The sequence below is a fragment of the Carcharodon carcharias genome, chromosome 8 (genome assembly GCF_017639515.1).
Source record: "Carcharodon carcharias isolate sCarCar2 chromosome 8, sCarCar2.pri, whole genome shotgun sequence".
Classification (NCBI taxonomy): Eukaryota; Metazoa; Chordata; class Chondrichthyes; order Lamniformes; family Lamnidae; genus Carcharodon; species Carcharodon carcharias.
In genome coordinates, this window is record NC_054474.1 from 54,858,194 (window position 1) to 55,146,551 (window position 288,358).

Consider the following 288,358-nt stretch of genomic DNA (forward strand, 5'->3'; position numbering starts at 1 on the left):
TATTGTCACTATAGGGTTCATTGCTTCTATACAGTGTATGGCGGGTTACAAGTCATGGGGATGCCATAGCTTGGCATGGGAGGCATGAGGGGCCATTTGGGTTTGTTGGGGGCGTAGCTTCGCATGGGGGCCATGAGGGGCCATAGGGATCCATTGTTGGGCATATTCTGGCATTTTGAGCATCAGGGCCCATAGGAGTGTGTGTGAGGGCATACCTTGATATGTGGGTGGGTGGGGGGCTGTGCATGAGGAGGACCTTTTGAACTTAATATTCAAAAGGTTCGCTCATGCAGCCTAAGGTTCATGGCAATTCTGAATTGCCGTGAACCACGACTCTTTGAAAAGCTGATTGAACTCCATGAAAATTGCAGAGGACTAGGACAAACCTAGCCCCGCAATGAAGTTGGCCAGGTCACGAATGAAGGGCGCAGGCTTGTGACCTGAACCAGCCTGCACATTTAAGCGACCAGTTGAAAATCAGAAACCCCCGGGAATGTGGTAGTGAATGTTGGAATTGGGTCTCAGCTGTCATTTTCAACCCTCCATGGTTTCCCTGACTTCACGAAAATCTAGCCCAGAGTCTCTTTTCTATTGAAAAGAGGAAAACTGAGGGTTGGCCTAATAAGTGTATTTTAAATTATGAAAGGTTTTGATAGAATGGAAACAGAGAGAATGTTTTTTCTTGTGGGAAAGAGCATAACTAGAGGCCATCAGTATAAGATAACCACCAAGAAATTCAATGCGGAATTCAGAAGGAACTTCTTTACCCAAATGGTAGTGAGAATATGGCACTTGCTAGCAGAGGGAGCGGCTAAAGCAAATAGTATAGATTTAAGGAGAAATAAGATAGAAATATGAAGGAGAAGGAAATAGAAGGTTATAATTATGGAATTAGATGAGGAAGCTGAAAGGATGCTTGAGTGGAGCATAAACACTTGCATGGACTGGCTGAGCTGAATGACCTATTTCTTTGCAATCTGTAATTTCTTTGTAATCTGATGTGTGTGCCACGGTCAACATTTTGGAATCCTAAGGGTCGTAAAGCCCAAAGAACTGGTGCCACCAAGTCACCAATTTTCCCCTCCAATCCTCACGTTCAACTCGCGAGAACATGTGGACAGTTTTATATTTAGGCTTGAGTCAGAACTAAATCCTTGTTTTGAGGATGAGCAGGATAACTCCCAGCATAGTCAACTTCAATAAGGGATAAACTGAGGGATAAAGAATAAGTGAAGAAACATGACAATTCAAAAGTGATTGAGATTTCTGTTATATTTTATCATCTGCATAATCTGTCTCATTAAATAATTGTAAGTGTTCAGATAACATCTTTAGCATAAAAACATCCCAAATGCTTCACAAAAAATTCCACCAAGGAAGGAAAAGATTTGAAAAGGTGACCAAAATTTTAAGAGGTAAGTTTTGTATGGTGGATATGAAGAGGCTTAAGAGATTTCCAAATAATAGAAACAAGGCAGCTGCATGTTCATAAAGTGTTTGAGCAGTGCCTCATTCAATAGGTTGGAAGAGACTGCAGAAACGGGTTAGGCAAGGCTGGGGAAGGATTTACAGATGAGAAATATAACATTAGCTTTACATAACGACATAAGAAATAGGAGCAGGTGTAGGCCATTTGGCCTCTGAAGCCTACTCTGCCAATAAGTAAGATCATGGCTGATCTGATTGTGGCTTTGACTCCACTTTCCTGCCCATCCCCATAACCTTAGACTCCCTTGCAGATCAAAAATCTGTCTAACTTTGAAAATATTCAATGACCCATCCTTCACTGCTCTCTGGGGTAGTGAATTCCAAAGAGTAATGACCCATTGAGAGAAGAAATTCCTCCTTAATGCCATCTTAAGTGGGAGACCACTTATTTTGAAATTTTGCACCCTAGTTCTAGATTCCACAACAAGGGGAGACATCCTCTCAGCATTTACTTTGTGAAGCACTCTCAGAATCTTACACATTTTAATGAGATAATCTCTCATTCTTCAATTCCCAACCTGCTCATAAGACAAGCCCTTCACCCCAGGAATGAGCCTACTGAACCTTCTCAGACCTGCCTCCAATGCAAGCATATCCCTTTACAATGTCCTGAAAATATTTATCCCTCATAAATGCCCTGTACCATTATAACAAGACTTTTATATTTAATTCTGCTTGCAATAAAGGCCAACATTCCATTTACCTCCCCAATTGTTTGCTATATCTGCATGTCAATTTTTTTGTGATTTATACACGAGATCCCTCAGTACCACAACATTCTGCAGTCTCTCTCCATTTAAGTAATATTCTGCTTTCTAATTTTCACACAAAAGTGGACAGCCTCACATTTTTCTACATTATCCCCATCAGCCAAATTTTTGTCCACTCACTTAACCCATCTATATTTCTTGCAGACTCTTTGTTTCCTCCTCACAAATTGTTTTCAGACCCATCTTTTTATTGTCAGTAAATTTGGCGGCAATACACCCAGGCCCTTCATCCATGTCATTAATATAGATTATAAATATTTGAGTTTCCAGCACTGATCCCTTTGGCACCCAACTAGTTACAGTTTACTAACCTTAAAATTATCTATTTATCCCAATTCTCCAGGCAAAATTTTAGTCTCCCATTGGCAGATTTAAAAGTAGGGAGGCTTATAAAATGTATCATGTGGCCTGCCCACCACCTACCCACCCATCTACCCTTCCGCACGCCCCCAAATAATGGCCACTTAAAACTCTCATCTCACCCCCACCGCTATTTTTCCCGCAGTAGGGGGAGGCTCATGCCAGGTGGATAGCCCAACAACTTTTACTGAGCAAGCTGGTGTCAGGCAAGGTGGAGGGACCTCCTTTGGGATCCCCTCTGTCTATCTGAGGCACAACCCTACAAGGTCTTGTGCCCCTTTAACCCTACCTCTCCCGTCTCTCAAACACAGCCTCCTACCCCCCTCAGTCCCCTCACTGGGACCTGCCAGCCAGACCCCACCATTACCCTGGACCTACTGAAGTTTGCTCTCCTTAGCTCATCTTTGTCGGTGACTATCTGTAGTCCCAACAGTGGCCACCACTCAAACCTGGCACTTCTATGACTACAGAGCTGCCAGCCAATCCGATTGACCAGCAGTTCTCTAAAGTGGGACTTCCTCCCCAAATGGGGGCAGAAGTTTTACTCTTAGCCAATTAATACCCCTCTGAGCATTAATGGCTGCTGGGCAGCCCTTATTGATAGGGATGTATTCCCAGTTGATTCTTTGGCTCATGTGGTGGAAAACCCTGCAATCCGAAAAATCCTGCCCTCTGAATCCCGTTGGTTACCCAATCTTCTATCCATGCTCATAATTACCCCCAACACCATGAGTTCTGAGCTTGTGCAGTTGAATGAGTTAGGAGGCAGGAGTCCAGTTTGTGCCAGTGAAGAGTAGGATGAGTAGGACTTAGTATGGGGTAAGATGTATGCTGCAGAATTTTGAACATTTAGAGTTAATGCTGGGTGGAAATAGGAGAAGGGGAAGACTGCCATAGACTGTTAATGCCCCAATGTAGGGCATTCAGTGCATCCCACATATGTGACTCTGAAATAATTATTCAATTAGTCTTATCACCTGACCTTTTCCTCATACCATTTTATTTTTTTTCCAAATTAGTTCAATCCTAGAATGGACTTGAGCCCATCATCCTGGCTTAAGGAGATGCTGGAGCAAATGCCATGTTACAAGTGAGATGCTGATGAAAGGTGCTGGAATTGTTCAACTCCTCTTCCTGTTGCAGCCCCAGGCTGTAAAGGTCGCAGCAGGTGTAAATGATGTGTGACACCCTCTGCTGACTGTATTGCAGGGCTCCACCAGACAGGTCCAGGCACCGGAATCTCTTTTTCTAATGGTTTGCTCCACCAAGGTGCAATTGCAGGATGAGACTCATTATAACTTTGCTCTGCTGCAGTCTGAGGCTGCCACACAGGTGTCATCAGCCATACCCTCTGTGGGTAGCCCTTGTCCCCGAGGAGCCATCCTTGCAGCCCCTTTGGACCTTGGAAGACATCAGGGATCTGCGACTGACTGAGGATGTAGGAGTCAGGCACACTCCCTGGGAACCACGCGCATGCCTGCACAATGCATTTCTGGTGGTCGCACACCAGCTGCACATTCAGCAAATGGAAGCCCTTGCGGTTGATGTAGTTGACCGCTTATTGCCATGCAGATCTGAGTGCCATGTGAGTGCAGTCAATGGCATCCTGCACCTGTCGTCTTGCATCCTGGCTCTCCCGATCTCGGGTGAAATGCAGAAAGTTGTGTGTCTTCCGTTACCTTATAGTTGCATTTGTGGGTGGAAGCTTGTGATATCCCACAGAGGTCACATGTGGAGCCCTGAAAGGAGCCACTGGTGTAAAACTTGAGCGCTGCAGTCACTTTCATGGCCACTGGCAGTGGATGCCCTCCATGTACCTGTGGTGCCAAATCCTGCAGCAGCTGGAAGATGTGACCAATCAGTTGCCTAGACATGTGCAGCTTTTGGTGACAATGGTTCCCGGTCACCTGTAGGAATGAAAGTCACTGTCTATAGACCCTGAGTCTAGCTAGACACTGACCAGTGACAGCTCACTGTGCTCTTCAGGGGTGTGTGCGGGCGCCCCAGCTGCCCCTTCTTCCTAGGGTGCTACTCCTCCCTCTGTGCAGCTAGGTGCCTCCATCGCTCTCTTCTCCTTCATCTCTGCTCTCTGTATGCCATGAGGCATACAGTTAATTCACCAGGGTCCATGCTCCTGATGTACTCCTCCTGCAGAACGAAAGAGAGACATACATGTGTTAGCATGGGTGTTCTAAGAACATCTCCTGGTTAAGTCTGAAGGCTCCTTAATGCACCTCGGAAAGTGCTTGCCAACACATGGATGGCCAGAATTTAGCATGCTGCATGGCTGCCCGAAACCCCAGCCTCCTCCACTCCAGTCCACCTGAGCGATTGGCAGCAGCTTTGCCCACTGGACTGCATGCTGTGCTCTCAGCTCAGGTGCAGGCATTCACATAACCAGCACTGCAAGGCTGAACTGTTAGCTTGAACAATGGGGAGGCTGGTCCAAACCAGAATGCTGGCATTGTAAGGGGCTGTGAGCACCTCCACCGATGACTGCTTGTTATGAACGATGCAGCTGGTAAAGTGGAATTATTTAAAATTCCTAGAGGGAAACCTTAAACAACTGTCACAACCTATAATTTTAAGTGTTATGTCTGAGATGCGACTCTAAATTCAGGAATCAAACCATCAGTTCTGGAGTTTTACATTAAACTAATTGAAACATTTTATTAATTTACACAGGTTAAAATATATACCCATGGCTACAAATTACTACTATCATAACTTGTAACAAATTCCCAAACTAATCTCCATTAAGACAACAGCAACGCATAGACTTAAGCAAACACCAGGCAAAGCATTTTCACCTTACAAATTCAAAATGAGGTTCTTTTCACTGTGGAGGTTTGCAGCTGCCTTTTGATCTTACATTGCCTCTGCTCTGCACACCCAAAAACTATTGAAGTTATACCTACCACCACTGTTTGAATTCAAATTCTCATTGTCTCACCAGTCTCTTTGAACTTTACCTTTTAACAATGAAACCCCATTCATTGTACCAATTTTATTAGTAATATAAACAAACTGCTTGATAGCTGCTAGAAAGGTGTCAAGTTTTCACCCACTTCTTAAAGGTTCTATTCAAAAAATGCAAATGCATACTATCTCTCTTCCATATCAAAACTAGTATCTATCAAAGCACTCAGACCAGCTGGCTTTAATCCAATTAAGACAGACCTGCAGATTAAACCTCTATTTTAAAAGAAAAATAGTTTTCAAAATATTATATACACTAATAGCTTCATGACACTGTTCCATGGCCAGCTTTCACAAGTAGATTGTACAATGTGCCCAGTCGTCCAACCGTTCTGCAGTCCACTAAAATGCTCATTAGTTTGCAGTCTGTGTCCGAAAGGTGAAAAGCTCTGGAGAAGCTGGTGGTAATTTCTTGCCTCTGTGTTGCTTGAGTGGGTAGATAAGCTAGAGGCCCGACCCCAAGCATGTCAATGTAACTGCACTTGAGCTGTGGAGGAATGGTCACTTTATACAAGGCTTCCCTGATGCATGGCCACTTCCCTCACCCACTACACCACACGTGCTTATGCACCAGCATCAACCGCAGTGCAGCCCTTGCCCCCTCCCAACTCATCTCAACAACAGGGCAGCCCTTGACACCACCCCCATCACACAATGCACCTCAACCTTGCAATCCAACAGGCAACCCAATGTTACTGTGCATTCACTTCCAAGCTCCCCTTGAAGAGCAGCCCATCAATTGTACACCTTACATAAGCTGTTGTGAAACACATCAGTGTGACTTGGATGATCCAGCATGGGGGGGACGGGGGGTGTGGTTCTGGCGGGCTGCGTTTAATAATGACATGCAGATGTATTATAATGAAGTTCCTGATATCCAACAGTGGGACACATGACCTGCCATTGACAGGCAGAGCTAACGATTGCAAACTGGTTGCACAGCGTTGTGAAACCAATTTTTGGTCTTCTCACCATATTCTCCATTCTTGCTGCCAAACACGACCAATGTCACTGGGCATGGAAAACTCTGCCCAATAATTCTAGAGAGCAAACAGAAAGATGCCAAAATCATAAAGGAGATAGGCTAGGACCTAAAAGTTATGTAAATAAAATTATATTTTTCCATAGTATTAAAACTGGACATGCTAAAGCTAATTGCTGGAAATTAAACGGGAGACCTATTTCGGTAATAGGAATGCTGAAGGAATCCTCAGGAAAGGCTACACTGGGAAAATAAATGGTTATTAAAACTGTAGCAGTGGTACAGGTGAAATGTGTTCTGTCAGAATCTTCTGGAAAGGGGAATATGGCTCAGGACAGTTTAGGGAATTCGTCTTTGACTACTGCTAAAGAGAATCAGGCTGCTAGAGATTCTGGATGTTTTGTCTCAAAGGGACAAGTATTCCCTTACTCGTCCAACAAAATAAGTAAAAAAATTAAATTTTTGAGAGATGCTGGGGCAGATCAGTCCTTGATGGCTGACTGATGATACAATTTGTATTCCAGATAGTTTTATGAAGGAAAAAATATTAATAAGAGGTATTAATGGAATTTATAAGCCTGTTTCTTCGTGTGAAGTCAATTTGCAAATTAACTTTGTAAATGGAATTGTTACAGTGGGAATTATTCCTCTATCGCCTATGGAAGGGGTAGATTTTATTCTGGGCAATGATTTGGCTAACGGAGACAATAATGTGGTGGTGACTGTATTGCAGCCAGCTTTTGACTATACTGATCTTAACCAGTGCCTGAAAATTGCAGTGACCAAAAATGAGATGCTTATTGACAATAACAAGCAATTGAAGGAAAACCTGATCAATGTAGAGAACCAACTGTCATGGACAAAGAGGAGCTTACTAATGAAAAACAAGAATTGGTGAGAACAATTGAGCATCAGTCATGGAAAGTAGAACACTTAACTGGGGACTTGAAATGCCTAAATGATAAACTTGTAGAAACGAATTTGATAAAGGTTGATCTCAGTTAAAACTTGTTGAACTTCAAGCATCAAAAGTCTCCATGAAGTATCATGGAAAATGTCTTAAACAGGAAAATGAGTTGCTGGTGAATCATAAGAGTTGGTTGGATGCAGAGTTAAAAGCCAATATTAGCAAACTATTAGAACTTTGCCATGGAAAGAGTAATGAGGTTCTTGAATCTCGATGAAATTTGGAGAAAATGAAAGAGGAGATGTGTGGTATGAAGTGTCACATTTCTGAAGTTGTTCCTGTGAATGAAAACTCCTTGCCGAGTTGTGATCCAGTTGAGCAAAGAGCTGATCCAAGTAACATTACTGATGTATCAACCTCCGAAGTGAGTGGTATAGAATCAATTGAAGTGTCTGCAGAATTGGACATTAAGAATTATCAACAAAAAAGACTGATATAGCAAAATGATGTGGAAGGACCAGAGACATTAATTTACAGTACTTGCCAGTGCTAACACACAAGATATAGTGGCTAGAACCACAGAAGAGTAGCATGATATCTTTTGTGAACTACATAAGAGAGTTGAAGTATTAGAACAGACCATAAAACTCCAGAGGGAGGAAGGTGATTGACTTTGCTCAAAGAGAATTGAAAAAGGCCTATTTGAAATTGAATTGTAAGAAACAACAAGATTGTAAACCATTCGAAGAACAAACCAAGCAGGAGTATGAAATCCCTTGTCTGAATGTTTAAAACATTTCAGTAACATCCTTGAAATGGCTAAAAGGCATTTTGATCAGAGGTGAAATGAATTGTTAACGCACAAAAATGCCACTCTGACCTTGCTATCTCGAATTGAAAATTTACCACATGTGAGTTCGGAAGATCAACTTGAGGATGGGATTACTCCTAATGCTAATGAAAATTATGATTGCGCTATGGACCCAAATGAAACATTCATTGTTGAGGTAAAGACAGCGAATAAGGGAAAATAGAAACAAAGCTGAGTTTTGATAATTCTATGGTGTGTAGATTCTGCTAATCTTATTACATTTGTTGACTCCAAATTAAAGATACAGAGCTGAGGAGAGCAGACTTAAAGTAAAGTGGGCTTGAGAGAAGTCAGAAGATCCAAAGAGACAGCAGAAGGTTGGCAACTCCTTACTATAGGCTTTTGGAGCAGTGGTGTTCTATTTAGCGCTGTCAAATATCTGAGTGTGCATGGAAGGTGAAGCTTGTATGCATGTAGAGATTCAGGGGAAAGGAACATCGGAAATAGAGGTTGAAATCCTAGAGGTGGATCCTTGCTGAAGACGTCTGAGTGAAAGGATAGTTAGGGAGTGAATTATAAAGCAAGTTCTTCAAACATGGAGATTGTAAGCCCTCGTGGGAAAAACAGGGCTTCAGTGAGACTGGTTGGCTCAAGGTGTGACAAGCGTCTGGGGCGTTGATGAGAAATCCATAGCAACTTGATTTTTGGAGTGTGGTGTGTCTGACCACTGTTCACTTATTAGTTTACTTGTATTACATAGCTACCATGAATATTAGAGTTTAAGATGGATTTTGTAACTTGTGTTATCTTTACAAATTTGTATATATCTGTAAAGGTGTAAAGGTATAGTTGGGATGAAGGAGTACTGTAATATAGTTAATATTTTCTTGATTAATATATGTATTGTTCTTTTGTTAAAAGTACACTAGCGGATTCCTGTGAATGTGTTCAGTAACTGCCCCTCCACAGTTTCTAAACAAAAAAAAAAGTGTCTATCAACCAGGTTCCACTCTGCGATCTGACTTGTCCAGCATTAACATCAAGTGGGATCATAACACACTGCTTGAGCAGATTGCAGTACTTGAGTTTCATAAGAAAAAGAGGACTTGGGTGAGGTTGTGATGGGGGGAAAAAGGGAAAATAAGAGGTGCATGTTTAATCGTCCTAGTGCTCGTAAGTCAGTGGAGATTCTGGGATGAGATGGGATGTGAGAAGGATTACTTGTATTACATAGCTTCCGTGAATATTAGATATTATGTATGAAGATATGGTTATCTTCAATGGTTTCAGCCTTGCAGCTGGCCATAACCTCAGCACTGGCTCTTTCCCTAATGGGGCTTAGAACATGCCTCTTCTCCTCTGGTTAGTTCCTGTTGTCCCCAGTTAAGTGAATGTTGTGCAAGACATTTGGATGATGTGGCTAATATGTTTGAAAAGCTGACAGATGTGGGTATGAGGCTTGCAACAGTGTTAAGCATGGGTGAGATGAAGCATATGAGTGTTAGGTATCAGTACTGAATGGTAGAGATTGTTGGTAGTTGAGTCATAGGATGTGAACTGGGCATTGATTGAGGTTAAAGGTGAAGTTGGTGGGATATGGCATTTGCAGGTGCAGTCACTGACCTTAAGCACTCATTTAATTAAATTAACTTGTTGCAGCATTACATCCAGGTCCCAAGGGCTAAAGTGCTGGTATCTACCACCATGGATCTCTGCTCCCACTGCCTTCTTATTGTGTGTCCAGAGGGCCTCCCGCCTCCCTGTGATGCAATATATCTCTCCTCCTTTCCATCTCCACCACAAAGACTTCCAGCATCAGAAAACCTTGGTGCATGTTCACTCCCATGTCAGCCATTACTTATTATATCAAGCAACCACAGTACTGCTCCTCTTTAAGATGTGCAGCCTAGCTGTAAGCAGCGCAGGCTAAAGTAGTACTAGCGATATTCAGCCCCCTACAGATGTGTGCAGCCAATGAATAGCTCTGTTAGTGCTGGCTGCATGCAGCAATCATAATAATTAACAGGGAACATGAAGTTGACATGCTGCGTGCATTATATTGGACCAATGTTGGTTGATCGAGCATTGTGATCCCCAAAACTGTTTTCGAGGCTAAAACCATTTAGTCCCTTAGTTTTTCCTGGGAGTAAAGTTTGCTTAAAAAAGTAGGGAATATAGTTTCCTGTTGAGTAAAGTAGAATGAAATCAAGAGGTGAATAAACTGTTTAGATTTAGTTTTGGCAAATTTCTCGCATGTGCTTGTTACTGAATAGTAGAGAGAAACTCATTCTGCATTCCACTGGGAATTAAATCAAGATGAAAGATTTTTACTTCTAATCAGACTGAGCAATAGTTTTTGAATAACAGGTCAGGCTGTCCTGCAATCAGTACACTAATTTAAGTGTGATATTTCCACTGTCAGATTCAACCACTGCTCTCAGATTTGACCTTCATTCCTACTCTCTCACTGCTGCCATCAGATCCAATCATCTCTGTCAGAGTGTCTACCTCATTAATAACATTAATGAATTGACCTAAAACAACAGTGGTAATTAAACTCTAGGAGGCTCAGTGCTGTTTGTATAGCTTCCTAGGATATTAAAGGCAGCAAGTCAGATTGATAGGATTTATAAAAATAACCAATTGGTACAGGTATAGATTATAAAAGTCAGGAGTAAATGATGAACTTGTATAAAACCTTAACAAGGCCTTAGATTGCACTATATGCAGTATTGGTTTCCCACCATAGGGATTTTTTTTAAGGCTCTATTGAGGCTTTAGAGTGGATACAACATAAAAATATTAAGTTGCTGCCTGGAAAGTCAAAATTAAAATAAAAAGAAAGGCTTGAAAAACTTTTCTTTGTTATAATAACACAGCATGTGATTGAAGTGTTAAAATTGTGAAAGGATGGCACAGGATAAGTAGAAGTAGATTGTTTTCTGTTGTTGAGTGGTTAAGAATGAGGGGCTGTAGATACAAGGTGTGATGTCTAACATTTTGGACAAATGACAGGGAAAACATCAAAAACATCATTACACAGAAAGTTGTGCAATTAATTGAGGCAGAAGCTAAATCAGGATTAGATTGGATAGGTAGATGAAAGAAAATGATTTGAATATATTTGGAGTATATCATATACTTAATATTCACTGGCGGTTAAACTGGGCCAGGCAGGATCTGGCAGCTGATGCAAAAGCCAAATGTTAGTGACATTGACAACAAATACTTGGGTAGGCTCTGAGAGCAGGAGTGGTGTCTGACATCAAGAGTGTGGGCTGTGGTTAGAAAAAGTTCAGATCAAAACTAACAGCAACTTAGGTTTTCCAAAAGTTCTGACACCAGTTGAAAAAATGCTCTGATTCAATGCCCAAAACTGGCGGACTTGTTCCCTTTTCATCTTTTCCAGTAGTTTAACAATTTGTCAGGAATTTGATAAAATTAAACAGCCTTTCAGTCATGGTATTTTACTTGGAATAATATGTGATGCAACACAGGTTGACCAATGTGTCATTTGCCATCACTTACCTTGACAATGCAAAAGATATAGGAGGCTAAATTGGCCAGAATGGAATTCAGGCATGTGGATTATGATGCATGATTAACCCAGCCTATTCAAAGTGATGTAGGCAACAAGCAAACTTCATGCAACCTAATTATGTGAATGATTCTGGCCTGCAGTGCAGTGCTGAATGCACTGCCAAGTGGCTGCATGCCTCGATTAGCAGGAGGCCCAATTCCATGCAAGGTTAGCATCACTTAAAGGCAGCCTGCATCTTTTAAAGCCAGGGTGCATTCTGGATGCAGCAGTGTTGAAACTGCTTGGAATAATTTGAACACTGGGTGGACAAACAGAAATGAAGCAACAGGCCAGAAAGAGTGCCCCATGCCTCCATCCACAGTTTTTAGATGCCTTCGCTGCAGGAGTTCCTCGGGGTAGTGTCCTTGGCTCAACAATCTTCAGCTAATTCATCAATGACCTTCCTTCCATCATGAGGTCAGAATTGGAGATTATCGCTGATGATTGCACAATGTCCAGCACCATTCACAACTCCTCAGGTACTGAAGCAGTTCGTGCCCATAGGCAGTAAGACCTGGAGAACATTCAGGCTTAGGCTGACAAGTGGCAAGTAGCAATCGTGCCACACAAATTTCAGGCAATGACCATCTCTAACAAAAGAGAATCTAACCATCTCCCCCTAACATTCAATGGCATTACCACCACCAAATTACCCTCTATCAAAGTCCTGGAGGTTACTATTGATCATAATTTAAACTGGACTAACCATATCAATACTGTGGCTCCAGAAGCAGGCCAAAGGCTAGAAATTCTGCAGCGAGTAACTCATCTCCTGTCTAAAGGGCCTTGGTGAATTTCTGCAGTGCACCGTGTACATGGTACACACTGTTGCCTCTGTGTGTCGGTGGAGGAGGGACTGAATGTTTGTAGATGGAGTGCTAATCAAGCCGACTGCTTTTCCTTGGATAGTGTCAAGTTTTTTGAGTGTTGTTGGAGCTGCACTCACCCAGGCAAGTGGAGACTATTCCATAGCACTCCTGACTTATGTCTTGTAGATAGTGGACAGGCTTTGGAGAGTCAGGAGGTGAGTCATTTGCTGCAGGATTCCTAGCCCCTAACCTGCTCTTGTAGCCATGGTATTTATGTGGCTAGTCCAATGCAGCTTATGGTCATTGGTAACCCCGGATGTTGATAGTGGGGGATACAACTGGCAATGCTATTGAATGAAAAGAGGTGATAGTTAGATTTTCTCTTGTTGGAGGTTGTCATTGCCTGGCTCTTGTATGGTGCGAATGTTACTTGCCAATTGTCCTCCCAAGCCTGGATATTGTCTAGGTCTTGTTGCATTTGTACATGGACTGCTTCAGTATCTAAAGAGTTGTGAATGGTGCTGGACATTGTGCAATCAACAACGAACATCTCCACTTCTGACTTTATGATGGAAGGAAGGTCATTGATGAAGCAGCTGAAGATGGTTGGGCCGAGGACACAACCCCGAGGAACTCCTGCAGTGATGCCCTGGAGCTGAGATGGCTGACCTCCAACAACCACAACCATTTTCCTTTGTGCTAGTTTTGACTCCAACCAGTGGAGAGTTTCCCCCCAATTCCCATTGATTCCAGTATTGCTAGGGCTCCTTGCTGCTACACTTGGTCAAATCCTGCTTTGATGTCAAGGGCAGTCACTTTCACCTCACCTCTGGAGTTCAGCTCTTTTGTCTAGGTTTGAATCAAGGCCACAATGAGTTCAGGAGCTGAGTATCCCTGGCAGAACCAAACTGAGCATCAGTGAGCAGGTTATTGCTAAGCAAGTGCTGCTTGGTGGCACAGTCGATGACCCCTTCCGTCACTTTACTGAGGATCGAGAGTAGACTGATGGAGTCGTAATTAGCTGGGCTGGATTTGTCCTGCTTTTTGTGTATCGGACATACCTGAGCAATTTTCCACATTGCTAGGTAGATGCCAGTAGCTGTACTGGAACAGACGGCAAGTTCTGGAGCACTAGTCTTCAGAATTATTGCCGGAATATTGTCAAGGCCTTTGCATACCCAGTGCCTTTAGTCATTTCTTGATATCACATGGAGTGAATTGAATTTGCTGAAGACTGGCGTCTGTGATGATGGGGATCTCTGGAAGAAGCCGAGATGGATCATCTACTTGGCACTTCTGGCTGAAGATTGTTGCAAATGCTTCAGTCTTATCTTTTGCACTGATGCACTGGGCTCCCCCATCATTGAGGATGGGGATATTCGTGGACCCTCCTCCTCCAGTGAGTCCTTTAATTGTCCACCAGGTTGACACTTGATTTTTAAGTATGCCTAGTGCTGCTCCTCCTGCGCTCTTAATTGAACCAGGGTTGATTCCCTGGCTTGGTGGTAATGGTAGAGTGGGGGATATGCCGGGCCATGAGGTTACAGATTGTGGTTGAGTACCATTGTGCTGCTGCTGATAGCCCACAGCGCCTTATGTTTGCCCAGTCTTGAGTTGCTAGCTTGGTTCAAAATCTATCCCATTTAGCACAGTGATAGTGCCACGCAACACAATGGCGGGTATCTTCAATGTGAAGGTGGGACTTCGGGTGGAATCATCCCAGATTTGCACTATGTGCGGTTGCAGGTGGGAAAAAGTAAGTTTTTCCCGCCGGCTGCAATGTGGGTTTTTGTTCAGTATTGTCCCATCCCACTTCATTAATCACGCATTCCCAGGAAACACGTCGTTTTGATGGCAGGTAGGCTCTCATTTGCCTGCCATGCCATCACCTTACTGGTTCATCACACTGGGTGCCATACTTAAAGTGCAGCCAAGTGCACACCTCTCAGTGCTTCCAGCCCAGGACTGCTGCACAGAAGACATAGCTCTTAAAGGAAAGAAGATCGCAGTCCCCAGTTTAATGATGCATCTTTTGAATGCAGTGGGCTCCTGTTGTGATGTTCCCTACCAAAGCCCTGGCCGCAGGAAGGGCAGCAACATCACTAATCCAGCATGGGAGGTGGTGGCAGCAGTGGTCAGTACCAATGCCCTGTAAAAGAGGACAGCCACCCAATGCCGCAGTAGGATGAATAGTCTCATCCATTCTGCCTCGGTAAGTCACTTTTCTCATCACTTTCAACTCACACACTCACAAACCCATCACAAATCCACAGGGATCTCATACCTTAAGGGACAACATCACTAACTCTCACAGACACCATCACATCTCCTTGAGGTTCATGTCCTCTTGAGCTCGCATCCTCTTCCCATTCATGTCTTCGCTCACCACATAAATGTTCCATGCAGTGCTTTGTGTCCTGCTCACATTCTCTCCATCTTTTTCATGCAGGAGAAGCCTGCTCACAACAGCAGGAAGAGGTCCCAGACCGGGGGCAGTGTGGTCCATATTAGGCCCCTCACTCACTTTGAAGAGTATGTCATCATGCTGACTGTTGAGGATGTGGACCGTGCCTGTGGCGATGGTGAGGTCAGCAGTGAACACTCATGTGAGGATCCTGCACCGCATCTTTCCTCTCTCAACGCAAATCTGAGTGCTCTCTCTCCTGCTTTTAACTTTACTGCCATGTACTAATTATCTCTATTTTGGTTCACAGGGAGCTCTGCCAAGCGATTGACGCCCTCAACCAGCCAGTTCCTCAGCTCCATCTATGTCCTCACCTCCAGACAGGAGGACTCCTCCTCCGTCGAAGAGCTGGAAATAAGTAGCCTGGAAGACCCATCATAGTGCTTACCCACACCCTCCACCAGAAACAGGGACACACACTTTGGTAGTACCTAGATCTAGAGCAGGCTTGAGTTCACAATCTGGTTGTCACTGGATGGACACGTGTCCACAGCAGGAGGGGACGGGTTCTGAGAGCTTCCGGCACTAGTAGGAGAGGCATCTGTGAAGTCCGAGTCAGATGACGAGCCTCTGGATTTGACCTTCTAACTCATCCTGGAGAGTGAGCAGAAGGTGGGAGAACATCATGTAGAACTGTTGGAAGCCCTGAACAGGGTGGCACACGAATCGGAGGAGTGCATCCATCTTCTCTCTGATGAAGTGGTGCCACATATGTGTGTATGGAGGTCTCCATAGGAGGATGGTGGACACCAAGGGGACCGTTGTCCAGCAGAATACTGAGATGTGTGCGCACCTGGGGCAGAATTCTATGTTCCACGGGTGGGTGAGCGATTGACCTGATTGGGCATAAAATCAAGCGACATGATGTTGGGTAAGCGTCCCAATGTCATTGCGCACTTGCGCGATATTTCACTCAGCAGGCGTGCGCAAAAGTTGGAAGCATGGCCGCCGACAATTAAGTGGGCAATTAAGCCCATTAATGGTGCAATTGTCTGCGATTTTTTGTGGCCTGTCCAACCTTACAGTTGGCGGACCAGTGAATCGGCCAGGCAGCCTTTACATTTTTCATTAAACCTCATCCAAGAGCGGGATGAATTCTCCATTAGGAAATAAAATAAAAAGAAATATCCATGGACAGCATTTTTATGAGATATGGTTTCAGGTACTTGATTGTGATGCATAGACATTTTTTTGCAGTGTTTAGTGCTTTATTTTATTATTTGCAGGTCTGCAGCTCCCTGAGGCAGCTGTCTGCCTTCAAGGAGCTGTCTTGCAATGCTCACATGTGCCCACAGTGACATCGGCATCCGCCATCTTCCCGCCCTCGCCCCAGCAGTGCTGAGCTTTTCAGTGCATGTTTCATGCTGGCTGGCTGTTTCCTGGCTGTTCCCAGGCCTGCCAATCATGTGCGCCCAAGGAGGGAAAAGTTCAGGCCCTGCACTCCATCATGGTAGCCATGGATGAGTTCCTGCAGTGGTAATGCAAGAGGAAAATGGGGGACCTCCATGTCCCCCAAGGTGCTCCTTCCCTTCAAGGAGTCAGGCCAAGGACCTCGGGCACCTGAAGGGAAGAGGAGCGGCAGCTGGCACTCCTGGGTCCTTGTAGTAATCTGATATGTAATATAACTTTAAGGCAAGTGTTGTAACATAAGATCATATGATCTTAATACCCAATAGCAGGGTAGAGTGGGCTACCTTTGTGTGGGAGAGTCTTGTGTTAGAAACTGAAGAGTGAATACAGAGTCATAAGTTGTGAACATACAAGTGTAGCTGCTGAGTTTAGTTTGTAAATGAGCAGCATGTGTTTATTCTAACAACAATCTGCTGATGTTCTCTGTCCCTGTACCAACTCAGTCACCCCGAAACAAGCGCGCAACCCAGATCCAACAAGCCAAGGGCACTGGATCCAGCAGTCACCCACTCAAGAATCTCAGAGGCTGTCCTCTCCCTCTGAGTCCTCTTTGCCTTTGACCCCCTCAACCACAGAGGGAGCAGCTGGCCCATAGGAGGACAGCCAAAGCAAGCCAGGTCTCCCAAGGCCTCAGCTCTCCAGAGGACCCATGCCAAAGGCATCAGAGGCAACAGGTCCAACGATTGCAGCGGATGCCAGGGCAAAAACTAGAAGTCTAAGGCATTCAGAATTTAAGAAATACTGATTACAGTTGGTTGCATGGATGAACACATTTTGTCACTTTACAATTTGGAAATATATTCACTTTCACTGAATAATGCGTAATAGTGTCTTTCAGCTTCATTGACAGGCTTTGTGAGTCCTCCCACTGCATCCCCCTCCACTAGCAGTTCAGCTACATGCAGCTGGCCCATGAGTGATTCTGGAGGGTGAAGTGTATGTGTGGCAGCATTCTCCCAGGCACACGGATCCTTCACCCATCACACTCATCTCAATGTCTTGAGCATTTTCAATGCTGCTTGCTGGGATTCACTTTCAGTTGTCCATCTGAGCTGACCTGCATCACCCCCACTCACTGATCACACTCCCATGCAGCGCCTGATCCTGCCCACCACGACTTCCATTTCACTTTTGATTTGGCAAGCATGGTGTGTCTAACATTTGTCTTCAGGACCCCTTCCTATCCCATCGCCCAGTTACCCATTTCCTTTCCACTATCACTGTCGACTCCCCTGGCATTATCTTCCATCTCCCCTCTGTGACCTACCAGCCATAACCCTTTTCTTTTGGGGATGTCCAGATGAATGTACATGTTCCTTTCCTTCCCGAAAATCCCACACCCAGCCACATTAACCTCTCCGACCTCCTCCTTTCCACCCCTAGGGTGCGTGTCTGCCTTTGAGTCTCCACCAACCACCTCGCCATCCCTTCTACCAATACTGGTGCACCCTAACACTCCCACTTTATTGCTTCACTTGGCTCTCAGTCATTCTCACCATTCCCTTGTACCACGTCCACCCTCAGTTTTCTCCCCAGAAGGCAGTCATGGACCCATCAGCACCCTCCCTTGCACGTTCACCTGGACATCCCCCCCTCCAGACTCCTTCCTCCCTAGAAACCCCTTACCCCTTGGAACTCCTTCCACACTCCTGGACTCCCCCCGACCTTAGTCCTTCCCCCTTCCTGACTCCTTCAGACAACCTTACTTCTTCTGCCACCCTTACTCCTTAACCTTGTCGGACTCCTTCCTCCACCCTTCCTTCGTTCTGCAGCCTTAGTCCTTCTCCCTTCCTGACTCCTTCAGACACGCTTACTTCCTCCTCCAACCTTAATCCTTTCTCCAGCCTTACACCTTCCCCCATCCCAGCTCCTTCATCCACCCTTACTACTTCCTCAACCTTAGTCATTCCCCTTTTAGCACTCCTTCCTCTACCTGTACTCCTTCCTCCCCCTAAACTTCTTCCCCTCTCCATACTCCTCCTCCTCCTCTTTGAAGTCCTTCCCTCACACTTTCCTCCCCTCTTATACCTACCTCCCTAGTTGCCAACTTCTCCCCCATGAACCACTCCTCCCCCTGTAGTCCCTCCTTTCTCAACCTCACCTCCCCGACATCCTCATTCCCTCCCTGTCCTACCTCACCACCCCACCCCTGATACCGCTTCCTCTCCCCGTCGAACCTAGACCTTCCTCTCCCACTACCCGGTACATCTTCTTCAGCCAAACACAGATGGACCTTCCTCCTTGACCATCATCTGTTGTGAGCAGACCCTCAACGGTGACTATCCGCCTTCCGTGGGTTGCTTTGCAGAGCCATGTCCATCAGAATCCACCTAGCATGCCATGGACATTCCTCCAGATGTTCTTCCTTCCGTTGCTGTCGGACTGCAGCATCTTCTGCCTCTTGGATGTTCAGGATGTGAGCTAGGCCCTTGCAGTAAGTCCCGACCTCCGCACATCACAATTTTCAAGACGTGTTCTGCACCAGCGTGTTTTCTCACCCACAGATGATCCAGCATGGGGGGATGATTCCAGCTGACTGGCCTTATAATGATATGCAGATGTATTACAATGAGCTTCCTGATGTCTGATAGTGGGAAAAATGGCCCGCCATTGACGGATAGAGCAGATAATTGCAAACTGGTTTCACAACACCGTGAAACTGATCTTTGGTCTTCTCACCATATTGTCCACTCACGCTGCCAAACACACCTAATACCAGCAGGCACAGTAAATTCCCCCCATTGTTTCCACAAGGACTGTACGGTGGTCACTCCTACCGATACTGTCATGGATAGATGCTTCTGCGGCAGGCAGGTTGGTGAGGATGAGGTCAGGTATGTTTTTCCCTCTTGTTGGTTCCCTCACCACCTGCTGCAGACCCAGTCAAGCAATTATCTCCTCTAGGACTCAGCCAGCTGAGTCAGTAGTGCTGCTACCATCTATTCAACTGTGGCAGGCACATAATCCAAACACAGGCACTGCACTCACTCACACACTTCCCTCTCTTTTACAAGACAAAGTGGCCCATAATTGATGGCAGCAGCAGCAACTAACTGGTGAATGGCAGACACCAGGGGTGGAATGGTCCCAGATTTGCACTAAGTGCAGTAGTGGGCCTCTTTTCATGCCGTATTGTCCCAATCCCACTGCATTAATCATGCACACCTGGAAACACGCTGTTCGATGGCAGGTGGGCTCTCATTCTTCTGCCATACCATCACCTCATGGCTTCATCACTCTTGGCGCCATAGATAATGTGCAGCTACACCCACACACCTCAGTGCTTCCAGCCCAGGACTGCTGCATGGAGGACATGGGCCAAAAAGGCAATAAAATTGCAGCTCCCCAGTTTAGTAACATGTCCCTCGAGCACCTTTTGGTGCCATGGAGGCCTACCATGCCATCATCTACCCCTGCTCTGGCCTGCAAAGCCACTCTTCTCATCATTCTCAACTCACACATTCACAAACCCATCACACATCCACCGGGATCTTACTCACTGCCAACTCAAGGGACCTCACCATTCACTCACTCACACACACATTCGTTGTCCTCATTCTGTCCATGGCACCACTCACCACCCACAGATGTCAGGCATACTTATCATTTGGCCTGGCAGGTGTCCAGCTTACACACTCCCCATCTGTATTTATGTAGGACAAGCTGCATACAAGACGAAGAGGTCACAGACTGGTGGAGGAATGCCTGAAATCAAGGTCCTCATGGAGTCATCCAGTTGGCCAGTGAAGACCTGGATCATTCCTGTGCTGACGGTGAGGTCGGTGCTGCTCTACCAAGTGAGGATCCAGCAGTGCAACATCCATCAGACAACCATGCTGTGCATGATGTGCCCTTTTCCGCAGTCACCTGCCATGCACTAATTATCTCTCCTTGCTTTCGCAGGCACATCTGAGGAACAGTCGATGGAGTCCCTGACCCAGCGCCTCCAGTCAATTCCAGAAGAAACCTCTGAAGAGGAATCTGAAGATACCTTCATTGAAGACCCATCACAGTGCTCACCCACACCCTCCACCAGCTCGGAGACGCACACCTCAGTGGGACCTAGCGTTATAGTAGCCTCAGGATCACAATCTGATGAGCACATCGCAGGCGGCAGCAGGGACTTCCCAGGTCTCAGGTACTCGGAGGATTGCTGAAGGTCAGAAACTTGCTGAGTCCGAGTCAGCTGATGAGCGTCTGGACTTGGTCTTGTCACAGTTGCTAGAACTGTCAATGCAAGCTCGGGAACATCAGGAAAGGATCTCATCTGCAATCCTCAGATTGCCAGGCATGATGGAGGAGTCTGTCCGCCTTCAGGCTGAGATGATAGTGCCGGCATGCCGATGCACCAACGTCATCACTGGTAGGATGGCAGCTGCCATGGAGACCTTAGTCCAGGACGTCAGTCCTCACTGCAGCACTGGCTGAACTCCATCGCTGACGCCATAGTTGACCTCTAAGAGTGTGTACATGAGAGGGGTGTGGGGCAGCTCAATCTCAATTCAGCTACCCATTCCCAGGCACGCCGTGGCCATCCACTCAGGTGACTCCGGAAGTGTTCGACCCATCTGAATCCCCTCTTCCTGTGACTCCAGCAGCTCCAGCTCTGCAGGCTGAGGAGGGAGCCACTGGCACATAGCAGGAGCTTGAAAGCAGGCCGGCGCCTTTCAGGTTTCAGCCCTCCAGAGGATGCCCGTCAAGGTCATCCCAGACAGGGTGTAGCAGTCAGCAGGCTGCTTCCTCTACCACTGTGGATGTTGGGGGAGCACAAAGGTGTAGTGGCAGGGTTAGGAATGTTGAGAAGATGCAATTGCACAGCCTGGGCACGAATGTTTGTCACTTGTATATAGTGTTCACTATTGTAAATAAACTCCCAAGAATGTCCACCTTCCTATAGCTCCTTGTTCTGATGAGTAGTGTTCATGTCACTCAGATGTGAAACCTTGATTCCTGCAGATGCCTCAGTCCAGAGCCTCTTCCCTGTGCTTTGTGCAGCCTTCAGACCAAAGTGATAGTGCGGCCTCAAACTCACTGGACACATTACTGATGCATTCACCTTGTCATTGCTGCCAGAATGTCGTGGGCAGGCGTTGCAGAGTTCCGTCATCCTCTCTGTGTTCTCTCATCACCTTTAAGATGAGGCTGGCCCCTATCTCATCAGCATCTGTGACCAGTGACGCTGTGTTCCTGAAGGGGTCAGGTACTGGAGGCTGACAAAGGATTGAGTGCACTTAATATTTCACGGCTGCATCTTCATGATATGACTCTGATCACAGAGCACAAGTAAGCTGCCCTTGGCCAGATAAGAATCAAACATTCACAGAGACTGTGTGAAGATTTATGGAGTGTCCTCACTGCATGTCATAATTATCCGCCTGGAATTAAGCGACTATTAGGTAGGGCCTCCGCTGCATCTCCACTACAGGGGCCTTATCACAGAAGGTATGTACACTGCCATCAGCCAGACTGGAGTCAAACATTCTCAGATGCAATGTGAGGATCTATAACAAAAACAGAATTACCTGGAAAAACTCAGCAGGTCTGGCAGCATCGGCGGAGAAGAAAAGAGTTGACGTTTCGAGTCCTCATGACCCTTCGACAGAACTTGAGTTCGAGTCCAGGAAAGAGCTGAAATATAAGCTGGTTTAAGGTGTGTGTGTGGGGGGCGGAGAGATAGAGAGACAGAGAGGTGGAGGGGGTTGGTGTGGTTGTAGCGACAAACAAGCAGCGATAGAAGCAGATCATCAAAAGATGTCAACAACAATAGTACAATAGAACACATAGGTGTTAAAGTTAAAGTTGGTGATATTATCTAAACGAATGTGCTAATTAAGAATGGATGGTAGGGCACTCAAGGTATAGCTCTAGTGGGTTTTTTTTTATTTTATATAATGGAAATAGGTGGGAAAAGGAAAATCTTTATAATTTATTGGGAAAAAAAAGAAGGGGGAAACAGAAAGGGGGTGGGGATGGGGGAGGGGACTCACGACCTAAAGTTGTTGAATTCAATATTCAGTCCGGAAGGCTGTAAAGTCCCTAGTCGGAAGATGAGGTGTTGTTCCTCCAGTTTGCGTTGGGCTTCACTGGAACAATGCAGCAAGCCAAGGACAGACATGTGGGCAAGAGAGCAGGGTGGAGTGTTAAAATGGCAAGCGACAGGGAGGTTTGGGTCATTCTTGCGGACAGACCGCAGGTGTTCTGCAAAGCGGTCGCCCAGTTTACGTTTGGTCTCTCCAATGTAGAGGAGACCACATTGGGAGCAACGAATGCAGTAGACTAAGTTGGGGGAAATGTAAGTGAAATGCTGCTTCACTTGAAAGGAGTGTTTGGGTCCTTGGACGGTGAGGAGAGAGGAAGTGAAGGGGCAGGTGTTGCATCTTTTGCGTGGGCAAGGGGTTGTGCCATAGGAGGGGGTTGAGGAGTAGGGGGTGATGGAGGAGTGGACCAGGGTGTCCCGGAGGGAGCGATCCCTACGGAATGCCGATAAGGGGGGTGAAGGGAAGATGTGTTTGGTAGTGGCATCATGCTGGAGTTGGCGGAAATGGCGGAGGATGATCCTTTGAATGCGGAGGCTGGTGGGGTGATAAGTGAGGACAAGGGGGACCCTATCATGTTTCTGGGAGGGAGGAGAAGGAGTGAGGGCGGATGCGCGGGAGATGGGCCGGACACGGTTGAGGGCCCTGTCAACGACCGTGGGTGGAAAACCTCGGTTAAGGAAGAAGGAGGACATGTCAGAGGAACTGTTTTTGAATGTAGCATCATCGGAACAGATGCGACGGAGGCGAAGGAACTGAGAGAATGGGATGGAGTCCTTACAGGAAGTGGGGTGTGAGGAGCTGTAGTCGAGATAGCTGTGGGTGTCGGTGGGTTTGTAATGGATATTGGTGGACAGTCTATCACCAGAGATTGAGACAGAGAGGTCAAGGAAGGGAAGGGAAGTGTCAGAGATGGACCACGTGAAAATGATGGAGGGGTGGAGATTGGAAGCAAAATTAATAAATTTTTCCAAGTCCTGACGAGAGCATGAAGCAGCACCAAAGTAATCATCGATGTACCGGAGAAAGAGTTGTGGAAGGGGGCCGGAGTAGGACTGCAACAAGGAATGTTCCACATACCCCATAAAGAGACAGGCATAGCTGGGGCCCATGCGGGTACCCATAGCCACACCTTTTATTTGGAGGAAGTGAGAGGAGTTGAAGGAGAAATTGTTCAGCGTGAGAACAAGTTCAGCCAGACGGAGGAGAGTAGTGGTGGATGGGGATTGTTCGGGCCTCTGTTCGAGGAAGAAGCTAAGAGCCCTCAGACCATCCTGGTGGGGGATGGAGGTGTAGAGGGATTGGACGTCCATGGTGAAGAGGAAGCGGTAGGGGCCAGGGAACTGGAAATTGTTGATGTGACGTAAGGTGTCAGAAGAATCACGGATGTAGGTGGGAAGGGACTGGACAAGGGGAGAGAGAAGGGAGTCAAGATAACGAGAAATGAGTTCTGTGGGACAGCTTCCTCTTCACCATGGACGTCCAATCCCTCTACACCTCCATCCCCCACCAGGATGGTCTGAGGGCCCTTAGCTTCTTCCTCGAACAGAGGCCCGAACAATCCCCATCCACCACTACTCTCCTCCGTCTGGCTGAACTTGTTCTCACGCTGAACAATTTCTCCTTCAACTCCTCTCACTTCCTCCAAATAAAAGGTGTGGCTATGGGTACCCGCATGGGCCCCAGCTATGCCTGTCTCTTTATGGGGTATGTGGAACATTCCTTGTTGCAGTCCTACTCCGGCCCCCTTCCACAACTCTTTCTCCGGTACATCGATGATTACTTTGGTGCTGCTTCATGCTCTCGTCAGGACTTGGAAAAATTTATTAATTTTGCTTCCAATCTCTACCCCTCCATCATTTTCACGTGGTCCATCTCTGATACTTCCCTTCCCTTCCTTGACCTCTCTGTCTCAATCTCTGGTGATAGACTGTCCACCAATATCCATTACAAACCCACCGACACCCACAGCTATCTCGACTACAGCTCCTCACACCCCACTTCCTGTAAGGACTCCATCCCATTCTCTCAGTTCCTTCGCCTCCGTCGCATTTGTTCCGATGATGCTACATTCAAAAACAGTTCCTCTGACATGTCCTCCTTCTTCCTTAACCGAGGTTTTCCACCCACGGTCGTTGACAGGGCCCTTAACCGTGTCCGGCCCATCTCCCGCGCATCCGCCCTCACTCCTTCTCCTCCCTCCCAGAAACATGATAGGGTCCCCCTTGTCCTCACTTATCACCCCACCAGCCTCCGCATTCAAAGGATCATCCTCCGCCATTTCCGCCAACTCCAGCATGATGCCACTACCAAACACATCTTCCCTTCACCCCCCTTATCGGCATTCCGTAGGGATCGCTCCCTCCGGGACACCCTGGTCCACTCCTCCATCACCCCCTACTCCTCAACCCCCTCCTATGGCACAACCCCTTGCCCACACAAAAGATGCAACACCTGCCCCTTCACTTCCTCTCTCCTCACCGTCCAAGGACCCAAACACTCCTTTCAAGTGAAGCAGCATTTCACTTGCATTTCCCCCAACTTAGTCTACTGCATTCGTTGCTCCCAATGTGGTCTCCTCTACATTGGAGAGACCAAACGTAAACTGGGCGACCGCTTTGCAGAACACCTGCGGTCTGTCCGCAAGAATGACCCAAACCTCCCTGTCGCTTGCCATTTTAACACTCCACCCTGCTCTCTTGCCCACATGTCTGTCCTTGGCTTGCTGCATTGTTCCAGTGAAGCCCAACGCAAACTGGAGGAACAACACCTCATCTTCCGACTAGGGACTTTACAGCCTTCCGGACTGAATATTGAATTCAACAACTTTAGGTCGTGAGTCCCCTCCCCCATCCCCACCCCCTTTCTGTTTCCCCCTTCTTTTTTTTCCCAATAAATTATAAAGATTTTCCTTTTCCCACCTATTTCCATTATATAAAATAAAAAAAAACCCACTAGAGCTATACCTTGAGTGCCCTACCATCCATTCTTAATTAGCACATTCGTTTAGTTAATATCACCAACTTTAACTTTAACACCTATGTGTTCTATTGTACTATTGTTGTTGACATCTTTTGATGATCTGCTTCTATCACTGCTTGTTTGTCGCTACAACCACACCAACCCCCTCCACCTCTCTGTCTCTCTATCTCTCCGCCCCCCACACACACACCTTAAACCAGCTTATATTTCAGCTCTTTCCTGGACTCGAACTCAAGTTCTGTCGAAGGGTCATGAGGACTCGAAACGTCAACTCTTTTCTTCTCCGCCGATGCTGCCAGACCTGCTGAGTTTTTCCAGGTAATTCTGTTTTTGTTTTGGATTTCCAGCATCCGCAGTTTTTTTGTTTTTATCTCTGTGAGGATCTATGGTGTCTCCTGACTGCATGTTGTCGTCATCCTCCATAAATCTAACAGCTATGAGGACCTCCCAAGCGCACCTGCCTGGTCTAGCCAGTGCGATAGCCTCATCGCTATCACCAATACCTTTGAGGTCCTCCTCACAATCATCCTGGTCAATGTCCTCTTCATTGGAAGAGACGTCTAGCTCCTCTATCTCCTCCTTAGCCAGCTCCTCTCCCAGTTGCAGTGCCAGGTTGTAAAAGGCGAACCAGGTGATGATGATGCATGACACCCTCTGTGGACTATATTGCAGGGCTCTGCCAGACTGGTCCAGGCACCGGAACCTCCAAATGTTTGCTCCACCAAGGTGCGAGTTGCAGCATGAGCCTCCTTTTTCCTTTGCTCAGCTGCAGTCTAAGGCCTCCGCATGGATGACATCAGCCACCACCTCAGCAGGTAGCCCTTGTCCCCAAGGAGCCATCCCTGCAGCCTCTATTGACCCTGGAATATGTTAGGAATGTGAGACCAACTGAAAATGTAGGAGTCGTGAACACTCCATGGGAACAGTGTGCAGACCTGCAGGATGTGTTTGTGGTAATCGCACACCAGCTGAATATTCAACGAGTGGAAGCCCTTGCAATTTACATAGTTGACCACTTGTTGCCATGGAGATCTGAGCACCACATGAATGCAATCAATTGCACACTACACCTGTAGGGAACCTGAGATCTGGGCATATCCCAGCACTCTTGCATCCTGGTTTTCCTGGTCCCAGGCGAAATGCCCAAAATTCTGTGCCCTCGTGAAGACGACACCCTTAACCTCATGGATTCATTTGTGGTTGGAGACTTGTGATATCCCACAGAGGTCGCCTATGGAATCCTGAAAGGAGCCATTGGTGTAAAAATTGAGCGCTACGGTCAATTCAGGGCCATGGGCAGTGGATGCACTAAATGGAAATCTAGTGCATGGCGCCAAATCCTGCAGCAGCTGGCAGACATGACCGACAAGTTCCCTAGACATGCACAGCCTTCGGCCACACTGATTCTTGGTCATCTGCAGGAATGAAAGGCTGCATCAATGGACCTTAGGTCTAGCTAGGTGCCGACCAGCAATGGCTTGCTCTGGCTCTTCAGCAGCATGTGTGGGACCCTTCTTGAGGGTGCTGCTTCTCCCTCTGCCCAACCAGGTGCCTCCGTTGCTGTCTTCTTCTTTGTCTCTGCTCTCTGTGTGCCACAAGGTATACAGCTAGTTCACCAGGCTCCATGATCCTGATGTACTCCTCTTGCAGAATGAAAGAGAGAAATGTTTGGGTTAACTTGGGTATACAAAGAACCTCTCTTAGTTAAGTCTGAAGGCCCCTTAATGCATCCTGGAGAGTGCTGGCAATCACTTGGAAGACCGGAGATTATTGCACTGTATGGCTGCCCAAAACTCCACCCACCTCCATCCCACTCCATCTGTTGATTCGCGGCGGCTTTGCCCATTGGGCTACATGCTGTGCTCTCAGCTCAGGTGCAGGCATTCTCCTAATCCTCACTGCAAGGTTGCACTGTTAGCGTGAATCATGGGGAAGACTGGTCCAAACCATGGGCTGTGAGCGCCTTCACCAGTGACTGCTCCACGGCCAGCTTTAGCAAGATTGTACAATGTGCCCAACGTCCGACTGTTCTGCAGTCCACTAAAATGCTCATTAGTTTGCAGTCTGTGCCAGAGGGGTGAAATGTTCAGGAGCCCTTGGTGGCAATTTTATCCCTCTGCATTACTTGAGTGGGTAGATAAGCTAGAGGCCCAGCTCCAAGCATGTCAGTGTGGCTGCGCCTGAACCGTTTCAGCTGTGGAGGAATGGTAACTTTATACAAGGTTTCTCTAATGTGTGGCCGCTTCCCTCCCCCCTAGTCTGCACATGCTTGTGCACTACTATCAACCGCAGTGCAGCCCTTGCCCACCCCCACTAAGTATCCTCAATCGTAGGGCAGCCCTTACCTTGGCACTGCACTGTCAGCCAGCCAGGAAAAAGCAACTTTCCTGTGCCCTCGCCTGAATGCACAGTGCATCACCTGGAAGTCCAACAGGCAATCCTGGCAAGCGCTGCACAACATTACAGTGCAGTCACCTCCAAGGTTCCCTCTCAGTGCAGCCCACCAGATGCACACCTTATATATGCTGTTGTGAAACATATAAACACTTTGGGGTGTAATGACACTGACGTGCTCAGTTGATCCATTATTCCAGATCATTCCGGTGGGATGTGCATATAATGATATGCAGGTGTATTACAATGAAATTCCCAATGACCAATGGTGGGAAATGCAGCCCGCCATTGATGGGCTGAGCGGACGATTGCAAACTGATTTCAAGATGTAGTGGAACTGATTTTTGACCTTCTCGCCATATTGTCTGCTCATGCTGCCAAACACGCCTGATGCCAGCGGGCACAGAAAATTCTGCCTATGGCTGCATGTGCTGATCCCCATGGAGGAGGTGGTAGGGATAATTAGAGTGTTAGTCAATGAAGATGAGGTCAGTGGAATTACTGAAGTCATTGAGGATGGTATGTCCTTGCCTAATGTCTCATCTCAAATCCCACTTCACCCTCATCCTCCAGTCTGCTTTAGTGTACATGCTTTTCCCCTACTTCCCTCACTCCAACACTACCCTTGCGCACTTATGCTATTAGATACCCAATTGTTGTTGCCTGGCCAATCAGAGTTGGCTTAGGCTGAAGGCCTATGGTGGAGAACAGGTAGAGGAGGAAGTAACAGCATCGCTCAATCTCACATTTGCAGCCTTCTGCTTAGATACTGGCACTGCATGTACTTTAGAGGGTGGCTTAAAAGCAGGATGTGCACATAGTGAGTCACTAGGCAAAGTAGCCTGCAGCCATGGTGGGTGAAAGGATCACCAGGTGCCAGCTTCCAAGAGGGCGTGGTTGCACAGTGGATTCTGCTGCAGGGTACTCAGATGAGAACTTCAGTGTGGTGATGTATAAAAAGGCTAATGGCACTCACACAGAATTGTTTGGTATATTAATGCCTGCCAGATAACCTGCTATCACTGTCAAGGAGCTTAGAGGAGTCTGGCTTCAACTTGGCACAGGTCTTTTTGTACAGCTTGAAACCCATCATCTCCAGCATGGAACTGGTAGTCAACTGAATGAGAGCATTTGTCAATCCAACCATGGTGCAACGCGTGATAGCAACATAGCAGAATCCACAAGGCCTGAATGCTATAATGGAAGCTTAGACTAAGGTGAAGAGATCTCTGCTTGTTGCCTTGCAAGCCAGTTTGGTGCCCTGCAGTTTCAGAAAGTTGCCATCATAGCTTCAGATACCAGTGTTAAATAAAAGGCTTGCACGTTCTCACAACAGTTCAGATATCTGTGCTCCAGAAGATTCCTAGGACTACTGAAGTGCTCCCTCAGAAGAGTGGCAGTGTCTCTGTGGAGCATGAATGTTCTGTCCAGCATTGCCACTCCAAGAGTACCCTTGCTGATTCCTGTAAGTCAACCAGTTCTGACTGTTAATTGCATATAATTTGTGTTTAATATATGTAGATGGAGGGCATTAATTGTAGTTTCACTGGAGCACATATAAAAATATACTTACTGAATATGTGGTGTGATTGAGTTAGGAGATAGATATAAATAAAAGTAGGACTAAGTTAAGTTTGGCTCCCGTTTCATTTATCACCAAATGGCTTTCTGGAATAGAACCCAGATTGCTGTTGCCCATGCCAAGGTGGTGCAGTCTGAAGCAGGGCCTTCAAGGTCCAGAGCTACTCAAAGTCATCCTGCAGGGCCATCTGCAGTCTCGTCCATTGAAAATCAGCAACGTTCTACCAATCATTATACAGCCACTGGGTAAAACTGTGTAGGAGCATTATTGCAATAATGAACATGGCAATAGGCAATGGAGAAAATTATAGATATCCAGTGCAGGATAATCATTAAGGTATTACTTAACTGTTTGATTCCATGGGTGCTGAACATGACAGACGAGAATTAACAATTTCAGTAACATAGGAAACACCAAGAAGAAAGTAAAACCATCATCAAGTAAAGTGCCTACTACAGACAATGGAACAATAGAGCCATTGCACAGCACAATATAGCACAGAAGGAGGCAAATTAATCCTCCTTTTCTGTGCCAATTCTTTGCTACAGAAATCCAAAAGTAATCCCACTACCATAGCCCATTATCATCCTCTGCTTCAAATGTTTATCTACTCTTCCCTTAAAAATACAATAACCTATGCCTCAATTACAATTACTTCCTGTGACAAAACTTTCCTTGTTTTAACACCTCCATGTGAAGCATATTGGGATACATTACATTAAAGGTAACATATAAATGTGAATGTATGTTGAAGCCCTACTAATCCTTTGTACTGAAGTTACTTACGTTATTGATATGCCATTCTGTAATTTCAGAAGGATCAATATTCACCTAGGTGTCAAAGGTCTGCACCTTATAAACTACCTGCCTGAAAGATAATTGATTAAAATTGTGTTTGCTGATTGCCTTTGGAGAAACAAAATGCAGGAGATCTTCAAAAGATCATGCTTGATGAAGGAATAACGCTTGTTCTGAGATGTGAGCAAGCTGCCCAGAGTAGGTCTATTTGTGAGGCAGCTGCAGCACTTTAAGTTGACTTGAACACCACACCTCCTAGTTTCTGTGGTGCCATCGTAGTCCAAATGCTTTTGGCAATAATAGATTCCTCAAAATTGAAGATTAACCCATGCTGAAAGAAACTGAATTGTTAATTGACTGGATAGGCTGATCATAGAAAACAGTTTAGTGTAACTGTGAAATTTGATGACTCTATTTATTCTCATTAGCTGATTTATACTTTTGCCTCTGTATAATTTTGCCTCTTGCAATAAATCAACTTCACTCTCTGTCAATATGAAGTTTTATCATTGGCTGAAAAGAGACAATGGTAAAGTAATTCAATCGGGGAATAAAGAGGCGAGAGAGTGAGCCAGGGACAGGAGATGTAATGGTAATGATAACAGAACGAGTGCTGTATTTGAGACGCCTTTTTAAACTCCATTGTTGAACTGGAATTCCTATAGGGAATGGGAAATCGTGCACTGCAGTCTCCTGCTCTTGTAAAATATCCGAAGATTATCCAAGAATTTTAAAACTGCAGATGATCATTTCTTAAGCTAGAAGCAGCACTAAGAAAGATGAATTTGATGCCTACTTATAGTCTTTGCTCATTATATACCACTGCTAACATTAAATTCAGGTGTTTTTAAAATAGATATTACCCTCATGTTTGAGCAAAAATGACCAATAAAAATTAAAAGCAATTCTCATTAAGCTACTGAGGTGTGTCTCAAAGGCTGGTTGGGGTTGGAGACAACATGGTAGAGGTAGAAGAGGTTCAGGAGTGGGGTAGGGTGCTTGTCAGGGCATTAAGCAGGCTAATCAACCAATCACATTGAAGAATTCTTACAGACAGCAAATTAGGTATTACATTTCATCATTCACTTTTTCAAATTTAATTTTACAGACAGTGAAACAAAGATTTGGACATAAACATAGAATTAATGAGGAAATTGAAATATCATAATTTTTAAAAAAATGTATTATTTTAAATATCAATGGAATATTTTGGAGGGCAAAGGAAAGAGAGAAAGCACCAGAGGCAGCTGAATAATTATTTCTATCTTGATGACAAAGGAATTCATGAACACCTTGAAATTGTTGTTAAAAGTAAGAAGGAAGGATGCAGGGAGAAGGATAAAGAGAGGGCTTGTAGAGGAAATAATAAACTGAGGGTTACCTATACTCAGCAGGGTGGGTCTGGAATAGTGACTGCTTTTAGCAGAAGAGATTGGGGCATGATAGAGGCTTATGTGGTCCAGCCAGATGAGGCAATGGATGGCTAAAACACTGTGTGGCAGTAGTGCTAAAGACTACACCCCTTGGAATTAAGGGAGTGAAGATGGGGATCATATGAGGGGAATGACTCAGATAACAAACATTCAAGATTTTGTTTATAATAATGACATTGGAGATGGAGTTGTGAGAATGACTGAGCAAATTGATAGTTGCTGAGATTTTGTGATAAATGTAGAGCCAAAAGCCAGGCAATGTTTGAAAGTGCAACTGTAAGTAACTTGGGGGACAAACTTCACCAAGATCACTGAACTAAAATTATATTGTGAATATTACACAAACATCCTTCGAAAAGTTTTTTAAGACCCTATGCTGCTATGAAGCTTCTCTCATGGAAGCTTCTCTCATGAAACATGGAATTCATTCAGAAAATGGTTTTCATTTAAGGGCCCAAATTCTCCATCAGCAGTGAAGGAAATTGCTTACCATTGACCTAAAAAAAAGTTGCCCACAAAAATCTATCGAGCTCTGTGGCATGGATTTCACCTTTTCCAATGTTAATTTTGTTCTGGCACCAGCTCTTAGGAAACTCCAGCCTCCAGCAATTGTGCTGTCATCAAGTAGCCTAAGCAGCCAATCACATTGAAGAATTCTCACAGACAGCAAGCTAGGAATTACAAGCAGGTTTTATTATTAACTTTTTAAAATATGTTATGGACAATGAAATAAATATTGGGACATAAACATAGAATTGATGAAGAAGTTGAAATGTCATAATTTGAAAAAATATATTTTAAATATCAATGGAATATTTTGCCCTGGACTGGAGAAATTTGACATTCCACAGATATAAAATTAGTTTTTCAGAGCCAGAGAGGTTGTTCAATACTGTACATTGTTAACAAAAACTTCTCATTCAACAAGCTTAACTTTACCAAGAAAGTTCACATTAATTTTGTGATTCCTCACTGATTTCCATCTGCAAGGACTTCAGCAGCACATACTGTGGAGCAGTGGGCAATCACCAACAGCAACTTCTGGATTTCTGTACTTAACTGTGCTTGGCAGACGTTGCTATCAGTTTCACAGAGAATGAATAGCAAATGTTGACACTTCCTTTGTCATCACAAGAGCAATATCTGGGTCATTATTTTTACTTATATATGGGGCCATAATGAAGCTCTCACATGAAAACATAAGCTTCAGCTCATTAACTGTAGAAGAGTCGATAATTGTAGCCTTAAAAATAGGGATTCCGCTTCCAGTTCTCCAGCTCTCTGTTTCAGTTGCACTTCTTGTATTGTGATAACATAGAAATGATTGTTATAAACTGGAGACTCTAAATTGCGACCATATGTAATATTTGCAATTGTAACAGAGAAAGTCAACCGACAGAAACCAGTGAGTAAATGAATTAATACAAAGCTAGTCACCACTGAGTCAATAAGGCCATAGAGCAAGAGGAACCAAGCGTAACCAAAAAAAAAACTGGAGAAATAAATGAGCAGTGGCAAATTCATAAATTAATACTGCAGCAGACAACACTGAATTACTGAAGGTGACAGTGAATTCATAAAACAACCAATACAACAACAAAGCAATAAACTAATTAAACAATTGGTATTGGGTGAATTGATGGGTTAATGGAACAGTAGGAACCAGCTAGTTAATGAATTCTTAGAGTAGGGCACACACCAACAAATCAATAAATTAGTATTGAAGCAAGCACCAGTGATATAATGAAGTAATGGAGCAGCAAGCACACTATATAAATAAGGGCACACCATAACTGGTAAATTAAAATTGGTAAATTAAAACCACCTTCCCACCATGACTGCTGTTGCATTTGCTCCTTGTGGCTGCTAACTGATCCATGCAGTTTCACCAGACATTTACTTTTGAAAGCACTTGAACATTTAGAATATAATTGCTGATTATAAAGGTATGTTTAAAAAAAAGTATAATTGTGCTAATAAACCAAACTCAATTAATAGAGCATTTTAGCTTTTTTTAGTAAAACTAAATAGTAATTTAAAATATATTTTATGGAATGCAGGCATCGCTGGCTAGGCCAGCATTTTTATTGTCATCCCTAATTCCCTTTGAGAAGGTGGTGGTGAGCCACCTTCTTGAATCGTTGCAGTCCATGTGGTGTAGATATACCCAGAGTGCTTTTTGGGAGTGAATTCCAGTATTTTGACCCAGCAACAGTGAAGGAACGGTGATATATTTCCAAGTCAGGATGGCGTGTGTCTTGGAGGGGAACTTGCAGGCAGCGGTGTTCCGACGCATCTGCTGCCCTTGTCCTATATTTACACAGTTTAATAATGATTATAAGCTCTTGCAGCTCGGTGTCACTGAAAAAAGGATAGCCACAAGATTGATTGTCAGTCCTTATATATATTAATGATCTAGATCTTGGTGTGTAGGGCACAATTTCAAAGTTTGAGGATTATACAGAGCTTGGGAGTGTTGTGAACTGTGAGGTTGATGGTGTGGAACTGCAAGAGGACATAGACAAGTTGGTGGGGTGAGCAGATAGGTGGCAGATGAAGTTCAATGCGGAGAAGTGTGAGGTGATGCATTTTTGTAGGAAGAACATGGACAGAATATATAAAATAAGGGGTGAAATTTTGAAGGGGGTGCAGGAGCAGAAAGACTTGAGTGTATATGTGCATAGATCATTGAAGGTGGCAGGACAGGTGGAGAGAGCAGTTAATAAAGCATATAGTATCCTGGATTTATTAATGGGGCATAGAGTACAAGAGCAGGGAGGTTATGCTGAATTTTATATAAGACACTTGTTAGACCTCAGCTGGAATTGTTCTGGGCACCACATTATAGGAAGGATGTGAACACATTGGATGCAGTGCAGAAGAGGATTACAATAATGGTTCCAGGGATGAGAAACTTCAGCTATGAGGATAGATTGGAGAGGTTGGGATTGTTTTCCTTGGAGAGAAGAAGGCTAAGAGGAGCTTTGATAGAGATTTTCAAAATCATGAGGGGGCTGGACAGAGTAGATAGAGAGAATCTGTTCCCACTTGTAAATGGATCAAGAACGAGACAGCACAGATTTAAAGTGATTTGCAAAAGAAGCAAATGTGACATGAGAAAAAACTTTTTCACACAACGAGTGGTTTGAGTCTGGAATGCGCTGCCTGGAAGTATGGTCGAGGCAGGTTCAATTGAAACATTCAAGAGAGCATTAGATGACTATTTGAATGGAAACAATGTGCAAGGGTACAGGGAAAAGACAGGGTAACAAAACTAGGTCTTAATGCTCATTTGGAGAGCTGGTGCAGACACGATGGGCTGAATGGCCCCCTTCTGTGCCATTAAAATTATGTGATTCTGGTAGACCTGGGGGTTAGAATGTGATTAAGGATGTGATTAAGTGATCATAAGATTAAAAGATATTGGGTTGGAATGGTGGTTCCAAGACATGGTGCAGTAGGATGGAAACTAGTAACTATAACCCCACAGAAACTGAACAGGATGGTATTGATGCATAGACTGAGGTGCACAATTTGCTAGCCAGCTGTCACACCATAAAGAAAAACAAGAACAGTGAATGAGTGACAAGTAGATCATGCCCTAAAGCCCCAAGTCCAACCATTTCAAAATGGTTTCCAGTGGGGTGGTGGGGTGTCACAGGCAGGATAACCTGCAAATATACAATTTGATTGTTAAACACCTGTTAATGGGGAAAAATATCCCAAAATTGGTTAAAATTGAAATGGTTATAAGAACTAAGGGTCGTAGATGACTCCTTCCACAGAGCCACCAAAGGTGGGAGGTCTACTCAGTGACAGGCAAGTGTTTAAAGACACTTCCATTAAAAATGTTGAAATGAAATGTTGACGTAAAGCATGTTACAGCGAGTAATATTAATGGAAAATTTAGGCCTTATACATAATGATTTTTATAACTTATGTTATATCTAGGAGTAATTGTCTGCATGTTTGTTGGACTCCCAGCAGAAGTATCTGCAGTGTTTTAGTTTGAAATTCTTGAACACAAATGCAGTTTAGTTTTGGAAATGTGCATGTGTCAATGTAATTGATGCAAATCTTTATGAAAAGTCTACGAAGTTTACCATAGATAATCTTGGTTATAGTTTCATTTTGCAATACCAGAACTCTTAGTTGGTTGGTTAAAGTCCTTCACATTATTTCAAAAATCATTAACTTCCTTAATCCCTCTTAGTACTTAATGTGCCTACATCTAATTTCAATACCCTGTGTTTCCTAGTTTTCACTGAAGCTCTCTAGTACTTTGGATCTTTACTGTGGTGCTGTTTGAAAAGGATAGAGATTAAACTATAAAATGAAAAGTACTTCAGAAGTGATCCAGCATGAGGTAATAAGTTTTGAAACCTTCATTATGATTTAACTAAACTTATTTAGAGGATATAATCAAAATTAATGTGTGGCATTCAAATTCATTTACTGTAGGTCTTGTGATTTGGTGCCTTTAGAATTACAAACGTTTGCTATCCCTGTAATCTAGAAGTACAATTAGATGAGGTTAAATGTGATTAGAAAACTGAACTGCAGTTGCAAATCATGTGATATGTTACTTGGGAATGCAGATTTATTTGGAACATCAAATCTTGTTTATAATAGAGATGTTGTAGTTTGTCAAAACATTATATTTTATAGTCACATGAATGAAAAGGCAAATCTTTGCTGTGGTTCAAAATGATATTTGGAATCATGTTTAAATGAAATCATTTGATGCTAAAAGTGATTCATTTGAGAAGAATAATAAGTACTTGTTGCAGCTTGCAAAGTGCATACATTTTACTTTATCTAATATTTTCAAACATATTTTGAAGTGGTTCAATATGCAATATTTCAGAAAAGCAAATATACAAAACAATTCTTAATTTAAATTATTCCAGGAATTAACCAAGTGAATTAAATGTTACAAAGTTTCTGGAGGCTTTAAAGTATGAATACAGTTTCAACTATTTTGACAGTTATAAGTAATCTTCCTCTAGGCAAACACTCAACAGTTTATGGCCCAGCTTTTTTGGCAGAAGTAATGGTGAGACTATTAGCACTCACTGTTATTTTAAAAAGTAAATCAGATGAACAACTACTGATGACTCCACATGCACAGTTAAATGCAGAAATCAGGTAATTACAGTTTGTGGTGTCCTTCACCTCCAGAAGCTTCACTATAATACCAAATACAAAAAAGACTATGAAATACATAGAACAACATGAAATTGCAGTGCTTTCATGATAGATACCTACTAAACATGTCAGTAAAAGTTAGGGCTAGTCCATTCCAGTGTAAGTAAATATTTAACAGTGTAGTGAATCTTAATTACAGCCAGATAACCTCTGTACCAATGAAAATTAACCATTACAAGTGTGGAATCATATTTCTTTAGATTTTAGTAACTGAAAGTTTTAAAAATTGCAAAAATTATTTTACTTTTTCTTCCTGTCTCTTTAATCTTTCTCTCTTGTGGCCCTATCTTTTTTCCATCTCTTTATTTTGCTCTTTATACACATGATTTGACATTGAATCATATTCTAATATGATCTGATGATCTTAAATTACTCTTCCCAGTTTAGACTCTGTGGCCGGAATGATCCCAGATTTGCACTAAGTATGGTAGCAGGCCTGAAAAAATGCATTAATAATGCATTCCCAGGAAACACCCCAGGTCACTGGCAGGCAGGCTTGGATTTGCCTGCTACGCCATGACAGCAGCACTTCCTTGCCCTGGTCGCCATATTTAAAGCGCACCATAGCTCAGCTTACTTCATGTCTACAGACCAGGACTGCTCCAGGCAACAGATGGCCCTGAAAGCAAATAAGAAGACAGCCCTCAAATTTAGTGGCTTCTCTCTGGGGCACCTGCTGGATGCAGTAGAAGGCTGCTGCGATGCCCTCTACCTCCACTCTGGCCACAGGAGGTCCGCCAGAGTCACCGGCTTGGGAGGCGATGGCAACGGGGGTCAGCGCCACTGGAGCACAGAGGAGGTCAGCCATCCAGTGCAGGAAGAGGATGAATGTTCTCATCTGTTCCATCAGGGTAAGTCAACCACCTCATCACTCTCAACTCACACACTGACAAACCCATCATACGTCCACTGGGATCTCACATCTCAAGGGATAACACCACTAACTCTCACACACACCCTCACATTTCCATCAAGCTCATATCCTCTGGAGCTCACGTCCTCATCCCATCTGTGGCTCTGCTCACCACACAAACATTCCACACGGTGCCATGTGTCCTACTCACACTCTCTCCATCTGTTTTCATACAGGAGAAGCCGGCTGACAACAGCAGGGAGATGTACCAGACCTGTGGTGGTGTGGCCCACATAGGCCCCTCACTTTGAGGAGAGTGCCATCGCACTGAATTGAGGATGTGGACCCTGCCTGTGGCGATGGTGAGGTCGGCAGTGAACACCCACGTGACAATTCTGTACTACATCATCTTCTCTCAATACAACTGTGAGTGCTCTCTCTCCTGCTTTTGACTCTGCTGCCATGCACCAATCATCTCTACTTTGGTTCACAGGGAGCTCTGCCAAGTGAATGACACCCTCAGCCAGCCAGTCCCTCAGCTCCATCCACCTCCTCACTTCCAGCCAAGAGGACTCCTCCTCCATTGAAGAGCTGGAAATAAGCAGCCTGGATGACCTGTCACAGGGCTTACCCACACACTGCATCAGCACAGAGGTATACCCCTTGGTGGGACCTAGATTTAGATCAGGCTTGGGTTCACAATCTGGTAATCACTGCATGGACATGCATCCGCAGCGGGATGAGGCAGGTTCAGCCAAGCTCCCCAGCACTCGGAGGACTGCCGGGGTAAAGGCATCTCTAAGGTCTGAGTCAGATGATGGGCCTCTGGATTTGGCCTTCCAACTCACCCTAGAGAGTTAGTAGAAGGTGGGGGAACATCATGAAGAGCTGTAGGAAGCCTTCAGCAGAGTGGCACACAAGTCAAGGATTCCGTCCGCCTGCTCTCTGATGAAGTGTTGCCCGCATGTGTGCTTATGGAGGTCTCCATGGGGAAAGGATAGCAGATGACATGGAGACCCTGGTCCAGCACAACGCAGAGATACGAGCAGACCTGCACTGCATTGCGGTAGCCATGGGTAAGTTTCTGCAATGGCAATGAAAGAGGGAAACAGGGCACCTCGATGTCCCTCCAGGTGCTTCTTCCTCTCAAGGAGACAGGAGGACAGCCAAAGCAAGCCCGAGCCCACAAGGCCTCGGCTTTCAAGAGGACACACGCTGAAGTCATTAGAGGCAAGAGGGTGAACTATTGCACAGGCTGTCTCCACCCCTACTGTGGATGTCAGCACAGCTCCTGGAAGAAGTGTACAGCCTAGAAAGCCCGATCACAAATGGTTGCACGTTTGAACACATTTTGTCGCTTTACAATCTGAAAATATATTCACTTTTGCTGAATAATATGCAAAGATGTCTTTCAGCTTCATAGACAGGCTTTATGAGTCCTCCCAATGCATCCCTCCCACTAGCAGTTCAGTTTCATGTAGCCAGACTATGAGTGATTCTAGTGGGAGAAGTGTATGTGTGGTAGGGCCTTTTGGAGCCTCATGCAAGCATTCTCTCACGCATGCGGAGCCTTCATCCATCACAATCATCTTACTGCCCTGAGCTTTTTCAGTGTTGCCTGCTGGGCTTCTCTTTTAATTGTCCATTTGACCCGACCTGCATCTCCACCCACCCACTGATTTCATTCCCATGCAGCATTTGTGCCCGTCCAACCCAAGGCTCCGCTCACTTTCGATTTCTGAAAAATGGGTAGCTGTCAAATTTATTGCTGGCTCCCCATCCTTTCTCCTCTCCTAGTCACCCATGTCTTTTCCTCCATCACTGTGGACCCCCCTGGCGTCACCTTCCGCCTCCCCAGCATCACCTACCAACCTGAACTCTTGTCATTCCAGTGAACATGCATGTGAAAGGAATCATAGTTTTAGGGACTTTAAAAGTGCACAAATTGAAAACACTTTAAATAATCCTAACATATTTTCTTTTAAATTCCAAAATAGGAGAGATAATGGCACAGTGGTAATATAACCGGACTAGTAATCCACAGGCCCAGGCTACTGTTCTGAGGACAAGGTTTCAAATGCCACCATGGCAGCTGGTGGAATTTGAATGCAATTAATAATCTGGAGTTGAAAAGCTAGACTCAGTAATGGTGACCATGAAACCATTGCCACTTGTTGTAAAAACCCATCTGGTTCACTAATGTCCCCTAGGGAAAGAAATCTGCTGTCCTCACCTGGTCTCTAACTACATGTGACTCCAGACCCACAGTAATGTGGTAGACTCTTAACTGCTCTCTGAAATGGTGTGGCAAGCCGCTCAGTTCAAGGGCAATTCAGGATGAGCAACAAATGCTGACCTTGTCAGTGAGGCCCACATCACATGAAAGAATAAAAAAAATACAACAGCACAAAGACAAAATGAGCTTCCAGTCTTTTTTTTTGTCATGGCTCATTGTAGCTACAAAAAAAACCAGATAGAGGCATTTAATATGGCAATCTGATGCTGACATGATTGGCAACTGCTCAGGCATTAATATAATGATATTTCCCCATGCAATGCTATGGATGGAGTTCATTTTGGGTACAACACAAGAGTTTGTGCTAAAACTAGGTTAATATTTGATGTAGATACAATTTCTTTTAATAACTGGGAGTTTAGCACTGATTTGATTCCAAAACCATTCTCATTTTCAATTTTGACATGATGGAATAACTTTAAAATTGGTCATCTCCATATGCAAATACCCATAGAATAAGCTTAGACTGATTGTGGATTTATAGTAACTGAATGTTCTTGATGACAATTAGATTGATTACAGAATCTTGGATTGATTATGGAGTCTGAGCTAGCAAAACAATCAAAGGCAACTAATTAGCAAGAACAATAACATATTGACTTAGTTTGGATGTATGCCGACCCAGTTCTGTAAATAAAGACTAGCTTTGGCTTTAAAGTTGCTCGAGTCCAATCTAAATACAATTCTACAAGGATCAGTGGCTGCCAAAGAGGTGGGTTTTAGATCAAAAAAATTTGAGCTGTGAAGGATTCCATTTGGCTCATTGTACCTCTGCCACTGGTAGCTACATATCATTCCAACTGAATCCTATTTACCTGTTCTTTCCCTGTGGTTTCATTTTGAATGTCTAGAAAGCAGCTCCATGTTAGGAGTTTCCAATTGAATCCTACCTACCTGTTCTTTCCCATTAAGTTTCCCTTTATTTCTTACAGCAAAGTACAGAATGTTACATTCTTTTCTTCAGTTTTCTATTTCAATTTTTTTTAGGTGTCAGCCATGGCTCAGTTTGTAGCACTCTTGTCTCAGCGCATGAATACAGGATCAGTTCTCTCATCTATCGGACAAATCATACACTTATTCCTTACTGAATTGCATTGGTTATAACAAGCAACACCACTCACCTGCATTACAGGATAAAACTAATTTGATATACTTTATTTCAATTACACACACAGACAATAAATGTTTATATATTACTTCTGAAACCATTCGGTGATTAGCTAAAACAAATGCCTCTCCTTCCCTTCCTCAATAAAGGTTTATTATCACATGACAACACATCAAAATGACCGCCAAACAGGGAAAGATATGTGCCTTGCATTGAACTCAATCTTTAGTAACAATTACTCACTAATCTTATTATTAAGTGTAACTGTAGTCTGTTTTTTTATTTCAAGACAAGAAGCTATGATGGAAAAATCTATATAAAAATAATAGACTTAAGTTGGTTCTTTTTGCATTTATAGCAGATGCCCTTTGCCATTTGTTGTTTAACTTGTTGGAGCTAATTCTGATGATTCTAGATGTAAAAAAAGTGCTGTGAGGAGCTTGATATCCTCATTGTCCAGTTTAGATTTTTCAACAAAGGATCTTTATTTAGCTCATAAAACTTCATAGAGAAATTATTTTTTGGCATGTTGTAAGCAACCAAAGAAATATAAAGATTAATGATATAATGGCAGAGAATTAAGGAAATTTAAAAAAAATAAAATCAATATAAAAGATATACTCACATATATATTTAGTGTTTTTCATGACCACTGGATGTCCCAGTGCACTTTACAACTAATGAAGTACTTCCAAAGTCACCTTTGTAATACAGGAGATGCAGCAACCAATTTGCATACAGCATATCTCCACAAACAACAATGTAATAATGACCAGATAAACTGTTTCTGTGATGTTCATTGAGGGATAAATATTGATCAGGTCATCATGAATAATGCCCCAGCTGCTGATAATGGGATCTTTTACATCCACACAAGCAGACTGATGTTTAACACCTCATTTAAAAGATGCCACGTCCCTCTACTGCACTGGAGTGCCAGCTTTAATTTTTATGCTCAAGCCCTGCAATAGGACTTGAACCTGGAATGTTTTGATGAAGAGACAAGGTGCTAAGCCAGTGAGCCACAGCTGATACTGAAGCCTGTACCTGCAGGCTGTACTTGAAGGCACTACAACTCTGTCTGTTTGAAGGGAGCCATAGGTACATACATACATACAAGTTAGGAGCAGGAATAGGCCACTCAGCCTTTCGAGGCTGCTCAGCCATTCAATGGCCTGAATTTTTCCGTCATTGGGTGCACACGCTTGGTTGGCCTGGGAGTGGTCGGGGAAACGAGCCCCCAACCGCAATTTCATGTTGGCTGGTCAATTAATGGCCAGCCAGTGTGTGAAACATGCACTGAAAACCTCAGCACTGCTGGGGTGGGGGCAGGAAGAGGGCAGGTGATGATGTCACCGCGGGCGCAGGTGAGCGCTGCGAAAGAGCTCCCTGAAGGCAAACAGCTGCCTCAGGGAGCTGCAGTCTTGCAAATAATAAAATAAAGCACAAAAAGGCTGCAAAAAAATGGCCATGCAGCACAATCAAGCATACCTCATAAAAATGCTGTCCCCAGATATTTATTTTTATTTTGTTTCGTAATGAAGATTTCATCCCGCCTTTGGATGACGTTTAATGAAAAATGTAAAGGCCTCCCGGCTGATGTGCCCGTCCACCAACTGTAAGGTTGGATGGGCCACAGAAAATCGCTGACAATTGCCATTATTGGGATCATAGCTGATATAATTGTAACCTCAACTCCACATGCCCACATACCCCCAATAACCTTTCACACCCTTGTTTATCAAGAATATATCTACCTCTATCTTAAAAATATTCAAAGGCTCTGCTTCCATTGCTTTTTGAGGAAGAGAGTTCCAAAGATGCACAACCCTCTGAAAGAAAAAAAATCCTCAACTCTGTCCTAAATAGGGGCGAGCCCTTATTTTTAAATAGTGGCCCCTAGTTCTCAATTCTCCCACAAGAGGAAACATCCTCTCTGCATCCACCCTGTCAAGACCCCTCAGGATCTTTTCTGTTTCAATCAAGTCGTCTCTTAGTCTTCTAAACTCCAGTGGATACAGGCCTAGCCTGTCCGACCTGTCCTCATAAGACAATCCACATAATCTAGGTATTAATTTAGTAAACCTTCTCTGAACTGCTTCTAATGCATTTACATCCTTCCTTAAATAAGGAGACCAATACTGTATGCAGTACTCCAGATGTGGTCTCACCAATGTCCTGTATAACTGAAAGTCTGCTCAAAGGTCATAGAGAACCAAGCAGACAAAAAGTCTACCATGACAAAAGATGTTTGCAGTAAAAATGTGTGGTCAGAGAAGCACCAGTATTTAGCTGAGTATATTAGAGCACATGAAATGCCTGTTGCATTTGGTAGAATTTCTGTATAACCTGCCATGATTGTGCTCACCAAGGAAATCAGTTCTTTGGACATTGTCAATGAACTAACAGTACCTGTCATGACATATGCCATGTGATATAGATTCCTGGATGATGACAGATAAATCACTGACATTTTTTATTTATTTGTGGGATGTAGGCATTGCTGGCAAGGCCAACACTTATTGTCCCTACCTAGTTGCATTGAGACATTGGTGATGAGCTTCCTTCTTTAGCCACTGCAGTTGATGTAGTGAAGGTATGCTGTTCGGTAGGGAGTACCAGAATGTTGACCCAGCAACAATGGAATAACAGCACCATATTTCTAGGTCAGGACAGAAGTGACCTGGAGATAAACTTTTCAATGGTTGTGGTCCCATAGGCCTGATGCCTTTGTCCTTCTAGGTGGTAGAGGGCACAGGGTTTGGAAGGTGCTGTTGAAGAACCATTGCTGCACTAATGTGGTGCTGCCTTGTAGATGGTACACACTGCTGCCACTTTGCACTGGTGGTGGATGAAGTGAGTGCTCAAGGTGGTTGATGACGTGCCGATCAAGTGGGATGTTTTGCCCTGAATGGTGTACAGCTTCTTGAATGTTCATGGAATGGCACTCATTCAGGTAAGTTGAGAGTATTCTATCATTTTCAAGAACACAAAACAATATGAGCAGCAGTAGATCATGTGGCCCACTGAGCTGTTGTGAGGGAAAATAAGGTTACTTACCTTTGAAGGTTTTCTTCACCTTCCTTAAGAACACAAGAAAAGAAGCAGGAGAAGCCTGTCAAGCCTGTATCCCATTCAGTATAATCATGGCTGATCTCGGACTTCAACTCCACTTTCCCAACTGCCTCCCATATCTCTTGCGTCCCTGAGAGACCAAAAATCTGTCTATGTTGTTTTGTTGTCTGTCCCTTGCATAACTTTCTGATCTTGTGGGGTTGGAGAAGGAGGCAGGCACAAGCTAGCAACAGGTTTTTCACAATTCTGAACATTGTCCAAATGCATCACAGAGGCACTTTGGGGCCATGGTTTTTAAATCTTGTGCACCATTTTCATATACTACATTCCTTCTATCTGATCATGCTTAGTGCAACCAGATTTTTAATCTTAAAATACATTGTATCAATTTTTTTGTATGGTAATATTTGCAGCCAGAATGACAGCATAAATGAGCATTCCAATTTACTATGTTTAAGACTTGTGCTTCTATATGTTTGTGCAGCTTTATTGTGTTGAAAGATTGTTACATTTGGATAGTAAATGGAGGAATAGCTAGAAGTCCAGAAGTTTTGCAAATTTATATAGATGAAATATTAAAAAATTGAACACAGGTTTATTAAGCAAGTGTGTATGTTAATAGGGTTAAATATACCCATGGTTGCTGTCAGATTTCTCAGATGGTGAAACATTGAACATCTAAAACATATACATGATTGACAATTTCTAAGCATTGAGGGAATAAACATGCTTATTCTTTATGGAGGAATCCAATATATGTTGATTTGAAATAACTTAGGGCGGAATCGTTCCAGATTTGCGCTCAGTGAGGTAACGGTCAGGTAAAACGCGTTTTACTTGCAGGCTGCAATGGCGGCTTCTCATGCAGTATCATCCCAAACCCGCCGCATTAATTACACATTCTAGGGAAACATGCCATTTCCATGACGGGCAGGCTCTCGTTCACCCGCCACACCATCATCTCACTGTTTCATCACGCTGGGCACCATATTTAAAGTGCAGCTGCACAAACACCTCTCAGTGCTTCCAGCCCACGACTGCTGCAAGGAAGACATGGCCCTGAAAGGCAAAAAGACTGCAGCCCCCATGTTCAATGATGTATCCCTCAAGCATCTTTTGGACGCAGTGGAGGCTCGCCATGATGTCCTCTACCCCTGCTGTGGCCATGGGATAGTTAGCAACATCAACAATCTGGCTTGGGAGGTGGTGGCAGCAGTGATCAGCGCCAATGCCCTGCAAAAGAGGACAGCCACCCAGTGCCGCAAGAGGTTGAATCTGTTTTGCTAGGGTAAGTCACTCTTCTCATCATTCTGAACTCACACACTCACAAACCCATCACACATCCACAGGGCCCTCACTCACTGCCAGTTCAAGGGACATCACCATTCACTCTCTCACACATACCTTCATTTTCCTCATCCCCTCCATGGGACCACTTACCACCCACACATGCCATGCATACTTATCATCTGGCCTGGCAGGCATCCTGCTTACACTATCTCCATTTCTGTTCATGCAGGACAAGGTGGCACGCAAGACAGAGAGGTCACAGACTGATAGAGGAATGCCTGAAATAAAGGTCCTCGCAGACTTGAAAATGGAGCCATCCAGCTGTCCGGCAAGGATCTAGACCGGTCCTGTGCTGACGATGAGGTCGGCAGTGGTCTACCAAGTGCAGCATCCATTAGACAACTATGCTGTGACTGATATGCCCTGTTTCACAGGCCAATGCACTTATTATCTCTCCTTGCAATTGCAGGCACATTTGCCAAACAGCTGACAGAGTCCATGACTCAGGGCATCTATTCAAATCCCGAAGAAACCTTGGAAGAGGAATCTGGAGGCATCCTCCTTGAAGTCCCATCACCCACACCCTCCACCAGTGCAGAGAAACACACCTCAGTGGGAGCTAGCTTTAGAGTAGCCTCGGGGTCACAATTGCACTGTCTGATCCACAGCAGGCGGAGGCAGGGACTTCCCAGGCGTCCCGCACTCGGAGGATTACTGGAGTCCAGGAATTTGCTGAGTCCATGTCAGGTGTTGAGCCTCTGGATTCGGTCATGTCAAAGTTGCTGGAGCTGCCAAGACAAGCTCAGGAACATCAGGAAGGGATGTCTGCTGCACTCCCCAGATTGCAAGGCACGATGGAGAAGTCTGTCTGCCTTCAGGCTGAGGTGATATTGCCGGCATGCTGACACATTGAGGTCAACACTGGTAAGATGGCGGTCGCCTTGGAGATCTTGGTCCAGGACATCACTCCTGCACTGTTGCGTGGGCTCAACTCCATCACTGACATCATGGTTGGCCTCCCACAGTGTATATGCAAGAGGGGTACAAGGCAGCTCAATCTCACTCCAGCTTCTCCTCAAGGAGTCAGCCTTGGGCACCATTAGGAAGGAGGATCAGCAGGTGTATCTCCGATGCCATCCATCCAGGTGACTCTGGGAGTGTCGGGCCTATCTGAATTGCCTCTTCCCGTGACCTCAACAGCTCCAGATCCACAGGCCGAGGAGGGTGCCACTGCCACACAGCATGACCCCAAAAGCAGGCTGGAGCTTCCAGGTCTTAGTTTGCCAGAGGACACCCACCTAGGTCATCACAGACAGGGCGTAGCATTCAGAAGGCTGCCTCCACCTTTGCTGTGGATGTTTGGGGAGCTCCAGATGTAGCTGCACAGCCTTGCCATGGGTGCTAATCACTTGTACATAATGTTCACTATTGTCAATAAATTCCCAAGAATTTCTCCCTCCCTATGTCTCCCTGTTCTGATGAACAGTGTTTGTGTCACTCAGATGTGAAATCTTTTTGCACAAGATAAAGGCAGTTGTCTCAGTCCAGGGCCTCTTCCCTTTGATATGTGCAGCTTTCAGCCCAAAGTGATGATCCGGCCTCACACTGCCTGGAAACATTACTGATGCCTGCACCTCAGTCGTTGCTGCCAGGATGTTGTGGGCAGGCGTGACAAAGTTTTGTCATTCTCTCTGTGTGCTTTCAGCACCTTTAAGGTGGGGCTGGCCCCCATCTCTTCAGCATCTGTGGCCACTGATGCTGTTCTCCTGAAGGGCTCAGGTGTTGAAGGCAGACAAAGGATCAGATGCGTTTAAAGTTTCATGGCTGCGTCTCTATGATATGACCCTGATCACAGAGCGCAAGAGAGCTGCCCTCGGCCAGACGGGAGTCAGACATTCTCAGAGGCTATGTGAATATCTATGGAGTGCCCTCACTGCATATCATCATCATCCTCCTGCAATCGAGTGACCATTAGGGCCTCCACTGCATCTTCATGACAGGAGTATTATCACAAAGGGTATGTGCACTGCCATAAACCAGAATGGAGTCAAATGTTCACAGATGCAATGTGAGGATCTTATGCTGTCTCCTCACTGCATGTCATCATCCTTCACAAATCTAGCAGCTATGAGGGTCTCCCGAGCACGTGCCTTATCTGGCCAGTGCAAGTGCTTCATCGACGTCATTGTCGCCTTCGAGGACCTTCTCACCCTCATCACTGTGGATGCCCTCCTCAATGGAGGAGACCTCCAGTTCCTCCATCTCCTACTCAGCCAGCTCCTCTCCCCGTTGCAGCTCCAGGTTGTAAAGGGTGCAGTAGGTGATGATGATGTGCGGCACCCTTTATGGACTATATTGCAGGGCTCCACCAGACTGATCCAGGCACCGGACCCTCATTTTCAGCATCCCGATGGTTTTCTCCACTAAGTTACGAGTTGCTGCATGAGCCTCATTATGACGTCACTCTGCTGCAGTCTGAGGCCGACGCGTGGGTATCATCAGCCCCGTCTCCTGCAGGTAGCCCTTGTCCCTGAGGAGCCATCTCTTCAGCCTCTATGGACTCTGGAAGATGACAGGGATCTGTGACCGACTGAGAATGTTAGAAGTTGTGGACACTCCCTGGAAACCATGTGTAGACTGGCAGGATGCGTTTGTGGTGGTCGCACGCCAGCTGCACATTCAACGAATGGAATCTCTTACAGTTGACATAGTTGACCGCTTGTTGCAACAGAGATCTGAGCGCCATGTGAGCACAGTCGTTGGCATCCTGCACCTGTGGGAAACCTGAGATCTGGGCAAATCCAATTGCTCTTGCATCCTGGCTGTCCTGGTCCTGGGTAACATGCACAAAGTTGTGTGTCCGCGCGAAGATGGCATCCGTGACCTCATGGATGTATTTGTGGGTGGAGGCTTGTGAAATCCCACAGAGGCCACCTGTGTAGTCATGAAGGGAGCCACTGGTGTACAAATTGAGCTCCGTGGTCATTTTCATGGTCACAGGCAGTGGATGCCCTCCATGTCCCCATGGAGCCAAATCCTGCAGTAACCGGCAGATGTGACCGACTAGTTCCTTAGATATGTGCAGTCTTTGGGGACACTAGTCCTCGGTCATCTGCAGAGATGAATGGCACCATCTAAAGACCCTGGGTCTAGCCAGACGCTGACCAGTTATGGCTCGCTGTGTCTCTTCGGCAGCATGTGCAGGAGACCCAGCCCCCCTTCTTCCTGAGGGAGCTGTTTCTCCCTCTGAGCAGCCAACTGCCTCCGTCGCTCTCCTCTCCATCGTCTCCACTCTCTGTAAGCCACAAGGTATACAGCTAGGTCACTAGGCTCCATGATGCTGATCTACTCCTCCTGCAGGATGAAAGAGAGATACATGGGTTAGCATGGGTGTACTAAGAACATCTATTGGTTAGATTTGAAGGCCTCTTTACGCATCTCGGAGAGTGCTTGCCACCACTTGGATGGCCAGAGATTAGTGCGCTGCATGGCTGCCCGAAACGTCACCTTCCTCTGCTCCACTCCACCTGACTGTATGGCAGCATCTTTGCTCATTGGACTGCATGCTGTGCTCTCAGCTCAGGTGCAGGCATTCTCCCAAACTGCGCTGCAAGGCTGCACTGTTAGCTTGAACCATGGGGGAGATTGGTCCAAACCTGAATGAGGACATTGCAAGGGGCGTGAGTGCCACCATTAGTGACTGCTCCATGGCCAACTTTAGCAAGGAGATTATACAATGTGCCCAGTCGTCCAACTGTCCTGCAGTCCACTAAGACGCTCATTAGTTTGCAGTCTTTGCCTGGGGGGGGGGGAATGAAAAGCTCTGGAGCACTTTGTGACACTTTGATGCCTCTGTGTTGCTTGAGTGGGCAGATAAGCTAGAAGCTTGACACCAATCATATCAATATGGCGTGCCTGAACTGTCTCAGCTGCAGAGAAATGGTCACTTTATACAAGGTTTCCCGAATATGTGGCCGCTTCCCTTGCCCACCCCGCACGTGCTTGTGCACTACATTCACCCACAGGGCAGTCCTTGCAACCCCACCTCCCCGAAAGTCATCTCAACTGTAGGGCAGCCTTTGCACCCCAACCCTCCCACCTCCCACCCCCCCGCAAAGCTCTGTAATCATAGGGCAGCCCTTCCCACAACACCCAAAGTCATCACAACTGCAGGGCAGCCTTTGCACCCCCCCAATGGGCCTCAACCTCGAAGCCCAACAGGTGTCCCTCGAGAGTGCTCCGCTACATTACTGAGTACTCACCTCCGAGATCCCCTCAAAGTGCAGCCTGCCAAGTGCACGCCATTTATAGTCTGTTGTGAAACACAATGGTGTGCAATCATGCTGGTATAGGTAGATGATCCAGTGTGGAAATAAGTCCAGCAGGCTGGCCTTATAATGATATGCTGACGTATTATAATCAGATTGTCGATGTCCGATGACGGGAAACATGTCCCGCCATTGACAGGGTTGAGCGGACGATCGCAAACTGGTTTCACAACATTGTGAAACCAATTTTTGGCCTTCATGTCATATTGTCTGCTCACACCACCAAACATGTCCAACGCTAGCGGGCACAGATGATTCTGCCCTTAAATTATCTTCAGCAAAATTAATCGGCTCAAACAACAGTGAAACAACATTACTCACTGATAACCTTGAAGAAAGTGATCTCTGTGACAGAATTCCCCTTTCCTGATGTCAGTTTGAATCTGACATCAAATCAAAAGGAACTCCAGGTATCTAACATCTGACTTGATATCTTCAAGCAGGGTAAAGAGCCAATCACATTGAATCATATTGAACTTTCCTCATTCTTAATCATCCCTTCACATGGAATTTCAACTTTTACACATAGTGAAACAAAGAATTGGGACAAACACATGAGATTAAGGTAACAGCTAAAATATCATAAACTTTAAAATATTATTCTAAAAATTCTTATAATGGGGAAATTTGACACACAAATATGAAAGGATACTTTCATGGATAATGAGATTGTTGACAGTAATTAGGAACTTTTTTTACTGTTATAAAGCATGTTACACCTCATTCAACATGGTGCAATATGCCCAAGGGTTTTTATAATGTGGCTGTATGTAAGAGTGAAGGCTCTCGTCAATTAAATGATTTTGAATTGTTTTTAGTCTGAGGAGAACTCAAAAGCGCACACTATGGAAAAGCATGGAATCACTGATAACAACTTCTGGATCTCTGTGCTTAACTGTACATGTGCAAACTTAGAAGTTTTTGGCAGATTCAAAGGAAAAATGACAGTGAATGCTGACAGTTTCACTCTCATCACTACCACAAAATTGGGTCCTTTAGAATGATAAGAGAAAAACCAAGTTGCATTAGAGCAAGGCATCATTTCCCAAATGATTAATTAATTGATGCTGGAGATCTGATGATTTCCTTTCGTGTTCTGTGGGGAAAATTTACATAATTGATGGATGATTTTGACGAGCGCAGCTGTATTCAGTGTATTGTAAAATTAATGCTTTCAACTGGAGTAAATTGATCATTATTATTTAATTTAGAAAAGACAGGTAATTGGCCTGAAACAATGTATATTCAGGAATTGTTAATTTGCTCTTGAGTTAAAAGCAGTATAATGGGATGTAAAAGAAAGCTTTTTTGTAGCAGCTGGGACCAATAAAATTACTTGGTTAAAAATGTGCAAGCACCAAGGTTAATGATACTGATGTATTGCTATAGCAAATAGAATGCAGAGTTTGATGATGATTCAAGCTTACCATAGGTGTTCACAAGAAATAGAAGCCTTAAGTCTTACAAATTATTTTTATTCCCTTTCCTTGAAATAAATAATATTAACATGTACTCCTAATTTCAAGCTGTTAGGTCTTTCATGCTTCAAACATTTGTTGTGAATCGTGGAGCCACTACTGTAGAGTATTTTGGAGATCAATCAACTGGCTTCTTGAAGTCACTGTGCTAATGCAAAGTACTCAAAGCAGTGCTCAATTAATCTTTACAAACTTTGAGACCCACTAAATGAGTATGAAGCTTTAAAACAATAGTATGATCTAATCTAATTACAATTTGTATTTGCACAGTGCCTCTAATGTGGTGAAAGTTCCCAAGGTGCTTCATAAGAGTATTTTTAAATGTGAGCCATATTAGGACCAAAAGCTTGGTCAAGGAGTTAGATTTAACAATGTGCCTTAAAGAAGACCAGAGAGGTTTAGAAAGAGAATTCTAAAGCTTGGGGCTTTGGTAGTTGAATGATAGCAGCCAATGATGGAGTGATTAAAACTGGGGATGCTCAAGAGGGTAGAATTGGAAGATTGTAGATATCATGGCAGGTGTGTGCAGCTGGAGGAGGGTATATAGATAGGAAGGCATGAAGCCATGAAAGGTTGGCTCAGTTAGGTAGTATTTATGGTCTTACAAATGTTGATGGCCAGAATGAGGACTTGTTGTGCGTTGTGGGGTCTTGTTTATTTTTCTGTTTGGCTTCCTTGGGGAGGGTGGAGTGGTGTGTGATGTTGTGGGAGAGTCTCTGAATTACATAAATTTTTCAAATGTGGAGAGGATGGTTCTGAGCCACATGTGATTATAACCATGGCAGCTAGATTACCCTCTGTTGCAGGGGTTATTTGGTCTCCGGCTAGCCTCTGCAGACATGCAGCTATCTCTAGGTATTGGCTCAGATTTATTTTTCTGGTTCAATAACTTTTACCTGGGAGCTGATGTCTTAAATCAAATCTTATTCTGTGGATGCTCTATACTTTCAAAATTGTGGAACAGGTCTTGTGGAGCACAGGATTAAGTTCAGTAGCCAAAGAAAATTATAGGGAATGAGGTTATATATCTTACCCTGATATATTGCCAAAACTTATATTCTGGGGCCAGTGAAAATCTTGAGGCCATTAAGATATATCAAAGAAATTGAAATACTACTATATTTGGTCTTAAATGGCCATCCCCTTATTCTAAGTCTGAGCGCTGGTTCTAGATGCCCCAGCTAAAGGAAACAATTTTTTTTCAGCATCCAGCCTGTCAAGCCCCTTAATTTTATGACTAAATTAGGTCATCACCATTCTTCTAAACTCTAGGGAATTTCAGCCTTGTCTACTCGATCTTTCCTCATAGGACAATTCCTTCATCCCAGGAAACAGTCTAATGAACCTTAATTGTACTCCCTCATGGGCAAATATGTCCTTCTTTAGGTAAGGAGACCAAAACTGCACACTGCTCCAAATGTGGCCTCCCCAGTGCCCTGTAGTAAGTGTCGTAAAATGCATTCACTCTTGCTAATATGCCATTTGCTTGCTGTACCTGTATGTTAACTTTCTGTGATTTTAGGTTCAAGGACACCAGGTCCCGCTGAATGCACCATTCAAAAAATACTTTTATTTTTTCCTACCAAGTGGCTAACTTCACACACAGGTTGGGCAAGTGTCTGCCATGTTCTTAACCAATCTATATCCTTCTGCAGGCTCCTTGTACCCTACTTACAAAGTTAAGTGAGAAAGCAACTTTGTATTGTCAGCAAACTTGGATACTCAGTGCCCTTTTCTAAGTCATTAACATAGATTGTAAGAGGCCGTGGCACACATATTGATCCCTCTGGCACTCTGCTCGTTATAACCTGCTAATCTGAAAATTCACATTTATTCCTACTGTTTCAATCCATACTAATATATTACTCCTAAGCCCATTGTGTAAATGACCCAAATATAAAAGAATAGAGGGATGAAGTTGAGTCTGAGAGAAAAATGTGGTAAAATACAAGTTTTTGAAAAGGGGAGAAAAACTAGTTAAAACTAGTGTTGGTCCTCTGGAGAGTGAGTCTGGGGACTTGATAATGGAATACAAGGAAATGGTGGTGACATTGAACAGGTATTTTGTCTCAGGAACATAGGAACAGGAGTAGGCCATTCAGCCTGTTGAGCCTGCTCTGCTTTTCAATACAATCATTGCTGATCATACACTTCAGTGCCTTTTCCTCACACATTCCCCATATCCCTTTGTCACTGGTATTTGGAAAGCTGTCAATCTCCGCTTTAAACATACTCAATGACTGAACTTCACTGTAGAAGACTTGGAAAATTTCCCAAAGATACTTAAAAATCAAAAGGTGAATGGGAAAAGGTGCTGGGAAAACTATTAGACCTAAAGGCTGACCAGTTCCAAAGATCAGGTGGCTTGCATTCTAAAGAGTTAAAAGAAGTGGTTGCAGAAATAGAAGATGCATTAGTTATAGTCTTCCAGAATTCCTTAAGTTTTGGAAGGGTCACAGTGGATTAGAAAATAGCTAATGTAACACTTTCTATTCAAGAAAAGAGGGAATCAGAAGGCAGGAAACTACAGGCCAGTTAGCCTAATATCTGTTTAAGGGAAATTTCCAGAAGCCATTATTAAGGAGGTTATAGCAGGACACTTAAAAAAATCATGAGATCAGGCAGAGCCAACATGAGTTCATGAAAGAGAAATCATGCAGAGTGCTTTGAGGAAGTAACAAACAAGGAGGGTAAGGAGGAACCTGTAGATGTGGTGTGCTTGGATTTCCAAAAGGCATTTGTTAAGGTTGCTCAACAAAATAAGAGAACATTGTGTAGGGGTAACATGTTAGCATGGATAAAGGATTGATTAGCTAACAGAAAGCAGAGGGTAAGGATAAATTGTCTTTTTTGGGTTGGCAAGCTGTAACTAGTGTAGCACCACAGGATCAGCGATAGGGCCTCAACTATTTACAATCTATATCACTGATTTGGATGAAGGGACCAAATGTATGGTAACTAAATTTGCTAATTACACCAAGATGGGTGGAAAGTAAGTTGTCAAGAGAGTCTGCAAAGGGATATAGACAGGTTAAGTGAGTGGGCAAAAATTGGTAGATGGAGTATAAATGTGGGAAAATGTGAGCTTGCCCACATTGGCATGAAGAATGGAAAGCACTATACCATTTAAATGGAGAGATTGTGGAACTCCACAGGAGGGATCTGAGTGTCCTGGTAACTGAGTTACACATGTTAGTGTGCAGGTACAAGTGATCAGGAAGGCAAATGGAATATTGGCATTTATTGCAAGGGGAATAGAATATAAAAGTAAAGAAGTTTTCCTGTAGCTGTACAGGGCCTTGGTGTGGAGTACTGCATTTGGATTTGGTCCCCTTATTTGAAAAAGGATATAATTGTTTTAGATGCAGTTCAGACTCATTCCTGGGATGAAGGACTTGAGAAGAAAGGCCAGACAGATTGGGCCTATACTCACTGGAGTTTAGAAGAATGAGAGGTGATCTTATTGAAACATAATATTGAGGGGACTGGACAGTGTAGGTACTGGAAAGGTGTTTCCACTCGTGGGGTAGACTAAAACTGGGGGTCATGGTTTAGGAATAAGAGGTCTCCCTTTTAACAGTGATGAGAATTTTTTTTCTCTCAGCTGGTTGTTACTATGAAATTCTCTTCTCCTGAGAACATTGGAGTTTGGGTCATTGAAATTATTCAAGATAGTGTTAGACAGATTTTTGATAGACAAAGGAGCAAAGGGTTAGACTTATAGACTCATAGACATTTATAGCACAGAAGGAGACCATGCAGCCCATTGTGTCTGTGCTGGTCGACAAAGATCTGACTACACTAATCCCATTTTCCAGCACTTGGCCTATAGCCCTGGAGGCTATGGCAATGCAAGTGAATATCTAAACACTTCTTAAATGTTATGAGAGTTTCTGACATTATTCTTTCAAACAGTGAGTTCCAGAGTCCCACCACTCTGGGTGAAAACATTTCTCCTCAACTCCCCTCTTAGTCTTCTACCTCTTGACCTTAAACCTATGCCCCTTGGTTACTGACCCCTCTGCTAATGGGAAAAGTGCCTTCCTATCAACCCTATCCATGTCCCTCATAATCTTATACACTTCAGTCAGGTCCCTTCTCAACCTTCATTGCTCCAAGGAGAACAACCTCAGCCTACCCAATTTTTTCTCATAGCTCAGACCCTCCAGCCCAGGCAGCATCTTGGTAAACCTCCTCTGCACCATCTCCAGTGCAATCCCATCTTTCCTATAATGTGGTGACCAGAACTGCAAGCAGTACTTCAGTTGTGACCTAACCAGCGTTTTATACAGTTCTAGCATAACGTCCCTGCTCTTGTTTTCGATGCCTTGGCTAATAAAGGCAAGTATCCCATAAGACAATAAGACCATAAGAGAGAGGAGCAGAAATTAGGCCATTCGGCCCATCGAGTCTGCTCCGCCATTCAATCGTGGCTGATAAGTTTCTCAACCCCATTCTCCCGCCTTCTTCCCATAACATTTGATCTCCTTACCAATCAAGCACCTGTCTGTCTCGGTCTTAAATACACTCAATGACCTGGCCTCCACAGCCTTCTGTGGCAATGAATTATATAGATTCACCACTCTCTGGCTAAAGAAGTTTCTCATCATCTCTGTTCTAAAAGGTCTTCCCTTTACTCTGAGGCTGTGCCCTTGGGTCCTAGTCTCTCCTACTAATGGAAACATCTTCCCCATGTCCACTCTATCCAGGCCTTTCAGTATTCTGTAAGTTTCAATCAAATCCCTCATCATTCTTCTAAACTCCATGGAGTATAGACCCAGAGTACTCTGGGTCCATACTCAATGGAGTTTAGAAGGATGAGGGGGGATTTGATTGAAACTCACATGTTAAGCCTTTCATTCCTGGGATCATTCTCGTGAACCTCCTCTGGACCCTCTCCAAGCCAGAACATCCTTCCTGAGGTACGGGGCCCAAAATTGCTCATAATATTCTAAATGTGGTCTGACCAGAGCCTTATAAAGCCTCAGCAGCACATCCCTGCTTTTATATTCTAGTCATCTCGAAATAAATGCCAACATTGCATTTGCCTTCCTAATTACCGACTCAACCTGCAAGTTAACCTTAAGAGAATCCTGGACTTGGACTCCCAAGTCCCTTTGCACTCCAGATTTCTGAATTCTCTCCCCATTTAGAAGATAGTCTATGCCTCTATTCTTCCTACCAAAGTGCATGACTTCACAATTCCCCATATTGTATTCCATCTGCCACTTCTTTGCCCATTCTCCTAACCTGTCCAAATCCTCCTGCAGCCTTCCCACCTCCTTAATACTACCTGTCCCTCCACCTATCTTTGTATCATCTGCAAACTTAGCCAGAATGCCCTCAGTTCCTTCATCTAGATCATTAATGTATAAAGTGAAAAGATGTGGTCCCAAAAATGACCCCTGCGGAACTCCACTGGTCACTGGCTGCCATCCTGAGAAGGACCCCCTTATCCCTACTCTCTGCCTCCTGCCAGACAGCCAATCTTCTATCCATGCTAGTACCTTGCCTCTAACACCATGGGCTCTTATCTTACTGAGCAGCCTCCTGTGCGGCACCTTGTCAAAGACCTTCTGGAAGTCCAGGTAGATAACAACATCCATTGGCTCTCCTTTGTCTAACCTACTTGTTACCTCCTCAAAGAATTCTAACAGATTTGTCAGGCATGACCTCCCCTTGATGAAACCATGCTGACTTTGCCCTATTTTACCATGCACTTCTAAGTATTCTGAAATCTCATCCTTAATAATGGACTCTAAAATCTTACCAATGACTGAGGTCAGGCTAATCGGCCTGTAATTTCCCGTCTTTTGCCTCACTCCCTTCTTAAACGGGGGGTTACATTAGCGATTTTCCAGTCCTCTGGGACCCTCTCTGACTCCAGTGATTCCTGAAAGATCACCACTAACACCTTCACTATCTCTTCAGCTATCTCCTTCAGAGCTCTGGGATGTAATCCATCTGGTCCAGGTGATTTATCCGCCTTCAGACCTTTCAGTTTTCCTAGCACCTTCTCCTTGGTAATGGCCACCATACTCACCTCTGCCCCCCGACTCTCTTGAACTTTGGGGATGTTACTCGTGTCTTCCACTGTGAAGACTGATGCAAAGTACCTATTCAGTTCCTGCTGTGTCTACCAAATTACTCCCAGAAACTTCTGCCATTGCTGTTCCACTGTCTTTCCTGCTAGGCTCATCTCCCAGTCAATTCTGGCCAGCTCCTTCCTCATGCCTCTTTAATTGCCTTAATTCAACTGTAATACCGTTACATCTGGTTTCAGCTATTTCCTCTCAAATTGCAGGGTGAATTCTATCATATTATGGTCATTTCCTCCTAAGGGTTCCTTCACCTTAAGCTCCCTTATCAAACCTGCCTCATTACACATCACTAAATCTAGAAATGCCTGCTCCCTCGTGGGCTCCACCACAAGCTGCTCCAAAAAGCCATCTTGTAGACATTCTACAAATTCCTTTTCTTGGGTTCCACTACCAACCTGATTTTCCCAGTCTACCTGCACATTGAAATCCCCCATGATCACTGTAACCTTGCCTTTCTTGCATGTCTTTTTCATCTCCTGGTGTACCTTGTGCCCCACATCCTGACTACTGTTCAGAGGCATGTACATAACTCCCATTATGGTTTTTTTAAATTTTGCGGTTCCTCAACTCTACCCACACAGATTCTACATCATCTGACCCTACATCATTTCTTGCTATCGATTTAATTTCATTTCTTACTAACAAAGCAACCCCACCCCTCTGCCAACCTGCCTATCTTTTCGATAGGATGTATATCCTTAGATATTTAGTTCCCAGTCCTGATCCCCTTGCAGCCATGTCTCCGTGATGCCCACCACATCATACCTGCCAATTTCAATCTGCGCCACAAGCTCATTTACCTTATTTCTATTCTGCGTGCATTCAGATACAACACCTTCAGTCCTGTATTTCCCATCCCCTTTCTCATTGTCGTCCCTTTATCTGATGTGCTTGAAGTTAGGTTCCTAGCCCTTTCCAAACACTCTGTCCTATAATGTGTTTTGGGGACTTTAATAGTCTCTCTGGTTCTCTCCTTTCTTTTCAGTTTTTTCATAATTTTCCATGAAGTTGAATTCCGCCCCCCCCACACATTTACCTGCTGCTTTGTTTCCCATTAGTCATATGTCTTGGAGCTTTACCCTTCCCTCCCCCCAACTTTCTAGTTTAAAGTCCTATTGACCACCCTATTTACCCTTTTCGCTAGAACATTGGTCCCTGATCGGTTCGGGTGGAAAGACCGTCCCAACGGTACAGATCCCTTCTGTTCCAATACTGATGCCAGTGCCCCATGAAATGGAATCCCTCTTTCCCGCACTACTCCTTTAGCCACGTGTTTACTTCCCTTATTCTCGCGTCCCTATGCCAATTTGCACATGGTTCAGGTAGTAATCCAGAGATTATATCCCTTGAGGACCTGTTCTTTAATTTAGTTCCTAATTCCTGATAATCCCCAAATAGGTCCTTTTTCCTAGTCTTACCTATGTTATTTGTCCCGACATGGACCACAACAACTGGATCCTCCTCCTCCCTCTCCAATATCTTTTCAAGCCGGTCAGAGATGTCCCTCACCCTGGCACCAGGCAGGCAACATACCATGTGGGACTCTCGATCCGGCTTACAAAGGATGCTATCAATTCCCCTAATTATAGAATCCCCTACAAATACTACCACTTGTCTTTTTGCTCCCTGCTCTTGAATGGCCTCCTGTGCCATGGTGCCGTGGTCAGCTGGCCCATCCTCCCTACAGCCCTGTTCCTCATCCACACAGGGGGCAAGTACCTCGTACCTGTTGGAAAAGGTCAAGAGCTGAGGCTCTTCTGTTCCTGAACACAGGATCCCTCTACCTGCCTCACTTGCAGTCACACCCTGCTGACTCTGACCACTGACCGGACTTGAGGTACTTAATCTACCGGGTGTGACCGCCTCCTGATACAAAGCATCCAGGTAACCCTCCCCCTCCCAGATGTGCAGCAGTGTCTGGAGCTCGGACTCTAGCTCATCAATTCTGAGCCGAAGTTCCTCCAGCAACCGAAACTTGCTGCGGATGTGGTCACTGTGGCTCGCAATGGGATCTGCCAGCTCCCACATCATACAGCTACAGCACATCACCTGCCCAGCCATCTCGACTTAGATAATTAATTTATTAATTAGCTTTGCAGTGTTTTTTTTTCAAATTTGGTGCAGATTTCCTACCAACCAATCAGGTCACAGCTTTCCTGTGATATCACTTTTTCAGTTTAGGCTTCAGTTACTCTGTGCCCCAAGGTTACCGCTCTGGTGCTGCTCCCTTTGAGTCTGCTCCTGGGAGACAAGGCCGCGAATCCCCGAGGTAAGCTAGATTTATACTCACCGCTCTGGTGCTCCTCCCTCCGAGTCTGCTCCCAGGATTTACTCACCAATCAGCTGCTTTTTCTTTAAAATCCACTTTCAGAAGAGTGTCCCTCACAGGTCTGGTGCACTCCTGAAGGCATTGCCTCTTCCTCTTTTTTCTTAGGTTTGAGGAGGAGGGAGAGATGGAAACACTACAGCAATGTAATGTTTGGGGGTATTCCATTCTTTGACAGTGGGTCCTCCTCGATTCCCTCCTGAGTCATGGTGACTTATCCCAGAATGTTTCAGTCACTTCTCAATAGCGCCCTCTGTTGGATGCTCTTCCTCCTGTTGAGTGCAAGAGTCCTCCTCCTCGATTCCCTCCTGAGTCGCGCTGGCTGCGGTGACTTCTCCCAGAATGCTTCAGTCACTTCTCACCAGCGCCCTCTGCTGGATCTTCTTAACCACCTTATCTACCTGCCCTGCTACCTTCAGGGATCTGTGGATATGCACACCAATGTCCCTCGAATCCCTAGTACTTTCCAGGTACTGCCATTCATTCATAGTGGAATTCCTTGCCTTGTTAGCCCTCCCCAAGCATGTTACTTCATATTTTTCCAGGTTGAATTCCATTTGCCACTGCTCTGCCCACCTGGCCACTCCATTGATATCCTTCTGCAATTTATGGCTCTCCTCCTCACTATTTACCACCCTACGAATTATGGGGGTGGGGGGTGGAAATTAGACAGGAATATGAAGTTGAGACCACAACCAGATCAGCCAATAGCAAAGCAGGCTTTAAGGACTGTATGGCGTTCTTCTCCTAAGTCCCATGCTCTGATGACCTCTTTATCAAATGCCTTTTTAAGATCCAAATAACACTACATTTACTGGTTTCCCTCTTACTGGTTACATTTGGGTGGGGGGAGAGGATAAACTAACAGATTTATCTAACACTATTTCCTTTGATAAATCTGTGATTGTGCTTAATCATAATGATTTTCTAAGTAGCCTGTTAGCATAATGGATGTGGTGGTTATCCAACATGTTACTTTAGATTATATAGTTCCAACAAATTGGATGAATTACTTTAGAGTCTCTTGCACAAAATTGATCTGATGAGCAATGTCTTTTAGATATTTAAAGATGATATCCATGTAAGTCACAATAAGCAATATATACCATGATCAGGATTAATTGTAACTTCCAAGTTATATTAGTTCGCAAAAGGAAAATGGAAGATGCAGATTTCTGATTGTAATGCTTTTAAAGTGCAAGGACTGTTATGTAGCAAATAACTTTGAGTGAATGTATGTTTTTTATTTAAATGTTAGCCAATATGAAACCATTATTGCACTGCTTTGTTGATATACCCTTTTGATCTTTCTATTGTATATTTTTCAAATGTGAAACTTCTCCCCAGCTGCTAATAAGCTTGCTGACTGATAACACCTACATTTTGAGATTCATTTCACACAATATAATACAATGATTCAATTAAGTAGGCTCCCACAGGATTACTAAATCCAAAGGTAGCAATCTCCTGATGGTAGTTATAATCCAATGAGGAGAACTCAGGTGTTTAAATGTGCATGTCCACAGCTTTGTTGAACAGCTGTGCAGTGCTGAGAGGAGGCATTTGCATTGAGCTGCAAATTAACTTGTGGGTATTTGTTCTTTTACCATGGACTTCAGCAACCTAGGATGTATCTTCAGGCATTCTCTTCCTAAAGTGCCCTCCCTTCTTTCAAATCCACTTCTTCAACTAAGCTTCTGGTCACTCTTCTTCCTGATGTCTCCTCTGTTTAGATTTCCATTTGTATTTTAATTCTCTGCGAAGCACTCTTTTGCTTTGAAGGCAGTTTGTGTGTGCATGTGTTTGGTAATGTACAATTAATACAAATCTATATTAGCCCAGATTTTGCAATCAGCAGCAAAGCAACGATGCTCGCCACAAAGATTTAGCCATTTCCACGATTTGAATTTCTCTTTTTCTAGTGGTTTAAGTCAAGCGTGCAGCAGCACTGCTGTGAGGATTCGGGGTAAGCAGCCAATCACACTATAATAAACCAGGAAGTTAAAAACATTTTAAAAAGATTCTCAGATAGTGAAATAAGTAATTAAGTGGACTAAGCCAGAAGTTAAAATATCAACAAAAACAGACTTTTAAAAATATGGAATTGCTTACTATAATAAATTTGACATGAATATAAAATTATTCTTTCGGGACAAGGTTCAGTAGTTATGAACTTGGTATAGCACTCATTGAATAAGGTGCAATATTTTCATGGAATTTTACAGTGAGTCTGAATGGAAGTTCTCTTCAGCTCAATTGATTTCCATTGATTGTAGTCCTGGGGAGTGGGGGAGGGAAGGGAAATCCCGAAAAGCACACACTCTGCAGCAGTGAAAAATCACAGACAGCAACTTCTGGATTTTCCATTATTATGCGCATGTGTGGACTCAAGGTTGTCAAATTTCAGTGGGGTGAGGCTGGCAAACATTAATAGTTTCAGCATCAGTACCACCGGAAAATCCGGGCCGTTATATTTCAGTCAATACTCATTGTTAAAGAAGTTTTAGCAGTGGAGCTAATGTTCACCTATGAATGGTGTAAACTACAATGTGCTGCTCAATTGTGGGAATTCCGAGCAATACTCTGAATATTAAATGAAAGGGGAGTAGGGTAGCTGTGAATACAAAAATAGCCCATCTTTGACGACAAGTATCCATGCAAATTGCACAATGACACTGATCTATATTAACATTAACTGCCCCAATGTATTAAATATTTGCTCACAATTCAAATTCAGCTCTTGTAAATTTGCAGCTGATTGCAACCTGCTTTGAAACTCAGTAATACAATTATCTTTCATGGATGGCAGAACGGATGCAATTTTACTTAAATTTACAATCATCTTGCTATTTATTAGAAGTTATGGCTTAACAGATCACTTAGCTTGTACATTTCTGTACTCTTAACACTGGCATTCATGCATTCAGAAGTTCACTGAGAAACTTATTATGGGAACTCCCATCCTAATCGTTTCATGAAAGCTGTGGGAGGTCAAGTTTTCTCCCATCATCAAAAACACTTCAGTAGACTTCAGAATAATCTCTAATGTTTATGCTTATTGTTTTGAGCTGGATTGTAGCTTGGTTGGGTCAAAGATTATGTTGGCATCATTCCATCTGTGAGAGATGATGGAAATTCAGCCTTTGAGAGGACTGCTGCATTTGATTATACCCATAATGTACCACAGACAGTGAAGAATAAAATTATTGAGCTGCTTTTCCATAGGAGGTGCATGATGCCAAAATTATCACACTATACAAAAACAATGAGACTGCAACAACTCAGCATCACAGGGAAGGCCTTCACTGGAGCCATACTTAAAATACTCATCTACTTGCAGACCGAATATACCTAGAAGCAATGTGTGTTTTCTGTGCCAGCAGATCTATTGTGGACATGACCTTCTCCATGTACCAGCTACAAAAGAAGTGTAGGGAACAGGGTATACCTCTACCTTACGTTTGTAGATTTCAGTAAGGCATTTGACACCATCAGCAGAGCAGGACACTGCATGATTTTGGGGAAAAATTGGCTGCCCACCAAATCTTCCATCTCATTCGATCCTTCGATGATGACATGCACAACAATGTGCAGTGTGTCTCCACTTCTGACAGTTTTGGACTGAAGAGTGGAGTGAAATAGGGAGGAGTCCTGGCCCCATCATCCTCTCCATGCTTCTTGCCTTTGCCTTTCCTGGACATATGAAAAGAGTCTACTTGTATACTAGTTTAGATGGCAGGCTCTATGATATATCAAGACTGAAAACAAAGACAGCCACATCACATCCTGATCAGGAAACTCCTCAATGCTGATCATGCTGTGCTAGTCGCCCAGATGGAAACATGGCTACAAAGACCATTGGACTGTGTCCCTCATATCTTTAACTTGTTCTCCCTGACCATAAGCATCACGAAAACCATTATCAATGGGACAAGGTTGCATTTCTCCCTGTTGATCACATAACATCCCACTGGAATTGATTTGCAAATTCTGCTACCTTGGGGTCCATGGTGATACAGTCCCTTAATACTGGAGTCTATAGAAAAAGCAGTTACTATCTTTGGCTGAAATGAACAGGGGTTAATACCAAGCTGATGGTTCATGAGGCCTGTGTTCTCAGCACCTTGCTATATGGCTGTGAAACATGGACAACTTGCAGCTCCCAGGAGAAGAGCTCAATTTCCATTTTTGTTGTCTATAGCATATTATGGGTCAAAAGTTGGACAATGTAATGTCTATTTTAATTGCACAACAATGTTTTCAAGACTATGTAAAATAGTGTTAGTAGTTCCTGTAACTTAAAGAATTCCTGAGTGTCTCATAATAATTATAAAGAGAGCATTAGCCTCAAATCTTTGTTTTCTAATGAGTAAATGAGGTCACTGATATCTTCTACTTCATTGGAACATAATGCTTGACAGATATAGTTATAAACAGATTCCTTACTAGCATTAGGTAATTAGTGAGGATTTGGCATCTTGCTTTCTGTTCCAAAGTATCTTTGATAACAATTTCAAGCGAGATTGATTTTTGGGAACAAAAGATACCAGTATAATTGCTGTCCATTCCCCACAGAGACATGTTCAGAGCAGAATGCTTTATAGAGAAGGCAGACACAATCAAGGTTCAGGTGAGTTCAAACAGGTGATGCATTCAAACATGTAATTACAACAGTTTTAAAGAGATGTGGAAATCCCTTACTATGGAACAATGGGCTGGATTTGCAGTCAGTGGTGGACTAACAGGTGGCAGTTGTTTATTGTACTTTCTCATAAACTTCCAATGGGATTTTTGCATTGGAAATTGCTCTAGAGAGCCAAATAAAGTGCAGTGTCTTTTACAGAGAATATGGGACTTGTGTAAACAGCCAAGTAACCATATTGTCTTAACCAATCCATTAAGCAACAATCTAAACCAGGAAGTGCTAGTTTGAATATTGAATTCAGTGTCTGATCTCGTACAAGTGGAAGACAGAAAGAAAGATTAAAATGAGAGCCAAATTTTAAAAAAAATGAATGTTTAAAAAGTGTCTTTTTTTTATTGATTCATGGGTTGTGGGCTTCACTGGCTGGGCCAGCATTTATTGCCCATCCCTAGTTGCTCTTGAGAAGGTGGTGGTGAGCTGCCTTCTTGAACAGCTGCAGGCCATGTGGTGTAGGTACACCCACAGTACTGTTAGGAAGAGAGTTCCATGATTTTGACCCAGTGACAATGAAAAAATGACGATATATTTCCAAGCCTGAATGGTGAGAGACTTGGAGGGGAACTTCCAGGTGGTGGTGTTCCCATCTGTCTGCTGCCCTTGTCTTTCTAGATGGTAGTGGTCGTGGGTTTGGAAAGTGCTGTCTAAAGAGCCTTGGTGAGCTCCTACAGTGCATCTTGTAGGTGGTACACACTGCTGTCACTGTGTGTCGGTGGTGGAGGGAGTTAATGTTTGTGGATGTGGTGCCAATCAACTGGGCTGCTTTGTCTTGGACGGTGTCAGGTTTCTTGAGAGTTGTGGGTGCTGCACTCATCCAGGCAAGTGGGGAGTATTCCATCACACTCCTGCCTTGTGCCTTGTAGATGATGGACACGCTTTAGGGAGTCAGGAGGTGAGTTATGTGTCACATGATTCCTAGCCTCTGACCCTTTCTTGTAGCCACAGTATTTATATGGCTAGTCCAGTTCAGTTTCTGGTTAATGGTAACCCCCCAGCATATTGCTAATGGGGAATTCAGTGATATTAATGCCATTGAACGTCAAGGGGCAATGGTTAGATTCTCTCTTGTTGGAGATGGTCATTGCCTGGCATTTGTGTGGCATGAGTGTTACTTACCACCTGTCAGGTATTGACCTGGTCTTGCTGCATTTGGACATGGACTGTTTCAGTATCTGAGGAGTTGCGAATCGTGTTGAACATTGTGCAATCATCAGCGAACACCCCTACTTCTGACTTTATGATGGAAGGAAGGTCAATGATGAAGCAGCTGAAGATGGTTAGGCCTAGGACACGCCCCTGAGGAACTTGTGTAGTGATGTCCTGGAGCTGAGATGACTGACCTCTAACAATGACAACCATCTTCCTTTTGTGCTAGGTATGACTCCAACCAGTGGAGAATTGTCCCCCTGATTCCCACTGACTCCCGTTTTGCTAGGGTTCCTTGATGCCAACCTCAGCCAAATCTGATGAAATGAGACATCACTTGTTAAGTTATTTTCCAGTACGAGAGGTGGTTTGACAGTAATTGAGACAAGAAATTACACTTGGAATGGTCAAACATTACACTCACCAGGGAGAAAAAAAGTTAAGGCATGTGTGTATGTCAACTTCACACCATTCATGTAGTTTGGTGATGACACTTTGAAATACTGTGATTGTACATTTTCTGAAGGTTCAAGACAACCACGATGGCCGCTTTCTGATGTATGCATTTAACTGGTGGTCCCTGGCAGTTGTTGCTGATTTGCATGTTAATAACTGAATGCTGGCTAGCTACAGTTATTTTTATTCTAAAATCTAGCCCAATATTGACATTGCATCAGCAGGGGGAAGGAATTCCAGAAATTCCAGTGTACCTTGATTTTAGAGATGGCTTTTTTCTGTTGTGTCGATGTAGATTTACGGTTCAATGAAGTGAATCGGACAAAAATAACAGGTTGTTTAGAGGTAGCCAAATGAATAGATCAATGCTTGATACAGCATGGTTAACATTTGGAAGTATCATGTTTTATAGAGTTGCCAATAGGCACGTGGAAATTCCCTGAACTTGATTGTGCTCTTCTTGTTTTCACTCCTGGGTTGTCACATTTAATACTTCTGATATGGAGTGGGTTAAGCTGGAATGCATCTCTTTAAACAGGCTTATTGAGGCCGAAAAGTCTCTGGGAGTCGTTCTATAGCGGAATCTGACCTGGGAAAATTGTGAAGAATTCCTGACCGTGGAGAGCTGGCAACAAGGTTTTCAGATGCTACACCGGGGTTCTTGGTTGAAAAGACAGAATGGAGAAGAGATGTCCTGTATTCTCGGGGCAAAAGGTTCTCCAGGCACTTGCTCAGAAGGTAATGGTAAAAGATAGCCATGGAGACAAAGTCCAGGAGTATAACTTCAGGTACATGGATGTAGTGTGGGAGGAAGTTTAATGATCTCATGTAAGAAGTTAACTTAAGATCAGTGATTGCATCTTTAATGCCATATCCAACTAACTGTACCACTAGCGTCAGCTACTGCTCAATTTTCCACACTACCATCACCTGCCCAACAATTTGTTGATAAGGACCTATGCCTGACATTTCCTGTTTTTCTATCTTAATACAAATTTACTAGGTAAACTAAACATTTCAGTTTATTTGAAGGTGTAGTAGAGGATTACTCAGCAGATATATTTACTATAAAGATTCAACAACTATTGTTAACAGGAATGCTGCAATTATTTGACAACACATGCTGCAAGCTAAACTGAAAGCTCCTCCAAACAATGTCTGCTGGTCACATGATTTACATCCTGGCTATTTATTAGCAAATTCTCTCGATGCAATATTATACCTTGCCATCACAAATTTACCACTGAGCCCCTCACCCACATCTTGCAGTTTGCACGTACTGTCAATTATTCAATCATGATGGTTCCATCAGGAAACAGTTTGCAAAACACTTCCTCTACACCTGATTGCCCCCTCTCTTTTCTGCTACCCCACCCAGCAGCAGAAGGGGGAATACAACCAAAAACAGCAGGAACTAGGTGGAGCGGAAAGATGCATGGTCGAACCCTCATCGAAGGGAGAGTGATGGTAATTATAGAAACGGCTTTGGCCACAGGTGCATTAAAAGCTATTGTAGATGAGTATAGAATGTACCTGCACACCTAATTCTCCTTATCTCATTCTGCAGTAATTTTTGACTTGCAAGTGGCTGACGGCGTAAGCACCTACTTCCAACTTTTTTCTCCCCCTAACCACAATGTAGTCTATTTCCCATTTCAGATACCCAAGTATAGCGTGAAGGGCTAATGTTACATCTGTAAATACAGTCTACAAGAGCAATGATGTAAGCTCACATGACAAGAGTAGGCTGAGAAAGAGCTCTGTGAAATCTTGTGCTAAGCTTTGTACTGTACCTAGTTAGTATGTTCAATAAAAGGTAAAGTTTACCTCTAGCAGTCTCTAATCCTGACCAAGGGCAACCTTATCCAAGACCCACAATGATGATAACAGACCAAGAACTGTAACCTGCTCTGACAGTGGAGGAAGAGAAAAAAAACACTGGAACTGAAGTTACAACATTACTTGATTTCACAGTCTCGGCTCGTAGCTCTGATACAGATACTGTGTGTAATTTAGAGAATAGGCTAGATGCGAGATCTGCATGAGTTGAGCCATGGGCACAAGTTGCAGCAGTTAGTGCAGGGGAAAGAATTGGTTGGGAGGCTCCCTGGAAGCTGAGGTTGCTTATCACTTCTGCATGATGATGCTGATTGGGTCAGACTACACTGAAAGATTAACGGTTTACACATCAAAATGCTTGGTGCATTGAAGTCTTATAGAAAACCAGAGATCAATGCTAAGGGACATGGAGTCCAGCACTAAATTGGTGCAGAGCTGGAAGTCTATCCTTTCCAATATGGAATGTGTGTCTTACACCCATCAGCACACTTATGGAATGCAAAGATTCTGTGTCTGAAGAATGATGTCTCAGCTTCTAATGTAATGCAAGCAACATCCACCCTATGGCTGAATGCTATAATGGAAGCTCACTCTTTCAAGAGGGAAGGATAAGTAGTTCTGCCTCTGCATAGATGGCCTCATGATCTCTCTTATACAGCAATGTTCTGCAAGCTGAAAGAGCAGCTTGGAAGGAGCCGAGCATACAAAAGCTCAAGCCGCAGTCACCTTGACAACCACAGGCAATGCGGTCCTTGTTCTGCACTGAGGCTGCAGTTGTTGCTGCTGCAGGTGATAACCTTGTTGAAATGCAGACAACTTGAACAATGGTTATTCCTGAAGTTCAAGTAAGAGAATTGCTCCCTAAATGCCCTCCTGAGGGTCTGTATTCGGTTAACTGCCAGAACTGTGTACATACAGTAAAGGGTTCAAGCCAGGAGCTGTCTCTGCTTCCTGGTGCACATGTTCTGACCAACACTAGACTGATCCCTAGGTGTGAGTGATGTGTTCTCTTACATCATAACTGTGGGCGGTACTGGACTCAGTCCCACGCAAGGCCCTGCCAGACCCTCATGCTACAGCTGTTGGCTTCAGATCCAAGACGTGAATGTAATACAATTCCTGTACAGTGTCCCCAGTGGAGCACATCTCATTGCTAAAGTTGAAATAGGAGTGTCTTACTCACCTCGATGTGGCCTCTTCAGTTGCATTTTTTTTCTACCACTTCCTAACAAGGGTGCAGAGTAATTCCCAAACAAGGATCATTGTTCCCTTTTTAGCACAGGACACAATGCTAAACCTTTCAGCTTCCAATTGTAAAAGACAATGAGTACTGAGCAGTAATATTATGGCCTGAATCTCCTGTTTGGTGTGCGGGGCCCGCCCCCGCACACCAACGTGTAAGATGATGCACGGTGAAGTCAGGCGTGTGTCCTGACGTCACTGCGCGTCATTCTGATCTTCAGTTCGGCGGGCGCACACTGGAGACGGCTGCGCACACGCTGAACTGTCAAAGGCCTGTTAAGGCCATTAATCAACTAATTGAGGCACTTGTCAGGGCTGCCTGTCCAACCTCATAAAATGGCTGCGCAATCGCTTGCTTGCTCCTGCCCAGCCCACCCGATGGGGAGAAAATTCTCCCCTACGGGAGATAAAAAATCCCAACCATTAAACATACTTTAAGAAAGCTCTCTGGTTTAAGGATTTGAATGTGGCAAGCACTGTTGTCTGCTGACACCAGCTCAGAAGGATAAGTACACTGTGATGTTTTGGAGTAAAGCTTTGAAGCCATACCTCTCCCATTTTCCCCATTCAGGTTCTTCTCTTGCAGTGAATCAATAGCACCTGAAATTTAGTTGACTAAAAAGAGGAAAATCAAAGCCTAATTTTGGGATCTTAATAGATAGGCTTTGATAGCTCTTTGGTGATCTTTGTATCTATTTTGCCCCCTTAAATGAGAAAAACTGAATCACTGAAAATAGGTGTGATGGGTGGTGGTGGAGGTCTCTGTCACTGATTAAGTTGTCCTCCTTTTATTAGACAACAGGAAAAGTGGACAAACAGCGTTTAGGAGTCTGTTTATCACTTTGTTTTTTTACTAAATAGCCAGTCAAACATGCCTGCAGACGAGGTTAACCTACTGACTGATCATTTATGCCATTGGCTGGGGAATGAATCCAAATTAATCAGCTGGCTGGAGAAAGAGCCAGGCAATATAATGACTAAATGCAAGTCATGTCATTCTTGGACCTGGTGTTAGCCATGCTTTGAAAGTACTTTAAGTCTACCTACTGGCATAAGTTTTTTTTGGTAGTCTTTCTGATTTACTAAACTGGTATCATGTCTTATTCCTCCTTTTTCTGAAATCCCCTCATCTTGAGATCAAACTATTCTCAATATTCCTCCCCACATTTGCACCCCCCCCAATGCTTTTTTATATTTGCTTTCAAATAGATGAGCTATACTCCCTGTTTGGAATGAGGTATGATGAGCATAAGTGAGGTGGTGTGATTTAACATACTGTTATGCTAGTTACAAATGAAAGATAGGCTGGCAACTTATTTCCATTTGAGATTGAAAACCTTTAAACTGTCAAAACCATTAACTTGGTCTGAGTTATTAAGAACTGTGGTTAAGGTTCAAAGGTTCAAGCAAGAAGTTAATTTTTTACCAGAAGAGGAAAAAATGCAGTTTTCAACACTAAGTCAAAAGCATTAGTGCCTCTTGTAGCGCTGCTGTTTTTTTTATTTCTCGTGTCAATAAGGTGGTATTTAAGAATATCCTAGATTGAAGGCTATTTTAAGGGTAATATACCTCATCTTTTGGGTATATTGTTTCAACATCTAATTTAAGCAGGGTTTGTTTTTGTTGAAATAAATAATTCCCAAAATAGCTAGCTGTAGGAAATCATTTTTATTTTTAAATAGTGAAATGGAAAAGGTCATGAAGTGGAATAGGAAGCAATTATTTTGTTTCTTCAGCACTTTTACTCTCACTGCGCTCTGTGAACTGAAGTTTTGGTGTATAGCTGAATGAAGGTCACATCTTTTGGATTCCTCCTGTGACCTCTAGGTCTATTTCAGAAAGAAACAATAATTTGTTTTTTTCCTAAAATGATTTAATTGATCTACTCAAATGTTTAAATATTGCTTGTACATTCAATTTTTCTACTTGTTTTATCATGCGGCACAACTTCAAGTTTTGCATTTAATGTATCCATAATTCTCTAATTTGAGAGTGTGATTACTGCATTCTGGGATCATCTTGAACTTGCAGAACTGTGGTTATAAAGCCACTGAGATGTGATCTGAATGGACACAAATCTAAGAATTGTCCTAAATTTAGTTTTGTGAAATACAAGTTCCAACTTTGGACCTGCTGTAAATAGAAGATGGGTTGGGAAAGTTAACGTTTGTAATACATTTTCGTTGGTTAGGTTCCTGGAAGGCAACTAAAATTCTCAGGAAGTTGTATGATCAATCTTGAGTCTTTCCTCATTTTTACTACCTGGAAGAAGGAGGAATATCTGCACATTCACAAATGATATCTGACCATGCTATAATTTGGATCCAAGATGAGAGAGGGCTGTTGCACACTTTTTTTTTAATTGAGGAAATGAAAGCTTGGACTGGGAGATATACTTTCTTTTACAATTATACTGCCCATGTTTCAATTCTGAACTAATTTCAATGCTACAGCAAAGTAAGGTGTGTAATATAATTGCAGAGAAAACTAGCCTTAATTCAACACCTGGAGTTGGATGTCTCCAACTTGAGATAGACTTCATCTACAACTACAATTTTGACCTTTGAACGTTTTGTATCATTTTGGCTTTGAAATGGTTGCTGTAAGACCACAATTGGCACAAGACTAACTATCTTTGAAGCTTATAAGCTTGGGTGACCCAGACCACAAATTTCTAACATCAGAAAAAAGCTGGAAGTCCCATTGACCTAATGGCAGGAATTTAATCAGTAACTTAAAAGCTCATGAGCAGTTGTTTTGAAAACAATGCTTGCATCGAGATCTCCTTTTTAAAAAAATCTCGGTCTGACCTGGCAGTATCATATTTTGAGTCACTTGCACAGCTCTAAAATGGTGTCTGTGTTAAGCGTAAGCTACCCTGTATTCCAATTCCTTTATCTGGGGGCCACATCTTTCTAGGTTGATGTACTTGTACAAAGGTAACTGATATATCCAAAAACTTGTAATAATAACTGTTGCTTTGTTACTGTCTATACTGTTGCAATGAATTGTTGTTGAATTCTTTCTCTGGTCATTTCAAAAGAATCAGACATTTGTTTATAATGTAGAAAAATTGTAAAGAACGTTAATTGCACAGCAGCCACATGGTTCACAGAACCTTGTATTTTATGTTGTATTCGTATGTTCTGTCTTTACTGAATTTCTATCTAAATCATGTTCAAATTCTCTGAAACAGAATGGAATTTCAGTTCCTGCTTATGAAGAGATGCCTGAAATCAGCATACCTGTTACTGGAAGATTTCATAGTAACAGTGACATGGTAAGATGTAAACTAAATTGTATTCTGGTACAGCACAGAAGGAGACCATCTGTCCCAATGTGTCTTTGATGGTTCTTTGAAAGAGCAATTTAATTTAGTCCCACATACAGCTTTTTCTCCATAACCCTGCAAATTAGTCCTTTCCAGTTAGTACCTGGATGGTGGAATCAGATTTCATAAGAACTTTCAAAAGTCATGTTCCAAATCTTTAGCACCCCTCAGTGGAATAGGTGGGTGAATTCTCTTCCTTTCCCCTATAGTTCCTTTGCCAATTATTTTACATCTATGACCTTTGATTACCAACCCACTTGCCAGAGTTTTCCAGCCACTCTGCTGGAAAATGCTGGAAATGCTCAGCAGGTCTGGCAGCATCAATGGAGAAAGAAAGAGTTAATGATTCAGGTCATGACCTTTTCATCAGAAATGGGAGAAAAGTTAGAAATATTATAACTTGGGAAATAGGGGAGGGTGGGGGAAGGGGTAGTGATGAAAGAATGGCCTGAAACCATCAACGACATGCCTGTTGCTATAGGAGTGTATTGGGCATGTGGAGATGAGTGATTTCCCAAGAGGACATCTTGTAGAAAGGAACTAGAGTCCTAATCTCTAAAGAGATGTGAAAGAAATGCTGAAGCGCATCTGTGCAAGCCATCAAGGAATTGGGCCTAGTCTGAGGAAGGCAAGAGAAGTGCTGTATTGGTCAAACATGAGGAAATATATTAAGGACCACATCAGCTAGTGCGGTGCTTGTAATGAACATCAAGCTAAAAGAGGTATTCATGACATCACAGGTCATGGGTGAAGCTTGGAGTAGACCTTTCTTTGCTTAGCTTGTCCTCTTGGCATGCACCATACTCTGATAACCATTTTGAACAGCTTCATGCAAGTCTGCGAGGCTCATGCTGCTGCATGTAGCACCAGTGCCCAACGCTTCACATTAACCTGATGCTGTCATCCTGCAGTCATCATTCCAACATTCACAAACCATTCTTCTTACCCTGTGACTTGATGGTGGCAAACTTGTCGGTGTAGAGTGATTCATCAGAATCTTTGACCGACATTACTCCTGCAACCATCATGTAAGCTTACTTTTCTTTCCAGCAAAACACTTGCATGCAGAGTGGTTCAGCTTCTTGCAGTTAGAGCATGCTTTTCCCAAGCTGGACATGCTGCCTTTTCTTTTGTGTGGCGTCTTCTGCAATATTTACATCCACTACTCTGGCCCTGATCTTTCTGCTGGACCTTCTGTAAATTGTCTAGTATGGAAGGTTGCATTGTCAGAAGATATGTGTTGGAGGGACTAAAAGAATGAAATGGAGTCCTTACAAGTGGTGTGGTGTGAGGAAGTGTAGTTAGGATTACTGTAATGGTGGGCCTATCCCCAAAATGGAAGCAGAAGTCAAGGAAAGGAAGAATTGAAGGTAAATCATGTGGAGGTGAGAGAAGAGTGAAAATTGGAACCAAAGTTGATGAAATTTACCAGTTCAGGGAAATAGCAGAGAATAACACTAATACAGTGAGGAAGGGGGCCTGAATAGGACTGGAGCAAAATTGTTCCACTTGAAAAGCAGACAAAGTTCTGATTCATATGGGTTCCCAGAGAAATATCTTTTATTTGTCTATGCATGTATTTTATGTGAATTTCCAGAAAGCTTTTGATAAGGTTCCAGAGAAGACACTGTTAGCTAAAATTAAAACTCATGGAATTGAACGCAATTATTCATAGCGCAGATGGAAAATATTTAGTCCAACGTTTTTGAAGGAGTCATATGTGTTGTGGATAAAGGGGAACTGATGGATGTATTGTACTTAGATTTCCAGAAGGCATTTGATAAGGGGCCACATCAAAGGTTATTGCGGAAACTAAAAGCTCATGGGTGTAACATATTAGCCTGGATAGAGGATTGGCTAGATAACAGGAAACAGTTGGCATAATTGGTCATTTTCTGGTTGGCAGAATATAGCAATTGGTGTGCCACAGGGATCAGTGCTGAGGTCTCAACCTTTTACAATTTATATAAATGACTTGTATGAAGGGTTTGGTTGTTAAATTTGCTGATGATACAAAGGTAGGAAAGTAATTTGTGAAGAGGATGCAGGAAGGCTACAAAGAGACATAGTTTGAGTGAGTGGGCAAAGATCTGGCAAATGGAGTATAATGTGGGAAAATGTGAAATTGTCTACTTTGGCAGGAAGAATAAGAAAGAGGCATATTATCCAAATGGTGAGAGGTTGCAATGTTGCAGAGGTCTAGAGATTTCAGAGGGATCTGGGTGTCCTAGTGCATGAATCACAAAAGGCTAGTATGCAGGTACAGTATGTAATTAGGAAAGCTAATGGAATGTTATCATCTATTGTGAGGGGAATTGAATACAAAAGTAGGGAGGTTATCCTTCAGTTGTACAGGGCACTGGTGAGACCACACCTGCAGTGTTGTGTACAGCATTGGTCGTCTTATTTAAGGGAGGGTAAATGTGTTAGAAGCAGTTCAGAGAAGGTTTACTAGACTAATACCAGGAGGCATGGGTTGTCTAATGAGGAAATGTTGGGCCTAGGCTGTTTCCTAAATAATCTTTTCAAAGGCTGCCCATGTCTCCATTATATTTCTACCTGCCAATCTTTGACTCAAATTTAACTGGATCAGTTAATTTCCTCAATTCAGTTAATTTAACTCTCCTCCAGTTGTTTATCTACTTCGTGTCACTTCTTGTCCTCCTCCTGTGGCATCCTTCACTTGACCCACTTCATTTGTCAGAAGAGACCCAGCAATGTCTCCTTCCTCATTGGGCAGGAAACATTGATCAAGAAAATTCCCCTTAGCATACTTCAGAAATTCCTCCTCTTCTCTGCCCTTAACACAATTGCTGCCCATTCAATATTGAGGTCATTAAAGTCTCCCATTATCATTGCCCTATAGTTCTTGAACTGGCACAAAGATAGATTAGGTGGTAGAAAACAGCAATGAGTTTGTATTCTAGTTGGATAGGAGTGACTTGTGGTGTCCCACAAGACCTGAAGTATTCATTACATTTATTAATGATTTTGTCTACAGCAAACTTGGATGTGACACTAAGGTGGTGGAGTGTAGATGAAAGCATAAAATGAACATTGGCAGATTAGATGAATGGCTAGAATGGTGATAGATGGACTTCAATGCAAGTAAATGTAAGGTCATCCATTTTGAACCAAAAGAAAGGATAGGTCTGAGAAATATTTATTGTATTATGCAGTGCTGTCTATTTTCAATGGGGATTAATTAGTTGGGTGAGAGATATGCAGCGGTAGAAGAAACAAGCTCTTCTTGATTTCTGTCAAATCTTTGAACCACTTTGCTGTCAACGTGATGACTTTCTAACTGGGTGGGTAGGAAAAATGTGAATTAGTTAACAAGAGGATAAAGCAATAGTTGATGCTAAAATGATGAGCTGCCATTTTTCTCAATCTGATGCTTACCAAAATACTGCAAGATATCAAATGTTCATGATCATTTGAAATGTAAGTCAGTTCTCCTAACTCATTTGCCAACAGGGATAAGCTGCAAAATATTTGGTTGCAATGGCCTTCCATAATCTTGCTGTTCTCTTAAAACCTGCAGTGTCTCAGCAAGTAAATGAACAGAATATTTTCGTGTTAGCTCTTACAAATAATGAGGCAAATAAGGCTAAGCAGAAATATTAAGTGGGGTGGATGTTGCATCATTATAGTTTACTGCAGTACACTTGGAATGGAGGAATGCATCCACCATCCCAAACAAAAACAGAATTACCTGGAAAAACTCAGCAGGTCTGGCAGCATCAGCGGAGAAGAAAAGAGTTGACATTTCAAGTCCTCATGACCCTTCAACAGAACTAGGTGAATCCAAGGAGAGGGGTGAAGTTTAAGGTGGGGGGTGGGTGGGGGAGGGGAGAGAAGTGGAGGGGGGTGGTGTGGTTGTAGGGACAAGCAAGCAGTGATAGGAGCAGATAATCAAAAGATGTCACAGACAAAAGAACAAAAGAACGCAGAGGTGTTGAAGGTAGTGATATTATCTAAATGAATGTGCTAATTAAGAATGGATGGTCGGGAAATCAAGGTACAGCTCTAGTGGGGGTATGGTGGAAAGGCTAGCAGGGCATAAAAGATTTAAAAATAATAGAAATAGGTGGGAAAAGAAAAATCTATATAAATTATTGGAAAAAAACAAAAGGAAGGGGGAAGAAACGGAAAGAGGGTGGGGATGGAGGAGGGGGTTCAAGATCTAAAGTTGTTGATATCAATATTCAGTCTGGAAGGCTGTAAAGTGCCTAGTCGGAAGATGAGGTGCTGTTCCTCCAGTTTGCGTTGGGCTTCACTGGAACAATGCAGCAAGCCAAGGACAGACATGTGGGCAAGAGAGCAGTGGGCAAGAGAGCAGGGTGGAGTGTTAAAATGACCATCGACAGGGAGGTTTGGGTCATTCTTGCAGACAGACCACAGGTGTTCTGCAAAGCAGTCACTCGGTTTACGTTTGGTCTCTCCAATGTAGAGGAGACCGCATTGGGAGCAACGAATGCAGTAGACTAAGTTGGGTGAAATGCAAGTGAAATGCTGCTTCACTTGAAAGGAGTGTTTGGGCCCTTGGACGGTGAGGAGAGAGGAAGTAAAGGGGCAGGTGTTGCATCTTTTGCGTGGGCATGGGGAGGTGCCATAGGTGGGAGTTGAGGAGTAGGGGGTGATGGAGGAGTGGACCAGGGTGTCCCGGAGGGAATGATCCCTATGGAATGCCACCGGGGGGGGGGGGGGTGAAGGGAAGATGTGTTTGGTGGTGGCATCATGCTGGAGTTGGCGGAAATGGTGGAGGATGATCCTTTGAATGCGGAGGCTGGTGGGGTGATAAGTGAGGACAAGGGGGACCCTATCATGTTTCTGGGAGAGAGAAGAAGGCATGAGGGCGGATGCGCGGGAGATGGGCCGGACACGGTTGAGGGCCCTGTCAACCACCGTGGGTGGAAAACCTCGGTTAAGGAAGAAGGAGGACATGTCAGAGGAACTGTTTTTGAAGGTAGCGTCATCAGAACAGATGCGACGGTGATGAAGGAACTGAGAGAATGGGATGGAGTCCTTACAGGAAGTGGGGTGTGAGGAGCTGTAGTCGAGGTAGCTGTGGGAGTCGGCAGGCTTGTAATGGATATTGGTGGACAGTCTATCACCAGAGTTTGAGACAGAGAGGTCAAGGAAGGGAAGGGAAGTGTCAGAGATGGACCACGTGAAAATGATGGAGGGGTGGAGATTGGAAGCAAAATTAATAAATTTTTCCAAGTCCCGATGAGAGCATGAAGCAGCACCGAAGTAATCATTGATGTACCGGAGAAAGAGTTGTAGAAGGGGGCCAGAGTAGGACTGGAACAAGGAATGTTGCACATACCCATAAAGAGACAGGCATAGCTGGGGCCCATGCGGGTACCCATAGCCACACCTTTTATTTGGAGGAAGTGAGAGGAGTTGAAGGAAAAATTGTTCAGTGTGAGAACAAGTTCAGCCAGATGGAGGAGAGTAGTGGTGGATGGGGATTGTTCACATCCCAATCTCATTGGTACACCATGATCCCTGCTTCAGACTGCTCATGATTTGTTGTCTTGAAGACAAAATTGGCTGGTTTATCATATCACCCTACACAGTTATCTTTGGAAGACCAGTTTTACTGCCTTATTTCCACCCACCACAGTTGAATGGCCTATTAATTCTTATTGATTAGGCCCGCACTTGAAGAAAGCTGGCAATGCTTTAGAAGCGTAGCCCCAGGATAAGATGCTGCATTCGGGAATTGTAGGGGGACAAACTAAATACCAAACTTCATTTGTTATGTTAATATAATTCCTTTCCTAACAGAGATCCTACGTTAGGAATTCATCTTTTATGTAATTTACTTTAGATATGAAATATCTAAAATCTATCTATTAAAAGTCTTATGCTGTATGTTTTGATATGAATTGCAACTGTACAATGACAGCTTGTGAGTAGAAACTATTACATTATTGCTACTGTTTCTCAGGATGATGCAATTAAAGTAAAAGCTCCAGCACAATCTACACTTCCTAAAAGTAATGGTTTCGATATGATCTATAAAGTAGAGGATATTCCTCCCTGGTACCTTTGCATTTTGCTTGGATTTCAGGTATTTTCCCTTTCTTTTGCTTGCTTGTTAGTTGTATAACTATTTTAAAACAAACAAAAATACACAAGAAGTAATTGTCAACTAAAAATGTTATCATAGGAAGTACAAGGAATCATTTTTGTCCTGGTCTCTAGCTTGTGTTTTGAAAGCTTCTTTTAGCTGTGTGCTTGTTTTAGAATATGTTGTCAGTGGAAATGCACTCCACCTGATTTATAACATTGCAATCTCATGAAAATTTCAGCAAGTCCTGCTTTTTGTTTTTGTACTAACTTCCCAATAGATTTGTTCATCAGTCAGATTAGTCTTTCATGACTATTCATCAGCTCATTCCCTTGACTTACGTTTTTAGCCTTACGTTTTTATCCTGCAATGTCCTTGCTGTAAGCCTTTTGTTGAAGAATTCCCAAGAGGGCGACCGAATGAACCTATTTCTCCCGGGAATGTTATAAATATCACTAGCATCATCTGTCTTTCAGGACAGGAGGTGGAGGTGATTCTGCCCTGATGGAGTATCTTCTAAAATTCTTAGATTTGCATTGTCGTGGTACTGCATGCCAACGTACCAACACATTGTGTGAACCTTCAACCTCCTACTCCATAGGACAATTTCCGATAGCTTCTATATCTTGATCAAACCCTTGGGGATAGATGGTGATTTGAGGTGAGCTATCTTATCACAAGGAATATTGAAAGTGAATTTATTTAGTCACATGTACTTGTAGGTTTAGTGTGATACTGAAAGACTTGGCAGCCTGCTTTCCTTTCATATGAGCATATGTCATATATACCGTTGTATGGGGAAAGTACTGTCAGAATGACATCCATTGGCAGCTGTCACATCCTTATGTTTGACTTGCCATATTTTTTTTAGAGGGGAAAGAAATATTGAAAACAGGAGGTATTTTTCTGAATCTCTATAGTTTGCATCTCAAATTTTTTTTGTTAATACCTTAAGTAATGATTTTTTTCCCCGTTCAAATACTTGGAAGAATTGCCTATTGATACAATATAGCTAAAAATCTTCTAATTTTGCTTTTCCAGCACTATTTGACGTGCTTTAGCGGAACCATAGCTGTACCTTTCCTACTGGCCGAATCACTCTGTGTTGGAAAAGATCAGCACACAGTTAGTCAGCTGATTGGCACTATTTTCACATGTGTGGGAATTACCACGCTTATTCAGACAACATTTGGGTGCAGGTTTGTAATGTCTATATTACATATACTATGTGAATTATTTTCTCTTTTGAGATCTTTGTATGTATTCTATAATGTGAAAATTAGAGAAACTTACAGAAAAATATACTTTTAATGAATGTTTAAGTAATTATTCACTTGGTTTTTATCAGCAGTCATTTTATTACCTGACTCTTGTTCTAGTTGCTTTCCTTAAAATGTAGATTATTTTCTCATTTGTTCAATCAATTGGTGATTTGCTTCTAGGGAAATTATTGACTGCTGTAGAACTCTGTCATTTGTTTTTCCTCTCTGACAAATCTTATAAGAATGAGTTTGCATTCATACTGGGCCCTTCAGGATGTCCCACAGCATTTTAAAATAATTTACTCTTAAGTACAGTTGCTGCTGCTTTTGAGACAAAGGCAACTATCAATTTCTATTTGGGAGGTTTTAATGTCCTCTTAATGGAGGTAAGGGTGTTGATTAGAAAATTCTTTCCTCTTTTAATCGGCACTGTTAAAAGTGAATTGAGTATTCATTTGTTGTACACCTACATCACTAGTTGTGGCTACATTCCAAAGGTCAATTCCATTGACTACCATTTTGGGACATTAATGCACGTTTTTCTATCATTCATACTCTGCTTTTGTCTCCATTCTTTCTTTCTTTTTTGCATGGACTCTCACTTGCCCTTTTAAAATCATAGAATCAATATGGCACAGAAGGAGGCCATTCAGCCCATTGAGTCTATGCCAGCTCTAATCTCCATAGCCCTACAAGCTTGTTTCCCTCAAGCGCCTATCCAATTTCCTTTGAAATCATTGATCATCTTTCCTTCCAACATCCTTCTAGGCTGCAAGTTGTAACTTATAACCAGTCACTTTTTTTTAAAGAAAGTTCTTCCTCATAGTTCCACCCCTGACCTCCACCCCACCCCCCTACCCCCATCAATCTTGTGCAATACCTTTAAATCTGTGTCCCCTAGTCCTTGTACCATCAACTAATGGGAACAGTTTTTCTTTGTCTACCTTATCTAAATCACTTAGAATCTTGTATACCTCTACCAAAATTTCCCTTCCTCCAAGAACAACAAACTAACATTTTGGCTAAAACTCCCCCAATCCAGGAACCATTCTGGTAAATCCCCACTGCATCGTCTTGAGGACCCTTGCATCCTTCCGAAGTGTGGTGACCAAAACTGCATGCACACATTCCCCTTCCACTCCAGTAAAAGATCCCACGGCACTATTTTGAAGAAGATCAGGGAAGTTATCCTGTCTGATATTTATCCTTCAGTCAACATCACAGAAACAAATTATCCAGTCATCACCACATTGCTATTTGTGGGAGTTTGCTGAGTGTATATTGGCTGCTGTGTTTCCTATGTTACAACAGATACTGTACTTCATTGACTTAAAGCCACTTGAGACAATAAGTGGTCATGAAAAGTGATGTATAAATACAAGCCTTTCTTTCCTTTGTTCTTTCTCTCTCCTCCCACATCAACCCAAGCCTGAGGGAATTTCTTCAATTACTGAATCAGCTGAACTTCCATTGCTAAATAATTTTGTTGTCACAACCCTTGACAACACACTGTTCACTTTGCATCTATAACTGCCATTTCTTTTTGTCTTATGCCTGCAATTTGTTCTTCAGAACACAAAAGAAAACAAAGTACAAATAATGGGTTTTACTTTAAAAGTCCAACAGATATAATAATGAGGCAGTGAATTATGAATTTTAAATAATAAAAATGCTGGATTTGAATTTGAGAAAATGTAGGTTGTTGAAAATATAAAAAAATAAGTTCAAACAAGCCAATAGACATCATCAATCTTTAACTTGAGTAAACGATTAACTTTGAATTGTCACTCATCTGAAGGAAATTACAATTTTTATTAACTGTTGTGCACTGGGATCCTTTTTTCATTCGGAACAGGGTGCTGATGACTGAACTTATTTCATTTGCCCTTTGCAATCAGGTAGGTGGAAAAAAGTTTCAGTCCATCAGAATCCCAAGGCAACGGGTGAAATCTTGTGCCCTCCCCCATGACAAATTTGGCATGGGGCATTTAATCAGGTGGCAGGTGGGGATCTTGCCACCTTCCAGCCTCCAACCCAATCCCTGGGAAGGATTATGGGCAGCCATACGGGGAGCATGATGAGCAAATCTGTGCGTGGTTTCTTGGTGGCTCCAGAGGGGTGGCTCATTCAAAGGCATTCGGTGCCCAATCGAGGGACCCTGCATTAAGAAGGAGGCAGATGGTACCACAGAGTTACCACCTCCCCAATCCCCCACGAATTCCGCCACCTGCCTTCGCTCACCTCTGGCCTTCGATGGATATTGTATGAACAGTAGCCACTGCCTCCCCATGGTGCTACTGTTCAAGAGCTGCCAGTCTCTGGCTCAAAACTCCCACTGGGCTGAACTGTCACCAGGCTCCTGGATCCCAGGAGAAGGCTTGCTCATGGCCTCTCAAGTGTGTGAGTAGGACAGGATGTGTTGGGCTTTCCCGAATGGAGGTGATGCAGGGGCTCTTGCTGGCACTCCAGCCAATGGCCTAATGACTTTTCTTTGGACCCCTCCTCACTAATCGGCCATTTATTTGGAATGCACTTTAAAAATCTAATTCTGAATTTTAATTACAAGGCCAACATCTTACTGCTGCATTGCAGCTCAAATAACAATAGATTCCTCAGCATGCAGGCTTTCTCAAAATCTAATTACATTGCTTATTCTCTAGATTTTATGAACAAAATCATTTTGTTTCCTCTGAGCCATTCAACTGCTTGTGTTCCTTGCAGTCCATTTGACATGAAATAATTAAATTTCAAACATATTTCATTGCTGGTTACTTAAAACATTTTATTTTCCAGTGTTTTATGGTGGAGTTTCTAATTCCTGAATGTTATTGTTTCGATTTAAAAGCTACACAAATTGTCAAAATCTCTTTCATGCAACACCCCCATCCAAATTTTATAGATGTAATAGAAATAGAGGCTGACTTTGGATCACTGAACAAACACGCAGCTGATTTCAATAATTCATTTCAGCTAGTGGACAAACTCATTGACATTTATTTCAAGTAGGTAAATTTTCTTGGGGTTTCTCCTGCTCTGCCACCATGGACTGAATTTTCCCCACGTTGGCCCAGGGAGGTTGTGCAGGGGCAGGCGGGAACAAGTACGAACCCGATCGGTGCCCCCAAACAGGTCTGTGCTGCCATTTTATGTGGGTGGGCCAATTCAGGCCCGTTCAGCGTGACTCTCGCCTGGAAGCTCTATGCGCTCCCTATGCGGGAGGTGGGGAGGGATTCCCTGAGTCGGGGCCTGCGCTCGTTCACACATACGCGCGAAAGAGCGCAGATATTTCCGAGGCACAGAGGTGCCTCAAGGAGATGAGTTTAAGGTTTGAAAATTTAAATAAATTGAAAAACAACTTTTAAAACATGCCCCCTCATGTGACAGTGTCACATGAGCTGGGACATGTCAATGAATTTTTAAATAATTTTTATTGATTTTTAAAACACTTCATGAAACCTCATCTCACCCGTGGATGAGGTTTCATGAAAAATGTGAAGGCCGTCTGGGCTCTTCGCCTGCCTGCCAACCTTATGGTTGGACGGGCAGCTCATTTAATTGTTTTAATTAGTCTCTAACAGGACTTAATAGGCCTTTGACAGTTCGGCGGGTGCGCAGCCAAGTCAGCTGCACGCCCACCAAACTGAAAATCTAAATGATGCGCGGTGACGTTGGGATGCCCACCCGACATCACTGTGCGTCATTTTATACGTCGGCGAGTGGGCCTCGCCCCTGCTTGCCAACGGGAAAATTCTTCCCCATAATTTTATCAACAAAAAAAAATTCCTTTTATTAAATGCTTTTCAGAGCCTGAAAATTTCACAGCTGGAGAAGTAATCTCAAATAGCAGTAATTGTAATTTAAAGAAATGCGCAATTTGGTCCCACAAATGGCAGTGAGATAAATGGGAGATTTTTTTTTTATTGTTTGGGATGTGGGTTTCTCTGGCAATGTCAGCATTTGTTGCCCATCCCGAATTGCTCTTTGAGGGCAGTTAATGGTCAACTGCATTTCTGTGGGTCTGGAGTCACATGTTGGCCAGACCAGGTAAGGAAGGCAGATAAGCAAACCAGATGGGTTTTTAATGACAATTGATGGTTTCATGGTCACCACTTACTGAGTCTATCTTTCAGTTTAAGATGTTATTGATTTGGTTGAGGTTTAAGTATTTTCCAGGGCCCTTCATTCTTCAAAACATGCCAAGGAATTTTTTACATGTTCCCCTATTGTAAAATTTTGCTTTTAATTCCCCCCTTAATCTTAAATTTGTTGCCCTTTGGTGTTTTAAAAATTTGAAATTAAATTATTCACCATGGTGGACAATGGTGGGGAAGGGGTTAAAGTTTGAAAAATCTATTTCCTTACCCAAACTTCCAACCCATCCACTTCTGGCTTGAACAGAAGCTGAAAGATGGATGGATGACCAAGGCGTTGGGTTGAAACTTTAAATATGATAATAAGGCAGTGAGCCTCATTGTCATTCAGTTTTTTATAACTGCTATTGGCTGGGTTGGGAAACCCAGCAGCTTCATTAAAGCAAGGGTTTGGCAGGTTCAGAAAATGGGCACCTTACTACCTTGGATCTTATACTGTATGAAAACTTTTAAGTGATAGCCATTCACTGGTTTCATTCCTCAGGGCGATGCCTTGACCAATCAGAGGCAAGCTGCCTGGTTTAAATTTAAAACAATGCTTGGCAGTTAACTGTCAGTCACCATTAACTTGTGCATTCTCCATAACAACGCCTCTACCAATCAGAGTCCACTTGCCAACCAATTAGCACTGTCTTCTCATACAGTATAACGTTATTGCTCCCCTTGACATTGGTATTCTTGTGATTGTCCTAATGAATGGAAGACAAAAAGCTTCGACAAAATATCTTTTTCAGCAATACTCAAGTTCTGTACTACCACTACAACTTACTGATTCACCCATTCCTGACATGTCAGTTAAGTGAAAATTCAGCCCAAATGCCTAACCACTTCTTTCATTCTTTCCCCACTCTTTTATTTCCAATCTTTCTTTTCATTACTTAAATTCCTGAAGCTTAGAATTGTCTTTGTTAGCACTGTAAACTCGAAAACAACTTTGTAATTAATTGCCAAGCATGGTGAATTGTACTCCACGTAGCATATATGGTGATGCCTTCTAAACAGTGTTGCTATGATTTATATTCTGCTTGAATGAGTTCTTTTTACAAAAGACCACAAAAGGCCCCCCAGTAACAATTTTGTAAAATTGGCCCAAATGTCACTACTTAAAGCTGCCCATTCTCTAATGTCTCAAAATGCATTAGATCCATAATTGAGAATTACTAAATTAAACTTGGTGACAAGCAATTAATTCAAGCTGAATTGAAAATGTAAGTAATTGATCTGTGCCACAAAACACACAACAATGTTACTAATCAAGATTATTAGGCTGCTTTCCTGCTCTAATTCATTTCATTATTTTTCACTTTGTTTCATTAAGCAGCAGGCATCAGTTGTAACGACGCAGAATTAAGTCTTTATTGAGATATCACAGTACATGGTCTAGTTTTGCAAGTCCACGGGTCTTTATTGAACTTGTTACACATTCCAATATGAATGATCTGGTCCCACCCAAGCTTCATGACCCTATTGAGTACCACTGCAACACACTCGACAATCCAATATGCATACAACATGGCCCACTCGCAACTAATATTCTAATTCAATCTTAATGTTTACATGCACAATACCACTATGTCAATAAAAGTGACATTAGAATAACAACATGGTGCTAATAAACACGCACTTAATTCTTGATTTCCTAATCTCCTGAAATCATTCTGCTACCATGGTTGTGTGGTCCCCTTAAACTTCATGGTTATCCTGCCCTCTCAAATCCTTCAGGATAATTTTATTACCATAGACATATGTGACATGATTAACATCTGCCAGATAATCAAAAGACATAAATGAATGAATTTCACACATTCTGCCAGCCTCTTAATTTAAAGAAAACGCCCATGCCTTCAACTCTTTTACACTATGTATCCCAAACTCAGTGAGAAGCTCTTTAATTCATTGGGTGGAATTTAATCTGAACCATGGGAGTAGGCTGTGACAAAGGGGGTTGTGGATGGAGTGCCTGTTGTCTTCCTAACTGCATGCAATTCTCTCAGTGGGAAGGTATAGGATGACCTCCCACTCTGAGGCCACGTGAGGCTCTTAAGTGGCAAGTTAAGGGCTTTTTCCTGCAGCTGCTGGCATTCCACCAGCAGTGGGGTGCCCTATGCCATGTGGGGAGATCACCCACTAAAAGCTAGTGACCTCCTTGCAGGCCTGGGGAGGCTGGGCCCTCCTGACCCCTCCCATTGAGGGTCAACCCGCAGAAACGCTCTCTCCCCACCTTATTGGGGCTGGCTGGCCTGTCCCTGGTAAGCCTGACACCACTTACCTAGTTCCAGGACAGCATCAGTCTGCTGCTGTGCGCTGTTAGAATCCCAACATAGCTAATGCTTTCAGTAGCACTTTTGGGACTGAAGAGTCCCTTCCTCTTGATTGGCCGACCACTCTTCAAATTTGGACCTCCACCTTTAAAAGAATGGGAGACTAACACCAGGCAGCTGATTGCCTGATGGCCACAGAATTGGGCCGGGGCTCCCAAAACAGCTGAGGCAGGGTTGATCCAGCTTTTTGGCTGTCATTGGGGACACCACGGTCTACATTAAAGTCGGCTCATCATGTAGAGCTCCCACAAATAGCCTAGGACATCAAGTACACAGGTAGCTGAAATTGTGATTCTCCTTTTTTGTTTTAAATTCATCTTGCCTGATTAATTTTTTTCTAAATTTTGATTTGTCTAGGCTTCCCCTATTTCAAGCAAGTGCCTTTGCATTTCTTGTTCCTGCCAGAGCGATCCTTGCTCTAGACAAATGGAAGTGTCCAACTGAAGGTACTTAAAGCTTATGCTTTGCTCAGGTAGCTCTTTTAAAGATGCGATTATACACATCCATTATATATATATGTATGTATAATATTCCAAGATATAAATCATTGATAATCAACCACTAGCAATCCTGTAATCAATTAGTATTAAGACTATACACAGTCTTTATTGTTGCCTTTTGGATTTGATTTGAATGTTATGACTATACATGATTGGCAGTGTGCTTTGCTTCCATTTCAGAGACAAAAAGGACTGTCACACACAATCAGTTACTTAGCCATTTCACAAAATAAGTCATTTATATCTGATGTATTTTAGGTACATAGTTTTAACTTCATGCCTCAAAGCTTAGTTCTAGGCTCCTATCTTTTTCTCCTTCACTGGACTTGTAAACATTTTGCACTCTTCTTACATGTGACATGGATGAATAAGGAACATTTTGAATAATACTGCCTCAGCCATACCAGCCAACTTTTATTGACTCTGCATAGTTGGACATTCCAGCCTCCTCCAAAGCTCGTGTTTGTGTGTGCAAGTTTGTGCATGTATACATGGGCAGGAAACACATCTGCAGTGAGCTCTTAAGTTTGGGAATCAGCTAAGCCATCCACTGTGTGAACTAGATATCAACTAGTTGCATACCTCTTGGCTAGTGGAATTAGTTTTCTATCAAGTTTTGTATATGAAGCCTTCAATGCATGACTTGATATTGTTGTGACATTGCTGTGTATTCAATTCAAGTTGCTAAGTCTTGGTGTTAGGCTAAGCAGTTGCCATTGGTAAATCTTGGTATCAATAAAATTAGATTTTTTTTATCCAATGTGGTAGATTTTGATATAACCATAAAATAATTGTAACTGGGTAAAAGGGGCAGTTTTCTATAACACCAGATAATGCCCAATTAAATCCCATTCAATTTACAGGCTTTACAAGCCAGAAAGGCTTGCCAGTTTGAATTGAAATAATAATGGTCTCAATGATTGATTGTCCTTTAGATGTCCATGCAATCTCTTTCCTCTCTCTCTCCTCCACCACCTACCTGCTAACATTAGTGCACCATTCATGGTTGCTAGGATGAACTGATTTTTGAATACAGGTATGTGTTGGCTATTTGGAAAATGTTGCACCTTTTTTCTTGTTAGCATTTCGCATGCTTGTGGCCTCCCTTTTTTGTGACTGTTCTTTAATTGTACCCATATCACATCACATCATGCCACACCTCCACCCCAACCCTGATCAAAACTGACACTTAATGGGATCATTGCATCACAGCTATACTATAATGAAAATATCAATGTGAATTTTGCACCATGTTGCATTTATCTTGGAGGGTATTGTGACTAGCAAATCTAGCTACTTGGTAGTCTCCTCTTAATGTTTCCAACAGATTAGTAAGACAAATATCATGGCACACAAATTATAAATCTGTAAGATCCCATGAGCCAATGAGATTGACATCCATGTAATATAAATCATACAAGTTGTGTAGTTTATAGAATCATACAGCACAATAAAAGCCCATTTTGGACCTCTGTCCCTTTTTTTTGGAAAAGCTATCTAATTAGTCTCAGTCCCTGCCCTTTCCCCTTAGTCTACAAAACTTTCTGTTTCAAATATAGCTAATTCCCTTTTGAAAGTTACTATATAACCTGCTTCCATCACTCTCCCTTTAGGCATTGCACTCCTGATCACAAGTTATTAGAACCATAGAACACTACAGCACAGAAAACAGGCCATTCGGCCCTTCTAGTCTGTGCCGAAATATTATTCCATTAGTCCCATTGACCTGCACCTAGTCCATAACCCTCCAGACCTCTCCCATCCATGTGTCTATCTAATTTATTCTTAAAACGTAAGAGTGAACCCGCATTTACCATGTCAGATGGTAGCTCGTTCCACAGTCTCACCACTCTGAGTGAAGAAGTTCCCCCTAATGTTCCCCCTAAACCTTTCCCCTTTCACCCTAAAGCCATGTCCTCTCATGTTTATTTCTCCTAATCTAAGTGGAAAGAGCCTACTCACATTTATTCTGTGTATACCCCTCATAATTTTGTAAACTTCTATCATATCTCCCCTCATTCTTCTACACTCCAAGGAATAAAGTCCTAACCTGTTTAATCTTTCCCTGTAACTCAACTCCTTAAGACCCGGAAACATCCTAATAAATCTTCTCTGCACTCTCTCAATCTTACTGATATCCTTCCTGTAGTTAGGCAACCAGAACTGCACACGATATTTCAAAGTTGGCCTCACCAATGTCTTATACAACCTCACCATAACATCCCAACTCCTACACTCAATACTTTGATTTATGAAGGCCAGTATGCTAAAAGCTTTCATTACAACCTTGTCTACCTGTGACGCCACTTTCAGGGAACTATGTATCTGAACTCCCAAATCCCTTTGTTCCTCTGCACTCCTCAGTGCCCTACCATTTACTGTGTGTACTTACTGTTTACTGTTATTCTTTTGTATAAGGGACATCGGGCTCCCAATATTTCAAGTTTAAACAAAATACCTGCAAATCACTACAGTGATCAGATTTCCTAAATCAAAGTTAAAGTCGTCTTTTCAAAATGGGCACCTGCAAAATTTAACTCTCGATTTCAGATGCATCACTGTTCATCTCAGATACATAACTTTTTCCGCGTCAAGAAGATGTTTTTGAACTTTAATTATTCACAATTAATTTCTAACCCAAGTTGAAATTTAGCTATCAATGTATTCTTGATTTGTTTTTTTTACAGAGGAGATTTATGGAAATTGGACCTTGCCTTTCAACACAACCCATGTATGGTATCCACGGATGAGAGAAGTAAAGCATTAGAAATGCAACCTTTTTTAAATGCTGTCAAGAAAATGGACCGCTAGTGCAATGGGATATAACTCCTGATTTCCCTTATAGTCCAACCTTTGCTCCACTTTTGAATCTTAAATAGGCCTGCACCACAAACCTCATCCATGCTCTCAAACCCAGGTTTCTTGGAATTGGAAGCTTTTTTTTTGTTTTTTTTTGGTGGATTGGGGGTGGTGGGGTGTTAAAATTGAGGCGACTATGTCAAATATTTTTATCAGTTTAAACATTAAAGTGATGGAATTCTAGGAGGAGGATTTTTGTTTAGAGACACTACTCTTCCCCCACACCTGGTTCTTTTTTTACCTAAAGTGCGCATACATACATGAAATTTACCTGTTACGGTAACCACAACTAAACTTGCCATTTTAAACTTGTACTTCTCTGTTTAATGTGGATTAGCCTTGGGTTGTCTTGCACTGTTTGCGCCCATTTGAGTTGATATTTCAAAATGGCTAATGTATATCCATTTTTATATTCGCCAAAACTGAAAGAGCTAGGGATGTTAAAGTATTTACCTTTTCTAAATAACTGGCTTTTGTATCAATCTTTAAATCCTAACTATGAATCAATGTCATTTGTTGGTGTTACTTTGACTCGAATTAGTAACTGGTTTATGACTCCAAATATCAGTAATTGGTTTTGATGAATATCTGAAAACACATGGAAAGTACAATTGTATAATAGGTTTTGTACTTCACAGGGGACAATGAGTCAGAATCCAATTTCATTTACTGTAAATGGCCCTTGCATTTCACACTTTTAATAATGCTGCAACTAATGCAGATCAGAATAAAACCAGATATAGAAAGTGTCTGCATTATATTGTGTGGATTTTATTAAAAAACTCAAAACTTGTACAGGTGAACCAAAGGAATATTGAATTGTTAGTGAATATTTGATGCTGCTTCTGTTCGTGCAGATTATATCAGTACATAAAATATTCACAATATAGATTTCTCATTGACAGACCTAACAAAAACAAAATTTTTATTAAATAACATGGGAAGAATAAAAGATGACCATTTGAAGTAACTAGTATCTTCTGTCCAAAATATTCCCACAAAATGAAATTTTAGAAACATTTTTTAGAATAGCATGAGATCAGTGTTCTTTTTAATGGGCTGAAACCACCTCCTAACAATCTGAGCCTCCGAACTAAGGCTGTGAAGGATTATGGCTGCTTCACCTGCTGTGCCAAGTCACATTAAACTACTGTATCACTTTCTAATGTGCACAACAGCATATCCTATCTATCACCCATTTAGCACATGTAGTAATACTTTTTTTTAACAGGTACAGAACTGACGGTATTAAATACCAATTAATAGCATCACTTTTATCTGTTCCATTTTTCATGTTTAATTTGAAGAGATGGAAGTTTCCGAATTGCTTAGACACTGTATGGGTTATGTTAATTAAGCCAATGGATCAATTGAGGTTCATTACAGTTGCAAGAGTTTTTGTAGTAACTGTTCAGGTACACATCTATGTCAGCAGGGATCAACATCGTCATTTTTAAAAAAAATATTTATTCTTCCATGGGATGTTGGCATCACTGGCTAGGCCAGCATTTATCTAGGCCATCCCTAATTGCACTTGAGAAAGTGGTGGGGAAGGGAGTTCCAGGATTTTGACCTGGCAATAGTGAAGGAACAGCAATATTGTTGCAAGTCAGGGTGAAGTGTGGCTTGATGGCAAACTTGCAGGTGGTGGTGTTGCCATAGCTTTGCTGCCCTACTCCTTCTAGAGGTAGGTGTTGAGAATTTGGAAGGTGCTGTTGAAGTAGCTTTTGTGAGTTACTGCAATGCATCCTGTAGATAGTGCATACTGTGCATTGGTGGTGAAGGGAGTGGGGTGCCAATCACGTGGGCTGCTTTGTCCTGGATGGTGTCAGACTTCTTGAGTTGGAGCTGCACTCATCCAGGTGAGTGGAGAGTATTCAATCACACTTCTGACTTGTGCTTTGTAGATAATGGACAGGCTTTGGGGATTCAGGAGGTGAGTTACTTTCTGCAGGATTCCCAGCCTCTGACCTGCTCTTGTAGCCACAGTTTTTATATTGCTAGTCCAGTCCAGTTCAGTTCCTGGTCAATGACAATCCCAAGATGTTGGTTTGCAAAAATAATACTCCAATATCCTGATCTAGACTTTTTTTTTTGATTTTTCAAATGAACACGAGGAGAGTGGACAAAAAAAATAAAATAATGAAACAACATAAATTTCTTTTCACAGTTTTCATACACAAACTCTCTAAAATATAAGACAATGTTACATTTTGTGTTGCTAATATTTCTGCCTTTCTTGCCTGGTTTTCTTAGTTTCTTATCATTCTCATCTTGGTTTTCGATTTCTCTAATTTATGCTTTGTGCCTCTTTTCTCAATTCCCCCTTTCTTGGCTTTTTTTTTCTTCTTTCCCCTAGTGTACTCCAGTCCCCACTGAAAGACTGAACCAAGCATCATATTTGTATGCATTCAGCAAATGCTGCAAAGCCCTGTAGGTCAGGTAGTTGTTGGAATATCATGTCCAATTCGTTTTAACCACTGACCTCTTGTTGGGATGAGATACTCTTCCTGTTGTCCAAATGGATATTAAGTAAATCGCATCAATAAATTATATTTTGGGAAACATTAGGTCATGACTGAAAATAATTTGTCTTGTTATAAGTTAATCTTATCATAAATTGAGGTGCTAAGTTGCACTGTGATACAAGTACAGTAGAGGAACTGCATTTTTTAAATAAAACTTTTTTTCTGATTATTTAGTCCAACAGTTCCAATGTTTTGCTGTAGGTATGCATTACCGAGCATTGGTATTAATAATGGCGCCATCGTATCTAAACTCTTCTATTGATCATATAGCATCTTACTTGAGCAGTAGTTATAATTTCTAGACAATTTTATTTTGTTCCAACTATTTCTCTCCATACAGATACAAGGTGCAATTATAATATCTAGTTTGGTTGAAGTCATGATTGGCTTTGTGGGCCTTCCAGGAGCTCTGCTTGGTTACATTGGACCACTCACCGTCACCCCTACAGTCTCCCTTATTGGATTGTCTGTGTTTCAAGCAGCTGGGGAAAGAGCTGGATCACACTGGGGCATTTCCATGTTGTAAGTGCAATGTTTGATTCGTTTGGTTATATATCAATGATTGCATTGACTAAAAGAGTAGATTGTAATAATCTAAAGTATTTTTCTGAGTGAATTTCCCACTGGATCAGGGGAAGGCAAGCCCGCTGACTCTGGCTGCCCCGCAGCCGTTTAACACTCCATGAGGCATTAATTGCTTAAGGTCAGGACTTCTGCCCCCATCTGGGTAGGAAGTTCTGCTTTAGAGCTACCGATCTAATTGGCCTGCAGCTCTGTAGTGCCAGCGGTGCCATGTTCAAGTGATGTCCACTACAGGTAGAACCTGAAGAAGGGATACTGGGCTGAAGATAAGCTTAGGGTTTCAGCAGGGCCTGCCTGATGGGTCCTATTGGGGTGGGAAGTTGGTGGGAGAGGGTTGAAGGAGTGATAGTAGGAGAGTGCCATCAATGGGAATATAGCTTGAGTGTGGATGAGGTCCTTAAGTGGCTATTAATTGGCCCCTTGAGGGCCTCAATAGATTCAAGGGTTGGTGGGTCACAGGTGTCTCCACCACCTTTAGCTCTCCCTGTAAAATGGAAAGTGCGTAGGTGATGGGCAGGCCAGGTACTGAATTTTACAAGCACCCTGCTTTCGAACCCACCAGTAAAATTGCAACCATAGACATTACAGCCGCTGTACCAGGGAGATAAAGATCCATATCCTGAACCTATCTTGAAATTTCACTGATTAGCACTCAAGTTGGCTAATGTCATCACCAGAGGTTATGAAATGCAATGTCATACTGGCACAGAAAGTGATTCAACTCCAAAAGTTAATTAAAACATGATAGTATGGCTCTAAACTGCATATGACCATTCCATGAATTGTCAGCACTGACTGCATAACAGAAAACATGTCATTACCATCCCTTACTTTATTGAGCACTTATACAAAAGAACTGCAGAGGAACCCAATTTTGCAGCCAACCTTTATTTGTTACCTTTCTTCCATGCCAGTTTTTCCAAACAAAGATGCTGATTGATGTTGGCTGTTTGTGAACCTGACAGTGTTTTCAGCTGAGTGTTTTTTTACTCGCTCATGGGATGTGGGTGTCGTTGGCTATGTCAGTATTTATTGCCCATCCCTAATTGCCCTTGAGAAGGTGGTGGTGAACTGTTTGAACCACTGCAGTCCTTGTGGTGTAGATATATCCATAGTTCTGTTAGGATTTTGACCCAGTGCCAGTCATACATTTCCAAGTCAGGATGGTGAGTGGCTTGGAAGGCACCTTCCAGGTGGTGGTGTTCCTATCTATCTGTTGTCCTTGTCCTTCTAGATGGTGGTGTTGTGGGTTTGGAAGGTGCTGTCTAAGGAGGCTTGGTGAGTTCCTGTAGTGCATCTTGTAGATGGTACACACTGCTGCCACTCTGTGTAAGTGGTGGAGGGAGTGAATATTTGTGGGTGGGGTGCCAGTCAAGTGGGCTACTTTGTCCTGGATGGTGTCCAGCTTCCTGAGTGTTGTTGGAGCTGTACTCATCCAGACAAGTGGGGAGTAATCCATCACACTCCTGACTTGTGCCTTGTAGATGGTGGTCAAGCTTTGGGGAGTCAGGAGGTGAGTTACTAGCTGCAGGATTCCTAGCCCCTGTCCTGCTCTTGTAGCCACAGTATTTATATGGCTAGTCCAGTTCAGTTTCTGGCCAATGGTAACACCCAAGATGTTGGTAGTGGGGGATTCAGTGACAGTAATGTCATTAAATGTCAAGGGGGTGATGGTTAGATTCTCTCTTGGTGCTGCTTATTGCCTGGCACTTGTGTGGTGCAAATGTTACTTGCCAGTTGTCAGCACAAGCCTGGATATTCTCCAGGTCTTGCTGCATTTGGACATGGATGGCTTCAGTATCTGAGGAGTGAATAGTGCTGGACATTGTACAATCGTCAGCGCACATCCCCACTTCTGTCCTTATGATGGAAGGAAGGTCATTGATGAAGCAGCTGAAGATGGTTGGACCAAGGACACTACTCTGAGGAATTCCTGCAGTGATGTCCTGGAAATGAGATGATTGACTTGCAACAACCACAACCACCTTCCTTTGTGCTAGGTATGATCTCAACCAATGGAGAGTTTTCCCCCTTATTCCCATTGACTCCAGTTTTGCTAGGGCTCCTTCATGCCATAGTCAAATGCTGCTTTGATGTCAAGCACAGTCACTGTCATCTCCCCTCAAGTTCAGCTCCTTTTGTCCATGTTTGAATCAAGGCTGTAATAGGGTCAGGAGCTGAGTGGCCCTGGTGGAACACAAACTGAGCATCAGTGAGCAGGTTATTGCTAAGCAAGTGCCGTTTGATAGCACTGTTGATAACCTCTTCTATTACTTTACTGATGATGGAGAGTAGACTGATGGGGTGGTAATTGGTCAGGTGGGATTTGTCTTGTTTTTTGTGTACATGTTCTACCTGGGCAGTTTTCCAGTGTAGATGCCAGTGTTGTAGCTGTACTGGAGCAGCTTGGCTAGGAGTATGGCAAGTTCTGGAACAGAATTGTTCAATACTGCTGCTGGAATATTTTTGGGGCCCATAGCCTTTTTAGTATCCACTGCATTCAGCTGTTTATTGATATCATGGAGTGAATCGAATTGGCTAAAGACTGGCATCTGTGATGCTGGAGACCTCTGGAGGAGGCTGTGATGTATCATCCATTTGGCGTTTCTGGCTGAAGATTGTTGCAAGTGCTTCAGCCTTATCTTTTGCACTGATGTACTGGGCTGCTTAATCACTGAGGATGGAGATATTTGTGGAGGCGCCTTCTCCAGTGAGTTTTTTAATTGTCCACCACCATTCAAGATTGGATGTGGCAGGGGTGCAGAGCTTAGATCTGATTTGTTGACTGTGGAATTGCTTAGTTCTGTATATCACTTGCTGCTTACACTGGCTGGCATGCAAGTAGCCCTGAGTTGTAGCTTAACCAGTTTGATACCTCATTTTTAGGTATGCCTGGTGCTGTTCCTGGCAAGCTTCCCTGCACTTTTCATTGAATTAGGGTTGACCCCCTGGCTTGTGATAATGGTAGAGTGGGGGGTATGCCAGGTTATTACAGATTGTGGTTGACTACAATTCTGCTGCTGCTGATGGCCCTTGGCACCTCATGTACCCAGTCTTAAGTTGCTAGTTCTGTTCAAAATTAATCCCACTTAGTACGGTGGTTGTTCCATTCAGTACAGTGGAGGGTATCATCAATGTGAAAATGCATGAACAGATGCATCTGCAGCAGGCAGGTTGGTGAGGATGAGGTCAAGTATGTTTTTCCTTCTTGGTTCTCTCACTACCTGCTGCAGACCCAGTCTTGCAGCTATGTTCTTTAGGACTCGGCCAGCTTGGTCTGTAGTGGTGCTACTGAGCCACTCTTGGTGATGAACATTGAAGTCCCCCACCCGGAGTACAATCTGCACCCTTGCCACCCTCAGTGCTTCTTCCAAGTGTTGTTCATCATGGAGGAGCACTGATTCATCAGCTGCAGGTGGCAGTACATGGTAATGTGGCTTTCTTGTTTGACCTGATGCCATGAGACTTCATGGGATTGGGAGTCAATGTTGAGGACTCCCAGGAGGCCTGTCCGGTTCTTTTTAGGGTTTTTAGCAGTTTTATACAACTCAATGGCTTGAGGGCAGTTAAGAGTCAAGCACTTTGCTGTGTCTAAAGTCACTTGTAGGCCAGACCAGGTAAGGCTGGCAGATTCCCTTCCCTAAAGGGCATTGGTGAACCAGATGGGTCTTCATGACAGTGGTTTCATGGTCATCTTTAGACTTAATTCTAGATTTTTATTGAATTCAAATTCCACCATCTGCAGAGCATTTCCCTAGCTCTCTGGATTACTAGTCCAGTGACAATACCACTATGCCACTACCTCCCCTGACACCATAGTTCTGACCTTGACTCATATTCATGCAGGACTCATCAATAAAGTACAAGATAATGTATCTGATGAAGCCAATATATTAATTCATATTCTGAAAGAATTAGAAAACTCTGTGATGCCTTTACAATTAATTGTAGAGTCTGAGCAGCTTTTTTGTTCACCCCAGCCTCAAATGTTACCATACAGCAAACCTATTTCCTCAATGCCGGATGGAGGAGCTGTTGGAAGTGGCACCAGGATATTCTCCATGCCAACAACAATTTAAAATTTGTAGGTCCTGCAGAGATGCAGATGTGCCCTCCTTCACATTTCTTTAATATGCTAAAATATGCAATTCATTTTTCACTTCAAAAGGTGAATGTACAATGACAGATTATTTGCAGTAAAAACAGCAATTATATTACTAATTAACATCCCTCCAATGCAGAAGCTTATGCACAAGTTAGATTGAAGTGCATTTTAAAGTAAATGGGTTTGAATGCTGGTCATATTATCATGCTGGTCATATATTGCAGCACAAAATAACACTTGCTCTTCAGTAGCACATCAGGCAAAGAATAGAATAATGTTTACACATCACTTCAGTATTTATAAAAATATACTTTTTTCTTCTCCTTTCTTAGAACAATTGTTTTGATCGTACTGTTTGCTCAGTACCTGCGCAATGTGAATTTTTTAATGCCTGGCTTTAAGCGTGGAAGAGGATGCACAACAGTGAAGATACAAATATTCAAAATGTTTCCGGTAAAAATGATACTAACCCAAGAGTAACCCTTCATCCAATTCCAACTTTTCCTTCTGTCACTCTGCTCCAAAATCCTCATCAACAGCTTATATTACACCTTTAATGTAATGAAACCCCCCAAGGTGCTTCACGGGAGCATTCGGAAACAAGTATGACACCGAGCCACATAAAGAGATATGAGCTAACCAAAAGCTTAGTCAAAGAGTTGGGTTTAATGAGTAACAAAGCAAGGTAAAGAGGCTGAAATGTATAAAAAACATACTCTAGTGCTCGTGGTCTAGGCAAATGGAAGCATGGCCCCCAATTGTGAAGCAATTAAAATCAGGGATGCACAAAAGCCCATAATTGAGTGCAGCTATCTTGGAGGGTTGTGGGACTGGCGGAGATTACTGAGATAGGAAGGGGCAAGGCAATGGAGGGATTTGCAAACAAGGATGTGGAATTTAAAATTAGATAATGTTTTACTGAGAGTCTATGTACCTCAACAAGGGCAAGTGTGATGGGGGAACGGGACTTGTTGCCAGTTAAGACATGGGCAGCAGAGTTTTGGATGATCTCAAAAATTTAGAGGGTAGAATGTAAGAGACCTGCCAGGAGTGCATTGGAATATCAAGCCTAGAGATAAGAGGCATGAATGAGGGTTAGCAGCAGATGAGGGAGAGGGGAGAAGTAGCATGATTTTACAGAAGTGGAAATAGGTGGTTTTCTGACGAATAAGAGGTCAGAAATGCACCTTGAGGTTGAATGTGACACCAAGGTTGTGAGCTGGTTATTGGCTTAATCTTAGACTTTTGCTGGGGAGAGGGGTCCATCCCCTCTGGGGAACAGAGTTGGAGTCGGGCTCAAAAACAATGGCTTCACATTTAATTGAAGAAAATCTCTGCTCATCTAGCACTGGGTATTGGATAAGAATTTGGATAATGGAAGAAACAATGGAAGAGTTGAGAGTGAGGTTGACATACATGTGAAAACTAGCCTTTCTGAATAAATTCTATAAAGAAGCATCTTGAATTCTTTTCCAGTGTTGGAATGTATAAATTTGAGTTTGCCACAAGCTGAACATCTTTAAAAAAAAGGATAATTGGATCTTTTAGATATAGATTTTAAAAAACTGTTCAATTGCTCAAATGCAATATTTAGATTATTAACTACTCTGGATGGACCCAGAATCAATTTTAAAGCCTTTTACTTTACAGGCAATTTGCACTATGTAAGTAAGTCTCAAATTGGCTTTCCAAAAACGGATATGATTAATTACATCTATGCTAACAAAGGCATTTGGGCTGAAATTTAACAACTGGTTGTTTATTGTCAGACTTGAAACAAAATCTTAAGAGGCACATTATTCAAGATGTATTCCACGTGTCATATGGAAAATCAAATGTCTGTATAATTGAGCTGTTTCAGTTGCTGTGTTACTGAAGAACAACTAATGCTTACTGAATTATCTGAGCACATGTTAAAGCCTCGAGTCAGTGTTGAAGAGAGTTGGTGCTATGCTAGTGAGTTCTGCGGTAGTTAAGAAATAATATATATAACATCTAATATAGAACAGAACTTTTAATCTTGGCAAGGGTATACCACAGGTGACAGTGGATCAGATGGCACTTATACACCCCAGTACGTTTCTTTCTAAAGTCAACTCCTTGATACCAGTATAACAGTTCCAGGTGTTAATTTACATTGGTTTGATCCTATGGGAAGACATTTTAACTTCGGTATTTCAAAGCTGCAAGAGGCTGACTAGCTGTCTGCTTAAAATACCCATTTAAGTTTCCTTTCAGTTGACTTTTGAAAGAAATGTGCTGGAGTGTATAAGTGCTAGCTGATCCATTGTCACCTGTTTTATATGCTTGCCAAGGTTGGAAGTTGTACTTTATACTAGATTTTGCATACTGCAGAACTCACTAGTATACCACTATCTCTCTTCAACGCTCTGACTCCTCAAGCTTTGACATGTGCTCAGATAAGTCCATAAGCATTAGCTGTTCTTCAGCAGCTCATCAAATTGCCCATTGTTCATGCTCAAGCAGCAAATATCAGAAAATCATTTTACTATAGGAAATATAACATCCAAGGCTGATTCCTTCTTTGCATGTGCATACATACAAACATTTCAACCATGATTATGAATCAGGTTTGGATGCTTTCTCACCTCCCCTCAGACCTCAGAGATTTTCTCCACATCTTACTTTGCTCTACCCGCCAGGATTGCTTAGATAAGAATAATGGACAAGAGCCCAGGGTGCCAGGTGTTCACCAAGAACTATGTATAAATGACTACAATGAATAGCGAATGCTCTTTAATCAAAGAATGAAGGTCACGTTATAGGTATAGGTGAACATATATCTGCCATGCAGAAGTCACAAAGTCATCTATGCGGGTTTTGATAATCTACCACATGGCCTGCTGTTCAAGACATTAATGAATATGCATCAATTGATTTTGATCGAGGGTGCAGAAACTAATTAGATATTCCCCTAACCTGAGTTTACTTACCCATTATTTTGGGAGTTGAATAGTATTAAGTGGAATTGTGTGTATAATAAATGCTTCTAATTGGATTTCCTACCAAGTTATGTATTTATTTATATAATCCACACACTAAGGGCAAATCCAAGCAATGCAACTTGAAGCTTTAAATGGTAATGAAACTTAAATCATTTATACACATTTCCTTGTTCATTTTAAGTTTTTGGCAATGTGCCCCTACCTCATTCAAAATAATGTTTTCCACTTCTCTTGTTTTATGCCCTTATTCTCTAATTTCCATTCTATTTACTCACCTACTCTGCCACTGAAGAAGAAAATGTAGAACATTCAGTAAACCAAGTATGCCCATCTCCTCTTCCAGTCATTCCAAAAATTCTATTTTCCCCCTTTATCATTTCTTCATGGTTAGATGTAGCTGAGAAACCTTACCAATATTTGTTTTAACCTTGGCATGCTCTTTTTGTTTCTCCCCCTGGCCTTTTGTTAGCTGGCTGCCTTTTTGTATCAAATGTAAAGTGAGGATAAAAGTCACATCTGCATACCAGAGTGTTCATTGATTCCACCTCCACTTTCTTTAGCCCCAGGCTCTACCTGTGTTTCTTTGTGCTAGTCCAATCAACCATTCTACATCTTGGATAGCAGACTAGCTCCCTCAGTTTCTCGTCTGATTGTTTTCCCTCAAGTTTCATACTAGCACCTGTACTCCAATTGGCTGTTTTTGCTCGCCTGTACTAAAACAGAGTAGGGGCAGAATCTTGCCGTCAGCGAGCAGGGGGCAGGCCCGCTCACCGACGCGTAAAATGACACGGGATGACATTGGGCAGAAGCCCCGATGTCATCCCGTCCCATTTAACTTTTCAGGAATGTGGGGGTGCAGCAAAATCAGCTGCGGGCCCGCCAACCAATCAATGGCCAATTGAGGCCATCGTCCAGATCATTTAAACAATTAAAGGACCTGCCAGTCCAACCTTAAGGTTGGCAGGAAGGCCAGGAGCCCTGGCGGCAAATAGAAAAAACATGAAACCTCATCCACCGGTGGGATGAGGTTTCATGCAGGGTTTTAAAAAGTTTAATAAAGTTATAGTGTAATTATGAACATGTCCCATCTCATGTGACATTGTCACATGAGGGGGACATGTCAGGGAATCTTTTTTCTTCTATTTTTAATGTTTTCAAAGTGGCAGCACTTAGCCTCAGGGAGATGTGTGCTTTTTTGTGTGCATGCGTGAAAGAGCGCAATCTCGCTTTTGGGGAATCCCCCTGCCCACACAGGAAGCACATAGCGCTTCCCGCCAGACATCACGCTGGGGGGCCTTAATTGGCCTGCCCACGTAAAATAGCGGTGCGGCCCGCTTCTCCGGCTGGGATCAGCTCCCCTCCCACCAGAGATTGGGTCGGGCCTGCTTGCCCGACAGGCAGAAAATTCTGCCCTAGGAGTTTAATTTTCCCATGGACATTGGAAACCTGCCTCCAGTACCATATGCAGGCCCCAAGCCTGCACTTGTCATCGAGATGCCCACTGGTACAACTTTACTTGAAATGAGCTGCTAATTGGCTGCCTCTTGAGATCGCCATCCAGTTAAGGATGGCAGATGAGTTCTCAAAGCGGCAAACCCAATATCTGCAATGCTGGGTGCCAGCAGCCTCACTGGGGGAAGTGGCTGCTGCTAAGGCAGAAAGACGAGCACGAGGATGCCTCAAAACAGAATCTCAGAAGCCTACTGAAAAGTTTTAGAATTAAAAAGGTGCACTGTAGATTGGGCCATCAACATGGAGGGGAATCCCCTCCACAGGAATGCTTTTAACTACAGTTGTGGCCTTTCATACTAATGGCTCATACATTGGGCTAGTGAGAGATGGCACCAATTGCCCTTCAGCCTGCTGCTAGGAAGCCGCCTCCAAGTTACTGCCATGCTCCCAACTCGGCGGTCAGTCAGTTTTATGTTGGCTCTGAAAAAAGTCCCTTATTGTCCCAACCTTTTTTAGACAGCACCTTCCAAACCCACAATCACTACCATCCAGAAGGATAAGGGCAGGCGATACATGGGAACACCACTTGCGAGTTCTCCTCCAAGTCACTCACCATCCTGGCTTGGAAATTTATCAGTGTTCCTTCACTGTCGCTGGGTCAAAATTCTGGAACTCCTTCCCTCACAGCACTGTGGGTGTACCCACACCACGTGGACTGTAGCAGTTGAAGAGGGCAGTCCACCACTGCCTTCTCGAGAGCAATTTGAGATGGGCAATGAATGGCGGCCTAGCCAGTGATGCCCTCTTCCTGTAAATGAATTTTTAAAAATGACCACTCCCTCCAGAATGACGGTATAGTAGTTGTGACCATTGTTTATTTTTAAGAATTTAGAGTCTTTGAGGATATTTCCATTTTGAAGCACCGTCTTTGCCTCCCAACCTTCACAGACAGCACCACCGTCTTTCGTAGTCGCCTAGAATCTCTAGTTCTCCATTGGTCTAGCGCCATCCTTAATTGATGGATAGCAGGTGGACCTTAAAGCATCAGGGTCAGGACACGGATATGGTCCCAGTCCACATTTAAAAATTAAAATAATGTTCTGACACATCGAACTTGTCATTGCTATAGGCTAGGCCCAATTCACCTGCATTACTCAGACTGAAATATCCTTTCAGTTTGTCCATTAATTTGGGATTAAGGTATATTAAACCAATTCCTAAATTGGAGGTTCACGTAAATTATTTTGAAATGTTGTAATTTATCATTCAAGTGAAGCTAACGGTGAGCGTCTGTAATTAGGGGCAAATTGCATGGCGACTTCAGGTGAGAGCAGATATGTGGTTCAAAAAAAGTTCCTAAAGTTGTTGTCCAGCATCAGTCACTCCCCTAATAGTTTCAACAAAAAATGGCATCTAGATTCCTGACGATCCTTTCAAATTCATGAAGTTCCTGTACTTGCATGGGAGTTGTGAACTAAACTCGCTACAGAAAGTTGTGACTTTTTCAGTCTTAAGCAAAGGGTACTTAAGGCTTAACTGCATAAACAACCTCTCTGGCCCTATAAATTAACTGTTACAAATGTAGAATTTCATCCCTTCTACTTCTAATAGTGGTTGAAGTTTAAAGAAGCACACATTTTTGTTTTACTTTTTCTGTTCTCTCCTTTCTCTCAGTCCAATTTTTCTTTCCCCCTCTGTTCTATCAGATCAAATACAGAAAATGAAATAATGAAGTCAAACTTAAACTTCCTAGTTCAGACTCTCTGCTGTTCTTTCAACAATATTTCAATCTGCTTTGAGGAGATGCATAGTTGCTTATCCTGTTCACACAGGTCCCAGACCCCTTGTTGAGGGCTCTGTGCTATTTCAACCTCTCTCGCTTCCGGCGCAAAATCTTATGGAAATTAAAAGGCCAAAGGCAAGTCTAAGTAACAGTGTAATTTGTTTGCCAGCTATAGTAAATTCTGGTCCATTGATTCCATCAAACTGAATACAATGAATTTTCTGTTGTGCCCAGGACTAAAATATTTAGCTTGAGCACAAAAACCTTTATTTTTGTTTCCAAGTCACTGACGGTTTCTTTCATGATAAAAATTTTAGTATCAATTTAGATTTGAGAAAATGGATAAAATGCTTTACACTGGACTATTAAATACAGTTAACAGCAAGGAAATTTGTTGAGGTTTATTGAAAAGGGAGACAGATCACAAAACCTTCAGCACGAGGAGCTGCAGAAATCAAAATGGATTTCTTTTTAATTAAGAATAAATGAAATAAATAAGTATGAGACTTGACAATTTTGGAGTATTCCATTTAATTGGTTTACAATGCACTCTGGTGAATCTATAAACAAAATTGTGTCTTGGTATAAGATTATCCAGAATAAGAACTTTCACCAGCAATAATCAACTCTGCTTTCTTTTCTAGATTATAATGGCTATTATGGTTGTCTGGCTAGTCTGCTATCTTTTAACTCTCACTGATGTATTTCCAAAAAGTCCTGATCTGTATGGATTCAAAGCCCGAACAGATGCCAGAGGTGAAATAATGTTAACAGCACCCTGGTTTCGCATGCCATACCCATGTAAGTGCTAAGGAAATAGAATGGTTTATGTAAAATATGATATAATGTAAATGTAAAAAAGTATATGCATGGGTAAGTTGAGTTACTTTCTTTAAAACAGTGATCTTTGAGATGAAATTGGTCCACACCTCAGGCCTATAGAAAAGTTGGCGGCATGTTTTATTTTATATTTCATCAAAGTCCAAATTGTATGTGGTGTAAAATGGGCTGCAGATTTTGAGCCGTTTTGTGTTTTTATAGCAAAGGTTAAAATAATGGTGTACGATTAAACATGAGCTGTTGATTCTCATTTGGATATTAATGTTGTCAAAGTTAAACATATTTATACATTCTTTGAATTGCCAGTAACATGGAAAGCAACATTTAATAAAGAATGCAGTGTTTTTGTTAAAAGTAACAATACTCTTCAATGCTCTGCTGAAGGCTGTTTTGATTTTTTTTTTGGAGGTCAGTGGGGTTTACCAACGGTCACAGCAGCTGGAGTACTGGGAATGTTCAGTGCAACACTCGCTGGTATCATTGAATCTATAGGTGATTATTATGCCTGTGCTAGGTTGGCTGGGGCTCCACCTCCACCTGTCCATGCTTTAAACAGGTAAACCTTCTTTATAAAATAGATTCTGTGGACAGACTCATTTGTGCTGATTTTTTTTCTGGTATAAAATTGAGTTGAATGAATTATTAACCTCGGATCTGTAAAATATTGAACAGTCTCCTATATGGTAGTATCCTCGTTAACCAACAGTTTTTCAATGTGCGGAATATAAGGGCTGGGATTTTACGCTGCAGAAATGGACAGCCAAGGGGTGGGGGTTATAAAATTGGGTGGGGCTCCCAACATCACACTAGGCCTGAATTTTACGAATGGCAAACATAAACCACTTGTTTTTTCAAAATGAATTGAAATATATTTAAGCTTATTAATGAAGCAATGGAATGCCATTTAATGATATGCATGTTAAAGCCTCAGCAGCTTTTAAAGGACAGCAATTGGGTAGCAGCTGTTGTTACTGCACTCTGCAGCCATGCAGTAAAGCTTTTTTTATTTCCTTTGCAAGGAGTTGGGCAACTGTTGATTTGGGTTCACGATCCCCTTGGTGAGATCGTGCTCCTGGAAGGGACTTGCTGGAGAAGGGTCTAATGGTTTGGTTGGGGTGGGGGTTGGGGGGGGTGCAGATTGGCTAGGCACTGTTAAAGCAGCTGGTTGTTCCAGTCAGAACAGCAATGTTCAAGAGCTATGAACATTATTCATTATGGAGGAGGATCCTCCAGTGAGGAGGATAACTTGGGGTGGGGCGGGAGGGGAGATGTGAGCACATGGATCTGGCCAGCCACAAGGGCAACCTTGTGATGGGGAATCAGCAAAAGACTGCAGAGAACACAGCAACCAGGTCCCAGCACGGAGATAGATACCCAGTGACCAAGGTATAGAGACATGACATCATGGCAGCAGTTTTTTGTACCATTCACAACTCCCCAGATATTGTGTCTACATGCAGGAAGACCTGGAAAGCATTTGGGCTTGGGCTGATAAGTAGCACACAAGTGCCAGGCAATGACCATCTCCAACAAGAGAGAATCTAACCATCTCCTCTTGACATTCAATAGCATTACCATCACTGAATCCCCCTTTATCAACATCCGAGGATCACGATGGACCTCAGTCATTTGAATACTGTAGCTAAAAGAGCAGGTCAGAGGCTGGAAATTCTGTGGCAAGTAACTTCACTGCCTGACTCCCCGAAGCCTGTCCACCATTTACAAAGCATAAGTCGGGGTGTGATAGAATACTTGCCTAGATGAGAAGCTCAATGATATCATCCAAGACAGAACAGCCCACTTGATTGGCGCACCATCCACCACCTTCAACATTCACTTCCTCCAACAGTGATGTACAGTTGCAGTAGTGTGTACCATCTACAAGATGCATTGCAGCAACTCACTAAGGCGCCTTCAAAAGCACCTTCCAAAACCGTAGCCCCTACCCCGGAAGGACAAGGGTAGCAGATGCATGGGAATGCCACCACCTGAAATTTCTCCTCCAAGCCACACATTATCCTCGCTTGGGACTATATCACTGTTCCTTCACTGTCGCTGGGTCAAAATCCTGAAACCCCCTCCCTAACAGCACTGTGGGTGTATCTACAGCACATGCGCTGCAGTGTTTCAAGAAGACAGCTCACCAGCACCTTCTCAAGGGCAATTAGAGAGGGGCACTAAATGCTGGCTTAGCCAGCTGTGCCAAATATTGTGAAAGAACGAATAAATAAATAAAAAAGTTGCCTCTTCACAAGAGGTGGATGTGTGCTCCTGGAGACAGCAGCTCTTTGTTCTTGTGATGACCTGAAAGAGAGAACAGAGTGATCAGTGCTTCTCCCCTCTCCAGATAGGAGCCCGCCAAGGCAGTTCACATTGAAGTCTGTTCATTAGAGGGCAGATGAACACCATCCTTCATGCTCACTTGATGTCTTCTTCGTGCTCAGTGTTGAGGTGAGTCAGCTGCAACTACACTTGGACATCACTGTCTGTAATTAAGCAGCCATACTGTAATGCTGCCAGCTCTAGAGCCTCCCATGAGGGTCAGAATGGTGATCATTGGGATTCCACGACTGGTCCAGGCACTCACTCTGGCATTCTGGGCCCTTTTCTGCTTGTGGGAATATGAGGACAATGTTTGTGGCTGCACTAAAGCAAGCAAAACCCCAGTGATCACCTTGCATGACTACAGCCAAAGCAGGCATGTAGTATTGGCCCACTCCAGAGCTACCTTGCAAAGGACAGCAGTTCCAGGCTTGCGTCCTCTAGCTGGAGCTGTAGGACGTTCCTCTCCAAGGAGATGCTTCCGCCTCCACCCATTGCCACCAAGAGTGTCGCTAGCCCTTGAATGATGTTGGGGGAGGTGTTTGAAAACTCATTGATGTCTGGGCTTGTGGTGTGGGGGTGTTGGTTGGTGAACAGGTAATTAACTACCTTTGAGCACTTGCCATATGAGGCAGACATTTTGTTTGGTATCATTTGATGTAACCTGAGCTTTTCAGAGTCATAAATTCAAAAATAAAAGCAGTAAGTTTGAGGATTGGGAGCTTTTCAGAACTTTGCAAAGGAGGACCAAGAAACTGGTAAAGAGAAAATAAAATATGAAAATAAACTGGTGAGAAACAAAAAAAAAACTAACTGTAAAAGTTCTTCTAGGTCCCTTAAAAAGGAAAACATTAGCAAAGACAAATGTAGGTCCATTACAGGCAGAGACAGGAGAATTTATAATGGGGAATAAGGAAATGACAGAAACTAAACAAATACTTTGTCTCTCTTCACAGAGGAAGATATAAAAATCATCTCAAAAATACCAAGGTACTAGTGAGCATGAAGAACAAAGATTAGTATTAGTACATAGTACAGTAGAAATTAATGGGATGGAAAGTTAATAAAATCCCCTGGACCTGATGATCTACATCACAAAGCATTGAAAGAGGTGGCTGTAGAGATAATGGATGCATTCATGGTCATCTTCTAAAATTCTGTAGATTCTGAAACAGTTCCTGCAGAATGGAAAGTGGCAAATGTAACCCCAGTTCTTAAAGGAGAGAGAGAGAATGGGAATTATAGACTTGTAAGCCTAACATCAGTAGTAGGGAAAATGTTAGAATCTTTTAGTTTTTTGAGGATGTAACCAGCAGCATAGATAAAGGGGAACCAGTGGATGTGGTGTATTCGGATTTTCAGAAGGCTTTTGATAAGATCCCAGGCAAGAGGTTAGTAAGCAAAATTAGAGTACTAGGATAGGGGGTAATATACTGGCATGGATTGAGAATTGGTTAACGGACAGAAAACAGAGTAGGAATAAATGGGTCATTCTCAGGTTGGCAAGCTATGAGTATTGGAATACCGCAAGGATCAATGCTTTTTAAAAATCTTTTCATGGGATGTGAGCGTCACTGGTTAGGCCAGGATTTATTGCCCATCCCCAATTGCCCTTGAGAGGGTGTGGTGAGCTTGAACTGCTATAGTCCATGTGGTGCAGGTACACCCACAGTGCTGTTAGGGAGGGAGTTCCAGGATTTTGACCCAGCATCAGTGAAGGAATGGCAATATATTTCCAAGTCAGGATGGTGTGGTTTGGAGGGGAACTTCATGATGGCGGTGTTCCCATGTGTCTGCTGCCTTTCACCTTCTAGATGATAGTGGTCGTGATCTCTTCAAATATAAAAATTTCTTACAGGTAAAGACAGGGAAGATGCAAGAAGGATGTTTCCCCTGGCTTGGCGTTGTCCAGAACCAGGGGACAGTCTCAGTCCAAAATGGACTACCCCTTGTTCTGAGATGAGGGAGGAGTTTCTTCACTTGGTGAATCTTTGGAATTCTCTGCCCCAGAGGGCTGAGGGCTTAGCCAATGAGTATGTTCAAGACAGATATTGACGGATTTTTAGATATTAATGGCATCAAAAGGGTGTGGGGATACTGTGGCAAAATGGCGTTGAGGTAGAAGATCAGCCATAATCTAGTTGAATGGTGGAGCAGCCTTGAGGGGCCGAATGGCCTATTCCTATTTCCTATGTTCCTAATAGGTTCCCGAATTCTGTTTTTAAGAGGGGAAGAAAATCAAGTTTTCTCTCTACCTCTGTATGAACAAAACTGATTGTAACCTTAAGTACTCTTTTTTTGCCTTCCAGAGGAATCTTCACTGAAGGAATATCTTGTATCATTGCAGGATTACTTGGAACAGGAAATGGTTCTACATCATCCAGCCCAAATATTGGGGTCCTTGGGATAACAAAAGTACCTTTTTTTTAAGCTATGTCATTTGATTGTGCTTTTTACTTTGCTACTTGTGTAGCACACCCTTTTAGTTCAGCCAGTGATTTGGCAGGGAGTGAATGTGCTCATTGGTATCCATTCTAGGTTCAAGATGTTAGAAATGTGTGATTTAACTTTATAATTTTTTTAAATGTATTTTTCACTTTTAAAAATGTTTGACAGTTGTAGGGGGTGGTGGTGCGTGTCAGCTTCACCTCCGACTTCTGAATGGTCCAAATCGCTCCCACTCCCTGGGTTCTAGACCTTGGACTTATTTGGTGGTTGTGACAAAGTGCAGCAGACAACTAGTTTTGGTGCAAGAAAAAGAAACTGGGTTTAATGAAGTCACAAATGAACTTATAATATTAGGATTACACTGAGATTATACAGACCTACAAAGTACACTTAGGTAAGAAGGGGAACACACGGCATAACGAGGGAAAATCATGCTACTAATCCCCTTACCCTTATCCCACCCCCAAAACCTAACTGAATTGAACTAGGAGAGGTCAGGAATCATGCTCATCAACCAGGGTTCCTTGACAGTTCGAAATCCAGCCAGGTAAGCTGGTTGCAGTTTTGGGGTACGCTCTTTGTGTCCTCTGGGGTCTGCCATCCCCATATGGTCTTGGTCTGTAGAATCTGTGAAGGTTCTTCAGCTGGGTGGAGGGCGCGGTTGTGGGTGGTCGATCTTCGTGGAGGGCTGCAGTTGCAGCCTTGCTGTCTTCGATTGAGCCTGCCAACCCGTGCCCCTCACCGTGATGTTGCCTGCAGGCCTGCAAACCTCTAGATCTCCTCCCTCCGCTTGGCTCAGCTACAACCGCTCCAAACTACTCACTGCCCAAAAACTGCCCCTTCGTAACTGGTGGCCCAATTATACGTTTTTTTTTGAATTTCTTATCTCAGTCCAAATCAAGGCTAGTTCTTTGTCTGATTTTGGTGGGCTTTCCCAGGTGATTGTTGTCTCATTATTTTTAATGGGCTTGCATCATGTTTATCATTGTCTTCCTGTCCCCGGAACTAATCTTGAACTGAAAGCCATTGTATATGAGGAGTATTGATAGGTTTGCATAATTGCATTGATGGCTGCCTTCCTGCCTTAGTAGTTAGTAACAATTATTTATGCAAGATTTTGATGGGCTTTAGTTTCATGTAAGATGAAGTCTTTCTCTGGGTTGATTGTTTTAAAGGGAAGAATGCGTATTCTGTCTCCTCTCGTCTTAACCTCCTGTCTGCAGGGTTCTACACTTAAATCAGCGGTTGGGTCCTCTGCCAGAAAAGTCCAAAAGTCATATCCTTGTTGATGATATGAAAAATGTGGGAATTTTGAGAACCCTTCACAGTTGAAGAGAATTCGAGTGTGAAGAGTGGTTAGAGTTATTGATCCTGGTAGTGTACAACACCTGAATTGATTACCATGCAATATTTACCCAGGACTTTGATTGCCATTACTTCTATTTTTATATTGGGTCAAAATTTGCTGTCAAAGTAAGAGGCTAATGATGCTTCCTGTTGTTTATGGGTAAATAGTGTAGGAGAATTCAAATCTGGCACCAAATATAGTTTGCGATTTAAAAGTCTTTTATTGCATTCGTCCAAGTCTTGATATTGTCTGGATGGAATCTTAATTCCCTAGTTTATTTTTTCAGATGTCAGGACCATTTTTGGGTTATGAACCTGATCACTGGAGTAGAGGCCATTCTGTTTGCACTTTTCCAGAGCAAATCAATTAAAAGCCAACCTCCCAAGTTCCCAACCAATTAGGGAGGAGGGGTAGGATGACGTGGTCATTTTGACAGAGGAAGGATTTCTGTTTAAAGGTACCATGGCATGCTTTAGAACATCTAACCAGGACTTGGACCTCCCCTGAGAGCTTGAGACACTGGTGCTTGTGCATGTCTTCTGCCTGTTGACTTCTGGTGTCTTGCCTTCTTCCACTAGTACATTTGTGGCCATCCTTTCTTCCTGTGGATGGCATGTGGCTATGGTGAAAGCAGCTGGTGTTGCTGGAGCTGCAGCAGGAGCATATTTTACTGAAAAAGCCCAATGCTCCTAGGTCCTCAGTAGAGGGGACAGTGAAGTTGCATAAGTTGCTCCTGTGTTGCTCTGAAGACTAGCAGTGGAGAAGTGCAGCTGAGAATGGGTGAAGTGCTGACCAGACGAAATGTCTTCCAGGCAGTTAGCAATCATATAACAGGAGGAGTGCTTTGGAAAGAAGCTTTTTTTTGGCCATACCTGCAGCTCTTCAGTGCAAAAGATCAAAACATTCAAAGCTCCTCTGTTTCACTGAGGCAGTTCCTGCTGCTGAGCTCTTGTCTTCGCAAACTTGCTGGGTTGGAGGCACAGGGGGAGACTGCTCCCCTGTTGGGAAAGAAGGATTCCACTCATAAAATCCTTCTTTCTTGTCTCCCAATGGCTTTAATTGTCTTCCTGATCCTCAGACCAACCTGCCTGGCAAAAGACAGAAGGATGTGGGCATGCATCAGAGTACCAGTCCAGAGGCATTTTTTCCAATTTTCCTAGTACCCCCTCCCCTGCTCCAAACCTACATCCAATGAACTGGCAAGAGGCCCCACTCAGTAGTAATTATACAGTGAAATAAGCATCATTGTCCCACTTGTCCTCTGAGTAGGGATATAACCTTTATCAAAGCTTTTTGTTTTTTTTCTCTCTCATTTTATAAAATTTTGAAGAAAAGCTTAGGATATTTGAGATCTCGAATCAGCTAGGGCACTATACATGATTAATTATGATCCGACAAGACCCACCCCCATCTCTAAATGAAATAGTTGCTGTCAAAACACCTGGCCAGTTGTCCTACTTATCATTAACGTGGACCTATGTTGTTTCACAGTGTGTTGAGCAAAGTTTAGTCAAACAGTTATGAATCTCATATCCTCCAGCTGAGGCTAAACATCGCAGTCAATTAAGTTGTACCCAGATACGTTGAGTCCTAAAACATCCTTAGAATGACCAACATGGCCATTTCATAATTTTTAGCTGCAATAGAAATCCACAAACCACTTGTAAGTAATAAAGAAAGCAATCTTCTGAATGAGATTTAAATCAAAACCTAATCCTACAAGTATATTTAAAACGTTAATAAGGTATAGGATATAATAGTACAGCAACTTTAGATGAGGAGCAGGCGGGTGGTTAAGTTCCATATCTGTGACTCTATGGAGCAGACTCCATGGTTTCATCAAGAAACAGTTACATTTTATAACAGAGACATTTTCATGTTTGATCAGATCTCTCATCAGAAAAAAGCCCCACCCCCACAGTTTGCCCACACTAAGAGCTCACTGGTTGGAGCCTTCACATTATATTACGTGACCCGTAATTGGCAGGAGGGAGTGACTATACATCCAGTTACTATGTTTCCTCCCCCTTTAGTTTTTACAATTACTCTTTACAGAAAAACATTTAAACAATCAAATAAACATATAAAGAATTTCAGGTGATTATAAATCAAGTCTCTGAGGTGCTCTTCTTATATGGCTAGAGCATCGTAGCTCTACCACTGGAGGTTCCTGAAGAGGATCGACAGGATCTAGAGCTGCACTATAAGACACATCACCAGAAGTGGGCAGTTTGGGGTTTGGCAACTCTTCTGAAACATCTGGAATGCCTGTTTTAGGTCAATCGCATGCCTCAGAAGTCAATGGTTCAATGTTAATAACAGATTGATCAGTTAGTTGTTGGAACGTCTCTCTTGCACGGATGTGATCTACTAGCTTACGGACGATTCTCTCTTCCACTGGTTCTTGGAAAGATATGGGCCAGTCTCTGAAACAATGGCTTCCAGAGCCCAGCAGGCTGCTGCCGAAATTTCACACGAATGCTCTGTCACCTACACTGTGCGAGCCTTACTGTGTATGTCATGGTTAAACTTCTGATTTTCTCTGGTTCCGCGCTACCTTCTCTAAATTTGGAAACGCCAAACATAAACATATTTGCAGACAATGTTTCATTAATAACTCCGACATTGTTGAACCCATAGTCAAATGTGACATTGTATGATAACAGAAGAGGAGCCGGTGAACTCAAGATTCCAGAGTGCCTTCTGCTAATTTTTTCATTCCAGGCTTAAAAGTTTGTACTGCCCTTTCAGCTAGACCATTTGATAATGGATGCCAAGGAGCTGTTTTAATTTGTCTGATTCCATTCAGATCCATAACTTTCTGAAACGCTGTGCTGATAAAGGCTGTACCATTATCAGAAACAACAATTTCAGGTAGGCCATGTATGCTGAAACAGTGACATAGCTTCTCAATAGTTGTGTTTGTTGGCGATTTGGCTTTGTATGCGTCCATCCATTTTGAACGTGCATTGACAATTAACAAGAACATGGTACCTAAGAATGGCCCTACATAATTAGAATGTAGTCTAACCCAGGGTTGACCAGGCCACTCCCACGGATGTAGGGGAGCTGTAACAGGCAACTTCTGCTGTTGCTGACACTGAAGACAGTGCTTGACCATGCTTTTAATGTCACTGTCAATGCCTAGCCACCAGACATAGCTTCACGCAAGCATTTTCACCTTTGATATGCCTGGATGGACACTATAAAGTTCTGTCAAGAATGGCTCTCTACCTCATGATGGTACGACAACTCTTGGCCCCCACAACACAATTCTGTCGTGACAGCTTAATTCAGTGTTCCTGACACAGAATGGTCTCAATTCTTCAGATGCAGGCGTGTTTGGCCATCCTTGACAATATTGGACCTCTGTTCATCCAATTTCTAATTTGTTTCACACACATGGGCGAAGAATCTGAGAAATTCAATAATAATACTAATTCTTGGGGATTGGGAGTATTTACAATACTATCTGGTAATGGGCGATGACTGCGTGTATCTGCATTTGCAATGTGTAGGCCAGGGTGGTACATAAAGGTATACTCATACCCAGATAATGTCAGAGCCCAGCATTGTACACTTGCTGATGCTATTCGCAGAATGACCTTATCCTTGCTGAATAATCCCATTAATGGCTTAAGTGTCATCCATGTAGGTACTGGTGAAACTTTTTTACACCGGATACTACTGATAATCCTTCTTTGTCTAATTGAGAATAGCCCTTCTTGACTTGGAAAAAGGTTCTCAAGACATAGCCAATGTGCCTTTCTGACCCATTTTCCATTTTATGTGATAACATGGCTCCTACACTATAAGGAGAAGCTTCACATATTTCCTTAGAAGCTCTGGGATTCCATCTGACTTTAGGTGAAATATCTCAGACCAGTTGAGTTTGACCTTCTTTAGCCAACCCTGACCTAAACAACCAGATCCCTTACCTTTCACTGTTATTACAGGCAGTTGTGCTGTCTGTCACTTGTAAGCAACTGGGACAGTGGCGATGCCCTTTACTTCAATAGATTCTCCTGCATGTGTTCTTAATTTAGTAGTTGTCCACTCCAGGTTTATTGGCTGTCTTCCTTCATTAAGGTATCTGAGTATGCGCTCTCCCACCACAGTAATTGAGGCACCAGCATCCACTTCCATTATCAGTGGCTTCTCATTCGCTTGTACTATCACGATAATAGGCTCAGTCTTCACAGCAGTCACATTGTATAAGGAGTAGATATCAGGAGCAGCAGCTTCAGCCTTTGCTGTACCTATTACTTCCATCATGTTTGTTTGCTGTTTTGCAGACTGCTTCAACTTTGTCCGGCATTGCCTAACCACGTGACCCTTCTTATGACAGTAATGACCTTCTGCCTCTTTGAAGTTACAGGTATCTGCTCCGTGGTCACCTCCACATCTATAGCAATTTTTTTCTTGAAACTGAGGAAGTGTTTCTGTTAGGCTTCTTAATGTTTCTCACTGTGGCCATTGAATCGCACTTTTATTCTGCAGGTCTGGTTTTTGCACCGTGCTCAGCGGCAGGTTCCTGCCCAACATGAAGTACGGCACCATTATCTATGTCTTGCAAAGCCTGCGAGTCTCTCTCACAGCACTTTCCATGGTGAGGGAGATTTCTAGGGCGCACTTAACCAGTATCAACCTTGGCAAGCAATTGGAGTTGAATGACATCGTTCTTGATGCTTCATACTAATCAGCCCCGCAGCATATCATTTAAAACTTCTCCGAAGTCGCAGTTTTCAGTTAACTACTTGAGGTTTGCTACATAGGGTGCGGTGGACTCTCCCAGGTCCTGCACACTTGAATTAAATTTAAAGTGTTGCATTAACATGGATGGCTACGGCTGGAAGTGAGTTTTCACTAGGCCCACTAATTCGCTATATGACTTGAAATTAGGCGCACTCGGGGCAGTCAAGTTATGAATCAAGTTATATGTTTTACTGCTGCATACGCTTAAGAAGATCACTGTTCTCCTTTCTTTGGTGGTTATTTCATTTGCTATGAAGTAAAATTAAGGCACTGAACATACCGGTTCCGATCTTCAATATTTGCATCATATGAGTCCATTGGCCCAAACAGCAGCCTGACTGGGAGTAGTTTTTAAAATTTGATTTACCCACTGTAAAAGGGCGAGGTGCAGAGCCGAAGTTGATTTTACCCTCATTGCCAAATGATGACTCTATGGAGCCGACCGGTTTCATCAAGAAGCAGTTAAACATTATTACAGGGACATTTTTAGTGCCTGCATGCTCGACCGGATCCCTCATTAGAAAAAAGCCCCACCCCCACAGATTGCCCATGCTAAGAGCTCACTGGTTGGAGCTCCCACAGTGTATCACATAACCTGTGATTGACAGGAGGGAGTGACTATACATCCAGTTACTACAATATCTGAGGGCATAATTTCACAGGTGGAATTTACTGACCCACTGCTGAAAAGAGAGTCACTGGGAAAGGGCCTCTGTTCTGGCAAGCTGCCCCACAGCCATTCAGCACTGAGGGGTATCAAGTGGCAAAGGGTGAGACTTCACTCCCATCTGGGGAGAAAGCCCCACCTCCGAGCTGTTGGCTAATCTCTGGTCCCTGTAGCACCACTGGAAGCAGCAGCCACTTCTGGGATGGCATCCAGTCCCAGCAAAGAACAGCCAGGAGCTGGATGACAGGTATGTTGGGAAGGGGGTTCTGTGGATCCAGGAGTGGAGGCCCTGTGACGGGGGGTGGAGGCTATGGTGCAGAGACAAGGGAATATTGTGGCCCCCTTGGTGGGGAGGAGGGGGTGCAGTCGAGTGGTAGGTGGGCCTCTGATCAGAAAAGGGGGCCTGTGATCCATCCATTTTCCTAGTGTAGAAAATGTTAGAAGCAAATGAGACTGAAGAGAATATTCTGCAGCAATTATCAATTTCATACAGTAAAATTAATTTTGGAAATATTTTATTTTTTAATAAAAGTCCAATTAGATGAGGGTTTGGGTTTGAATGGTGTTTTATGTGCATAAAATGCTGCGAAAAATATTCACTGAAATAGAATCCAGCCAGTGTGTCAAGTTACCTTGGCAACAATCTGGCAACTAGAACAATTTTCTCTGGTGGCAAATTGTTGAATACTTGAAACCAATTATTTATACAAAATGACTTTAGTATAAAAGTTGAACCTGCTGCATGTTCAAGCTCCTCAACATAGTGACTTCATGATGTCAGTTGAAAATTCTTACTTTTGTAAATATATTGTAATTTTTCAATTGATTACACTGTAGAAATTACTATAACTTTTTTTGTTCATTCATGGGACATAGGCCTCACTGGCTAGGCCCGCATTTATTGCCCTTGAGAAGGTGGTGGTGAGCTGCCTTCTTGAACCACTGCAGACCATGTGGTGTAGGTAGACTGACAGTGTTGCATTTCTGCAGCATGGAACAAAGTTTTGCTCATTTTATATGCGGAGTAAGAATCTCCAGTGAACATTATACAAGAGCTGAGAATAGTCTGACTACGGTAGTTACTTAAATATTGTAGTAACTCTTTAATCATGACCAACTGAAGTACCAAACAAAGTATGAAGACCCAAATAGCAAAAATTCCCTATCTATTCAAATTATATTCTGCATGCAATATTAAGATTAAAATTATGTATTCAAACCTTTTGAGATTTGATATCCCATACTTCAAAATCCCTATTTTGTTCAATTGAATAATTACAAGCCTCATGGAAACCATACATTTTATTTTTTTGTGAAGTAATGTTTGAACACGACATACAAACCAAGAGCACCACATGCACATTTCTAGAATGGATCAGTGAATAGCAGTTGGAACCCATGCCCATCCCAAGCTAAGAGCACTAAGATTAAAACATAGTAAATCTGCTATGATATAGTTGTCGTTGGATAATACATTGAATGAGGAATAAGCTTAGAATGTTTTGGTCTATATTAACTGTCTTAATCAACTGAATCACCCAGGGCATGTCTGTGCCTCTAAAGAACGGAACATCATCTAGGGGGTGATGAGGGAAGTTGATGTTTTTGCTGATAACTCATAATTTACAGTTTAGTTCATAAGCTCTATAAAATTGGACCTTCAGGGAGAAGCTAAGAATTATGTTCTTTTGAAATGTAATCATTGCGATGTAGAAAAATGCAGCAGGCAATTTGCATACAGTGTATCTCAAACAGCACAGAGGACTGACTAGTAACTTAGAAAGGTGGCACTTCTGATATTATTGCCAGTCTAGGTCCTGTGCTTGAGTCTCTGGAATGGGGTTTGAACCCATGACCAGATTAAGAACTGTAGATGCTACCACTGAGCTAAAGCTATCTATGTGCCTGATCTGAATCATTTGTGTTCCGTTAGCTGATGTGAACAAACCAAGCTAACCCATTCTACTGTATCAACTACTGGATTCCACTTAGTCACTATTTCTACTTCTGTCTACCTTATCCAGACTTAATTGTCATGCTATCAAATGTTATTTCATTTTCTTTTTAAAAAGCAAAGAATCTTACATTTAATTACTCCATCTTATGATTGAAGGATTGCTTCAGCCTGCCTCTCCAATTCCTTTTTCCTTGATTTAGAATGTCAGTTAAGACTGCACAGACAAATTGGTAAACTTATCTGACTTTGAGTTTTTCCTCAACTATACTTGAATAAAGGTTCTTTCTAAAGTTGCCATCAATATACATGCATTTGTGCACATTCATTAATCTGCAGCCAAACACAGGTAATGAATGGTTTTTCATCTGATGAGAATATTTGGCTTAGCACTACCTCTAACATTAGGCATACTACATTATCAACATTTTGTGAAGCTACTCCACATTATTGAATTTACTAGAGCTTTTCCTACAAGCTTACTGAGGTGCATTTGAACTGTTGACCCTTTAACTGCACAACCACTTCTTTCAATTCAACATTTCATTCCAATAAACTAATTATTTACATCATGGATTATTAATGTTTTTATTAGAAAACTTAAACCCAATCTAAAACGATTTATCTCAGAAATTGTTAGTGCATTAAATTGAGGTTTCCGTGCCATTAGTTGATTTTGTTTTTTTTGCAGAACTACGCCCATTCTTGCAATTAAGCTTCATAAAACAATGGTTTCAGGCTGTTGCTTTAACTTTTCTAAATAATGTTGCTCTGCTTCTTAAGGTTGGTAGCAGGCGAGTGGTCCAGTATGGAGCAGTTATTATGTTGGTCTTGGGGACAGTAGGGAAGTTTACAGCACTGTTTGCTTCACTCCCAGACCCCATTCTTGGAGGCATGTTTTGCACTTTGTTTGGTAAGTTGAAGTATCCAACTTATAACTTATAGTCTGTTTTATATGAACTGTTTTGTTATGGACAGGATTTGTGTGGACCCTTCTGGCCTGTAATCGGAATGTTTGTAAGGTGTGTGTATCCCCCTACCCTCTGATTTTTTTTTTCTTCATTTAAAAATTGGAGAAGGTTATTTATTACCAGACACTTGGCCTGGACGTTTGAATACAACATATCAAACACTCGTGTCTCACACACAAAAGTTAGATATAGATGAAGTTAGCTGTAATTATAAAAATGGAATTTATAGCTCATTCTTTATAGTGATGCAGCCTGATGTTATCTTGGTTGAGTTGATATTTTAGTTGGAAAGAAAGTCTTTTAGAAACAAAGGATTCTCATGAAGCTGTGAAACCTCTGTAGGCTGATAGCCAGGGGGTTCTCAGGTGGACTTGGAAGTTGGAACAAGTACAGTACTTTCGTGCATTAGAAAACTTTCGGCAATGATGGTTTAGCTGTTTCAGATGTTTTCCGGTGTTTCAGATGTTTCTGTTTCTCATACTCAGATATATTTTATTCAGGGTGTATTATACTGCAGTCCCTGATAGTTAACTTCAGCCACATGACTGCAGGTTTAACACTTCTGGAATCCAGATGACCACAGTTCAATATTGCTGACAATGGTCATTTACTCTTATCGCTGTCACAACTTGAACTCAAATAGTCTCATTTGTTCAATATGGCACTCTGAGCCCAACAGTCTAGAGATTTCATATTCCTCAAACATTGTTTCATCATTAACCAATGAGATGTTAAAACTTCACAGGTGATTAGGAAGTACCCTTATTCAGGTTCATGTTTTAACTAAATTTTGGCTACAGGATCAAGCACTGTCCAGTTTTTAAATGTCCATAGTCATGTTAAATTGTAGCCATGTTAATAAAGTTTGTGGCCACTTTCACAAAGTATGATCTTACAGTCTATAATGTCCAATAACTTCACGCTTGTATTGAATGTGACAATACTTTTAGGATAATTCCTTTCTCAGAGGCACATTGAGGAATCTGAGTTTTTGAAAAGCCAGAGCAACTCCATGAATTTTACAAATACATTTTATAGTGCTTTGACATTAGATGGTATACCAGGGTGAAATGTCCCACATTTTTCAGCAGATACAGGCAGTGAAATTGCATATAAGCTTCATAAGAGAGATAGCCATACAGACGAGGTCTGCTTATTTATTAATGCTGTGATACTATGTGGATGTGTAATATGTGCTACATAAAGAAGAAATTAAAATATTAAGTAATGGTTGTGCTGTTTTTAAAATGCATGGAGAGAATCAGTCTACTTGTCTGCCGTGGCTTTGGTGGAAGAAGTGATTTTTCAAAGTTTCTGATGTGTTTGTTGGAGTTATGATGGGCAATGAAAACAATCCACATGGGCCCACCCATTAAATGTCAAAAAATCCTCTTTTATCATTGGATTTATGATAAATGCAGCTAAAGATTGACTTTTTGTAGCTCTTATTTTTATAACATCTTTTGTGATAATGGCAGTTCTGGGTGATTCAATGTTAATTGATGCCATGCCATCCATTATTCTATAAATTCCTTTACAAAACAGATTTTGTGGAAGTCACTTTGTTAACTTACACTCCTTAATAGCTATAATTGTGCTATGGTTTAGATGATCTTTTTTGAAATTGTTGTTATTATCATTTTGGTTTTTAATTTAAGCTGTTGGCTTTTATTTTCCAGGAATGATCACTGCTGTTGGGCTTTCCAACCTTCAGTTTGTCGACATGAATTCTTCCCGCAATCTCTTTGTCTTGGGATTCTCCATGTTTTTTGGTTTAACACTACCAAATTACTTGGATGCAAACCCTACTGTTATTAATACAGGTAAGCTAGCTACTGGAACCTGATGAGTGTGTGTGCGTGTGAACGTGCGTGTGTCCAAAGTGCTACAGTCATAAGTAAAGGCATATGGTTCCTTAATGACCATAGAAGAAGTTGTACACTCTTAAGAACTCGCCTGCTCTTCAAAAGCTGCCATAAAGTCTTATACCTCCACCCAATATGGCAATCAAGCTTTGGCTCAATGCCTTTTTTTATCTGAAACATGACACCTATGGCAATGCAGCACTCCTTTAGTACTGCACTGATATTAAAAATGTCTAATTGTTGGGGAGATGTCTAGCACCCAGGTACTGACAAATTTCTTTGACTTCTGGTAATCTTTGAAGAGGGCTTATTTTAAAATAAAAACAAGTAATTGTAGGGTAGAAGTAACCATAGGCTACCCCTTTTTATGATCAAATAAGATTCGAGTATGCAGGTTACTTATATTTGTTGAAAATGCACCAATCATACAAGGATTCATGAAACAATTATGTTGGTTCTTTAGTTGAAGATTAAACTAGACAAAGTTCTTACTAGGAGGCTAAATATATATGTCTCGATTCTACCATCTGCTTGTGGATTGAATACAAGTTATTGGACTACATCAAATCCTGTTGAGGTGTTAGTGGTTAACAACAGTTTAAGATGTGAACCCTTAAAGGGACATATACATCACATCACAACAATAACAATACGTGACCTGAAAATGTACTGATTGTAGTAAATGTCATAGCATTCTTTAAAAGTTGCAACCGAGATACAAGCCATTCCCTGTTTAACTTAACAAGTCAATATTGGTGTTTATATAGATTTGTAAAGTAGGGAAGTTATTCTAAACCTATAGTGAACCTTGGTTAGACCATGCTGAATGCAATTCTGATTGCTATATTATGAGAATGAATATAGAGGTACTGGAGAGGGTATAGAGAAGATTTACAAGATGATACCAGAAATATATGCATATACTGATGAGGAAGAGCATAACTAGAGTCCATCAATATATGATAGTCACCAAGAAATCCAAAATGGATGTCAGGAGAAACTTCTTTACACAATGAGTAGTAAGAATGTGGAACTTACTACCAGATGGAGTGGTTGAAGTGAATAGTATAGATGCATTTAAAGCAAAATACTGCGGATGCTGGAAATCTGAAAAATAAAAACAAAAAATGCCAGACAATCTCAGCAGGTCTGGAAGATGGTTACAGTGGTAGATTTAGATGAGGGAAGATGGGAGGAGGCTCGAGTGGAGCATAAACACCAGCAACAATGGGTTGGGCCATATATCCGATGTATCTTTCCCATTGCTCCTGTGTATCCACTTTGTTCCCAGGAGCAAAACTTTTAACTTCAGAGTGGTGGGGTGAGGGGTAAAACAAACAATACATCCTGCCTTATTTTTCTTTCCATGGAAATCTATCAGTAGGTGACACTCAGTTCATCAGATTGCGGTATGGATTATGAAGAGTAGGTTATACCTAACTAATCTAGTTGTGTTTTTTTTTGAGGAGATCAGTAGATGGTGGATAGGGGAGTGTCCAGAAGGCATTTCCGCATGAGAGGTCAGCAAAAGTGGGAGTATCCTTGAGTTTAAAAAGTTGAGTGGTATAATCGGTTAATAAAAATAACGAGGGATTTGATAAGGAATTTGGAACAAGGGGACAAAATCTTGCAATAAGTGCTAGGCCATTTAGCAGTGATATTGGGAAACACACTCATACAAAGTTTAGCTGAAATCTGAATCTCTTTCACCAAAAGGATATGGATTTTTAAGGCGAGGGTCAACGAGGTTTTTGTTATGCAAAGTGCATTTAGATATGGAACAATGGCGAGTAAATGAAGTTGAGATACAGTTCAGTCAAAATCTAATTAAATGGTCAGATTGGTTCAAAGGGTTAAAAGGTCTGCTATTACCTTCACAGACATTTAAGTTTGCATGTGCTTAAGATGTGCATCTGATCAGGATTCTTATGGGGTGCCATTGTTACTCCTGTAGGCACAGAGCGGTGAGAAACAACTTCCCTTATTCTGTTAAGAGAAAAAGGTGGGAAACCAGATTGATTCAATGGTGCCATTTGCTTCCTTAAACAAAGTAGATATAACAGCTGTTCTTAACACAGTTATGTGTATAAATTATGAATGAGTCCCTGGAGCCTAGCTGCCTACAGACATAGTCTTCTGATACTAAGTAGGATAATTCTCCTCACCAGGCATTAAAGATAAAACTGCCAATAACTATATAGGGCCTGAAGCTATTAGTAAACACATTTTGGTAGCTAGCTAAGGTTCACTAACAGAGACTTAAGAAGCAGTCAACTGTACGGTCTCCTGATGGGGAAATAGTCTGTGGGGGCGAAAAATGGGGATGGAAGGGAAATAAGTTCAAACGAGAAGAAACTGAAAAACCTTATATTACAAGGGCCTTGCAAATAAATTTTTTTCTCAAATCCTTGATGTTAACATTCAGGATTTTCCAATATTCTTAATTAAAAACTGAATTATTGGAATGCTTGCATTATGTAATTCTCCTCTGTATCAATCATTTTTATATTTCTTTTATGACATTTACTTGTTAGAATAAATTTTATCATTCTTCATGTATCTTCTAAAACTTTATGGATTTGTACTTGGGAATAATTTCACAGCCTAGAGTCCTAATGATGATGTGGTCCACGAAGAACCTTAGGCATATCTCTTCATTAGAGACACCAATGGTTATATAACTTGAGTGGCACTACTCCACATCAAGCATGGGGAAAGGCAAGGAGGCATGCCTCAATGAGCTACCACAACCAGTACAGGAATTGAACCACAACATTGGCATCGTCCTGCACTGCACTTTAGTCATGTGGCCAACTGAGCTAACCAACCCCCTATGTCAGAAATAGCCACCCACTACATTTTTGCTGAGCTGACCAATTAGTGCCCAACCTCACTGTCTGATGTGAGTGCTGCTCATGCCTAGAAAGTAAGACAGACTCATAATAGAGGTACCCTCTGAAGACCAGCTTGAGAAAAATGATTTGTTTGGCTAGCAGCTGCACTTGTGGGCTGATGGCCATGGCAGATTCAGGCTTAAGGAGTTTCTAACACAGTGCTGGCCCCAACCCCACCCTCACTACCCATTGGAAGCTTACTACATCTGACTTGCTATGTTTTGGCTGTAGTGTGGGACCCGTTTGAAAAAAAAATCATTCAAGGTTCTAGCACAGCATGCAACCATTATATTAATTGGGCCCTTCTCTCTTTTCTGTGCTGCTTAATTTTAGTGCATTATCTTTAATTTATTCTTTCACAGGGTGTGGGCATCATTGGCTAAGCCAGGATTTATTGCCCATCCTTAATTGCTTTTGAGAAGGTGGTGATAAGCCACCTTCTTGAAACCCTGCAGTACATGTGGCGTAGGTACACCCACAATGATGTTAGGAAGGGAGTTCAAGGATTTTAACCGAGTGACAGTGAAGGAATGGTGATACAGGGCAGAATTCTTACCTCGATGGGTGGGTGGGCCGCACCGGCTCGGTGGCAGGTGGGCAGTCGAACGCCTCCACTGAAACGGGGCCCGCAGCCATTTTGAGTGGGCTGGCCAATTAAGGCCCACCCAGTGGCCTGCCCGACAGGAAGCGCTATGCGCTTCCTGTGCAGGGGGTGGAGGGAATCCCCATCTGTCAAAGTGCAGTCTTTTGTGCATGCGCGTGAAAGAGTGCACTGCTCCCTGAGGCAAAGTCCTGTCTCAGGGAAATTCATGAGAGGTAAGTAAACTCTAAAAATAGATAAATATTAAAATTATTAACATGTCCCCCTCATGTGACAATGTCACATGAGATGGGACTTGTTAATAATAAACACATAAAATTTATTATATATTTAAAAAATGGACATGACACTTCATCCAGCTAGTGGATGAAGTTTCATTAATAATCTGCAGCCTTAAGGTTGGCTGGGCAGAGTGTTTAATAAGGTTAATTAGCCTGTCAATGGCCTTAATTGGCCATTGACAGGTCCGCGGTTAGACAGCTGAGTTCGCTGTCTGCCCGTTTTCGTGAATATTTAAAGGGACCGGGATGATGTCGGGGGTTCCTCCAGATGTCATCCCGTGTCATTTTCCCCTTGGTGTGCAGGCCTGCCCCCAAATTGCGGTGGGGAAAATCCTGGCCATATTCCCAAGTCCAGATGGTGTGCGGCTTGGAGGGGAACTTGCAGGTGGTGTTGTTTCCATGAATCTGCTGTCCTTGCCTCCCTCCTTGGTGGTAGAGATCGTGGGTTTGTTTTCTCCTGTCAAAGGACCTTGATGAGTTGCTGCAATGCATCTTGTAGATGGTACGCACTGTGCGAGGGTGGTGGCTGGGAAGCAGATCTTTATTTATTTGAATTATGATTTTATAAGATCTGGACATGAACTTTCTTCTCTTACAGGCAGTCCAGAAATTAATCAAATTTTGACTGTGTTGTTGACAACAGAAATGTTTGTTGGGGGTTGCCTTGCTTTCATCTTGGATAATACTATTCCAGGTACAGTTATTTTCACATCTAACTGAATCCAATTTAAAATTTCAAATGTATTTGTATGAAACAAAGCTGCTGTGTTTGAGTCACCTGGTATTGCATGTTTTTGCTTTGATCCATAAGCACAATCAGGTATATAGTGTTGTAGATGGTGGTGACAAAAATGTTGGGGATGATTCCAGGATTTGGAGTTGGGATGGGGATGGGGAAGGAAATGGGATGAGAGGGAGACCACAGACAAGAACCTTTTCCGGCAGTAATTGCTTTTTGAGTCATGTTTTGTGTATTTTTTAGTTTGACTTATGTTGCATGAGCAAGAATGCTGAGCTCAGTTATTTCCTCTTCCAACCACTCATACAAATTTATTTCCCTACTCACCTTCCAATGTTGTATGTATTTTAAAGATTATCCAACTGCAGAGACTGAAAGGCAACTCATTCAAACTCTTGTTTATATGCTATTCGATAACCACTTAAGCTTTGTTTTTCAAATCTGACAATGTTTGATCCATCTGCTCTTTTTTTAATAAACAAGGTATTAAATTTGAAGGCAAGATATTCCCTCAAATGAATAAGTGGAACAGACATTTGTCCCTCTAAACCCACAACCACTAACATCTAGAAGGACAAGGGCAGCAGACACATGGGAACACCACCACCTGGAAGTTCCCCTCCAAGCCACTCACCACCCTGACTTGGAAATATATTGCCATTCCTTTACTGTCATGGTTTAAAACCCTGGAGCTCCCTCCCTAACAGCATGGGTACCTACACCACATGTACTGCAGCGGTTCAAGAAGACAGATCATCACCACCTTACGGGCAATTATGGATGGGCAATAAATGTTGGCCCACGTCCCATAAACAATGAATAAAAAATAAAGTTAAGGGTATGTTTTTTCCTTCTTTGTTAAAACGACTAGGGGATATGATTTGAATAACAAGGGAATAGGACTGAGGGTACATGCAGTAAGTACAAATGGAAATAAATAGTTTCTTGACCTGCAACCATCAAAAGATTGTACTGTGGAAGTTAGATGGTGAAGGATGAAAAATAGAGGTTGTAAGTTCAATGACTTTTTTTTATTTTGGAGGGAGGGGATGAGAGAACAAGAGACACTTGACCTAGCTCATCTAGACACCTGAAGGAAAGTTCTGCAATGTTCCTTAATAGAGTCCTGTGGGACAATGTAAATTCTATGACTGTCAGAGAAGACAATTTAAAACATAGGAAGCCATTTGGCACAGTGCAACCCATGTTGGCTCTTCAAATTGGCATACTTACTCTAATCCCATTGCTTTTTCCTTTCTCCAGATCCTTTTCAATTCTCCTTTGTCCTATCCATCACCAAGAAACTAATTTCTTGTCTGCTTCCACCCCTACGTTCACTTGTTCATGCTTTTGTCAACTTTATACATAATTTATTTTAGTGCTTTTTTTTTCAGTCTTCCCACGTTTTCCAAGCTTCAATTTGCCCAAAACACTGTGCAGAACAAAATGAAAGCAATTATATTCCAGCCCCACTTCACAGTTTGGACCTTCGATATGTTAAATTCAAACTCCTAATTCTTATCTTCAAATCTGTCCATGCTCTTCTCCTACCCTATCTCTACAATCTCCATCAATCTTTGCATCCCACACCCCCTCCAAAATTACTTCACCCTTTTGGTTCTCTGATACTGGCTTTGAAAATTTTCCTTCTTCCCTTCATCAAGCATTGATGGCAGAGCTTTCATCACCTTGACCCTATTCCCTGCAATGTGTTTCTATATCTCAACATCCTTTCATTTTCCCCTAACTTTTGAAAACCTTTTCAACCAACCTTTTGGTTATCTAACTGTTGTAGGCTACCCGAGTTGTACTGTTAATAATTGAGTTGAATTGCAGACACTTCTTAAATGGAAACGGTTAAGTTTATTTACAATATACTCATCAGCAACTCCATGTGTGCTTTCAACTCCAACTCTATCTCTATACAGTCTGCTGAGGTAGCCCACACTACTCTCCTATTGGTTACTGCAGATCATGTGATCTTTCCTAACCAGTAGTATTCTTGAAGGTACATTACACACAAAATAAAACCATAATTATTACACTATCCTAACTCTGTAGGCTCTTCATTACACAGGAAGCAGCTATTCAGCTCAATAAGTCTATTTATATTCCACTCCAATTACTCCACCTAGCCACTATTGAAAACCTTCCTAAATTTGGAAACCTCAATTACGCCTTTCCATAATATTTTTGCCAAAAGCAAAGAGCCCTATTCTGCTTAATATTTCCTGATGGATACATTCTCTCAATGTGGTAACAGGCCTTGTAAGCCTTTTCTGTGCTTTCTCCACTGCTTCAATGTTTTTGTAGTAAAGAGACCAGAACTGTGTATGGTACTCTAATGTAGTCTAAGATTTCATATAAGTTTAGCATTTATTCCTTGCTGTTGAATTTTATCCTTCTAGAAACAAACCACAGTGCTTTACTTATACTTTTTTTATGGTCTTATCAAATTGCATTTGACTTTGAATTTATGTCACTGTATTCCCTGATCTCCTTGCTCCACTACCCCTTTTAAAATCCAAACTTCCAAGGAACAACTATATTCATTAGATTTCCTAGCAAAATGAGCCATAATTTGTTGTTGAATTTTATTTTGTGTTTATTTACCCATTGTGCAAGCCTCTTTGTTTTGTATTTTGGTGCAGTTCTCATCTTATTAGCTATATCTGAATTTCTACACCCAAGTCATTCATGTTTATGATGAGCAACAGCATGGATCCTTGCAAAATACCATTTCCCACTTTCTGCTAGTCCTGGAAAGCTTAACACCTATCACCAGTTTTCTATTTGGTCTCCAGATAAGAGAGAGAATCCAGTTTGTAGAAAAATGGTAGCCTATTTCTTCTGACATGGCTTCAGGTCTCTTTCCATCACTAATTGTTATGAAATACTTTGTTTTTTTAAAAAAAATATTAGTAGCACAATGTAAATTATTTTGTATCAAATGCATTTCTAATGTTTTACAAAACTTATTTCTTAACTAGGTACAAAGGAGGAACGTGGACTTGTACAATGGAAAGAAGGGGCACTTGCAAATAGTGACACATCTGTAGATATGAAAACGTATGACTTCCCAATAGGAATGAACACACTAAAGAAAGTTCAGTGTTTACAACGGATGCCTATTTGTCCAGTTTTTATAGGGTTTTATTCGCGGAAGAAACACGATGACTTGGCTGCACATGTAAAAAAAAATGGTGACCATGTAGTTGTGTGTACCAAGGTATAATAAGCTTTGTTTCAAGGTGTGAAACTAAACACGTTTTAATATGCTGCTCTAGTATTGCATCATGACTGTGGACCGTACAGTAGTGTGACCAGCAAGATTTTTTTTAGCATAATTTACACAATTGCTTTTTCAGGGAGTAAGTTGAGAGAGTAGATAGTTTTGTATACTGTTATCTATTCTATCTAATTTTCATGTTTTTAAGTTTTGGAAAAAAAAATAAATCCACGATGAACCCTTCTGTGGTAGTATCAACACGGATAGTGGTCATTTAGAATATAGATTTTTGAACCGACAGGGCTAGATCAAATACATTTCTCATTATGCTACATTGAAGAGCAAGTGCAGATCCTTAAAGGCAGTCTTGGGACGGTGATGGGGAAGAGAGAGGGGGTGGTGGAATTAAAACTAAATACTCTGCACGTCAGATTATTTTTCTCTGTGGATGATAATATATTTAAATCCAGTCAGTTTTACTTATGGGATAATAATTGTTAGAAAGACAAAAACATTAAAGGATTGACAAGTGTACAATTCAGTTGATAAAATTTGAACATCTCCATCATCTATTGAGTGAATTATCCTACCAAGGAAATATTTTTAATGTATTGTTATAAATGTTACATGAAATTGTAAATGCCATTTTATGCAGCAATATTTTAAACAATGTTTTAATAATAGGCAGTCCTGATGCTGGAATTAATCTATTTGATCAACAAGTCTACGTTCAATGATCCACTCTAATTGTTTTTAAATGAATTATCTTGGTCACATGTACTGACATTATTTCAAATAAACTGCAAGACATTCACATTTTTGGCCCTTAAGTTGTATAAATTTCACCTGCAGAGCCTAAAAGTTTGAAAAAAGGTTGCCCTTTAAAAAATTTTTTTAAATCAATTTTACGGGATGTGGGCTTCACTGGCTGGGCCAGCATTTGTTGCCCATCCCTAGTTGCCCTTGAGAAGGTGGTGGTGAGCTGGCTTGAACTGCTGCAGCCTATGTGGTGTAGATACACCCACAGTCCTGTGAGGGAGTTCCAGGAGTTTGATCCAGCGACAGTGAAGGAACGGCGATATATTTCCAAGTCAGGATGGTGAGTGATTTGGAGGGCACCTTCAAGGTGGTAGTGTTCCCACAAATCTGCTCCCCTTGTCCTTCTAGATGGTAGCAGTTGTGAGCTTGGAAGGTGCTGCCTAAGGAGCCTTGGTGAATTTCTACAGTGCAGCTTGTGGATGGTACACACTGCTGCTACTGTGCGTTGGTGGTGGAGGGAGTGAAGGTTTGTGGAAGGGGTGCCAATCAAGTGGGCTGCTTTATCCTGGATGGTGTCCAGCTTCTAGTGTTGTTGGGGCTGCACTCACCCAGGCATATGGAGAGTATTCCATCACACTCCTCACTTCCGCCTTGTAGATGGTGGACAAGCAATGGAGTTGAGTTACTTGCTGCAGGATTCCCAGTCTCTGACCTGTTCTTGTAGCCACAGTATTCATATGGCTAGTCCAGTTCAGTTTCTGGTCAATGCTAACCCCCAGGTTTTTGATTGTGGGGGATTCATTGATGGTAATGCCATTGAATGTCAAGCGACGATGGTTAATTGCTCTCTTATTGGAGATAGACATTGCCTGGCACTTTTGTGGCATGAATGTTACTTGCTACTTATCAGCCCAAGCCTGGATATTATCCAGATCTTGCTGCATTTGGACATGGACTGCTTCAGTATCTGAGCAGTCATGAATGGTGCTGAACATTGTGCAATCATCAGCAAACTTCTCCACTTCTGACCTTATGATGGAGGGAGGTCATTGATGAAACAGCTGAAGATGATTGGGCCTAGGACACTACCCTGAGCAACTCCAACCAGTAGAGTGTTTTCCCCCTGATTCCCATTGACTTCAGTTTTGCTAGGGCACCTTGATACCCCACTCAGTCAAATGCTCTTTTGATGTCAAGGGCAGTCACTCCTGCCTCACCTCTGGATTTCAGCTTTTTTGTCCACGTTTGAATGAAGGCTGTAATAAGGTCAGGAGCTGATTGATCCTGGTGGAATCAAAACTGAGTGTCAGTAAACAGGTTATTGCTAAGCAAGTACCACTTGATAGCACTGTTGATGACCCTTTCCAACACTTTACTGAAGATCGAGAGTAGACTAATGGGAAGGTAATTGGCTGGGTTGGATTTGTCCTGCTTTTTATATTTAGGACATAGCTGGGCAATATTCCACGTTACTGGATGGATGCCAGTGTTGTAGCTGTACTGGAACAGTTTGCTAGGGGTGCAGCAAGTTCTGGAGCACAAATCTTCAGTATTATTGTCGGAATATCATCAGGGCCAATAGCTTTTGCAGTATCCAACACCTTCAGCCATTTCTTGATATCACGTGGAGTGAATCTGTGGTACTGGGGACCTCTGAAATAATGTGACCTAATTTTCACAGCAGCAGTTAGTCTAACAATTGTGTGAAGCATCAGTTCACTAAAACATTTTTAATGCCTGTATGCACGCTATTGAGGATTATTTTAAAATTAATCTTGTTAGGATTATCCACCTTTCATCATTCAATATTTACATATGCTGACATTGTACGTATTTTTTTCTCTTGAAGAACCTTTGTATAAGTGAAAGCCCTTGGCCAGAATTTCATTTTCACCAACCAGCTGGATTTTAGTTGAGTAGGGGAGCATGATATTGAAGGAACAAGTTTCCCTTCACGTTCCCGCCTGCCCCAACCATGCAGCGATCTTACGCTAGGGCAGGCAAGGCCATAGTTGAGGCCCTTTAATTGGCCAATTATTGGTCGCTCAGTGGCTATTTTCTGCCCAGCCTCAATTTCTAGGCTGGCGGGAAGATTTACCTGGCATGGGGGAAACCTGGAAAATAATGGGCCTAGATTTTGGGTTGCCCCCTCCCTTAAAGTCCAGTAGCTGCCGGACCTCCCTCACCCCTCTTTCTCCCCCGCCCCACCCACCCAGTCATTCCCCAACACCCCAATCACCCCATTTGTGCTCCCCCCCCACCCCAGGTCTTCCCTACCTTCCTTGCCCTGGGCTCCTTAAACTTATCTTATCCGCCAGGATTTAGGCTCAGGCATGTTGGTGCACTTGCCCTTCAGTCCACTGCAGCTCTTATCACTGCAGGGACTGGAGAGCTACTAGTCAATCAGATTGGCTGGCAGCTCCCTAAATTGGGACTTAACTCCCGAGTGAGGGGTGGAAGTCCTGCCTGCAGCCACAAAGCTCATTCGAGCAAGAAATGGCTGTATGGCACAGAGTTACTGGGGGTGTGGTCCCTGCCAACTCTTCGGATGGTGGGAAGTGAGACCCTGCCATCTGAAAAATTCAGGCCCTTATTTCTGTACACGTAGCTTATTATACTGGAGAACAAAATGGCTTTACTGTGCAGTTACTATAATCACATTATTCCATCATCTGCCAACATGTTTTGTGTGCACAATTTCAGGTATGCCCACCTAATGGGGGCGGTGTTACTCTTTTTTGGAATTTTAAAAAATTTCCTGCTGTTTTGATCTGTTTTGAGGATTGGCATCACTTCTTATTTTTGTAACTATATGGGTGGAATTTTACTGCCCCACCACGGTGGGAGCGAGGCTGTAAAATTTAGCGAGCTGTTCAAAGCTCCATTGACTTTGGAGGAGCTGAAGATACACTGGTGGGAGAGATGATAACATTCTGCCCTACGTCTCTCTTTGTGCTGCATCACCAAGGATACACCATCAAAAATGCAAGCAGGCTCAGCAAAATTGGCATTTTTGACAATAAAGCTAGTGTGAAATGTTTTTTCTTTGCACTACTGTTCAATCTTTTTTTCACATACTCCCCCCTTGCAGAACATTTGGGTTTAAATTGTTGCATAGACCAGGATATTTAGATTAGCAAGTGGGGGGGGCGGGACCCGCTCGCCGATGTGTAAAATGACACGGGATGATGTCGGGCGGAACTCCCAACATCACCCCGCATCATTTCAATTTTCAGGTCAGCGGGGGCGCAACTGAATCAGTTGTGCGCCTGCTGACCTGTCAATGGCCTATTGAGGCCATTGAGAAACTCATTCAAGTAATTAATGGACCTGCCCATCCAGCCTTAAGGTTGGTGGGCAGGCCGGGAGCCCTGGCGGGCTTCAGAAAAAGCATGAAACCTTATCCATGGGCGAGATGAGGTTTCATGAGGGTTCTTAAAAATTTAATAAAAGTTTGATTAAAAGTGATGGAAATGTTCCAACTCGCAACAGTATCACATGAGATAGGTCAGGGAAATTTTATTTCTGTATATTCACCATTTTTAAATTTGGTATCGATCTCTCTGAGGCAGCACAGCCTCAGGGAGATGAGTGCACTCTTTCACGCACATGTGTGAAAGAACGCACTCTCAGCTGAAGGAATCCCTCTGCCCCCCACCTCCCCCCCCCACCGGCACCTGCACAGGGAGTGCATAGCACTTCCTGGCGGATGTCATGCTGGGTGGGCCTTAAATGGCCGGCCCACGTAAAATGGCAGCGCCCCCCCAATTGGAGGCGCGCTCGCTCCTGCACTTCCCTCCCCGATGGGGGATAGTTTTTCCCATAGTCTCTATAAGCTGAGTGGACTAAGGGTTGCAAGGAAAAAAATAGTTTTGAAATCTTTAATGGCCTCTTTTCACCATTTTACTCAACCCCTGAAATGGAAGGTGAATTTGTAAAACATCTTGATCCAAGAAAAGCATTTTCAATTTTGTCATATTTTTAATGTCAAGGTTATAAAGGAATGCAGAAAATAGAGCCTGAAATGTGTTAAATAACTTACTACCTCCCTTTCTTGTGTTCCATATTTAAAAAACATATAATTTAACTTGATTAGGACGACTGATAGAAAGAGGAGTAGCCCTTGGACCTATTCCACCATTCACTTGGGTCATAACTGATTTGTAACCTAACTCCAAATGTGTTTGGTCTTTGAGCCATGTTCTTCAAGATCTGCAATTTAAAATTAACACTTGAACTAGCATTAATTGCTGTTTTCAGAAGAGGGTCTCATTGAGTGTAGAGTTATTTCCTAATTTCACTCAAAAGTTCTTGTTCTAATTTATAGATTGTTCCTTCTAGTCCTAGTCTCCACCGCGCCCCCCCCCCCAGCCAGCAGAAATAGGTCCTCTCTATCGATTATCTCTGTTGTCTTAATATCTTGGCAACTTTAATTAACTTACCCCTTAACCTTCTAAATTCCAGGGAATACAATCCTACTTAGTAATTTCTCCAGGTAACTTAATCTTTAGAATCCTGGTACCATTATGATAAAACTAGGCTGTGCTCCCTCCAAGATCAATATACCCCTCCCAAGGTGTAATGTCCAACTGCAGACAGTACTCCAGGGTGTAGCCTAACCAGGGCTTTGTGTAGCTGAAGTATGACTTATACCCTTATTGCTGATGAAATTGATATTTTAATATGACCAGCATATATTTGAAAGGATATTATTTCAGAGCTGGAGAAGATTTTGAGTGCAAGGCAGCAACCCATCTTAAACAATCTATTGTTTATACTTGGAAGTGCAGGTCAAAACTGAATATTAGATGAGCATCAGAGGAGTGATCTTCCAGTCAGGGTCAGGGACCACAAGTCATGCCATGTCCTGACTTCCCGATTCTGACCCTGTCACATCCTTCCACTTCCACAGTTTTTTCATCCAGGCGAGACCTGGGCAGGCAGACACGAGATAGCAATGGAGGCATATGGCTGGCAAGACAGGCTGGTTACAAGGGTCCTTAGCCCTCTTCCATCATTCCCTCACACCTCCACCCATCCTCCATGTCTCCTTTTATGCCACATGGCTCTTCCAAATAAACAGGCCCAATTATTACAATTTCAAAAGTGCCAATCAAGCAAAACCAGCACTCCCCTTCAAGTAGTGTCAACAATACCCACAGGCCTTACTCCATCAATGTCTTGGGTCTCAACCAAGCATTCATAATGAGTCCATCTGGCAATTGTATGTACAGAAGCACTTTCAACAAATAACCAGCCATCTGTTTTTCCAGATGGCCTCATTATGACAACTTGGCCGAACTCCAAAAGTTAAAATGGACTCAGCTTAGACGAGGCCTATTTACACAGCTTGAAGAGAGTGCTAGCTTTATTTGATTGACTCTGAGGCTGGAATAAGCTTTTCCTCCTTTGTGTGTTTCAATGCCTGTTTGCTTATTTGGACTAGACTAAGAGGTGTAAAGAAGATTAACACTTTATTCATTGGCACTATGAGTGACTGTGTTTGATTACTACCTTTAATGAGGTTGTAAGGGCACAGTAGTGCAATGATAGAGCCCCTACTCTGGGCCAAAAGTTCTGGGTTCAAGTCCCACTTCAGGACTTGATGGCCATGGAAGATGCATTCATAACGTAGCCAAACAGGTTGATTATCAGCCTGTAAATTCTTCCAATATGCTTGATGATAGAGGATAATGGCATGAGAATTTCCTGGTCAGCCATACTGCAGAAGGCAATGGCAAACCACTGTAGCACTTTGGGCCGTGATTATGTACGGCAATCCAATGGAAGTCTATGGTCGCCAATGCCCTCTTAGGCCATGGTACCTGAAGGAGGAGGATTGAAGTTGTAAGATGAGCAGTTTTCCTCAAAGAAGATTTTCAAAGCCTCTTGGCTTATTGTGTCAATTTCAGGAGCATTTCAAAGACATGCCATACTTACTAATGGCTTATTTGTTCTGTACATAGTCCACACTGGAAGAGTGCATATGGAGGATGCACAGGGGACATGGAATGGGTATAGGGATAATGGAAGGGGCATTGGGATGGAGGGGCATGGGCCACCATGGATGTGAGAGGGCATTGGCAACATCTTTTAAACTGTTGAAATGTTCCCGATGACTTAGCAGACTTCCACAAAATTTGTGACTTATTTGGTGGGGTTCCCACAGGCTTCCAAATTCCTCCTGTCACGATGAAATTAGAGAAGGGGATGACATTAAAATCTCCCCTAGACTGTTATAATGGTGACCCTGACATCACAGGGCATGTGTGCAGGCATGTTTCCTGACGAGAGGAAGATGACATGGGTCGTGAATGGAGAGGTAAGCTTGAAATTCTGGTCAAGTAGGCCTCATTTTACCATTCAATTCTGGGCAGCTGCAGGAGGGTAAAATCTATCCCCAGGTGTTGAAATTAAAAAATATTGATTGAATTGTTATAATGAGGTCTGTCTTTTTTGGAAACTCCTTTATTTTCAGACTTTCCATTAAAAAGGTTTTTTTTAATCGATAATAGTAATTGTAAGACAGGCCTTTTAATTCAGTGGATCATTGCAATGCTCTTGTAACCCTCGGACTTGGACGAGCTAATAAGAAAAATGATTAGTAGCACACAGTATTGTCTCATTTGATGTATACCATTCTTAAATAAGTTAAATCATTGATTTTGGTCTCAATTTCATTTAAAGATTTCTATGCTGATGGGTTATTTCTCAATCAAATTAATGCTCCTCATAAACACTTATTTAAAATATCACTCAATAAATTATGGTTCTACAACAGCACTCTATCTTATTTCCACTTGGCAGCCAGGATTCTGAGCTGAGAAATGCTTGCCTGCTTAGTCCAAAGGCCAAGCAGGATTCACAGACTGAGGACTGGTGACTGAAGATCCTGACAGTGAAATGGAGGAGGTCCTCTAGGCCTTGTTGGCTGGCCTCAAAATGATTGCCTGTACTGGGTGTTGTCATGAACCTTTCACGAGTCTAGCTACCATGTCTGATAGCTTTTGGGGCAGTGGGATTGCATGCCAACAATCTTTCACACACAAACAGATTTTTAAAAAAAATCATTCATGGGATGTGGGTGTCACTGGCTAGGCCAGTATTTATTGCCCATCCTTAACTGTCCTTGTTCAGAGGGCATTTAAGAGTTAGCCACATCATTGTGGGTCTGGAGTCACATGTAGGCCAGGCCAATAACAGCAGATTTCCTTCCCTAAAGGACATTAGTGAACCACATGTGGTTTTTTTGCAACAATCAACAATGGCTTCATGGTCATCATTAGGCTTTTAATTGCAGATTTTTATTGGACTCAAGTTCCACCATCTGCCATGGTGAGATTCAAACCCGGGTACCCAGAGCACAACCCTAGGTCTCTGGCTTAGTATTCCAGCAACGATACCACCACATCATTGTCTCTTCCCTAAGTTCCTGCAACACATCTTGTAGATGGTACGCACTGTGCATCGGTGGTGGAAGGGAATCCTAACTTTATTTGAGTTACGATTTTGAAAGGTTTGGACATGAATTTTCTTCACTTATAGGCAGTCCAGAAATTAACCAAATTTTGACTGTGTTGTTGACAACAGAAATGTTTGTTGGAGACAAACAAGACATACCACGATGACATTGCCTTCCCTTAATCGATTCCGTTAATCCCTTAATCGATAACCTATTATGACCTTATCCATGCTCTTTATTTAACCTGTTTATACATGTATGCAACCTGGCTTCTTTATACTAATGCAAGATTTTGGATTAGATGTTAAGCCAACCCACATTGTTGTGACATAAAAAGATTTGCATAGATTAAAAATATTGTTAAAATATTTCAAATTTTAAGAATTGAAACCTGTTTTTCTTTTCTAAATTTTCATGCTTAGCTTTTTGAATCGGCCTCTGTATTTATCTATTTGACATATGAGCATATTATTTTCTTGCTATATTCTAACAAAAGTTTTTTGAATTGGTTGTACTGATTTCCTTTTGAACTGTTTTTGCTATCTTTCAGGTTTAACTGGGCTTTCTGGGGATCTTTGCAACGCCACACAGATGCCCCAGATGTTGCCCCACGCCACCCACGTGCACGCCACACACATGCCACATACCCCACACATGTCACAGACTCCACACATGTCACATACCCCACACATGTCAAATGATCCTCTGTACAAAACGGAATCTGAAGCCTAGTAAAATTACAGAAATGATTCCATCTGAAAAACAGGGCCAATAGCATAATTAGAAAGAGGGCTTCATTATAAACTTTGGAGAACATGAAATCATTTATTTTCCCCCACCGAAGTGATTGAGGTGGATAAGCAGGCCATAGCTTACCTGGTGACAGCTACTCTGATTCCTACCAAGTGCCAATTCTGCCTCTACTCAACCAATTCCAGAAGCATAACAATCTGACTCGCAATTGGTGTTCACCACATGGCTTAGTTCACAGTGAACTTTAACTTACTATTGAAAAATTGAACCATTTATTTTAGCTCCACAGAGCTAATGAGAACATGTAAAGTTAGATTAGGCTGTTCAACAAAGAAGTTAACTCTTTCTCTCTCCACAGATGCTGCCAGGCCTGCTGAGCTTTACCAGCATTTTCTGTTTTTATTTCAGATTTCCAGCATCCACAGTATTTTGCTTTTATATTATTATTAAAGTAATTAGCTTCTTGAATATCCTTTATTTTCAGGCAGACTTCTAATGTTAGCTGGTGGTATTTTACCCATGACTATGGCGGGATCATCAGTCGGCCATGAGAACGGGTTAGAGGCAAATGGCGCCATAACCTTGTGCTGCCAGCCATTGTGTGAGTTCAGCACCATGATCCCAAATCCAACCTCAAGCGATTGTTAAAGAGGCTGGGTTCAGGTCGAAAGGCTATCCATCCAGAAGCAGAGGGTAGCCGACTAAGGACAATTAAGGCTGTTTCCCATGCAAACTGGGCTTTGCATATTGGGCTAAAATATGGCCAGTGCATCAAGGTGGCTTCACAGTAGGTAAGGGGGTTGGGGGGAGGTGCTGCGATTAATCCTGTGAGAGACTTGCACTCAACCGCAACCAACATTTCTGCTGGGTGACAGCTGTAGTCGCTGGCCATCCTGTAGAGGGGCTGTTCCTTCACTATCACAACTAGGCAGCTGTGGCAATTTTAAACCTTAAAAAATCTACCGCTTCTTTAGAGGGTGTCTCCATGTTGAGACGTCCTCTGTCTCCATCACGAATCAGTCTTATTGGGGCTGCCAATGTGTCAGCGCTGGATGGCCTCCCCTTGGCCCTCTCACCTTGGGGGGTGGCCTTGGCCCTCCCACCCTCCTTAATCAGGCAGCAAACCCGCTCCCTGCTTGTAACTGTCTGACAGGTTAAATATTGAGGTGCGTGTGTCAGGAACACAATGTGTGGGCTTAGGACTCGGCACTAGTCCAGCTGACATTGGGTTCTCAAGCCCAGAATGGAAATCTGGCCTATTATATGGGAAGTACAATAAAATTGCACCAGGCCCACATTATTCAAGAATCTTTTGGCTTTTTTCTTCATTGGAGCGGGCCTAACATATCAACATAAAATATAGTCTCTAGGCAAAAGACCCAGCTTGGATCCTGTGTGATGGCTGACAAAGGCATTATGCTGCTGTATAATGCATGTATGAAGTGGCTTTGCTCTGTTTACCACTCCAAGATGCAAATCCCACAAGAACTACATTGGTAAGAGGTGATCACAAGGTTCAATACTCTCTGCTGTTCCAAAACCCAAATACTTACCTTAATTTTAAATCGAAGACTGGTACTGGGTGTATGGAGGTCAGGAACTCCAGTGCCCAGTGGGCCTTGGGCCTCCTGCACATGCGCTGATTGGGAAATGGCTGCACATGCACAGTTCATCCATTTTCACGTCTGAAAGTGCTGAAGAACAGGAAGTAAAGAAGTGAAACGGTGCAAAACTGCAGTTCAGGTGACCTGTACCGGAGCTCCATTGCAGAGAAGCTGTCCTAGGGAGCAGGACCATAAGACGTAGGGACAGAAGTAGGCCATTCGGACCATCGAGCCTGCTGTGCCATTCAATGAGATCATGGCTGACCTGATCATCCTCAACTCCACTTTCCTGCCTTTTCCCCATAACCTTTGATTCCTTTACTGGTTAAAAACCTGTCTATCTCAACCTCGAATATACCTAATGACCCAGCCTCTACAGCCCTCTGCAGTGAAGAATTCCACAGGTTCACTACCCTCTCAGAGAAGAAATTAATTCTCATTTTTTGTCTTAAGCGGGCAACCCCTTACCCTGAGATAATGCCCTCTGGTTCTTTACTCTCCCACAAGGGGAAACAACCTCTCAACATCTACTCTGTCAAGACCCCTAACAATCTTATATGTTTCAATAAGGTCACCTCTCATTCTTCTAAACTCCATTGAGTACAGGCCCAACCTACTCAATCTCTCCTCATAAGCAAGTCCCTCCATACCCAGGATCAACCTAGTGAACCTTCTCTGGACTGCTTCCAATGCCAGCATATCTTTCATTAGATAAGGGGACCAAAATTGTTCACAGTATTCTAGGTGTGGTTTAACTAGTAACTTGAATAGTTTTAGCAAGACTTCCCTGATTTTATACTCCATTCCCTTTGAAATAAAATTCAACAGTCCCTTTGCCTTACCTATTACCTGCTGAACAACTTTGTTAGCTTTTTGTCATTCATGCATGAGGGCTCCCAAATCCCTCTGTGCTGTAGGTTTCTTCAGTCTTTCTCCATTTAAATAATATTCAGCTCCTCTATTCTTCCTGCCAAAGTGCATAACCTCACATTTTCCCACATTATATTCCATCTGCCAGGTTTTTACCCATTCACTTAACCTGTCTATATCCCTCTGCAGATGCTTTGTGTCATCTTCATGACTTGCCTTCCCATCCATTTATGTGTCATCTGCAAACTTGGTGATAGTACATTCACTTCCCTCATCCAAGTCATTAATATATATTTTAAATAATTGTCACCCCAACACTGATCCCTGTGGCACACCACTAATTACAGGTTGTCATCCTGAAAATGCCCCCTTATCCCAACTCTGTCTTCTGTTAGTTAGCTAATCCTCTGTCCATGCTAATATAGTAACCCCAGCGCATGGACTTTTATCTTATTAAGTAGCCTTATGTGCAGTACCTTATTGAACACCTTTTGGAAATCCAAATATATTACATCTACTAGTACCTCTTTATCCATCCTGATTGTTACCTCCTCAAAGAATTCTAATAAATTTGTCTGGCATGATTTCCCCTTCATGAAGCCATGCTCACTCTGCTTGATTATATTATGTATTTCTAAATGCTCTGCTACTACATCCTTTATAACAGACTCTGACATTTTCCAAATGACAGATATTGAGCTAACTGGCCTATAGTTACCTGTTTTTTGCCTTCCTCCCTTTTTGAATAAGGGTGTTAAATTGGCAGTTTTCCAATCCCCTGGGACTTATCCAGAATCTAAGGATTCTTTGAAGATTAAGACTAGTGTGTCCACTATCTCTTTCGCTACTTCCTTTAATATCTTAGGATGCAACCCATCAGATCCAGGGGACTTATTGGCCTTTAGCTCCATTAGTTTCTCTAGTACCTTTTCTTTAGCGATAGTTATTGTATTTATTTCCTCCCTCTCCCGCCACCTTTTGCCCCTTGATTATTTAGTACTTTTGGAATGCTACTAATGTCTTCTACTGCGAAGACTGATGCAAAGTATTTATTCAACTCCTCTGCCATTTCCTGGTTCCCCATTATTATTTCCACAGCCTCATTCTCTAAGGGGCCTATATTCACTTTGGCCTCTCTCTTCCTTTTTATATATTTAAAGAAGCTCTTACTGTCCTTTCTTTTTGTTTGGTGGTTTACCCTCAAAGTTTATTTTTTTCCTTCTTTATTATGTTTTCGGTCATCTTTGGTTGGTATTTAAAACTTTCCTAATGCTCTGGTTTACTATTAATTTTTGCCGCATTGTATGTTTTTTATTTCAGTTTGATACTATTCTTAACTTCCTTGGTTAACTATGGTTGGCTTATTCCCTCCCTAGAATCCCCCTTCCTCACTGGAATATATCTTTCTTGTGAGCCATGAACTATTTTCTTAAATGTTTGCCATTGTTCATCGACCGTCTTTACTGCTAAATGCCTTTCCCAGTCCACTCCAGCCAACTCTGCCCTCATTCCTTTGTAATTACCCTTATTTAAGTTTAGCACAGTTGTCTCTGACCCAGGTTTCTTACTCTCAAACTAAATTCTGCCATGTTATGGTTACTGTTTCCGAGGGGATCTTTTACTCTGAGATCATTTATTAAACCCGCCTCACTACATATTACCAGATCCAAAATAGCGTGATCCTTGGTTGGATTCACAACAAATTGTTCTAGGATACTGTCTCGAATACATTCTATGAATTCTTGCTCATGGCTATCTCTTCCAATTTGATTTTTCCAATCTACATGAAGATCAATGTCACCCATTATTAATGTACTGCCCTTTTTACATGCCCTCATTATCTCCTGATTTATTCTCTGTCCTGGAGTATAGCAACTGTTAGGGGGCCAAGAGACAACTCCCACCAGTGTCTTCTCCCCCTTGTTATTTCTTACCTCTACCCATATGGATTCTACATCTTCCGCTCCAACATCGTTTATTGCTATTGTACTCATTCCATCTCATACTAACAAAGCTACCCCACCACCCTTTCCTCCCTGCCTGTCCTTTCACATACCCCTGAATATCTCATTCGCAGCTTTGCTCTCCTTGTAACCATGTCTCCATAATGGCTATAAGATCATACCCATTAACCTCTATTTGTGCCATTAATTCATTTATTTTGTTCTGAATACTATGTGTATTTAAATAAAGAGCCATTAATTTTGTCTTTGACAATTTTTTCCCCTTTGGATCATATTTGCTGCTTTTTTTTTATGTTTGTACACTCTGTCCCTTCCTGTCACACTCTGGGTACCATTAACTAAACAGCTGTCCTGCAATGTTGCCATATTTTGCTTTGTTAGCCTACGTATCCCCTCTTCAGAACCCTCCCCCCTTCTATTTAGTTTAAAGCCCTCTCTACAACCCTAGTTATTTGATTCGCCAGGACACTGGTCCCAGCATGGTTCAAATAAAGCCCGCTCCACCAGAACAGCTCCCTTCTACTTCAGTATTGGCGCCAGTGCCCCATGAACTGAAACCCATTCCTCCCACACCAATCTTTGAGCCACGCATTTAATTCCTCGACTTTATTTACCCTATGCCAGTTTGCCCGTGGCTCAGGTAGTAATCCTGAGATTGTTACCTTGGAAGTTCTGCTTTTTAATTTAATTCCTAACTGTTCAAATTTTTCAGTAGAAACTCCTTCTTAGTCCTATCAATGTTGTTGGTACCAATATGGACCATGATAACTCAATCCCTCCCCTCCCACACCAAGTTCCTCTCCAGCCCTGAGGAGATGTCCTTAACCCTGGCACCGGGTAGGCAACACAGCCTACGGGACTCATGCTCATGGCTGCAGAGAATGGTATCTATCCCCCTAATTATACTGTCCCCTACCACTACTACATTCCTATTTTCACCCCCACTTGAATGGCTCCCTGTACCACGGTGCTGTGGTCAGTTCGCCTGTCCTCCCTGCAGAGCCCGCTTTCGTCCACACAGCTTACCAGAGCCTCGTTGGACAATTGCAAGGGCTGAAGCTCCTTGAATGCTACCCCCTGGGTCCCCATACCTGCCTCACCTACAGTCACACCCCCCTATCCCTGATCACAGACCAAATTTGAATTACCTAATCTGAGGGGTGTGAACGCCTCCTGGAGCAAACTGTCCAAGTAACTTTCCCCCTCCCTGATGTGGCGCAATGACTGCAGCTCGGAGTCCAGCTCTTCAACTCGGATCTGAAGTCCCTTGAGCTGCAAACACTTACTACAGATGTGTTTGCTGTGAATCATCTTGGTATCCAGCAGCTCCCACAAGCTGCAGCAACAACACATCACCCGTCCTGCTATCACTATTGTATTTCATTTAATTAATTAATTACTCCAGTGTCCCTGCTCTTTACACTTGAAGAACCCGCACTCTTTACACTTTATTGTAATTAATTTTTAAGCCAGTATCAATCTTATACCTAACAAGCTATTTTTAAGAAAAAGAGAGAAAAAAAGACTAGAGGCCTAAACACAAACTAAAGAGCTTCCACTTACTTTAAAGTCTAGAAATATTCAACAGTCCTACTCACCAATCAGCTGCTTTCCCTGAACTGTCGTCATATTGTGGCTCATGATGAAACTCTGCCGCTAGTCTCATTGCAGGTAGATCTCTTGATCCATGCTTTTTATCCTCTCCTGCTCACTTTTCACTCAAAATATACTATTTTGAGCCACTCTCTGTGTTCTTCTTAAAATGACATGAGGAGGTGAATAGGGAGAAGATTCGAAACCAGGGAGTAGGACAGAAAGAGGTCCCTAAAGAAAGTCCTAGGCAGGGACAAAGATAGGGATCAGAGATGGATCCCATTGAGTCAAGATAAAAAAGGCTCCAAGCTAAAGAAAGAGCTTCAGGGAGCAGGCTTGAAGTGAAGTAGGCTTGAGCGAAGCCCAGAAAATCCGAGAGGGCAGCTGAACGTTGGTGACTCCATGCTGCAGGCACTGAGGGCAAAGCTACCCTTTTGGAGCATGGTGTTCTGGATGGCACAGCCAAAGATCTGAAACAGTGCTTGGCAGGTGAAGTTTGAGTGTACATGGCGATCCAGAGGAAAGGAATCTTAGAAGGGAAGATTGAAACCCTGCAGGTGGATCCTTGTTGAAGCCACTGGAGTAGGACAACACTTGGAGAGATCCAAGGTGAGTTCTTCAAATATGGAGATTGGAAATCCTCATGAGAAAGACAGAATTTCGGTGAGACTGGTTGGATCATGGTGTGACAAGCATCTAATTGGGTTGTTCAGATAGCTAATCTGCTTTGGTCACATCTGTCATTTACTTTGGGGTGTGGTGTATTTGACCACAATTTGCCAGTTGGTTTGCATGTATTGCATACTTACCCAGAATATTAGAGAATAAGATATATATGGTAAGTTGTTTTATCTTTCCGAGTTTGTATATATCAGTAAAAGGATAGCTGGGGTGAAGGAATCATGAATATTGGAACCTTTCTCCTTTCTGTCTGGTGTGATATAGTTCATTTTTCTTGTTTTAACAAGTATTTTATTCTTTATGTCAAACATTCATCATCAGACTCCTGTGAACTTGTTCAGTAACTTTCATCCTTTGTTTCGGAAATAAAAATTTAGGATCTATCAAGCCAGGTTTCATTCTGAAATCTAACGTATCCAGTATTAACATCAGTTGAGGTCATAATACTTCAGTACATGTAAATCTGGGAGCAGATGGCGGAGAAGATAGAACCTGGCCATGTAAAACTATTCAATGATGCCGTGCATCAAATGATGTTCCAAGAGTTCACACCATGCTTACTGCTCAAAAATCTTGCAACCTTACAATTCTTTCTGTTATGCCTGATGGTGCTTGGGGCACATATTTAAGCTGCAACTTATAATTGAAAACCCTGTGATACTTTCACTTATCAGGATCTTTACGCATCCAATCTTTGTAACACAGATATGGCTATTTAATGACATCAAGGATAGACTATAGATTGGGCACTAACCATCATCTGTGCTCCCATGTGCTTTGGAAACACAGCAGAGTGGTGACATTGTGCAGCCTTGCCCTGCTGTTCATTCTTTTAGGAAATTGTGTTAGCTATGCTGACAAATACTTCAGTCACTCATTTGATACACACTGGAGCAGCACATCAGGCAATGTTACTATGATATTTCTGTGACATTTAAGAATGAATCACAGAATCACAGTCGCTGTAGTTGAAAGCAGTGATGACCTTGTTGATCACTGGCGGTTTTGCCCTGTAATGTTAGCTACCCGCATGTGCCCTTGTTAAAGTGACAAAGCTAGTTCCCTGCTACCTCTGAGAAAGCTGAGGCTGTTACTGGGACAATAAATATGTCAAGATCTGCAGGAATAAAGGGAGATTTTCCAACATCCCAGCTCAGGTGCACTAGATTGCCAAGGTACATTGAAATAAAGGGAACATTTGGTGGATTAGAATACAAACGAAGCTGCATGCTTTTCCTCCATTAGTTTTAAGGGAAGGAAATGGGAGGTGGATTTCTTTACAAGTGTGTATTCTGAGCAGTTTGATTTTCCCATATTTACTGTATTCTGCTGATCCAGTGATCCTTGTACCCAGAGAAAGGAAAAACTCCCCAAGCTGTGGTACCTGCTGATCTTCCTTTCTCCTTGCATCACCTCAAATGTAAAATTCTGTATTTGAAGTACTTAAACAAAAATTTCAACTTTTGCCTCTTATGCATCATCTACTTCTTCTTCATGATATTGTCAGTAGTGCCTTTAGCTGTCACGACATTAAGCTCTCAACTGTTCTCCCAATACTTCTCCATCTCAGCACCTCTCTTGAGGCCTCTCTTAAGACCCTCCTCAAACCTACCTTTTGCCAAGGGTAACAGATTAACATGGATAGAAGATTGGCTGGCTGAAAACAGAGATTATGCATAAGATAAAAGCAAAATACTGTGGATGCTGGAAATCTGAAACAAGAACAGAAAATGCTGGAAAACCAACAGGTCTACCAGCATCTGTGGAGAGAAAGACAGAGTTAACGTTTCGAGGCCGTATGACTTCTTCAAAGCTAAAGAGAAGTAAAAATATGATTAAATTTATACTGTTTAAGGGGGGTGGAGCAGGTGAAGCTGGATAGAAGGCCAGCGATAGGTGGGGGCAAAAGAGAGATTGCCAGAGATGTCATGGACAAAAGGACAAAGGAGTGTTAATGGTAGTTGCACTGGCTAAAGGAGGTGCTGATGGTGGCATTAAGGTCAGAAAGCAGAATATGATAATAGCAGGACAAGGGTAAGCACTCTGGAAAGAACAACATGAACAAGTGACAGGTGGCCCTTGTTGGGGTGGGGTGGGGCGAGGGGATGGTGGTGGGAAAAAAGATTGAAAATAGGATAAAAGTTGGGATAAAGCAATGAATAAAAATGAAAATAAATAAAAATAAGTGGATAAAAAAATAAAAATTAAAAAATGAACATTGAAAAAAGGGGATAAAAAGAGGGTGAGAATGGAGGATAGAGCTCATGGTCTGAAGTTGCTGAACTCAATGTTAAGTCCGGAAGGTTGCAAAGTGCCTAATCGGAAGATGAGGTGCTGTTCCTCCAGTTTGTGTTGGGCTTCATTGGAACATTGCAGCAGGCCAAAGATGGACATGTGGGCATGAGAGCAGGATGGTGTGTTGAAATGGCAAGTGACAGGAAGGTCTGGGTCATGCTTGTAGACAGACCGAAGGTGTTCTGCAAAGGGTCACCCAGTCTGCGTTTGGTCTCTCCAGTGTAGAGGAGACTGCATTGAGAGCAGTAGAACAAATTGAAGGAGGTGCAAGTGAAGCGCTGCTTCACCTGAAAAGAGTGTTTGGGCCCATGAATGTTGAGGAGGGAGGGAATAAAGGGGCAGGTGTTGTACCTTCTGCGATTGCATGGGAAAGTGGTGTGGGAGGGTGATGAGGTGTTGGGGGTGATGGAGGAGTGGACCAGGGTGTCCTGGAGGGAATGGTCCCTACAGAATGCCGACAGGGGTGTGAAGGTTAGATGTGTTTGGTGGTGGCATCATGCTGGAGTTGGCAAAAATGGTGGAGGATGATGCTTTGAATGCAGAGGCTGGTGGGGTTTAAAGTGAGGACAAGGGGGACCCTATCATGGTTCTGGGATGGAGAGGAAGGTGTGAGGGTAGAGGCGCAGGGGATAGGTCAGACATGGTTGAGGGCCCTTCAACCACAGTGGGTGGGTGGGGGGGGGAACCTTGGTTGAGGAAGAAGGAAGACATGTCAGAAGCGCTTTTTTGGAAAGTGGCATCATCGGAACAGATGCGACAGAGGTGACGGAACTGAGAGAATGGGTTGGAGTCCTTACAGGAAGCAGGGTGTGAGAAGCTGTAGTCGAGGTAGCTGTGGGAGTCGGTGGGCTTGTAATGAATATTGCTGGACCGTCTATCATCAGAAATTGAGACAGGGAAGTCAAGGAAGGGAAGGGAAGCGTTGGAGATGGACCATGTGATGGTGATGGATGGGTGGAAATTGGAAGCAAAAGTGATAAATTTTTCCAGGTTCAGACAAGAGCATGAAGTGGCACTGAAACAGTCATCGATGTACTGAGAAAAGAGTTGTGGGAGGGGGCCTGAGTAGGACTGGAACAAGGAATGTTCCACATAACCATAACTCTTATTTGGGGGAAGCGCATAAAGAGACAGGCATAACTGGGGCCCATGCAGGTACCCATAGCCACACCTTTTATTTGGAGGAAGCCATAAAGAGACAAGCATAACTGGGGCCCAACTCCGCCAACTCCAGCATGATGCCAGCACCAAACACATCTTCCCTTCATCCCCATTCCTTTTGGCATTCCGTAGGGATCGTTTCCTCCGGGATATCCTGGTCCACTCCTCCATCACCCCCAACACCTCATCCCCCTCCCATGGCACCTTCCCATGCAATCACAGAAGGTACAATTACCTGCCCCTTTACCCCTCAACTCCCACCCCCCCCCAACCCCCCACCCCCCCCACCCCCCACCTTACCGTCCAAGGGCCCAAACACTCCTTTCAGGTGAAGTAGCGCTTCACTTGCACCTCTTTCAATTTGGTCTGCTGCATTCGAAGCTTCCAATGCGGCCTTCTCTACATTGGAGAGACCAAATGCAGACTGGGTGACCACTTTGCTGAACACCTTCGGTCTCTCTGCAAGCATGACCCAGACCTTCCTGTCGCTTGCCATTTCAACACACCATCCTTCTGTCATGCACACGCGTCCGTCCTTGGCCTACTGCAATGTTCCAGTGAAGCTCAACGCAAACTGGAGGAACGGCACCTCATCTTCCGATTAGGCACTTTACAGCCTCCTGGACTTAACATTGAGTTCAACAACTTCAGACCATGAACTCTGTCTTCTATCCTCATCCTCTTTTTTATCACCTTTTTTCAATGTTCATTTTAGTTTTTTAATTTTAGTATTTTAATTTTTTAATTTTTATTTTTTATCCACTTATTTCTTAATTTATTTTCAGTTTTATTCATTGTTTTATCCCCACCTTTTATCCTTTTTTCAGTCTTTTTTCCCCACCACTGTCCCTTCCCCCCACCTCAACACCACAAGAGCCATCTGTCGCTTGTTCATGTTGTTCTTTCCAGAGTGCTTAACCTTGTCCTGCTACTATCATATTCTGCTTTCTGACCTTAATGCCACCATCAGCACCTCCTTTAGCCAGCACCACTACCATTAACACTCCTTTGTCCTTTTGTCCTTGACATCTCTGGCAATCTCTCCTTTGACGCCACCTATCACTGGCTTTCTATCCAGCTTCACCTGCTCTAACCCCCTTTAACAGTATAAATTTAATCACATTTTTACTTCTCTTTAGCTCCGAAGAAGAGTCGAATGGACTCGAAACTTAACTCAGTGATTATGCATAAATGGGTTTTTTTCTGATTGTCAAGATCTGATGAGTAGAGTCCCACAGGGGTCTGTGCTGGAGCCTCAACGTTTTACAATTTATAACAATGATTTAGATGAAGGGAGAGAAGGCAGGGTAGCTAAGTTTGCAGATGGCACAAAAATTAGGAAAGTATTTTATGAAGAGGACATAAAAAGATGACAGATATAGGTTGGGTGAGTGACAGGTTAGGTGAGTAGCAGATGGAGTAAACGTGGGAAAACATGAAATTGTTCAATTTGGCAGGGAGGATAAAAAAATCAGAATATTAATTAAATGCAGAACACCACACAAAATTATGCTGCAGAAAAAAACTGCAGAATTATGAGCTACAAAGGGATGTAGGTGTTCTCGTGCGTGAGTTACAAAAAGTTAGTATGCAGGTAAAGTAACTAATTAAGAAGGCTAATGGAATGCTATCCTTTATTAATGAGAGAAATTGAACATAAAAGTAATGATATTATGCTTCAGTTAAACAGGGTATTGGTGAGGCCACATCTTGAATACTGTGTGCAGTTTTGGTCTCCTTAATCAACGAAGAATGTAAATGTGTTGGAGGCAGTTCAGGGAGGTTTACTAGATTGATAACTGGATTGAGAAGGTTGTCTTGAGGAAAGGTTGGACAGACTGGGCTTGTTTCCACTGGAGTTTAGAAGAGTGTGGGGTGAATTGATTGAAGTGTATAAGATCCTGAATGGTCTTAACAAGGTGATATTGAAAGGATGTTTCCTCTTGTGGGTGGCTCCAGAACTAGGGGGCACTGTTTTAAAATTAGGGATTGCCCTTTTAGGATAGAGATGAGGAGAACTTCTTTCTCTGAGGGTCATGCGACTTTGGAATTCCCTGCCTCAGAATGCGGGGTCACTGAATATTTTTAATGTGAAGTTACATAGATTCTTGTTAGGCAAGGGAGTCAAAGGTAGGTAAGAATGTGGAATTCAATAGACAAACAGATCAGCCATGATCTTATTGAATTGCAGAGCAGGCTCGAGGGGCCAAATGGCCCACTTCTCCTATTACATGTTCGACAGCTTGAATGATCCACTTTTAATATCTCCTCCTATATTTTGTCTGATGATACTTCTTTGAAGAACTTTGGGACATTTCTCTACCTTAAAGATGCCATGTACGTCAAGCTGTTTTGCTCTGTTGAGACAAAAAAAGTATTTGGAACTCTGAATCCAGCAGAGGGCATCGGTCTGTCTTCTATAATGTGGCAGGTTCAGCCCCATTCGCAGCGTCTTGCAGTAATACATGAACAAAATTCAAAACAAAATGAGAGGTGTTCTGTATCTTTAAGTTGAATACAATTCAGGTATATTTGTGAACACATTATAATATGCTTCTGTTGAGTACTGTGTGGTGTTCTGATAGCCAGGAAACAAAATATTCAAGTGTTTGAGGCAGTGCGGAGAAGAATTGCAGGGCTGATCCTGAGTGATGGGGGGTCTGGGTTATGAGGAAAGATTGAAAAAATGTTGATGTTTCATCCTGAAAAGATGAAATTTAGGAATCTTACAGAGTTAGATGTAGTAACAGATTGTCTGGAAAAGGTAAATCAAGATTAAAATTGAATGGAGGGAGTAAAACTTGGGATCAAACAAGTTAAAAGGTAACTTTGGATATATCAGGATGTCTTCAACATAAATGGACTCTGGACAGAGGTGGAAAAGGTAAAAATGCTGGAAATATTTTTGTTTAAGATAAATTAATGGAAGTATCGAGAGGTGGGAGAGCACTGTATGGATGTATTAAAATAAACCAAATGGCCATTTTCAGCTCTAAAAGTATCCTGATATCTTGTAAGAATAACCTTGAAATTGTAAGATGAATAAATTTAGTCATCAAGGAGAAAATAAGCTATCAAACTGGGCTACAGTTCAACTTGATGCTAGTGCCTGTGAACAATAGTTTTTTTTCATTTTCTCAATCTCCTTTCTTCAAAATAGATTTTTCTCCTTTACACTTTTCTTTGCTGATTTCTTTATTCTCCATTAGGTGTCGACTGTTTGCTGAAGCATGTTTTGCTTCTTTCTCATGATGCAATTCCTGCTTTTTTATATTTTTTCCATGTTTTCTTTTCTTTTCCTTTGGTGGCATATGTTTTTATATTTTGCTTACTCACATTCCATTCAGCCATTTCTACAACTTAATTTGCATTACTTCTATTTCTCTACATCCACACATTTGCTTGCCTGCTCTTCATCCGCCTCTTTGTTTTGCTGTTCTCTTAGTTTATTGTTGTTCTGACTCCTTGGCTCAGTTCTTCTCTAAAACCTGTCCAAATGATTTCCCAGCTCTTGGTACCTTGCTATCTACATATCATCAGATTGTGTACTATCCCAGTCATCTCGCAGTATTACAGCACTTCATTAACAGATACCCGCATGCTGTATTTCAGCTGCTCACACTACCACTATTAATTATCCTATCTTAAATTAAGCATTTAATTTAACAATGCTAAAAAGAGCAGAGAACTCCAAAAAAATAATCCTGAAATTTTATTTCAAATTGCTTAATGGAATAAGTTTAAAATCAATTTGTATTTAATTTTTATTTTTGAAGCTGTTACTTTGATAGCTGCAGTTAATTTATTGATGACTAATTTCAAGTGTTACCAGGTGATTAAACTGTACACACCATAATAGATAACCAGAAACGGAAAAAGGAAAGTAAACAAACAAAAGTAACGTGGCAACAGATTTGTTTTTGATTTCTACTCTGCAATTGGGCAGACTTCAATAAGGTAGCTTCATATATGGTGGTAGGTTTTGCTTGACTTCTTACGTGCAGGATTATTGCAAGCTGGGAGATAATGAATGTAAAATAAATGTTAAGATGGATTTCATTTGCTCCGTATTTTTATCCGGAATAAAATTTGAATTTTGATCATAATGCGAAGAATATTAAATTCACCATGATAGATTACTACAGCGAGTCTACTTACCATGTTTATTGCTATGAAAGACTCATAAATACAGAATATACATTTTGTTTGTAACCATGAAATTAATTGCCTTACAGCTTATAACCTTCCAATCCTTCTTGAATACAGAGGTGGTGCTGGAGGATGGGAAAATTACAATCCGTGTTTAAAAAATGTTGTCAGCAAAGACCAACAACCTCTGGCCAGTCAGTTTAATCTTGGTCTTGGGAAAGCTTATAGAAACAATAATCCAGGACAAAATTAACATTCACTTGAACAAATGTGGATTAAATAAGGAAAACCAACAGGGATTTGTTAAAGGCAAATCATGTTTAATTAACATGACTGAGTTTTTTGGTGAACAGAGAAGGTAGATTTGGGTAAGGTAGTCGAGGTTCTCTATCAGGACTTCCAAAAGGCATTTGGTAAAGAACCACATAATTGGCATGTCATAAAAGTTAAAGCCCATGGAATAAAAGGGACAGTGGTAGCATGGAAATGAAGTTGGCTGTGTTACAGGGAACAGAGAGTAGAGGTGGATAGTTGTTTTAGGGCTGGAGTATGTTATATAATGGGGTTGCCCAGGGATCAGTATTATGATCGCTGCTTTTCTGGATCTATATCAATTACTTAGACTTGGGTGAGCAGGGAAGAGTTTAAAAATTTGCAAATGACAGAAAAATATCATGGAGGATGGTGATAGACTTCAAGAGGACATAATGGGCTGGTGGAAGCGGTGGACAGATCAAATTAAACGAGGAGAAGTGTGAAGTGATGCATTTTGGTAGTAAGATTGAGGAAGGACAATATAAAATAATGGGTATAATTCTAAAAGGGGGTGCAGGAGCAGAGGGACCTGGAGGTATAAGTGCATAAATCATTGAAGGTGGCAATTCAATTTGAGAGAGTAGTTAATAAGGCACATGGAATCCTGGGCTTAATAAATAGAGGCAGAATACAAAAGCAAGGCAACAGTACCCTTTGTAAAGATTAATCTTTTAAAACATGGCCAGAATTTTATGTTGATTGGGCGGGTGTGTGCCTGACCGAAACGCATGTGAAATTGTGTGAAATGACGTCGGGCATGCGTTCCAAAATCATTGCGCACATGAGCAATATTGAGGTCGGTGGAGGTCAGAGCTGCTCCCGTCGACAATTAAAGGGCCAATTAAGGCCTATAAAAACCCTATTGTCCATGATTTTATGTTGCCTGTGTGATTTTGCGCTCATTGCACGGGCAAAACAGGCAGGTGGGTATCTCGTTTTTAATGATATCTCATCCAAGGGCAAGATGAAATGTGCAGGGTGAAATATAATAAAAAAAAGATATCTGGGGACTGGAGTTTTTGAGTTCTGCTGTCAGGTACTTGAATGTGCTGCATAGACTCAGTTTGGAGCATTTTGTTCTTGTCATTTAATCTGTCCAGGTCTGCAGCTCCCTGACGCAGCTCTGCAGCAGTTGTCTGCTTTCAGGCATTAATTGGCCAGCCAGCGGGAAATTGTGTTCAGGGGCTGATCACAGGTGGAAGCGCATTTCGCGTCCGGTTCCAGGCTCGCCAATTTGGTGCACACGCCAAGTGTGAATTTCAAGCCACTGTTTCGGCCTCAACTGGAGTATTGTGCCCAGTCTGAGCACCACACTTTGGAAAGCTGTGAAGGCATTAGAGAGGATGCAGAAAAGACTTACCATAATGGTTCCAGGGATGATGGACTTCAGTAATGTGATTAGATTGGAGAAGCTGGGGCTGTTGTCCTTAGAGAAAATTGGAAGGAGTGTTGGTAGGGGTGCTCAAAATCCTGGATCTTGGTACAAAAGATACAAAGAAACTGTTCCCATTTGTTGAAGGGTTAGAAAGCAGTGATCACCAATTTAAGGTGAATTACAAATGAACCAAAGACGAGATGAGGCAAAATATTTTTACTCAGCGAGTGGTTAGGATCTGGAATGTGCTGCCTGAGAGTGTAATGGAGGCAAATTCAATCTTAGCTTTCAAAGGGGAATCGGATAGTTATCTGAACAGAAAAAAAATTCAGGGTTTGCGAGTGGGGTTATATGACTTGTTCCTGTAGAGAGCTGACTTGGACACGATAGCCAAGTGCTGCCCTTCAGGGTTGTGAATATTCTATGAACTGATTCTATGATTTAATAGCCTTTGGATTCAACATTGAGTTCACAGAATCACAGAGAGTGGAATTTTCCATGCCTGCTGGTGGCGGGCATGATAGGTGGCATGAGCGAACAATATCGCGCGATTGGTTACACAACAGTAGGAAGGCAGGTGTTGATTGTCCGCTCAGCCCTCTGATGGCGGGCTGCATTTCCCTCCATCAGTCAATGGGAACCTCATTGTAATACATTATATCATTATCAGGCCATCCTGCCAGGTTTTTGCACCCCCACTGGATCATCCGTCCACATTGGCAGGAAAGCACGTCGACATGTTTCACAATAGGACAGAGGTGACATGCACTTGGTGGCCTCCTGTGGAGGTGAGTGCACAGCAATGTTCTGCAGAGCTCGCCAGGGTCACCTGTTGCTTTGCAGGCTTCAGGGCACCAGAGGGTCGGGGTTAAGTGCTGCCTTGCCTCGGAGGCAACATTTGAGGGGGAGTGGGAGGCAAGTGCAGCTCTGCCTTTGAGGCGACTGGTGGCTGGGTCAGTGGAGGGGGCAAGGGCAGCCCTACCATTGAATATGGCAGACAGGCATTCGGGATGGGGGGTATGGTGGGTGAGGTAAGTGGCCGTGCATTCGGGAAACCTGTAGAAAATGATCATTCCTGTGCAACCGACACAGTTCAGGTGCAGCCACATTGATATGATTGGGATGAAGCTCCCAGCTTATCTGCCCACTCAAGCAATGCAGAGGCATCAAAGCGCCACCAACTTCTCCAGAGCTCCCCCACCGCCCGTCACCCACACCCCACCACCCCCCCACCCCCTACCCCACACCCGGCACAGACTGCAAATTCATGATCACTTTAGTGGACTGCAGAGCAGTTGGACTGCACACATACAATCTTGATGCTAAAGCTGGCCCTGGAGCAGTCACTGCTGGAGGTACTCACAGCCCCTTGCAATGTCAGCATCCCAGTTTGGACCAGTCTCCCCCATGGTTCAAGCTAACAGGGCAGCCATGCAGCACACTAATCCCTGACCATCCAAGTGGTGGCCAGCACTCTCCAGCAAGTGTTAAGGGGCCATTACACTTAACCAGGGCAGGTTCTTAGTACTCCTATGCTAACCACGTGTCCCTCTCTTTCACCTGCAGGAGGAGTACATCAAGATCATGGAGCCTGGTGACCTAGCTGTATGCCTGATGGCCCACAAAGCACAAAGACAATGGAGGAGAGAAAGACTGAGGCTCCTGGTTGCGCAGAGACAGGAGCAGCAACCTCAGGAAGAAGAGGTGACTGGTGCTCCTGCTCACGCCGTCCAAGAGCCACAGCGAGCTGTCACAGGCCAGCGCCTAGTGATGCCCAGGGTCTATAGATGCTGCCTTTTGCTCCTGCAGATGATTGAGAACCAGTGTCACTGAAGACTGTGAATGTATAGGGAACTGATTGCTCACTTCTGCCAGTTACTGCAGGATTTGGTGCCACGGGGATATGTAGGGCATCCATTGCCAGTGGCTGTGAAAGTAACTGCAGCGCTCAATTTCTATGCCAGTGGCTCCTGTCAGGGCTCCGCAGGTGACCTCTGTGGGATTTCACAAGCTTCCACCCACAAATGCATCCAAGAGGACACGGATGCCATCTTTGCGAGGGCACACACCTTTGTGCATTTTGCCTGGGACTAGGAAAGCCAGGATGTAAGAGCAATTGGATTCGCCCTGATCTTGGGTTTTCCACTGGTGCTGGGTGCAATCGACTGCACCCATGGGGCACTCAGGTCTGTTGCAATACACACTACATAACCCGCAAGGGCTTCCATTTGTTGAATGTGTTGCTGGTGCGCGACCACCAGAAATATACCCTGCAGGTGTGCACACTGTTTCCAGGGAATGTGCACGACGCTTACATCCTCAGTCAGTCACAGATCCCTGGAGCCTTCCAGGTTCCACAGAAGCTGCAGGAATGGCTCCTCGGAGCCAAAGGCTACCCACAGAACCCATGGCTGATGAGACCCGTGCGCAGCAAAGCAACAGTGTAATGAGGCTCGTGCTGCTGTTTTCACCTTGGTGGATCAGACCATCGGGATGCTGAAGATGTGGTTCTGGTGCCTGGACCGGTCTGGTGGAGCCCTGCAATACAGTCCACAGAGGGTGTCATGCATCGTTGTCGTCTGGTGCTCCAATGGGCAGAGGAGCTGGCTGAGGAAGAGATGGAGGAGCTACACATCTGGTGGGGGGTGTGGGTGAACGCTGTGACAGAACTTCAGGGAGGGTGCCTCCAGATTCCTCTTCAGAGGTTTCTTTGGAGCTTGATTGGAGGCCCTGGGTCATGGACTCTGTTGGCTGTTAGGCAGATGTGCCTGTGAAAGCAAGGAGAGATAATTAGTGCATGGCAGTGGCCTATGAAAGAGGACACATCACTCACAGCATGGTTATCTGATGGATGTTGCACTGCGGGATCCTCATTTGGTAGAGCAGTGCTGACCTCACTGTCAGCACAGGACTGGTCCAGATCCGCGATGGCCAGCTGGATGGCTCTGTTTTCAAAGTCGGTGAGGACCTTGATTTCAGGCATTCTGCCACCGGTCTGTGACTCTCTCTCTCTCTCTCTTGTTTGTGTGTCAGCTTGTCCTGCATGGATAGAGATGGAGAAAGTGTAAGCAGGATGCCTGCTGGGCCAGATGGTAAATGTGCCTGGCCTTTGTGGGTCGTGAATGGTCCCAATGGACGAGATGAGGACAATGACAGTGAATGTGATGTTCCTTGAACTGGCAGTGTGTGAGGGCCCTGTGGATGCATGATGGATTTGCGAGGGTTTGCGTTGGGAGTGATGAAAAGAGTGACTTACCTGGGTGGAATGGAGGTGATCATCTTGCAGCACTGGGTGGATGTTCTCTTCTGAAGGGCGTTGATACTGACTACTGCTGCCAGCACCTCCCAAGGTGGATTGGTCACATTGCTGCCCATCCTGTGGCCAGAGCGGGGTACAGGACAACCCAGCAGGCCTCCATGGCATCCAGTAGTCACTTGAGGGACTAGTCATTAAACCGTGGGGCGGGGCTGTAGTCTTCTTGCCTTTGAGAGGCATGTCTCCCAGGCAGCAGTGGTGAGCTGGAAGCAATGACTGCTTGCTTGCGGCTGGCCCAGTGTGATGCGATGGCGGGCAGACAAATGGGGTTTCTGCCTGCCATGGAAACAGCATGTTTCTCCAGGATTGCATAAATAATGAGGTGGGCTCGGGATGATACAACATGAAAACCCGCCATCGGCGTTGGCAGGCAGTACGCCATTTTACCCGCCCACTTAGTGCAAATTTGGGAAAATTCCACCCAGAGTCCTTGCAGTGCAGAAGGAGGTCACTCGGCCCATCGAGTCTGTACTGGCTCGCTGAAAGAGCAATCTACCTGTAATGACTTGATGGACTGGATAGATTTCAACAAGAAACATATACATTTTATTATGGAGAGATTTTCAGACGCTACATGCTCGACCAAGACTCTCGTCAGGAAGCCCCGCCTCTGGGTTACCTGCGCTTAGGGCTCATTGGTGGGAGCCTACAAGATCATGTGACCCTTGATTGACAGCGGGAAAGGCTATACCTTCAGTTACTACATTCCCCTTTAGTTTTTTTACAGTTTCTGTTTACAGAGAACATTTGAATATCCAACAACATATATATACAAATTCAGGTGATTAAAGGATAAGACTATTCTCATCGCAATTGACAATGCTTCCAATCTTCGTATCATCCACAAATTTTGAAATCACGCCCTGCTCGCCACAGTCTAGGTTATTGGAATATATCAAGAAGAGCAAGGGACCCTTGGGGAACTCCACTGCAGATCTTCCTCCAATCTGAAAAAAAACAACCATTTATCACTACTCTCTTTCCTGTCACTTATCCAAGTGCCTACTTTCCCCTTTGTTGCAAGAGCTAGAATTTTGCTTACAAGTCTATTGTGTGGCACCGTATCAAATGCCTTTTGAAAATCCACATACACCACATCAGCAGCATTGCCCTTATCAACCTTCTTTGTTACCAGCTCAAAAAAAACTCCAGCAACTTAGTTAAACATGATTTTCCCTTAATGAATCCATGCTAGTTTTCCTTAATTATCCAGCACCTGTCTAAGTGAGTATTGATTTTTGCCCCGAACTATAATTTCCAGAAGTTGCCCTACCACTAAAGTCAAACTGATTGGTCTGTAGTTTTTGAATGAGGGTGTAACATTCACAAATCTCCAGTCCTCTGGTACTACCGCTGTGTCTAAGGAAGAGTGGAAGATTATCACCAGTGCCTCTCAAATTTCCACTCTCATCTCCCTCAGTATCCTTGGATGCATCTCATTCGGTCCTGGTACCTTATTAATTTTAAGTAAAGATAGCCCTTCTAATACCTTGTCCCTCTTAATTGTGAATTACCTGAGTGTACCAGTTACCTCCTCTCTCACCTCAGCCTAGGTAATATCCTCTTCCTTTGTAAAGACAGATGCAAAGTACTCATTTAATGCCTCTGCTACTTCTCCTGCCTCCACATGCAAGCCTCTTTTTCATTCCTAATTGACCCTACCCTTTCTTTTACCACCCTTTTATTATTTACATGCTTATAGAAGACCGTGGGGGTCCCCTTTTACGTTAGCTGCTAGTCTCTTTTCGTGCTCCATCCTTGCTTTTCTGATTAGTTTTTTTCACTTCCCCTCTGTTCCTTCTATATTCAATCTGATTCTCCATTGTATTTTCTATCTGACATCTGTCATATGTGTACTTCTTCCTTTTCATCTTCACCTCTATTGCTCTTATCATCCAGAGTGTTCTAGATTTATTCATCTCCCTTTCCCCTTCAAAGGAATATATCTTGACATTGCTTGCAATACTATCTCTTTGAAGGTTGCCCATTGTTCAGCCGCCATGTTTGCCACCAACATTTGATTCAAACTCAATCGACTCAACAATTTCAGATTGTAACTACTGTTCCCATTTTATCAGATAGCCGGAGCTGGTAATGATTCAGCAGATCTCACTTACAGGTCCACTAAACATGTCATTTTTCCTCCCATTATCACTTTTAACCGTTATCCCTTTTTTTCATTTAATTCATTCCACAACTGACCGCCTCACTTTTATGCTTTCTCCCCTTCATCTCTCTGTGCCTCTGTGCTTTGTCAAAGTCCATTGTATCTGTAACATGCTCCAGTTCTGACAAAAGGTTACAGACCCTGAAACACTACTTTTGTTTCTCTCTCTCCAAGTGTTGCTTGCCTGCTGAGTATTTCAGGCATTTTCTGTTTATAAGATTTAGAGAAGACTTGATAAAGGTCTTTAAAATGATGAATGGGTTGGAGAGGATAGATGTGGAGGGACTGATTCCAATTGTGGGAGAATTAGAAACTATGGGCATGAGTACAAGATAGTTACTGATAAATCCAGTAGGGAAATAAGGACAAATTTATTTACTGAGACAATGATTAGAATGTGGAACTCAGGTGAAGTAGTTGAGGTAAATAGCTTTGATGTTTTCAAAAGAAAATAGGTGTGTACATGAGAAAAAAAGAGAATATAAAGATAAACTGAAAGGCTGAGATGAAGCTAATGGCATGGGAAAGGACTTGAGTGGGGTAAAAACACCAGCACAGACTAATTGAGTCAAATGGCCTATTTCTGTGTTGTAAATTTTATATAAATAAATATAATTTAAGATTCTGAATCTCCTTAATGCTCTTTTAAGTTTGTCCCAGGTGTAACTGAGGCCTGGAATTTCTGTGCCCCTTGGCATCATGCATGTTCAGTGGCATGAGTTGGCAATATGGCATGATTGGTTTCACAAAGGCGTGAAACCAGCTTGCGATCGTCCACTCGGCCCGCATTGGACGTTGGGAACTTTATTGTAATACATCAACATATCATTATAATCCTGCCGGATTGATACACACCCACACCCGCTGGATCATCCACCCATGTTGGTGTGAAAACAGCTAACGTGTTTCACAGCAGCACATAAGTGACATACACCTGGCAAGCTGCACTTCGCTCGGGACTTTAAGGTTTGTTTGTCTACCTTGCTTCAGTCAGCACTCACAGTCATCAGTGCCAGGCTTCACAGGCAGCACCACATCACTTTTAGGGGGGCTCACGGCCAGGTGTCTACCTACCAGACCAGCCATATGTGGGTGGCTTTTCAATGGTTGCAGGGCTAGGGCTTGCTTAGCGAAGGGAGAGAAGTGGCCTCAAGCAAGGGAAGAGGCTGCAGGACGAGAGCTATACTGGGAAAAGAGGGTAACCCAGGGTGTGTGTGTTGGGAGGGGGGGCACATGTTGATCTGTGCAATGGCCTCAAGATTATGAGGGCTGAAGAGGAATTCTCCAGAGGGTATGAGACCAGATATACATGTGTATGTGTTTTAGAATGGGTGGTAATGTCCCTTGAGCTGGCAGTGAGTCAGATGCCAGTGAATGTGTGATGTTCTTGATTCAGTGAGTTTAGAGTGATGAGATGGTTGCCATACCCTGGCTGCACGGATGAGATCATTCATTCTCTATCTGCATTGGATGGCCAACTTCTCCTGTGCAACACTGGCACTGATCACCACTGCAGCCACCTCCCAAGCCTGGTTGGTTAAGCTGCTGCCCATCTGCGGCCAGGGCAGGGGCAGAGGACATCATGGCAGGCCTACACGGCATCCAAAAGGCGTTCCAGTGATGCGTCACTAAACCTGGGGCTGCATTCATTTTACCTTTCGTGGACATCTCCCCTGCTGTAGTCATGGGCTAGAAGCACTGAGATGTGTGTGCATGGCTGGACTTTAAGTATGGCGCCCAGCACGGTGAAGCGGTGAGGTGATGGTGTGGCGGGCAAGTGAGAGCCTGCCTGGCTTTGAAATGGCGTATTGCCCCGAAAAGCACAGCTAATGCAGCGGGTTTGGGATGATACGACGTAAAACCCGCCATTGCAGCTGGCAGGTAAAACATCATTTTACCCACTCACAAATGCACTTATTGCAAATCTTGGATGATTCCATCCTGAATGTTCAGCTGTGCTGGAGTACAGAACAGACTCTTGATGGGATGAACTACTGTCTTTATATTGCCAATCAAAACAGAAGCTAATCAATCTTGTATGTGTTTTATTGTGGTGATGTCTGATGTGAAATAAGGGCCAATTCTTCTGATCATGGTTGGAACCCTTGTTTCTGACCCTGAATATACAAAAAAGTCACCCACTTACCTTCTCCTATTTTTCTGGCCAACCTTATGATGGAGGATCCTTGATCAGAACTCACTCAGTGCAGGAAAGCTCAGAGGGAACAGTGGAGAGAATCTGTGCAGAAGCCATGCCCCTTTTTTACAATACCAGCTGCTGTATTCTGGTAAGAACTTAAATGTCCTGAAGCTTCTCAGCATATCAATGAAGTAGTGTATTATTTTTATATATATTCTTTCTTGGGATGTGGGTGTCCCGTGGTCAGGCAAGCATTTGTTACCCATCCCTAATTGCTTTGAACTATGTGAGTTGCTAGGCTATTTCAGAGGACAGTTAAGAATCAACCACATTGACCTGGGGTCACATGTAGGCCAGACCAGATAAGGACAGCAAATTTTCTTCCCTAAAGGACATTTGTGAATCAGATGGATTTTTATGACAATCAACAGTGATTTAATAGTCACCATTAGACTAGTTTTTAATTCCAGATGTAATTAATTCATTGAATTTAAAATTCTACCACTGCAGTGGTGGGATTTGAACCCTGCCCCCAGAGCACGGTGACAGTAACATTATGCCACTGTTTCCACATCATATGAATGAATGGGTGAATGTGTAGGTGTGTAAGTGGGCAAGGAGGTAGGGTGACAGATGGGTAGGATGGTAAGGTTGGGTCAGATCAGGGGAGAGACAGGGTGTTGGGGTAGGGCAGGGGGAGAGCGGTTGAGTGGTAGATGCTAGTCAGGCCGAGTCATGGGGAAGTCGGGGCGTCTGGGGTTGTAGTCCGGAGGTCGAGTGGGGAACTGTTGGTGGGGGTGATTCAGTTGTATAGTTACCCAGGAGTTGGCTAGGATTTTTCTGTCTAACATTTTATTCAGTTAAGTAAGTTGGAACCATCCAAAATCTCCAATTCTAGCTCAGAGTTAAAGACTTTTGCAGAGGGTCCTGGGCAATTCCTACTGAGTCACTATATTGGGACTTCCAAGGGGTCCTATAGAGCATCTTGGGAGGTATGTCCAGTCTCTGACAATGTGGAGTCTGGAAGACCTGGGCCAAGGTAAACTTGATTTGTCTCATGGAGACCTTGCCAGGAATTCGAGTCTGTTCCACAAGGCAAACTGGCAGATGGTTATTTTGATTGTTGTCAAAGGTATAAACCCTGGCTGTCTCATTTATTCTGATTAGCAATATCAATGCCAGAGAGTGGACTGTTCATTCAGATCAAAGGTTAAAATCACCATTTGAGTAATTTCGAAAGGCAAACACACAGAAACCTTTAAGAAACCCTTGATTTTTGAACAGCTGTGTTTGTGATAAGAAATCAGCCAATTTTCTCCAGCAAAAGAAAGGTGGGTTAAGTGATTGGAATCTTTGGCTCAGCTCAGAAGATTACTATTGCTTGTTTATCATTAACAACCTTTGCATTCCCCATGGATTCTGATTCATGCCAAGTAGCAATTGAGGTCAGTGTATGGCATCTGAGAGATTAGTCTAGAACTAAAATTTGTGAAGGGTACTTGGCTAGATTGTCCTACTCATTAGCAATATCTTTCGATCTACATTAGTGTGACTTTACCAAAAATGGGTCTTTGTACTTTCAGCAGCAAGGTTTAAAAAGGACTGCTGTGAGCTGTGCCCCTGTAGGGGCAGACAGATATCTGAGAGTGAGGAATCATTGAAAAATCAATGCAGCTACTTAATTGTGTTCCTGCTTTATTTAAAAAGAAATCTGAGGTAAGACACAAAGTAACATAAACATTGGAATTGTATATATGTAAGTGTTCCTGCTGACCTTGATTTAAAAATGGTTTGGCACCTTATTGTAATGGGAAAAAAACAAAGCTCTAAAGGGACAGAGGTGAAATAGATAGCATTTTAAAAATTTCCTTTTGAATGGAGCAGAACAGCAATGATCTGGGAGAAAACACCATTCACACTGCATATGCACTGCAGCTACAAAGTCCACTTCTTTGAAATCTGGTACTGCTCACTCATGCTAAAGGAGGTTAATACTTATTTACAGTGACATGAATAGCAGTACATGTATTGTTAATCACATGTTTGACATTTTATAAATGCAAAGAATGAGGCAATCAATTACTTAGTTATTAAAAGAATGTAATATTTGGATTAAGATTAATGTGTTGCCAATTTAAATTTTCAAATATAACTGGTAGCATTTTGAAAAAAATATACAGTGCTGATGAAAAACCAAGGAGAGAGGCTAATTAGAAATTTTAACCACAAAATTTTGACAGGCTGTTGCATTGTCCAACTCTGACCCAATATCAAATTCTCAGGATAGAGGATTATGAAGGACATGAGCAACTGTGCAATTCTCAGTGCTCCCTCAACATTCACCCCATGGCATGGGAGTGGCAGGGCAGTGGAATTTCAGAATGATTGTTTGGCACTCTGTTGGGCTAGTCTAGTTAAACTAGTTGGTGTGTGTAGTGCTGTAGTGCTTTGAAAGGTGCAATGTTCATTTTGTTCACTTGAAGTTACCAAAGTTTTACCAGCAGAGGGGGTCTGCAATCAGAAGCAGAGTAGATGAAGAAGCTTTTTAAATAAAAGAGCCATCTTGCTCGTGCACTTTTAATCCTGGGCTGTCTCTGGCTGTTCCTAGTCCCAAGAACCTCTTACTGACCAAATAGATAATGCAAAATAAGTAGGTACAAATCTTTTTGGAGGGTTTTGACTGCTCCCTGCAGAAAAAATAAAGGCCTGAATTTTTCTCTCGTCATGCGTTTGTGATTGGTGGGCCCAGGAGAGGAGGGGAAACGGGCCCCCAACTGCAATTAGCCCCCAACTGCAATTTCACGCTGACTGGACAATTAATGTCCACTTAGCATGAAACGTGTCTTCTGATTGGTCGGGAAGGACCAGGTAAGGTGGAGGGCGGTGGCCTGTTGGGCGCTTTAAAATTAGCAAACACAACTCCCTGAATGCTGTCTGGGGAGAATCTTTTGAATTGGTCCAGAGACTGGAACAATGGCCTCACCAGCATCAGGAAACGTCAGGCAGGAGGGCAGGTCTGGGTACCCACCCCATGTTTCTCAGACGAATGCCTCACAGTCCTCGTGGAGGAGAGCAGTGCCAGGTGAGCCCACTCGTGCCCAGGGATGGCAGGAGAAGGCCACCACATGAGACCAGAAAAGTGTGGGAGGAGGTGGCAGCCGAGGTCAGCAGCTATGATGTTGTGAGGTGCACGTGGGCGCAGTGCCACAAAAGGTTCAACGACCTGCTGCGCTCAGCAAGGGTGAGTACCGTGTTGGCAAGGATCAGTGTGGAGAAGTGTTAAGGTCTGGCCGTACCCCCGTGGAACTCAGGGGTGTTAGAGTCTGAGTGCCAACTGGAGTTGGAGTTAGCGTTGGCCAAGGGGGTGAACCCTGGCTGCTTGGCCTGAGTGTCTTGCGGCTCAAGGACCATGACTAGGTTGTGCCCTGCAAGGTGTTCTTCAGGTGGGGTTGGCCAGGCTGCAATGTGCTGCAGGTAGAGAGTGGACTAATCCATGCTTCTTTGTCCTATCAGGAGAAGAGGAGCCATAACATCATCGGGAGGTCAAGGACAGGTGCTCCCCCCCCCAAACCACCCCCCCCCCCCCCCCCGGCAAACTTCCTAATCGTGATGAGTTATGAAATGGATGCATTGGGGCTGAAGAGCGCCACCCACCTCGTTCAACCGGTTGTAGAGAGGCAAGGGTCCCTGACAAAAGGTAACAGTGCAGTGCACAGAGGCAAGGGTGTCAGATTGCACAAATACTCTGGAGTAGTCTCATCATTAATGGGAAGCTCAAACCTGGAGTCCCCATTGATCATTGAAAGATGATAGCACCATGATACAGTTCTCCATTATCTCACCAGGGCACCTGGCATGCACAGTGGCAGTGTGATGACTTAAACTAATTACATGTCATTGCTCTCCTTCAGATTCGCTAGCTTGCGCTCAAATGCAGGACCCCAGAGTACCACCCTTGATGCCAGAGGACCACTGGGCTTTAGATGCACCTGCGTCAAATCCCCTCTCTGAACCAGGCACCAGCACAGATATTAGTATCTTAGATCATTAGCTCGAATGTCGATGAACAGCAGTGAGGGCACTTTAGAGTTGCATGAGGAGCAGGCGGAGGCAGTGTGTGTCCAGGGCTGAGTCAAAGACAGATGATGAGCCTCTGGAGTCGTCCATGAGGCAGCAGATTCTGGAAGTCCAGCAGGTTGTGCGGGAGGATCTGTCGGTTATCTGTGAGGGTCTGCATGCCACAGTCTCTGTTGTGGAGGAGTCCATGCGGAGCATGAGCGCTGCGATGACCCTCATTACTGAGAGCACTGCCTCCTCCACTGAAAGAGTGGTGACTTTTATGGAGAGGCAGCTCCAGGGACAGAATCAGCGGTTCCTGGGGTTGCCCTCGGACCTGCAAACCCTCACACTGGCGCTGACCTCAGGTGGTCAGTGCCAATGTGGGAGATGTATGAGGCACCCAGTATCCCAGCTAGGTGCCCATCCAACAATAGCGAGCAGGGAGGACCAGAGCGACCTCACGTTGGCACACGAGCTGCATATCATTTCTGCGGGCCCCTCTCAGGGTGCTCTGGATGATGGCAGTAGCTTGTCTGCCCCCCCGCCAATGACCGTGGCATCTAATGAGTCTGCGATGACTAGGGTGATGCCAGCCATGCCACTGGTCGCTCCCTCCCAGGCAGGGCAAGCATAGACTCCGCTAGCCAGAGAACAACTGCCAAGGTGATCAAGGCCAACAAGACAGCACAGTCAGCAGGCTGCCTCCAATGCCTCTACCAGTGAGGGGGTTGGCACCAAGACTCAGTAACTGTATGTTTAAGACACCACGAGCATAAGAGGAACTGTTCACAGGTGATCTTCTATTCTGCCATCTTTTGTTAATATGTTTACTGGTGTGGCCATTAACACCAGATATTGTTCTGTTCATTTGATGTGAGTGTCAAAATGATATAAATTTTACATTTGTCTTAATGGCCTGTGTATGCTTCACATATTTTTTTGATGCAGGGCACACCAGTATCTAATACCTGGCGTGAGTGGCTCTAAACCTCATTGCACAGGCGCTGAGTAGTTCAAAGGAAAGGATCATTTCAGACATCCAGGATGGAGACGGCAGCCTTGGCATGTGGTGGAAGCAGATCTTTGGCATTCTAACTGAAGGAGCATTGGATCAAGGTGTCCCTGCCTCCCAGAGGATCCAGAGGTCTGCCTCCATGTCCTCAGTGTTCTCCTCACCATTCTCCTCTTCTGACTCACCACTGGATTCATCCTCTGTAGTCTATGGAGGTGCCTCAAGATTCCCTTGCCAGTGCCTTGTGAGTGCCTGAGGATGTAAGCGTCATGAGAGTAGCCAAGGCACCTTGCACAGACTTGCGGAATCTGCGTCCTGTGGTCACAAACTATCTGGATGCTTATCAAGTGGAATCCCTTCCTATTGACGAAGGCACCCGGCTGACTCACTGGTGCCTTGATGGCCACATGTGTGCAGTCGATTGCACTCTGGATGCGGGGAACCCAGCAATCACTGCAAGCCCTCTGGCTTGCACAGCCTGGCTGGCCTCGTCTGTTCAGAAATGAATAAATGTCATTATCCACCTGAACAAAGCAACAGTCACCTGCTTGACACAACTATGGACAGCTGATTGGGAGACTCCCCAAAGATCCCCCATTGACCCTTGGAAAGAGCTGGAGGCATAGAAGTTGAGGGCCACTGTGACCTTCAGAGCCACTGGCATGGGGTGTCCACCCACACAGTTGGAGGTGATCTTAGGCTCAATCATCTGACAAATGGAGGTCACAGTTTCCCTGGAGAGACAGAGCCTCCTTCAGCATTGCACCTTGGACATACTGATGTTGCTGCATCACCGCCTGTAAACCCTGGCACTCGAAGGGCAGAAATCTGTCAGAGCTGCTGGTATTAGCAAGCTCATTATTGCTTTCTGAGTCCAGAGGTATGGACTTTGACGCTGCCAAGAACCACACTCCAAGTTCAACTCCTGTGAACACTCTTCATCACTCACATGCCAGGAAACTACCTGCAAAGCAACAACAGCAATCTCAAAAATAGAGTTGTGACATGTCCAAATACTGTGGTGATGTTGGACAGAGTGTCCTGCTGATAAACAGTGCAAAATGTGTGGAAAACCCAACCACTTTGCTCATGTTTGTCATTCATTAGCAAAATCAAATACCAAGAACAATACCAAAAGAAGGTTGCCACGCGCACATACTGCAGGAAAAGGGTGAGAGAATGTAGCCAAAGTAGATACCAATGCCCCTGAATATATTTTTGAGCTCTCTTTCAGACATGGCAAACAGCCACATGTGACAGTGACTATTAGCTGCTCAAATGTAGATGCTCTCATAGATACAGGAGCATCTGTCAAGGCCATGGGAACAAAATGTATAACAAATTTCAGAATGTCCCATTTTTGCAAACCAGTTTTGTGGGGTGGCTGAGTTGTGCTATTAATGATCTAGTTGATCTATAGACATTCATTGGGTGGAAACATTAAGTTTATTTACAATATACTCAGCAGCAACTACACATGTGATTTCAACTCCAACTTTATCTCTACACTGACTGCTGAGGTAACCCGTTCTACTCTCCTATTGGTTATTACAGTTCATGTAATCTTCACTAACAAGTATTATTCTTAAAGGTACATTGCACACTAAATGAAGCCATAATTACTATATTCCTCCCCCTTTAACTCAGCTATACATATTATATTTAGAAGTAATATTTATAATGGGTAAGGAATTTACAAGTTCAGTCTTTCAGGTGGTTTCCTTGTACTTGTGGAACGTCGCAGCTCCACAACTTCAGGTTCATTTTCAGGAACCTCCTTTTCCAGAGTTGCCTGAACATCAGGTGCTTCAGTGGGCGCTTGCAGTTCTGAATCCTCAACTCTTACAGGAACATCAGGCATCTCAGTCCTGGGTTGAGTATCCTCAAAAGGAAACACAGGCCCGGTTATGGTCACTGGTGGAACCAAATCTTGGTGATTTGTCTCTCTCTCCCTTAAACGGTCCAAATGTTTCTGGATGATCTGGCCTTCCACCTCCATGTGGTAAGATAAAGGTCCATGCACTGCACTTTTTTCACCCAGTAATCACTTTGGTTCTTCCCCAAAGTTTTTCACCAGCTCTCTTACAGTAAATTTCCTCTTGCGACTATGCCAGTTGTGTTTGGGTTTCTGGCTTCCGTGACCCCTTTCTACCTTCCTTCTAAATTTGGCATTATTAAGTTCAATCCATTCTGAGAACTGAACAGGCTGTAAACAGCTCAGTTTCTCTAGTCTGTTCAGTTTAACATCTCTGACCTGTCAAGCACATACTAGTGAGGAATTTAAGAAATTTACAGTAAAACAAGTTCCTATGGACGTGCTCAATATTTTCTTGTAAATACAAACGACGAAAGGCATTGGCATTTAGGATTTAATTGCCAGGCCTATGTACGAATGTGTATTCGTATGCTGCCAGAATTAAAGCCCATCATTGTATTCTTGCTGAGGCTATGGATGGTATAGCCTTGTCCTCACTAAACAGTCCTAGCAGTGCTTTGTGGTCTGAAATGATTGTAAAATGGCGGCCGTGTACATATTGGCGAAATTTTTTCACACCAAAAACTATGGACAGGCCGCCTTTGTCTACCTGCGAGTATCCCTTTTCCATTGTAGTAAGCATTCTTGATACGTAACTTATTGGCCATGCAGTGCCGTCATCCATCCGACGAGAGAGCACTGCTCCCATTCCGTAGGGAGATGCATCACATGTCAGCACCAAATCTTTCATCTGGTCATAATGCACTAATAGACTGGGTGAGTGCAAAAGTTGTTTTACCTTTATGAAAGTTTATTTCTGGGGTGTCTTCCAAAACCACTGTTGCTTCTTATTGAGTAGGGAATGCAGGGGAGCCAGCACTGTAGACAAATGCGGTAAGGACTGCCCATAATAATAATTCCTAGGAATGATTTAAGCTCTGAGACGTTCTTCGGCACAGGTGCTTTTCTCATGGGTCTCACTTTCCCCTCAACCGGGTGGAGGCCCTGTGAATCTACCCAGTGACCCAAATAGATTACCTCCCTCGCTTGAAATGTGCACTTTTTTTTAAAATGCACTCCAGCCTGCAAGAAACATTTTAAGACTTCTTCTCATTTTGCCAAATGCTCTTTTTCAGTGAATCCTGTCACCAATTCATCATCTAAATAGACTACAACCCGGGGAAGTCCCTGCAGTAAGCTTTCTATTGTTCTCTGAAAGATGGCACAAGCGGAGGAGTCACCAAAAGGCTATTGTGTAAATTGGTACAACCCTTGGTGGGTATTAATTGTGACAAATTCCTGGGAGACATTGTCCAACTCTAGTAGTTGTAAAGGATGACTCATGTCAAGTTTTGTGTACATTGTCCCTCCTGCCAGCTTGGCATGCAGGTCTTCAATTTTTGAAATGGGATACTTGTCCAGCTTAGCTACTTTATTAACTGTCAGTTTGTAGTCTCCACAAATTCTGATGCATTGGTTGGGTTTAAGGACGGGGGCTATGGGCGCTGCCCATTCTGAGAACTGAATAGGCTGTATAAAGCTCAGTTTCTCTTGTCTGTTCAGTTTGACGTCAATTTTTTCCCCCAGGGCACATGGCACTGGTCTCGTCTTCATTAAGTGAGGGGTTGCTTCTGGATTGCCATGAATCTTGGCCTGCAGGCCCTGGATTTTCCCTAGTTCGTCCTTAAAATCGGTGGCGTACTTTCTAAGTAGCTCTGGTAGTCCACTTGCTCTCAACTGGAAAATTTCAGACCATTCAAACTTAATCTTCTCTAACTAATTTTGCCCCAGGAGGCTTGGCCCTTCACCTACTACCACCATCAAGGATAGTTTTGTTGATTGGCTTCCATAATGGACAGTTAATCTGCACATGCCTTTTACTTGAATGTCTTCAACTGAAAATGTTTTGAGCTTGGCGGCTGTTTCTTCTAAACTTAATTGATGTTCACCATTTTTCAAATATTTGAAAGTCTGTTCCCAATTACTGTAGTGAAAGCTCCCATGTCCACTTCCATTCTAACAGATGTGCCATTTACTTTCACTGTGATAAATATTGGTTCTGTCTTTCCAACTTTCAGATTAAACAATGAATAAATGTCTGAATTTGTTGTTTCAGGCTCTTCTGCATTGTAGATTTCATTGAGCTTCTTTTGTTTACAAGCCTGCTTGAACCTTACCTTGCACTGCCTCATTATGTGTCCATTTCTGTGACAATAGTAGCATTCGATTTCTTTAAACTGCCAATCGCTAAAGGACTGATTGTTTCCACCTATATTAAAACTATTTTTTGATTTTGCTGCTAAGTTATTTTCCTTAATTCTTTGGCTAGCAGGGGCTGTTTCCAGCTTCTCGATGGTGACTCGCTTTTTCGTGCCTCATTCAGCTGAGGTTTCCTGCCCGAGTTGGAGGACGGCTCAATTTTACACACCCTGTATTTCCTTTGAATCTCTTACTGCGCTTTCCATGACCAGCACTATCTCTTCAATCTAATCCAGATTCACTTCGGACAATAATCTTTTCTGAAATATGTCCTCTTTCACACCACACACTAAACAATCTCTTAGCATGTCATTCAGGGTTATACCGAGCTCTCAATGTTCTGTAAGCTGCTTCAAATTTGTCACATAGCATGCAATTGTTTCACCTTGGTCTCTATTTCATGAATTAAAACTGAACCTCTGCATCATGACTGAGGGCTTTGGTTGAAAATGATCCCTCACAGGGTCCACCAATTCACCAAAATGTTTTGAATCAGGGGTACTGGGTGCCATCAAACTTCAAATCAAGCTATAGGTTTTGCTCCCACAAGTACACACCTCTTCGCTTCCCCAAAATTTTGTTCACTTGAAAAAGAATGTGAGGCGTTCTATGTGTTGAGACCAGTTGTCTGTGGCAGGTTCAAAAGGACCAATTCTCCCAAATTGTGGCATTTTGAGAGGGGATAACTTCTTCATCTCTAATGGAGTTTGCTACTTACAATCACTGGGCGAAGTACTGTGCCTATTTCTTTTTAGCTTGATTTCTTCTGTTCAATCCTGTTTCATTCTTGTCGCCAGTTTGTTGTAGGGTGGCCGAGTTGTGCTTTTAATGATAGAGTTGTTCTGCAGACACTTCTTGGGTGGAAACATTAAGTTTATTCATAATATGCTCCGCAGCAACTACACGTGTGCTTTCAAATCCACCTCTAACTCTACACTGACTGCTGAGAGAACCCATGCTATTCTCTTATTGGCTACTACAGATCATGTGATCTTCCCTAACAAGTATTATTCTTAAAGGCACATTGCACACTCAAAAAACCATGATTATTACAACCAGGGAATATGAAAACTTTTCCTGACAACAGTGACACATGTCTAAAAATTCTCAGGACTTCTGAAATGCTAATCTCATTCAAAGACACCAGAAAGAATGCTGTATTTTGTCATATCTAGGGAACATGATACACATCAGTTTTCACACAGCAACAGATCACAACAGATGATTGCTGTCATAATAGCAATTCCTACACATGACAACAATATTCTTGAATTGTATGCTGACAGATTCATTGGTGGCAGCAAACTGAAAGGTATTACATGCAAGTTGCATGTATATCACGATATACCTTCAATAATGCATCAATGACAGCGAATACCATTTCATGTTATGGAAGCACACTGAGAAAGAACTTCAGCATCTATTTGACCTTGACATTATTGAGGAAGTTGGGGATGTGCCTACCCCTTGGTCTCACCGATACAAGTCATCAAGAAACCCAAAAGCGCGAAGCAGATTAGAATCTGCGTTGATGTGGTTACCAAACCCAGCCATATAATGAGAAAGATACTTGACACAAACAATTGATGACATAGGGAAAGTGCATGGTGCTAAACATTTCACGAAACTTTACCTCAATGCAGGGTCCCATCAAATCGAGCTTGCTGAAAAATTAAGGTATCTTACAGTATTCACCAATCACATTGGACTTTTTGATACAAGATGGAGGCAATTCAGCAGTTGAGGTATTTCAGCATATGATTCAGTCTGCACTTCATGAAAATGAAGACATGCTGAACATCAGTGATGACATTCTATTCTCACACTGAAAGTAAACTTAAGACACCTACATGTATGCCTTTAACCTCTCAGAGAATGTAGCCTTTTCTTGAAGAAAGGCATGTGCTTATTCAATAAAAGCAGAATCAAATTCTTTGGTCATGTATTCAGTGGTGAAAGAGCATCACCTGATCCATTGAAAATTGAAGCCATTGCAAATGCTGGATCTTACAAACATGCAGTAAGTTTGGAGCTTGCTGGGATTCACCTCATACTATAGTTTCTTCATTCATGATCTCACTACACTATCTTCCTCCCTACTTGATCTGCCAAAAGAGACCACCAAGTGGGAGTGAACTATGTCACACAAACAGGCTGCACACCAGATCAAGAAACAGTTGTCAACAAGTTGGGCAAATAACTATTTTGATCCTGGGAAAACCACCCAGCTAGTCTTGGATGCAAAACAAAAACAGAATTACCTGGAAAAACTCAGCAGGTCTGGCAGCATCGGCGGAGAAGAAAAGAGTTGATGTTTCGAGTCCTCATGACCCTTCGACAGAACTTGAGCTCGAACTCAAGTTCTGTCGAAGGGTCATGAGGACTCGAAACGTCAACTCTTTTCTTCTCCGCCGATGCTGCCAGACCTGCTGAGTTTTTCCAGGTAATTCTGTTTTTGTTTTGGATTTCCAGCATCCGCAGTTTTTTTGTTTTTAGTCTTGGATGCAAGCCTGGTTGGCTTAAGTGCAGTTCTCATTCGAAGTGACAAGGCAGGGAACCCATCAATTGCTATGATGGCAAGCAGGTCACTAACACCCATAGAACAATATTATTCACAACGAGAGAGAAGCACCCTTAATCACATGGGTTATCTTATATTTTCATCTCTATTTGTTTCGGGGGATGTTTAAAGTCACAACACTTTACCTTGTTCAATAATCTACAAATCAACCAACTGCTCGAATAGAGCATTGGATACTAAAACTGAAAGAGTACGAGTTCCATATTGAGTATCAGCCAGGTAAGCTCAACCCAGCAGACTATCTTTCATGATATCCATTACCAACAGTCCTACTTGTGTGAAGAAAAGGTTGCCAAACAGCATCATAACGATGTAAGCCTAAACGCAATGCTAAAGTTGTTAAAATTAGCTGACATCAAAATAACACCAAAATAAGATGATACAACTATGTATGATGGATATGGAATCATGTAATGGTAAAGATATGGTTGAAAGAGCATCTACAAACAAAATCGTCCACACATAAGGTCTTCAACAATGTTTGAAATGAATTTACTGTTCCACATACATCTGATCTTGTGTTATGCACAGCTGTATTGCCACTCAACAATCGTTGAGTGCATGTGCTATATCGACAATACATAAAGGTCACTAGGGAATTGTCAAAACCAAGAAACTGCTTAGAAAAACGTTAGTGAATACCACCTTGTTGTCACTGATGGGGAAATAGTTGCATCTACTTCAACAAAAGCAGTCATCTCAAGCTTGACCAGATTTTTGCTTTGTTTGGAATCCCTCAAATGATAAGAAGTGACAATGGACCCCCATTTAACAGTGATAAGTTCAGTAAATTTGTGAGCTATCACAGGAGCTAATGGAGAAGTAGAGAGATTTATGTGTACCTTGAAAAAAAATGAGATGTATAGCCACAACTGGGAGGAAGTCATGGAAACAAGAGCTGTATCGATTTCTTTGCAATTACAGAGTGACTTCTCACTCGACTACTGGAAAGCTTCTAGCAACAATCATCTGTGCACATCCTATGCACGCATGTCTCCCTGAGCTACCAGCAGAACTAATGAACAACATATATGTGAACGTGATCAAGAACAGAAGGATCGAATGAGAGCAAATGCAGAGTGAAGCATAAAATTCAGAGTTACACCACTAAAACCTGGTGATAAAGTGCTTGTGAAAAATGATGGTCATATTGGAAAGCAGGCACCCCCTTATGACATCCTGGTGAAGGCAATAGCCTACTCAGGAGAGAAGATGTCTACCATACTTAACTGATTATGTTACAAAGCTAGCTATTTCCATTTGGTTAAAAAATTTCTCATCTCATTCTATGTTTGAGTGCATTGTTAATTTAATACAAAAGCTGTAAGATGCAAGAAGTTGAATGTTCCAGTTATGCTTAAGTTTATTGTTTACACTTTGGAGACAAATTATTGGAACATTTTTATTTTTCTCATTTACCAAGAAGGTGAGGAATAGAGTGTTTTGAAAAGTGCAAAGTTCATTTTATTCACTTTTTAAATCACCATACAGAATTGTAACATGAGGGAGTCTACAGACAGAAGCAGAGAGTATGTAGAAGCTATTTTAATAAAAGAAGCCATGTTGCTCTTGCACATTTAATTCTAGGTGACTCTGGCTGTCTCAAGTCCCAAGAAACTCATACTTTCCCAGTGCTGACCCAATACCAAATTCTCAGGATAGACCATTATCATTATCACTGCTCCCTCTGCCTTTACCACATGGCTTGTGAGTGGCAAGACAGTGGAATTTCAGAATGACAGTTGGGCTAATCCAACTAAACTAGCTAAAGTGTAAATTTGTGCAGCAGACATGGAGGGTTTTATTGCAACTTGTTTAATGACAGTTGAATGCTCTGAATCACTTATGCTGGTATAAGGTAAGCGTGCATACTGTATAGTACAGTATGCACACTTACCTTATACAGAATAGTAGGTGGAATTAGTTAGAATTCATTATCCCACCAATCCTTCTTATAGAGTGGTAGAAGGAAGTTCCCATACCCATGCACGACCATTGGAATTTTTCATCAGATCCAGAAATGAATAAAATCAGGTTCCTCCTCAATTCCTTCCCCCATAATTAATATGCCCCCCTTAGCTCATAGACAGTGCTGTAAAAATTACCTGCTTGCCTGTCTCCCTCTAGCTGCTAGAATTCCTCAGCTCTGACAAACCCAGCTGGATAGTGGTAACCTTAAATCAGGCTTCCAACTGCATAGTGGGTATCTGGTTCAAATTTTGTAATGAACAGTCCCACCTCTCAAGAGTGGGACACAGATATAACACATAACCTGCCATCATACATGAGAGGTTGGTGTCCCCTTGTACTAATTTTAACCTCTTGCGCCCCTCCCTGCAATTCTTTCCCACCTGTTGTGGGAGGGTTAATGCCCCACGCTAATGAAATTGGTAGCTTCAGCCCCATGACACAGAAAGGATATATTCCTATGAAAATCAAAGCGATCCAAGTCAAATATAGATGACAAAAGATTGCTGGAAACCAAGAGCAGGCGAGTCAGCATCTGTACCAGAAAACAAGCAAGTTAATGTTTCAGGTATGCAATTGATCCAGAATCATCATAATCCCATGGACATTTAGCCCCAGGGCTTCTTGCAGCATGTTGCATAAAGCATGAAATTTCTGAGGTAACCTGCCTAAATAACCATCCTTTACTGAAGCTGCAAACGTGAAAAGGTTGTAAAGCTATATGGTTATTAGTATATATATCTATACAGCTATATAGTGGTTTCATATATATAGCTATAAAGGCTATATATTATATATATTGTTGACCAATTAACATATATATACATTTTTCTGACCCAAAGCAATGAAACAATTTCTCCAAGATTTCTGGCAAAAAGATGGTGGAAGATTGAGGAAGTGCCCTTCGCAGTGGAAATTATACCACAATAATTTGTTATTTAAGCTCACACAAATGCCAGGAATTTTGCTTGAGGCTTATGATACAAATTGGGTCTCATGTGGGAGCTTACTGCTTTACCTCCAGCACTTTAGCATTCAACATCTGGCAGACGCAGAATGCCTCAGTTGTTTGTTAGCCATCACCTTAAAAAGGAGACTAATGCTGCAATACATGTCACATGGCATCAAATACTAGCAGATGTAATGCATCATAATTTTAAAACTCTTCCATCTGTGTCCTCTCACACTGAATGTAATGATCACTGTTTGCCTCTTGCTGTTTAGAATGTCAGCAGATATGTTCAACTGTGTTGCTGCTAGCAGTTCATTTGCCAGCAATTATTGCCTAATATGAATAGTACACATTATAACCAATATAAGCTGAGTAAATTGTTATAAATTAACCTAGCCATATGAGCATCTTTTCCAACAGTCCTTGAAGTAATGATGTATTCATGCAATTAATATTACATTTAAGGATGAAAGAAATGGATTAGAGCACTACCCTCCTGATTGCTGCAGTGACTGACCACTGCTGGAAGTGCACAGGCGTGGCCACCAAGTAAGGGTGGAGACAGGACCAGACTTGGTTATGAAATTTGAATCAATAGTCCTCATTTCTCACTGTTGAGATTCACATGGATGTTGTCCACTTGGCTGCAGTATTGATAGACACCCAGTGCCTGTGGCACCCTGGCAAGGCATCAGTACCTTCATTAGAGAATGGGATAAAATTAACAAAAGAAAGAAAAAAGTAAAGTTGCATTGAATAATTCAGCATTGTCATGGTTACTGATCTCCTTTCAGCATATGTTAATGATATTGTGCAGTGCCTTACATATTCTCTCGAAAAAAATGCCAATTCAGTGCAGCAGTGTGGGGTTGGAGTTTAAATGACATCAGCGCACTGTTGACACTTTTGATCTGCTGCAATCCCAACTAATAAAGGCAAGTCTTGTTTATAGGGAAGCTGGATGAGAACAGATCTGTCTTTGTTCACGTGTACAAATCCTCGTAGCCAACTGACAATTTTCTGGTCCTCGGCAAACAAGACTATAGCCAACAACATAGGCATAAGACAGAATATTAGACAGATTGACTCTTTTTTGGACTGAAGAAGGATCATATCCCTTTTTATCTCTGTTTATCTCTTCACAGAAGCTGCAAGACCTGCTGAGCTTTTCCAGCACTTTCTGATTTTATTACATTATTTGTACAGCTACTTTGAAGAGTCTATTTGTTTACTCAGGGGAGTTTAATGGACAAAAAACAGAAAGTGCAGCTGCAGTATTTTGCTTTCATCTTAGAGTTTTATGGGCTATTTGACAGATTCCAACTTTTCTAATAGGGCTGTGAGTTCTGTTCATAAAGTGGATAATGGATGAGCAGCTAAGAGGGGTGAGGGTGTGAGGATGAAGGGAGTGAAGGGTGTAAGGAAGTGAGAATGAGGGGGTAGAGTGAAGGAGATTTTAAAGTGGTCAGAAGGTTCAACCAGATATAGGTGAGCAATTGACTGCCTTAGAAGCATCGGGCTAAGGCTTTTTGGGAATGGAGGCAGATCTTTTAACCTGCCCACTCTGGACCCGGTCCACCTCCACTCCGGCCATGTGTTTGATGCCTTCAGGGCTTTAGACCCTTGGAAGATCCCGCCTCCTGGCAGTCTTAGTCCAGTTGCGGGATTGCAGGATTAGTCCCACCTCCTGATACTTGCCTCCAACGTGAAAACCCAGCCAATAAAGTACAAAAGCAGGGAAATCATAGTGAACCTTTAGAAAACATTAGTTAATTGTCCACTACAGCATTTTGTCTAAGTCTGGTCACCACACCTTAGGAATGATGAGAAGGCATTAGAGAAGGTGCAGAAAAGATTTAAGGGAATGTTTATGGGAATGAGGGACTTGAGCTTTGAGGGTAGATTGAAGAGATTGGAGTTGTACTCCTTGGAAAAGAAAAGACTAGGAGGAGATTTGATACAGGTATTCAAAATCAGGAGGAGTCTGGAAAGAGTTGACAGGGAGAAACTATTCCTTTTGGTTGAATGATTGAGAATCAGAGGGCACTGATATAAAGTGATTGACAAAGGAAGCAGAGGTGACATCAGGAGAAACTTTTTTGCTCACTGAGTGGTTTAGATCTGGTGTGCACTGACTAAGAGTGTCGTGAAGGTAGATTCAATCATGGCTGTCAGAAGGGAATTGGATAATTACCTGATGTTATGGCATGGCTGTTGGTAAATTCTGAGTTGCCCAAATCCCACAGTAAAACTTCAAAGAGCTGCCAAAATGTTTTTTTTTTAATTTGTGTGGCATGAGGAGAGGTTTTGAAATAATGTCCCCGACTACTTGTGACGATTTTATAGTAGAATAAACGTTTACTAAAAGAATAAAGCACAAAAAAATTAAAACACAATTACAATAAAACACAAGAAAGGCTTTACATAGTAAGCTTTACTTTAAAACAGTTCCCCAAGATCTGATCTTAACTATCTTTAGAGCTAACCTTCCCCTTTTCTGTTCAGCAACTATCCTTATAGATTTTAAAATCTATAGCTATCCAGTAACCATGCCTTTTACTTTGGGATGCTCTCTGAGGTTAATAGCAAGTGGGTCTTCAGGCCTGGCCTTGTTCACACTGTCGCCTTGGAGTTCTGCCCAACTATCCTGCTGTCTTCTGGGCGATCTGACCAGTTACTCCCACCGAGGCATCAATATTTCCTTAAATGCATTCCTTCCCTTCCATTGATCTCTCCATTGTCTCAACCAGTCTCCTTAGAAATGTTTTCTTCCCAGACTTATTAAACTATTCTTTTCTTTAACTCTTAGATTTGTAAAAACAAACTTACACTATCTTTACCTTTTTTACACCTTTTACAACCCTCTTAACTAAGCATATATCCCCCTCTTAACTAAAACAACTCAATTCAAAAACACTCCTGTCATTGCTTTATGTAAAACTTTGATTGAAGTTCCTGTTAGTTCATTAATGTGTCAAAACCACTTCTTACCGTTGGTTTTAAACTCTTGCAATCATTCTGGGGAGAATTTTCTCCCCGCTGGGGAGGTGCTGTGCAGGGGCGGGTGCAGGCGCACAGCCGATCGGCGCCCCTGATTGGCTGGGTGCCGCCATTGGCCCGCCCAGCATGACGCGCTCCCTGTGCGGGCAGTGGCGGGTGTGGTTGCCTGAGTCAGGAGTGCCTCAGGGAGATTAGTTTTAAGTTTAAACAGTTTAATAAAGTGTTGAAAAATTTTTTATGACATATCCTCTCATTTGAAACTGTCTCATGAGCTGGGACATGTGCATTAAATTTAATAATTTTTCTGAAAATTTTAAATCATTCATGAAACCTCATTCCACCCATGGATGAGGTTCTATGAAAAATGCAAAGGTTGCCTGGGCTCTTCGCCTGCCTGTCAACCTTACGGCTGGACAGGCAACTCAGCTAATTGCCTTAATTGCTTTTTAACAGGCTTTAATAGGCCTTCGGCTGCGCGCACGCAGTACTGAAAGTCTAAATGACGCAGGGATGCATGCCCAACATCACCCCGCATCATTTGATGTCTTGGCGAGCAGGCCCCGCCCCCACTTGCTGAGCTGAAGATTCCACCCTCTAGCTCTTATTCCAATTATCATATTTATACCCCCAACAGCTTGACTTCCAGCACGTAAGAAATTTGACAGGGTTATTAACAGAAGGAAAATATGACAATTTCTTGTTTTCTTGACACCGAAGAGAGAACTTTTGTGGACTGCTTGGAAAAGGCAGCGATGTGGTGATAGCTGAGTTACTCTTGCTGAGAGTTCCACGGACATGATAAGACAAATGCCCTCCTTTCATCTTGTGACCATTCTATGATTAGGTTTTCCATCCAGCAGTGAAATATTGAGGTTTAGGAAGTTGGTTAATATTTACAGTATTTAACAAGCAAATTATTCTTTAATCAGTTCTAATCAGGCTACACACTACCAGAATGACTAGCTTGATTGCTTTAGAAATTCTAGTGGTGAATACATGATGTCTTATCACCCATCAGTGCTGTTACAACAACAGTTGTTACCAATTACTTTTTTTTTCACTTGTTCTTCATTTTATTAACATAATTAAGCAAAACAAAACATCAAATTCCATGGAGGGAATTAATTCAGTCTTGGGATTTTCGTGAAAATTTATAAACTCAACAGTTAATGCCAGTCCTTCAGCTGAACTGCAACATGAAACTCATTTGCTTTCCTGCAATTTATACCTTACAAATTGTATGTGGGGAAAAAGATTGAATCTGCAACTATTAGCATCTTTCACAACTTCAGGACATTCCAAATCACTTTACAATAATTAAATACATTTTTAAAGTTTAGCCACAGTTGTAATATAGGGAAACGAGGCAGCTGATATATGCACAAACAGCACTGAGATAATGCCAGATCTTCTGTACTTGTATTGTTGGTTCAGGGATTTATTTTGGTCAGAACACAGTCAGGATTCCTCTGTGACTTCTTCAATTAGTGCCAATACCCACCTGAAAAGGCAGAATGTGCAGGGTTACGGGAAGACTGGTACTAGGTACGCTGCTTATTCAGAGAGCCGATGCAGACACATTGGGCCAAATGGCTTCCTTCTGCGCTGTAACAATTCTGTGTTTCAGTGAAAGGGCAGACAGATGGTTTAATATTTCCTCTGACAAAGCAGTACTCTCTCAGTACTGCACTAAATTGCTGAACTGAATTACATTTTCAAATTGGAAAACATCATCGAGCTAACCATAGTGGCTTTGACGAGATAGATTAAACTATGATAGATGTACATAACACTGTTAGTATAATATCAGGAAGCATACAGCAATTTCAGATGAGAGTGTCAGTCAGAGAATTGGCAGTAATTTTATAGCACCAAATTGCCCATGAACCTCGGTCTAACTAGCCTCCTTTTGGGAAGTATAGAATTCCTGAATTTATCCTTATATATCAGAGAGCTGCATTATTTCCTACAATGAAAGACACAAAAGCGCTGAAGATGCACAACCCATTCTCAACATCTAATAGCGAAGCAAAGGTTAGCATTTCAAGTATGGACAGTCAACAGAACAGGGTTAATACATCTAAACAAAAATAAACAAACAAGTACAGTAGCTGAAAGCTTGTAAGAAGGACAGAAAATGCTGGAAACACTGATCAGTTCAGGAAGTGTCTGGAATGAGAACAGACATAAGGGGTAGAATTTTACTCTACCTCCCGGGTATTGGGCTGGGAAATGGGTGGTGCATGAACAGGGGTAGGATGGTGTATTGGGGACATGCCCATCAGCTTTCTGCTTCCAATGGTATTTTACCAATGGTGCAATGGTGGCACAGGTGGTGAGCAGCCTGCCAGCATTAGGGTAACTGAGACACTTAAATAAGCCTTTCCTAGGCCTTTTCCTCTTACCAAGGGGGTGGGGGACAGGACAGGGGGTTGGGGGGGTGCGGGGGGGTGCAGGAGGGTAGGGGTGGGGATGGCTGATGATTGGCGAGGAACCCTCCTGACCTGGCTCCTTAACGTAGGGCCACCCTCATGATTGACCTCTCCCCCCATCCCACCTCCAACACCGCGCTGGACCTGTTTGATTTGTCCCAGTGAGCCCTGACCCCAGGTCTCCTTGATGGTTACTGGTCTTGGGCCAGCTGCAGTCCTAGCAATGGCCACCAGTCCTGGCAGTGTTGCTGGGACAGAAGAGCTGCCAGCCCTTTGATTTCCACTCCCATCCCCCACCCACTACAGCAGATCTTGGAGGTGAGACATTCTGCTTCAGAGGGGCAGAACCCACAACTGCAGGCAATTAATTGCCTGAATAATGTAAAATTGAATCATGGCTTTCAGGGCCATTGGAGGTGGGCTTAACTCCAAATTTCCAACTGGTGAGTGGGCCCACCACCTTCATGTATAATGCTGGCCAATGTTTCCAGTATGGACCCTTTGTCAGAATTGGAAGATATTACAGAGAAACAACAATTTAACAAGGTACAGGATAAGGGGAAGGAGGAAAAAGCAGAACCACACTGTTGGATCCAGTGCCCTGGTTTGTTGAGGCTAAAGGATTCGGGTTGCACACTTGTTTCGGGGTGATCAAGTTGGTACAAAGACAGAGAAGATCAGTAGACGGTTCTTAGAAGAAACACATTCTGTTTATTTGCAAAAGGAACTTAGCAGCTACACTTGTGCGTTTACAACTCAAAAATTCATCTTTACTCTTCAGACTCTAACTCAAGACTACTGACTACAGAGGTAGCCCACGCTACTCTGTTATTGAGTACCGAGATCATGTGATCTTCCATTACAACATTTGTCTTAAAGGTATATTACACATCAGGTTACTACATCCCTCCACCTTTACTCAGAAATGCATTTTACAATTTTTCTCAAACTATTAAATTATTCACATAGATAAATAATTTACAAAGTCAGTCTTTTGGGACGTTTCCTTATGCTTGTAGAACATCTCAGCTCTACAGCTTCTGATGTTTTATCCAGAACCTCCCTCACAATAGTCGTATGAGCATCTGGTACTTCAGTAGGTACCTGCAAATCTGTTTCTTTGACTCATTCAGGCATAGCCGGCCCTTCAGACACATCTGTACTCAGTTGAGTTCTTTCACCAGGAGACATTGATTCAGTCATGGACACTGGTGGAATCATTTGAGTATTTTGTTTCTCCTCTTCTTATATGATCCAAATGTCCCTGAATGACTCGATCTTCCACTTTCACGTGGTAGAAAAGAAGTCCCATTACTGCACTTATTTCACCAAACAACCATGTTGTTCCTTCTCTAAAATTTTTCAAATACTTTTTCCCCTACGTTAAATGTCCTGTCATGGCTGTGGCAGTCATGTCCAATTTTCTGACTTCCCTGATGTCTTTCCACCTTCCACCTCGAGTTTGGGATAATTAGGCTCAATCTCGATCAGAGATGGCACTTCATCAACAATTCCGCAGGTGTGACACCTGTTGTCTTTGAGGGGTGGTTCTATAATGGAAAAGAAAACACGCTAATTTAGTCACTATAGAATCTCCAGACAATTTCTTCATACCATATTTGAATGTCTGAACTGGTGGAGTTCTCACATCAGTAATACCGTTGAGGCTGATAAATCGGTGAAATCCAGCACTTGTGAATACTATTCCATTGTCTGATACGACCATTTCGGGTAGTCCGTTGATTGGGAAACTTTGTCATAGATTGCCTATTGCAGCAGATGATGTCGGCGACCTCATATATGTCCATCCATTTTGAATGTGCATGGACGATTAGTAGAAACATTGTTCCCATAAAAGATCCCACATAGTCGATGTGTACTCGCACCCATGGCCTTCCTGGCCACTCTGAGGGGTGTAACGGAGCTGTTGCAGGTAATTTTTGTACTTTCTGACACTGCATACAGCTTGTCACTAAGTTTTCTATTTCTCCATCCATCCCAGGCCACAATAGATAGCTGTGTGCTATTTCCTTCATTCGGGAAATTCCTGGATGTGCACTGTGAAGCTCAGATAACAATAGCTTTTGTCCTTTTGGAGGAAGAAGCTTTCACAAAAATGAAACAGTTGTGCTCCCCACAATAAGATACCTTCGTGGCTGGTTATTTCATAACTTCTCTCGAAATACGCTTTCATTTTATCAGATTCTTGTTTTTGTGACCAACCATGAAGAACTTGATTTGGCACTTTGGATAAAACTGGGTCTTGATTTGTCCAATATTTAATTTTTCTAGCACATATTGGTGATGAATCCAGGAAGTTCAATAATAAAATGAATTCTTGAGGAGCTAGAACATCCTCATTTTTTACTTGCATGGGGAAATGTCTGGGTGCATATGTGTTTGTAATTTGACTTCTGGGTCTATGAATGAAAGTATACTCATATGCTACCACGATCAGTGCCCATACTTGTGCTTTTGCTGAGGCTATAGCGGGTATAGCCTTGTCTTTGCTAGACAATCCCAGCAAGGGCTCGTGGTCCAATACGACAGTAAAATGATGACTGTGTACACATTTGTGAAACTTCTTAACACCAAAATGATTGCTAGGCCGCCTTTTTCTATTTGAGAGTACCCTTTTTCTGCTGTATTGAGTGATCTTGATACATATCCTATAGGTCATTCTGATCCATCTTCCATTTGATGGAAAAGCACTGCTCCCACTCCGTTGGGAGATGCATCACACGTTAATACCAACTCTTTTTTTTGGGTCAAAATGTACTAGAAGCATAGATGATTGTAACAACTGTTTCATTTTTGTGAAAGCTTCTTCCTGTGATGTTTGCCAAGACCATCACTGGTTTTTCTTGAGCAAGTAATACAGTGTACCAGTTCTGCTGACAAATTAGGCAAGAAGCGTCCATAATAATTGATTATACCCAAGAATGATTTCAGTTCAGATGTATTGTTGGCACTGGTGCTTCTCTAAGGCTTTCACTTTTTCTTCAACTGGATGTAAGCCTTGTGAATCTACCTTGTGACCTAGGTACGTTACCTCTTTCGCTTGAATGTGCACTTTTCTTTTTTCAACTGCACACCAACCTGAGAAAATTGTTTCAAAATTTCTTCCAAGTTTATCAGTTGTTCCTTTTCAGTGAGTCCAGTCATGAGAATGTTATCTAAATAAACTACAATGTGGGGCAGTCCCTCTAGCAAACTTTCTATGATTCTTTGGAATATGGCACAAGCTGAAGATACGCCAAAAGGTAAACAGGTGTATTGGTACAACTCTTTGTATTTATTAATGGTGACAAACTTCCAGGAGACCTTCTCTAATTCCAATTGCTGATAAGCATGATTCATATCAAGCTTTGTGTAGGCAGTTCCACCTCCCAGTTTAGCATACAAGTCTTCAATTTTTGGTATGGGGTGTCTATCCAATTTTGCTACTTTATTGACTGTTAGTTTGTAGCTCACACATATTCAATGTTTCGGTCAGGTTTGAGAACAGGTACAATTGGTGCTGCCCATTCTGAAAACTGTACTGGTTGTATCACTGCCAGTTTTTCTAATCTGCCCAGTTCAGCGCCTACTTTTTCCCGCTTTGCATAAGGTACTGGTCTTACCTTCATGAATCTTGTTGTTTCCTCTGGATCTACATGAATATTTCCTTGTAGCCCCTCAAACTTTCCAAGTTAGTCCTTGAAAACTGAGGCATATTTCTGTAGTAGCTCTGATAGCCTATTAGTTCTCAGTTGGAGAATTTCAGTCCATTCCAATTTAATTTCTTTCAGCCAGTTTTATCTGAGGGGACTAGGCCCCTCACCTGCTACTACCATTAAGGGCAATTTCACTGCTTGAACTCCATAGTGTACTGTGACTTTACATATACCCTTGACCTATATGTCTTCTCCAGTGTAAGTTTTCAATTTGGCATCAGTTTCTTCCACATTTAGTTCATGTTCCCCATGATTCAGGCATTTAAAAGTATGCTCACTTATCACCATAGTGGCTGCACCAGTATCCGCCTCCATTCTGATAGACCTCTCATTCACTCTCATGGTTACATAGATAGGTACTGTTCTTCCTACCTTTAAATTATATAATAAATAAATATCTGAATCTACTACTTAGACTTTTTAATGCTGTTAATCTCATTGTGTTTTTGCTTTTGTCTGAAAGCCTGCCTGATTCTATCTTTGCAATGTCTCTCAAGGCATCCATTTCACAGAATCACAATGCAGAAGAGGCCCTTCGGCCCATTGAGTCTGCACTGACACGTGAGAAACACCTGACTTACCTACCTAATCCCATTTACCAGCATTTGGCCTGTAGCTTTGAATGTTATGACGTGCCAAGTGCTCATCCAGGTACTTTTTAAAGGATGTGAGGCAACCTGCCTCCACCACCCTCCCAGGCAGCATATTCCAGACCATCATCACCTCTGGGTAAAAAAGTTTTACCTCACATCCTCCCTAAGCCTCCTGTCTCTCACCTTGAACTTATATCCCTTCATGACAGACCCTTCAACTAAGGGTAATAGCTGCTCCCTATCCACCCTGTCCATGCCCCTCATAATCTTGTACACCTCGATCAGGTCGCCCCTCAGTCTTCTCTGCTCCAATGAAAACAACCCAAGTCTATCCTACCTCTCTTCATAACTTAAACGTTTCATCCCAGGCAACATCCTGATGAATCTCCTCTGCGCCTCCTCCAGTGCAATCACATTCTTCCTATAATGTGGTGACCAGAAATGCACACAGTACCCCAGCTATGGCCTCACCAAGGTTCTATACAACTCCAACATGACCTCCCTATTTTTGTAACCTATGCCTTGATTGATAAAGGCAAGTGTCCCATATGCCTTTTTCACCACCCCACGAACATGCCCCTCTGCCTTCAGAGATATATGGACATTCACGCCAAGGTCCCTTTGTTCCTCAGAACTTCCTAGTGTCATGCTGTTCATTGAATACTTCCTTGTCAAATTACTCCTTCCAAAGTGCATCCCCCTCACACTTTTCAGGGTTAAGTTCCATCTGCCACTTAACTGCCCATTTGAACATCCCATCTATATCTTCCTGTAGCCCAAGGCACTCAACCTCACTGTTAACCACCTGGCCAATCTTTGTGTCATCCACAAACTTACTAATCCTATCCCCCACATAGTCATCTATGTTGTTTATATAAATGACAAATAAGTAGGGGACCCAGCACAGACCCCTATGGTATGCCATTGGAAACTGGCTTCCAGTCACTAAAGCAGCCTTCTGTTATCACCCTCTGTCTCCTACAACAAAGCTAATTTTGAATCCACCTTATCAAATTACCCTGTATCCCATACGCATTTGCCTTCTTTATAAGTCTCCCATGTGGGACCTTGGCAAAGGCTTTGCTGAAATCCATATAAACTACATCAACTACACTACCCTTATCTACACCCCTTGGTCACCTCCTCAAATAATTAAATCAAATTTGTTAGGCATGACCTCCCTCTGACAAAGCCATGCTGACTATCCCTAATTAAACCTTGCCTCTCCAAGTGGCAATAGATTCTCTCCTTCAGAATTTTCTCCAATAGTTTCCCTACCACTGACGTGAGACTCACTGATTTATAGTTCCCTGGCTTATCTCTACAACCCTTCTTAAATAGCGGAACCACATTAGCTGTTCTCCAGATCTCTGGCACCTCTCCCCGTGGCCAGAGAGGAATTAAAAATTTGGCTCAGAACCCCTGCAATCTCCTCACTTGCCTCCCTCAGCAGTCTGGGACAGAAATCATCTGGACCTGGAGATTTGTCCACTTTTAAGCCTGCCAACACCTCCAATACCTTGTCACTTCCTATATCAATTTGCTGAAGAACCTTGCAGTCTCTGTCCCTGAGTTCCATACCTTCACCCTCATTCCCTTGGGTGAAGATAGATGTGAAGTACTCGTTCAACACTCTAGCGACGTCCTCTGGCTCCACCCATAGATTGCCCCCTTGGTCCCAAATGAGCCCTACTCTTTCCCTGGTTATCCTCTTCCCATTGATATACTTATAGAATATCTTGGGATTTTCCCTACTTTTACCAGCCAGAGCTTTCTCATATCCCCTCTTTGCTCTCCTAATTGCTTTCTTAAGCTCCACCCTGCACTTTCTGTACTCCACTAATGCCTCCGCTGATTTACTCCCCTTGTACCTGCTAAAAGCCTCTCTTTTCCTTCTCATCGTATCCTGAATATCTCTGGTTATTCATGGTTCTCTGGCCTTGTTACTCCTTCCTATCACCCTAGAGGGAACATGTTGAGCCTGTACCCTCCCCATTTCCTTTTTGAATGTACCCCACTGCTCTTCTGTAGATTTCCCCACAAGTGGCTGTTCCCATTCTACCTTGGCCAGATCCTGCAATATTTTACTAAAATCCGCTCTCCCCCAATCCAAAACATTTTTTTGCAACTTGTCTATGTCTTTGTCCATTACAAGCTTAAATTGTACCATGTTGTGGTTGCTATCACTAAAATACTCCCCCATCACCACCTCAGCCACCTGTCCGGCTTCATTCCACAGAATTAGGTCCAGCACTGCATCGTCCCTTGTTGGACCCTCTACATATTGACCCAGAAAGTTCTCCTGTGCACATTTCAAGAAATCCACTCCATCCAAGCCCTTAACACTAGGTCTATCTGAATTAATGTTGGGAAAGTTGAAATCACCTAATATAATTACCCTATTGTTATTGTTTTTACACACCTCCACAAATTGTGCACATATTTGCTCCTCAATTTCCCACTGACTATCTAGGGGTCTATAATAAACACCTACCAATGTGGCTGCCCCTATCTTATTTCTAAGTTTTACCTACAAAGCTTCATTCGCTGCCCCCTCCAAGATATCATCTCTCCTCACTGCAGTAACTGACTCCTTAACTAATAATGCAATGCCTCCTCCTCTTTTACCCCCTCCCCTGTCTTGCCTGAAGATTCTATATCCCGGAATGCTGAGCTGCCAATCCTCCCTCAACCACATCTCTGTGATGGCTACTATATCACAATTCCATGTGTCAATACTCACCCTTAACTCATCCGTTTTACCTGTAATACTCCTGGCACTAAAGTAGAGGCCATCCAGCCTTGTATTACTTACCTGAAACTTAATGCAGCTGTACTCCCTCTGACTTAAAAATAAAAATAAAAATAAAAAAACTGCGGATGCTGGAAATCCAAAACAAAACCAGAAACAGAAATACCTGGAAAAACTCAGCAGGTCTGGCAGCATCGATGGAGAAGAGTGCAGTTGACGTTTCGAGTCCTCATGACCCTTCAACAGAACAAAGTAAAATTAGGAAAGGGGTGAAATATAAGCTGGTTTAAGGTGGGGTGGGGGGGAGGGGAGGGGTTTGTTGGGACAAGCAGCCAGTGATAGGAGTAGATAACTTGATTGTTTTACCAAATGATGATGTGTCCCTATTCTGCTAACATTCTGTGTCCCCTCCCCTTGCCGAATTCGTTTAAACTCTTCCCAACAGCACTAGCAAACCTGTCCGCAAGGATGTTAGTCCCACTCCAGTTCAGATGTAGACCATCTTGCTTGTCCATGTCCCACCTTCCCCAGAAATGGTCCAAGTGATCCAGGAATCTAAAACCCTCCCTCCTGCACCAATTCTTAAGCTACGTATTCATCTGTGCTATTCTCCTATTTCTGTGCTCACTAGCATGTGGCACTGGGAGTAATCTAGAGATTACAACCCGACAGCTTCTGCTTTTTAGTCTACTGCCTAACTCCCTGAATTCTTGATGCAAGACCTTATCCCTCTTTCTACCTATGTCATTGGTACCAACATATAACATGATCTCTGCCTTATCACCCTCCCCCTTCAGAATGCCCTGCAGCCGTTCAGTGATATCCTGGGCCCTGGCACCAGGGAGGCAACACACTATCCCGGAGTCGTGTTGATGGCCACTGTAGCGCCCATCTGTTCCTGTGACTATAGAATCCCTTATTACTATTGCTCTTCCTCGCTTCCTCCCCTCCTGTACAGACAGGCTCCTTCTGGTGCCAGAAGCTTGGCTCTGTTGGCACTCCCTGGAGGAACCAGGGCCCTCATCAACCTCCAAAATGGAATACCGATTTGCGAGCTGGACCCTAGGGGACTCCTGAACTACCTGCCTGTTTCTCTTGGACTGCCTGGTGGTCACCCGTTCCCTTCCTTCCTCAAGTCCCTTCAGCTGTGGCGTGACCACCTCTCTAAACGTGCTAACCATGATGCTTTCAGTCTCACGGATGCTTCACAGTGTCCCCAGCTGCCAATCCACCCCTGAAATCTGAGCTTCCAGGAGCTGCAGCTGGACACACTTCCTGCACACATGCTAGTCCCGGGCACTGGAAATGTTCCCGGCTTCCCACATGGAGCAGTAGGAGAACATTTAGGGGATAATGATAAATGTATCATAAGTTTAAGCTGGCTATGCAAAATGACAAGGAACAATCTAGAGTAAGAATAATTAACTGGGGACAACCCAACTTCAGTGGGGTAAGAATGGATCTTGGTTGAATAATTTGGATTCAACTGTTGGCAGGAAAAGCGATAGCAGAACAATGGCTATCTTCAAAGAAGAGATAGCTCAGGCACAGTAAAGTATATTCCCTGGAAGGGGAAAGGAGGGGGGGAAAAAACCTCAAGCTCCCTGGATGACAAAAGAGATAGAAACTGAGATGAAAAAGGAAAAGTGTGCTTCTGGCTGATGTTAGGTGGATAACGGAGAACCAGGCTGAATATAAAAGGTGTAGTGGGGAAGTGAAAGAGCAAATAAGAGAAGCAAAGAGGAAGTATGAAAATGGACTGGAAACTAAGATAAAAGGGAATTCCAAAGTTTTATTTTGGCATATGAATAATAAAACGGTGGTAAAAGGAGGAGTCGCGTTGATTAGGGACAAAAAGGGGATTTATGGATGGAGGCAGGGGAAATAGCTGAGGTATTAAATGAATACTTTGCATTTGTCTTTCCCAAGGAAGAAGATGCTACCCACATCACAGTGAAAGAGGAGATAATTAATATACTAGAAGGATATAAAATTGATAAGAAGGGGGTCTTCGATAGGCTGTCTATACTTAAAGTTGATAAAGCATCTGGACCAAGGATACTGAGGGTAGTGAACATGGAATCTGCGAAGGTACTGGCTATAATTTTCCAGTCTTCCTTAGACTTGGGGTGGTGCCAGAGGAATGGAGAAGTTAAAATTTTACACCCTTGTTCAAAAAAGGGTGTAAAGATAAGCGCAACCACTACAGGCCAGTTAGTTTAACTTCGATGGTGAGGAACCTGGAAACAATAATTTGGGACTTAATTCATAGTCACATGGACAAAAGTCAACATAGATTTGTTAAGGGAAAATCATGCCCATAAATGCTGGTCTAGCCAACGGCGCCCACATCCCATGAATGAATAGTAAAAAAGGTTATGTTGAACTTGTATAAGGTACTAGTTTGGCCTCAGCTGGAGTGTTGTGCCCAGTTCTGGGCACCGCACTTTAGGAAAGATGTGAAGGTATTGACAAGAGTGCAGAAAGGATTCATGAGAAAGGTTCTAGTGATAAGGATCTTCAATAATGAAGACAGATTGGAGAAGCTGGGACTGTTTTCTTTGGAGAAGAGAAGGCTGAATGGAGACTTGTTAGAGGTATTCAAAATCATGAGGGGTCTGACAGAGTAGATAGGGAGAAAATGTTCCCATTCATGAAAGAATCGAGAATAAAATACATAGTAAAAGAAGCAATAGCGACATGAAAGAAAACTTTTTCATTCAGTGAGTTGTTAAGGTCTGGAATGCGCTGCCTTAGATTTTGGTGGAGGCACGTTCAATCAAGGCATTCAAAAGGGAATTAGGCTGTTATCTGAAAAGCAAGAATGTTCAGGGTTACGGTGAGAAGGCAGGGGAATGGCACTAGGTGTCTTGCTCATTTGGAGATCCGGTGCAGAGACGATGGGCCAAATAGCTGCTTCTTTTGTGCTGTAGCAGTTCTGTAATTCGCTTAGCCCATCTTGTTGCATATGTTAATCACCTTGTTGCAGAATTCCACAATTGTTTTGCTTTTATTTCATGGGCAGAAATTTTCGCTCAGTGGGAGAGTGACATGCGTTAATGTCAGCCGAGCAAGCTGATGTCAACGCGCAGCCATGCGCTAGTTCGGTCAGTGGGCACGTGCCGGAGCCAACAGCCTAATGGTTGGCGGGGAAGGCGAAAATGCCAAGCTGCCTTTGCATTTTTTTGGAAACCTCATCCACAGGCAGGATGAGGTTTCCAAAAGCAAATAAAAATAAAATAAAAACGTTAATTTTTCATTAATAACATGTCCCTGGAATCACATGAGTGGGGACATGTTTCATTACATTTAAAAACATTTTTTTTCCATATTTCTTCATCTCCCTGAGGCAGCTCTGTGTCTTTGGGAGATAATGAAGCACTCCCTTGTGCGCATGCGTGAAGTTTGTGCTCCACCTGCTCTCCCTCCTCCCCCAAACCCCCACCCTCAGCACAGGTAACGTTCAGTGCTGCCGTTCGGGTTTCACGCCAGGCAGGCTTTAACTGGCCCACCAGCATGAAAGCATGGTCTGGTGCTGATCGTGGGCGGCAGCCGGGTTCCTGCCCACCCCCGCTGAGCACCCCTGCCAAGGGCAAAATTCTGCCCCATATCTCCGTGTTCCTATATCTTCACCTATTGTATGGCTGGTGTATTTATCTAGCAACATAAATGACTTGTCTTCCTAGTATCCACAATAATTTGTCATCCATTCTGCCTTTTGGAGGAAAGCAGAACTCCATGGGAATGAAGGATTTGAAGGGAATTTGGGTTGGCTAATGTGAAGTGACTATATTTAGTGTGCTAGCCTTTATTCATTGAAAACGCTGGATTGTAAGTTGTCTCCCCCTATTCCTGGCAGCTGAATTCTAGCACATATGCCCATATCCTCTCCTTCCTATTTGCTGTCCTCGTGTAAATGAAGAACCATCTATCCAACCTCTGGAAGCAAGGAAGCCTTTTCTCATTTCTATAAGATTTTTAAAAATTTGTTCCTGAATAAGGGAGTGCTGGCAGAGCCACATTTATTGCCCATCTCAAGTTGCCCTCATAAGATGTTGGTGGGCCTTACTGTGGTGATGATGCACCCATAATGGTGTTAGGCAGGGAATTTCAACATATTATCCCAGCACCACTGTAATAATGGTTACAGCCATGGGAAGCTGGTCCTGGAGGAAGTCAACATTGAGTTCAATGGAAGGAGCACTAACCAAACAAGTTGCTCTATATTGGCTGATTTTGAACTTAAGTATCGTTGTGTGTGTAGCCATCCAGACTAACATTGACTATTCCATCACAACCAAAGGCCTTGTAGATGATGGGTAGGCTTTGAGTAATCAAGAAGTGAGCTACTCATTATGGAGCACTCAGACACTTCCCTTCTATTATGCCTACAATGGTGATATAACTGGTCCAGTTAAGCATTCAGTTGGTTTATCATGCAACAAGCAGCAATGATTCTGGAGACTCTAGGTGGCATTACAGGACTCCACCAGCTATATCCAGATACCTAAAATGAGACTACGGAATGCCTGTAGTCTGCTGACTCACATTATCTATTATCCTTATCTGCCGATGGAAGTCTTACAGCTGTTATAAGCCATAAGCACAGGACTAGCCCTGATTACTAATCAACTATATATGCATATACTTTGAGGTAGATTGTGACATGGTGGTACCTTCCTCTAGCAGCCATGAATAAGAAGGATAAAATTATTGGTATTGCGCGTTCACTGCAGAAAAATTAAATGGTAGACTAAAACAAAATATTGCGGATGCTGGAAATCTGAAATAAAATAGAAAATGCTGGAAATGCTCAGAAGGTCTGGCAGCATCTGTGGAGAGGGAAATAGTTAACATAGCCTGGATTCTATGGTGCCTCAGCAGCTGGGTAGCAGGCAGAGTGGGGGCTGTAAAATGTGGCATTGTGCACACCACCTACCTATCTGCTCTCACCTTGTCCTACTACAATTTTACCCATAGCAGGGGAGCTGATGGGAGGTTCACCTGCCTGTGGGCTAATTGCAAACCTTAAGTGGCCAGTTAATGGGCACTTAAAAGCCTCAGACTGCCCCTGCTGGGATTTAATTAGTGGTGGGAGATGCCCATGTCAAGCATCCAGCCCTGAAGCTTTCACTGCACTTACTGATGGCAGGCATAGGGCAGGGGAAACCTTCTTAATGGGGGCTCATGGACTCATTGGAATTCCTCCTAAGGTCTTCCCCTCCCATTCCAGTTCCCCTCCTGCCTGTCAGCTCCAGTCCTCCCACCCCCTTGCCCTTCGCTGGGGCATACCAACCTGGCTTCAGCGAGACCTCCAGTCTTACCTTTGGTACCAGCCCCAGTGCAGCACACCTACCTACAGGTCTCACTGCAGTACTGGCAGTGGCCACTGATTCTAGTTGGGCTACCAATAATGGAGAGTTGCTAGCCTCTGATCGGTGGGATTTCCTGTTGCTGAAGGTCGGGATGTCATTCCTCAAACCTGTTAAAGCCCAGTCAGTCATTAAATGGCTGCAGTACAAGCCCATCAACTGGAGGTGGGCTTGTCTCCTGATTTTACACATGACCCAGTATTTCAGGTCTCAAGTTTGTAACCTTTCCAGCTTTGATTTTTTTTGTTTTTAGTTCAGATTTTCAGCATCCACAGTATTTTTCTTTTGTTTTAGTGCTTAATTAACTGTCACTTCTTGTTATAATATTTCTTTAAGAGATTATAGGATGACATCACTAGAAAGGAAGTGAGTCATGCAATCCAGTTTTAGTTTCACTTTTGCTTAGAGCAGAGCACATACACACAGCTTTGCTGCTGATGTGGCTTCAGGCTTTATACTTCCATATAAATGTTTCAATGTGCCTAGCCTCAATAAAAGGACCCACAATTTGTTTACCCAATCCCTAATCAGTGATTGGTGCCTTTATATCATTATCACAACACATGTTGTGCAGCAGTGGATCCTTCTAAATCACATGGTGCATAGCCTGGCAGCAAGATTAAGTACACGTATGAGATGGTGAACAGTTTTCAATTGTATTACATGGCATGAGATGACCCGTGACTTTTTGGTCAGACTGCAATGAAACTACTGAGTTGGGGAGTGTTGAGTTGCAGCATGATGACAATACAGAACAGCTTTGAAGACACAGTGCTTAGAGTGCTCAAGCATTGAGCTGGTAAGCAGATGAATCCATTGCGATGAGTCCGGCCGCATGTCAAGGGGACCAGCACCGGGCTAGTTCAGCCAGGAAAGGCACCTGACCAGAACGTGGGCAGGATTGATAGCAAGCAAGGGAGAGTTAAAAAAAAAACAAAACAATCTTAAAAATCGGGCAAGAGAAGGTTGCGATTGTAATGGGTGGATCTTCAGAAAAGCTCGCAAAAGCAGCTTCAGGGATACTCATCTTAGGTACTATAGGAGAAGGAAAGTCAAAGGGATGTTGTCAAAATGTCCACAAGATTCCCCAGGTTGAATTAGGATGCAGTTGACCTACTATCTGCATTCAAAATGTTTACAAAATTTACAGTCTGGTTTCTTGATTTAGGTGTGCCTGAACCAAAAAGTAAGCCATAAAAATTTGCCTAGTAATTAGGAATAAACATCTACAGAGGCTGAACATATCAGGATTAACAGAAGAAGAGCTAAAGGGATCCCCAAAGGATATGGATCACATTGGAACACTGGTTCAGAATCAGGTTAAACTCCCATATTCATCGACTAGAGCTCATGTCATTTTGAGAACAGCCTACAGAATCCATTGACCACTCCATCAACAGATGCTGAAAAAAGGGTACATCTGTGATTTTTCAAAAGTAGAGCGAGCAGATGGAATTCTTGAGTTGGTGATCTAATCCACTCCCATGGAAGAATTCCAGAAAGATCTGCTTAGACAAGCCCAAAAGAATAACATTGAAGAACTATCCAAGAATGGACGTAAGTACGAAGTGATTCTTGCAGACTGACAAAGCTTACAGGCCCTAAGTACAACCCCAATTTTTGATGCACTTCCTAGGACACCTAAACCTAGCAAGACATGCAGAAGGTGTGGCTTTCTGCATGCACCAAGGAAATGCCCAACTTTCCAGCAATTCTGCAAGGCATGTGGCAGAAAGGGCCATTGGCAGGGGCTGTGCACTAGAGCAAAACCTGATGCAGCTACAATGAGCCATGCGCTGATCCAGACAAATCGTACAAAATGGGTATCTTCAAGCTATAAGGATGACCATCTAGTAGCCTGTCAGAAACATATACATGAGGTGATTGACAAAACAGAAAATGACAATGATGTTCACGGCAAGAGGTCGAGCGGTGAACACATGTTTCACACCGTCAATCTTGTGGAAAACGTAGATGCCGTCAAACTGTCTGAAGTGCTTGCTAAGATTAAAATGATCTGCCCTAAGAAAGTTCGTAACTACTCATTATTGCCCAAGATTGACACAGGGGCAAGTGCCTACATACTAACCCTACAAATTCTAAAAGATATATATCCACAGACATGGAATTCCACGGCAAAACCTACTACTGCAAAACTTTCAGCGTACAATGGTTTACAAATTCCATGTGCAGGATCCACAGTCCAGGAGTGGGTGTCACACGTAGTCTACATTTTGGAGACTAATGGCCCAACAATCGCATCTCTCTCAGTGGCCATGTACTCACACTAGTGATAATCCATGGAATCAGTCCAAGGCCTCATGGCGGATCAACCATAAACTACTCCTATTGCCTCAGCTCATGATCTACCATCAAAATATTAAGAATGTTATGGCAGAATTGGCAGTTTCAAGGGAGCTGCAGCATTACTCTTGCAGGAGAATGCAAGTTCATCAATTGATCTGGTACATTTTGCATAATGAAAATACCAGCAGCTCTAAGAGGAAATGGTGAAGATTCCACACTGCAGAAATGGAGGAAAACCATTATTGAAGGATGGCCTGATTTCAATTCAGCATGTCCAAGAATATGTGAGACCGTTTTGGCCTTACTAGTGTGAACTAGTCATCTCCCAAGGTATCATTTTTAAAGGCAGGCAGGACATCATACTGGAATCTTTACAATCTGATATTCTTTCACAACTTCATCATTCACACATGGGCATAGATTGTACAAGAAGAGAGATAGGCTATTGGCCCAGTATGAACAAAGACATTGAAGTCATCAGCGAGAAGCAAGAAGCATGTCAAGAGCAAATGCCGAGTCAGTACAAAGAATCATTGATTCCACATGAAATTCCTACTGATCCTTGGATCAAAATTGCATCTGATCTCTTTCATGTCCATTGCACTAACTTCATTATCACCATCGAATACTTTACCAAGTACCCCATTGTTTGACAATTGCACAGTCAGCCAGGCACAACTTTTGCACACATCCTAAGTGCTATTTTCACTTTATTTGTTGCACTTCAACAAATCATTATAGAGAACAGTCTGCAATTTATTGGAAGCCATTTCAGGATATGTGTGAGAAGTGGGATATCGATCATACCATTTCTTTTCATTACCCTAGATCTAATGGCCTAGCTGACTGAATGATTCACATGGTGAAATTCTTAAATGTATACAGACCAAGCAAGATCTACATATTGCAATGTCACATCTGAGAGTGACACTTTTAATTCCAACTATTCCATCACCAGCATAGCTTATGACTAGTGCGTGTCAATCTACCTACTCTTACACATTTTACTGTCTCAGAGACTGGACAGCAACTTTTATAACCACAAGAGAGAATGACCAACATGCATGATAAAAACACAGGTACAGAATTGTCAAGTTTACAGTTGGGACAACAAGGTTGAATCCAGGATCCCACAGAAGGTATGTGGCAACCAGCTAAGATGATGAGGATTTGTTCAGAATCAAGGTCCTATTAAGTCATTTTACACAAAGGCACAATGGTGAGGAGTAACCAAGGACAAATCAGATTCATTCCAGATCTCCAAACACCATGCAGTCCTATTGCATCTAGGACAAAATGCCAAATGCAACCAGGAACAACATCCAATAATGACAATCCCACAGATCACTCTGAGCAATTAAAGACACCTCCAGACAAAGTTACCATTACAAGATCTGGGTGCACCAGCAGATTCCCTCCACGCTTTACAGCCTCATAGATTCAGCTGTTCTACACACTTGTGCAATGGTAACTAAACATGAACATGTATTGTAAATAGTGATATTTCTTTTGAAGGTGGGAAAATACCTTTACAAAGAAAGGACGGTGTGTCTAATATGCTTTCAAGGAATTGCAGCATGACATCATTAGAAATGAAGTGTGCCATGCAATCCAGTTTCAATTTTACCTTTGCTTAGAGCGAAGCACACACAGTCTGCTACTGATGTGTCTTCAGGTTTTAGACCCTGTATAAATGTTCCTAAGTGCCTTGTCTCAATAAATGAACCCACAATGTGTTTGCACAACCCCTTATAAGTGATTGGTGCTTTTCATAACATAATAAAACCACAACACTTCTTTTCCAGGAATTCCTGCCTTGAAGAAGTTCAGCTCTTCCCTCCAACCGGCTTTCCATTTGTCTTTTCACCTTGTGCACCTTCATTGCTTTCTATTTCCCTTCTCGTGTTCGATCAGGTATCTATAAATACTCACTTTCACAACCATACCTCCTTCATCAGCAACTGTGTCTGGCTGCCACTCCCGTTGGCCTTGCACCATGAAACATTTTGTCATTTAATCTCTCCAGTCCTATCTCAGGCCTCCCCTTTTGTTTTATTTTTCACTCCCTCCCCCTTTTCACTTGCTCAAAACATAATACATTTCTAACTTTTCCCAGTTCTGATGAAAGGTCACAGGCCTGAAATGTTAATTCTGTTTCTCTTTCCACAGATGTTGCCAGATCTGCTGAGTATCTAGCATTTTTTGACATTAATAAAATGGTAGCCTTTCCCTGTTCTTGAAATTGAGACAGTCCTTGTTCAAGCTTTGAGTGTAGCATGCGTTCCATCAATATCTCCTTCCACCTCAGAACCCTGGCAGTCTTAATACATGAATAACATTCTCATGTTCTCTGTTCAATTGAGAAGAAAATGAACTGTACATCATGTGTAAGAGAGCATGCAAGAGTGACTTTCTTTATGCAACACTGAGCAGCTGCTTGATTATTGTGATGAAGAGGGACTTTTGTTAGAAAAACAGAACATTTATATCATTGAAGGAGGACATTCAGCCCATTGTGTTTGTGCCAGCTGAAAAAAGAGCTATCCAGCCTAATCCTACTTTCCACCTCTTGGTATATAGCCCTGTAGGTTACAGGCTTCAAGTGGATATCCAAATAATTGTTAAATGCAACAAGGATTTCTGCCTCATTTTTTCAGACAACCCTCTTGTGAAAAAGATTTTCTTGAACTCCCATCTTATCCTGTTGCCAGTTACTTTAAAATCTATGTCCTGATTGAACTCTCTGCTAAGGGAAATAGGTCCTTCCTTTCCGTGCTATTTAGGCCCCTCAAAATTTTATATATCTCAATTAAATCTCACCTCAGCCTCTTGCATTCCAATGAAAAATCCAGCCTGTCCATCCTTTCCTCATAGCTAAATTTCTCCATTCCTGGCAATATCTTTTTAAATCTCCTCTGTAAGCTCTCTAGTACGATCACATCCTTTCTGTAATGCAATTACCAGAACTGTACACAGTACTCAAGTGGTTGTCCTTAACTAGTATTTTATATAGTAACAGCATAACCTTCCTGTTCTTATGCTCTTATAGCTCGTCTAATGAAGATAAAGAATCCCGTATGCCTTCTTGACCACCTTATGCACCTGTCCTGCTCCCTTAGGGATCTATGGACATGTATTCACTCTTTTTCTCTATAGTTCTCAGTTTCCTATCGGTTATTGTGCATTCTCTTGCCTTCTTTTCCCTCAATCCCCAAATGCATTACCTTTGTTACATAACAGATAGCTGCTGCCTGACTAATGTAACAAAGCAATGACCTTCTTTATACAACAGCCAGCTGCTGCCTGACATATAAAATACCTAAGTCACCCAATGCTGGCTGGCAGGATACTGTTGCCGAGAAACTCAAGGAAGTAGTGACCTTGACTGGTACAGACGATGCTCTTTACCTGATGAAACTGGGTTATAGATCTTCTCAGAATTCTCAGGGCTGGGGTGTGGGGTGAGAATCACAGTCTTCCGAGACAATGATGGGCGAAGAAATTTAATGTGCTATGCATACTGTCACTTATATTGAAGGGTCAGGGATTTACTATTAACTTTTAAGGAGATTTAATTGTTGACAATGTGGCACATCACATACAAGCGCCTTTCTATCTGTTCTCTCTGTATGTTTTAGGAAGTTTTTGATTAATTTATGGCCACGAGATTTGACTTGAAGCTCGAAATTTAAAACTCATAAAATGTTGTCCACAATGCTTCTGGATGCTTTCAGTGTGGCCCTCACAGTGTGCCGTGTGTAAGGGTACTAGCACAGGTGTGCCCAGTATGTATTGGAAGCCTGCGGAGTGAGCAGATTGGGACATCAACCAGTCTCTAATGCTGATTTGGCACCTGATCTGCCATTTTGGACTGCACAGGTCCAGTTTATTTCCTGTCCTAAACACTCCCAGTTGAACGCATGCTCAGCTGCACTACGTTCCCCTGACTGGCACTTTTTAAAGGGCTAACCATATATCCTTCAGGTGAGGTGCATTTGACCATTTTGCCCGTACAGAGTTGGTGGAAGTACCATGTTGAGTGTTAGTGGAGGATAATTTTTGGATATTGAAGGGAAATGGTGCTGGATTTTGACATGGAGATCAGAAGAGTTAAGAGGCTTATCTGGAAAAAGCCAGCTTCAGTCATTGAGGCTGTTACTGTACTTTATTAGATGTAGAAGACTTGAAGATGGCAGCAGAGAGGGAAAGGTGTGCACAGAGGAAGCAGGAAAAAGTCTCTTAATAGACTTAATAGAAGACCAAGGACCCATTTCCCACCTCCACTTCAATTAGGAGCACTATCTGAGATGCCCAGATTTCATCAAGGAGATGGTGACTGAACTGCACCAGGGCCCTTCAATACTTGTTGAAGCCTGTCTCCATATTCATGGTCTTCTGTGCCTTCCACAATCTTGCTATCCTGTGGGTGCTGCTCTTGGCCCCAGATCCGTGGAGGGCACCGCTGGAGGAAGAGGAAGTGAATGTGTAAGAAGAAGAAGGGAGGAGACATTGTGACCCCTCTATTCTAGATGAGCTGCCTGCTCAGACTTTGGTTCCTCTGAGATCTCATCATTATGTTACAGTCATTCTACCATTTTATTTATCTGCTATGTAGCATAACATTCTCTTAGCCAAAATCTTTCAATAAAAGTCACCAAGAAAAAAAAGTCCATAACTACTTTATCCAACAAAATGTCTAAAATTACATAAAAAACTAAATAATTCATTCTTGTATATTTCCTTAGTGGCTGTCATGCAGATGTTTTTGCCTGTCCTAGTGCTCCTGTGCAGTACTCCCAGCAGCTGCAGCATGATTGGCTGAAGGATGTTGACTTTCACTGTGGGAGATTGCAGATGGTCTTGCAGCCAGAGCAGCCCTGTCCCTTGAGAGCCAATTTTTGAGTTTTGGACTGTTCCACCTCCAAATAGGCAGCAGTCTAGGCTGGCTGGCTGAAAGACAACAGCGTGGGCACTGGCAAAGTGGCAGTGGTGGCAGCCCAAAATTGTCATTTTGAGAGATGACAGCATGTTCATCCTACACGGAGCCTCAGTATTCGCAGTAATCTACTGGAGAACCGATTGTGATGACAGCCTACATGTCCCTTCGAACACTGGTATCTGCAGCCACAATGGCATCAGTCTGAGCCTGCATGACACCAGCTGGACTTGTATAACAATGATCATTACCTCAGTCTGAGCTTCTACTGTAGCGTTCAGAGGTTAGGTGGTTTCTGCTTGGGCTGCAATGGAAATTGAGACATCAGCCATGAGACAATGCATCTTGGCTGGGCCCAATAGAGCGGAGCTGCAGTTGGCCACCATAGGCATTCCATATAGTATAATCTATGTTAACTTAGATGAAAGGACCGATTGTACTGCATCCAAGTTTGCTGATGATACAAAGTTAGATGAGAAAGTAGCTGTGAGGGGGACGCAAATGGCCAGGGGGAGGGGTCAAAGAAGGCGATGGAAGAAGAGTTCAACATCATGCCAAGCTAGCAATTCATTGAGGTGGAGGCATAAAGGGATAATGTTGAGGATAAAGATTGCCCTCACTTCCCACTGCTCCTTACTCCACTTTCAAAGGGTCATCCTCCACCATTTCTGTCACCTCCAGCAATGTGCCACAACCAAACACATTTTCCCCTCCCCTCCCCTGTCAGCATTCTGAAGGGACTGTTCCCTCTGCAACACCTTGGTTCACATCTCCATCACCCCCACATCTCACCCCCTTCCCATAGCACCTACCCATGCAATCACGAGGTGTAAAACCTGCCCTTTTACCCCCTCTCTCCTTATTGCCCGAGGCCCCAAATGCTCCTCCCAGGTGAAGTTGTGAATTACTTGCACTTCTTTCCATTTAATATATTGTAATAACTGCTCAAAATACAGTCTCCCCTGCACTGGGGAGACCAAACACAAAATAGGTAATTGTTTTGCGGAACGTATCTGCTCAGTCCGCAAGCATGGCCTTCGCCCTTTTATTTATGACATTTTTTGCAATCTCTCCTTTGCCTGCACCTATCACTGGCCTTCTATCCAGCTTCACCTGTCCCACCCACCCGTTAAACAGTATATATTTCACCATATTTTTACTTTTCTTTAGTTCTGAAGAAAAGTCATATGGACTTGAAATGTTAACGCTGTCTTTCTCAGCACAGATGCTGTCAGACCTGTTGGGTTTTCTAGCAATTTTTGTATTTGTTTCAGATTTCCAGCATCTGCAGTATTTTGATTTTATCTTAGTGCTTAATTGACTGCCACTTTTCTTCCAGGAATGCCGACCTTGAAGAAGCACTGCTCTTCTCTCTGACAAGATTTCCACTTGTCTCTTTTGCCCTGTTCACCTTCATTGTTTTCCATTTCGCTCCTGGTGTTTGACAAGGTGTTTACTAAGACTAGCTTTCACAGCCATATTTTCTTCCTCATTGACTATCTCTGTCTCCAACTTACCCCACATGGATTCCAACTGAAGTTCCATCCCTCATGTTTTGAATCCACCCAAGATTACAGGTATCTCCAGGACATACAACACTCCTCGGACTGCTGTTCTCGCCGCATCCTGAGATCCAGACTCAGTGCCATGCACCGCCATGTGAACATACTCGACCTCTCCCTTCACCAGCACTGACTCATCCTATCTCAAAGCTGTCTTTGCCCCTAGTTTCATTTTATTCTTCATCTCATCTGACATCTTAACAAGAAACTTTGTATCTTCAGTACTCAACAAAGGACTCAGTTTCATACCCTTACGCCCTCACCTCAATGAAAGCTGAGCTCGGCACGATACTCTTCTTCCACCACCTTTGTCTCTGTGCTGACTTCTTTGGGCAGGAGATCTACCCCCATTCAACGGATCCTTTCACCCACCTCCAGTATTCTCCCACCACTTGGACCCCTCTCTCTGGCCTCTTACCTGCTCTTGATCTTTTCATTGAGAACTGTCAGCGTGACATCGGCCATCTAAATTTCTTTGCTGCTCTCACCAACTCCAACCTTTCTCCTCCTGAAATTGCTGCACCCAAATCTCTCAGGTCCAACCCTGACTTTGTTATCAAACCTGCCGACAAGGGTGATACTGTTGTTGTCTGGTGTACTGACCTGTATCTCGCAGAGGCTGAGCGCTAACTCGCAGACACTCCCTCCTACCTCCCCCGGACCATGATCCCATCACTGAACATTGAGCCATTGTTTTCAGGACTGTCATTGACATCAACTCCTCTGGAGATCTTCCCTCCACAGCTTCCAACCTCATAGTCTCCCAACCTCAGACAGCCCGCTTCTACCACCTCCTCAAAATCTACAAATAGGACTGTCCCAGTAGATCAATCGTGTCAGCCTGTTCCTGCCCCAAGGAACTCATTTCTTCCTATCTTGACTCAATTCCCTCTCCCCTTGTTCACTCTCTTCCCACCTACATCCATGATTCCTCTGATGCCCTACATCATATCAACAATTTCCAGTTCCCTGCCCCTAACCGTCTCCTCTTTTCCATGGACGTCCAATCCCTCTACACCTGCATCCCCTACCAGGATAGTCTGAGGGCTCTCCGCTTCTTCCTTGAACAGAGGCCTGAACAATCTCCATCCACCACCACTCTCTGTCTGACTGAACTTGTTCTCTCACGGAACAATTTCTCCTTAAACTCATCTCACTTCCTCCAAATAAAAGGTGTGGCTATGGGTACCTGCATGGGCCCCAGTTATGCCTGTCTCTTTATGGGGTATGTGGAATGTTCCTTTTCCATTCCTACTCAGGCCCCCAACCACAACTCTTCCTCCAGTACATCGATGACTGTTTCGGTGTCGCTTCATGCTCTTGCTTGGACCTGAAAAAAATGTATTAAATTTGCTTCCAATTTCCACCCCTCCATAACTTTCACATGGTCCATCACTGACACTTCCCTTCCCTTCCTTGATCTCTCTGTCTTAATTTCTAGTGATAGACTGTCCACCAATATTCATTACAAGCCTACCGACTCCCACAGCTACCTTGATCCTCACACCCAGCTTCCTGTAAGGACTCCATCCCATTCTCTCAGTTCCTTTGCCCTCGTTGCATCTGTTCTGATGATGCCACTTTCCAAAATAGTGCTTCTGACATGTCTTCCTTCTTTCTTAACTGAGGTTTACCACCCATGGTGGTTGACAGGGCCCTCAACCGTGTCTGACCAATCTCCCGTGCCTCTGGTCTCACACCTTCCTCTCCCTCCCAGAACCATGATAGGGTCCCCCTTGTCTTCACTTTTCACCCCACCAGCCTCCGCATTCCAAGAATCATCCTCCACCATTTCCACCACCACCAAACACATCTTCCCTTCACCACCACCAGCCCCCCCCCCCCCCCCCCCCCCCCCCCCCCCCCCACCCCGGCGGCATTCCGCAGGGATAGTTCCCTCTGGCACAACCTGTTCCATTCCCCCATTACCCCCAACACCTCAACCCTCTTCCACAACACCTTCCCATGCAACCGCAGAAGGTGCAACACCTGTCCCTTTATTTCCCCCCCTCCTCACCGTCCAAGGGCCCAAACGCTCCTTTCAATTGAAGCAGTGCTTCACTTGCACTTCCCTCAACTTGGCCCACTGCATTTGCTGGTCCCAATGCGGTCTCCTCTACATTGGAGAGACCAAATACAGACTGGGTGACCGCTTTGCGGAACACCTTCGGTCTGTTCACAAGCATGACCCAGACCTTCCTGTCGCTTGCCATTTCAACACACCACCCTGCTCTCATGCTCACATGTCCATCCTTGGCCTGCTGCAATGGTCCAGTGATGCTCAACGTAAACTGGAGGAACAGCACCTCATCTTCCGCTTAGGCAATTTACAGCCTTCTGGAATTAACATTGAGTTCAACAACTTCAGATCATGAACTCTGTCCTCCATCCTTACCCCTTTTCGACCCCCTTTTCAAATATTTATTTTTTTAATTTTATATATATTTTTTCCACCTATTTTTATTATTTTAAACATTATTTTTATTCATTGTTTTATCCCCACCTTTTAGTCTATTTCGATCTTTTTTTCCACACTGTCCCCTCCCCTGCCCCACCCCCACTAGGGCCATCTGTCAGTTGCTCATTCTGCTTTCTATCCTAAATGTCATCACTAGCACCTCCTTTAGCCAGTATCACCACCAGCAACCTCCCTTTTGTTTATGGCATCTTCTGCAATCTCTCCTTTGCCTTCACCTATCACTAGCCTTCTATCCAGTTTCACCTGTCCCAGCAACTTCCCCCCCGCCCGCCTCCTTAAACCGTATATATTGCACTACATTTTTACTTCTTAGTTCTGAGGAAGAGAACTCAAACTGACATATGGACTCGAAACATAAACTCTGTTTTTCTCTCCACAGGTGCTGTCAGACCAGCTGAGTTTTTGCAGCAATTTATTTATTTATTTATTTTTTTTGTTTTCCTTCAGCTTCCAGTTGCTTTCCATTTTATTTCACCACCTTACTCTCATGCTTACATTTCTGTTCTCAGCCTGCTGCAGAGTTTGAGTGAAGCTCAACACAAGATTGAGGAACAGCACCTCACCTTCCAATCAGGCACGTTACGGCCTTCTGGACTCAACACTGAGTTCAACAATTACATACCATGAATTCTGTCCCCCATTTTGATTCTGTTCTTTAGCCAAGTGCCGTTGTGAAACTTGTTTTTCATTTTTTTTCAGACTACGCTTTTCGATTTTTAGTCATTCACACTCATTCTGGACAAATGCTTTGTCTCTTTACCATAATCGCTCCCTTTGCCTTTTATTACATGACATCTTTGCCATTTAATCTCTTCTGCCCTCTAACCTAACCCAAACCTTCCCTTTTGTTCTTCCTCCCCATCCCCCCTTTCAATGGATTAAAACTCATCACATTTCTACCTTCCTTCAATTCTGAAGAAGAGTCATATTCAGCTCAAAATGTTAACTCTGTTTCTCTTTCCACCGATGCTGCCGGACCTGCTGGATATTTCCAACACTTTCTGTTTTTTGTTAAAATTTGGTGTTCAGAGGGATTTGGGTGTCCTTCAACAATAAACAAAGGAATTTAACTCACAGGTACAGCAATCAATTAGGAAGGTAAACGGTATTTTGGCCTTTTTTGCAAGGGCGTTGGATCAAGGCAATCTTGCTACAATTGTAAAGGGTTTATTTGGTGAGACCACACCTTGATTACTGAGCACAGGGCCAGGTGTGGGGTAATTGCCTAATCCATCTTTCCCTCGATATCTCTTGACTGTTCTAAATAATCTTCTGAGTCTTGGTTGTGCAAGCTATTTACAACATGCTCTGAAAATAAACATTTGTAATTCTGTTCAATTTTTTAAAAATTAATGCCAGTTTTTAGAATTAAAGATTTATTAAACTCTTTTCACGCAGCAATTTTCTTGATAAAGATCATTCAATTTTTACTGGATTAATTCGGTGAGTGCGTGCTTGGAATCAAAATTAGAGGTAGTTTAGTATGCCCTTGTGATGGATGATGAATGTGATGCTGGAGAGGGAATTGTACTCTGGAGTTGGGTGGGAAGGGCTGTGTAAGCGTTAGGCAGGGAGATAGAGAAATGAAGAGCCGTACACTAGTCAGGTTATTGAAATGCTTTTGGCACTGTATTCAGCTTTTGAGGGTGATATGCTTTGAACCGACAACTCTATTCATCTTTCCACAGGGCTGGTGAACATCTATTTTTGGACAAATGGTGAGAAATTTAAGTTTTGTCCTTGCCTTCTCCTCTTCGACTATGACTTCCAGGGAGGCTTCAGAACACCTATGGGCTTCCTTCTATTTAAGGAGTCCAATGGCACTTAAATAAACCCTTGGAGTCTGGAGGAAAATTAAGCAAAAGTAGTAACCGCCCCAGGTCTAGAATTTAAGTAAGTGAGTGCATTTTGCACTCATTCAGCCCTGTGCCCGCATGAAACCTGCTCTGAGTTAAAGTTTTACCACCCCATTTGCAGGTGTCCTTGTGACTTTTATTGCACTACTAAGGATGAGGAGGGGGCAGCAATAGGTGTTAGCTACCATTTTTTATCAGTTCCTGCCATGCTTGAGATATCAATTTAGAATAGAGGACAAGCAATGCTTATTCAAAATTGTTTATTTTTTTGAATTGATCTTACATTTCCTCATGCTTCAGGCATTTATTAAGAACTTGACTTCAAATGACATTGCACCAGATCAAATAATGATTTTCAATGAATATGCTGGTGAGACTAGTTTTATTTTGGCATTACAATGCAAAGTAATTTTTCCACTATTTATTATTCCATGGCATATTACAAAGATTCCTGCTGCAGCATTCGGAAGAATTGCCCACAGAGTTTCATAGGTCATCGTTGCGTGTGACTAATGCACTAAAAATTAATTGAATTCCACCCACAAAGTAACTAGCTCAGAAACATTAGAACATTTCATAAGTTTCTTCAATTGAGTGTTATTCTTACAAGGCATCAGGGGCATAGAAAATTCTCAGGTCCTTAAAGCAAACGTTTACCTCATTGACTTTTACTGAGATACCAAGAATCCCCTTGTCATTTTGCATCTTGTTCTGCTGAGCTAATGCTAGAAAACCTACAGTCTGCTGGAAACTTAAATAGGATGCAGACAGAACTATAAACTGATCTGCTTGTCTCTTCTCTCTGTTTATTCATTCTGTGGCATTCAAAAATGGCATATTTGACGATGAAAGCCCGTTGGGTAAGAGTGATACTTACCAAAAAAGCTATTTGCATTTTGTCGTACTGTTTCACTCATTGTGATTTCCTGTGGCATCAGTAGCAAAGGATAATTTCTGATGCGTCTCTAATTATTTTTTTGTAATGTTAGGCATGTGCCACTGGTGTGTGTCCAACGGATGTCTGTGCACTAAGTGGTACTGATCCTGAGGGAATCTTCCCAATTATTCTACATCATGAAAGAGCTGGAACAGTGACGTGTGCTAACAACTGAGCGACAAGAGTAAGTCAGGTAAAACCATATTAACCCTTAAGTAGCCATTTGTGTCCTACTGGCCTATAGGGCAGAATTTTTTCGTCGGTGTGCAGGGGATGGAACCCGCATGCTGACGCGTAAAATGATGCACGCTAACGTCAGGCGTCCCGATGTCACTGCGCACCATTGCGATATTTCACGACTATGTCCGTTGCATGGCTGCCAGTCATTACTGGGCCAATTAAGGTAGTTATGGGTCCAATTGTCCTGGATTTTAAGGTGTCCGTGCGATATTCAGCTCATCGCATGGGGGCAACGGGCAGGCGGCTACCCGAAACTTTAATGATCCTCATGCACGGGCGGGAAAGAGGGATCATTGTTTTTGCGAATTCAGACATTTAACAATTAGTGCTCAGAAGTTATTGAAAGTTGCGTGTGTGAGATGGAGAAGTCTCAAACACATAACAGCTGCTTGGACTGCACTCATTACCTTCAGGTCAGCACTTTTCAGTGAGGATTTTTTTTGGGGTCTGTAGGTTTCAGCAAGCCTCCCTGAGCCTGGGAATAGGAGGTGATCTCTCCACTGGAGGCACCGCATCCAAGGAGGACGAGAAGGCCTCATGTATCTTCGCCAGATGTTCCCGAGCACTCGGCCGCATGTCAGCACTTGGCTGCATCACACACGACTCCAGAGGCTTGTCATCTGCCATGGACTGAGCATGTGCCTCGGCCCCTTCAGTCCTCCGACTGCTGGTGCCATTGGCACTCTCTGTCTCTGCCAGCTACTCCAGCGACTGTGAAGTGCCCTCACCGCTGTGACCCGAGACACTAGCCAAAGATATGATGCCCACCAAGGTGCCAGTATCTGTGCCGTTGCCTGCCTCTCAGAGTTGGTGTGACGCTTCCAATGGTGCAACTTCATGCCGCTCAGGTGTCAGAGTGGGCCCTGCTGCTCCGGCTCCCGGCCGTGCACCGATGATGCTGAAAGGGAGAGTAAGGACATTTGATCAGTTAGCCTGCGGGCAATGTCAATGTACATGCCTGTCCCCCGGCTCATCAAGCGCTCATCATTCCACACACACTGGGCAAGCCATGTTGGGAACGCCACTCACTGAACAATTAGCAATGGCATGGATGTTGGGAGACTACTGGTGACATGAGTGTGACCATACATACCCACCTGTGGAACCCCAAACTCTCCGGCTCCAGTGGGCCTGGACGCGTGCTGCCTCTCCAGGTCCAGTGCCTCCTGCTCATAGAGGCTGAGCATCAGTATCTGGCCTGGCCCACCGCCAGTCCTCAGCCGCTGTTATGAGAATTCTTCTCCTGCAAATGAAAAAATTGCATTGATAAGTGATACTTGTACCGTCAATCCCCTTGCGGCTGGCCCGCCCCAAGCCCAGTTGCCACTGGGAGTCTGCAGTGCATCCTTTCCCCGCTGGTGGCTGGCACTCACACAAATATGCCTGGTCCTTCCCCCCCCCAACCCCCCCTCTCATCCCCTCCCCCGCCCACATGCTGCCTTCATCACAGTTGGGAACACACAGTTGTACCAGCCATTGCAAGAAGACATAATGACATGGTGCGCAGAGGGCAACAGATCCATATGTGCTACAGGACCTTGAAGATCCGCTCACATCATGTCATCACCCTGAGTTCCACATGTCTTGGAGTTCGACCAGTGCGCCTGGGTGTAGCTCCTCCAGGTTAAACCCACTACAGTCATGTGGGTGTCACTGCACCACGTGCTGCGGGTGCAGAACCCACCTCATCTCAACTCTCTCATGCTGAACGCTTAGGCAATCTCTGGTGGGCTGCCCAGCTAAGGACACATGCTGTCACTAACTCATTGCATTCAGGCCACTCAGACATGGGCGGGGCAGAAGGTTACATGATGGGTGCAGTGAATGATGCCAACATGCTACTCACCCTTCCCATGCGCAGCAGGTCATTGAAATGCTTGCGGCACTGGGTCCATGAGTGCTGCACCATGTCATGGAAGCTCACAATCTCTGCAACCTCCTCCCATGCACGCTTTGTCAGGTGGGGAGGCCTCCTCTTCCCTTCCTCAGGGACAAGCACATCCCTCTATGCTGCCACCTCCTAGGGGAGGGCAGCAAGGCACTCATCAGAAAACCTGGGCGCACACTGGTCACCGGCCCTAACCTCCTGCACATCTGTTTCTGATTTGCCTTGCCCCCAATCTCTGACCATGTACAGCAGCCTTGGTGCGGCAGCAGCTTGGCCTTTAAACAGGCTGCCGGGTCACCAATGGACTCGGCGGTGATTACCATTCCGCCTGCGCCCGTCCACTCCCTCCGTCCCCAGCAGTCGCCAAATAAAGCCCGCCTGCACAAAATGGTAGCGCGGTCCCAATTGCCAGTGGCGATCGAGATTGTGCCTGTCAGTGCCCGAACCAGCACTCCACGCCCAATATGGGGAAAATTCTCCCCATAGTGTTTGATCAAACCCATTGTCACTTATTCAGGTACGGAATCTGAAAATGTTGTCATGTGGTCTTCTGTGCTTTCACAAGACTGTCCTCTAATGTGGTCAACTAATTTTAACCTTCACTGGCATTTTCCTGTGCTGTAACTAAACAGAATGTAACCACATAGAAATGGCCAATGAATATACTCTTTAGTTTGGTCAATTAATCAATTTTCAGCAGAGCTGAGAAACAGATACCCAACTGATATTTTTCAATACCTAATTAAATTAGAACATAAATTAATTTAAATATGTTTATGATGGTTTGCAGATACGCAAAATACCCTTGCATAAGAATAGTAAATATCAATATTTTAATCTGAAGCATTTTCAACAGGATCTTTTAGAATGCCATTCACAAAATACTTCCTTCTTCCTGTGGGAGAAGAATGATAGAATTCAATAACCAGAATACATTGTAAGATAAATAGACAATCAGGTAAAAATTACAGCAGAAATATTGGCTTGGACTTTCCCCAACCTCCGGTCTGGATAGAGGGCTGCCCTAGCTGGCTTTTGCACCTGGCAGCCTCTGCACTTGTTCCAGGGGTCGCAGGCTGGATTAGAATTTGGGCCCGTGGCCCCTGGAACAAGTTTAGAGGCTGCTGGGTGCGAAGGTGGGCTGGGCAGAAAGCCTGCCTCTGTGCTTTGACACTTTGTTGAAGTTATTAAAACAATGATTAAAATAAAAAAAAAGTCCTCATCCCCCATACACTCCCAGTGCTCCATTCATGTCATCATATGCCACCTCATTCCCCAGCCACCCCCCTCCCCCAAGGCCCCTCACACCTTCCATGCCACCTTATGCCCCTCTACCCATCCTCCATGGCTTCTCACATCCCCTGTACCACCCCATGCCCCTCTACCCACCCCCATGGCCCCTCATAACTCCTGTGCCAAGCTATGCCCCACTCAACTGTATGGCTCTTTATAGCCCTAATGCCAACTTCATGCCACCTCATGCCAACTGTTGCCCCTAGCATCAACCTTTGCCCTTGTCCCTTTATGCCAACTTACCTTTTATCCATCATGGGCAATCTCAGGAGCCATGCTGACATAAACTAAAGTTATGTGTCTATTGGTGATGTCATTAATAAAAAAATCAGTAATAAAAAATTAGTGCACTGAAATTCCTTCAACTAATCTCTTACGAGAACAAACATTTCACTTAGGTACTTCAATCAAATGCTTACATAACATTGTGATAATGTTAGATGATAAAATCAGGCATGCAGCACAAATCCCATAATGATAACTTTTAAGTTTATGTCAACAGACAAAGTGAAATAGCAAGCATTGTTTTTTTTAATGCTGCACATTTTTAAATACATTTAAAGCAGAGTTAAATCTCTTGACAGCTTCAGCAGATCTCATGGGTTTGACAGTTTTAACGAGTTTTGAGAATTCTTTGACAGCTTGGCAGTTCCAATGAGTTTATGCACTTTTTGCACACAATTATATCTACTTTTAACAATCCTAAAGGGTACCTGATCTGCCACAAAGGATGCCTTACCTCTCCCAAAGTGTGCCTTACCTCTCCAAAATGGGTACCGTACCTCTCCAAAAGGGTACCCTGGCTATCAAAATTAATTCACAAGATTTAGACCTGCTCCTACCTGGTCTGATCTGCATACTTCAGGCTTCAGACACCTGCCTCACCAAAATCACACGAGTGGAATCAGTTACTGCTTTATATAGGTAGCTGAATCCTGGAACCATGGATATATGATTTATAACCTGTCGCCATGCCCCCCACCAGCCCCCAACCCTGTAAAAAAAGGGGCGGCTGAGGTCAGGGGTGGGACTCCTGGATTTGTGCCTCCACTGGCATTTTCTCAGAAGCAGAGCCATCTGCATGAAAATTCAGGCCATTATGCTTTTAGAATAGTAAGTGAGTTTATTCCTACCCATATCAAATCTTTCTTGGAATCACCTTCAAGTTGTCAAAGGGGTAAAATGAGCTTAGATTCACTTTCTGGTGATAAAAGAGTTTGGGACAATTTTCAGACCATCTAAAGAACTTTAAGCTGGATTTTTCTCTTGGCAATGCACAGACAGCATCAATCATTCATTACACTTGCACTTGCCCACAAACTTTCTATGGACTTTTGCAAGAGAAATTCAACTCAATCGACCATCTAAAAGGCACAGTACTCTCTACAAAACATTTAGAACCTGTGTGAATAGGGTAAGTGACTATGTAACTCCCTAATCAATTGGATTGAAGAATTCATAATAAGAGGTGCATATTCTGTACCAGGGAGTGTCAGTAAGAATAGTAAGTTTGTTGCAAAATAATATACACAAAGCAAAATAAAGAGGTTAAAGGATGGGATTAAGAGAGATAAGATAGACCAAATATAAAAACAAATCAAATATTTTTCTATTGTTTAGAATCTCTCACAATAATTAAAATTTTCAGGAATGAGACTGCACACTTGTTAATGTTAATTTAATATTACTGTCTGATTTACAATTCTATAATGTTGTTAGCCTCATTGTTATTTCTGTAGCAAAATCTAGCCCATTGATTCCAAGATACGCCTTCAGCAGAGCTCATATTCCAATGTAGGGGGAGCAGGGGCGTGGATGGCTGGGGCAAAACTTGAGAACAAGGTGACACTAGATCATAGGTCTGCAGTTTCATGTTCTCTTGCTCCTTCATATCTAAGATTTTCAAAGGAGTCAGGGGCCTCTAATTTTTGAACCATCTGTTGCGTTATGTTAGATGCCTGCCATCATAGGGGAAACTGGGTGGCACAGTAAGTTTGATACTGGCCTTTAACATCTAGGATCAAAGTTTGAATCCAACCCAAATTGATGAGATAAAAATCTTGCTACCTTTTGGCAGTTTTAACTTCTGGCTCGTGACAATAGGTCTACATACAAAACTTCTCCTAATTTGCCTTACATTGTCAGTGCCACTCAGTCAAAGAAGGGTGGTTGTGCAGTAAATCCATCAACATTAACATCCCTCACCTTGATGACTGCAATAAAAGTGGGTTCAAGTGCTGTGTGGCTTTATCACTAGCAAATAATCAAAGCTGCCAAAAATAATTTAATTTTTGACTACAGTCAACAGGTAGAAAAGACTTATATCCTGTCAATTTGAGATGGATTTAAACTTTGGTCTGAAAGGTTGAAGGCCACTCTCTAGCCATTTTTTATGTTAGACACTGAGAGATATAGATCTGGACATTCCTTTCTGCAATGGCACTTTTCTTAACATTGTGGCAAAGGAATTGGAAAAATTCAGGAGGTGAAGCTACCATCACCTCACTTCCCCAACTGGAATCTGCTTCCCGCAATGCCCAATCAGACAGCCGCTGGCTGCTCATACCCCATCCACGGGTTGCAAATGCCTTTGGAGGCAAGGCCCTAGCTTACAAAGGTCCCCTTCTCATTTAACCCACTTGACGTGTCTTCCCAGGTCTGCAGGACTTACGCGATTTTCCACTGTTGCACTGGTGGTCTTTGATTTGATAGCAATCTCAATGGGAATCCTCAGTGTTTGTCCCCAGTACAGGGGTTGGGGAAAATTCTGTCTTGAGGGGGAAAACCCAGCATGAGTTTTGCCTGGTACTTTGATCCAAGAATCCTTTGATTTGCATTTGATACATTTACTTGCCTTTATTAACTAAAGGCATAGAATATAAAAGCAGGGAGGTTATTTTGGAATTGTGTCAAACACTGGTTAGGCAACAGTATTGCATGTAGTTCTGGAATCCACATTATAGGAAGGATGTGATTGCACTAGAGAGAGTGCAGAGGAGATTTACCAGGATGTTGCCTAAACTGGAGAGTTTTAGTTATGAGAAGAGATTGGATAGATTGGGGTTATTTTCAATGGAGCAGAGGTGATTGAGTGGGGACATGATTGAGGTTTGTAAAATTATGAGGGGTATAGATAGGGCAGACAGGAAGGAACATTTCCCCTTGGTGGGGGGATCAATAACCTAGGGGCATAGATTTAAGGTAAGAGGCAGGGGGTTTAGAGAGGATGTGAGGAAGAATTTTTTCACCCAGAGGGTGGTGGGAATCTGGAACTCACTGCCTGAAAGGGTAGTAGAGGCAGAAACCCTCATAACATTTAAGAAGTATTTTGTTGTGCACTTGCGATGCCACGACATACAAGGTTATGTGCCTAGTGCTGGAAAATGGGATTAGAATAGTTAGGTACTTGTTTGACTGGCGCAGACTCGGTGGGCTGAAGGGCCTTTTTTGGTGCTGTAGACCTCTATGACGCTATGACAGTGTTCTATTATGTATTGAAATAAATAAGAACAAATATCTGATTAAGAGTATTGATTGTATTAAAACCTAGTTGTAATGTGATTTGTATCACTGACCACAAGGGATTTCCCAAACTAGATTATGCAGAGTTACCTACGTTAAAAGGACCCAATAATTGTCCAAATTGGTGCTGCAGTAAAGTTACTACACTCAACGATTATCAGAATATGCATAACGGCATTAACAGTTAGGTATACTTGGCATAACTGTGAAGTAAAATTACCAATAGTCCACATAATTATCCATATATATTCAACTGAATAATAACATTTTTACAACATTTGTAATATTTATATGCTGAAGATATATATTTGCTTCATGCTTCTCACAAAATAAATACTAGAACATATTTTAGAGCAAGTGGCATAACTTTGAATGTATGGGCAATTGTGTAATGCAAATTGTGTAATGTAGAAGAAGCACATTTCTCTGATGCATATGAGAAAATAGGCCTCTTCCTCTACCAACTTTCACAGCACAACACCTCCCCCTATCGATTAAGATCAACAGCGAGATCCTGGAAAATGTGGACCATTTTCTGTATCTTGGGAGCCTACTCTTGATGAAGACAGCCATAGATGACAAAATTCATCACCACCTCCAGTGTTCCAGCTTAGCCTTCAGCTGATTGAGGAAAGTAGTATTTGAGGACCAGGATCTTAAACCTCAGATGAAGGTCATGGTTTAATGGACAGCAGTGATCCCCTTGCTCCTATATGCTTCGGAGACTTGGCATGACACCAGACCACTGAAGTAACAGCTCTACTCATAACTCAGTTGAGGCAGGAGACTCTCTGGAGGACATTCGAACGCTTTAAGGATAACCTCAAAGTATCCATTTGGAGGACGAACATCCCTGTCGATTCACGGGAGACCCTGCCTTGTGACCAATTAAAATGGAGAAGGCTCTTTGGGAAGACAGTGAAAACACCGAGCCTTCCTTGGGAACATGAAGAGGCAAAGTCAAAGCGTTATAGAGAGTGTCCAAATCTCCAAACAGCTCATCTGCCCAACCCTTCAAACACCACCTGACCCACATGTGGTAGAGTCTGCAGATCGTGCATCAGAACCCCTCAAAGTGGAATGGAAGCAAATCATCCTCAATCTCACGGGGTTGCTGAAGAAGAAGAACATTTAGCATAATAGTGATTGACTCAACTCCTTTGGATCAATGAATCATTATAATTTAATCTCAAATATCAAATGACAAAATCCCAGTGTTTAATATTTGCATATTTCTAAATCACTAGAACAACCTGAAACACTTAAGATGCAATTATCATTAATTGTCTTCATTTGGCTTCTCAGACTCAGCAGCATTTGTACTTTGGGATTCAAGGGACAAGTTAAAGATATTTTCTTTTTATTCTGAAAAATCTATTACTCAATCAATGAATATTTTACTGCTGTATCTCAGACTGTGTAAGCACAATCAAGTCTAGGAGGACAGAATCAAATTCTTAAAAATATATATACCACTTGTCATAAAATAACATGGACAAATATAATTCATGCTTACTTTGGCTGCTGCAAGATATATGACAATATAACATATTGTTTATCTATATTTTGTCCAGTGAGACACCCAGGTGAGGCCAGGACCAGCTACTACGACACTGTATCGAAACTTCACCAGTTACCACTGACTATTTCCACACATTATGTATCCTCCACTAGAAAGTCTTTATTTTATATTTTGTTGTATAACTTTACAATGTTACAATACACACGAGTGCCATTGCTTCCAAATTCTTGTCCAAGTCATACACTACTTTAATTTGGAAAGACATTGTTGTTCCTTCATCATTGCTGAATCCAAATCCTGGAATTCCTTGCCAAACACCATTGTGGGAGAACCCTCAGTGCAAGGACTGCAGCATTACAAGGAGGAAACCCACAATCACCTTCTTAGGGCAGCTAGGAAGCGATGATAAAAAGGCAACTTTTGCAGTTTAGTTTGCGAACAAAGGATGGGATTTTCCAGCTCCACCTGCTGCCCGGATTGTCCGGTCCCCCCGAAAGTCAATGGACTTTTAGCTGGGCCGCTGAATCTCCCGCAATGGGTCCCGCCATGACAGGGCCGGAAAATCCCGGCCAAAGGTTAAATAAAATGCTTTGATCACTTCTCTGGCCACCTGAAGCAAGCATTTGATTCATTAACTTATGTGCCATATGTTATCACGTTTGGGGTTCCAGTCTTCGCTCTACAAGGTACTTGTAATGGCAGTCTTGGGACTAGTCGTTCAGGTGAAAAAAAGGGCAAGTCTGAGTTTCCTTCTTTAGAATAGATAAAAGGATTCTTTTTTTTAGAAGTGCAAATTGTAGAACTTTGAAATACAATGGATGACACTGGAAAAATATGACAGCTCTATTAGCATATGTAAAGAGGAAAAGCGGTTAACATCTTGGGTGCAGATGTTTTAACAGAAGTAAAAACTGGAGAAAAAAATAAATTGCCTGGAAATGACATCCTCTAGAATTGCATCTCTCATTTTTTTCTCAAGTTACCGAATTGATCTAGCGCACGTTTAATTATATTTTAACCAATAACTTTATCATTCACATGCAATTGGTTTCCCATGCATCAGAAATAAGTCCATTATGATGTTTAATTGTGAATATGTGCATGATGGATGTGATAGGAACTGTGGGATTTTTATTTTTACTTTAGGCATCAGCTTGCACAAATGCAACTGGTTATAATTAAGTTAAAATATTTTTTCAGACATGAGGTTATAGGAATTATATGCCACATTTCTGCTACTTTTACATTAAAAACCATAAATTGGCTTTTCTGAGAACTTATGCTTGTTTAATTGTGGCTCAAACTCGATGATTAATAGTATCAAAGGACTACAGAGTGCAAACAGTTTAAATTGAAGAATGAACTAGGGTAATGCTTTTACTTGCCATTCCTTAACCATTTTGGTCTATTAATTGATGCATTTTTGCAATTTTGACAATTATCCTGCCCCTAGTCTTGTTTCTATTAGCACGAGAGAATAAGAGAAAAAATGTCACCTGAACCATGAACAAATGAGAAACTTTGCTGTGGCCTGTGCAAAAACTTTACTGCTAAATCTCCCCATGTTATAGCAGGTCAATTCAGTATGTGATTGCTGCAATAATTCATTTTGGAACAGAATAGACTGCTTTAATCATCAGGATTACTGATCTTGTATATTATGCACAAGGCAAGTATTTAACCAAAATTTGAAAGGTATGTGAAACAATACAATTATTTTAATTTAGCCCTGTAATGGAAAACTTAGTTTAATAAGGAAAAAACTTGTTAAATATTTGGTGTTTTCAGCTCTGGAAAGTCTAGGGGCCAGTTTTCTCCCACAGATATGAAACAGGAACCAGTTCTGTTTTTGAGTCAGAAACCTGCCTCAGGTGGGAAACTGACTAGAATTCAAGTGTTTGTGGGGAGGAACCCTTAACTGATATAGAGACTGGTTTCCTGCCCTCTTAGAGCCAGTGGGGGCAGGAATGGAGACTGGTTTCAGACAACCAAGGCAGCCATGATTGAGGCTTCTGGGTGTCCTGAGGGAGAGATTTTATGCCAAAGCTTGCCACTGTACCACAGGTACCCAAGATACCACATGGGAGCCAGACGACCAGCACCCATGAAGGAGAAGAGGAGGCCCTCTTCCCAGTGGATGGTAAAAGGAGGCCACCTCATCATGCAGCAGGGACACATCCCTTTGCTTACAATTCCTTTTCCTCTCTTAAATGCTGCTCCTGTTCCTCCCCCAATGAACAGTTCCCTCCAGGGCCTCACCACCCTCAAGGTCCACATCTTTCTCGAGAATCATATTATGGACAGCACAATAGACCATCACAATCATCAAGACCCTTGTAGGAGGGTATTGAAAGGCATAACCTGATTGGTATAGGCACTGGACCCTGTGTCCTCTGAGTCTGTGATGCCCCATCTATTGTGAATCTGTTGTGTTGTCCAAGCTCTGTGGAGAGGGTATCTGTCACCTGGGTGATGTATCAATGTGTAGTCACCTGTGAGGTGCCACTGAGGATCACACTAAAAAGGGCATAGATATCTGTTGTCATCTGCCTAGAGAGTCCTAGTCTCCTTTGGCACTAGTTCTCTATCATGTCCAGGTAGTTTTGTCTCAGCCTTTAGATCCATTGCTTAGAACACAAGAACACAAGAAATAGGAGCAGGAGTAGACCATATAGCCTCTTGAGCCAGCTCCCATTCAATACAATCATAGCTGATCTTTTACTTCAACTCCACTTTCTTGCCCACTTCCTAAATCCCTAAGAGACCAAAAATCTGTCTATCCCAGTCTTAAATGTATTCAACAATTGAGCATCCACAACTCTCTGGGGCAGAGAATTCCAAGATTCACAACCCTTTGAGTGAAATAATTTCTCCTCATCTCAGTCCTAAATGATTGGCCCCTTATCCTGAGACTCTGCCCCTGTGTTATAGTTCCACTGACCAGCGGAAGCAATCTCTCAGCATCTACCCTATCAAGCCCATTCCAAATTTTGTATATTTCGATGAAATTGCCTTTCATGCTTCTAAACTGCAGAGAATATAGTTCCAACTTACTCAGCCTCTCATCATAGGACAATCCCCTCATCCAATTTAGTGAACCTTCACATTAACACCTCCAATGCAGGTATATCCTTTCTTAAATCAAAACTGTAGTATTAAGATGTTTGGGACTGTTAAGGGTTAATGTGGGACTGGTGAAACAGTATTGCCCGCATTATGATGTACAGTTACATGGGAATAGTAGAGTGTGGTAGTGAGTCTGGTAGAAGTCAGAATGAAGATAGCACCTAGTCAGAACTGTATCCTGTATATATGTATATAATAATGTGTTATTAATAACAGTTATTGTTTAACCATACAAGCCTTTAGACCTCTTCATGAGACAACCTTGCAACAAAAACTACACACAGAATTCGAGATGTGGTCTCACCTAAACCTTATACAAATGTAGCAAGACTTCTTTATTCCTCTATTTCAATCCCCTTGCAATATCAAAAGGCCAACGTGCCATTTGAGTAGTGTCTCCTTTTCCTTTGTGCTCCTTGTCCCTTTCTCCTGGCCTTCTGATACCCAGCATCTGCCCTTCCTGGTGTTTCTCATCTTTAATGGACTTGATTTCTAATGGTGAAGGACCCATTTCCAGCTGCAGCCTTCCTCATGCTCAGGTGGATTTCAAACTCGCTTGCCCACTGCTCCGATGCCGCATGATACCAGGAGGGTGGCAACACCCTGAACTGGCGAAGTTCTTAATGATAGCTCCTCCCTGACCTGTGATGGGTTGATGCAACTTTAACTTCAAATGGGTAATCTCTTTCACCAAGAAATGTGTTGTGTCAATATGACATGAAAAGAAATCCAAAAATTAGTGTACCAACACTTTATTCTTTTTGTTATTTTTAAAATGGACTTCCTGCTGAACTAAAAAATATGGTTACTACAAGACGTACAGGGTTAGCCCTTTGTTCTGGAAACTATCAACAGGAGTAGCACGAACTAAAGAATCCTTCTCCCATCATTGTGGAATCTCACACCTAATTATAAGGACATTATAATCACAAAATTAGGAGACTTACAGATTGGAACTCATTATTCCTGTCGAGTTGTTAACAGACCCATCACACACCTGGGACTGTCCAGGTCCATTTCAAAAGGGGACCATTGAGGGGACAATGGACATAATTTGCAAAATCATTGTGGAGAAAGAAGATCTCATGACTTGAGTGACCATTTTGAAACCTCTATATTTCTTTGTGAACTGTGAAATTCAGTCTGCTGTTTAACATCTAACCAGCAAACACACAGAAGCAGATCTCAAGGCCTAACAACAGCCTGCTCCTTGAAGTCTGTCTCTGTTGGAAGATTTCCTACCATTGCCTGCAGAACTGATCCAGTCTATGTGCACCAAGTTCATCTTGCGGTATCAGCACCTACTGTAAAGAGAATTCTACAGCTTTGGTCTTTAGCCAGCTGAACTCTAGCTAATAAATGAAAGAACTCCTCATTGGATTCTGACTCTGGTAATCACGTGAACTAATATTCATCTCTGTGGTTCTTGTACTGTTACTATCCATGGTTGTAAAGTTTTCCTTTTTTTCTACCTCCCTTAATGTGTGTGTGTTTTTTCTATTATTTATTCATTGGATGTGGGCATTGTTGGCTGGGCCAGCATTGTTGCCCATCCCTATTTACCCTTGAGAAGGTGGTAGTGAGCTGCCTTCTTGAACCACTGCAGTCCATGTAGTGTAGGTACATCCATGGTGCTGTTAGGAAGGGAGTTCCAGGATTTTGATCCAGTGACAGTGAAGGGATAGTGATATATTTCCAAGTCAGGATGTTGAGTGACTTGGAGGGTAACTTCCAGGTGGTGGTGTTACCATCTATCTGCTGCCCTTGTCCTTCTAGATAGTAGTGGTCATAGACTGGAAGGTGCTGTCGAAGGAGCCTTGGTGAATTCCTACAATGCACCTTGTCGATGGTACACACTGCTGCTACTGTGTGTCAGTGGTGGAGGGAGTGAATGTTTGTGGATATGGTGCAAATCAAGGAGGCTGCTTTGTCCTGGGCAGTATCAAGCTTCTTGAGTGTTGTGGGAGCTGCACTCATCCAGGTAAATGGGGAGTATTCCATCACACTCCTGGCTTGTGCCTTGTAGATGATGGACAGGGGAGTCAGGTGATGAGTTACTCATCGCACGATTCCTAGCCTCAGACCTGCTCTTGTAGCCTTATTATTTATATGGCTAGTCCAGTTCAGTTTCTGGTCAATGGTAACTCTCAGGATTTTGATAGTGGGGGATTCAGTGATGGTGATGCCATTGAACAAAGCATAATATGAGTTTGCTGCAAGTTATTAGTAAATTGGATCATACAATTTGAGAGATTGGGAAAACATGACACAACATATTTTAAAAATAATTCAATAACCTTGTGCTTACAGACAGCTCGTGAGGGAAATGAAGTTCAGTTTGCCTGTCTCTCCTGTCTGTAACGAAAGCATGAACGCTTACATTTTTAAACCATTATGGCCACTGCGACTAACTCCTGACATGATCCTCACCTGCATCAGCCTGTCTGATTCAAACAGCAGCTGAATGCCTGCTGCTTCCAGGAAGATTTCAAAAGGTTGCAGGGTTGGGCTTTTAGCAAGCCCTTAACTTTCATTGACCTGTTTAGGAACATGGACAAGTTCTGAGGCCCATGTTCCCCCACCCTTGGGAAAATCAGCAAGCCAGAAGCAGAGGTAGGACATCCGGTGACAAGGTGCTGCTGCCATTTATTCAGGCCATCTGCCTCCATTCCAGCCCCAATGAGGCCACACATATCCAGCTCCAGGTACCTGGCTGTAGCAAATAAACAGTGTGTGGTAAAGTTCTCCAAAGTTTAGAACAACACAATGCTAAGGATTTTATACATTGTTCTTGTTAATATAACTGACATTATCTGTTGCCATTAGTACCCACACATTACTGCTTAGAGCCATAGAATATATTATGTGCAAATATTGAAAAATTAGTTATAATGAAATTATAATAATAATATATGGAGATACAATTAACAATTGTTAGTTAATATGTTAATATTCGTAGCAATTATTTGTTACTGCTTACAGTTCCAGATTTTTCTATCTGTCATGTCTCAATGCATTATCATCTCTTTCAATGAACTAATGGTGCTTTTGCTAAATAAATATTGCTTCATCCTCTCTTGAGGCTATACCATTTTCTTCACAGAGATGTATATGCTAGGGACTAAAAATTATAGTCATTGTGAAGATAAACTCTCATCTCCACCATTTCCTTGAGGGACAAGATATTTTTGTGAGAGGTACTTCACTGCAAGTTCCATTAGAAGAATTCAAAGGAACGTGTCGGCTTTGATTAATCCCTTGAAAACTGTCTCCAGATTCCCAGTAAGGTTTCACATTGTGCTCATGCTGCTCAATTCTGCAAATAATTCTATTTGCAAAAAATCAATTTAGTAGCTTGCCTATTGTGAAAAGTAACCTGGATGGCTCATTACAGCCTTTTGAAGTGGTGTATAATGGAATACTTGGAGTCAATAGGTAATAAACATATAAAAAAATATAAACATAAACATATGTGCTATGTGTGTATGTATTTGAGGTAAGTTTGCATTCTGTGGAGCATAGGCTTTCTTCTGGAAGCTGTATTTGGTGGTGCAAATGAATAAGCATTATTGAGAGCAAGCCTGAATCATAAAAGTGCCAGCAGCCAATCGTGTAGCCCATGTTTTCAAATCTCTGCACAGCTTTGTCCCTCCCTATCTCTGTAATCTTCTTCAGCCTCAAAAACCTTTGAGATATCTGTGCACCTCTAATCTGGCCTTTTCAGCATTTTTGATTTCAATTATTGCACCATTGGTCACCATGCCTTAGGTTGCCAAGACCTTAAACTGAGGAATTCATCCCCTAATCTGCCTCACTACCTCACTTTCCTCCTTCTAGACTCTCCTTAAAACCTACCTCTTTGACCAAGTTCTTGGCAATCTGACTCTTTAAAATTTATTCTTTCAAGGTGTCAGGAAGATATTATAATTTTCATAATGTTATTGTAATTTATTGTAAAATCATGGTATCTGTGTCTATGGCCAGGATCTTCTGTACGGTGTGTGGGGGTGGGCCCCACACGTTGACATGTAAAATGACATACGGTGACATCGGGCCTGTGTCCCAACATCACGGGCATCATTCTGATCTTCCGTTCAGTAGGCGTGCACCAGAGTTGGCTGCGCACCCGCGGAACTGTCAAAGGCCTGTTAAGACCATTAATAAACTAATTAAAGTAATTTTTAGGGCTGCCTGTCCAACCTTAAGGTTGACGGACAGGCAAAGAGCCCAGGCGGCCTTTGCATTTTTCATGAAACCTGATCCCCAGGTAGGATGAGGTTTCATGAAGGGTTTATTATTAAATAAAATCTTATGAAGATTCATAAACATGTCCCAGCTCATGTGACACTGTCACATGAGGGGACATGTCTGCATAATTTTTTAAAAAATTTTCTATCTTTATAACTGAACTTAATCTCCCTGAGGCATGCGCTCGAAAGAGCATAGGCCCCGACTCTCCCTCCTCCCCCCACCTGCACAGGTAGCACTGAGCTCTACCAGGTGCACATCATGCTGGGCGGGCCTTAATTGGCCTGCCCATGTAAAACGGCTGTGTGCAGCCGATTATGGGCAGTGATCGGCTCTGCGCCTGCCCATGCCCGCTCCCAGCTGGCCTGCCCGATGGGAAGAAAATTCTCCCCTATATGTATCTGTGTGTGACTTAATTGGATTAAAGGCAGCTGGTCTGAAGGCTTTGATGTAAACATGGTAAACATGGGGGAACTTTAGAATGTAAGGTGTAAAATGAAAACAAAAACAGAATTACCTGGAAAAACTCAGCAGATCTGGCAGCATCGGCGAAGAAGAAAAGAGTTGACGTTTCGAGTCCTCATGACCCTTCAGCAGAACTCATGAGAACTCGAAACGTCATGAGGGTCATGAGGATTCAAAATGTCAACTCTTTTCTTCTCCGCCGATGCTGCCAGACCTACTGAGTTTTTCCAGGTAATTCTGTTTTTGTTTTGGATTTCCAGCATCCGCAATTTTTTGTTTTTATCTCTAGGTGTAAAAAGACGTTTGCATTTTTAAATAAACAAGACTTGATTGTTTTCAAAGGAGGAGTGAAATGCATCACCTAGCCAGGCAGAGTTCAGAAACGTGTGTTTATTTTTCCCAGATTACTGGTAAAACTTCGTACTATGAGAGATTTTTATTATCAGAAAGGTAAGGTCCAAAGACATAGGTAAGAAACTTACCTATGTTGGGCAGGCTGGACAGGAGCGGTCAGGGAACCGATCACTGCCCGCGATCGGCTGCGCGCTGTCATTTTACGTGGACAGGCCAATTAAGGCCCACCCAGCATGGTGCGTGGCCGGTGGTGCTCAGCGCTACCTGTGCGGGTGGGGGGAGGGGGGGGGAGTCGGGGCCTGCGCTCTTTTGCGTACATGCATGCATAAGAGTGCAGCAATCTCTCTGACACATAGAACTGCCTCAGGGAGATTAAGTCGCCAAAACAATTTTGTAATAAATAAAGTTAAAAATTATTTAAACATGTTCCCTCATGTGACACTGTCACATGAGGGGACATGTCTGCATAATTTTATTTTTTTGTTTTTTCCATCTTTATAACTGAACTTAATCTCCCTGAGACGTGTGCTTGAAAGAGCACAGGCCCCGACTTTCCCTCCTCCCCCCGCCTGCACAGGTAGCACTGAGCACTACCATGTGCGCTTCTCGTTGGGCGGGCCTTAATTGGCCTGCTGACGTGAAATGGCAGTGTCACATGAGCTGGGACATATTTGTCAAGTGGACCAAATTTATTTATTAATTTTATGAAACCTTCAGGAAACCTCATCCTGCCCGTGGATAAGGTTTCCTGGAAAATGCAAAGGCCGCATGGGCTCTTTGCCTGCCCACCAACCTTAAGATTGGACAGGACGCGTTGTTTACAAACTTGATTACTTTTTTATTGGTCTTAATAGGCAGCTTCCGGCATGTGCCCACCGAACGCAAACGAAAGATCCAAATGATGCGCGATGATGTTGGGACGCACGCCCGATGTCATCCCACATCATTTTGTGTGTCGGGCCCACCCCTGCACGCTGATGGCAATATTCTGGCCATAGTGAAACAATGGGAATTTGCATTCAAAGTGGAAAATACTTATAAAGAAGCGAAGGCTGTGTGTAAAGGCAGTCATTTTTAAGATCTAATAAGTGTGAAAAGCCTTCAGCATCTATGCCTCGAGCTGCTGTCTACAAATAACTGAAGTTAAAGAAACTCACTTTGAACTTGACTGGTTCAGGGTCTTGTGTGTCACCTTGCCTGGGTCCGTTAAAGTCTATGGCCAGAATTTTCCCTCATCAGGCGGGCTCGATGGGAACAGGCGGATCTGGTCAGGAAGCCGACTGAAGCCCATGATTGGCTCTGCACTGCGATTTCACGTGGGCGGGCCAATTGAGGCCCACCCTGCATGGATCATGAGTGGCAGCACTCAGCATTACCTTTGCGGGTGGGGGGAGGAGGGAAAGCGGGCACTGAGCTGCCTCAGGGAGATTGAAGCGTTTTTTAAAAAAATTAATACAGGCAGTAAAAATTTTTTAAAAACGTCCCCTCATGTGACTATGTCACATGAGATGGGACATGTTTTTAATTCCAAAATAAAGTTTTTATTCAATGTTTTATTTAATGTTTTTATTTAATGCTTTAGGAAATCTCATCCCGCTTGTGGATTAGGCTTCCTAAAAAATGTAAAGGCTGCTTCGCTTTTTCGCTTGTCCGCCAACCGTAAGCGTAAATTTGATTTTAATTAGCTTGTTAATGGCCTTAGTAGGCTTTTCAATTATTGGCGGGTGTGCATCCGACTCTGGCGCATGCCCGCTGAACAAAATATCGTGCAAGTGTGCGATGACATCAGGACGCACGCCCGACGTCATCGCGTATCATTTTATGTTCAGACCTGCGCATTTATGCCAAGGATAAAATTCTGCCTTATGTCTCTCACTGTTGCCATACGAAAGTGTGACTCAGAGCTAGATTGATTAAGGGATTTAGAATTATCATAGTCGTAACTTGTAGATCTATATATGTGTTTAAAATTGTTTTTCTTGTAAATAAATGTTTAATCTAGTTTTGTAAAAATCTGTAAGACTTGGTAGTCTTATTACTACAGAATTCAAGGCACGCACATCGAAATTTATACAAATCACAAAACAAATTGTGGCAGTTGTGTCAAGTTTCCCTTTCGGATTTGAACAACTCAGCATTTACCATCGGCTATGTCATAGCAATGGGCTGTGGGACATTGCTGATTAGGCTAGCATTTGTTACTCATCCCTATTGCCCTTGAGAAGGTAGTGATGAACAACCCCGCTAGCTGAAAAATAAAGAAAATTAATTTAGCAGCAAAATCAAAAAATACTTTTAATAGAGGTGGAAACAATCAGTCATTTAGCGATTGGCAGTTTAAAGAAATCAAATGCTACTATTGTCATAGAACTGGACATATAATGAGGCAATGCAAGGGAACTTTCAGGCTTGTAAGCAAAAGAGAAAACCCAATGAAATCTACAATGTGGAAAAGCCTGAAACAACAAAGTTAGACATTTGCTCATTGTTTAATCTGAAAGTTGGATAGACAGAACCAATATTTGTCACAGTGAGAGTAAATGGCAAACCTGTTAGAATGGAAGTGGACATGGGAGCTTTCATTATAGTAATTGGGGAACAGACCTTCAGATATTTGAATAATGTTGAACATCATTAAGTTTAAAAGAAACCAGATGCCAAGATAAAAACATATACTGTTGAAGATATTTAAGTCAAAAGATAAACAGAGTAACCGTCCATTATGGAAGCCAATCGGAAAAGCTACCCTTAATGGTGGTAGCAGGTGAAGGGCCAAGCTTCCTGGGGCGAAATTGGTTAAAGAAGATTAAGTTTGAATGGTCTGAAATTTTTCAGTTGAGAGCCAATGGACTACTAGAGCTACTTAGAAAGTATGCCACCATCTTTTGGATGAACTAGGGAAGGTCCAGGGCCTGCAGGCCAAGATTCATGTGGATCCGGAAGCAATTCCTCGCTTCATGAAGTCAAGACCGGTACCATATGCCCTGCAGGAAAAAGTTGACATTGAGCTGAACAGACTAGAGAAACTGGGCATTATACAGCCTGTTCAGTTCTCAGAATGGGAGGCTTCCATATTCCCCATCCTTAAACCCGACCAAAGTGCCCAAATTTGTGGAGATTACAAACTGACAATTAACAAAGTAGCTAAGCTAGACAGGCACTCAGTTCCAAAAATCAAAGACCTGTGTGTCAAGCTGGCAGGGGGGTCAATGTACACAAAGTTTGACATGAGTCATGCTTATCAACAACTAGAGTTGGATAATGTCTCCTGGGAATTTGGCACAATTATTACCCACAAAGGGCTGTTCCAATATACACAATTGCCTTTCAATGTGACCTCCACATGTGCCATCTTTCAGAGAATAATGGAAATCTTACTGCAGGGACTTCCTCAGTCTTAAAAATTTTTTGCAAGCTGGGGTGCATTTAAAAAATGCAAAATGCATGATCCAAGCCAGGGAGGTAACCTATTTGGGTCATAATGTTCACAGAGCCTCCACCTGGCTGAAGAGAAAGTGAGAGCCATACGAGAGGTGCTTGCGCCAAAGAACACCTCAGAGCTCAAATCATATCTAGGAATGGTCAACTATTATGGGCTGTTCTTACCCAATTTGTCTACAGTGCTGGTCCCCCCTTCATTCTCTACTCAAAAAGAACCAACGTTGGTCTTGGGAGGTGCCCCAGAAAGAATCTTTCATAAAGGTGAAACAATTGTTGCACTTGTCCAATCTTTTAGTGCATTATCACCAGACAAAAGAATTGGTGCTGACATGTGATGCATCTCTCTACGGAGTGTGAGCAATGATCTCTCATCAGATGGATGACGGCATGGAACAGCCAATAGTTTACATAGCAAGAACGCTCACCACAGCGGAAAAGGGATACTCACAGATAGAAAAAGAAGGCTGGCCCATCATCTTTGGTATCAAGAAATTTCACCAGTATGTACACAGTTGCCATTTTACAATCGTTTCAGGCCACAAACCATTGCTAGGATTGTTTAGTGAGGACAAGGCTAGAACACCCATAGCCTCAGCAAAAATACAAGCCCAATGATAGGCTTTCATTCTGGCAGCATACGAATACGCTTTCATATATAGGCCTGACAATCAAATTGGAAATGCCAACACCCTTAGTTATTTGCATTTACAAGAAAATGATGAGCATGTCCCAGTTCCACAGAAACTTGTTTTACGATTAAATTTCTTAGAATTCCTCGCGAGTATGATCTCAACAGATTAGGGAGTGGACAAGTCAGGACCCAGTCCTATCTCAGGTGCAAGAACAAATGCTACATGGTTGGTCAACAGACAACGTGAAAATCCAGCCAGGGTGGCATCTTATTGTGGGGAGCATGAGTGATAGTTCTTTCAAAGGGACGGAAGCTACTTCTGATTGAACTGCACAGTGTCCATCCAGGAATTTCCCGAATGAAGACCATAGCATGCATCTATCAATGCTGGCCTGGGATGGATGGTGAAATAGAAAGTTTAGTAAAGCACTGTGTGAAATGTCAGCAACTGCAAAAGTTGCCAGTGACAGCTCCATTACACCCATAGGAGTGGCCAGGTAGACCCTGGGTGTGGTTGCACATTGACTTTGTTGGACCTTTCCTAGGAATAATGTTTCTGCTCATTGTTGATGCCCATTCAAAATGGTTGGACATATGTGAGGTGAAGTCAGCAATGTTGGCTGCTCCAGTTGAGAAACTACGTCAGAGTTTTGCCACGGACTACCAGAAGTAGTCATTTCTGATAACGCACGACATTTACGAGTGCTGAGTTTCAATGATTTTTCAGCCTCAACGGTATCACACGTGTGAAAACTGCACCGCCCCACCCTTCCTCAAATGGACTGGCCGAAAGGGCAGCTCAAATGTTCAAGGCAAGCATGAAAAAGCTAACTGGCGGTTCATTGGCAACCAAGCCAGCATGCTTTCTTTTTCATTACAGGACTACCCCTCATACAACAACAGTTGTCACACCTGCGGAGTTATTGTTGAAATGCCGTCTTAGGATGATGTTGAGCTTAATAATGCCGAATTTAGAGAGGAAGGTAGAAAGGAGTCAGGGAAGCCAGAAAACTAGACATGACTGGCATAGTCGTGAGAGGAAATTTACCGTGGGAGAGCTGGTATATGTGAAAAATTTTAGGGAGGGACGAAAGTGGTTACCAGATGAAATAAATCGGTGACTGGACCTCTATCTTACCACATGGAGGTGGGAGGCTAGATCATCCAGAAACATGTGAACCATTTAAGGAAGAGAGAGACAAATCACCAAGATTTGGTTCCACCATGACCAGGTCTGCGTTTCCTGTTGAGGATATTCAACCCAGGACTGAGATGTCTAATGTTCCTGTGAGAGTTGAGGGTACAGAACTGTAAGTGCCCACCGAAGCACCTGATGTTCAGGCAACTCTGGAAAAGGAGGTTCCTGACAAAGAATCTGAAGTTGTGGAGCTGCAACATTCCACACATACCAGGAAACCACCTGAAAGACTGAACTTGTAAATTCCACACCCGATGTAAATATCATGTTGTCTTGAACAAAATGCACTTGTAAATATAATATTTATAGCTGTGTTAAAGGGGGAGGAATGTAGTAATTATGGTTTATTTATTGTGTAATGTATATTTAAGAATAATACTTGTTAAGGAAGATCACATGATCTGTAGTAACAAATAGGAGAGAAGCACAGGTTACCTCAATGGTCAGTGCAGAAATGGAGTCAGAGTTGAAAGCACACATATAGTTGCTGCTGACTATATTGTAAATAAACTTAATGTTTCCACCCAAGAAGTGTCTGTAGATCAACTCGATCATTAATAGCACAACTTAGCTGCCCTACAACAAAATGGTCTTTGGTTGAGCCAGGAATCTGATTATAATTCAGTTTGGCCCCCAGGTGGAGTCATGAACTTGTATCTAAACCGTCAGCTTCTTACGTGCTTTGGAAGTGTAAAATGGGGTGTATATGATTAGCACAATATAAAATTGCCAGGGCAGATGTCTGGAAAGCAGGCACAATACTGCAGCTCTTTTGAGTACAAACCCATTTCCATCTGTTTCAGATGAAGTTACATTGTTTCTTAGTTTGCCATTGTGAGAGTTGAACTCTTGATCTTGGGGTTACAAACCCAGTACCATAACCACTTGGCTATTTAGGCCAAGCTAAAGGTTCTAGATGTTATGTGCATTTCTTTTCTCACTATGAACAAAGCACTGAAGAGCTGGCTTAGTTACACATTTTTACAGCACCAGCATTGTTTCATAGTTTGCCATTGTGAGATTTGAACTCTTGATAATCTTTTAAATCTTTTAAATTCAACCATAACACACTTGGCTATTTAGGCCAAGCCCAGAAGATGTAACTCTTTCGAGTACCAATACATTTCCCTCTGTTCCTCTTCAGATGAAGTTACATTGTTTCATAGTTTGCCATTGTGAGATTTGAACTCTTGATACTCTTTTGAGTAAACCTGTTTCCATCTGTTTCAGATGAAGTTACATTGTTTCATAGTTTTGCCATTGTGAGATTTGAACTCTTGATCTTAGGGTTACAAACCCAGTACCATAACCACTTGGCTATTTAGGCCAAGCAAATATTTGTTCAATGTCTCTTCCATTTCATAGTTTTGCTATTGGGAGATTTGAACTCTTGATCTTGGGGTTACAAGCCCAGTACCATAATCACTTGGCCATTTAGGCCAAGCACACAATATTGCAGGATGCACTATTGGTGATTACATATTAATTGCACCTTAATGGAGTGGAAGCCCTTATTAATAATAAAGGCAGTGATGGAACTCACAGGATGAGATGTGTGCAATCAGTGAAGACCTGGATTGCAGGATGCTTCCAATCTGACAAAACAGCTGAATACAATCTTCTTACAGCTGGGTGCCCATGAGAAAATCATGAAAGTGTTTAGAATCACACACCTGTTTCATGTAATTGTGAATTGCAGACTGACTGATGTTACTGATATTTCCTGGGACAACGTGAAAGGAGCTAGAAGCAAAAAAAAACTTTGGAGCATTGCAGAGACATTAACTACAATAGGCAATGCTGTGACAGTTGAGTTCATGCCTCATTGTGGAAGATGACCTAAACTCTGTCACATCCTCTATAGAGAATTGAAATTTCTTGATGTCCTCCTATGCTGAGAGTAATAGGCATGTGTTCTCTGAAATGTACATTCTATTAGGAGAATCAGGATTTCTGTGGCCATTCCTCCTATTTTCTGTCCCTAGAGTTGCAGCTCCGTCCTTTCCAACTTCCTGCTGTTGTTTCTTATTGTCTCCTGGCCAGAGAGACCCCTTAATGAAAAGAGCGCATTGCCTAAAGCCCTTTAAGCGCTTACAATGGCAGCAAACGCACTTTGAAATCTGAATGGGGGCACCTCCAGTGGCATGTTGAGGACGAATTTTAATTTTCCACCAACCCATTTATTTTTAATAGGAGGATGGTATATTGGGATGTAACTATCTGAAATGTTACAATAGGAAAAACTTCTGTTAGAACATTGGCTTGACTCAATTTTTTTTAAAACATCTGGTTAATATGAAAATGATCAGAAATGACAGGATTGGGAACATCAGAAGTTCCACAGAGCTTGCACCTGAAATGAACCATGAAATGAAATAAGATCAGAATATTACAATTATTGCTATTATATTTGGGCTTTTGAATCTTTTAATTTTTCTGAAACATCTTTGATCCATGTAGAGAGCAAATAATCAACTGAAAATAGTACATCAAATGAGGTTTTAATTTTTTGTCAATTTTTTTTAGAATATTTTTACCCTTCATTCCACTTGATCTCCTTCGTTGGATGCAGCTCAACTGTGCTAAATAGTACTTCACCTAAAGGGTAGTCATGTGTAACTCTGAATGGTGTGCATGAACAAGCAATTGAGCTGCAGTTGCATCACCAGTGAAGCCCATTCTAGGTTGAAACCAAGGCTGGAATTTTACGCCACCCCGTGTCTGGCACCAAGCTGGCAGGACAGGGGGAGGAGGGTGTACAATCAGATGGGATTGTGGGGAGTATCATTTGCATTGTCTTCAAGCCTCCACTGGTACTTTACCAGTGATGAGATAGGTGACAGGCAGCCTGCTTGCCCTTGGGCCAATTGAGACCCTTGAGTGGCCAATTAATGGCCACTTAAAGGTCTCTTCATGCCACCACTGGTCTTTTGCAAGCAACAAGAGGGCCATGCCACATGCTGAAGCCGCCAGCTATACTCAGAGAGTGTTGAAAACACAATTGGTGACTGTGAAGAAAAGCTTTGGTGATCTAGCGCTCAAATTAAGAGCTAGTAAACAGACGGATTCCTTGTGGTGAGATTGCGAAGCATAGCCTGTCAGTTCCATCAGTGGGACAGCATGTCAAGAGGGCCAGCACTGGGTTAGCTCAGTCAGGGAAGACGAGTGACCAAGGTGTGGGCAAGATTGATAGTGAACAAGGGAGTGTCGAACAAAAAAAAAACTGTCATAAAAATTGGGCCTGAGAAGGTTATGATTACAGAGACTGACTTTGGGAGTTGCTGAATAAAAAGCAAAGATGCCATCACTCTGTGGTGTGCTCCCCCTACAACTCACCTTCATGGGTGGAGCTTTGGAAAAGTGCACAAAAGTGGCTACAGCGACACTCACTCCAGGTACAACAGAAAGGAAAGTCAATGGGAATATTGTCAGCATGTGCACAAAATTCTGCAGTTTCAGCTGGGATGTAGCTGACTGACTATCTGAATTCAAAACATTTAAACAACATACAGAGCTGGTTTCTTGATTCAGGATATGTGTGAGAATTCAAATATTGATCACAATACTACTTCTCTTCATTACCCTAGATCTAATGACTTATCTGAATGAATGATTCACACGATGAAATTCCTAATGCTCAAATACGGACAGACCAAGTGAGATCGACACATTGCAATGTTACATCTGACAGTGACAGCTTTAAGTGCAACTATTCCATCACCAATGGAGATCATGTCTGGCAGACCAGTGCCAATTTACCTACTCTTAACCATTCTACTCTCTCAGAAACTAGAGATCAACTTTTAAAACTGCAAGACAAGATGACCAATGCACACGATAAAAATGCAGGTACAGAATTGCCAGGTTTACAATTGGGACAACAAGTTCACATCCAGGATCCCAAAGAAGGCACTTGGCAACCAGCAGAGGTGAAGGATTTGTTCAAAACCAAGGCCCTATGAAGTTGAATTCAAGGAAGCTGAGACTGCAGGGGCAGAGGCCATAGCATGGGCCAGACAAGGCAGATGTGCGTATAAGACCCTGATAGCCACCAGATTCCACGAGGAGGATGACGAGTTGCAGTGAGTGCCCTCTTGGACACGTGCCCTCCATCATGGGCCACCATGAGCACCGATGTTGCTATTCCTCTCATTTCACCCTTACACTTCAATATAAGAGTAAATAATTATACATCAGGCTCACATTGTCCTGATCCTTTGAAGGATGATGAAGCCTCAGGAGAATGTGACTATGCTGAGGTGAGGTGCTAACTGGAGGAAGGAGTCCTGGCATCAGATGTCAGAAGGTGCTGCCTCTGCAACAATCTCTTCAGCATCCCAATCGCAGTGGCAGCCTACAAGAGCCAGGAGCTGTTGTATGATCCTCAGTGGGCTTGTAGCTGTAGCTTGTAGCTTCAAGTGGCAAAGCTCCTCAAGGAGATCGATCTCAAGCAACAAATACACATTCTGTGTAACATTGATGGTGAATAAGATAATTCACACTTGGGACAAGCCAGCTGATGACATTCTGCTGCTGTGAATCCATTTGGAGTCGAAGCAGTTGTCTATGGTGCATTCTTCCAAATCACAATGACATCCGGCACTCTCAGGGATCCTGGCTGCATTTATCCTCAACTTAATATGGATGTAGTGCACCTGAGCATGATGATGTCAAACACATGCAAACATACGAACACACAAAATAGGAGCAGAAGTAGGCCATTCGGCCCTTCGAGCCTGCTCTGCCATTCAATAAGATCACGGCTGATCTGTTTGTGTTTCGAATTCCACATTTCCATCTACCTCTGCTAATCTTTGATTCCCTTGCCTAACAAGAAACTATCTACTTCTGCCTTAAAAATATTCAATGGCCCCGCCTCCACCACCTTCTGAGGCAGTGTTCCAAAGTCACATGACCCTTTGAGAGAAAAGATTTCTCCTCATCTCTGTCCTAAAAGGCCGACCACTAATTTTAAACAGTTCACCCTAATTCTGAACTCACCCATAACAGGAAACATCCTTTCCATGTCCACCTTGTCAATACCGTTCAGGACCCAACACTTGCCTGCCAGGCACTAAAATGCCTCCTCTTTAACGCAGACACTGTGCGCTCATGGCCAGCCCTAGCCCTTGCAAAGTCCAAAATTGTCAGACACCATGAAGCCCTCAAAGGCACATGTCATTGTGAATATAGAGCAGAATTCAGCTTCGGTACATCCTCACTCTTATCCCATTGCTCCCTTCCTTATTGTCTATAGCAACAATGTGTGCTTCTAGAGCATGCTCAAAGGCTCTATTGCCCACCAGAAATGACCATTTGGAATTTGCATCAGTGAATTCGGCAAGAGCTCAGGTGAGGGGATGCACAGCTCTGTATCGCTGGTTTGTGATGAGAGCCATGTCGCCACAATAGACACAACTATAGGGTGTGAGACGCAAAAGGTTGGATGTTTGAGCGCCAGGACAATAATGTGGCAGAGCTTAGTCACCTTGAGGTGGCAAGGTGCTCCCAATTATTGGTGAGCTTAGCAGATGTACAATTGGAAAGTCGGAAACAGGGTTGGCTGACAGCAGCACACATAAGCTCTGAGTATGGGCTCATAGCATGACAACCCTGCCAAGGCAGCGAGCACATGGAGTTGCACAATATATATTCTCATATGTTAACACATCTCTCCTTGTACACGACACTTTCACCTTTCAAGAATGCAGGCGAGGCAGGAGAACACCTCTGCCTCAATCTTACACAGCCAAGAATAAATTGACATGACCCTACAAAGCATGTGAACGAGGTATGTTCCACAAACACACTTAACACTAAGGTCGAGACATCACTGATGTCGAGAATGATCTGGAAAAGGGGCATACACTGTCATCGTATTGAAGCACACTACATGGACGAGAAGCCAGTGATAGTGGCACCTGCGATAAGTTGGGGAAGGCACGATGATAACACACCTGACTGACAGCAACACTGATCATCATGAAAACAAAGCATACACAAGAGGAGATGTGAAATGGGTGCAATTCTATTTACATTTCTGAACATTATATACATGTTGTGAGCACCTGTGCCACTGTGTGCTCCTAAATCTTTTTAACGTTCCTAACCCTATTGCTACATCTCAGTGCTTCCCCAACATCCACAGCAAAGGTGGAGGCAGCCTGCTGACTGCTATATCCTGTTGCCTGTGATGACCATGGCATGCGTTCTCTGGAGGGCCGAGAACTGGAGGGCCGCAGCCTGCTTTGGGTGTCCTGCTGTGGGGAAAGTATACCCTCCTTGACCTATGGAGCTGGCAGTGATGGGGTCACAGGAAGAGGGGATTTTGATAGGCCAGGGTGTCCCAGAGTCAGCAGGGTGGATGGCTGCTAGTCCTCCTCCCTGTCGGTGCCCAAGTGCCCCTGGCTGACTCCTTGAGGAGAAGGAGCAGCTGAAGTGAGATTGAGGTGCCCCTGCCCCGCACCCATTCCCATGTATGGCCACTGATTAACGCCACCAAGGGCTACAGCAATGGAATGCTGCTTCTGCACTAGTGCAGGACTGATGTCCTGGGCCAAGATCTCCATGGTGGCTGCCATCATACCAGTGTTGACCTTGGTGCATTGGCATGCACCTCAGACTGAAGGTGGGCAGACTCCTCTATTGTCTGTTGCAACCTGAGGAATGCAATTGACATCCCTTGTGATGTTCCCGTGATTGTCGCTGCAGCTCCACCAACTGATTTAGAACCAAGATTGGAGACTAGTCATCTGACTCAGGTTCAGTAGAATCATGGCCCCCAGAAGTCCTCTGAGCGCTGGCAACCTTGGATATCCCTGCCTCCACCTGCTGTGGACCAGGTTGTGTGCTGTGCTCACCAGATTGTGACCCTGAGCCTGCTTTAGGACTATGTCCCAACGAGGTGTGTGTCTCTGCACTGGTGGTGGGTATGGGTGAGCACTATGATGGTTCTTCTGCTGTGCTGTCCACTGGTTCCTCATCTGAGGTATTGTTGGGGCTGGAGCTGAGAGCCTGGCTTGTGGATGTCCTCTGGACCTTTCCAGATGTGCCTGTGAAAGAAAGGAGAGATAATTAGTGCATTACAGGTGACTCTAAAACAGGATGAAGGACTTACAGTACTCTGAAGAAGGGTCATACAGACTCGAAATATTAATTTTTTTTCTCTCTCTACAGATGCTGCCAGACCTGCTGTGTTTTCCAGCATTTTTTGATTTTGTTTCACTTACAGTATGATTGTCTGAGGGATGAGCTGGTGCAGGATATTCACTTGCTGCGCACTGCCCACCTCACTGTTGGCATGGACAAGGGGTTGATGTCCTCTCTGGCCAGCTCTATGGCTTGATTTTCAAACGGAGAGAAGACCTTGGGCAGAATTTTTTGTTTGGTGTACAGGCACGCGCTCGACCTGCTCCAGTGTGAAATAGCGAGTGATGACATTGGGCGAGCATCCCGAAGTCATCGCGCACTCACACAATATTTTGGTTGCCAGGCATGCACAAGGGTCAGCAGTGCGCCCGCCGACAATTAGGAGGCCTAGTAAGGCCATTAATCTGGTAATTAATGGAGATTTTTCATTGCCTGTCCAATGTTATGGTTGGCAGATGGGTGAATTGGTCAGGCGGCCTTTGCCTTTTTGAGGGAACCTCATCCAAGAGATATTAATTTAAAAAAAATAAAAATGTTTGGACAGAATTTTCATCATCCATATGTTCAGGTGACTGATTCTAATGCATGAACATTTCTTTGGCAATTAAAAATTGTTATTTATTGCTTTTGAATTCTTCAGCTCTCCGAGGCAGTTCTCCGTTAATTGGCCAGCCAGTGTGAAATTGTGGTTGGGGGTTGATCAGGGTCAGCGGTCCGTTCCCTGGCCGTTCCTGCACCTGCCAACCATGGATTCCCACCAAATTAAAAATCCTGCCCCTTAATTTCCAGCACTCCACCCCTGGCCTGGGACCTCTCCCTGAAATTATGCATGAGCTTGTCCTGCATAAAAACGGATGGAGAGAGTGTCAGCAAGATGCATGTCAGGGCAGATGATAAGGATGCTTGATATGTGTGGGTGGTGAGCCATGGACATGTTGAGGACGCAAGCTCCAGAGGAGATGAGTCCAAATGGCGATGTGAGTGTGTGTGTGAGAGAGTTAGAGGTGATGCCTCCTGAGCTGGCAGTATGTGTGTGATGGGCTTATGAGTGTGTGAGTTGAGAGTGATGAGATGGTTGACTTACACTGGTGGCATAGATGAAATCATTCATCCTCTTCTTACATTGGGTAGCTGACCTCACCTATACCGTGTTGGCACTGGCCATCACCTCCCAAATCAGACTGACACCTTGCTGGACCTCCTGTGGCAAGAGCGAGACATGGTGGTGGGTCTCAACTATGTCCAGCAGGTGCTCCAGTGTGGTGTCACTGAATTTGGGGGCTGCCGTCTTCTTGGGTTTCAGGGCCATATCTTCAGCGGAGCCGAACTGGGCTGTCAACATTGAGAAGGCTGTGAGAACTAGCACTTTAAATATGGCACCTGGAGTGAGGAAGTGGTGAGCTAATGGCGGGGCAAACGAATCAGAGGCCGCCAGCTAGCACTCCGGTCTGTTTACCGTGCATGTATAATTAATGTGGCAGTAAGTGGACATTATGGCATGAAAACCCACCATTATGGCCAATGGATGGAACGTTGTTTTTCATGCTCACTCCCGCACTAAATGCAAGAGGGGAAAATCCCACCCAATGGGCGGAATCATCTCAGGTTTGCGTTAAGTGCGGGTAAAATGTAATTTTACCCACTGGCCTCAATGGCGACTTTTCACGCTGTATTGTCCCAAACCTGCTGTATTAATTATGAATTCCTGGGAAACACGCCGTTTCCATGGCAGGTGAGCTCTCATTCGCCCATTACCTTGCCGCTTCATCATGCCGAGCGCCACATTTAAAGTACAGCCGCATACACACCTCTCAGTGCTTCTAGCCCACGATTGCTGGATGGAAGACAGGATGGTTCCAAAAGACAAAAGGACTGCAGCCCCCCACTGCTTCAATGGTGCATTCCTCGAGCACCTTTTGGATGCCATGCAGGCCCACTCTGGCTGCAGGATGGGCAGCTGCATCACCAATCCAGCATGGGAGGTGGTGGTAGCGGTGGTCAGCACCAATGCCCTGCAAAAGAGAACAGCCACCCAGTGCCGCTACAGAATGAATGGTTTCATCTGTTCCATCAGGGTAAGTCACTCTTCTCATCGCTCTCAACTCACATGCTCACAAACCCATCACACATCCACAGGGATCTCACCTCAAGGGACAACCTCACTAACTCTCACACACACCCTCACATCTACATCAGGCTCATATCCTCCAGAGCTCGCAACCTCATCCCGTCCATGGCGCCGCTCACCACACAAACATTCCATGCAGTGCCATGTGTCCTACTCACACTCTCTCCTTCTGTTTTCATGTGGAAGGAGCCTGCTCACATGAGCAAGCAGAAGTCCCAGACCGGGGTGGAGTTCTTCACATTAGGCCCTTCACGCACTTTGAGGAGTGTGCCGTCCCGCTGATTGGTGAGGACATGGACTTTGCCTTTGGCGACAGTGAGGTCAGAGGTGAACACCCACATAAGGATCCTGCACCATATCATTCCTCTCTCAATGCAAATGTGAGTGCTCTCTCTCCTGCTTTTGACTCTGCTGCCATGGGCTAATTATCTCTACTTTGGTTCACAGGGAGCTCTGTCAAGCAACCAAAACCATCAGCCAGCCAGTCCCTCAACTCCATCCAGATCCTCAACTCCAGCCAAGAGGACACTTCCTCCATTGAACAGCTGGAAATAAGCAGCCTGGAAGACCCGTTACAGTGCTTACCCACACCCTGCACCAGTGCAGAGACATAAGCCTCGGTGGGACATAGATCTAGAACAGGCTCAGGTTCACAATCTGGTTGTCACCATATGGACACATATCCGCAGCAGGAGGAGGCAGGTTCATTTGAGCTACCTGGCACTGGAGAACAGTTGGGGATCCAAGTTAGATGACGAGCCTCTGGATTCGGCCTTCCAACTCATTCTGGAGAGTCAGCAGAAGGCAGGGGAACATCATGCAGAGCTATTGGAAACACTCAACAGAGTGGCACGCGAGTCAGAGGAGTGCACCCAGCTGCTCTCTGATGAAGTGGTGCCCGCATATGCATGTTTGGAGGTCTCCATGGGGAGGATGGTGAATGCCATGGAGATCCTGGTCCAGTAGATTGCGGAGATGTGTGCAGACTTGCACTCCATCGCAGGAGCCATGGGTGAGTTCCTGCAGTGGCAACACCAAAGGGAAACGAGGCACCTTGACATCCCTCTGGGTGCTCCTTCCCCTCAAGCAGTCAGGCCGGGGCCTGCAGGCACCCAAAGGGAGGAGGAGCAGCAACTGGACACCTCAGGGTCTTCCACTCAGGAATCTCAGAGGCTGTCCTCTCCCCCCAAGTCCCTTTTGCCTGTGAGCCCCTCAACCTTGCCCTCTGTCACCGCAGAGGGAGCAGCTGGCCAACAAGTGATTTTGGAGGAAGAAGCGTGTGTGTGGCAGTGGCTTCGGAGCCTCATGCAAGCACTCTCCCACACACGTGGATCCTTCACGTATCACACTCACTCAAGGTCTTGAGCATTTTGAATGCTGCCTGCTGAGGTTCACTTTCATTTGCCCATCTGAGCTGACGTGCATTTCCGCCCACCCAATGATCATTCTCCCATGCAGCACCTGATCTCACCTACTGTTGTTTCACTTTCGATTTAGACAGCATGGTCTTCATCTGCTTTTTCGTAAGTTCCCCTGTATTTTCCCTTCCCTCAGTCATCCATTTCCTTTCCCCCATCAGTCTTGACCCCCGGCATCACCTTCCACCTCCCCTCCATGACCTACCAGGTGACTGTGCATGTTCCCTTCCTTTCTGAAAATCCCGTCCCCATCCACATTTGCCTCCCTGACACCCTCCTTCCAACTGGGAGGGTCCGTGTCTGCCTCTGAGACCCAAACAACCACCCTTGCCTTCCCTTCTACCATTATGGTTGAACCCTCACTGTCCCACACTACTGCCTCACTCTGCCCTTGGTCATTTTCAGTATTCCCTCATACCACGCCTACCCTCAGTTCGCTCCCCAGGAGGCAGTCACAGACTCAATCAGAACCCTCCCTTGCACATTCACATGGATACCCGCCCCCCCCCGCCCCGAAACCCTTCCCCCCTTGTAACTCCTTCAGGCTCACCACTCTCCCCCCGCCCCAACAGGACTCCACCCCCGCTTAGTCCTTCCCCCTTCCCGACTTCTTCAGACACCCTTTCTTCTTCCTCTAGCCTCACTCCTTCCCGTCTCCGCACTCCTTCTTCCCCCTGGCTTCCTTCCTCTTTTCGCAGTTCTTCCTCCCCACGGATTCCCTCCTCTCTCCTCACTCCTTCCCCATTTCAGATTCCCTCCCCTCTCCGTAGTCCTTCTGCCTTCCGAACTCCTTCCCTTACACCTTCCACCCCCCCCTTAAACCTCCCTCCCCATTTACTGCCTTCTCCTGTTACCGCCTCCTCTCCCCATATTGCCTCCTCCCCAACTTCCTCTGACACCTCCATCCCTCCCCACCCCCCCACAATGTCCCAACATCTTGACACATTCATTCTCCCCCTCCCAACCTGCTCCACCCTGACAACTCTTCCTCTCTCAGCTGACCCTAGTCCTTTCTCTCCCAAACACAGCTGAACTTTCCTCTGCACCCCCCCCGACCATCATCCGTTGTGAGCAGACCCTCAACCGTGACTTTCCAACTTCCCTGGGCTGCTTCGCAGCAGAGCCATGTCCATGGGAATCCACCCAGCATGCCATGGATGTTCGTCTAGTGAGCTTTTGGTGTCGGGCTGCAGCATCTTCTGCTCCTCAGATGTCTGCGATATGAGCAAGGCTCCATGGTAATCCTGACTTCTGTATGTCGCACTTGTCATTGCACATTCTGCACTGGCTTGCAATCACGCCAACAAGGATGGACGATCCAGCGGGGTCTTGTGGGGGCAGTGCGGATGATTCTGGAAGGCTGCACTTATAATGATATGCAGATGTATTACATTGAGGTTCCTGATGTCCGATGGTGAGGAACGCGGTCTGCCATCGATGGGCTGAGTGGACAATTGCAAACTGGTTTCATGATGTCGTGAAACCGATTTTTGGTCTTCTTGCCACATTGTCTGCTCACGCCACCGAGCATGGCCAACGTGTTTGCCCAATCCCTTATAAGCAATTGGTGCCTTTTGTCTTGTACAGTAAATAAACCTTGATATTATATCATTATAACACAACACCGTGATGGTGGAAATGGGTTGATATGTTCTTCCATGTCATTATCAGGGCACTGCCATCCCATTTCCAAGATGGCAGGCTGCAAAGTCTTCCCCAAAATGTCTGACATGTATGAAAACCTGTCTGAGAGATAATCTGACACTGTTAAAAATTGAACAGTAACATTGAAAAAAATGAATGTGGAGAAAAGTCAGTGAGGGAAGTGTTTTGAAGTATTTGCTAACATATTTTGCCACAGAAGTAGCTATTAGTGTCAGTGTAACCGGAATATACAACCGCTGCACAAATATTTCAAACGAGCTTTACTTTTTATTCATACTTTTTCTTCTGATGAAATTTTGTGCTTGTCAAGGTGAGAAATGTGAATATCAAGGACTGGAAAATTTCTTCATTTCTTGCAAAATCAAGGTACAATGTAATTGAACAGTGAGCACTTCCCCAAACTCCAGAAGATGACCCCAAGCTTATTTTATTTCCCACTTCAGCTATCATTCAAAGTAGCTATGTTAAAATATGAAACAGAGGAATTTTATTCCTATAAATTAAAAATTTAGGCCTTTTTTTATGTCCTTATGTTACAACATTAACTACAGCTCAAAAGTACTTCCAATCTCCACCCCTCCATCATTTTCAAATGGTCCATCTCTGACACTTCCCTTCCCTTCCTTGACCTCTCTGTCTCAATCTCTGGTGGCGGACTGTCCACCAATATCCATTACAAACCCACCGACTCCCACAGCTATCTCGACTACAGCTCCTCACACCCCACTTCCTGTAAGGACTCCATCCCATTCTCTCAGTTCCTTCACCTCTGTCGCGTCTGTTCCGATGATGCTACATTCAAAAACAGTTCCTCTGACATGTCCTCCTTCTTCCTTAACCGAGGTTTTCCACCCACGGTCGTTGACAGGGCCCTCAACCGTGTCCGGCCCATCTCCCGCGCATCCGCCCTCACGCCTTCTCCTCCCTCCCAGAAACATGATAGGGTCCCTCTTGTCCTCACTTATCACCCCACCAGCCTCCGCATTCAAAGGATCATCCTCCGCCATTTCCGCCAACTCCAGCATGATGCCACCACCAAACACATCTTCCCTTCACCCCCCTTATCGGCATTCCGTAGGGATCGCTCCCTCCGGGACACCCTGGTCCACTCCTCCATCACCCCCTACTCCTCAACCCCCTCCTATGGCACAACTCCATGCCCACGCAAAAGATGCAACACCTGCCCCTTCACTTCCTCTCTCCTCACCGTCCAAGGACCCAAACACTCCTTTCAAGTGAAGCAGCATTTCACTTGCATTTCCCCCAACTTAGTCTACTGCATTCGTTGCTCCCAATGTGGTCTCCTCTACATTGGAGAGACCAAACGTAAACTGGGCGACCGCTTTGCAGAACACCTGCGGTCTGTCCGCAAGAATGACCCAAACCTCCCTGTCGCTTGCCATTTTAACACTCCACCCTGCTCTCTTGCCCACATGTCTGTCCTTGGCTTGCTGCATTGTTCCAGTGAAGCCCAATGCAAACTGGAGGAACAACACCTCATCTTCCGACTAGGGACTTTACAGCCTTCCGGACTGAATATTGAATTCAACAACTTTAGGTCGTGAGCTCCCTCCCCCATCCCCACCCCCTTTCTGTTTCCCCCTTCCTTTTTTTTTCCAATAAATTATAAAGATTTTCCTTTTCCCACCTATTTCCATTATTTTAAAAAAAAAACCCACTAGAGCTATACCTTGAGTGCCCTACCATCCATTCTTAATTAGCACATTCGTTTAGATAATATCACTAACTTTAACTTTAACACCTATGTGTTCTATTGTACTATTGTCGTTGACATCTTTTGATGATCTGCTTCTATCACTGCTTGTTTGTCCCTACAACCACACCACCCCCCCAACTCTCTCTCTCTCTCTCTCTCTCCGCCCCCCCACACACACACCTTAAACCAGCTTATATTTCAACTCTTTCTTGGACTCGAACTCAAGTTCTGTCGAAGGGTCATGAGGACTCAAAACATCAACTCTTTTCTTCTCCGCCGATGCTGCCAGACCTGCTGAGTTTTTCCAGGTAATTCTGTTTTTGCTCAAAAGTACTTCCTTGGTTGTAAAGAGCTTTGAAGCATCCAGTGGTCATGAAAGACACTATATAAATGCAAGTATTTCTTTTCTTTATTAATAACCCATAGCCTCTACACATTTTCTGATATTCTCAGGATCATTATTTGGCATTATCTATCTTAGGCAAATGTCAAAAAATATCCCAGGACAACCCAATGACTTAAGCATAAAATTAAAAGCTAGTGTCTGTCTGACTTGAAAAATAGGGGTCATATAAAGTCCTTACACAACTGTAAACATGAATGACTGAGTGTGCACACAACAAAAGGAAACTGCAAATGGCATATGAAAACATCTTTCATAAAGTTTTAACTGAATACAATTCATATTTCTGGCGTATCATTTAATTTAATTTTCCAATAGCTCACCTTTTCTTCTATACTTGCCATTTTTGATCAATTTCACAATCATTAACACAGCATTAACAACAAATCATTAGCCTTCCAAAAACTTCATGAATATTTTATAAATCCAATATTTGAACTCACATGTAGAAGATTAATGGTCATAACTGGCTTTTGCTCTGGCCTGGCAGTTGTGAATGGGGGGCATTTGAATCTCTGTGCTTCCACTAAGCTTATGAGAGCATATGCCTTTCTTACTTAATTGTTCTATGTTTTCTAAAGTCTCTTCACCAACTGAGCACATCCACAAAATAGGTAATTAAGATAGAATACTGCTCAAGTACACCAGAGTTAACAGCACCTGTTTTATTTACGCAATGGATGGTAGTCTGGATGTGGCTGAAATGGTTAAGAGACCAAGACCTTGCAGCCCTCCCTGCCCCTGGTAACACTGGGGAAAACTCACCCACGCTGTCACTCAGCTCCTCCTGCAGTCCAGGGACACCCAGCAGAGGGGTTTCAGATAACGTAGATGAGGAATTGACATATGATGAGACGCACAGCATGAAGAAACCAGAGGATGTGGAAATTAAATCTGATGTAGTTCACTGGAGAGATAAGACTTATATCCCTGGATGCAGAGCAAACAGATCATGATCTCAGATAGGCTACCAGGAAGAGAAGAATGCAAGCAAATTAGGAGACACATATGGAGATTCTATGTGGTCTCTCCAAGATGTGCAACAATTGACAGGAATAACAAGAGAGTCTATAAGATTCTGCTAATTTTTAGTGTTTGTTGTTGACCTGTAACATCTATGGATTTTATTGTTAACCATGTTTTAAATGGTTTAGTTTGAATTGCTGCTAGTTGGGGAACAGGAAGGCTGTTGCTTGTGAGAAACTGCACTTAATGGTTTTATGACTTTCGAGTTGCCTGAGAGTCAGAGTTAAGACAACATATTGCTGCTCGAATTGTATTGTGGGAAATTAAGATTTTTAAAAATCATTTTGAAGAAATGGCTAAAAAGTAGCTTGAATTTAGGATGACACCTTATCTTTAAACGCAACCCAGCCATTGATTTAATTGATTAACTATATCTGTAGGGCAGAACATCTGTATTAGACGGAAACATTTCTTTCTATTTTGACATTCTAGTAGGAAGTGTTTTTAATATTTGTTCTTAACTGTTCTGTATATATAGGAAATGTATAATTTGTTCACAATGGAATGTGAATTCTGGGGGCTCAGGAAACAAGGGATGTACATTTGTCTTTAGTATACATGACTCTAGTTACAGAGGTGGGATGAGACCAAATGGCTTGCATCCTAAGTCAATGGAAGAGGTGAATTTGGACTATTTCAAAATAAAAGATTCCAGAATAATGAGAAGTGGGGATAAAAGTTGGGAAATCAGAGTCTGTTTTGGCACAGTTTAACCGCAGCTTATGGGGTATGATTCTTCTGGACATAATTCAACATCACTTCAGGGATAATAAGAAGAGAAACACATCACTTGTGCTGGAAATGCTCAGGGAATCCTTGCAACATGAGTGATGAGGAACTTCCATGTTGTCTTCACTGTTATTTGTTAAGTATATGTAAAATCTTGGTTAATAAATTCTACTTGATTCATAAATACTAATTACTTGCACCTTGTTTGGTCAGGCACAACTGAAGACTCTAGCATTAGAAATGAAGAATTCAGAACTTAGAGATTTTAATTAAAAGGCTTTTGTACCTCGAAATCCTAATAACTTACAAGTCCACTGACAGGCTGTGTAATAACATTTAAAAGTATTTTAACTAATTGCATATAGTCTGGAGGGGGTGACAGCTGCAAGAGAATTTTCAAACCTTGTCCTATAAATCAGCCTAATCTGGATGTACTGAATGAACAGTTGTGCATTTAACTTTTTTTTTATTCTTCCACCAATTTTTGCCAGAAACCTGTTCAAGTGCCAGTGCTGGTGTGCATGCCTCTTGGCGCTTGCACAGGAGGGGCCTTATCAGATTCCCATGTCTTGAACTTCCCAGGGCCAAGCATCTAAGGAGCCCCTAAGGATGAATCAGGAACAGGGGACCCTGAAGGAAGAGACAGCTCCACCTCAGGAGGATCATAACATTTTGCAGCTGCTATCCATATATCATAACCCAGATCCTGAAGTGACATATAGAAGTTTATGTGGTCACAAGGGATGTTCATGGTGACACAACCAACTGATACTTTTTGAAAGTAATTGATGTAAATTGTGGAGTAATTGCTGTAAGAACTGCCTGGTCTTTGGTTCTCTTATATGTAAAGTGATGAGTATAATTTTTATTCAAGCACTATTTCCTCCCCTCTAGTTATTTTAGTATTTATTTTATTTTAATAAAAATGTAACCACAGCCTAGATCACTTCTCTATGCTTTTTCAAAATGACTGTTATGTTGAGTTAGTAAATATTTTATGACCCAATATTATTATACTTCTAATTTTGGTGATTCCAATACAAATACTGGTTTGAGAAATTACCTTGAAAGTCAACCATAAAAGGCATGGAAACATTTGGATTATTATCTGAGAAGGAGCACTTGTGTCTAATAACAGGTGTGAACATCTAGGAAAGAATTGCAGTTGGAGGTCAATGAGAAAAAGACAGCTGACCACATTAAAACATTAATCCCATGTAAAAGCTAAATAGGGGTTAGCATTTAAGAAAAATCCAAATGATAATAGCACAAAGGCAATTCACTAGGTAATTGAAGATGAACATGATCCCATCTGCTGGAGAAAGAACATTATCATTATGAAAGAATAGCAAACAGAACTCTCAAGATCATCCTGGAATTAGAATGTCACTCATGACGCAAGTGTAATTTATGTACCACATCTTAATTCAACGACGTCTGCCTATTCATTTTCCTCTTATGGGTTCACTTATTTCAGTATTGTGGGTTTCTAAGTTTAACCCTGAAACTTCCTAGACTTTGTTTTCTGTTTCATTTGTCTGCATATCTATTTTTATAAAGGCACTGACTGGATTAAATCACTTATAAAACACCATTCAGTGTCAGCGGTTGCTTTCATGTGGCGAGTTTAGTTTTGCTACAAAGTAAGTGAAAAGCCTACAGCCAGGAGAGGAAAATTTAGTTTAGAATAATATTATACTTTGACACCCTTCGTTCCAGATTATTGTGTTGCTAGCTTTAATTGATTATGGTTGCCTATAAATTTCTCTTTAGAAACCAATGAGTTAACTATTAAAATTGATGCAGCACTTTTAAAATACAAAGTTCTAATGGTGATTAATGACTGTTCAACCCCAAATTACATTGCAGTTGTTTGAATTATAACACCAAAAATGCTCAGAATCATTTTCTTGGTGATTCCACTGCCTTTGAAGCTGATGATCATTCCATTCTCTTCCAACTCTAAGCCACTGTTCTCTCATGTTACCATTTCGATAGTTCAGCACAGTCATCTCAATTTATTAAATAATTTATCTTGGTGTGACAAGAGCTTCTTAATCATCATTTATTTGTCATTCTTCAAGCACAGGCCTAACTTCCACACATCTGCTGAGGAAACCCGATTCTACATCCCCATCAGCAATACTAACTCCGAGTGAAACCCCAAGAGAATGAACTCTTGTAGTTTGGTTTGACATTTGTGCATACTACCCATTAGGGTAGTGATTTTGGCTCAGTTTTTTTCAAATTTTGGAGGGTGTTTGAGTGCAGCAGTCACTGCATAGACTGTACTCAGCTGCTGGAACAACTTCACAACAGAAAGGCACAGTCTTAAAAAAATACATTGAGAAACAAATAACCCCTTTTGACAAATGAACAATTTACCAATAACTGATTGTAGATAGAGTAGATGCCTTGGACTACCATAGGTAAATTCAGTCTTGAATATACCACCATGTGATTGAATTGGCATTTTGCTCTATCAAAAATTTCTAATACCATGTCAATATAGTAAAAATAAATGTCCTAATATAAACAAATTTTTGAATTATCATCTTAGCTCAGTTAATAGAACCACTCAAGGACTATCCCAGGATGTCATTATAGAGTGGCACTGCAGTGCAATAATATGGGAGTGTGACTTTACTAAAGCTGCTGTTGTTTTCATCAGATATTAATCTAAAGCCTGCCTACCTGTCCCTGTGGTTCAGATGAACAATCCAAGCCCCAAAGCAACAGGGAAGGAAGTTATTCTGTTGTCAGCCAGTGCCAATCTTGGCCCTCAGACAATATGACCTATATAAGGGATAACTGGTCAGTCATCTCTTATTGTGCACAAAATGGCTGTTTCATTTGCCTGTACAACAGTCACTTTTATTTCAAAGTAATTAATTATCAACAGGTTTTTTTTGTTATGTTTCTAAAAGATGTGACAAGATACTGTGCAAATTCTGAATTCTGTTCCACAATTTGAGGTGAGTTTCATTTGCACTGCAACCAATTCAGAACACATCAATTGGTCAGAATGTGATATATTTCAGAGATTGGATTTTGGTTGATTTGGGACCAATCTAATCTTAGAACTTCAGGGAAACCATGACATTGGATTGACAGGCAATCTTAAAGGCTTGATCTAAGTAAATGGCAAGTATATGTATTTAGCTACACTGAAATGCTGAAACATTCTAACCTCAAGAAGGAGCACACATGAATTGTGATTTACTTTTCAACTCCCACCCAGGACTCCATAATTTTCTGACCTTTTACATTAGAGACATTCAGCTTTGATAACAGAATAACCTCTTGAAATAATCTATAGTAATAGCAACTTGTCAATGAGGCACACGTTTTTGCCATTCTTAAGATTTTGTTTTATGAATCCTCCATCCAATTCAGTTCCACAGTGATATTTACAAATAGATAATAGACAAAAAAAATATTGAGCAGTGCTTCCCAAACTTTTTCCCACTGCGTTCTCAGAGTGACAGCAGGAGTGGGGGGCAGTGGTTATGGGGGGAAAGTTGTTGAGCAAGGTAAAGCCAGAGTTGTGCGGATGGGGAGTCGTTGAGTGGGGGAGATGTACTTGAGCAAGGAGATGTGGCGACAGTTACTGAGTGATGGGGGAGGGGAGTTGTTGAGTGGAGGGGGCACTTGTTCGGCAGGGAGGTGGGGAGTTATTGAGTGGGGATAAGTGGTTTTGTCCACAATATTTTAGAGACTTTGATGGGGCCTCAGAGTTAAGAATTATGCGCACGTGCGTGATGGAGCCTTGATGTCAGTTCCAGTACTGTTCCGCCATTTGCCACTGCACACGGTCAAAGTACCTCTTCCGTTACAAGCACATCCAAAGAAGTCCCCGATTAGTTAATTGGAGCATTGAACTGAATGGCCAATCAGGGCACTGAAATAACAACCAATCAGGATAGTGAAAAGCTATCCCATTAACAAACCGTTTGAAGGAAATAAATTCACATTGTGGTCAGAGTCTCCACTTGACAGCCACCATTGTTGCATCGGAGCTCATGACCCAAATGACCAGCCCACTACTCTAATGAAGGTCACGACCTACGTTTGGGAACCGCTGATGTAGAGGCTGATTTTGGTTTGCCGCAGCAAGTAGTTGCTGCCTGCCTGACCACAGCTCAGAGTTTAGAGGTCTGGTCTCATTAGCATGTGGCTGCAAAGCTGTAAGTATTTTTTTCCTTTCAGGGGATGTGAGCATCACTGGCTAGGCCACGATTTGTTACTCATCCCTAATTGCCCTTGAGAAGGTGCTGGTGAGCCACCTTCTTGAACTACTGAAGTCCATGTTGTGCAGGTACACCTTCAGTGCTGTTAGGAAGGGAGTTCCAGGATTTTGACTCTTTAACAGTGAAAGAACAGGGATATAGTTCCAAGTTGGGATGGTGTGTGGTTTAGAGGGGTACTTGCAGCTGGTGGTGTCCCCTTGCATCTGTTACTTTTGTCCTTCTCGATGGTCAAGGTCATAGATTTGGAAGATGCTGTTGAAGGAGCCTTGGTGAGTTGCTGCAGTGCACACTATACATTGGTGGCGCAGGGAGTGAACGGTTAAGGTAGAGGAGGGGGTGCTGATCAAGAGGGCTGCTTTCTCCCAGATGGTGTCAACCTTCTAGAGGTTGTTGGGGCTGTAGATATCTAGGCAAGTGGAGAATATTTCATCACACTCCTGACTTGTGCCTTTGTAAATGTTGGACAGGCTTTGGGGAATCCTGATATTTGACCTGAAGCCATGAGACCTCATGGGTTTTGGAGTCAATGTGCCATAACTTCTGAACTCCAGGGCATCGTATTGGGGGAGCACCCCAAATATGTGCCAGGGACCTCCTCTCAGGAGTTCACAGGTAATGTTTGCGCGTCAATTGCCCTGAAGTGCAAACTCCCCCTGGGCAATTGCCCAGCAGTGGGAACCATCTGAAAATGCAAGTCAAATCACAAACTGCAGATGGTTTCTATTGGGTAACACCAATACTTACACAGAAAATGTTAGAAGAATTAAAACTTCTTTTAACTTCTAGATAACTATTGCACAGATGCAGACCAATCCCCGATGGGAATCCCCCAAGACTGCTGAACTGCCAAGGGTCTCTCCCAACCCTGAACTACCCGCTCCCCCCATGGGTCTCCACCCACCCCAACTATGGCCCCTCCATGCCCCCACCCGCAAGGGACTACACCAACCCGACAGAAACTTCCCAACCCATCGTATTTCCACCATCCCCAAGGGGTCAGATGAGACAGGATGTAAAGAACTAGGAGTGGAGTGGCAATCCGATGCTGATAGCCACTCTGAGGAATTCAGGCCCAATATTGAGTATTCCCAGGGCAAATCCCTCTTGACTGTATACTACTGTACAGGTGCCTCTGCTGGAACAGGACTAACCCAGGAATGGTGATGGAATTGTGTGGGACATTGACTGGAAGGTATGATTCAGTGCCTAATGCATATCTATTCAAGATAATAGGCATAACTATAATATATTGTAAAGAGTACCAATGTTTTATTCATGCATATAAAATAGCATGCTAACACAGTAGTTTCCAGGAAGTACAAAAGTTTGCTAATTACCAAAACATATTAGAGAAGAGAAAAAAAGGAATCATCTGACTCACCACCTAATGAATCATGAGATGAGTCCTATGACTTAGACAGCACACACTTCCAACCAGCATATCATGACACAAAATAGGTCCTCCAAGGCAGCTCTGTAGTGGGGGAACGCAGGAGCATGGCTAAATCTTTTTTTTTACTTTGTTCATGGGATGTTGGCATAACTGGCTAGGCAAGCATTTTTTGCCCATCCCCAATTGCCCTTGTTCAAAGGCAACCACATTGCTGTGGGTCTGGAGTCACATGTAGGCCAGACCAAGTAAGGATGGCTGATTTCCTTCCCTAAAGGACATTAGTGAACCAGATGGGTTTTTATGACAATCAGCAATGGTTTCATGGTCATCATCAGGCTTTTAATTCCAGATTTTTTATTGAATTCAAATTTTACCATCTGCTGCAGTGGGATTTGAACCCAGGTCCGCAGAGCATTACCCTGGGATAATACCACTACGCCACCGCCACCTTCAAATGCCAAGTTGGCTGCGTGTGTCTGTGGGGAGCTGCACAGGCACTGGCAGCAGCCAAAGTTCTTTTCTGAGGCTAGGAGGAGCACTCTTATTTTGAAGCAGCCTCCTGTAGCCTCTTTAATCAATGCTGGTTAGGCAACCCATTGATATAGAAAACCACATCCGGGTCCTTAACAACTTTAAATATTTATAAAGGTTTTCAGGCAGGAATGATATTTACTGCATTCTGTGGTAAATCAAGTCTTTTGTGACTTGGGTGACTACAGAGTGGGACTCCTTCCTAAAGAAAATTCATTTGCCAACTGCTTAATTTCAAACATTAACAGGTAGGTAAATGAAAGTTGGAACTGAGGATATCTGGAGCTCCTGTAGGCAGAAAATAAAATGTACTAAGTGTTACATGAAAGCAAGATAGTTTGCTTATAAATGAAATTCAAAGGACAACACAATTTTTAAAAATATGACAATGTATAAATGTACAGTATTAGAATGCAAATTGCAGTTTAACCTGGAGTATGAATCATATATTTGAAGCTTCTTCTGTAATCATCAAATATCCTTTTCCCACACTAGCACTGTCAATCTAGATTAAAATTTCAAAGCTTCATTTGGTCTTTGTGCTCTGAAATGACATCATACCCTTGTTGCCTAGTCTCACAGCACTGCATCTTTGATCGCACATTGGTTAGAAAAGATTTGTAAATTGTGCTGTCCTCCATCAGTCAATGTTTTCTCACACTGCCACTGGTCCTCTCTCTCTCCTATAATTTCAAGGCCAGGTCTGATGTGTCCTCAAAAATTTGGTGATATGGAATAATACCTTTCATTTGTCCAAATGATATATCTGCATCTGGATATTTGTGCTATAATCTTTGTAACATAAAACTAAAGGGGACAATTTGGATTGTATAGAAATTACCTTTAGAAGGCATTCCATTGTGACACTGTATACTATTTCTCTGTTGGTATATCATAGTGTTCTGATTCACGTAGAGGCCGATAACTTTAAACAAGGGGCAGAATCTTCTGGTTGGCATGTGGGGGTGTGCCCTGCTCGCCGATGCGTAAAATGACATGGGATAACATTGGGCATGAGTCCTTATGTCACTGCGCATCATTCCGATCTTCAGTTCAGCAGGTGCGCACCAGAATCAGCTGTGTGCCCACCGAACTGTCAAAGGCCTGTTAAGGCCATTAATTAAATAACTAAAGTGATTGCCAGGGCTGCCCATCCAACCTTAAAGTTGGCAGGCAGGCAAAGAGCCCAGGCGGCCTTCGCATTTTTCATGGAACCTCATCCATGGGCGAGATGAGGTTTCATGAAGTGTTTATTAATTAAATAAAATGTCTTTTGAAAATTCATAAACATGTCACATGAGGGGACATGTCTGAGTAATTTTATTTTTTCATTTGTCCAATGTTTTATTATTAAATTAATCTCCTTGAGGCAGCCCGGACTCTCCCTCCTCTCCCCACCCATACAGATAGTGCTGAGAGGCACACCCACATAAAATGGAGGCATGCAGCCAATTGCGGGCGGCGATTGGCTCCATGTCCACCCCTGCCCACTCCCAACCGGCCTGCCCGATGGGGCGAAAATTCTCCCCAAGGGATTTGAATTCCCAGTGACCAAGTTAAAGGAACTGCACGACAAGATTTCAAGTTTAAAAACTTTTACAGTGACAAACAATCTAAAAACAACATCAGCTAACCATTATCCAGTCAGGAAATAATACCCCAAAGTACAAGAAAGATAATCTTTATTAATGTCATAACATGACTGATAACCCCATGCCACATATATCTGTATATATATCCAAAGGATTACACTCTTTATATGAAACAGCCCATAGTCAACTCCCAGCTTCCATTGGGTTCACATCTCCCAATTATGCCAACACATGATGCCCCTTAACTGTCAAAGGTCCTGTCCCTAAATCTCCTGAGAAACCCCAAACCGATACGCAGCAGCAAGGCCCACTCCAGTCATTTATTTGTCTAGCCTCGAGAGGGCAAATTTCCCAGAGCCTTTAGATTGTCATGGGATGGGTCTCCTCACCCAGAGACAGTCCTCCCTCCCGCATTCTGCCTGGTAGCTCTCCGAGCACCCAAAAACTGCGCCACTCGTCTGGCCACACCAGCTTCTGTCTTTGCCTGTGAGACCTCTCACTCTCCCTCTCTCTTGTTTTGTCCAAAAACTCTGAGGCAGAGGCCTGGATTTTTGGTCCCAAGGTGGGTGTACAGAGTTGAGGAATTTTCCAGCTCTTTGCAACTACGAGGGGAAAAGTGCCCCAAATTGCAGGATTTTTGTTCAGAGATGCACTGTGGGAGTGGGGGATTGGGGGGTATGTGGGTGGTTGGGGGGATGCATTGGGGGCGCATGAATGGGCATTTTGGAGTCAGGCCCGATGCCCCTGAAAATAGTTCGGAGGCAGGCACAGAAACAGCCAATTTCTGAGGACAGCTGGTTTGTTAAAAGATAAAAACAAAAACAAAAAAACTGCGGATGCTGGAAATCCAAAACAAAAACAGAATTACCTGGAAAAACTCAGCAGGTCTGGCAGCATTGGCGGAGAAGAAAAGAGTTGACATTTCGAGTCCTCATGACCCTTCGACAAGTTCTGTCGAAGGGTCATGAGGACTTGAAATGTCAACTCTTTTCTTCTCCGCCGATACTGCCAGACCTGCTGAGTTTTTCCAGGTAATTCTGTTTTGGTTTGTTAAAAGGCCTGCCTCAGTTCTCGAGAACTTTGTCCCACTTGTGTTGTTCAGTATTAGGCCCTCTAGCCCACACCTGTCACACACCCTAACACTCTACCCACTATCCATGCCCTATCTATGCCATCATGCCAACTCATGCCCCTCCACCTATCCTTAATGACCATCATACCCTCCATGCCAATCCATGACCCACCACTCATCCCCGTGGCCCCTTATAATCCTTGTGTTAATTTAGTGCAAACTCATGCCAATTCATGACCCCCACCCACCAACTTTTGCCCTTACACTCTTCATGCCATCTCACCTAGTATCTACCATGGGAAGACCTCTGGAGCTATGTTGAGATGAAATGAAATAACATGCTAAGTATCTATTACAAACTTTACTACATAAAAAAACTCTCATCGATAAAAGCCCATTCAATGCATTTAAATTCCCGCAATCACTTAATGCCTTTTAAAAAGCAAACATTTGTATTCATTACCCCACGTCAAAGACAGTTAATCCCTTAATTACGTCTTGGAGCAGCCAATCAAACTGTGAACTTACAGAACTTACAGTCCCTTGGAGTGTGATAATGGCAGGTTGTGGAAACAGTAAAGCAGGAATAAGATTATAATGATAACCCTGCAGTTTATGTTGACAAACAGCTATTGAAACAGCAAGCACTGGCATTTTTTCAACTCAGAGACACAAGCAGGCTGCTTTTTTTCAAAATTTAAAGGGCAGGGAATTCAAATGATTTTGCAGCTTGGCAGTTTTACAGATCTTATCCACCTTTTATGGGTATTTATGTCTACTCTAAAAACATCAAAAGTCACACATTGTGGGATAATGCCCTCACTCCAGCAAAAATGGAATCCGTTTTAATTCAGCAATGAGTTTAAATTGGTCCTCCTGAGTTCAGGTTTCCCCATGTATGTGTCACGCCTGCCTCCGTTCCCCTACAAGCGAAAAATGGATCTGTTGGAAATGGGGGTGTGACTTACGGATATATGTTATATGCCATAAATGATCAGCTGTCCTTTTTTACTAACAGGCAGCTTGATGTTCATTCTTGAATATGTGCAACTTAGATTATCAGAAAGCAAAGCATGATTTTCTTTAAAAAATTAAAAAAAAAATAAAGTTCAGGATTAAGATCATCAAGTTTTAAGTTACAGCCCAAAAGGAACATGAGAGAAGCAGATTTGTTGCTGACGTACAGCAGGTTGTGGATGGAGAAGATAAATGTAGTGTGATTATAGCCTAGCCCTGCATATTCAATGCCACAATCTTCAAGCTTGCTCATGTTTGTGTCCTGGTGCCATTTTACATAAGGCGTGGCATCTCCATGATGCTATGAAAAATCTAGGCCAAAAAGTCTGTCCCGAGTCAGCCCAACTACTCTGCCTTTGTTTTCATATGTGAACATTTTGCACCTTTCTCCCAGATAGTCTCAAACCGGGCCCCCAGTCTTCATGGTAATTAATACATATAGACTTATTATGGGGCAGAACTCAGAACAGATCACATGACTCTTTACTCCATTTTACCTTTGTAAGGATTGAAGGTATGTCCTTTCCTACTGCCTTTGGGGGTCATGTAATTGTTCTGGCAAATGGGCTCTAAGCGTGTGTAATCCTGGGGGCAGAGCTTTCTAGTCATGGAACTAGTTCAAGCATGTACTTTCTAAAAGAGCTCTGTAATACAGTTATCGGTCCAGTATATCAAGTTCATTACATTTGGCGACGAGTGTAAAATAGTTCCGACGCTGCACCTAACCTTGTGAATGTGAGTATATCAGTTCTGAAGGAAAGAAAGTAAAGTGTACTCAACAGTCATGCAACTTTTTGGCAGAATCTACCCATATGACATTTCCATGGAAGACTGGAGCCAGTATATAGAACATCTAGGTTTTTATTTTGTGGCGAATGAAATAACAGCAGAGGAAAAGCAGGAAGAATTTTTCTGAGTGTCTGTGGTAACAAGACATATGATCTCATCTGCTGTCTGGTGGCCCCAAAAGCGCCCAATACTAAACCTTTTAACAAATTAGTAAACCTCATGAAGACACATTTTCAGCTGAAACCATCGTTAATAATGCAGAGGCTTAAGTTTAACGCCAAAGTAAGGGACATGGGAGAGTTAATAGCAACTTATATAGCGAAGTTGAAGCAGTTGACTGAGCACTGCAACTTTGGAGATACATTCAATGAGATGTTACAGGAGCGGTTGGTTTGTGGCGTTCACGTTGATGCCATTCAGCGCCGTGTACTTGCAGAAGTTAACGCCGATTTGAAGCGCGTCATGGAAATAGCACTAGCAATGGAGAGTGCTGAGATGGACTAGCAGGTTTTGCAGACTGTGCAACATCCTGCATTTGGGGTGGAAACCTAATGCCGGGTGTGATGCGAAAACCAGAGAGACAGTCTCTCCTGCTCGAAAAACAAAAAGGCCTAGTGGAAACATTTCAGCAGCAACTCTGAAGTTAATCTGTTCCAAATGTAGGGGTAACCATGTACTGGAAACCTACAGATTTAAGGAGGCAGAATGCCATTACTGTCACAAAAAAGGGCATCTAATAAAGCAAAACAAGGCAAAATCGAGACAGCCAATCAGCCAACCAGACCAAGATAATTGAAGCGCATAATATAACAGAACCAAAAGCTACTGATACTGATATCTATTCCCTATACAATGTCAAAACAGTAAAAATTGAACCAATGACTGTCACTCTTCAAGTGAATAAGAAGCCTCTAGCCATGGAGGTAGACACAGGAGCCTCAACCACAGTGGTGGAAGAACACACATTTAAATACCTAAATGAAGGTACCCAGCCACTGAATCTTGAGCAAACCACAGCTCAACTGAAGAGATACACTAGAGAGTCAATAGAGGTAAAGGGCACTGCCACAGTACCTGTGCCCTATAGGCAACAGACAGCCTAGCTTCCTGTGATCATCGTGACAGGTGAAGGACCTAGCCTTCTGGGCCACGACTGGTTACAAAAAATTGAGCTCAACTGGTCAGAAATATTTCAGCTGAGAAAAGGAGGAATCCCTAAGCTGTTAAGGAAATATGACAGTGTATTTCATGATGAATTGGTAAAGATAAAAGGCTTACAAGCAAAAATATATGTAGATTCAAAGGTGACACCTGGGTTCTTTAAGGCCAGACCTGTGCCTTGTGCCCTAAATGAGAAAGTGGATGGAGAATTGTGCTGCTTAGAGAAGTTAGGAACAATCCAGCCAGTCCAATTTTCAGAATGGACAGCACCTATACTCCCTGTGATGAAACTAGATCGAACTATTTACATTTGTGGGGACTACAAAGTAACCGTGAACAAGGCAGCTAAACTAGATAAATATACTATCCTGAGGATAGAAGATTTGTATACAAAGCTAGCTGGAGGCAAATCCTTTACCAAACTGGACATGAGATATGCATACTGACAGCTAGAGCTGTACAGCACATCTAGAGGGATGTAACTATTAACATGCACAAGTGCCTCTACCAATATACACATCTACACTTTGGAGTATCATCTGCATGTGCAATCTTCCCAGGACCATAAAAGCCTTTTGCAAGGACTTCCCTGAGTGGTAGTATACCTAGATGATGTCCTGATCACAGGATCAACAGAAGCTGAACACTTGGACAACCTAGAAGAGGTGTTAAGAAGATTTTTGGAAACTGGTTTATGATTAAAGAAAGGGAAATATACATTCCAAGTGCCAGAAGTCACCTACCTGGGTCACCAAGTGGATACCAAGGGGCTGCATCCAGTAGAGGAGAAAGCCAGGGCAATCAAAGAGACGCCCTATCCTTCCAGTGTAACTGAACTCAATTTTTTTTTGGGCATGATAAGTTATTATAGTCACTCCTTGCCAAACTTGTCAACATTGTTAGCACCTTTACACTTGCTATTGAAAATGGTCATGGAATTCAGCACAAGATGAAGCCTTTGTGAAAGTCAAGAAGCTATTACATTCATCATATCTACAAGGACATTATGACCCATCAAAAGAATTAATATTAACCTGCGATGCATCTCTTCACAGTGTGGGAGCTGCATTATCACACAGAATGGAAGATGGTTCCGAAAGTCCAATCAGTTATGTCTTCAGAACCCTCTATTCAGCACTAGTACCTGCATGGACAACGTTCCACCATAAATCATTAATGGGTTTATTCAGTGAGAATAAGGCCATTCTGCCAATAGCATCAGCAAGAACTCAACATTGGGCTTTGGTATTATCTGTGAATGAGTATACCTTTATGCACTGTCCTGGCTTGCATATTGCAAATGCAGATGCACTGAGTCATCTTCCATTGCCAAAAAGCATTGTACATGCTCCAGTGTTACAAGAAATTGTACTTGTGCTCAATTTCTTGGACTCTTCACCTGTGTGTTTGAAGCAAATAAGGAATTGGACAAACAGGGATCCAATTTTGTCAGAAGTCTGAGACCTGGTATTGCAAGGATCGTCGAATTCACCAGTGTCTGAAGCGGTGAGACCATTCCATGCCCATAAAACAGAGTTAGGTTGTCAAGAGGGAATCTTGTTGTGGGGATCAAGAGACATTGTCACTTTGCAAGGAAGAGAACCATTCTTGACAGAGCTTCACAGTGAGCATCTAGGCATACTGAAGATGAAGATGCTTGCGTGATCCTATAAAAACAAAAAACTGCGGATGCTGGAAATCCAAAACAAAAACAGAATTAACTGGAAAAACTCAGCAGGTCTGGCAGCATCGGTGGAGAAGAGTTGACGTTTCGAGTCCTCATGACCCTTCAACAGAACTAAGTGAATCCAAGGAGAGGGGTGAAATATAAGCTGGTTTAAGGTGGGGGGGGGGGGTGTGGGGGGTTGGGTGGGGGGAGAGAAGTGGAGGGGGGGTGTGGTTGTAGGGACAAGCAAGCAGTGATAGGAGCAGATAATCAAAAGATGTCACAGACAAAAGAACAAAAGAACACAGAAGTGTTGAAGTTGGTGATATTATCTAAACAAATGTGCTAATTAAGAATGGATGGTAGGGCACTCAAGGTATAGCTCTAGTGGGGTTGGGGGTATAAAAGATTTAAAAATAATGGAAATGGATGGGAAAAGAAAAATCTATGTGAATTATTGGAAAAAAACAAAAGGAAGGCGGAAGAAACAAAAAGGGGGTGGGGATGGAGGAGGGAGTTCAAGACCTAAAGGTGTTGAATTCAATATTCAGTCCGGAAGGCTGTAAAGTGCCTAGTCAGAAAATGCCTAGTCTGATGGCCAGGCATATACAGTGATATTGAAAGCACGATCAAGCACTGTCTCCAGTGTCAGCAACAACAGAAGTTGCCTGTTTTAGCTCGACTGCATCTGTGGGAGAGGCCTGGTCGACCCTAGATTAGACTACATATAGATAATGTAGGTACATTTTTAGGCACCATGCTTTTATTGATCATCGATGCGCATTCTAAGTGGATGGACGTGTATGAAGTTAGATCATCAACATCAAATGCAACTATAGAAAAGCTGCACCAATGTTTTTGTATACATGGCCTACCAGAAGTCATTGTTTCCGATGCTGCCATTCCTGATCATATCGATCCAGTGGGAGAATCTCAAGTGGTAGAGGTATGGTGCTCTAATGGAATTAGAAAACCACCTCAGAGACTTAATCTTTAATCACATGAACTGTGTATTACATGTATCTGTTGGGGATTAAAATATTCTTTGCAAATAGGAAATGTAAAAAGCCTAAAGGGAGAGAAAATGTTGTGATTGAAGGTATAACCTTTCCTACTGCTTTTAGAGCTTACATGATTGTTCTAACAAATGAGCCCTAAGCATGGGTAATCCTGGGGGTGGATCTATCCAGTCATTGACCTGGTTCAAGCATGTAGCTTCTAAAAGAACTCTGTAAAAAAGCCTTTTCCTTAGTTCTGATGAAGAGTCGTACTGTATTCCTCTCCACAGATGCTGTCAGACCTGCTGAGGTTTTCCAGGTATTTTTGTTTTTGTTTCTGTAAAAAAGTTATCTGTTTCAAATAGGAAACCTGTCTGGTACATCAAGTTCATTATGACCTTGAATTAAAGAGACAGTCCAAAACATAATTATCTTCTAAAACCTTGCATTTGTGACAATGGCTATAACGAGTTTGTCAAGGTGCTTGCATTGCATTGAAAATATTCATTATTAGGAATTTCTAACTCACAATGGATCCTCTTAATCTCACCAATTTGAATAGTCTGTTGATTTCACACTCTATAATTGGAATGGTGTGAATTTCACAGATTCAGGATATAGTTCCTCATTCAATGTACAAGAGCTTCTTAGCAAACTGACCAATTGGAATTTTTAAATCTCAACTGAAATCTCAGTCTGAAACTTGGCTCCTGATTCCCCAATTGTTTCAAGTCTATTTATTTGCAAAATATGTAGATTATTAATGGCGCAATTGTCTGTTATTTTTTGTAGCTTGGCCAACCTTACAGCCAGGCGGCCTTAACATTTTTCATCAAACCTCATCCAAGGGCAGGATGAGGTTTCCATTATTAAATGAAATAAAAATAAAAATCTGTGGGCAGCATGTTTATAATCTACATGCTCAAGTACCTGATTGTGATGCTTGGAAATTTTTTTTCCAGATTTTCAAAACTTTATTTCTTGGTTTTTGGGTCTGCAGCTCCCTGAGGCAGCTCACTGCCTTCAGGGAGATTTATGTCAGCGCTCGCCCGCGCCCACGTTGACATCACCGCCCGCCATTCTCCCACCCCCACCAAGGCGGCGCTGATCTTTTCAGTGCGTGCTTCATGCTGGCTGACCGTTAATTGGCCAGCCAGTGTGAAATCGGGTCGGGGGCTGATTGTGGTCAGCTGATCTCAGGCCCGTCGATCGGCTCGCCTGCCGAACTGAAAATTCAGGCCTATGTTTTGCATTAAATTCTTCCATGACGTTTTAAAGGCTTTTTTAAGTCATTAGCATTTCTTGTTTGCAGTAAAATAAATGTCATATAAAGCATATTTAATACTAAATATGAGCACTTCAGATGCCTTAGCAAGACACAATGGCATTATGTTTCATTCTCATTGACTGGCCAGTAATCTGCCCAGGTAGATCCCCCACCAGTAGAACCTATCCAATTTTCATATTGTTCCATCAAATGATAAAATAATGCATTAAAAAAGTTTTGATATTCTTAAGGACAAAAAGCAATTAAGCTACTTCATTGTGGATATTGTGAAGTAATGATTTCAGTTATTGTGATATGGCAATTGAAAGAAGGTAGTACTTTCACAGAAACATGTTGCTGTATATAAGTGGATTAATTCTATTTTTAGAGCTAAATCATTGATGTCATGAGTAACAACCCTAGTGCACTTGGTGAGCCAATCTCATTTTTGTATTAAGTCTGTACAATTGCTCAAAAATTGTCACTTCTGTGGAATCTGATGGGATTAAAAAACACGCTGAACTGCAACTGGAGCTGAAAGGGGAACCTGGTCCCAGGACCTCCAACCTCTGAGTCCAAAATGCAGATTACTTTATTCCCCATTTTCTTAGCTCATACGCAGATTAGAACACCAATACTCAAAAACCTAAATCTACATTTTTAAAAATCTGGACAGCAAGAGAAGCTAATAACAAATTAATTTCAAGAAAGCTGAGCGACAGAAATGAAGTAATTTGCCTACTTTTGGCTTGTTGACTATTCTTCAAATCTGTTGATGCAGGTTTTGAAATTTCATTAGATTCTATTAATCTTTTGCAGTCAGTTTAGTGTGATCATCAAAATTGCTGGAAGAACTATGTAAGCGGTAATTTTAGTTATTTAAGTCATTTCTCCAGATGGCTGTCAATGTCCTGCTAGAGAACTCAAATGGAGATCCCAGGCAAAAGGCAACTATTATTAAAATCCATATTCCTATCTGGACCACCAGCAATGCTGCAAAGACCATGCAAATTTTGTATTCAAACTAAGATAAAAGCAAAATACTGCGGATGCTGGAAATCTGAAACAAACACAGAAAATGCTGGAAAAACTCAGCAGGTCTGACAGCAACTGTGGAGAGAGACAAATAAAGTCAATGTTTCAAGTCTGTATGACCCTTCTTCAGAGCTGAAGAGAAGTGGAAATGTGATGAAATGTATACTGTTTAAGGGGGGTGGGGCAAGTGGAGTTGGATAGAAGGCCAATGATAGGTGGGGACAAAGGAAAGATTAGCAAAGATGTCATGAACTAAAGAACAAAGGGATTGTTAGTGGTAGTGGTTAGTGCTAAAAAATGCTGCTAATAGTGGCATAAAGGTAAGAAGGCAGAATGTGATTATAGCGAAACAAGGGTAGCCTTGTGCGAAAGAACAACACGGAACAAGTGACAGATGGTCCTGTAGGGGATGGGGTGGGGGGAGGGGACAGTGGTGGGGAAAAAAAAGGGATATTGGTATTGAAACTGTTGGGTTAAGCCAACCCACATTCAAACAAACATGATATATCATATGATTTGTTTAGTCATGAGCATGACAAACACTTATTTATAAATCTGACTGTCATTTATTCAAAAATAGGACTGTCAGTGGAATATATTTGTGGCTGAGCTGAGCTGAGTAAAACTGAATTGAGGGAATCTGTTGGGAACTTTCAGGAGCTCCACGAGGCAAGTTTAGTTTTGCATGCAGGTGAGAAATATAAAAGTAAAAACACTGTGTAGATAAATGTTAATTGGAGAGAACATTAATTTAGACTATGCATTGTGATCTTTTCTCATTTTGAAGAGTAAAATGGTATAACTTCTCCTGCTACATAGGAGTTATATGAATGCTGTTTATTCAGCTGCTCTTCTTGTGGTCTATGAGGAAAGATTGAGTAGAGTGGGCCTATATTTGCTGGAATTTAGAAAAATTATGGGTGATCTCATTGAAACACAACATTTTTAAAGATTTTAAAGGGTAGATGCTGGGAGGATGTTTCTGCTGGCAGAGGAATCGAGAACTAGGAGTCACAGTTTCAGATAAGAGATAGACCATTTAGCACTAAAATGAGGAAATGTTTCTTCATTCAAAGGATTGTGGATCTTTGCTAACCTAGGGGGCTGTGGATGCTCAGTTGTTGAATATAATCAAGACAGCTATCTATAGATTTTTGGATATTAAGGGAATTAAGGGATGGGGCAAAGTGCAGAAAGGTGGTGTTGGATTAAAAGATCAGCTATGATCATATTGAATGATGAAGCAGGCTTGTAGGAATGAATGTCTACCCTGTTCCTGTTTCTTTTGCTCTTATGTTTTTATTAATACATTTGCTTAATAGTTCGAATCTAAAATAATATCAATGCTGTGATACTCTCAGCATTTTGAGGACAGAAGAAACATGTTGTGGAGGCAAAACTTAATTCTGGCAGCTACAATGATCAGAAAAGTTTATTTTAACTAGAAGAAACACCTCATCAAAATGTTACCTACATATCAAAGTGGGTGAAGAAACTATTAAACTATCATAGGCAGTTGGAACTTAAATGCGAAATAATAGTTCAGAAACATGATCAAATAATCAGGTTGGACATATGGTTATATCCACTGTTACTACAGTAAGCAATCTGCAAATTCACAAATATGTTGCTGACATTCATTTGGGAGTTATAGTATAAAGTATTTTTTAGAAAATTGAAACTTAGCGAAAGTTGCAACCATCCTCTAAATTCCAAGATCTGCAGGATAGTTGAGTAATACAGGCTCAAGTTGGAAAGATCATCAACTGTGTATATGTGTACTTAAGGGGATAGTGAAGTTATGTGCAGTGCACTTTTTAAAATCTTTTTCAGGCTACTCCTGCCTCCTGATTCGTGGAAAGGACATTATAAAGAATAGCACAACTAAAGGATTCTGGCAGTGGGAAAGGTCAGTGAAGTGGAGCAAAAGTGGTACCAATAGCTTTTATTGTTTGGCAGCAGGATATAGGTAAAGTCATCCAGAATCTATTTTCAATTGTCTAAAGGTAATGATTCATAGTCCTTGGTTGTAGTAAGGAAGGCTGATTAATGGCACTGTTACACAACAGTTACCAGTCTAGCATTGGTATCTGCAGTTGAATGGTGCTGTTGCTAAACTTGAGTGATCTGCCAGTTGTAATTTACATTCAATTCAGTGATAAAGGAGCTGCTCTCTGCTCCCCAGATGCTGAATACTTATTTTATGAGAGTACGGGTAATTGAATCAGCTTTTCCCCCAAAGGTAACAAAGTTCTATGGGGCATAATTGCAACTTTGTAGTGCCCAATTGAAGGTTTAATTTAGCAACACGACTTCTTGCATGCAATCTGTGTGTACATTCGAGGCACTGCTAAATTTTTCAGGCCTTTTTGGCAATGGTAGTTGTGTGTAACGGGTGCAGGCTTCATTTCAAATATTGTTATTATTGACAGCAATTGCTTTGACTTCCTGACTTTAACATTGACTAAAATATTCTGCCACAGCTCCCCTTTCTTAGGTGTTAAATAACCTCCCAATAGTGCACGCTCATTATGACTTGTAATAGGTAGCAGTAGCAACGAAAGCAGCACCACAGATACATTTTGAAAGGCTTGTAAAACAGGTCTATTATCAAAGGAGGAAGTTAACCTTAGTCACAATCATTACGCAGAGGAAGAGTGAACTGTTTTCTTTTCTACACCTACTTAAGAGCAGAAATATGGATAAGTATGAAAGTTTTAACTTCAGGGAGCTGATGTTCTCCAACTACACTCTCCTGTGTATTATGTTTCACATCAGCAGATTCATTGTGCAAGTGCAAGTTTGTCTGGGCAGCAAGCCAAGAACAGAAGCTATTGTACATGGAAATCAATTAAGGAAGGTATTTGCTGACAAAGAAAGTTCTCACAATCATGCTGAAATTTCAAAATTCAAATCTGCATGTTGATCCATGAATCATTGAAACCCCTAAATTCAAATTGGTTTAAGTTTTTCTCGCCAATTAACCTGTTCAAATGCTAAAATGCTTGTGCTTTAATAAGTTTTATACAAGAGCATTAGCAATGTAATAATTCAATCTGAAGTTATTATTATATTAAAATATTGTTTTATTAAAATATTATTATTATATTAGTTGATTAAAATGTTATTTTATTAAAATATTTTATTTTAGTCTGTGAGAAATCTACATTAAAGGATTGCTCATATATGGGCTGTTACCATCCCCAGCAGAGTGTCAATCAGACTAGCTTCTGAGCAGTAAAAACTGTTCCTTTGGAGCGACCAGAATTCCTCCCGCTTCCCAGACTTGGAAATCTCACCTCAGTAAATATTGCAGACATTTCTAGCAATCAGTTGTAGGTTATTATTTGATAATCTTTCAATGATTGTGCCTCAACTGTTAACTCTTTAAAGAAGACTAGTTCCTCAGTGTCTTGTGTATCTACATGTCGTCCTGTTCATTGTTGCCCATAATGACATATGTTCCTGTTAAAAAATATCCATGCTAAAAAAAACCATTGAACTATACATTGAAAAGTTTATAGAGTAGAACAAGTATGATGGGGTACTCTCCACTTGCCTGGATGAGTGCAGCTCCAACAACACTCAAGAAAGTCAACACTATTCAGGGCAAAGCAGCCTGCTTGATTGGCACCCCAGCCACAACTTTCAACATTCACTCCCTCCACCACTGACACACAGTGGTAGCAGTGTGTACTCTCTACAAGGTGCACCGCATCCATTCACCAATGCTCCTTCGACAGCATCTTCCAAACCCACGACCTCTACTACTAAGGATGACAAGGACAGCAGATGAATGTGAATACCACCACCTGCAAGTTCCCCTCCAAGCCATATATCATCCTGACTTGGAACTATATCATTGTTCTTTCACTGTTGCTGGGTTAAAATCCTATAACTCTCAAACACTACTGTGGTTATACCTACACCACATGGGCTGCAGTGGTTCAAGAAGGCGGGGGGTGGTGGGCGGAATAAAGGATGGGCAATAAATGTTGGCCTAGCCAGTGACCCCCGTATCCCATGAATTTTTTAAAAATATTTTCCTATATTTCTTCACGCCAACCATTATTCTCCATATAAAAACATCTATAACAGAAACAGAAAATGCTGGAAAAACTCAGCAGGTCAAGCAACATCTGTAGAGAGAGAAACAGAGTTAACGTTTCAAGCCCATATGACCCTTCTTCAGAGCAAAAGAGATGTAGAAATGTGATTAAATTTATATTGTTTAAGGGTGTGGAGAGGGTGAAGCTGGATAAGAGGCCAGTGATAGGTGGGGACAAAGGAGAGATTGACAAAGATGTCATGAATGAAAGGACAAAGGGAGTGTTAATGATAGTGGCAAGGACTAAAAATGTTGCTGATAGTGGCATAACGGTAAGAAAGCAGAATGTAATGATAGCAGAACAAGGGTAATCATTGTGTGAAAGAACAGCATTGGACAAGTAACAGATGGCCCTTTTGAAAAAGGATAGAAAATGAGATGGAAGGGGGATTAAAAGGGGATAAAACAATGAATAAATGAATAAAAATAAAAATAGGAATAAGTGGATAAAAAATAACAATTAATGTAGAAAAACAGGATTAAAAAAGGGGTGAGGATAGAGGACAGAGTTCATAGTCTGAAGTTGTTGAACTCAATGTTAAGTCTGGAAGGCTGTAAAGTGCCAAATCAGAAGATGAGGTGCTGTTGCTCCAGTTTGCGTTGAAGTTCACTGGAACATTGCAGTAGGCCAAGGACGGACATGTGGGCATGAGAGCAGGGTGGTGTGTTAAAATGGCAACCGACAGGAAGGTCTGGGTCATGTTTGCAGACAGACCGAAGGTGTTCCACAAAACGGTCACCCAGTCTGCGTTTGGCCTCTCCAATGTGGAGGGCACCACACTGAGAGCAGTGAATGCAGTAGATTAAATTGAAGGAGGCGCAAATGAAGCATTGCTTTACTTCAAAGGAATGTTTAGGCCCTTGGATGGTGAGGAAGGAGGAGGTAAAGGGGAAGTTGTTGCACCTTCTGCTATTGCATGGGAAGATGCTGTGGGAAGAGAATGAGGTATTGGGGTTGATGGAGGAGTGGCCCAGGATGTCCCCAGAGGGAACAGTCCCTACGGAATGCTGACAGGGTGGGTGAGGGGAAGATGTGTTTGGTGGTGGCATCAGCTGGAGTTGATGGAAATGGTGGAGGATGATCCTTTGAATGCGGAGGCTGGTGGGGTGAAAAGTGAGGACAAGGGGACCCTATCGTGGTTCTGGGAGGGAGGGGAAGGTGTGAGTGCAGAGGCGCGGGAGATGCGTCAGATACGATTGAGGGCCCTGTCAACCACAGTGGGGGGGAGGGGCGGGGGGTGGTGGGGGGTTGGGGGTAGGGTGGGGGGAAACCTCAGTTAAGGAAGAAGGAAGACATGTCAGAAGTGCCATTTTGGAAAGTGGCATCATTGGAACAGAGGCGACAGAGTGAAGGAACTGAGAGAATGGGATGGAGTCCTTACAGGAAGCAGGGTGTGAGGAGCTGTAGTCGAGGTAGCTGTGGGAGTCGGTGGGCTTATAATGAATATTGGTACACAATCTATCACCAGAAAGTGAGACAGAGAGGTCAAGGAAATGAAGGGAAGTGTTGGAGATGGACCATGTGAAGATGTTGGATGGGTGGAAATTGAAAGCAAAATTGATAAATTTTTCCAGGTCCTAATGAATTGCATGGGGAGGTGTCATAGGTGGAAGTTGAGGAGTAGTGGGTGATGGAGGAGTGGACCAGGGTGTCCCGGAGGGAACGATCCCTACGGAATGCTGCCGGGGGGGTGAAGGGAAGATGTGTTTGGTGGTGGCATCATGCTGGAGTTGGCGGAAATGGTGGAGGATGATCCTTTGAATGAGGAGGCTGGTGGGGTGATAAGTGAGGACAAGAGGGACCCTATCATGTTTCTGGGAGGGAGGAGAAGGCGTGAGGGCGGATGCATGGGAGGTGGGCCGGATATGGTTGAGGGCCCTGTCAACGACCGTGGGTGGAAAACCTCGGTTAAGAAAGAAGGAGGACATGTCAGAGGAACTGTTTTTGAAGGTAGCATCATCAGAACAGATGCGACGGAGGTGAAGGAACTGAGAAAATGGGATGGAGTCCTTACAGGAAGTGGGGTGTGAGGAGCTGTAGTCGAGGTAGCTGTGGGAGTCGGTATTGGATATTGGTGGAAAATATTTTTGCCAAAATATGCTTTCTTTTTCTGTTTGATCTCACCCTGTATTCCTCTAGACAACCAGGGAGGTCTAGATTTGGCAGTACCACTCTTATTTTTGCAGGGGACATGTCTACTTTGTACAATTAGGATCTCACTTTTTAGTGCTTCCCACTGGTTTTCCACTGTTTTGCCCTCCAGCAGTGCTGTTCAAGTCCTTTCTCATTTCTGCAAAATTTGTCTTCCCCAGTTCAAGACTTTTACTCCTGCCTTATCTCTGTCCTTTTTCATGGTAATGCTAAATCTAACTGAATTGTGATCACTGTCCCCGATATGGTCACCAACAGTCACATTACCCACTTCCCCAAGACTAGGTCTAGAATTGCATCTCCTCTTGTTGGGTTTGACGCTAATTGGTTGAAAAAAATTTCCTGGACACACTGCATGAATTTTTCTCCCTCAGTGCCCCTTATATTGTTTGAATCCTTACCCTTGTTCTGCAATTATCACATTCTGCTTTCTTACCTTCATGCCACTATCAGCACCTTTTCTTGGCCCCTACCACTACCATTAACACCCCCTTTGTCTTTTAACTCATGACATCTTTGCCAATCTCTCCTTTGTCCCCACCTCTTGCTGGCTTTCTATCCAGCTCACCTTCTCCACCCCCCTTAAACAATGTAAATTTCATTACATTTCTACTTCTCTTTAGCTCTGAAGAAGGTTCACATGGACTCAAAACGTTAACTCTTTTTCTCTTTTCACAGATGTTGCTAGACCTGCTGAGTTTTTTCAACATTTTTTGTTTTGGTTTCAGATTTCCAGCATCTGCAGTATTCTATTTTTATATAAAAATATTTATATCTTATCTTAATGATTCTTTTGGAAAATTATGGTGAATGTGTATCAAATAAAAAGCCCATACACTGTTACTGCAAATTGTGTGACATATTTCAGATGTTTTGGCAAAGTAATGAAGCATAAGCTCATGCTTTACTGTCTCTAGTGTTTAAAATTTGCAGACATCTGTTCTAACAAGCTTACCTTTCCTGATTATTTGAATATAATTCAGCAAGCAGTAGTGACTGTCCAGTATCTCATCACATGGTCATTCTTTCTATTCTAGTCTTCATAAATAAGGTTTAATTTTAACATTCCGACTCACTTTCAGTGGTGGAAGGCTGGCAGTGGATTGGGAAACTGAGTGTCTCAGCAGTGGGTTTGTCAGCTTCTTTCTACCCTATTTATGATATTTGCAACTGATTTCTGGGTTTCCCCAACCACTTGGAACGGGCAGGTGTGATGGCCACCTGCTCAGTCTGTTTTATCTCTGCTATTTAAAGGAAGCCTGCGAGGGTCTGAATGGAAGCTGCCCGAAGTGAGGCATCAACTGGACAAATGTAAGATCAATGTGCAAATGCTTCATCATGGTTCTCAGATCACCCCGGATATTATTTTACAGGCTGTAAAAAAAGTTCTGTTACCCACAGATAGGAGGAAGAGGGGAGCTGCCAACAATGAACAGGCATGGCTGAAAGTGGCAGGTAAGGTGGACATATTGATTTAATGATTAGGGCAGGAAGGTGAGTGGCATGGCACATTCAGGTGCAAGCCCTCTCACTCTCCTCTTCAACGTTCTGCACAGTTTTCTTCAGGCTGGAATGTAGGTAAACCCTTCCCTCTCTCTCAAGGCATGTTCTCAAATCTCCATCTGACCAACCAGAACTGATACTCACCCTCATCTTATTGCAATGCCACACCCATCCCTCACAATTACCCTTAAAAAGTGTTGAAGTTCCATTGTTTCAAAACATTCCATACCTAATAAATAGGTCTCTTCTTTCTCTCCTTGCAGAAGAAGAAAGCACAGAACACCAGGGAGAGGCAGATGTTACATTTTTCTATTCAGCATAAATGTACCAATCATATGACAAGGATTGGGAAAACAATAATTATGGGTACTTTATTTGAAGATGAAACTATATACCTACTACCTTAACTGGAAGGCTGGGTATACACATCTGCCTTGGAAATGCTGCTGCTTGGACTGAGTATAATGTCATGGGGTTACACATCATATCCTGCCTCAGCGGTAGTTATTGACAGCATTTTAAGACACATTCCCTTAAAGGTGCATGTACATCAAATCACAACACCCCCCTTTTCTTCTAAATTAGAGGATTCCCTTTAAGGAATCAAACTAGTTATATAACAGCAAAATAAAATAACATTATGTCCAAATGTATCATTATACGAAGCAATAAATTGACAGTTCTCTGAAACACATTGGTGCTTTGCTTACCACCCAGACTTAATTGCGGTGACCTTGGTTGGGTGCTGCTGTATGGTTCCAGAATGTTGGCTATTGGTAGGGATGCTGTCTTTGTGTTGTGTCTTAGACCATGTTCTGTTTGCAATAGGACTACTCTGTGTTTCTGGTTGTGGTATTATTCTGATTTGGCATTTGTTGTGTTGCACTGTCATGCTATTTGGTTTTCGGACTTGATATGATCTTGATCCTGAGCTTATGGCAGATGATTTCTGCTGGATTAATGTGCCATCAGTTGAGTGTTGTACTGGCACTTTTTGTCTGATGTTGAGTTTGAGTAATTCTTTACCCACATACCGGTCATGGGCATCTTTCATCCTCCCTGTTTTTCAATCAACTCATCCTATACTCCTGGGAATATTGATGAGTGATGACTGGGGACAGTTTTCCACATTTGTCTGCTGAGTAGTAATTCTACATTGGTCTCACAGTATGATGAAGTTTGCAAGTTTGGTATACATATTCAGTTCCAACTATGCTGTGTAGCCTGTCAGCTGATGATTTGCAGAGTTAAGTGCTCTTCTCCCAGCATAAGCATGGAGTTTCCAGTGGTGCTTCTCGCAGCCTTTGGTCCTCGTCACTGTCTTGATGGTACCATTAATGGTAATCATGGACATGACCCTGCACACATGTGGGCTTGCGATCACTGGACATGTTGTGTCCACACATGAAATATCTGGGGTGACTAGGGTGAGTTGTTGTAATGACACTTCAGTCTAAAAGATCCCAAAGACAGAATCTATGAGCCATTGTATGCAGTGAATTTGGCACTGGTTGGTCAAATAATCAGCTTCTGCATCTGTGGATGCATACACATTCCAGTGTGTGAAGCGGATGGATGTTTGCAGTTGCACTGCTGTCCGGTTTTGTATTATAGGCTATGTTGATCTTTCACCTGTGGGCATATAATATGCATAGTAGCAAAGGCTTCTGTTGGTACCGCTGTGCCAATACATTATTTAACGTTCACCATGCTGAACGTTTGCTTACTTTGTGTATAAGTCATTATCATCTAACAATATAGCTTGGCCAGATATTTTATGGATCTTGTTTTGATGATGTTTGTTATGTGTTCTTGGCCATTTGGAATGCTGTACCTATCTGGCCTCTGATTGTGGCTTCTCATAATGGCAAACCGCTTGTTCCGGGCTTCACTTTTTGCATTGGCACTTCCAGTGGGCTCTGGTGTCACATGCCTTGCAAGCAGTATTAAAAGCTGGCCAATTTCTAGATGCACGTATGAGGCAGCGTTGCCTACTAGGCTTGCCTGCACTGGCTATCATGCCAATGGTGGATGAATTACGTATAACCTGTAGAGTCTGTGTATTCAATGCTATTGCTTAATATGTGCGTCCGCTTTGCAGTAGTTCTCCCATGTTGTAACCTTTGTGTTGGTCCAAGAGTCTTTTTGGAATGTTTCTATTGGCGTAGATGCTATCATGAGCATGATTATTTTGTCAGCTAACTCTGACACTGTGAAGTTGTAATCACGGCCCTCGTCTCTACATCTACTTATGAACTGATCAATGGTCTTTGTCAGTAGTTGCCTAAAGGACATGAACTCCAGGTGGTGTATTCAGAAGTTGAGCTTCACTCATAATTGATCTTTGGGTGTTCATTGTTTTTATTTGGATTTTTAAAGTCATCGTTTGACAGACTGACATGTTCAGTCTATGGAGGCCTTCATTGCCTATAGAAATTTTAATCTTAATGGCTTGTTTATCTGCTTTGGAAAAATAGCTCTATGCATTGTCAGATCAAAGTTAACATGGATAGGAGGTCCACTATCTTCCAATTGACTGTTGGAAATTCTGTGGTCATCCTATGGCTTTTTCAGGATTGTTAAGACTATCTGGAACTTTTAGCTGCCCTACAAATCTTAATTTGGCTCTCTGAGTTGTAGTACCTTAAGTGGTCACTGCCTTAACTGGTCATAGGTTATTTCTTGACTGCAGTGCTGATACTGTTGAACAGTTTTAACTTTCCCCTGCCCACACAACAGTATTTTTGGTGCAAATTGGAACTGCCTGCTTCAAAAGGTAAGTTATAAAGGGGAAAAAAAGTACTTTTGCAGCCCTCCTTTAGCTGTTAGGAGTTGTTGGGGGCTGTTACTTGCTAGACTCATCTCTCCTAGCCTAGTCTACAGAGTTTTATCTCCCCCTAACTCCTGTAGGGACAATAAGCAGCAGTAATGGATTCCACTCTCTCTGTGGACTTCTGCTTGAAGATATACCACTCACCATCAATTATTTAATAGCTGTCCCTGCACAAACTTCACGAGGCAAACTTATACTAATTAAGCTCTCACAAAGTTCAGCAATCTTAACAGGACCTGGTGCTAACTGGCTGAGGTGTGATACCCAGAACAAATTTAGGATCTGTACAGAGCTGTAGAATCACTTAACGCGTGGTTAGTTAATACTTGATAGTTATTTCACTTCCATGCCAGTTGTTCTTCTGCATGTGAAAGGTTTGAGGCTTGTACACTTCTCAGTCAAGTCTTCAAAAACCATGCTGCCACCATGTTATGTTCTTCTATTTGATGTAAATGTACCAGTCATATGACAAGGATTGGTAAGACAATAATATGAGTTCCTTATTTGAAGATATGACTATATGCATACCGCGTTAACTGAGAGGCTGAGTGTACACATCTGCCTTGTAAGTGCTACTGCTGAAGAGGAAGTACAAAGTCATGGGATGACACATCAATCCTGTCTCAGTGATAGTGATTGACAGCAATTTAAGTTACATTCCTTTAAAGGTATATATACATCATATAACAAAAGCAGAGAACTGGGGCTAGCCCTCCAGTCACAGTAATCCTGATAGCAGTGAACGAGGAAAATTTAGAGATAAGCTAGCCCACCAGATGCTTGGCTGTTGGCAATGACGAGCTAGGGGTAGGGGTGTTCTCCCAGCTACATGGTGACAGAATTAAATATCATGTAGCTACCTGGCATTCAACATTCACTCATGTTGCAGCAGCAGAAAATGTGTGCGGTTCTATCAGCCTTTTCAGGGGGCTTGGGCATGATTAGAGGAGTCCTGCTCCATCGTGAGTGCCATATTGTCTCAGACATTAGCATTGATGTCTATGTCTATGGCAAAAGTGGCGACCTGCATGGAGCATCAGACACGACAGGCAACTGAGTGCATGCTGGCCCTGAACAATAACCTGCACACTCAATCTGCCAACTGAAGCAGGATGGAGGAAAGACTTGCCTTTGAAGTGCTGCGAAGTGTTCTCCAGATCGTGGCTGGTAGGGAAGTGCAGATGAACGATGAGAGGGTAGGCGGTGAAAGAGCAAATGTAAGAAGCAACTAATTTCAAAATGCTTCTACTCATGATTGCTTTCCTCCCTGTCCCAACTCCTGCAGCCAGAGCCCTGCATGTTGCCTCCAGTCCCAAAGGCTGAGTCTGTGCCTTCAAAAGTGCATGTAGGGTAATCTTTGGTGGGGTCTTCACAGGGTCCAAATCCCAGATGACAATGGCTAAGCGCATCTGAGCAGTCTGGGAAGGCAAGGAGTAGTCTGCGTCTAGCTCTGCTGAAACCACAGGAGTTGCATGACGTGGTAATAGGAAAAGGAAGAAAATAAATTTATAGTTGTGCAAGAGGTTTTAAGCCTGTCAAATTTGTACTTTTTCTGTTCAATATTTATTACGCATAAATGTTATTTAAAAGTTCCATTGACCCACCCTTTCCATCATTGCCTTTCACCTGCCACTTTTCACAAGGTAGGCCAGGTTGTGAAATTTTACACGTGTCACCACGGAATGAGTTGGAAATGAAGAAATTCATGGCTATTTTAATCTTGACCATCAGTGACAATGGGTGCCTACCTGGTCCACTTGACAGGAAGTTTTCTACAAGGAAACTGCAAATGTCAGCGAACACTTGATGGAAAAGTCTGAGGCTGTTGTGTCCAGCCAAGTTCAGAAAGTTAATCTTCTATCCGTATACCCTCTGCAAGTTAGAGTACTGTGTCAATCCTCTCTGTCCTGTGGAACGGCAGGCAGTTGAGAAGAAGATTGCCGTTGTTCCTGTTGTTGCTGCTGGTGGAGCTGCCACTGCTGCTCTTCTTGTTCTTCATTGGAGTTTAAGGTTCACTGAACAAGTGACTTGCATGCTGGTTAGAGGGCTGACAGCTGGCAAGACCAGATCAAAGGCAAAAATCTCCAAGGCTATAAAAATGACTCCAGTCTTAGAAATCATCTTCAAAGCAGTTCAAGCAAATTCTCAGAATAAGTTTCTGTGAGCAAAAACTTTTCAGTTAGGCAAAGCAACAGCTGTCACATCTCAGTATTTAAAGCCTTTTTAGCCTGTCAATTGTTCTGCCCTGTTAACACCCACTGTCCTTTCGCTTTGTTCAACCTAGCGAGTCCTAGGAAACACTTGTGCTGAGAAAGTCAGAATCCCAGATTAAAACTCCATACAATTGTCTTTTAACATATTCAAATTTCAAACATACCTGCCCCAATGGGGTTTTGCACACATTAACTAATGCACTCAAGTTAAATGCTGAAGTTGGCCGGTTCCTGACAGCTTACTGACATATTTTGCTTTTTTAACCTTTCATCTACACGGACACATGCCCCCCTATCCCCACTGTCCCCCTCCAGGCAGGTTAATATCCCTCCGCCTAGTGTCTGATGGGTAATTCATTGGGGGATCACAACCTGAGCTGAAATTCATATATGTGTGTCAAATATCAAACACAAGTAGATTCCATAACAGCTCTTCACCTCCCTAGTTGGACATAATGAGCTCAATTCAGATGCCTCCATCCCCATGCAGCTGAATTTGGTTCACTCGGTATCTATCAGGATTTACAGGCAGCTAAATAGTTTTTGAGGTATAATTACTACACCAGCATGGACATGATGGGCTGAAGGGCCTCCATCTGCACCATAATGACTCTGTGGCCTGAATTTTGCACTTGTTGGTCGCGTACGATCAGCAGGCCCGGAAGTGAATGGGAAACTGTCTTCCAACCACGACCGGCCTCCCTATGACTGTGATTGCATGCTGGCTGGTCAATTAACAGCCAGCCAGTGTGAAACGAGCCCACAGAAAGGCTCAGCACTGCCAGCGGGGGAGGGAAGAGGGCAGCCACTGAAGTCACCATGGCTGCTGTTGAATGCTTCCACCAAGCTCCCTGAAGGCAGACAGATGCCTCAGGGAGCTGCAGGCTTCCAAATAATAAAAGGAAACACAAGAATGCTGCAAAAAATGTCTATGCAGCACAACCAAGCTTCTGAAAACATTGCTCATTAAAAAAAACAGTCCCCAGATATCTCTTTTGAACAGCAATGTGGGTGTAACTACACCACAGAGAGTGCAGCATTTCAAGAAGGCAGCTCTCCACCTCCCTCCCAATGGCAATTAGGGATGGGCAATAAATGCTGGCCTAGCCAGTGAAGTCCACATCCCTTGAATGAATTTTTAAAAATACTGAAGCTCTCCTATCACTTTGTTACAATAAACACAGTGGCCAGGCTAACTTCATCAGACTATCAAGACATGTGTGAATGACCTTCACATATTCCTTCCATTCATCATCCTTGCCGTTGGCTCACTTCACGAAGGCTGCCTGTTCAGGAAAGCAGGGTAGCAGGAAATGCCATATCAAGTGGGAAGGTGACAGGTAAAGAGCCTGTCAACTTCCAGACTCCCCGCCTCACACCAATTAGGGTCAGATGTGGAGACGTTAGCGGTCAGTCTTCCTGTCACTAGCCAAACTACCAGTGGAGGGTAGGGGTCTCTGTGCCCCTCAGTGCCCCCTCTCCCAGAAATAAGAGCCATCCTTATTATAAGAGCCCACAATACTCTCCACACCAACAACTGGAGCCTGCCCTGATTGGCCCCAGCATGCCCATCCCACTTACCTCTCTTGAGTTTCCAGTGATACTCCTGGCTTGGGGACTGCTGCAGTGATAGAAGTGACCATCGCTCCTGCTCTTCATCTTCAAAGCCCTGTGAACCCTGATGGGATCTCAGGAATGACCATGATGGCATTGACAACTGTTTTCTGAGAATATGGATGGGGCCACCGCCTTGGCCATTAAATTCAGCATATTGTGTGCTGAGGTCACAAACAGCCAAGACATTGAAATATACAAGTAATGTGAATCCACATTCTCACAATTGGTGCTGCTGACAACACTGCACTCAGTGTGACCCAGAAGAGTCAGCCTGAATTCTTGCCCAAGTCTCTGGAATAGGTCTTCGACTAAGAACCTCCTGACTCAGGGATGAGAGTATTACCACTGAGCCATGGCTGAGACCTAGATAGAGCACACCATTTCAAAAAAGCTGGCTTTTTTGTTTTCATCAATACGAGGTGTGTATGCCTCCACTAAGAAATTACTTGACTATGGGGTTAGCTGGGAGGTGAAGAGGTGGGAAGAATTGTGTAGTTATGATAGTCTGGCCATCATAGTATGGGGCAACTTGATGGACCAGTAGCTCTTCTTTCGCCTATCAATTTCATCTGTTTGTAATGTCAGAAAGCAGAACGTATTTCCACTTTCTACAATCAGCATCATCGTCCACTCTTTTCAGTTAAGGTACAACATGGGTTAGTACGTGGATAACATTCTCACAATCGAGTTCCAGAAATAAAAGCATAGAACGATATGTGACTTTTCAAATTCCCAATGCAACTGCCAAGTGGCTTTTCTGAGTGATGCTGCCATCATTGAGTGCTAAATTGTACAGAAAATGTGGAGATGACATGTGCAAGCTTTGACAATAAGGATTTTAATAGGTTGCAAGTTGATTTAGAGCAGTTAAGTGAATGGATTCACAAATGCCTGATGTAATTTAAGGTGAATAAACGTTATATTATGCACATGGGAACTCAATTCATGTCTACTCAATGTACGACTGCCCATTAAAAGTAACTAAGCAGGAAAGGCACTTGAAGTAATCACTGATCATTCATTAAAGGTACTTGGAAATATTGTTGTATCAATACAGTACTAAACTAAGAGTACTAAGGTTATAAAATGGTTTGGTGCATTTGCAACTAATAAATTATATCCAGTTTTAATCCAAACAATTGGTGAGAGTTTAGCATGTTTTCAAAAAATGCTTGAAAATTGCAATCAAAATAGAGGTGGAGTGTTTCAAAATAGGCTGCCTTGGGATTGAGTCCGTGCTAGATTTCGGATCTTTCCGGGTTTTGTTATAAAGGTCCCAAAACTTTTCACAGTAGCTGTAAAGTAATTAGATAAAAATTGACAGTGATCAAGTCTTAGGGTGGATTCGTCCCAGCTTTGCACTAAGTGCGGTAGCAGGTGTGAAATAAGACATTTTACCCACCAGCTGCAATAACGTGTTTTTACACCATATCATCCCAAATAACCTCATAAATTATGCAGTCACAGGAAACATGCCAGATTGCTGGTGGTTGACCTCCGAATTGCCCGCCATGCCCCTACCTTGCCGCCTCCTCACTTCGGGCACCATATTTAAACTGCAGCCATGCACATACTCCTCAATGCTTACAGCCCAGGACTGCTCCAGTGAAGACATGGCCCCGAAAGTGAAGAAGACTGCAGCACCCTGATGCAGTGACGCATCCCTGGGACACCTACTGGGCACCATGGAGGTGCGCTGCGACTTCCTCTACCCCTGCCCTGGCCACAGGAGGCCCATCAGTCTCACTGCTGTGATTTGGGAGGCGATAGCAGAGGTAGTCAGTGTCAACGCTGCACACAAGAGGTCGGCCACCCAGTGTAGAAAAAGGATGAATGATCTCATCCATGCCGCCAGCGTAAGTCAACCAATTCATCACTCTAAACTAACGCACTCACAAAACCCTCACACATTCACTGGCATCTCACTAACTGCCAGCTCAAGGGACATCACCACTCAATCTCTCACACACACCCTCACATCACCATCTGGCCTCATCTCCTCTGGAGATAGCCTCCTCATCTCATCCATGGCTCCACTCAGCACAGATGCACCCCTGGCATCCTTCTCATTTGGCCTGGCAATCATCTTGCTCACACTCTCTCCATCTGTCTTTATGCAGGACAAGATTGCACACAAGCAACAGGAGAGGCCCCAGAATGGGGATGAAGTGCCGGACATTTAGTTCCTCACTCCATTTGAGAATCGTGCGTTGGAGCCGGCTGGACCATTCCTGTGGCAACGGTGAGGTCAGAAGCAAATATCCATGTGAGGATCCTGCACCACATCATCCCTCTGTCACCGCTACTCTGAATCCACTGTTCTCTGTATTTAACGCAGCTGCCAAGCACTAATAATCTCCACTTTCTATCCTAGGCACATCTGCCACATTGCCCTCAGGCAACTTTGACCCCGATCCCAGTGCCAAGAGCACCTTGGATGAGGACTCTGAGGGCAACACCGTTGAAGACTCGTCAGGGCGCTCACCCACATCCTCCACTAACACAGCGACATGCACCTTAGTGGGACCTAAATGTAGACCAGTCTTGGGATCACAAGCTGGTGAGCACAGAGCACAATCTGTTCTACAACAGGCAGAGGCAGGGACATCCAAGGTCTCCAGCACTCGGAGGGCTGCTGGAGGCAAGGAATCTGCTGAGTCCGAGTCAGATGATGAGCCTCAATGAGTTATTGCAGCTGCAAAGACAATCATGGGAAGATCAGGAAAGGATGTCCGGTGCACTCAGATTTCAAGGGACGATGGAAGAGTATGTCCACCTTCAGTCAGAGGTGATAGTGCTGGCATGCCAACACACCGAGGTCAACACTGGCAAGATGGTGGCCAGCATGGAGACCTTGATCCAGAACATTTGTCCTGCACTGCTGCATGGGCTGAACCCCAATACTAATGCCATAGTTGGCCTCCAACAGCATCAATGTGTGAGGGGTGTGGGGCGGCTCCATCTCACTCCAGCTTCCCCTTCTCCTCAAGGAGTCAGTCAGGGGCCATTGGGCATGCATAAGGAGGAGGACCAGCAGCTCACCAACTCCAGGGACATCCACCCAGGTGACTCCGGGAATGTCCGGCTCCAAACCACCTGTTCCTGTGATCCCATCATCTCTAGCTCCACAGGCCAAGGAGGGTGCACCTGGCCCAAGCAGGACACACAAAGCAAGCCAGAGCCCTCCAGGTCTCGGCCCTCCAGAGGATGCCTGCCAATGTCATCACAGGGAGTAGCAGTCTGCAGGCTGCCTCCACCTTGACTGTGGATGTCGGAGGAGTACCAAAATGTAGTGGCAGGGTTAGGAACATTAAGAAGATGTAACTCTTTTGAGTCAACCTAATAAACTAAATTAACAAAATCAGGGACAAAGTAAAGAGCAGTCCCTTAAAGGGAAACTGTAAAAACAAAGAAAATTGCAAACATTAAACCAAAATGTGATTAACAGAGTCAATAAAACACCTCAGTCCCTGCGGTGCCCACTGAGCATAGAAGAAGATGTAACTCTTTCAGAATCAAACAGTTAAACTAAATCAACGAAATGAGGGATAAAATAAACACAGCCCCTAAGTTAGGTCAGCTGTAAAACCGAAGACAAAGTTTAAAGGAAACTTACAAACATCAAATCAAAATGTGACTAAGAGGGTCGATAAAGCACCCCAGTCCCTGCAGTGCCTACTGAGCATGGAAGAAGATGTTACTCTTTTGAGTTAAAACCAATTAAACCAAATTAACAAAATTGGGATAAATCAGGCACAGCCCCTAATTCAGGTCAGCTGTAAAACCAAGAACAAAGTTTAAAGGAAACTTACAAACTTTAAATCAAAATGTGATTAAAGGCGTCAACAAAACACCCCAGTCCCCGCGGTGCCCACCAGGCACGGAAGGCCTCGAGAGTGCCAGCAGACACCGCGTGCTCCCTCTCCAGGGACATCCAGCCGTGAACGTAGCTGCGGAAGAGGATGGAAGAAGATGTAGTTGCACAGCCTGGGCATGGGTGTTAACCACTTGTACATAATGTTCACTCTTATAAATAAACTCCCAGTAATGTCTCCCTGCCTATAGCTCCTTGTTATGATGAGCAGTGCTCATTCAGTGTCATTCAGATGTGAAACCTTGGTTTCTGCACAAGATAGAGGCAGGTGTCTCAGTCCAGGGCCTCTTCCTGTGCAGTGTGTAACATTCAGATCAAAGTGATGGTCTAGCTTCACACTCACTGGACACAGCAATGATGTCTGTACCTTGATGGTGCTTGTCATTGCTGTCAAAAGGTCATGGGCAGGCGTCACAGAATTCCATCATTCTCTCTGTGTCCTCTCAGCACCTTTGAGGTGTGGCTGGCCCCCTATATCTTCAGCATTTGTGTCTGGTGACGCTGTGCTCCTGAAGGGGTCAGGTGCTGAAGGCTGACAAAGGACCAGGTGCACTTAAAATTTCATGGCTGCGGCTCCATAACATGATCCTGATCACAGAGCACAAGCAAACTGCCTGCAGCCTGACAGGAATCAAGCATTCACAGAGGCAATGTGAAGAGCTATGGAGCGTCCTCACTGCATGTTGTCATCGTTCTCCTGAAACCTAGCGACTATTAGGGCCTTCGCTGTATTTCCATGACATGAGCCTGAGCACTGAGGATATGTGCGCTGCAATCAGCCACACAGGAGTCAAATATTCACAGATGCAAGGCAAGGATGTCAGGACTGTCTTCACTGCATCTCGTCATCATCCTCCACAAATCTTGTGGCTATTAGGGCCTCACGAGTGCACCTGCCTCATCTGTCCAGTGCGATCGCCTCATCATTGGCACGCTCACCTCCAAGGAACTCATCACCCTCATTCACTTTGATGTCCTCCTCATTGGGGGAGATGTGCAATCTTCCATCTCCTCCTCAGCCAGGTTCAAGCTAACAGTGCAGCCTTGCAGTGCGGGTTAGGAGAATGCCTGTGCCTGAACTGAGAGCACAGCATGCAGAACAGTGGCCAAAGCTGCCACCAATCTGTCAAGTGAAGTGGAATAGAGGTGGGTGGGGTTTTGGACAGTCATGAAGCACACTACACTCCGGCCATCCAAGTTGTGGCCAGCACTCTCTGGCATACATGAAGGGACCTTCAGACTCAATCAAGAGATGTTCTTAGGACACATATGCTAACCCATTCATCTCTCTCTTTGATCCTGCATGAGGAGAATGTCAGGATCTTGGAACCATCTAACATCCACAGGGATCTCGCACCTCAAGGGAAAACACCACTAACTCTCACACACCCTCACATCTCCATCAGGCTCATATCCTCTGGAGCTTGCCTCTTCCTCCCGTCCATGACTCTGCTCACCACATGAACATTCCACGCAATGCCTGCTCACGCTCTCTCCATCTGTTTTCATGCAGGAGAAGCTGGCTGACAAGAGCAGGGAGAGGTCCAAGACTGGAGGTGGAGTGGCCCACATTAAACCCCTCACTGATTTTGTGGAGCTTGCCATCATACTGACAGGTGAGGATAGGGGCTGTTCCTGCAGTGATGATGAGGTCAGCAGCGAACACCCACATGAGGATCCTGCACCATATCATCCCTCCCTCAACGCAACTGTGAGTGCTCTCTCTCCTGCTTTTGACTCTGCTGCCATGCCTTAATTATCTCTACTTTGGTTCACAGGGAGTTCTGCGAAGCGATTGACACCCTCAGCCAGCCAGTCCCTCAGCTCCATCCAGGTCCTCACCCCCAGCCAAGAGGACACCTCCTCCATTGAACATCTGGAAATAAGCAGCCTGGAAGACCCATTACAGCCCTTAACCACACTCTCCACCAGCACAGAGACATACAGCTCGGTGGAACCTAGATCGAGCCTTGGGTTCACAATCTGGTGGCCACCACACGGACATGTTTCCAGAACAGGAGGAGGCAAGTTCAGCAGAGGTCCCTGGCACTCGGAGGACTGGTGGGGAAGAGGCACCTGTGAGGTCCAAGTCAGATGATGAGCCTCTGATGATGAGTTGGAAGGCCAAAATCTGGATTTGGCCTTCCAACTCATTATGGAGAGTCAGGAGAAGGCAGAGGAACATCTGGAAGAGCTGCTGGAAGCCCTCAACAGAGTGGCATGCGAGTCAAAGGAGTGCGCCCACCTGCTTTCCGATGAAGCAATGCCGGGATGTCCGCTTATGGAAGTCTCCATGGGAAAGATGGTGGACGCCATGGAAACTCTTCTCCAGCAGAACGCGGAGATGCATGCAGGCCGACAGTCCATCATGATAGCCATGGGTGAGCTCCTGCAGTGACAATGTGAGAGGGAAATGGGGCATCATATGTCCCTTCAGGTGCTCCTTCCCCTCAAGGAGTCAGGCTGGGGCCCTCGGGCACCTGAGGGGAGGAAGAGGACGCCTCTGGGTCATCCACACAGGAATCTCAGAGGCTGCCCTCTCCCTTTGCCTGTGACCCCCCTCAACCTCATCCTTTGTCACCGCAGAGGGAGCAGCTGACACACAGGAGGACAGCCAAAGCAAGCTGGGGCCTTCATGACCTCAGATCTCCAGAGGGCCCACGCTGCATTCATCATAGGCCACAGGGCCAACCATTGCACAGGCTGTCTCCACATGTGCTGTGGATGTCAGGGCAGCACCTAGAAGAAGTGGTAGGCCTAGAAAAGTTTAGAATTTCTGATCACAAGTGGTTGCATGGCTGAACACATTTTGTCACTTTAATGAAAACATATTCACTTTCACTGAGTCATGTGTAATGGTGTCTTTCAGCTTCATTTGCAGGTCTCACAAGTATTCCCTCTGCATCACCCCCCACCAATAGTTCAGCTGCATACAGCTGGACCAGGAGTGATCCTGGACAGCGAATTGTGCAGGGTTTTTTGGAGTCTCGCACGTTCTCCCATGCACCCAGATCTTTCCTCCATTCCACTCATCTCAATTTCCCGAGCATTTTGAATGCTGCCTGCTGGGGTTCTCTTTCAGTTGTCCATCTGAGCTGACCTGCATCTCCGCCCACCCACTGATCACACTCCCATGCAGCACCTGCTCCCGCCCAACGTGTGGCTCCACTCACTTTTGATTTCAGAAGCATGGTGGTTGTTAAGTATGTTTTCAGCTCCCCCATCCTTTCCTCTCCTCCAGTTACCCATGTCATTTCCCCCATCACTGTTAACCTCCCTGGTATCACCTTCCAAATCCCCACTGTCACCTACTAACCTGAACCCTTTCCTTTCCAGGATGTCCAGGTGACCGTGCCCACTCCCGATCTTCCTGAGAATCCCAGCCCCATTAACATAGACTTCCCCGACCTTACCCCCCCCCCTCCCCCCACAAACACACACATACCACCCCAACCCCCCCGCCCCACCCCGCCAGGGTCTGTGTCTGTCTCCAAGACCCCACAAAATATACTTTACTTCTATTGCTACCATCACATACTCACCCTCCCACTCTACTGGCTCATTCTGCCCTCTCTCATACTTATCACTCCCTCCCACCATCCCCACTCTCAGTTCATGCCCCAGGAAGCAGTCATCAACACCACAGACCCCTCCCATGTTCACCTGGACACCCCTCCAGCTTACTCCTTCCTCCACCCTTACTCCTTCCTCCCCTTGGACTCTTTCCCCAACCTGAACTCTTCCCGTCCCCCAGACTCCTTCCACCTCCTGGGCTCCTTCCTTTCCCCGAAGTCCTGCCCCACTCAGAACTCCTTTCCCTCTTCGAAATCCTTCCCTTACATCTTCCTCCCCCCTTATGCCTACCTCCGCTCCACCTTACACCCTCCTCCTCTCATACTCACTCCCCCCTCCCAAACTCACCCACCCAACGCCATCATTCTCTCCCTCCCAACCTCAACCACTACCCCACAACACCATCGGTCCAACCCTCCTAACATCACACCCTCCCCCTACACCTTCCTCTCCCAGTCAAACATGGGCCTTCCTCTCCAACCCCTTGACTGATTATCCATAGCAGACCATGGCCAAGACCCTGATGTCCTGAAGCAGGTCCCAGACCATAATGATGACCTGCCACCACCCATGAGCTGCTTCGTGGCAGAGTCATGTTCATATAAATCCATGCAGCATGCGATGCACGTGTTCCTGCAGGGTCCAGTAGCTGTAGGGCTCTAGAACCTTCTGTCCCTCAGTTGGCTGCGATGTGAGCAAGGCCCTGATGGTAAGTCCCGACTTCTGCATGTCGCATTTGTCAAGACATGTTCTGAGGCTGACGTGCTTTCCCGCTGACATGCCCAGATGATCCAGCTTGGGAGTATAATTCCAGTGAGCAGGGCTTCTAATTATTTGAGGTGTATTAAAACGATGTTCCCGACATGCGGTGGTGGGAAAGGCCATTGGCGGGTGGAGTGGATGATTGCAAACTGGTTTCACAATGGCGTGAAACTGATTTTTGGCTTTCCTACCATATTATCTGCTCATAGCTGCCATGATGCCCAACGCCAATGGGGACAGAAAATTCCAGCCTGTGTGTGTGTCTCTCTCTCTCTCCGTAGATTAGTGGGAGTTATGGTTGTTCATAGAGCCCATAAGAGTGGGAAATGTGGCGTGTGGGCTGATTAATTAGATGGGTTGTGAAATTTCAATTTCCTGGAGGCAGTTTGAGATGCAGAGATAAAGTCAGCAGCATGCTTGCGGCGTGTCAAGCCTTATGCTGGCCTGTGGTGAGTTCATACTTGTAATACATTTGCATGCCATGAATACTTATCAGCATAAAACTTATTTTTAAGTCTGTCCTACCTTCAAGCTAAAGTCAGTGGCATTTTTTATTCATTCATGGGATGTGAGCATTGTTGCATGTATTGCCCATCCCTAATTGCCCTTGAGAAGGTGGTAAGCTGCCTTCTTGCATCGCTGCAGTATATGTGGCGTAGCTACACAGAAACATAGAAACATAGAAAATAGGATCAGGACTAGGCCAATCGGCCTTTCAAGCCTGCTCCTCCATTGATCATGATCATGGCTGATCATCCAACTCAATAGCCTGCTCCCCCTTTCTCCCCATATCCTTTGATTCCTTTCGCCAAAGAGCTATATCTAACTCCTTCTTGAAAATATACAACGTTTTGGCCTCAACTACTTTCTGTGCTAATGAATTCCACAGGCTCACTGCTCTCTGGGTGAAGACATTTCTCCTAATCTCAGTCCTAAATGGTCTATCCCGTATACACAGACTGTGACCCCTAGCTCTGGACTCTCCCACCATCAGGAACATCCTTCCTGCATCTACCCTGTCTAGTCCTGTTAGAATTTTATAGGTTTCTATGAGATCCCACCTCATTCTTCTGAACTCCAGCGAATATAATCTTAACTGACTCAATCTCTCCTCATATGTCAGTCCCTCCATCCCAGGGATCAGTCTGGTAAACCTTCGCTGCACTCCCTCTATAGCAAGAACATCCTTCCTCAGATAAGATCAAAACTGCACACAATATTCCAGGTGTGGTCTCACCAAGGCCCTGTATAATTGCAACAAGACGTCCCTGTTCCTGCACTCGAATCCTCTCACTATGAAGGCCAACATACCATTTACCTTCTTTACCTCCTGCTGCATCTGCATGCTTACCTTTAGCGACTGGGGTACGAGGACACCCAGGTCTCGTTGCACATTCCCTTCTCTCAATTTATAGCCATTCAGATAATAATCTGCCTTCCTGTCTTTGCTACCAAAGTGGATATCCTCACATTTATCCACATTATACTGCATCTGCCATGCATTTGCCCACTCACTCAGCTTGTCCAAATCACACTGAAGCATCTCTACATCCTCCTCACAGCTCACCCTCTCAGCCAGCTTTGTGTCATCTGCAAATCTGGAGATATTACAATTAGTTCCCTCATCTAAATCTAAATTTATTCCTACTCTTTGTTTCCTGTCTGCTAACCAGTTTTCTATCCATCTCAATACACGACCGCCAATCCCATGCACTTTAATTTTACACGCTAATCTCTTACGTGGGACTTTGTCGAAAGCCTTCTGAAAGTCCAAATAAACCACATCAACTGGCTCCCCCTCATCAACTCTACTCGTAGATTTACCAGTAGATTTGTCAAGCATGATTTCCCTTTCATAAATCCATGCTGACTCTGTCCGTTTCTGCCACTGTTTTCCAAGTGCTCAGCTATGAAATCTTTTATAACGGACTCTAGAATTTTCCCCAACACCAATGTCAGGCTGACTGGTCTATAATTCTTTGCTTTCTCTCTACCCCTCTTTTTAAATAGCAGGGTTACATTAGCTATTCTCCAATCTGTAGGAACTGTTCCAGGGTCTATAGAATTTGGAAGATGACCACCAATGCATCCACTATTTCTAGGGCCACTTCCTTAAGTACTCTGGGATGTAGATTATCAGGCCCTGGGGGTTTATTGGCCTTCAATCCCATCAATTTCCCTAATACCATTCCCCTACTAATACTGCTTTCTTTCAGTTCCTCCATCTCACTAAACCCAGTGTTCCCCAACATTTCTGGTATGTTATTTGTGTCCTCCTTTGTGAAGACAGAACCAAAGTATGTATTTAGTTGGTCAGCCATTTCTTTGTTCCCCATTATAAATTCCCCTGTTTCTGACTGTAAGGGACTTACATTTGTCTTCACCAATCTCTTTTTCTTCATGTACCTATAGAAACTTTTACAGTCAGTTTTTATGTTCCCCGCAAGCTTACACTCGTACTCTATTTTCCCCTTTGTAATCAATTGGTCCTCCTTTGCTGAATTCTAAACTGCTCCCAATTCTCAGGTCTGTTGTTTTTTCTGGCCAATTTGTATGCTTCTTCCTTGGATCTAATACTATCTCTAATTTCCCTTGTAAGCCATGGTTTGGCCATGTTCCCTGTTTTACTTCTGCACTAGACAGGAATAAACAATTGCTACCGTTCACCCATGTGCTCTTTGAATGTTTGCCATTGCCTATCCACCGTCATCCCTTTAAGTAACGTTTCCCAATCCATCATAGCCAACTCGTGACTCATACCATCGTAGTTTCCTTTATTAAGATTCAGGACCCTAGTCTCAGAATCAACTATGTCACTCTCCATCTTGATGAAGAATTCTATCATCCTCAAGGGGCCTCGCACAACTAGATTGCCAATTATTCCTTTCTCATTACACAATACTCAATCTAGGATGGCCTGTTCTCTAGTTAGTTCCTCAACATATTGGTCCAGTAAACCACCCCATATACACTCCAGGAAGTCCTCCTCCACAGTATTGTTACTAATTTGATTTGCCCAATCTATATGCGAATTAAAATCACCCATAATTACAGATGTTCCTTTATTGCATGTGTCTCTAGTACACCCAAAGTGCTGTTAGGAAGGGAGTTCCAGGATTTCGACCCAGCAACAGTGAAAGTCAAAAGCCACAAGAATCTCATCGCAACCGGTTCACATCTGTGTAAAGATGGCTTGCACCAGTTGGCTTTTTGCTGTTGTGTCTAAGGTTAGTGATTTTCCTTGTTTAACTCTACTGCACAAATGAGGGGAGCAGGAGAAAGGCAGCTTTCATGGAGCCTCAGGACCAGCAAGGGAGTCAGTGGGGGAGGGAGTGTTGGGGTGGTGCCAGGTGATGTGGAGTGGGTCAG

The 288,358-nt window shown here is 43.0% G+C and overlaps 1 protein-coding gene across 1 annotated transcript; it reads left to right on the forward strand.

Moving 5' to 3' along the window:
* Window positions 1-7,775: 7,775 nt before the first annotated feature.
* On the forward strand, window positions 7,776-136,845 carry slc23a1 (solute carrier family 23 member 1). The gene is made up of 16 exons (XM_041194382.1): window positions 7,776-7,910; window positions 72,429-72,512; window positions 78,523-78,645; window positions 79,687-79,844; window positions 86,737-86,825; window positions 89,567-89,634; window positions 92,607-92,788; window positions 97,286-97,406; window positions 103,799-103,955; window positions 104,403-104,550; window positions 108,626-108,731; window positions 118,272-118,401; window positions 120,139-120,282; window positions 124,699-124,794; window positions 127,830-128,029; window positions 136,840-136,845. Exons 1-16 carry the CDS (start codon window positions 7,776-7,778, stop codon window positions 136,843-136,845), a joined length of 1,947 nt encoding a protein of 648 aa, XP_041050316.1.
* Window positions 136,846-288,358: the final 151,513 nt, after the last annotated feature.

Excerpts from the sequence above, each read along its gene's own strand:
- slc23a1 (XM_041194382.1), top strand. The coding sequence starts at position 7,776 with ATGAAAGAGGAGATGTGTGGTATGAAGTGTCACATTTCTGAAGTTGTT. Across the intron at positions 78,646-79,686 it reads GCATTTTGCTTGGATTTCAG|CACTATTTGACGTGCTTTAG; the intron begins GTATTTTCCCTT and ends TTGCTTTTCCAG. Across the intron at positions 103,956-104,402 it reads GTTTCGCATGCCATACCCAT|GTCAGTGGGGTTTACCAACG; the intron begins GTAAGTGCTAAG and ends TTTTTTTTGGAG.